This window comes from Triturus cristatus, chromosome 11 (assembly GCF_964204655.1).
Source record: "Triturus cristatus chromosome 11, aTriCri1.1, whole genome shotgun sequence".
NCBI classification, from domain to species: Eukaryota; Metazoa; Chordata; class Amphibia; order Caudata; family Salamandridae; genus Triturus; species Triturus cristatus.
In genome coordinates this window covers 1,081,025,353-1,081,313,710 of record NC_140594.1, presented here as the reverse complement: position 1 = coordinate 1,081,313,710, position 288,358 = coordinate 1,081,025,353, and positions in this window count along the sequence as shown.

Here is a 288,358-nt window from a genome sequence, read left to right as displayed (position 1 = left end):
GCTCCGATACTTTTATGAGACTGGTCTATTCTTTTTAGTGTTTTATTCAATTCTATATCTTCTAAGACAGACACATCTTTTTCCATGTTTACTACACAGGTGTTATTCTTGATTAAGAATTCATATAATGTTTTAGATTACACGGTAACTGCTGGTTCTTTCTGAGCTTACATAGGGGTTATTCATCCATATATTCAAAGTCCTGAAGATGGTCTTGCGGACATAGACATCATTAGACCGAAACGTTGACAACTACACCTATTCCTTGTTTTATTGTACTAAGGGCAATGCTTTCTGTTTAAATTGTTCAGATTGCCTTACAATTATTTGTGAAAAGATGTTCACAATTATAACTAAGAAGGATATTTAATTCCGTATGATTGAAACTTCTGGTTGCATTGTGTGTTTTATGATTTTGTACCCTCTACAATTCACAGTTTTTGATTCATATAAAATCACTTTTTTGAATACATATACCTGTGTCTTAAATCTTATTTGAAAGATCTGTTCATATGTAATTAATCTGAAATGTTCTTAAAGAAATTTAATTGCAAGCTACGTGATACCGATTGCCATAATTGAATATATTAATTGATGCAAATATATAGCTCCGTAAATCCCTTGTAGGCGCGCTTACCTGCAAATATTGAATTGCCCGAGCCATCAAGGGTTGATTGGGTTTCCCAGTCTTTTGAGATATTATCACAGGGGAGCAGCTGGATGAAGTCCCTGTGAACATTTTTCCGTTTGCGGTCAGTCACTTTTTTTAAAATCGAAAATCTCCAGTGGGACGAAGTTGGAGGCTTAAGGCGAAGACAGTTCCAGGAGCTCAGATACCCCTTTGGTGAAGGACCGCCAAACAGATTTGCTGCTGTAGAGAAGAACGTAACGGGAATAGACACAAAGTCAGGCTTACCAGTGATGCACCTTAGGTAGATTGAGTGGAGAAGTGTGGCTCAATGGTTAGAGCGGCAGACCCTGATGCAGAGGTCTGGCCTGGGACCAGAGTTAAATTCCCCACCTCGGCCGGTCTTGGGCTCAAAATTCCACGGACCTGACAATTCTTGCCTCGGTGCCTATTCCAATCATGGAGTCCCACTCTGCAACTCTGGGCAATGGCTTGCTTAATCTCCACAATGGCCCCCACAATGCTAAGGATGCCTGGCCTCCACCTTGGGGGTGCCCAGGAGTGGACACCTCACAGGGAAAGCCAGGATGGGTTCCACAGCGGTATTCGTACTAGTGCCTTGAGACCCTTGCGGGTGAGTAGTGCGCTATACAAGTATCAATTTACATTTACAAGCAGGTTGGTAACAGTCTTCCCTTGGTTCTAAGAACAGTTTTTCGCCAAACATTTCCCAGATTTTGGATGCTGGCTATCTGGGCACCTTTAGCGCCCAGATAGCCAGCATCCAAAACCAAATGTCCAGGACTCGTGGGACACCATTTGGGGGTTCAGGACTCACTCCGGTTCAAGATGGTAAACGTCTTTTAAGTCCCTGTGGCTCTGAACAGCAGGCCTGCAAACTAGACCTTGAGCCACTCTGGTAGCCCTGGGTTCAGGTGAAGATGCATGGCTCAAGCAGCAGGGTTGGACTCTGAGTATTCAAGGCAGGCTCTAGGCAGTAAAGCAGTCCTTCCAGGTGCAGCAATGCAGTCCTGAAGAGTACACAGCAGGCCACAGCAGCAGGCAGTTCACTGAGAGTCCTTCCCAAGGTCCAGAAGATGAACACAAGAGTGAGGCTTAATTCTACCACATGTAGTAGGTTAGGGAGGAATTAGAAATCTCAATTCAATACAATTCATAAAAAAATACAATTAGGTTCAAAATGATTCAAAACCTACTCATGAGTTATAACTAAGGCTCCCTGTTTTCTGTTTTTACTGATTTTTACTGATAATAACAGACAGAAAACATTCATTTTCTTGTCTGCATTTATTTTTAAATGTGGATAAAAATGGAAATAGTGTTGCTTTTTGAGTAATTCTAAAGAACGACCTTTAAAATGTGGTTGTTACACCGCAATAGCTTTACAGCGACTTGCGCTGGATGGCGCTCTACACTAAGCAATATTATGATTTACTATTCCAACACCTTCCCTACTGTTCCACACACTGGAGTTGGAATAGTAAATCATACTATCCCTACGTCCAGCGCCTCTAGCACAAGCCATTTTAACGACTTGTGTTGTAACGATCGCGATGTAAACTACCGCGTTGTGAATGTATGTGATGTACCATCATACATTCAATTTTAAATACTGTCTGCCATGAATGCCAGGCCAATAGATGTGTGGATTGATAGATAAGGGGGTTAAAAAAGTAAGGCATTTTAGTAAAGAGGCTTTAACAGCAGTGGATATGCACACGGTTTATACTGAAATTTGCATATTTTCATATAAGTGCACATATTTATCTTATTTGGCGTTGACAGCACTGAAACCTGGCAGGCATTCAAGCATGACTGCATATTTATTGGTTAAATAGAAGTGGAAATACACTAATCTCAGCTTACTTTTTCCACAAAAACCAAAATAAATATGGTTAAATACAGATAAAATTAGCAAAAAATAAATTTGGATAAATACAGACGGAAATGGCAAAAAAATAAATACCGTAAAACCGGGAGCCCTAGTTATAACTACAAGTTTGATTCAGGTTCTCCTAGAAAGAGAAATATCTTGTATATTTCAACATAACCCAGAGCATCTTTCAGGGTTCTACACTTACTTCAAAAAAGTCAGTTTCATAGGTACATTGGAGACTATTTGGCTTGCCTTTCTTTTTGAATACTGTATTTTAATTGGTGTTACAGCACATTGTGATGTTATGTCCTTGACAACCACCGAAGCCATTAATTATCAAATTAACTGTTTCTGCTGATAAGCCCACCAACACATGTGTTTTTGACCAAGGAAAGTATACATTTAGCAGGAAGAGTTCTGGTGAGTACATTTCCCCCAGAGATTTCCCTATAGTAAGCAGGGGAAGTCTCTGGGTGAAGAACTGGAGGAAACGTACGAGAACCAGCACTTTAAATCTCCGGCAATTATTCTATAAAAAAGTATATTCCCTGTTATTTCCCCTCTGAAATTACTGGGATTATAACTGATGAAAGTAAGTTCCTGAAAAGCAGTGATTGTCAGGAGGTGGTCTTCTTGATGAAGCTAGAAGAGTCTTTTTAGGATGGAGGAAAGGCTTACCGCTCCCAGAGGCAATCTCAGAAACCTGATTGAGACTGGAAATCTATGTTACTGCCGAACATAATATCCAGCAGGAAGGAAAAAACTGGAACAGAGAAAATCCTTCCAACTTCTCCAGGCCAAGCAATATGGTGATAGCAGGAACGCAAGCCTGGTACCATTCCTAAGGAGACCTAAGCATGGGGTGGATACCGCATTGGTTGGTTCGGGAATGATACTCTCTGCTTTGCGGACACCGTTGCTGACTGCTAGTGGCTAATGACTATCTATTGGTTACATTGGATCTGTTTTTGACACAGTGGCTGTGGTTAGTCCTTTCATACAATGGCTCACAAGTTTCTTGGAGCTTTACTCTTAAAGAGTAACACCTGGCTCTCTAAGAGGGATCTCCGTTATATGGTATCCCAGAGGGATCTCCATTGTTATATGATTTTCCCATACTCATTTGACCCTAATTGTAGACATGACACAGTCATAATCTACGCACATGATATTCTAGTCTATATATACTGTTAACAGAGCAGCATGACAATTTTACTTCTGCCAAATAATCTCTTAAGTATTCAACCCTGGCTGGAAGAGATCTTTCTACAGATGACCAGCTCTGAAATGGAGCTCATTATTCAGGCACAAACAGGAGCTCAACGCTAATGTTGCTTCCTTGTCCTGAAATAATTGGCATAACAAATTCATAAAGTCTATCACAGAAAATACTCTGAGGGCTATTTCAACTGACAACTTAGCGGCTTATATACAAGCCCTTTGTGCCTCCGATACACCACTTTTTGCCATTTTGAAAGATACGCACCAGTGGTGCAAGGGCCTTGTAAATAGGCCTCTTAATGTTTAAATCAATTCTATGGCTAATAGATGTTTCCATTTTAGGAACATACCCTTGATACTGGTGGGAACTGACTCTGCTTACCAGAGCCAGGGCCAGTGCTTTGATTATAAGGGATATGATAATTAGGTGCAATTAGTACTGACAGCCTAGTTGTACGTCCCTAATATATAATAGGGCATGTTGTTTTAGAGGCCAAGTAGACTTAATGCGCCTAAATGTGCATTACTGTGCTCCCTGCTGCCATTTTAAAAGCAGCGTTGCTTTTCAAGCTGCCTTAAATTCAAATTATATGCAGATTTGACTTTGGAATAAAAATACTTCCAAAGTCTCAAACTACCTTATTTTTACAAATAAGTTACCCATAAGGTCTCCCCTAGGTGCCCCGGGGTAGGGTGCCTTGTAAATTTAAGCAGAGACATTATAAAAGATGTTCTATATGCCCTGATGATGAAAAGACTGTCAGTCTCATTTTCCCCACTGTAGCACTATGGCGCCATAAGCCAACATGGGAATACTTTATTAAAGTGTACCTATAGAAAGGAGATAAAAAAATATACTTCAAAGTATTAAAATGATAGCTAGAATGAATCCAACAACTTGCCACTGTTAGATTTATGATAACGATCACAAAAAATAAGTTATGGAACTTTCTTTACTGTAAGCAAAAATCCAGCCTTCCAGCAGCCCTGTTCTGATTAGTCAGCCTCTGCCAAGCCGCACCAAGCTGTCTTAATGAGGTGTGAAGTGGCCTGACTAGAGACAAATGATTGGAGTAGTTAGCCAAACTGGTCTTCAAAGAGGGAATAACAGTTTCGGGTAGGACAGTCTCAACCCTACATCCTGCACCCCCTTCCAGACAGGAGCTCCAGTAATTAGATTAGTGAATTGCCTAGGAAGGGAGTGTTATGCAAATGTAGAAACACCAGTGGGTTATCTTAGGCAGATCTCAGCCTCCAGAAGAGACTGTCTCCATTTTGGATTTTGGAAGAATAATGCTTTCTGGGTCAAGAATTTGGCACACTTTGGAGGAAGTGGCCATACACATGGGTGATACCCTGCATGCCATTGGTCAGGGTTCCCCTCCTGCTTGACACTCAGGACCTGTGAATGAATATGAGAGTGTTGCCCAGCAACTCAGATCCCTGGCTAAAACTATAATTAGAAGAAGAACTGCACTGCTGGAACCCTGATCTGCACCCCAAAGAATTGCACTCTAAATGACTGTAACTGCTGCATATTTAGAACCACAGCCCTAAGGACTTTGCCATGCTTCAAGAAGTGAAGGAGTGGCTGCCCTGAAAGCAACAGGTGAAAAGAGCTCCACCTGCACCATCTCCACCAAGAAGATCCCAGCTGGACCGCGTCCAGGAGACTTTGAATTATCTGGCCGGGTGCATTCTGGGAAACGTAGTCCGAACAATCCAAGGACCATCTCAGACCTTCTAGATCCTTGGATTTGTAAAGTGGACACTTTTGAGTCCCACAAGGACCTTCTGGAAGCAGATCAAGAATTTTAGAGAAGATTGGAGAATTTTGGGCAAAAAGCTCCATAAGGTGACCGACCCGTGGACGAGAGTGAACTCGCCGACGTCGAACGGCGACCTGGTTTGGATTTCAGGTTCATTCTGCTTAAAGATCCAAAGCTCAAGACTCCCAGGATTTCACTGAGGTCTCACACTGAACTAAGCTACCACTGTGGACTCAAAACCCAGCCCGACGAGGAGCCTCACTTGATGTTGAGAGAAAAACTTTCAGAATATTTTCTAAGTGCTAAGGTAAAATTTTGACTGAGGCTTCCCAATCAGGGCCTGATTACGGGTTTCGTGGACGGGTTACTCCAACACAAATGTGTCGGATACCCCGTCCCCAGTTTCACGAGTTCCATTATATCCAAAGGAATATAATGGAACTTTGACTTTGTCCCGGTCAAGCGCGACCAGATGTCCCAAAGTGGCGCTTTGGGTTTTTAAGCACTAGAAAGTGTATATTTCTAGTTCCCTATATGGGTGTTTTGTTATTTTGGCCTCTAATTGTTCATAAAAATATAACCTATTTTCACAAATTGGTGTTGTATTTTCATTTTGTGTTGAGTTTTACTTATTTAATGTATCAGTGTTTTTAAATGCTTTACACATCTGTCTCCTAAGTTAAGCCAGCCTTCTCGTTACCAGTTACCAAGGGTTGAGCAAGGGAATAATTTATTGAGACCTTGACTGAACCTTTCATTGTGTTTGTGGCCTTATTACTAGGGGTAAGTCCCTACTTATCACTACTCATAAACTACATTCCAACATCTACTAACTATACAAAGTTACGTATACTTTACCTTTTAGTAAAGATCCCTCAAAGCACTTGGGTTCTGGGAGGAGATCATAATTCATATCTTGACTGTTCCAGTGCCTTGTATTATTACCTGCTTTATTGCTTTGTTGATTGCAGAAAGTGCAGAATGCATTGGTATTCCTCCTTCTGGAGCTAGGATAAATACATCTCCATAAAAAGTTCTACTAAGTAGTTGTTCACCGAGTCACCCAGCGTGCCAAGTCATTCTGTCTTCTCTGTAAACATGAGATGATGTACAGTTATGATGGATCCAATTCAGCATTGTTAACATAATAGTACAACATGAAATGCGTAGTTCATCTGCCAAGCAAGGCACTTTTCTGTACTTTCTGTATATATATATTCATTTATAGTTAGAACCTTGTTTCTATTCAATAAGCATTTTTTCTTTTGCCAATATCTTTGGCACCAGGTGATAAATTTTCGCAACATTTTCTAAACTAATTGAGCACTCTGGTCAGCTCCTGTCTTGGAAGTTTCGGGGTGATTCGTCAAGTGGGGGCTGAGAAAAAAGGGGGGTCCCAAAACATGTTTTCCCTATGTTAATTTCCGTAGGAAACTTTAGACACGGCTACAGCCCAAACTGCTTAACGGAATTACATAAAATTTGACAAAAAGGTAGCTTTTTGTCAAAGAAACCATTTAAAGGAAGCACGCTTTTCTTTAAATGGTGTAAATCCGTTCAGAACTTTCTGAGAAATGCAAACATTTACAGATATCGATATTTGAGAATTGTGAACTCTGAACCTGATCTCCGAGCTTGTTTCTGATTGGCTGACAAATTGTGACTGTGTTGAACCGAGTCACAAGCAAAAAGGTAAGAAAACAATAAAAAGCAAGAAAAGGGGGCAGGGTAGAAACACCCTGACCCCCTAGGCCTGGTCCCAGGGCCATAAAAAGCCTTTTTAAAAATATTTTCAGTGGGAATCGCACAGGGTGCGTGAATGTCGACGAACAAAAATAGAAAAAAATGAAGTGCGATCTCCCGCGCTTTGTTTCTTTTAAGCCCCTAGGTGGGCCAGGTTCCACGGACAATCCATAAATATGTAGTGGGGGCCCATGTGGGCCTCGCAGCCCCGGGAACTGCCATCTCCCCGGAGCTTTGGTAATTATGTGTGGGGACATGCGACCCCCCCCACAGCCCCTGGGTCCGCAACCTCCCCGGGGCCTTTTTATAAATATACATGGGGGGCTCCTCCACCCCCCAAGCTGTCCCGGGGACCGCCTCCTCCCCGGGGCAGTCACTTATTATGAGTGAGGGGGCCTTGCAGGCCCCCAAGCCCTGGGGACCGTCACTGCCTTGGGGCTTCACTAATTAAATGTGCGCTCCCCCTCCTGGAGCCCCTAGATGGCCCTGGGGACCACCACCCCCCAGGGCTGACTCCAGCAATGTCCTGTGTTGCCCACCCCCAGGACATTGCAGTTTGCTATGGCAGGGCGGGAGCAAGGCTTCCGTCCTTCATGGAAGTGAGAGCAGGAAACCTGCTCTGGTTTCCATGAAGCAAAGCAGAATTCCTTTTGGGCAAAGGGAGCTGCATGTCAGCAGCTCCCTTTGCCCAAAAGCAATGCTGGCTCCCGCAGGAGGCAGGGAGCTGGCTGAAACCGCAGGTGCATTGGGGTTTCCCCCACGGTCCCCACCGTGAGGCCAGGCCACAGAGTGTTGGGTCCCCGGGGCTCAAATTATCCCAGGGAAGGGGTGCCAGTCAGCTCCCCTCCCATTTTTTTATTTAAAAAAAAAAGGCCTGGGGATGGGGTCCCCAGGGCCGAAATCAGCCTGGGGACAGGGGCCGCACGCCCCTCTCCTTTAAATTTAGTTAAATAAAAATAGAAGTGGCCATGCAACACAGGTTACAGGGACGTTATAGTAAGTTGGACATTTCACTCGTACAAAACCAGAGAAATTTGTCCGTTAAATTTAGTTGAGCGAACTATAATTCACACCACTGCAATGCACTGCTGATGATGTCACATATAACTTTACTCATGTCATGGTGAGTGACATCACTGATGACATCACTAATGACATCTCAAATGACATCAATGTTGACATCACTGATGACATCATCCACTTAATATCTGATGCACCTCCTCACAGCCTAATATAACCTTTGATGCATCTACTCAAAAATACAGACTAACATTCTCAAAACCATAGACACACCAATACCATTTAGTACATAACCACTCATTGATTCATTGGTCTACACACACATCCACTCACCCATACAGTCATTCATACATGCAGTCACTGATCAAACAGCCACTGATATATGCACTCATGCACCTATGCAGATACTCACGCACCACCACTCACCCATAGAGTTACTCCCAATCCTAGTCAGCCACCCAAAGAATCAATCACACTGCCATTTACTCATTATACAGTTATACACAGATCACCTCACTTATTCATACAGATATCTAACACATACTTACTGTCTTATCCAATCACTGACATAAGCACACACTCATCCATACAGCCACTCTCACAAACACTCACTCTCACATATAGTCACTTATATACTCAAACACTCACATATACTGCCTTTTACATATGTAGTTTCTCATACATGTCCCAATGAGACATCCATTCACTCACCAACACAGCCATATACAAACTCACCTACCCATACAGCCCCTCACAGATGCACTCATGAACCCTTACACCCAGTGAATCACCCACTCACACATCCATGCAGGGAGTCACACACCTCCACCCACCCATACAGATACTCAGGTACCCATACACGTACTCAGACAACCCATCATTAACCCATATAGACACTCATGTAGCTACTCACCAACCTATGCAGCCACTTACACACCAACTGACAGACTGATACAGACATTCACACAGATTAGTCACTAACCGATGCATTCAGTAAGACATGTTAAATCACTCACTTATACAGTCAGTCACGCACCCACAAAGTCATCCATACAGACACTCACACACTCACTCATTCTTCAAAACACCTTGGCGTATATATAGATAACATTCTTAAACTTTTCAGAAACACTAAGTCACTGGATGATGTCATCAGTGATGTCATTTGAGATGTCATGAGTGATGTCACTGACTATGTCATGAGTGACGTAATATGTGACTTCGTCAGCAGTGCATTGCGGGGGTACGAGTTATAGTTAGTTCAACTAACTATAACAGCCAAATTTCTCTGGTTTTGTATGAGTAAAATGTCCAACTAACTATAACGTCCTGAAATATATATGTTATGTACAAAGATGCGGCACTCAGTAAATCCTTTGTATTTCTTTAATGGCGAACATCGCTACTCCACCAACGTGTTTCAACCTCTCAGGGTCTTTCTCACAGTAGGTGAGTCTTTCTTTTCTTTCTCTTTATATGCTCTCCATCATTAGCTCATTATGAAGCACAATGTATATACAATTTGCAAGTCACAGTCATCGCAAATAACAAATTATAACATCTTTTTGGACAGTGTTTAAAATTACGCCTCTTATAGTGTCTTATCAGTATTCCGGATTCATTTGGTTGCCGCCATTCATGGTATAGTACCAGAGTCATGCTCAAATTATGGTATAGAGCCAAACTGTTGATCATCCCTTTGTGGTATCACTTAATTACACACAATGATTTCAATAAGTGTTAAGGTTGATTGTATATCATAATTCATGGTTAAGTGCCAATGTACTCTCACATTGATGTTCTTGCTCAACTTGTTGTTATTATTTATGATCTATTATCATTACATTCTATACAATAGAATTAGACAGCCAGAAAGGGTGCTTTCAATGACTTTTTATAATACTTATCCTATCCAGGCATGTACTTACTACCAATGCAAAAGCCCATGTGTGTGCAACAAAAACTTGCCACTTAGGTGTTCATTACAAGCCTTTATGTCAGTAGTCAGTCACACAACAGAATCTGGCTTGTTTCAGTATTAGGGCCTCATTACCAGTTTGGTGGTGCAAGGCAGTTCACCCCTACCCTCCTCCCGCACCACCAAACACGAACTCTGTCAAGCACCAGGTTTCAATACAAATCGTTGTCTGGTGGCGGGCAGCATGGCAGTCCCATGGCGATGCAGTAAAAATACTCAATGAGCCTGTAATACTGCTCTACCGTGGGACGCCAAAGCACGTTCCAGAACGGCATGGACTGTGAAGTCCATGCCATGCTGATACTGGCAGGGGGGGTGCTTGCACACAGAGGGGGGCACAACATGTGCCCCCTGCATTCATCTACCTGCCTAGGGCAAGGGGGGCCATGTAGGGCTCCCTTTTTTCCCCGCCACCAGCTTTTACATGGTGCTGCTCACCACCATGTAAGGATGGTGGTCAGGAATCCCAAAATATGCATGGCAGTGCCACAGGAGCACCACCAGTATATTCCCATAACCACAGTTTCCTGCCAGTTGCAGTGTTTAAATGAAGGTCTGACCACTAAACTTTTAAAATGGAGGATGGACTGCTGGCGCGTCAGTGGCTGGACTGCCACCAATGTGCTCTCAAGTGTTTGGCAGTCCATGGACTGCCAGACTCGTAATAAGGCCCTTACTAATTACAGACTAGCTCCAGAGGTGATCATCTTCCATCAGGTTCTGTTAAGAGTCTAAAGCTCTGAATATTAGTTGGACTGAGGGAAGGAGCCATGTACTGCCTCTGATAAAAAATCCAACTATCTCATCTCTGAAATGTTGCAATTGTGATCACTTGCCCCTACTTCTAGTTTTGGGGGAATAGCATGAGAATTCTGGTGCTTACTGTGCCAAAATATGCATGTCACATTAAATACGGTATATTCTTTTGACCAGTAAAAATTTCATGAACGGTGAGAACTTGATTGCACTAGGTACTTTCTGAGTGTGGTAAATTCCACACAACCCAGATTTCTGACCCACTCAGAATCAGGCCCTATAACAAAAGTAGACCTGCATGAGGGCTAAAGAAGCCCACCTTGGCATATAAAGGTGCAATGCCATGTTTCTTAGTTTCTTAAAATTATTCTGACCTACAAGGGCACTGGACACCTAAGGAACACACATGAATACATGGGTCATAGTGACAAAATATACAGGTTCTCACAGGTAAGGCCCTAACATTACATAAGAGTTGTTTTCAAAATATAGTCCAAAATATTGCAGTTATGACACTACTCAGGGACCCTGGGTAAATTCCAATTGGTGAATGATTGGCCCTGTACAATAAGATCGTCTCTATTTTGAAGTGCAGAGGTCTCTGCTACAGTGTCCTACAAAGCTACCTATTACAATCAACAAGTACAACCTAATTAAATACTACAGTCTACTGACTTTATTAGTACACTGTCCCAAAAAAACTATAAAAATCATTTCTCTAATCACATGCTAAATATCTTCAGTCCCCTGTAAGTAAACCGATCAATAGAAGTTGGAAAAAATACTGCTGAAAATTCATTTTCAGATATTTATTCGTTTTAAAATAAGGGGATAGATACGGAGTCGATAATTTCATAGAGCTTATCTTTGCTATTATGCCTGTCACTGAAACAGATGGCAGCAATTTACACATCTTAGGAATCTGTGTCTTCACTCAATGATTCTGAAGTTATTATCAAAGTGTTCCCTGCTCTTTAACAATACATCTTTGTTTCACTTGCACAAGCCTCCTCTAAAATCCAAGTTTCTTTTAAATATTATATTTGCATCGATTTGCTCCATACTTGTTTATGTTTCTTAGATCACAAACTCCCCAGCTCCTCCCTACCCAGTAGATTTTGCAGTTAAACATTTTATAAATGCAAAGGGTGATGTTGCTCATATACCTGAGGCGGCTACGCAAATACATTGTAATTATTTCATTTTCTCTATTCTGTCGTTTGTCACTTCCATCCCTCCCACCCCTGACCCGCCCTTGAGAGCTTCTTTGACTCTGCACCCGTGTCTTTATTATGGAGTGGGCGCAGAGGGGAAACAGACTTTAGATCGCATGCTTTACATCGCATGCCATTACAACACGCCCGTTACAGCGAATGCGTTGTTACAACGCGAACCATTATAACCCGAGTTGTTACAATGACTTGCCTTAGGGGGCAGAAGGTGTTGGATTTACAATCCAACACCCTCCCTACTGTTGCACATTCTGGAGTAGGAATAGTAAATTATGCTAGTCCTAGGTCCAGCGCACCCCCTACAGCAAGTCGTTGAAATGACTTGCGATGTAATGGTTTGCATTGTAACAACGCGGTCGTTTTAACAACCGCGTGGCAATGGCAATACGATGTAAAGCCTGCATACTAAACATATAAATGTCCGCAGAGGCACAGGGATTCCCTCATTTGCATGGGGAACACCCTCTGCTGATAGCACTGGTGCTTTATGTACACCAGTGCTATTGGTATAACAGAATGGGACGCACAAGCATATGCGGCCCCTTCTGTAGTACCAGAGTTATGTTATATTATGTTATCCATATTTATAGAGTGCATGGCTGCCCCAGCAACAAGGCTTCCCAGCGCTAGAGATAGGAGAGGCAGAGAGAGCAAGAGAGTTAGTAATTGGAAAATAACGATAGAAACTTCAGAGGGTCCCTGTACTCAATAATAGCGGGGTAAGTAATCAGGGAATACACAGTTCAAAATACAGAAGAAGAACCCCTATTAAAAGGATAACCTCTCAAATGCCACAGAAAGAAATCAATCTTTTATAATATTTTCTTCATTTTTTATTATAAAAATATAAAGTTATTAATCAATTTTTCTATTTTCAGATACATGGTTACAAACATTTTTTTGTTCAAAGCTATTCGTGTATAGCCCGCTATTCGTCAGGCTACAATCAGCGAGGCAATACAAATTACAAACAGACAACAAAGCATATAAACAATGACAATCAGTGCAATGTATCAAACAAAATACCATACAAATGTGTGGACAATACAGTGAATAAACATAAAAAAAACAAAAAGGCAGATTCGCCAATCAACAGGTATGCCGACGCGCGTTTCGGAGCCTTCCTTCCTCAGGGCATTGATGGCATTTCAAAAGACAAAGATAAATTCAATTTATAATAACAGATCGAAAATAATTCAATGGTGACTAGAAAGGATAAACTTTCAATGCCTCGTGAGTCTTATCTGTGGAAGAAGAGATACCTATGTTATCCTTTTATACAATAAAATATAAAATATAAAATACCAAAATATTTCAAGGAGGCCAGTACACAAGGGAGAGTTAGAGAACAAATCAGTTAGAGAGATGAAGGAGAATGGAGAGATTTCATTTTATACACAAGTAATCAAAGAAGAGAAGTTTAGCAGTCTTAAACCATGAGTGGGTGACAAATGAGAATGTAGAAACACCTGAACGTGTTACCCTAGAAAAAAACGAATGATGTATTCACAATACACACTTGTTAACATCAGGAGACGTGTCACAATCAAAATGACCAGGAGATGGGGTAGGCGAAGAGTATATCAAAATCACGGTAAACTCGGAAGCTTGTAGATCCCGTAGTAGTTTCCAGTTCGACAGTATATGTCCAAAGGCTATGGAGGAAAAATATCTAGATGAATCTCAGAGAACCTTCGTAGCTATAAGGCCTGAGAAGGATGTAATAGAATGAGATTAGCCAATTAATGCGGGCCATATAATAAGAGTTCAAAACAAATCCGTGGAACTTACATTGAACAATAGAATGGTTCAAAAGATGGTAACAGCCACTGCTCACCAAGTCCAGATCTAAATGGCATAGATTGAAGCCGTCTTGCTCTGGTTGTGATCGGAGGTCAGCCTTAATTCGAAGTAATCTATAGAAGAAAACGCGATAGTACTCCTGAGAAAGGTAACTGGAGACAAGGGTGTAGAGCTCCAGGTAGATTATATACGCGCGATCCATAATTGCAATTTGGCTAATTGTAGTTAGCGAGAAAACACCTCATCAAGCAAAGCAGATTTAACAAGTAAGCCCTAAGGTGCTACGGGGATCTAAAACATCTCTATGGCCTATAACCAGTATACCGCTATATAAACAAAGTTTAAGCCCAACCTTTTACCACAACAAAAACTAAAAGAAGGTACTCTGTTATATATGAAATATAGTGGAGGGCGAGGCTAGTGCTGTGGAGGGTTCTAAAGAGAAAAGCCCTGATGAATAAACACTACGCTACCATTGAGGAAAAGGGTTGAGTTCACAAGCTACAGAGCATCACGGATGCTAACGCAAACTTACTTGGCAGTTTAAAATTAGATCGTGTATAATGGGTTCCAGGGCGATGGCCTCTCGATATCCAGAACGGCGGATCTAGCGAGTCTCAAATGAAGGTCCATCTTAAATACTAAAGGTAAAGCTTCAATGTGGGAGGGAGGAGCAGAATAGTTATCACCTGATAGTAATTAAAGAACTCTGTGGTTACGGGGTAGTAGAATTTTCTCCCTCGAAAAACGAGCTAACTATGGCCGCCATCTTGGAGCAGGAAATATGGCTAGGAACCACCGGAACTAAATAAATAAATCAAAATGTCGAAAAACCTAGTGACAATGAAAATAATAATCCAAAACGATTTTAACCTGATAGTAATTGCAGGACTACGCGGTTCCGATGTTATAACATTTTTTGCCTCAAAAAACGAGCTGGCAGCAGCCGCCATCTTGGAACGGGCAATCGGGCCGGTGGCCACAGGAACTGAATAGATAAACCCAGGTATCGAAAGACGAGGTGACGATGAACAAAAAAGTCAAAGTCAGGCGACATGTAATGGTGGACAAAAGATGGTACCCCGGTACCGGCAACAGATGGATAAGGCCTAAAAATAGACCCACTAATAAGGCCATCAGGGGCCAAAGTATATATAGTCAACACTGGATCATCAAAAAGAAAAACTCTATAAGCGTGATTGAGTCTATAAAGAGGAAAATGATTGATTATGTAGCGGAAAAATACTGCATGTGCTAAAGATAATAGCACCCCACTGTCAAAGTGGAAATAAGAGGTCTACCGAAGGAGTAAATGTAGAAGCTGAATAGATATAGTACCGGATATCACTGAGTATCTAGATCTCAATAGATCGCGTTTTCCCAGGGGAGGCATTCATTAAGACCATTGTCAAACGTCTGAAGAGTGAAAATCCAGAAGACTTCTCGTTTTTTTCTGTTTGCTTCAGTGTTGTGGTCATTGGGTATTTTTAAGCGTTCCAAAATAAGCCATTGAAGATCTTTAATCAGATGCTGTTTCTCAAGCCAGTGTTTAACAAGGGGAGCTCCTGAACGTTTGGTGTTAATGGAACCAATTTCTCTTGTGAATTTTTACTTTTAGGGGTCAGAAGAGTGTCGCGATTATAGTATTTTGCCCTTTTGTAGGAATCCTTAATTATCCTTAATTATCCTGTGACCCCTAAAAGTAAAAATTCACAAGAGAAATTGGTTTGTGTCACCAAGCACTCGACTTTTAACAACAAACTGCGCCAAGCGATCAACTCGTCATGGCACATTCTTAACTCTGGCAACCAACAGAAAGATCTTCCCAAACAGATTTTTGCCTTCCGAAGGAATAGAAATTTGAGAAACATCTTGGTTAAATCTATTATGCCCAGTGAAAACCCTATGGTCCAGCGTTCCATCATGGGTTCTCGATCTGTCCTGGGCACTCACAAGTGTGGTGGATGCCAGGCATGCCGATTTGTTAAAACTACTCCGATCCTTAAATGTGGCAAAAAGACTTTCTCTTTCACTGAAATGACTAACTGCAGGACGACCAATGTTATTTACTTAATCCTGTGCCCCTGTGGTAAAGGCTATGTGGGGGAGACCAGCAGAGAGATGCGTGTTCGCTTTTGCGAACATAAATCTTCCATTAACACCAAACGTTCAGGTGCTCCCCTTGTTAAACACTGGCTTGAGAAACAGCATCTGATTAAAGATCTTCAATGGCTTATTTTGGAACTCGTAAAAATACCCAATGACCACAACACTGAAGCACACAGAAAAAAACGAGAAGTCTTCTGGATTTTCACTCTTCAGTGGTTTGACAATGGTCTTAATGAATGCCTTCCCTGGGAAAACGCTATCTATTGAGATCTAGATACTCAGTGATATCCGGTACTATATCTATTCAGCTTCTACCTTTACTCCTTCGGTAGACCTCTTATTTCCACTTTGACAGTGGGGTGCTATTTTCTTTAGCACATGCAGTATTTTTCTGCTACATAATCAATCATTTTCCTCTTTATAGACTCAATCACGCTTATAGAGTTTTTCTTTTTGATGATCCAGTGTTGACTATATATACTTTGGCCCCTGATGGCCTTATTAGCGGGTCTATTTTTAGGCCTTATCCATCTGTTGCCGGTACCGGGGTACCATCTTTTGTCCACCATTACATGTCGCCTGACTTTGACTTTTTTGTTCATCCTCACCTCGTCTTTCGATACCTGGGTTTATCTATTCAGTTCCTGTGGCCACCGGCCCGATTGCCCGTTCCAAGATGGCGGCTGCTGCCAGCTCGTTTTTTGAGGCAAAAAATGTTATAACATCGGAACCGCGTAGTCCTGCAATTACTATCAGGTTAAAATCGTTTTGGATTATTATTTTCATTGTCACTAGGTTTTTCGACATTTTGATTTATTTATTTAGTTCCGGTGGTTCCTAGCCATATTTCCTTCTCCAAGATGGCGGCCATTGTTAGCTCGTTTTTCGAGGGAGAAAATTCTACAACCCCGTAACCACAGAGTTCTTTAATTACTATCAGGTGATAACTATTCTGCTCCTCCCTCCCACATTGAAGCTTTACCTTTAGTATTTAAGAGGGACCTTCATTTGAGACTCGCTAGATCCGCCGTTCTGGATATCGAGAGGCCATCGCCCTGGAACCCATTATACACGATCTAATTTTAAACTGTCAAGTTAGTTTGCGTTAGCATCCGTGATGCTCTGTAGCTTGTGAACTCAACCCTTTTCCTCAATGGTAGCGTAGTGTTTATTCATCAGGGCTTTTCTCTTTAGAACCCTCCACAGCACTAGCCTCGCCCTCCACTATATTTCATATATAACAGAGTACATTCTTTTAGTTTTTGTTGTGGTAAAAGGTTGGGCTTAAACTTTGTTTATATAGCGGTATACTGGTTATAGGCCATAGAGATGTTTTAGATCCCCGTAGCACCTTAGGGCTTACTTGTTAAATCTGCTTTGCTTGATGAGGTGTTTTCTCGCTAACTACAATTAGCCAAATTGCAATTATGGATCGCGCGTATATAATCTACCTGGAGCTCTACACCCTTGTCTCCAGTTACCTTTCTCAGGAGTACTATCGCGTTTTCTTCTATAGATTACTTCGAATTAAGGCTGACCTCCGATCACAACCAGAGCAAGACGGCTTCAATCTATGCCATTTAGATCTGGACTTGGTGAGCAGTGGCTGTTACCATCTTTTGAACCATTCTATTGTTCAATGTAAGTTCCACGGATTTGTTTTGAACTCTTATTATATGGCCCACATTAATTGGCTAATCTCATTCTATTACATCCTTCTCAGGCCTTATAGCTACGAAGGTTCTCTGAGATTCACCTAGATATTTTTCCACCTTAGCCTTTGGACATATACTGTCGAACTGGAAACTACTCCGGGATCTATAAGCTTCCGAGTTTACCGTGATTTTGATATACTCTTCGCCTACCCCATCTCCTGGTCATTTTGATTGTGACACGTCTCCTGATGTTAACAAGTGTGTATTGTGTTTACATCATTCGTTTTTTTCTAGGGTAACACGTTCAGGTGTTTCTACATTCTCATTTGTCACCCACTCATGGTTTAAGACTGCTAAACTTCTCTTCTTTGATTACTTGTGTATAAAATGAAATCTCTCCATTCTCCTTCATCTCTCTAACTGATCTGTTCTCTAACTCTCCCTTGTGTACTGGCCTCCTTGAAATATTTTGGTATTTTATATTTTATATTTTATTGTATAAAAGGATAACATAGGTATCTCTTCTTCCACAGATAAGACTCACGAGGCATTGAAAGTTTATCCTTTCTAGTCACCATTGAATTATTTTCGATCTGTTATTATAAGTTGAAATTATCTTTGTCTTTTGAAATGCCATCAATGCCCTGAGGAAGGAAGGCTCCGAAACGCGCGTCGGCATACCTGTTGATTGGCGAATCTGCCTTTTTGTTTTTTTTATGTTTATTCACTGTATTGTCCACACATTTGTATGGTATTTTGTTTGATACATTGCACTGATTGTCATTGTTTATATGCTTTGTTGTCTGTTTGTAATTTGTATTGCCTCGCTGATTGTAGCCTGACGAATAGCGGGCTATACACGAATAGCTGTGAACAAAAAAATGTTTGTAACCATGTATCTGAAAATAGAAAAATTGATTAATAACTTTATATTTTTATAATAAAAAATGAAGAAAATATTATAAAAGATTGATTTCTTTCTGTGGCATTTGAGAGGTTATCCTTTTAATAGGGGTTCTTCTTCTGTATTTTGAACTGTGTATTCCCTGATTACTTACCCCGCTATTATTGAGTACAGGGACCCTCTGAAGTTTCTATCGTTATTTTCCAATTACTAACTCTCTTGCTCTCTCTGCCTCTCCTATCTCTAGCGCTGGGAAGCCTTGTTGCAGGGGCAGCCATGCACTCTATAAATATGGATAACATAATATAACATAACTCTGGTACTACAGAAGGGGCCGCATATGCTTGTGCGTCCCATTCTGTTATACCAATAGCACTGGTGTACATAAAGCACCAGTGCTATCAGCAGAGGGTGTTCCCCATGCAAATGAGGGAATCCCTGTGCCTCTGCGGACATTTATATGTTTAGTATGCAGGCTTTACATCGTATTGCCATTGCCACGCGGTTGTTAAAACGACCGCGTTGTTACAATGCAAACCATTACATCGCAAGTCATTTCAACGACTTGCTGTAGGGGGTGCGCTGGACCTAGGACTAGCCTAATTTACTATTCCTACTCCAGAATGTGCAACAGTAGGGAGGGTGTCGGATTGTAAATCCAACACCTTCTGCCCCCTAAGGCAAGTCATTGTAACAACTCGGGTTATAATGGTTCGCGTTGTAACAACGCATTCGCTGTAACGGACGTGTTGTAATGGCATGCGATGTAAAGCATGTGATCTAAAGTCTGTTTCCCCTCTGCGCCCACTCCATAATAAAGACACGGGTGCAGAGTCAAAGAAGCTCTCAAGGGTGGGTCAGGGGTGGGAGGGATGGAAGTGACAAACGACAGAATAGAGAAAATGAAATAATTACAATGTATTTGCGTAGCCGCCTCAGGTATATGAGCAACATCACCCTTTGCATTTATAAAATGTTTAACTGCAAAATCTACTGGGTAGGGAGGAGCTGGGGAGTTTGTGATCTTATATTTTATATTTTATTGTATAAAAGGATAACAGAGGTATCTCTTTTTCCACAGATAAGACTCACGAGGCATTGAAAGTTTATCCTTTCTAGTCACCATTGAATTATTTTCGATCTGTTATTATAAATTGAATTTATCTTTGTCTTTTGAAATGCCATCAATGCCCTGAGGAAGGAAGGCTCCGAAACGCGCGTCGGCATACCTGTTGATTGGCGAATCTGCCTTTTTGTTTTTTTTATGTTTATTCACTGTATTGTCTACACATTTGTATGGTATTTTGTTTGATACATTGCACTGATTGTCATTGTTTATATGCTTTGTTGTCTGTTTGTAATTTGTATTGCCTCGCTGATTGTAGCCTGACGAATAGCGGGCTATACACGAATATCTTTGAACAAAAAAAAAAATTGAACCATGTATCTGAAAATAGAAAAATTGATTAATAACTTTATATTTTTATAATAAAAAATGAAGAAAATGTTATAAAATATTGATTTCTTTCTGTGGCATTTGAGAGGTTATCCTTTTAATAGGGGTTCTTCTTCTGTATTTTGAACAGTAATTGGAAAATAGCCACATCTTGATCCTTTTCCTAAAGATCCAGTCGTCCTGCGTGCTACTGACGGTCAGAGGGATAGAGTGCCCCGGAGGTGGGCAAAACGGGTGCTTGTATGATACAGCCCCTGATTTCCAAAGGAGAAAGATTCTCAATGGGCCTCCTACCCCCTTTGTAAATCAGATACCTCATCCTTTGAGGTGTCAGTAACTGTACAATTTTTTGTGACAACAGTTGAAGTCGCAAACCATTGATACTTTGCATTCTGAATCACAGTTTGGAAGGAATGCTCTATTGACACCCCTTCCTAATTGCGATTTGGTATGGGTTGCAAAACTCATTTTACGGTTTGCAAAATATTGTCCAATGTGTAACAATGTTTTGTACATTTGAAATAGCTATTTTCATTCACAAACTCTGTGAATTTTTGCAGATCCGGTGACAAATTCCTTGCCTTCTTTTAACTATTTCCCAGGCCTTTTGTATTAGATAAATATCAGCATTTTTAACCCGCCGAAATCTATACAGGTGGAAAAGAGCAGGGGTACCATAAGTATCTCACAACTCTGGACTCTGATTAATGTGCAAGCTCCTGTTTGTGGGATAGTAACTCACAGCCCGCTCATTATTGACCTTTGGCTTCTGCCTCTCATTAAAGAAAGCGGGGTATATTTACAAGTAACTATATAAATGCCTCAGTTTCCCTGCACCAGTGTGCGAAACCCTTGTACCACGTCAGATGTGTCAGAAATTTTGATGCATCTGTCAGCACAAGCACAACACAACTCCAGCAATGCATGGGGAGGCCTGTTCCTAATACACTGAGACACTCCTTATGCCTGCTCCAAGCAGGCAAAGGGTTTTGATACAGTGGTATCCTAGAAGTGGTGCAGTGAAATCTTGTAGATTTTACTTCGTCACTTCTAGGAGGTTTTCCCCATGGGAACACCCACCCTGCATACATTATACCTGACATAGGTATAATGTGGTGCAGGATTTTAACAAGGTGGTGCATCTCACTAGATGTGTCACGTTGTAAATGGGCCACAACATTGTGCATTTATTTTGTCACCGCTGCATCACAAAAAGTGATGCGACGGTGGCGGAAAAGTGTTGCAAGAGGGTTGCAAATCTGCCCCAGTGTATGCAATGTAGAGCGGTGTGAAAACATGACGCGGCTGGTTTATTCTGCCTCCATGCCATTCTGTCTGAAGTGCATGCAACAAGTACATTTAAAGAGTTAGTGAAGGCTCTGCAGACAGCACTATTCCTGGCTCACATCCACAGCACACCTCACCTGCACCTGAATGTGGAAGTAATTTGAAATGGTGCCCAAACAAAATTGGCACATGGCCTTCAATTCTTATTCCTGTTACAAAAAATGGTTTTGTTCTTCTGAAGGTGCCTGTGGAAATTATTCAATTTAGGAATAAGTTGTTGCCAATCTAATCCAATTGCAAATCTAAATTTCAGTGCTTTAAAGCTAGCAAAATAAACTGATATGAAAATTGGCAGTGTATGCCTGCCAGCCATAAACTAGAACCAGTTTCAAGGTTTCCTTTATTTGCCATTTATCTGGGGATTGGGATTACACAGAAACTGATCTAGGACTACAATCAGTTTTCTGGTTGTATTATGTATGGTGGCTTCAGACGTCTAAAAATCAGAAGTTAAAGATCCCAAAAAATAATGTTATTGATGACAATAGTAGAGAAGGCTATAAATGGAGAGATTAGCTTATTCTGTTGCATGATTATATGAAGCGAAAGTTGTTAGTAGCTTCAAGCTTCGTTGCAGGTAGAGTTTCACTGTTGTTGATTTCCTTTGCTTCCTCTTCACCCTCACATACATTTTCATTTGTTCTGTTTTCACACATTAGTTACTCACTCTCTCCATTCATGTCTGCTTTTTGCCATTGCCCTGCTTTATTTGTTTTAGCCTTGTATACATATGAGCCATGGGGGAGTCCCTGCACTCGGGGCAGAATCTCCGATGTAAGAATTTTCATTGTGGAGATTTAGCCCCGGGTTTGGAGAATCCCCTACAACTGTGGGGCCTCCTCCATGAGTGCGGAGGCCCTTGGGAATCAGGCCCATTTTTCTTGCAATGGAAGCTACAGAATTTACAGTGTCCCACATTTGATGTGGTGCATAGTAATAGTCTTTGTGACCCAAAGCAACTAACTTGCAAACATTCTTTTGGTTCGTCAATACATCAATATTGTGTTTCTGTTTGAGGTAATTGATTTTATCTCCTCTTCGCCCTCCCTGACTCTCTGGCCTGAATACTTCCCTGTTTCTATTTTAATTATTCATGACAAAACAGTGACAATTACTACCACTCACTGGCTGATCCAACTTCCTAAAGCGAGCTGGGATGGTGTAGCATCTGTGATTAGTACATCAACATCTCAGGTAAGTTGACACTGATTAGGCGGCTTCATAGCCAGCAGACTTGTTACCATTCTCCTGGAGGTGATGAGGTTAGATGTGCCCAGACTATAGTTTGAGGAAGATCCAGTCAATGGAGTTACATTGTTTATGAATAATATAGAGAGAGTGTTGGTGATATCACAAATGAATTAAAAATTAAGATAATAAAGTTCTGGACTCTGATGAAATAAACAGAAGTAGATATAAATCCTATAGGTTAAGTAACAATTAACTAATATTGACATCTCACAGAAGTACTTAAAAGGTAGAGGAGAGAGTCACGGGCATAATACAGACATCTTCAGTTTACTTAACTATGTTGTTATTGCAACAACGACTGCATCAGAATTTCACCAGAGTAAAATTTAACAGACAAGAGCAGAGACAATCTGGTCCTTTGAGTCAACCGAAGGGGCATTTTATGTCTGTTGGACTTGGCAATAGGAAGAACTCATGTCTACATAAGTGCATGTTCAAGGTACTGAGAAGATGGCTCTTCCTGAGTTTGAGTGCTCCCTGAAATACAGGATGCTAGTGAAATCAATTGTTTTCTATTGCAATCCTTGACAACCTCATAATGATTTGCGTTGTTTTACATTGTGTTTTCTTGGCCCTGTATTCAATGATGATTAGGGAAAGCTGAGATTGTCAAATTTTTTTTTGCCTTATAAAATGCATTGCCAATTATTGTTGTCCTAGTTTTATACTAAGGTGTCCTAGACCACTCTTACCATAGAAGCGGACAGCTCATCATCCCGCCCTGCTCACAGATACAGCGCACACTGACCCTTACCAAGGTGGCCTGTGCAGCTCGGACTACCACCCTACACTTCCGTTTCCTCACCCGGGAACGTGGACTCATGCCCTGTAGAAGCTCATTTTCATGAACGAAACGCGTTGGCTGGCAATGTTTTGAAAATAAAGGATTATTCAAGACTTTAATATCATAAGACTCATTGACTAATTGACTATCATTTGTCTCAATACCGAGTGGTGCACCACTCCAAAAGTTTGACTTCCTCATTTGTCTGCACAGCAGTTGACACTCAAAGATGGCAAGTGCTGGAGTAGTTTTGTGCACACTCAACCAGAATGACTATTTGCAATACACAACAAGGGAACATCACAGGGAAGTGTGGTCACTGTGTCCGCCGTTGTTTGGAACTACAATTTGTCCTACGATGTATGTACACAGGACATTCAATGATAAAAACCATACAGTAAATCACTGAACATCAAGCACCCAGGCTCTGGAGACTAGAATACATTTGGGCCGATTCACAGAACTAATCTGAGACAAAATCCTAAACTTACTACTTTTGGTATTCACAGAAGGCATTTAGTAGTAGTAAAGTTAGGATTTTATCTTAAGTTTGACTTAAGACAGACTTAAGACAGACTTAAGACAGACTTAAAACAGACTTAAGACAAACCTAAGACAAACTTAGGACAGACTTAAGACAGATTTAAGACAAAATCCTACCTTTACTACTACTAAATGCCTTCTGTGAATACCGAAAGTAGTAATTTTTTGTCTCGGATTACTTCTGTGAATCGGGCCCATTGTTCCTAGCCTAAGGGCATGACCCCACTATATACAACTAACTGCACAGGTTGTGCATTCAACCGTTGACCTTACCAAGTTTTGGTAGGAAACAGACTCAGACCTTTCAGTTGATTCCACTCTAAATTCCTAGGGAACATGTGTCTTTCATGTTCTACCTAGAGTACAACAGGCAACAGTGTAGCAGATAAAACGTGATGCACGAGCCTTCAACCTCCCAAAATAGAGAAATGTACCACACACAGAAACCACATTGCAAGCAAGTTAGCACGCAGCTGGATTGCAGTTCACAAATAAGCAAACAGGCATACTGGGATTGGGAATCAAGTAATCAGTACCCATCTTTGACTCTGCCATATGATAAATCACATCCTACCCACTTTGCTCAGCATCCAATTTAGTTTCCATGCTAGTGGCACGCAATGATCGCACACAATATGGTGTGTCCTCCAACTTAACACTGGGGACATCTTCACAAAGGTATAGTCAGTTGTAAACATGTTTACAGTCAAATTTCCTGGTTTTAGGACTGCCGGAAATTTGCAAAGGGATTCCTGCCAGGCGTAAACCCATTTAGGTATGCGGAGATTTCAGTCACTAACAGTGATGGCCGATGCAGGTAAGAGCGGTGAGGCAGGGGGAGGGGGAGTCGACAGACGACAATTAGGGAAAATAAAAAATGTAAAAAAGAAAGTGAGTCAACAATTCAGCAGGTGCAAAGTAAGTGGTTTTCTTTTTTGTTAAATGTATTTTCCCACGTCAACGTGTGTTGACTCCCCCTGCCCCACCGGTCTTCCTGCACCGGCCGTCACTGGGTGCATACTCCTCACCCATTAATCCCAATCCAAGGGTAGAAATACAGGCATTTCAAGGTGTTCCAAGGCATGGTTACTCTTGGAAGGTTGTAGAGCCTGTAAACAAGTACCTTTTTGTGGGTATTCAATACTCCTCTCATCAATAAATAGTATACAAATTAGACCTTTTTTCTGGGTGGAAAGAGTTTGGTTTTTACTCTAACGAAGGGTCTCTAAAATTCCTTTCCAGGGAGGGAAAGGGAATAAATTACCCCAAACTTATTGTGGGAGTAAGAGAAAGGGTTTCTCCATGGGGAAAAATATTTTTCCTTTGGAGAAAGAAAAATTGTGCCTTTGCAGAGGCTATCTGTTTCGCCTGTACAAAGTCTCCCCTATGAAGAACTCCCCACAGTGGGAACTGCATCCCTCTGGGAATGTCGCCTGACCTTCCCAGGGATCTGTATGGAAACCTGCACCTGGCAGAAACTCATGAAGCTGCACTAAATCTAGAAGTACAGATCTATGAATTGCTTCATGAATAGAATCCAGAATTTACAAGTATGAGAGGCCGACTGAATATATGTCAAAATCACCCCTCCATCACCTGCACAATGGTCGAAGGCTTTCTTCAGTTTTATGTAGTACACTTTAAACTGCTTGGGCCTCCTTATAATTGCATTAAATCTCTCAGGCTGTTCTGTAACCTATTATGCACTGTTCTGATTCCTCAGTCTCCTAAATTAAAGGGCGCTGATCAATGCAAATGAAATTATAGTCCATTGCTAATTAGACGCAACTTCCAGCAGTGGCTGTTAATGGTACATCAGAAAACACAGAGGTTGCAGAACCAAGGGACCACATCTGTACTGCTAATTAATCAAGTACCTGAGCAGCACTTCAGCAAAGGAACTTGACAAGAGAAGCGTCTCCCAGGGACAGAAAGTTCCTTCAAATTAAAACGAGGGCAGCGTTGGGTAGCGAGAGCAAAAAACGTACATTTAACTCACAGTCGGGATGGGGGTGCGTCTGTGGTTGTCTGAATGCACAAGCCTAAAGATCAGATCCAGTTTCATGCTTTTTTTAGGTTTGGTATTAACTATAAAATGTAAATGAAAGTGGCTACTGAAGAGAATTGTTTTGTTCAGAACAAAAAGCAGAAGACACTTTTAACGGGTCATCTAATAAATGATGTCAAGGTATGTCAGACATCATCTAACAAGACGGGATATTCCAGAACTATAAGGGCCTTATTTATGAAGGCCTTGCACCGCCGTTGCGCCACTTTTCAGTGATGCTGCGGCGACGTAATCAATGCACCATACTGCGCCTTATTTACAAAGTGACGCATCTAGGCAGATGAGTCACTTTGTAAATTCGTGAGCTACATTATACCTGCGTCAGGTATAATGTATGCAGGGTGGGCATTACCACGTAAAAAAGGCTCATAGAAGTGGTGCATTGAAATCTATGAGATTTCACTGAGCCACTTCTACAACTTGACTGAGTCAAATCCTTACGTGTGCTTCAAGCAGGCGTAAGGAATGATGCAGGGCTTTTTACATGGGACTGGCCCCATGTGTAGTGACACATTGCTGGAGTTGCGCCATCAGGTTACAGACACACTCCAGCAATGCATCATTACTGCGCCACCAGATAAGTCAGGATTCTTGACGTATCTGTTCATTCCTTGCGACATGCAGCGCCGTAGTGTTAATACGGTACATCCATGGTGTCGCACGGAGGGCACAATGAAAATTATTTCATTGCTGTTTTTCCCCAGCGATGCAACACTTCACTGATGAGGCCCTAAGTGTTGGTAATGTTTGATGATGTAAGCAACAACATAAAACAAATAAAAATGTTCATTCTTTATTAAAAGGAAATGTGCTTAGTTTCCGTCGACCCATTCAACCCTCTGTTATTTATCTGTCAAGTGACCTGTATTATGCGTCCCACCCTCAGTCAGTTCTACCTGATTACCTGCATTGCATTGCATTATGCAGCTTATCAATACAGGCTTAAAAGCATGCTTAAACCTTTGGACTAAGGCAGCTTTTTAGTGTTGGGGGGGAACTCGTGTAAAATTGCTGTAGCGTAATTATGCGAAATTGCATTACAATTACAATGTATTATGCAGAATTACACACTAGTCATAACCCATCATTTAGCTCTATTTTCTAGGCACAAACTTCACCCTCGCTTCCAAAATGGACCTAAAGATGCTCTTTGCACTAAGAAAATTGTGGCAAATGCAACAGAAAAGGAACAGCAGCAGCCGCTCAACCTTGCTAAGTTTGTTGTTCCTATACTCTGGAGGAAGCATTTTTGTGCCAAATTACTCATAATTATGCAAACGGATGCAATTGTGTAATTTTTGGTAATTTTGCGTCAGAAGAGTAAAACACGGCTCAGTAATACTCCCTTTACTCAGGCGTAATTAAAATCCTCCCAGGCTATCTGTTTAGGTGTACATGTGCGCTTAAGAGCAGTACTTCTCTCTATGTGTATCCCTTTGCCTTAACAAAAACAGGTTGATTTATTTAACTCTTAAGAAACAATTCAAATGCATTATAAATAAGACTGGATATTCTCCTTTTCTTTCCAAATGCCATACTTCAGTCCCCTAATTGATATCCATAAACAAAAATTGGTTTCTGTTCTGGTACTTGAAGTCATGCAGTTCTAATGGGAGCCATAAGACAATCCAGAAAGAAGCTCTGCATGAGCTGTCCATGTCTGGATCGAGGCAATTGAAACTTCTGTGACATCACACCTTGGCCACCTCTACAGGTCAAAGTGTGCCTTCAGATGTATACATCATTCAGTTCACGCACAATGCAGTCAGTCATGTGCTCTTGAGCTATACAACATCAGGGATCTCATGATGCACAACACTGGGGCGTGGATTTACGAAGGTGTCACACAACGCAAAGCAACAACCAAAGTTGCTTTGTTGCATTTCATGAAATGAAATGAAAATCGTATTTGTAGAGCGCGATAGCTAACCTGAGGAGTCCCAGCGCTGTAGACAAAACGTGTGCAAGGAAAAGGCAGAGTGTGGAGATTTAATTGAAAAGGAAGGTTTTTAGGAGTTTGCGGAAAGACAGCAGGTTGGACTCCGCTCGCAGCGGGAGGGGAAGAGAGTTCCACAACTTGGCTGAATTGTGGGAAAAGGAGCGTCCGCCACATCTAGCTCTCTTGACTTTCGGGACGAGGGCGAGATGGGCTGTAGCTGATCGAAGCTGTCTGGGAGGCTGATAGGGGGAGATCAGTGAATGGCAGATGTCCGGGCCGGTTTTCCAGAGGGTTCTGTGAGCGATGCACAGGGCTTTGAACTGAATTCCTTCCTTGACTGGGAGCCAGTGAAGGTTTTTCAGTCAAGGTTTGATAGATAGTCGTCGGGGAATTTGAAGAAGGGTTCGGGCGGCACAGTTTTGAATGATCTGAAGCATGTGAACAGTGGATTGAGGCGCCCCCAGGTATAGAGCGTTCCCGTAGTCTAAGCGGGACATAATAAGGCCCTGGACCATAATTTGTCTAGCCTGAAATGGGAGCAGGGGAAGGATTTTGCGTAATAGTCTAAGCAAGTCATAGCAGGAGGCGGATAGCATTACTGCTTGATGGTTGAAGTTGAGTGATTGGTCCAGCCAGATGCCCAGACTTTTTATTTTGCTTTTTGGGAGTGGGGGTGGCCCGAGACAGGCAGGCCATAGTAAGTTGGTATTGAATGAAGGAGTGTGTCGCAGGAGCATCAGCTCAGTTTTTTCTCCGTTCAGTTTTAAGCAGGAACGGGTCATCCAATTACCCACATCCTCGAGACAGCCGCTCAGATTAGATGATGCAGCGTTTGGCTGGTTGAGAGCCACCACTAGCTGAGTGTTGTTGGCATAGGTGATGATTTTTATGCCAAAGGGACGGACAATCTCAGCTAGTGGGCTAGGGGGCATGAGATAGAGAGAAAGCAGGAAAGAGCCGTATCTACAAAGATATGGCACTATCCTCCTCTCTCTCTATATCTGATGCACAACTGAGCTGTCTAGCTGCACACACACATACACACACACACAATAGCACCATTGTACAAATGTAGTTGTATCATGTTCAGTTGAAAATACTACTCTGCTTAGACTAACTTTAAAAATGTTCTCAGTTCGGATGTGTGCTGTGCAGTTCAACAACTTGCAAAGAGGAGCTACTTAGAAGAAATAAAAGCATTTCTCCTATTTATGCCTGCTTCAAAGTGGCATCATTGTTGATGCAAAGCCCCATTATTGTTAATAGATAGGGTTTTGCTTTATTATCCATGGATGGTTGCATGGGAATGGCCATGTACTATCCATGGACTGCTCCCTTGAGGCAGTTTTGCACTGGAATGTAAATACCTCCCCCCCCAAAAAATAGGTTTGCATCACTTTTGTAAGGCAACCCCAGTGCAAAATGTTTGTAAATCTGGGTACAAGTGGACAATTCATGCACAAAATCCATTGCTTCCTGATGCACAATATCGTGAACTCTGAGGATGCACATCAAGTAGTGCTCCTAATAGACCATCACCCACTAATTCTCTGAGCTGCATCAAGCATTTCACCCCTATGTCACATTAACCTGTACGCACTGAGAGGTATCAACCAATACCTTCCTCTTGAGGTGCATTCCTAGTGCACACTGGTGTTCTTCATCCAGTGCACACCATGCTCATGTCATTCTATGTTCCTGTGCAGTGCTTTACCCCTGTACCCCTCATAAGTAACATAAAATAAAATGTGTATTTGTAAAGTGCAGGTATCAGACAAGGGTATCAAGGTGCTTAAAGACAGATGTTAGTGTGACCCAACTCAATGGTACTCATTTTATTGACCTCAGAAGGATGAAAGGCTGAGTTGACCCGCCGGGATTTGAACCTGTGGCCATGAGGTAGAACAAAGTCCCCATGAGGTTGAACACAGTTCCCTACAGTGAACACATTAGCCCACTAAGCCTCCAAACCCGGCTACAGTACGTTAGCTGGTGCCCGCTTCTTCAACGCCCCCACTATGTTTCCTAATGCCCAGGGTATGAATACTGATTGGTCTGTCTTAATACCTGTATTGGTCTGTGTGCATGGGTACCTATCAGCTTTGTGGTCTTTGTAAAATGTGTGTCTGAAGCGTAGTAAGATGGAAATGAAATCCATTCATTTTAAAACAGCCAACACTGTTCTTACTTAAGTAACATGTGGCGGCCTGTGCGGGAGTTGTGTGCGGTATGGTTGCGCTTCCTTGCATGTGTGTACATATTTGCACACATGCGTGGGTGTGCGTCTGTCTCTGAGTGTGGGGGGTGCCTGTATGCATGTTTGTGCAAGGAGCTATGACTAGCTCTATGAGCGATCATCTCACTAATCACACAGAAATGTTAAGTGCTAGGCCTTTCTTATGAGATGCCAGGGTGGGACCTACTCAGCATTATGAGGAAATGGTTGCAATCAAGCAATTTATGATCATTATTCTGTTCATGATGTTTTTCCACCGAATAGTGCATCACCTGCTTTGTTCTTACTCTGTAAACAATGTTGTTACCTAAGCATTAAAGGTCAAGTGGAAGGACCTCACATACCATGTGCCATGTGCTGTGGAACAAAACATCAACTGACCTGAAAAATCAACTGCAACGACCCAAAGTGGTGAAGCTCAGCACTCTCGGTAAATAAAGGGCCAGATGTACTGAGCGCTGGTCTCAAAATACTGGTCACAAATTGCGATCTATGTACTTATAGGTTTGTTTGCAAAGTACCGTATAAGAGTGGTTCGCAATTTTACCTACCTCATGAATATTATTGAGGTAGGTCACAAATTGCTACACACTATAATTCACAGCCATCACAGGGATGGTGGCCTGCCAGGGTCAGCAGGCCACTAGGCCTTTGACTGCTTATAAATAAAGCATTTTTTTATGTGCAGTCAGTTTCCTCAAAGTAAAATGGGATGCATTTAAATAAAACATGAAAGGTTTAACAGACATTTTTAAAGAGTAGGCAATGGTCCATTGGATAACTACCTCAGGGCCTGGCCCGAAACTTTAATCTCTGATGTCTATTTTTCCACTAGCAATGGTACCAAAGTTAATGACCTTATTTTCTACACCAGGAAAAGAGTCTGCTGGCGAAAAGTCTTTTACTCTATGCTCAGAGTAACAAGCTCTAAGAAATCGCCTCATGGTATCAAGCTCACAACATCCCCTTCGCCCTCACTCAACGCTAATACCACCATCACCCTCTATAACACTGGTATCATCCTAATCCAAGCGTCTAAAGTCAAGATAACCAACATCTTCCCGTTACTCAAAAACGCAGCATCCTCGAAACCCAATGTCTCACAGACTCACCCTAACATCTCTCGGGATCCGGCGAGTCCACTCCACGCTACTTTAGGAAGCCCACTTCCACATCTACATCTAAATCACGCCTCACCACCTGTGCACCACAGGGGGGTTCTATCCCAGGTTGCTGCACCCCAACTATCAAGTCCCGATGCACATCTAGCCAGCCCGAGCCTATATGGCCCCCGATTAGAGAGTACCTATGATAGGCATCCTGCCTTGTCTCCAATTTTGCAGTCATCGTCCCCTAGCCCTCCCCCGGTGTCTCTTAATAGGCTAGATTCCAAGCGAATGCCCTCCACCGAACTTGATCGGTCAAAGTTAAGCATTCTGTTGGGTCCTTGGACTAAACATCAGCCTAATGTTCACTCCCCCCTCACTAAGACACCTACATCCTTTTCAAAAGCTCCTGCATCTCAGTCAGACTCATATGAGCTCCTTCCACCACAGGATCTCCCGCCCACCACCTCGGACCCTGTTGATAGTCACCGAGACCTCCCCTTAATGATAGACTCCCTTTCACACTCGCCTCCTCTCGCTCAACACACAGACTTGGAGGCGCACCTAGATGAGATTCATCTTCAGTTGCACCTTCTAACTTCTGAGCTACATGGCTTGAAAGCCCTCTCAAATGACCTTTTCCCCATGCTAAGATCTTTCCTCACTGCTGCCAACCGGTCTAATGATCCATCTTGCGATAGATACTCATTGGTCAGGCCTTTACCTTCCTCCATCATGAAATCCATTCCCTACCGAATGACACCTCCCGCCCTAGAAGATATGTGACCTACCTTGCGTCCTCAGAGCTGCAGGACCTGCTCAACTCTTACCCTACTTGGTCCAACCCTAACAGGAGCCCGCCAAGACAAATACAGTCCATCCTTTCTAACCCTATTAGAGGACCACCTATCAATCCCAGAGGCAGCAATTTGAGCAACCTCACTCACGTAAATATCTCCCAGACTCCTTCCTCCTCAAACCCACTACGAATTAAATGTGTACTTCTAAACTGCAGATCAGCCAGTAAACACGCCACTGATATCTTCGATCTCATACAACACTTGGACTTAGACATTATCATCCTCACTGAAACTTGGTTAAATCCCGCTTCCACTCCGATTCTTGACATCCTAGTACCTCCCACTCATGATATTATTAGGTTAGATAGAGCTGGGAAATTGGGCGGGGGCTTAGCCTGTATTCATAGAAACACACTTTCGATCTCTCACGTTGAGTCCTCTGCGCCCTCCTCCTGTGAATATCTCTGTCTCAACATCTCAAGGTCTGCAAACTTCACACTTTCTACCACCCCCCAGGAGACAATCTCCCCTTTATTGAGGAATTATTTGAAATCATTTCTAGCAACGTAGACTCAGCCGTGTCCCAAATCTTCCTTGGTGACTTTAATCTGCACTGGGCTAACTCCATAGACCCTACAGTTTCAAGCCTTAAAGCCTTTCTAATTGATCATGATCTGACCCAGCATTGTGACCAACCAACCCATAATAAAGGAAAAATTCTTGACTTCATTGTTTCTAACGGGCAGACCGTCTCCTTGGATTCTATTACTCCATGTGACTGGTCAGACCATCACTGCATCCTTTTTTACATCAACAAAGAGGTGCTGTTGTGGAAGGCCCAACCAATGAAATCAAAGATATGGAAAAGGGACCTCAGACTAGTAAACCCTGTTGAGCTAGCCGCCCTCTGTACATCGACACTCCCCTCTCAAGCGGACCTGACGGAGGTGCAGCTACTCACTGACTCCTCCAATGTGACCATCTCCAACATCATGAATGACATTGCCCCACTCAAACATAAAAATGCCTCAACTAAAATTTCCAAACCGTGGTACAATGTAAACCTAAACACGGAACGTCGCAACCTTAGGGCAGTTGAACGCTCCTGGAGATCGAATCCCTCTTCGCACCAACTCAAACTCCTAAGAGACGCCAGAAGCCTTTACTACAAACAAATCAGGAACGCCAAGTCTAACTATTTCAGACTCCAATTAGATCAAGCGGCAGACCGCCCCAAGAAACTGTTCGAATTGGTCAAACAGCAATCAATTGTAGGTCCAAACCTATCTGAACCTGGAAGCAGTCCACCCTCTTGTGACGATCTTGCTTCTTTCTTCATTGAGAAATCCAAACTCATTTCATCTGAGCTCGCTGCTAAGAATGCCAGACTACTCTCCTCCAGGGTAACCTCTCCACCTGTCCTCTTTGAAAAGCTCAACTCTACCCCTCTGATACCTAAGAATAATGCGGCCTGGGACACCTTTGCCCCACTCAGTGAACAAGATATCAAAAAGATTCTCCGGAATATCAATCCTTCTAACCACTTCAGTAACCCGTTACCCCCATCCATTTTCAATGAAATCATGAATGCACTCATCCCTACCTGGACAAGGATTGTAAATGCTTCTCTGTCACAAGGCACAATCCCTGATTGCTTAAAAGCAGCCCAAGTATCCCCTATACTAAAAAAACCTAACGCTGATAGGTCACACCTCAATAATTTCCGACCTATTTCCAACATACCCACCCTTGCGAAACTCCTTGAAAAATGCGTCCAGTCCCAACTCTGTGCTCACATTGAGAACTACCAGCTCTTGGATCAACATCAATCCGGCTTTCGGACAGGGCATAGCACTGAATCGGCCCTCACTCATGTTATGGATGACATTCTAAAGATTCTCGATCAAAACGATTCCTGCCTCCTGATCCTCCTTGACCTTTCCTCTGCTTTTGACACGGTCAACCATGACAATCTCTTAGCTATCCTACAAAACAGGATGGGCTTTGGTGATCAGGTGCTACAGTGGTTCTCGTCCTTCCTCCATCATAGATCGCAAAGAGTCAAGGCAAATCACTCTCTCTCCCAGCCCTCTCCTGTTCTCATGGGGGTCCCCCAAGGATCTGCCTTTTCTCCTATCCTCTTCAACCTTTTCTTGGAACCTTTAGCTAACGCACTCAACTCCATGGATATTTATTTCCACATGTATGCCAACGACACGCAACTCTACTTGAAAATCTCATCCCCGGAAAACCTCATATCACTCAACTCCATCCTAACGTATACTCAAAACTGGTTAACTGAGAACCATCTCCTGCTCAACACCTCAAAAACAGAATTCGTGCTCGTCTCCCCTCAGAATCACACCCCTAATCTCGACCTCTGGCTGAGCCACCTCACTGCTTTCAATTGCAAACCGCTCATCGTAAACTCAGCCAAATCGCTAGGAGTCACCATGGACAAGAACCTGAATATGAAAAATCATATCAGCAACACTTGTAAAGGAGCAAACCACTTGATAAGGACACTCAGAAACATCAAACCTTTCCTTCCACTTAAGGATTTCAAGCAGTTGGTTCAAGCGCTTGTCCTACTGAGGCTAGATTATGGCAGTGCAACCCTCTGTGGCCTGCCCAAATACACCCTGGCTCCGCTAAGGGCCTCATTGAACGCTGCTGCTAGACTGGTTACACGCACCAAACGCAATGAGCGCATATCGCCAGTACTAAAAACTCTAAATTGGCTCCCCTATGAAGCACGAATCCAGCTAAAAATTGCCACGATGACGCACAAAGCTATCCACTTCAAGACGCCCAGGTATCTGTGGCAAAAACTTGAACTATCCTGTGGTGTAAGTGCCTCTAGAAGCGCTACTACCTTACTCTTGAAACCACCTATCCTGAACAAAAAGAGCACCTTCTACCTGTACAGTATAACAGACTTTTACCTTGCAGTGAGCTGGAAGGATTGTGGGTGACCTGGGCATCGAACACAGCCCCCAACATCCACAACTTTGTGGAGTGCACAGATGGGAACCAGGGCAACCCAGTTTTTTAAACAATTTTAAACAAAAAGTGTTACCAGCTCCTATGTGGCCTGTGGATCAGCTTGCAGGGAGACAGCAGGGCTGCCGTGGCCCTGGGGCTCCCCCGTATCTCCAACACATTTTTTTAGATATAGGTGGCGGGGTGGTCACCGGGGTGCCCATAAAAATAGTAATAAATGAACGTCGGGAGACACACATTTATGATACATTGCACTGGCATGGAGTACAACATAATATCCTGCAAGGACTTATTATTTCAATTGTGTTAGAATCCGAGTTCTCTGGTTGGCACAGGTAGGTACTTGTGACAAGCAGGGAACCTTTCCTCTAGTCAGGGTAAGGGGTTACACTCCTAAAATAACCCCGGCTCACCCTCTAGGTAGCTTGGCGCTAGCAGACAAGGATTATCTCAGAGCGTTATAGGTTAAGCATTTGTGAACACATACAGTAACCAAGTGACAACACTACAAATGGACACCACACAGGTTTTTATATTAAAAATAAGGATTCTTTATATAGAGTTATCACAAGACCATTAAACGACAAAAATACACAATACTGTTACTTTAGATGGTAGAAGTTTGCTTAGTTCTCTTAAGTTCTTAAATGCGACACTTTAAGTCAATGTACCTTAGATGCGACACGCAAGGCAACGAAAGTGTTGCAACGATGCTGATGCGATGAAGTTTTTGGTGCAAAGAAATAAAGACGTGAAGATCTTCCAGATGCGTTACGCTTCTCCGATGTTGCGAGAAGACTCGGCTCGATGCGTCAGCTACAGCGGCGTCACCCCTTTACGTGATGCGACGACAGCGGCCTTGGCAGCGGCACTCTTCTCCGACATTTGCGAGACGCTTCCGCTCAATGCGATGCTGCAGCGGCATCACCCCTTTACGCGATGCGACGACAGCAGCTCCGACGGCGGCACGCTTCTCCGTGGATGCGAGGCGCTTTTCTTGATGCTGTGCAATGCGACAACTACGATGGCTGCGATGGCGACACGCTTCTTCCTCGATGCGAGACACTTCCGGAATGATGCGAGACGCTTCCGCTTGATGCGATGCTGCAGCGGCGACACCCTTTGCGAGATGCGACGACAACAGCTCTGACGGCGGCACGCTTCTCCTTCTCGAGTTGCGCTTCCTGCTCCTTGTGACACGCAGTCCCTCAGAAGGCCCAACAACAGCAGCAGGCACTTCCAAAAGACTCTGGGGAGCTGGGGGTGAAGTCCACTGGTCCTGGGACTTCGCTCAGGGGGAAAGCTCAGTACAAGTCCTTGGAGATCTTTTAGGCACAAGTTGAATTAAAGTCTTTGTAGTCTTTTCTCCTCTCCTTTCAGCAGCAAGGCAACCACTGCAGGCCAATCCCCCAGGTCAGGGACAGTACTCCTCCTTACAGCTTTCCCAGTTCCTTCTCCTCAGGCAGAGGTTCTTCTTGTCAAGCAGGATCTAATTTCTTGGGAGCAGGGTCCCAATACTTATACCCCTAATTCCTTTGTTCCTCTGGGATAGAGGGGCCTTTGCCCAGTCCAAACCAGTTCTTGAGCACTTTGTTGACATGACTCTGCCTTTCTATTCAGGTTGCAGGGCAGAGACATCAGCCGCTCCACAGGAGGTGGAGCCAGCATTGTGGTGGCAGAGCACAGCCCTATTCAGAGTCCAGGTGCACTCCTCCCACCCATCTGGATGTCAATCTCTCTATTCACCACCATACTACCTAGCCCTGCCCCTCTGGGTTTCCCCAGCCCTGTCACTCACACAAACCAGACAGACATATACACATCATAGCAGAGGCGGGCTGAAATGGTTAGGCAAGCAAATACCAACTTTCTAAAAGTGGTATTTGCAAACACAGAATATTAAAATAAACTTTACTAAAAGATGAATTTTATTATTCTGAGTTCAGGCATATAAACTCCATGTTCTACCATGCTCCCTGGGTCTGTTAGATCATAGGATGTAACAATTCTAACAGCCCATTCTGGCCTATGGAGAACAGGTAGCCTTACAATAGTGAAAAACGAAAATGGCTGTAATTCACTATTAGGACATGGCACACACATCAGGGCTTGTCCTACCTTATGCTTACAATGCACCCTGCCCTTGGGCCTACCATAGGGGTGACTAATATGAAGTTAAGGGAAGGTTTAGGGACTGGGAAGTGGGTGCACTTGCCCAGTCAGCATGACAGTACCAGACTGCACGCAGGTTCTGCAATGGCAGACCTTAGACACATTTTACTAGGCCGCTTCTGTGGATGGCACAACCAGTGCTGCAAGCCCACCAGCAGCATTTGTATTTACAAGCCCTGGGCACTCCTGGTGCACTTTACTGGAGTCTGACAGTAAACCAAATAAGCCAATCATGGAATCCAACCAACATATACACTTTACATAGGGAGCACTTGCACTGTGGCACTGGTTGGCAGTGGCACAGTGCTCTGAGCAGCCAACACCAGCAAAACACATGAGGCACAGCGACAAAAAGTGGAAGGGAGACTCACGCCAAGGTGCCAGGTCTAACAAATTGCTTGTATCCTGATGGCGCCCCTAGAAGGGGCAGGGGCACTACCAAGCATTTTTTAATGTTATTGGTGGCTACAGGGAGTGTAGCAGCCCCCAGCAACATTAAAGAAAACAGTAAGGCTGCGGGGTAATTAAATCCATGACCCCAGGAGGACTCAATATACTTTTAAAAACATTTTGAGCTGGAGGATTCTTCTCTTTAGCTAGAGTACAGGGCCCCCTTGTAAGTGTTTTTATGGCTGCATTCTGTGGCCTGAAAGCTTTTAAAAGAAAGACTCAAAGACATGGCAACTTTTATTTTGAAATAAGACTTTATAAAAAAAAATATGACACTCAGCTTTATCTTGATTATAATTATTGGTGATTTTTTAAGAAAGACAATAGGTCTGCCTTGTATATGCTGATATGCTGATTTCTTGATAAGACCAATAGGCCCACTGTTTACTTTTGGGTGTTCTGGCCCCTTAACAAAGTCAAAGGTTTTGCCTTACTTAAAATAACACCCTTTTTATAATAATGTCACAGAATTCAGTCTGCAGGGGTTGGACGCAGCGCAACCCCTTTGCCCCATGGCTAATCTGCTTGTGCTAACCCACATGCTGAGGCTGTGTACTGCAGGGGATAGGGTGCTTGTGGTTTGTCACAGTGCCTGCCCATTGACCAGGCCCGGAGCCGAACCCCACACGGCACACAGGGCTCAATATCTTATTTTTTTTTTTAAAAGCATAGAAATTCACACACAAAAAAGATAACATTATAGACTTGAAATTATATCATAGTTAACCTTTAAAACACCTTAGAAATTGACTGAATAAACTTAAAGCAAATATTAAGGGATTTTATAGTAGTTAGGTGAAGATCTCAGTTAGATAGATAGATAGATAGATAGATAGATAGATAGATAGATAGATAGATAGATAGATAGATAGATAGATAGATAGATAGATAGATAGATAGATAGATAGATAGATAGATAGATAGATAGATAGATAGATAGATAGATAGAAAGACAGACAGACAGACAGACAGACAGACAGACAGACAGACAGACAGACAGACAGACAGACAGACAGACAGACAGACAGACAGATAGATAGATAGATAGATAGATAGATAGATAGATAGATAGATAGATAGATAGATAGATAGATAGATAGATAGATAGATAGATAGATAGATAGATAGATAGATAGATTTCACTTTTATCCACAGTTCTTTGATGCATCTGTGGAATGTCTTCTAAGAGAGTGCTTGTTGCTGTATCTCAAACGTGATATAAAAGAAAACACAAATTAGTATATTTCCCATATAGGGCCCTGATTCGACCAGAACTATTTAGTAACAGTGGCAGCTCCTCCGCTAAATAGGAGGAGTGTCACCTCACTGCTTTGAAGCAGTGAAAGAAAGGAAAAATAAAATGTTAATAACTTGTGGTTATTATCATTGTATGTTTTCCTGCTGCGGTAGGTTTGAGGGTGAGACGGGGCTGCTCCGATGACAGAGGAGCAGGGGAGGATGTGGTTTGCCCACTCCAACTGCACATGAATGTTTGGCTGGCCCTCTGCGTGGATAACATGCCCAGGCTCCCATTCCCTGGCTGAGCACTGAACCACTGCCCCAACCCCCGCCCACCCCCCACCCCGATCCATGCCAGCCGCCACTTTTTAGTAAACAAATCACAACTGCATCCATTTTATACCTTCAGCTTTTATTTTGTAATTATATGTAGAAGAGGGTGACACTTAGGATTTCCACTCCTGCTCCATGTCCCCTTTGTTTAAACTAAGCCACTGCTGATGCAATAACACAGAAGCTCTCCAGTTGATTCATAAATTGTCATTACACTATTAAATAGCTGGTAGGAAATGTCAAACAACTTTCTTTTTCATAGAAGAACCAAATGTGCTTACTATACATGTTTTTTAAGTGGTTCTGACCTAAAACCGGACTTAAAGAGGCCATCCAGCAGAAAGACAAATCATATAAGTGTATATGTTTACCTAATTTAACATGGTCAACATTCACCATCTCCATCTACTTGATGATGTCTGCTTAGGGTGTAAAACCTGTTCTGACATCCACTTGTCCCTTTTCCGCAAACCTATTTTCTAAATCAATGGCATTTCCATGATCATCTAGTGCAGTTCTTTTTATTTCAAGATCGTCACATAGATCCCTCTTTAGGGGGGCACAGCTCCACATCCCACTTCGCGCTCCTCCCTGTCTAGTCTCATTAGCTTGTTACGTCCCTGGCTGCCATTTTATTGCTTTTACTTCATGGTTTTCATTTCATTCAACCCTTTGCTAAAGCACTACATTGACAACCATGTCAGTGTTTACCTTTCCAAGAACAACTGTAATGCCTTTTAGCGCCAAATGTACTAAGGCTTTTTGTATTTGCAAAATTGGGCCATTTACATTCACAAAAACACCTTTTGGTAAGTAGCTAACGCAAGGTGCTATTCGCATTATCGAATTTCAGTTTTGCCTTGCAACAACATACCAACATCAGACATGCCAACTCACACAGTGTCACAGTGTGGCACACAACATCCGCTCCCATCACATGGTCACCTAGTGAGGAGCTGTTATCACTCAGTGGCAGGGAAAATGAGATACAAACTGCTGAAAATAGTGGCTTTCCAGCTCGTTTTCTGAGGCTTTGAACGCCTGATGTCCATTAAGGGGTGTGAAAACACCCCAAGACAATGTCACCAGCCTTAGTAAGCTTTTTTGTTTTGTTTCTGGAGGAGGGGGTTCGGCAAAAGTTCCTGGTAGGTACATCTCGGCACAAGGCCCTGCCCCCACCATGGCCCGTCCTCGTTTCATGAAGTGAGGTGTATGTTAAAGTTTGAAAGTATGGAAATCGGTATTTGGAAGGGCTGTGCTCGGGGCATCCCTCCCAAATACTGATTCAGAATGGGATGTATTACAGACTATAAAAGGTAGTGGTAAACCCTTCGCAAAAGAAAGGGGCCCCTTCCTCCTTGTGACTGTTGACAAACAAATTTTTTTGAATTAGGTATTTATTTATTTATTTAGTTATAAAGTGTTATATAGCGCGAACAAGATCCCACGGGATGTCAGAGCGCTTTGCAATCAAACTCGATCTGGAGGCTAATAAAGTAACAACCACAAGATGAACACAAATGAATCGTAAAGTGCATAAAAGTTCACATATAAGTTATGTTAAAGAGAAGACAGTGTACACAGTATGTCAAAAAAAAGAAAAAAAAAAGTATAGTAGTAAATGTAGAAACAAAGGAAGTAAGAACAATGTCAACGGGCCAGGGGGTTAGCCCAATTACTGAAGGAGTTTGTTCATCAGGAATCTTTTGACTTCCAGTTTGAACACCGTTGTTCTGGTAATTCTGCGTATTTCTGGAGGAAGAGAGTTCCAAATCTTTGGAGCCGCGCCGGAGAAGGCGCATCGCAAAATACAATGCAGCGCGTGCTACGAAATTCGTTTTATTTATTTAATTGTTTACTTACCTCCACTTATCCATATTCCGGTTTTTAGTACCCCCCACCCTGCCCCTCCCCCGCCCCGCCTCTCTGCCCCACGGAACTCCCTCCACGAGCCGGGGCTGTTGCTTCCCTCTCTCTGCTTTTTGTTCTACTGCTCATAATCTGGATGTGATATTTTACCATCTACTTTCTCACTCGCCTCCTATTTCCTCTCTAAACTGCTGTCTCTTGACTTTCCCATGCAAAATTCCTGAAATTACACCACATCACGTAATTATACCACTCTGTTGCGTAACTGTAGCGGGATAACAATGGAAACGACCAGACGGCGAACGGCCATTTTTCGCAGCACTGGTGTTTTCGGCACTATTTCTTAAGATAAAATGTACCGTCAGGTCCAATTTGCATAACAAAATGCATTTAGCACTAAAATATGATTCTAAATGTCGAGTTCGCTTTTCACATAGCTCTGAGTAATTGTGTGCAATTTCTCGAAAATGTCGCGTACTTATGCGAAAGCAAATTACAAGAATTTCGCACACCCCTACTTTTCATTTTGATGAGTTGCAAATCTTCTGCTTGGTCATTTTACTTCATCTTGGTGGGACTAAATACATTTTCTCTGACATTTTTATGGTATATCATTAGTTCTTCTATTAACCTTCTATTTCATCTGTCTCCTTGGAGACACCTGTCTCTATTTCCTACCTCTCTTCAATGGCCTCACTTTCATTTCCGTACGATGCTTCATTATTTGTGTATACACTTGTAATTAATTTGTAGCCTTGCTCCTCTTTTTCTATTCGCCTAATTTTTTTTTTCTTCCACTAGCTACAAGTTAGCGCTTGCTTCTCCACTGTAGTTTATATCGCCCTGTTCTTCCGTTACTCAATCTCGTTTTCGCACGTTTTCTGATCTCATCGTAGTTTAGGAATTCACTCTAACTTGTCTGCTCTGCCTCGACTTTGCACTTCGTTCTATCTCCTCTAAGCGGACATCTTCCGACTACTTATAAAGATTCATAAGTCGATCATCTCCCTGTTTTTTCTTGGTTTTCACATTTTTTGGTCTGGGGATAGCAAATTCCTTTTGTTTTAAAAAGAATCCTTAAAAATGCGTTCATAGACACATACACTCTAAAACGTTTAACCCTCTTTATTGTTGTAGTGACAGTCAAGATTTGCTTCCACATACAACAGCACACAGCATGGAGTAGTGTGTCAACCCACCTCCACCATTGGCTCCGCTCTCTGTAAATGACGTCATTTTACCCTCTGCACAATGTGCACATGGGTTTAAAAAGTAACCTTCCTCAGTGCCAAGAGCTCATATGCTAATGTGTCTTCTTTTTAAAAAAAACAAAGTTTTCCTCTATTAAAATTCTATTTTTTTAGTGCCTGGCAGCTCCCCAGACAATTATTGAGCCAAGCTCAAGCCAGAAGCCAGGTTCCGGCTCAATTCAAGGTTCATTTGGAAACTTAAGCCCAAAATAAGCCGAGTTTCACAGGAGGCGATGTGGCCTAGAGGATGCATCTCCTGAGCATGCAACACGGAGAACCTTGTCCTAATTTTAGTCTCAGTTCAGCATCGTGTGATTTCTGGCAAATGTTCTTGCGACAACTAGGGGTGGGCGGAATTTGCGAAATTCACTTTCGCAAATCATCGCGAAAATGTTAAAAATCCCCGCAAACACGCGGAATTATCGCGAAGATGCGGAAGTTTTTTTCCCGCCCGTTCGCGGTATTTTCTGCGTGGTCGCGGCTTGCCAACTTACCTGGCGGTTGCTCGTGGGCGCGGCCATCTTGTTTTCACTTGTCTCGCGGTGCATGATCGCGAGAAGAAAGACGTGATCGCGTGACACATGACGTTACTGCGGGCGCGAACTGTCGCGAGACAGCGCAAATGGCTACCAACAATCCAACATCTCGTGGAAAACGTGACCGGATCGGGAAAACTTGTCGGCGAATGCGGGGATTCAGGTAAGGCGATCGTGCGCTTGCGAGAATGTATTATTTTACAGCGCGAGCAAGCAAAAATTTCCGGTAAAATGCGGATTGCGGAAATTTTGACATTTTCGCGCTCTCCGCGGAACGCGAAAATGTCAAATTATCGCAATTTCCGTGAGCGGAACAGATTTTTAGCCTAGGCCTAGCGACAACAAGAACGTGTGTTTGTAACTGTTTTACCCCTGCAGTCAGTCTGTAGACAAACGGAAGTCAAGGTGCCTTTGTGTCTTCAAAGGTAAACCTCTGGAAGCTTCTCCCCCACTTCAAAGGCCCAACTGGGTATACATACTGGAGCTCAGGCACCAACTCTTCAGTACACTGCTAGACTCTTGGATACTATGTCAGGAAGATGGACTGTTATGATTCTGAAAGGACTGCCACTTCACTAGACTTCTGCTCTGAAGGATTGCTGTGCTGACCTGCTGTCCTCTTGCCTGGGTGAGAAGGACTGAAACTGCATCTCTTGAACCCAGAACCCCAGAGTGACTGCAAGGGCTAGTTGACTGGTCTCTTGATCTGAAGCCTCAGGGTTACAACAGGCTTCCAACAACCTTGCACTTGCACCTGGCTTCTGCCACCTGTGAGTCTACCAAACCAAGTGGTGCCAGCCCAGTCCTGGACCCTTGGAAGGGGTTTAAGGTGTTCTGCCAGCCTCTGTAGATACAGTGGAACCCATTCATCTTCTCAGCTGCACGGAGCAACGCTGAGCAGAACTGATGCATTGCCGCTGAGGCATGGATCAGAACTGCCTCAAAGACCCACTTCGCAGCTCCTTGCCCCATTGAAACTGCACCTGAGTGATGCACTCTTGATGCAGCCCCTTGTATACCTTGTCAACGGCAGTCTGGATGACATTCACAGCTTCGTTACTCCTCGAAACCTACGCATCGTCCAGACTGTACTACGCATCCTCGATGCTTGACTTGACATCGCAAGCCCTCCTCGACGGGATCCTCGACAACGAAGCAGGACCTCACCCCCACCACAGCCTTGTCGCAAATCAAAACTGACACATCTCTTTGGCTGCGCGATGCATCTTTGGCGTAGGTCCCTGCAACACTTTGTAAACCAGGATTTATGGTACTTTGTTCTTAGGTCTAACTGGATCATTGTAGCTGGCCTGCACTCCATTGTAGTATGGCCTGAACTTGTGACTTTGTTCCAGTCTGGTGCAACCAGATATCCAAAGTTGGTGCTTTGCGCTTCTTGGCGCTATGTTCAATGAAATTGTTAAAATTGCATATCTCTGTTTCTGCTGATTGGGTTTTGTCATTTTGGTCTTGTTTTATTTATTAAAAAATACACTAGTTTTCTAATTTGGTGTGGGATCCTTTTTGTGTGGTGTTTTCTCTTTATTACTTTTGAAGTGATGCACAAATATTTTACACATTGCCTCTAAATGAAGCTTGACTGCTCTGTGACAAGCGACCCGAGGGTTGAGCACAGGTTAAATTTGGGTTGTGCCTCACCCTGACAAAGATTGTAGTTGCTGCTTGACCAGAGCAGAAACGCCAGTCAACTAACAGCTCCAGTTTCTCACAATGACTAAGTGGGAGCATCCCTGTAAAGCGTACAACACAGCACGCTTTGTGGCTTTTATGATTCTCCAAGATGGTGCAGTCAGAGCGTGAACCTGTTAATAGTTTTGGTAATTAGGGGCATATCTACATTGCGGCGATTATCGCCGCTTTTGCGTCCGCTTTCGGCTGAAATGCGGCGATTATATTATCGCCTAATTAGCAAGCTCACGCTCACACGTGAAACCTTGCGTTAGTGCAGGAATTCCTAACGCCCAGCTTTGCATCTCTAATGAGATGCAAAGTGGGCGTTCCTGACCTGACATGACAGGAGAAATGTCGTTAAGCGACATTTCTCCTATCATCAAGCCCCACGCCATGAAGCATAGCGGCAAGAAAAGTAGCGATAACCCCTGTTATTGCTCCTTTCCTTACGCCGGCTTCAGGACTGACTTAGCCATGATATCCTATGGAAGGTGGATATCATGGCTAAGTTTGTGAGGCCCTATCAACAAGCTGACATCACATTTCGTGACATTATCGCTGGGTTTCCAGCGATAATCTCACGTTAGGCAGTTAGCGCTAGGATTTTTATCGCTTTTGAGATAAGCGTTGCTAATAGCACGCTATCTCAGCGATAAAAATCCACGCTAGCCGGCGATAATTATCCTAGCGCTAAGTGCGCTTAGCGATAATTATCGCCGGTTGTTGCCGATATGCCCCTTAGTTATTTGCAGCCTGTCAGTAGAAATGTGTAAATAATTTGAGCTATTCACTGATATGTTGCTGCTTTGCATATGTTCAACATGATTGCACATTTTTCAATGTGTGATGTACTGCGGAAAGTATTTTTTCAGCTCATTCAGGATGTTTTTGCACAATGAAGGAATTCTCAGGCTGAAGACGAGGGAATATTTTAGTCATATATTCATCCAGTCATCCATCTATGCACTCACTCCTCCATTAATTATCCATGCATTCAGCAGCTCATGTACATCCAGGTGCTCACTTATCCATCATGCTTTCATCCATTCACCCACTCATCAACACAACAGAGGCAAATGTGCTAATCCATAAAGGAGCACTTTCACTTACAACGTATCCATACATTGTTTTTTGGTGCTTGTTTTTGCATTGCCTTTGCATCTGCTTAGTGCTTTGGTGTGAGGTTCTGTAGCGATCCGAACCCGTGTATTCGGTATCGTAGTACTGACACGATTTTGGTACCAATGAACCGTAAATGATCCATTATATGCATGACAGTGTTTTCGCTGCGCAACTAGCATGAATTCACCGAGAAATAGGGCATTCTTTTGTTAAGTCATGGCATCCATTTTAGTTACGGCATCCATTTTGTTTCTTGCCCTCACATAGTCAATGATCGGGCAATGACCCCGGCAGAATCACCTTGTTGTGGACACGTAAGCTCGAGCCCCGAGAAAGGCTGACGCTGCATGACTAGGCAGAATCAAGCTGCCTCCCTTGCCTGAGGCCAGTCCTGCTATACTGGTTCTCGTGTCCATTGTCCTGACTGAAAGCCGAAGACGGTAGCCATGCCCGTTTATGATCCATAAACACCTCTTATCCTACTTTTCAATCCTTTGCACCTGGCTCTGCTCCTCTCCTTCTGGGCTTTTACAATGGGGAGGTTACGATTTTTATGATGGGGAGGATCGGGCAAAGAATGGAAAACTGACAAGGGGACCTGATCGAATACCGAAAACCTACGATTAGTTATTGTTTGATGTCTATTTACTGTTTGTTTGGGATACCGGGTTGGGCATGAGAAATATTCGTGTAATGTTGCCTAAAGACATTTTTCGTGTATTTAAGGAACAACCCACTTAGTGCAATTTGAACAGTCTCGTAGATTCTGCCTCTGTGTGGTTCCTATGACTTCTGTGTCCCTGCAGTGAATAAATCTTGGTCTCTGACGCCACCATCGAGAAACCCGCGTCTCTGTTTATTTGTGCACCGAGACAGGAAGGAACTCAGGGGTCTTCGGGTGTTGTTTCCCTGACACCTCTGGACTCTTAAAAGTCCAGAACCTCAGGTGGACGTGCTTGTTAATTTGACCAAAAATAAGTAAATAAACGCATTACTAAAGAGAGGCTCTCTCACGCCATCACACACACGCCTGAATGTTTACAGACACATTTCTTAGATTGCAAAAGAATAGTAGAAAAATAAGTGTCAGGGCCCAATTTTATGGTCAGTCAGCCCTCCATAGCATAGGGGGTGCCCAAAACCCAGGCTGACTAATCCTGATTATATGTCCTGTCTCTTGCACTACCATCAAATCCCTGGTCTTTTATTTCACTGCCTCAGGTCCTTATTTTCCTTCTTCTTTCCCCCTTTTCTCTATTTTGTTCTGGGTCATAGTCTGATGATGAAAAATAAGTCCAGGTCCCTAAAACTAAGTGCAGGTAAACTCCACCTGCAGCCACCAGCGCAAATTAAAACTGCACACCTGGATTGGCAAGGGACCGGCTATGGAGGACTGAAGTTCTTTACACAGAAAACATAGTAGACAGACTTACCAATAGGGGTGTAAGAAAAAAGTACTGGTGATGATGATAGCAATTTACTCCAAGGAGTGTTCAGGTGCAAACCTGACTGTACCCTTGAACAATAATTGCTTTGAGTCACCTCATAGCCTTTCTGTGGATTCTAGTTTGCTGACTAACAACAATGGTAAGCTATAGCACTCCTCCAGTAGACATGCAAGTAGTGAAATTCTCCTAGCAGGATACCATAGGGCAGATAACAAACAAAAGCAGTGTAGATTGGGACACGTTTTCCATGCCTTGCAGAGACTTCATTACAACATTCTGCTGTTGTGGAGCGTTCATACGCAGGAGATTTGATTGTAGATATATTATTTCAGAGAAACTATATGTAATTTCACTGTGAATGTGTGCATTTAAAGAATAAAAAGAGAGGTGACATTAACAGGTAATTCTATGTGACACAAAGAATTCCGTCTGTTTTTGAGTGTGTTTATATATTTCCACCTAAAATTGAGAACTACCCAGAGTTCTCTGCTTCTTTTTTGCATAATGTATGCATCACTCTATGCCTGAAAGGGTATTGTTTTAACTTATACTGGGTGCTTCCTTGTGTCTGGACAAAGCTAGACTTCGCTGAAGAGCTCCAAGTAGAGCGAAACACTGTGTAATGGGTTGCTTTTACTCATTTCAGGTTGGCTTGGTTGGTATTTTACCATTTCAAAGCTGTAATACTGTGCCTAGAGTGGTAAATATCTTTGGTCATTTTACAGCTCGGCAGGGACAGCACTGTGCTAGTCCTATGCTTAAAGACTTTGTTGTAGAAATGGCAAAAGACTTTGTCCCTTTCTATCTCAGCGTGCATAGCACTGTGCTAATTCTATGCTTAAAGACTTTGACAGAAAAGCAGACATTTGAGGTAGGCAGATCTAGAGTGTCGCTGGCGTTGAGAGTGCTCTATACAGGAGCTGCTTTCCACCTAAACTTGAGAACTACCCAGAGTTTTCTGCTTCATTTTAGCAAAATGTATGTGTCACTCCATGCCTGAAAGGGCATTGTTTTGACTTATAATGGGTGCTCCCTTGTGTCTGGACAAAGCTTTACCTCTCTGAAGAGCTCTAAGTAGAGCGAAACACTGTCAGGGGGTGCTTTTACTAATTTCATGTTGGCTTGGTTGGCATTTTACCAAATCAAAGCTGTAATACTGTGCCTGGAGTGGTAAATGGCTTTTGTCATTTTACAGCTCGGCATGGACAGCACTGTGCTAGTCCTATGCTTAAAGACTTTGCTGTAGAAATGGCAACATACTTTGTCCCTTTTTTGTAATCCTATGCTTAAAGACTTTGATAGAAAAGCAGACATTTGAGGTGAGGAGAACTAGAGCGTTATTGGTGTTGAGAGTGCTCTATACAGGAGCTTCTTTCCACCTAAACTTGAGAACTACCCAGAGTTCTCTGCTTCTTTCTTGATATATATATATATATATATATATATATATATATATATATATATATATATATATCTTCCAATTCTGTTTTCCCGTCAAGGCTGCCTCCTCGCGGCACCTGCCCCAGATAATACAGACACGGACCGTATTCTTTGTGCAAATATTTATTTAGCTTGTTCGCGTGCTAGTCGCCATAACGTTTCGGCTCCACTAGAGCCTTCTTCACATGACAACGTGAAACTTCAAAACACTTCCTTAAATAGGAGAAAAGATACTCTGCACGTGATAACAGAGAAAAAGGCATAGACATAGAAAACAGACTAGAAAAGATGGATTACCATGTAGATAACATCATATTTCACGGTTATACATTGTAAATTGCTATGTTAAAATCATAATACAATTTAGAGATGGGAAGATTTCACCGTAATATACACATTGGAGTTTACACAGTGAAAAAGACAATTGTTTAAGTTTGAAATAAACAATCCTGAAGACAATAGCCATGCAAAGTTGCTGCATCCTACAATGGTGCATCATAGATATTTAAACATTCAAGTACCTATTGAAATATCTGTTAAATACAAATATGGCCAAATTGCTCCACTATGCATCTTGAACCATCAAATGTCTTTCCTGATATCCAATTACGGGATGAATCCCAATATAGTCCATGTCTAGCCAAAAGTACCCTATTATGTGCTGCAGATCCCTGCAGCTGTGCAAAAATGCGAGGGAGTGTACTAAAGTGCAAAAATGCCAATAAATAATTATATCACCCAACAATTCGATAAACACTCAATTCTTATAAAAACAATTGTGTTAAAAATATGTAAACAACATTTGTAAATTCCAAAGTGCAAAAATGCATAGAAAGTGCAAAAGTAAGTAGAGGTCGGCTGATATATATATAAAACTGTAAAACAAAAATGTGACAGTGTGGGTGATTTCTTACTAAGTACACCTCTAAAGATACACAGCTAAATGGAGTTACACAAAAAAGTTCCAGTTTTTGGCCTATTCTCTGGGCGCACAGTGTAATTTCTACCAGCAGTACATTATAAGAGAATTGTTGTAATGGAGCAATTTAAGATGAGTATCCTGTTCTGAAATTCTTTCTGCAGAAGATATTATCTTTACCTTGTTATAATCATGCACGTAATGTTGTAAAAAGAAAGGATATTGCCAAATTGGTACCGATGTGCTGCAACCGTGTCCAGCATCAAAATAAAACCTGCAGGCACACTTACAAAACTCAACAATTTTTTTAAAAAAAATAAGCATTGGCACAAGTATGTTTGGCTTTTTGAAGGGAAATGCCTCTTTATTCACTGGCCAGTTTGCACATGTGTGGTAAAGTGAGTGAATAAATGTAAGAAATATTCAGGGGCTGTATGGATATGTGAGTGAATAACTGAGTGCTTAGTTGACAGATGCTGCAGAATGAGAGGCAGTTAAAGAATGGTGAGTCAGGCAGATGCAGCAGCTTAGAGGTGAAGAACAATGAGACATGCAGATGAAGCATCAACCAATCAATCAATCAGGGTTTTGTGAAGCGCACCACTCGCCTGTGAGGGTCGCAAGGTGCTAAAGGAGGGGGGTATGAGAAGCTCTGTTGGGGGTCATTCGAAGTGCCAGGTCTTGAGGTCCTTTCTGAATTGGTGTAGTGTCAAGATTTGTCGGCGGTGAAGTGGGAGTTTGTTCCAGGTGTTGGCTGTGAGGTAGGAGAAGGATCTTCTACCTTCTCTGGTCCTGTAGAAATGAGGGACGGTGTCTAAGGTGAGGTTGTCTTAGCATAGGTTAGTTAGAGGGAGATTCATTCGATAAGGTATTGGGATCCAGTGTTGTGGAAGGCTTTGTAGGTGAGTGTGAACAGTTTGAAGGGTATTCTTCTTTCGACGGGGGGCCAGTTGAGGTCACAGAGGTGTTGGGTTATGTGGTCATGTCGTGGGATGTCAAGGATAAGTCTGGCTGAAGTGTTCTGGATGGTCTAGAGTTTGCGGAGGAGTTTTTTGTTGATTCCGAGGTAGAGAGCATTTCCATAGTCCAGTCTGCTCGTAATGAGTGCATGGATGACGTCTTCCTTGGAGTCGGGGGATTAACTTGAACGCAAAGTATGCGGAGGGTGTTGAAGCATGCGGAGGATTCGGCATTGATCTGGCGATTCATGGTGGGTGAAGAGTACAGTTTCATACAGAGGTTGTGTGTGTGGTCCGTTGGGGTGGGTGGGTTTCTGAGGGCCACTATTTTCCTATACCAAGTGATTGGAGCCGAGAATGAGGACTTCTCTTTTATCCTCGTGGCGCTTTAGGCAGCTGATGCTCCTCCAGGTCGAGACGGCTTTCATTCCTTCATGGAAAATGCACCTGGTGGTATCCGGATCCTTGGTGAGGAAGAGGATGAGCTGAATAAGAGATTAAGGTACATCAGAACAGTTAGAGGTGTTGGTGCAACACGATAAGAGATTCAGCTACAGTAATATGAGTTCCAGAGGCTCTGCAGGATTTGGTACCTCCCGGTGGAAGTGTGGATATGCACAAGAGAAAAGAGGGTGGCTCTCTCACAACGGCAACTGAATACCTCTCTAAACATAACATCTACCAGAAACAGGATAATGTTGATGATAGTCCCTCTAGTCCTCTCACTTCTCTTAGGAACTATACTTTTTTACCCTGTTCCTCTCCTTGCACTAAGCACTTTCTTTACACTTGTTCCCTGATTACCCCTTAGTCCAGTTTTTAAAGGTCACAGGTTTCAAATCAAGCTAGAAAAAGTTGACTGGCCATTCGAGTTGACAAAGCACAGGTCAAATGAAATCCTCAACTTCCCCTTTCTGCACTGGTTTCACACCCCCACGTGTGTACATCCTTTTCCCCTGTTAAGCAGTAATCAAGAACATTGTGGACGGTCCCACTAATGAAACTTCATTCCAGTCTGTGGAATAGGTGAGACAGGCGGACGTTCAGCCTTGACAAATATGTGACTACAGGAGTGCGCCCCTTCCGGGATCCATTACAGCTACCTTAGTCACGTAACTGGTATTTGTAACCAGACGGTGGGTCCGTAAGTACGGTTGCATCACTGCATGCACAGCACACCTTCAGGTGTGTGCTGAAACAAAAATTCATGTGGCTCCATTTCTTTTTTGCCACATCACTTTTCACACTGTATGGTCCTGATGAAAGCCTCATTATAGTTGACAAGGCTGAAACATGTCAATCAGTGTTTAGGGGATAACGAATACCAATTGTTCATCTTCACTATATCCCCATTTTTGTTTTTAACTGTGTCCTAGGACCCCAAGAATAAAATACTATTAGTAGGGGATCCCAGAGGCAATTATAACATCACCACTTTGAGCACATATCGCATCCAAAAACCCAACCTGCTCTGCTGTAACTCAGGTGTCGAAGTCCACCTGGGTTGCATTTGGCAGCCCAGCTGGGAACCCAATGAGGAAGCATGCCAACCAACTAGGTTGATGGGTGAGGATTCCTCTTATAAACCTATTTGGTTTCTTGCATTCCAGTGTCTGGGACTGAGTTGACCTGGTATGAGGATTCATTAGTGGGTCCATCCATGTTGTTCTTGATATATATACACACACATACAGACACACAGACACACACCACCCACATAACATGCACAAGTTGCTCACATTTAATGTTTGTAGAACAACAGCGGTAGTCGTGTATAGACGGGTCGCACATCAAAAATTATAAATATATACAGGACTGACAAGTACAATTACGAATGTATGCGTAATGACAAACAATAAAGGAAATTGTGGTGCCACTCAGGATAAGTAGCACCCCACTACCATGGGTGCAAAAAGACACAGAAACCTGAATGGGTCCCCGTGTACTGGAATGTAACAAAATAAATCCCGGCACACCTGAAGATTAAATTACAAATATGTAACCTTGATAAGTTTTATACCAATATGGCAAGAGTCTATTCAATCACAGGTAAGAACCCAGAGATGTATGTAACCAAAATTTCCTCAGTTTATTACATACAAAAGTTTGACATACAGGCTAAAAGCATCACTAAAACAGTTTATAACAAGACTGGATGCACTCAGAATTAGTCACAAGGTAAATACAGATGGCAAAACAGTCCTTTGACCTAGGTGACATGCATCAGTCCAAGTGAGCAGATACGGAAACAGCCGACACGTGTTTTGTCACATCCAGTGACTTCCTCAAGGCTGTAGAAACATTAATGTAGGCATAAATATACCATTAATCCCACCCTAGTGGTTAGGTTACATTTCTTTAAAAATGCAGAGCCAATAAGCTTATGTATGTAAATTACATACTCAGAGAAGAAGGCCCAAGGATCCGTGCAGCAGAAGTGGAAAAAGTGTTTGTTGTTTTAGAACAAAGATCAGAGTACGTGCCATGTTGGTGAATAGCTTTTCCCCTCAAGAAGAGACTTATGAAATACTATGATGAACAGAAACCGATAACTCCAAAGTGCAGATATGTGACCAAAGAGAAGACAAGCCAAAGGTTATTAGATAGAAAGTATAACACGTTGGTAAACATAAAGACCGAACATCTATGGATGAATTGCGCTACTGAGAACACCGTTGTGGTGATTATGCTTGTTGTACAAATCGCTCAACCATCCAGTTGAGTTCTGAGAATTATAGCAAGGATAAGATGTGTAAGTGAAAGTATCAAATTCAATGACTAGATTTAATATGTACCTGCAATATACACTTACATAAATAATGCCCGTAAGGATTTATTTGAGGGCCGGTAATGGCTGCGAACCAAATCAGTGGGCAGCTCTTGTTAGGACTCTTATGTGTCCCTAATAGGTCACAAAAAAGAAAGAAATAGGTGGTATAAGAGTATCAGTCAACACATAGCCTATAACGCATAAATACTAGTGTGGAATTTCTAAACGGGCACCCAAGACTTACATGTTTTAAACAATTTAGGCAATCCAGAAGAAGGCAATGTTGTTGATTTACCTGGCTGGTAGGGAAGGGTATGATAGGCCCCTATAGAGATTCTAAACAAAAAAGACATGCTATAGTCAGAATGGTATGCTCTTGTATGTATATGAGGTATACAAATCATTTCCCTCATTAATGAGCTAAAGTGATACTCAAAGAAAGCACGGATTTGGTCCCTACCAGTGTAGCACAATGGAAAACTTAAATATGTACAGAGGCTCCCATTGACCTATGATGCGCCTAAGATTCCAAAACGTCAGCGTATTAAATATAAATATAAGGTAGTGAAATATAACATGTAATCAAAGTCTAGTTCGAATTCTAGGCACACCCCCATTAGAGTGATGGATGATTTTTATAAAAACGCAGGTATTGCAGTTATTTAGTTCGTATAGCAAAAATAATTTGCACGCTAAAAACAATATGTTACTTCTGCGTAAACGCATGCAAAAGAAAAAATGTTAAAACAAAACAAAAAATGAACCCGTTACGATAGAGGGCTGTCTAACAGAAGCACAATTTTCCCCGATGGCTATACCCCTCCACTCACCTATCATCTAATTAGGCCGTCCGTTGTTTTGGACGTCCATATTTTCCGAGGCTTAGAGTAAAGAGAGCATGTGTGCGACTTTTAAGTCTCACAGAGGACCCAAAAGCGGAAGCGGAACTCCCAAAAGGTAACCATGGTAATCAAGGACACCCCGACACTGTGCGACGTTCTGTATGTAGTGGAGCTGCCATATTGAGTTGGAGTGTTTAACATAGGCCGTCATCCATGGCCAGGAGTAAAGGGAATAGAAAAGGTGGACGAGACCAAGTTACAACCCTGTAATGTTGGTTGTTAAGTGTAACTATGTACCCATAAGCCCAACATAGTAAACATTCTATGTGTGGCAGAGCGGCCATAATAAAAAGGAGTAGTTTGTGCTAGACGTCCTCCGGGGCCAAAGCCAGGAAAAAGAGAATAAAAGAAAAGGGGACACAAAAACAAATTTGAACCATTAGTGAAAAATTATTAAGTGGTCTGCCTATGTATGTTAGGACCAATATGTGACCTAGGGCCAGATGTAGGTAAATTCGAAATACCGAGTCCTTAATAGCAATTTTTACCGAATCGCTATTAAGGACTCGGTATTATCGATGTAGGTAAAAAATCGGTAAAAAATACCGATTTGGGAAAAATCGCTAAAAATTAGCGTTTTCCTACAAATCGGTAAAAAAATTACAGATTCGGTAATTAACGAATCGGTAATACAAAAAATCCGTAGTTGTCGAATCAGCCAATCCTGTGCATCCACATGACCTCACAACCAGGAAGTGGCCACACCCATGCAGGTGCACTGAATCTGTAGCTGTTGGAGAGACAGGGAGCAGGAGCAAGAGCAGAAGAGCTGCACAGCCACCACCCAGCTAACACAGAGGAACTGCACCATGGCCTCACAGGAGAAGGGGAAAGATGCTGCCGGAAGGAAAAGAAAGCACAAGTTCAGTGAGGGGGAGTTGGAGGTCCTCATAGAGGAAGTAGTCAAAGACAATGTGTAGAGCTCAATGTACATGTAAGTGCCAGTGTTCATATAGAATGTCTAACTTGTTGCTAGGGTGGAATGTTGATGTTTGAAGAGTGGGAGGACATTGAAGGTTGGCAGATCAAGCTGGAGGTATCTTTCATATGTACTGCAAATAAAGCTTACCAACATCCATCCTGTTGTTGGTGAAATCTTTACATTGGCGACGAGCGACTTAAGCTGCGCAGGGAGCAGCCTACAAGTACCTCCATCCCTGGATAAACCATTGAGGTTTAATTCATTCAAGAACTCACGCAAAGAGAAGAGTTTGAATTCTCAAGATATTAATTGGTATGTACTGTATCTGCATCTGCTCATCGAATACTTCATTTTGCCAAGTTATTTGTCCTTGAGCCTCGTGAGCAACCGCTGTACGAAAAGTTATGGTGTAGCTGTAAACTGCCATCGTTATTCTGAGCAATCGCTATGGGAAACGTTATGGAGTAACTGTGAACTGCCATCCTCATTGTGTATGACTGCTATGGGAAACGTCATGCCGTGACTAAGTCTTGTGCTGCATCAAATATTCAATTGTTTCTAAACTTCGTGTAACTGTGAACTGCTGAGGATAACAACACTTGTTGCTACGGAAGAGAACTGCCGTGGTTGTCTTATAACGTTTTCCGTGTTTTCCGTGTGAGCAACAGCTCTGAGAGACGCTTTGCTGTACCGCTTGCGCAGTGTTTGAGACGCTATGCTGTACCGCTTGCTGAACTGCCGTGGTTGTGTTATAACGCTTTCCGTGTTTTCCGTGTGAGCAACGGCTCTGACAGACGCTTTGCTGTACCGCTTGCGCAGTGTTTAAACCTTGTGAAGCATATGACAATAATTTTGTGGCTATAAAAGATCGCTGTGAAAGCTACGCGACAGAAAGCATCAAAAAGCGTTACGAAAAAAAAAAAGCATCTTTAAAAAGCTTACGAATAAAAGCAACTTACGAATCTCGGAATCTGGAACTGCCTCGAGAGAACCCATTCCATTACTCTTCCTCACACGCCCACTGTTGACGCCCACTTACAACAAAGAAGTGTGCCCAACTACCTGAAGAAATAGGACAAATTATCACGCGGTGGCCATTTTAGAAAATTGTTTTTACTTAATAAGTTGATTGTTTCACATCTTACCATACAATTTTAATAACCACTAACATTCTTTATTCCTTATACAGGTTTAGCATAATTTTGAATGTGTTTAGAATTATAGAGTTCGTGAGTGGTAATAATATTGATATTATGGCTGATCAAGGCTTAGCAGCACCTCCTTCCTTTCTACCAACACCAGGTGACCCTCCCATTCCCTGGAAAGAATGGAAGAAGTTATTTTTAACTTATGTTTTAGCAACAGGGGCAGATAAATATGGACCCATACGTAGACAAGCCATATTACTCCATCATTTAGGAGTAGAAGGAAGACGCTTATATGAAGATCTCCCTGAAATTTCTTTGGGTATGGGAGATGGACAACCTAACAATGTCTATGAGATGAGCATGCAAATGCTCGAAGTGAGGTTTGTCACAAAAATTAATGTTGTTCTGGAGAGACATAAATTCTTTTGTCGTGTACAAAAAATAGATGAGGATATTGCAAGCTATGTAGCTGCGTTAAGGGGATTATCTCTTACTTGTAGTTTTGAAGGGTTAGCTGATTCGCTCATACGTGATCAAATTGTGAGATGCACAAATAATAAAAGGGTACGAGAAAAACTTCTTATTAAAGATTGTAAATTAGAAGAAGCAATTCAAATAGCCAAAGAGTTAGAACATTCCGATTTATGGATCAAAGAGATGGACAAGTGTAGTAGTTCAGCGGTAACAAAACTAGCCACATCTAGTGATTCAGGAACAAAAGATTTAAACGTCAAAGGGGCTGAAATTCAAGCATTTGTTGATGAAACTAAGACAGTGACGTATTTGGGAAAGACACAATTTAAGCCCAGTGCTAAACCTACTGAAAATCCAAATACAAGAAATAATGTACCGGTAAACGTTACGCGACCTGGGAACCCGATGCAGCCAATCAATACCCGTAGTTTTAAATGTTACAGGTGTGGTGCTCCGGGCCACATTGCTTCGAGTCCTAGATGTATGGCTAGAAATACAATTTGCAGGGGTTGTGGCAGAAGGGGACATTTTGCCAAAGTGTGCAATTTTAGAACCCAGTACGTACAAGCAATTGATGATACATGTGAGAATGTTCAAGAATTGATGCTTTGTATTGATGGCTCCTTTATTCTTGAACAAGTAGATTGCAATCTGGTAAATGACAGTGGTATCGCTATGGAAAGCACAGATAAGTTAGAAAAACCACATTCAATGATTGCTTTAGATGGGTGCGCAGTAAAAATGTTAATTGATTCAGGAAGTCTATACACGCTATTGTCCAAAGACATGTATATCAAGTTATGGAAAGACACAAGCTGTATGAAAGATTGGATGGTTCCTGACATACAAGCAGTAGGCTATGGTGGGAAAACAATAGATATAATTGGCCTTAAATGGATGGTAATAAGCTTTGCGGAAGGAAACATTTATGGTAGAGTATACTTAACAAAGCAAGGGTCCAATTTGCTAGGCTGGCGTCATCAAAAGGATCTCGGAATAATGCTGAATCCAAATTCTGAGCAACCGGTTAAATCTGTGGTGATTCATGATGTTAATGATTATGAGACAAATGTGATGAGAAGATTTCCTAATGTTTTTACAGATAGATTGGGGAGGCTTGTCGGGTTTTCTCACAAAATTATTTTAAAACATAACGCTGTCCCAGTTGTTCACAAGGTAAGAAATGTTCCTCATCTAATGAGAGCCCCTCTTCAAGAGGAACTGAACAAGCTGTTGACTCAAAAGATCATTGAGCCTATTGAAGCCTCAGAATGGTTGGCGCCCATAGTAGTAGCACCCAAGGATGGTAACAAAATTCGTTTGTGTGTGGACTTGCGCGACCTGAACAAGAACATATGGGTTGACAGGCAACCGCTGCCAAACATTTCAGAGATGTTGACTGCTATGGGTGGTGGAGCAATTTTTAGCGTTATTGACATGTCATCAGCCTACCACCAAATTGATCTTAGTGAAGAATCAAGACATCTTACTTCATTCGTAACTCCTCTAGGTGCTTTCCGCTATCGGAGGATGCCATTTGGCCTGGCATCTGCTTCTGCGGTGTTCCAAAGGGTCATGAAGCAAGTGTTTGAAGGAGTTAAGAATGTTTTGTTTTTTCAAGATGATGTATTGGTTGTGGGGAAGAATGGGGAACATCATGATGCAGTTATGGAAGACGTTTTGGAGCGCATGGGAAAGCATGGTCTAACTATAAAAAAGGAGAAGTGTCAATTGAGGAGAAGTAAGGTGACGTATTTGGGTCACGAAATATCTGAGCTTGGGATAAATCCTAAAAAAAGTATAGTGGCAGCCATCAATGATGCCCCTGTTCCCACTAATAAGGAACAGTTGAAGTCATTTTTGGGACTAGCGGAATACTGTTCCAAATTTGTATGTGGGTTCACTGAGATAGTAGAGCCATTAAGAGTCTTGATGAAAAATGGGGTAGCATTTTTCTGGAATGAGAAATGTGACGCGGCGTTCAAACGTATAAAATATTGTATACTCCATGCTCCTACTTTAGGGCATTTTAATGTGAATGCGAAAACAATTGTCACTACAGATGCTAGCGCTGTCGGCATAGGGGCAGTGTTGACTCAAGTGTACAATGGTAATGAAAGAATTATTGGATTTGCATCGAGGAGGCTTCAAGGGGCAGAGTTGACCTATTCAGTCATTGAAAAAGAGGCTTTAGCATGTTGTTGGGGGATGAAACACTTTCGTTACTTTGTCTGGGGGTTGCCTTTTAAAGTCCGCACCGATCATAAACCCTTGGTGCATTTGTTTAAAGGTGGTAGAGGATTGGAGGGAAATGTTACCCCAAGGATTTCGAGATGGATTTTATCTGTGTTGGAGTACAACTTTGAAATGGAGTACATGAAAGGTGTTAAGAATGTTGTAGCTGACTATCTTTCTAGGATGCCTATTGATGCCATTGATGAGGATTTGGATGATGGTGTGAGTGAAGTTAGGTATAGTGAAGAGCAAGCGTTCGATAAAGAACAGTGGGAACGTGCGATGTTACAAGACAAGGTGATACAAGAGGTGATGGTGTGTGTGTCGGCAGGGTGGAAAGAAAGTTATAGTCAAGACGTGAATTTCAAGAGTTATTGGAATGTGGGGACTGAACTGAGTGTAGGTGAAGGGAAGTTGTGGCGAAGAAATAAGTTAGTGCCACCGGAGAGTCTCAGGTCTAAAATAATAAATATAGCTCATGAGGGTCATTTAGGTAGGAATATGACCAAAAGACGTGTGCGGCAGTCGTTTTGGTGGCCGGGCATGGACAGTCAAGTAGAGGAGTTGGTCAAAGATTGCTGTGCGTGTGCTAGTAGTGATAAGACAAAGGTGGTAAGGCAACCGCCACTTGTGTGCCCAGAGTTTCCCAGTCGTCCGTGGGAAAGAGTGGCAATTGATTTTTTGGGACCCATTGCAAAACTTGGCTCTCGTAGTAAGTTTTTAATGGTTTTAGTGGACTACCATTCTAAGTGGTTTGTTGTGGAAAGTACAGACAGCATTGAGACAGAGAAAGTGATTGGCTTTATGGAGAGGGTGTTCCTAAATGAAGGCATGCCGAAAACCCTGGTGTCAGATAATGGGGTTCAATTGGTTTCCAATAAAATGAAGGAGTTTCTTTCAAGAACGGGAATCAAACATGAAAGGGTTGCGTTATTTAGACCACAGGCCAATGGGTTGGTGGAAAGGATTAATAGGTTGATAATGGGGAATATCCAACTTTCCATTTCCAATGGTTTGTCGTGGTCGGATGAGTTGAAAAAGCTAGTGTGGTCATATAGAGTTACACCACATTCGGTGACTGGGGTTTCCCCTTTTATTTCTCTTAAGGGGCGTGAACCTGGAGTGAAAGAAATTCCAGGATGGCTGAAGAACAAAGAGTGTGTGTGGGTTGATCGTAGTGCAGTTAAGGAGGATGTTGTTGAACAACAGAAGGCCATGGCTTGGCGTTATAACATCAGAAAAGGTGTCAAAGATCATGACATAAGAGTTGGAGATTGGGTGGTTGTTAGACGTGGGGGAAATGTTATTAAGGGAGAAAGCAAGTTTTCTCAACCCATGCAAGTCAAGGCAGTAAAAAGAAGCGTTCTTATTCTAAGTGATGGTTCTGCTTGGAGTATAGGAAATGTTTCCAAGTGTCGTGCTCCGGATCAAATTATCTATGATTAATTGTTGTTTTTTTGTTATTTAAATTTGATGTAATGTTTGTAGGGGGGAAGATGTGTAGAGCTCAATGTACATGTAAGTGCCAGTGTTCATATAGAATGTCTAACTTGTTGCTAGGGTGGAATGTTGATGTTTGAAGAGTGGGAGGACATTGAAGGTTGGCAGATCAAGCTGGAGGTATCTTTCATATGTACTGCAAATAAAGCTTACCAACATCCATCCTGTTGTTGGTGAAATCTTTACACCATGACCATCTCTTTGGCAAGAGATCTCTGAACGTCCCTGAGTCCCAGAAAAGGAGCATTTGGTGGGCAATCCAGGAGAAGGTCAACGCTATTGGCGTCACACATCGTACAATTGAGGACTTGAAAAAGCGATTGTACGACCTGAGGGCACGTGCGAAGGAGAGGGTGGTTGACCGGCAGAAACAAGCGGGGAAGACAGGTGGGGGAAGCTCCACAGCGCTTGCACCAACTGCCGTAGACCAACTGATAGAGTCCACCCTCCTGCCAGAGAGCGTCAGTGGCATCGGGGACGTGGATAGCTCAGCAACAGCATCCAAGAGACAAGGTAAGATGCATGCACAGCATGCTGTCTCCCCTCCCTAACCCCAATCCCCCTGCAAAAATCCCACTCCAGAACATGTTTTGTGTAATATCAGCAATGCATCATGGGAAATGTAGTCCCTAACAACTGGTAGCAAATCAGCTAGCCCCCAATAAGCATAGGCATGTCACACACAGCAATAGATGAGATAGTGGAAGATAGACAGCTAGAATGTCAGTTGTGAAAGTGAGTAATAGTACATTCTGTATCCACAGGCGGAACAGCGCACCGGGCTGCAGAAGGGGAGACTGGCGAGGCCTCCAGGGAGGAATACACAATTGAGGAGGAAGTCATGTCACCTGCAGACAGTACACCAACATCCCCACCACCACCACCACAATGATCAAAGAGGTACACAGTGGCCACACTCCAGGAGATAGATGCCACAGAGGAGGACAGGCAGGAAGCCCAACAGACCACACTGGGCGATGACACACAGACATATGGGGCAAAGTCCCCCATGGAGGCAACCACCAAAGGTGCCCGTAGACGGCGACAGAGGGAACAGAGTCCTGACGCTGATGGATCCAGTGTCTTCTCTGGACTGGAGGGGCAGATGCTCAATGTGCAGTGCCTGCAGGGAAAGAGAACGAGGGCCATTCAACAACAGATGGTGGCTAATAACAGGAAGGTCGACGACATGAAGGAGGCCATCTAGTGCCTCAACAATACTGTGGCAGAGGGATTGATGGAGGTGTCGGAGGCAGTGAGGCAGTTATGTGGCAGGATGGATGGTGAGCGCGCTGCAAGGCGGAGAGACAGGCAGGTACTTGCAGGCTTCACCAAGTCTGTGAACAGGCTGCGCAATGTAACGCATGTGCTCAGTCGCAGATCTGTGGCCATGCAACTTGAAATGGCAAAGTGCAGCCGTGAGGTTACTCAGGGCCTGGTCACAGTCAACAGTGCCGTAGAGGTGATGCAGACTCACCGGATGTATGACGTTACAACGCACACTTTTACAACGCATGCACTTACAACGCATTTTTTACAACGCATAATCCATTACAACGCATGACATTACAACGCATGACACTACAACGCATTTTTAAAAACTACCTTTACAACGCATTTCCATTACAACGCATAATACCTTTACAACGCATACCATTACAACGCATAATATTAAATTGCATTTAAGGTAAGTATTAGATAGTATAGGGGTAAAAGTTACTTTTCTAACTCCAGGGGGTGCAACAGTAGGGTAAGTGTTGGATAGTATAGGGGTAAAAATTACTATTCTAACTCCAGGGGGTGCAACAGTAGGGTAAGTGTTGGATAGTATAGGGGTAAAAATTACTATTCTAACTCCAGGGGGTGCAACAGTGGGGTAAGTGTTGGATAGTATAGGGGTAAAAATTACTATTCTAACTCCAGGGGGTGCATCAGTAGGGTAAGTGTTGGATAGTATAGGGGTAAAAATTACTATTCTAACTCCAGGGGGTGCAACAGTAGGGTAAGTGTTGGATAGTATAGGGGTAAAAATTACTATTCTAACTCCAGGGGGTGCAACAGTAGGGTAAGTGTTGGATAGTATAGGGGTAAAAATTACTATTCTAACTCCAGGGGGTGCAACAGTAGGGTAAGTGTTGGATAGTATAGGGGTAAAAATTACTATTCTAACTCCAGGGGGTGCAACAGTAGGGTAAGTGTTGGATAGTATAGGGGTAAAAATTACTATTCTAACTCCAGGGGGTGCAACAGTAGGGTAAGTGTTGGATAGAATAGGGGTACAAATTACTATTCTAACTCCAGGGGGTGCAACAGTAGGGTAAGTGTTGGATAGTATAGGGGTAAAAATTACTATTCTAACTCCAGGGGGTGCAACAGTAGGGTAAGTGTTGGATAGTGTAGTGTAATATTATGCGTTGTAATGGTATGCGTTGTAATGGTAGTATGCGTTGTAATGGAATGCGTTGTAAAGGTAGTTTTTAAAAATGCGTTGTAGTGTCATGCGTTGTAATGTCATGCGTTGTAATGGATTATGCGTTGTAAAAAATGTGTTGTAAAGGTAGTGCGTTGTAAAAGTTGCGTTGTAAAGGTTGTTCCCCAGACTCACCAAATTGCTGCCACTGCAACAGGGGATATGGACAACAGTGAGGAGGCAAGCAGTCGCAGCACTGTAACTCCCCCCTTGACAGAGAACAGGAGGCGCAGTGTGAGGCATGGGTCTGCTGCAGGACCCACAGCTCGTGAGGACAGTGAGCATACTGAACGCAGCACTGGTGTGCGGGGGCACAGGAGATAGGCACGGCCCTCTACTTTCATTTGGTTGTGGGTGACGTAACCCATTGGACACATAGCTGGTGTTACGGTGTGCTGGAAAATTGCCCTGTAAGGTCTATTTAACACTGACACAAATGCATTAACAGGCTTTGTCTCATTACTTACTCAAAAATAATTTTGTGTGATCTCTGACCGTCTCTGTCTCCCATCTGCTGCAGCTGCACCGCCTGCTGGGCTGTGCTGTGGCTGTGTACCTTCCTCATCCTCATCCTCCTCTTCAGAATCACACATTTCCACAGGTGTCCCCCTCTCAGTGGCAAGGTTATGCAGCATGGCACATACAGCTATGATTTTGTAGCAGACCAGGGGCTGGTACTGCCGTGCACCTCCACTTTTGTGCAGGCAGCAGAACCGGCTTTTGAGGAGTCCAACTGTTCACTCAACCACATTGCGTGTCGATCTATGTGCAACATTGTATTGCCTTTCACTTGGGGTGGATGGGTGCAGGTACGGAGTCAGGATGAAAGAGCGCACCACATAGGCACTGTAACCTGTGTGTGAGAAGTAAGTAAGTAAGTCACAGTCTACAATCGCAGCAACAGGTGATTACTTGAGGGGGTATCACATGTACTTACCTAACAGGTAGCCTTCTCCAAATTCCCCTGCAAGGAGATGGGTATAGATACCACTGTTCCTGAATATGTATGAATCATGGGTGCATCCTGGGAATTTTGCAACTATGTCGGTGATAATGTAAGATGTATCGCATATGACCTGGACATTAATCGAATGTGCGGATTTGCGATTGTGGTAAATGTACTCAGTCGCAGCAGGGGGGCAGAGTGGTATATGTGTCCCGTCAATGCAATCAATGACGTGTGGGAACTGGGCCTTCTTATAAAAGTCCAACTTGGTCTTCAGCAGTTCTGCCTGTGTGCTGGGGAATCTGATGTAGTGTGGCATCCTTTGCAACATGGCGTCCAGGAATTTCTTGAGAAAACGCGACAGGCAACTCTGTGAGACTCCACCTGCCACAGCTATTACCCCTTGGTAACTGCCAGATGCCAGAAGGTGCATGCAACAGAGTACCTGTACATGAGTGGGTTTTGACTGCGCCCTTGGTGTCTGGTGCTCCAGGAGTGGGTGCAGGTCCCGTATCAGGTCCAGGATGGTGTTTGGGTGTAGCCTGTACCTCTCATGGATCTCAGCCTCAGCCAGTTGGAACAGTGTAACGCGCACTCTGTGCACCCGCTCCTCCCTTCTCCAGGTCCTCAGTCCTTCTGCTCGCAAACGTAGATGCCTTGCTATCACGTAGAGGGCCCCCATTGTATTCACACTGTTGCATTTTGGGGTTGTTTATATGCAGTGCACCTGATTACCACCTGCTTTGAGTCAGTGCTAATTACCGATTCTTAAATACCGATTTTTAGCAAATTCGGTATTACCGATTTTTGGCACATAACATTTGCGATTTTTTACCGATTCCTTATTTTCCAATTTGGTATTTTTGTCTGCAAATCGGTAAATAAGGAATCGGTAACTGGTTTCCCTTATTTTTACCGATTCCTTATTTTCCGATTCGGTATTTTTGTCTGCAAATCAGTAAATAAGGAATCGGTAACTGGTTTCCCTTATTTTTACCGATTCGGTAATTCCTACACCGCACATGGCTAAATACTGGTCGGTAACTCTGAAATTTACCGAATTTCGGCGTTACCAACTGGTATTTAGCCACCTACATCTGGTCCCTAGTTAGTAAAAAATAGATCACGTGATTCCCAATGCAACTCATTTCAGATTAAACGTGGTCAAAGGCATTAATTCGGACATATTTAGCTTAAATGTTAACAATAAAATTTAAAGAAAGAAAACAGTAAAGATTTAAGAGGGACCAATGAATGTACCCAGTGCATTTAAGGATACAGCATGCATACAAAGGCACACTGCTCGAATATAGTGCCAACGGAAACAGTTGAATGTAGTGCGTAAGTGTCACAGATAGAAAGAGATTCTCAGGGGCAGACATTCAGCATACGTCAATATAGTTTGGACTTAGTTTGTTACGACAATAGTCCAACTATAGCCTATATAGAGAATATTTTTAGACACATTCAATATGGAAACAGCATATGTCAAAAAAAAATTCCTGTTCAAAGTACAACATATTAGTCAGTTGCAAGATTCAACAGTTTACAGAGTCCAAATTCTTATATGCAGTGCATTAAACATGCTTTTACAAAAACTAGCAAAATGTATATCCGGTTGACCAACATGACTAACAATCTTGATGGTTAGCAGTAGACAAGACTACGGCAACGCCCTCTACGCAGGAGCCCCGGCCAGACTCCTGAAACGGCTCCAACGCATCCAGAACGCCTCTGCATGCCTGATCCTCAACATAACCTCACCACAGCCACATCACACCTCACCTGAGAGACCTGCACTGGCTCCCCATCAACAAGAGGATAACCTTCAAGCTCCTCACCCACGCACACAAGGCACTCCCCGACACCGGACCAGCGTACCTCAACAGCCGACTTGGCGTCTACAGCCCCACCCGCCAGCTCCGCTCCGCAGACCGCGTCCTTGCCACCGTCCCCCGCATCTGAAGAGTGACCGCCGGCAACAGATCATTCTCCCACCTCGCCGCCAAGACATGGAACACCCTTCCCATCAGCCTGCGGCAGACCGAAGACCGAAGAACATCGCTGGAAAACCAGCGATGTTCCCTGCAAAACAGCGATTTCCCCCTCTATCTCTGGAATTTTTATCGCCCTGGAGCAACGCGTTGTTGATAACGCGCTACCAGGGCGATAAATTCCAGAGATAGACAGCGATGAATAACAAAGCGCTAAGCGCGCTTTGCGTTATTCATCGCCGTTCCTTGCTGATATGCCCCTATGTTCATTGGGCCCTCTTAAATCTTTACTGTTTTCTATCTATAAATTTTATTTTTAACATTTAGGCTAAATATGTCCGAATTAACACCCTTGATCACGTTTAATCTAAAATGAGTTGCATTGGGAATCACGTGATCTATTTTTACTAACTAGGTCACATATTGGTCCTAACATACATGTGCGGACCACTTTACAATTTTTCACCAATGGTTAAAAATTGGTTTTGTGTCCCCTTTTCTTTTATTCCCTTTTTTTCTGACTTTGGCCATGGAGGATGGCTAGCACAAACTACTCCTTTTTAATATGGCCGCTCCGACACACATAGAATGTTTACTATGTTGGGCTTATGGGTACATAGTTATACTTAACAACCAACATTACAGGGTTGTTACTTGGTCTTGTCCCCTTTTTTATTTCCTTTACCCCTGGCCATGGAGGACGGCCTATGTTAAACACTCCGACTCAATAGGGCTTCTCCGCTATGTACAGAACGTCGCACAGTGGCGGGGTTTACTTGATTACCATGGTTACCTTTTGGACGTTCCGTTTCCGCTTCTGGGTCCTCTATGAGACTTAAAAGTCGCACACATGCTCTCTTTACTCTAAGCCTCGGAAAATATGGATGTCCAAAACTACGGAAGGCGCACTTAGATGATAGTTGAGTGCAGGGGTATATCCATCGGGGTAAACCGTGCTTCTGTTAGAAAGCCCTCTATCGTAACAGGTTCATTTTTTGCTTTGTTTTAACATTTTTTCTCTGCGTGCGTTTACGCAGAAGTAACATATTGTTTTTAGCATGCAAATTGTTTTTGCTATACCAACTAAATAACTGCAGTACCTGCGTTTTTATAGACTTAATAATCATCCCACACTCTAATGGGGGAGTGCCTACAATTCAAACTAGACCTTGATTATGTGTTATATTTCACTACCCTATATTTATATTTAATATGCTGACGTTTTGTAATCTTGGGCATATCATAGGACAATGGGAGCCTCTGTACGTATTTAAGTTTCCCATTGGACTACACTAGTAGGGACCGAATCTGTGCTTTCTTTGAGTATGACTTTAGCTCATTAATGAGGGAAATGATTTGTATACCTCATATACATACAAGAGCATACCATTCTGACTATAGCATGTCTTTTTTGTTTAGAATCTCTGTAGGGGCCTATCATAGCCTTTACAACGAGTCAGGTACATCGACAACATTGTCTTCTTCTGGATTGCCTAAATTGTTTAATACATGTAAGTCTTGGGCGCCCATTTAGATTTTCCACACTAGTATTTATGAGTTATAGGCTATGTGTTAACTGTCACTATTATACCGCCTATTTCTTTCTTTCTTGTGACCTAATAGGGACGCATAAGAGTCCTAACAAGAGCTACCCACAGATTTGGGTCACAACCATTATCGCCCCTCAAATAAATACCGCCTATTTCTTTCTTTCTTGTGACCTAATAGGGACGCATAAGAGTCCTAACAAGAGCTACCCACAGATTTGGTTCACAGCCATTATCGCCCCTCAAATAAATCCTTACAGGCATTATTTAGATAAGTGTATATTGCAGGTACATATTTAATCTAGGCATTGAATTTGGTACTTTTACTAATACATCTTATCCTTGTTATAGAACTCAGTACTCACCTGGATGGTTGAGCGACTTGTACAACGGTGTTCTCAGTAGCGCAATTCATCCATAGAGGTTTGGTCTTTATGTTTACCAACATGTTATACTTTCTTTCTAATAACCTTTGGCTTGTCTTCTCTTTGGTCACATAGCTGCACTTTGGAGTTTTGGGTTTCTGTTCAACATAGTATTTCATAAGTCTCTTCGTGTGGGGAAAAGTTATTCACCACTTTGGCATGTACTCTGATCTTTGTTCTAAAACAACAAACATTTTTTCCATTTCTGCTGCACGGTTCCTTGGGCCTTCTTTTCTGAGTATGTAATTTACATACATAAGCTTATTGGCTCTGCATTTTTAAAGAAATGTAACCTAACCACTAGGCTGGGATTAATGGTATATTTATGCCTACATTAATGTTTCTACAGCCTTGAGGAAGTTACTGGATGTGACAAAACACGTGTCGGCTGTTTCCGCATCTGCTCAATAGGACTGATGCATGTCACCTAGGTCAAAGGACTGTTTTGCCATCTGTACTTACCTTGTGACTAATTCTGAGTGCATCCAGTCTTGTCATAAACTGTTTTAGTGATGCTGTTAGCCTGTATGTCAAACTTTTGTATGTAATAAACTTGTTAAATACATCTCTGGGTTCTTACCTGTGATTGATTAGACTCTTGCCATATTGGTATTAAAACTTATCTTGGTTACATATTTGTAATTTAAACTTACCGTGATTAATTTTGTTATATCGCATTTAATATTTGTAGGCAGAGGCCTCGAAGGCAGAGCTCTTAATGACAACCTTTTAGAACTTGTTCTGAGTGGAGGAAAATTTGAGTGCAGAACAGGAGAAGAAACCTACGAAAGGGATGAGAGTTGAAAAGGGAAAGGATTTGAGAACATGGGACAGGTGAATGGAAATGTTAAGGGGAAGAGAGTTGCAGATAAGTTCCTGAGCCACCTTCAAGAAGAAAAATGTAACTATCACAAAAGAGATCTAGTGACAGCTGAGCACAGAACGAGCATTGAGTGTAATAGAGCAAATTCCAGATATTTGACCACAAATAGGGAACTGAGACTGCTGCGAAACAGCCTTCATTCAGCTGGATCAGAGACTGAGTCAACACAACCTGCACACAGCTGGAAGCAAAGAGGTGGCTAAATTCTGCATTCAATGGGAATTCTGCAGAACACATAAAAAGAGGAAAACACCTCTCGTGATTATTTTTCTGCAGGAAGGTGTCCCTTCCTGCGTAAAAAAATCACCCCCTACAACGCAGACACCGTTGCACCATTGCGCATGGATGCCTGATTTGGTGCATGGCAGCCCATTATGTGCCAGTGCAGGGAAAAAGGACAGGAATACGCATATCTCATAGATACAGCACATTCCTGCCCTTTTATTTTTGTCGGAGGGCAGGGCATCAAGATTCCAAAATGCCAATACCTCGTAAATGAGGGCTGAAGTTCTCTTTGGGCCATATGTAGGATGCCAAATACCGGTCGGTAACGGCCGATTTTCGGTAAATATCCCGTTACCGACCGGTATTTAGGCATTTGCTATGTAGGGGGCATATTTCAGGATTCGGTAATTTACCGAATGGGTAAAACTACCGAATCGGTAAAATTACCGATTCGGTAAATACCGAATCCTGAAATGAGATGTAGGAAACACTCTAATGAGTGTTGTGTAGGAATTAGAATTCGGTATTTACCACCAAATATAGGTTGGTGATAAATACCGAATACATTGCAAAAAGCAATATTTTGCTGAAATAAGAGTGCCATGTGGCAGACATACATGCCCTTAGGGCATGTATGTCCGCCACATGTGCACACATGCAGGAATCAGGGGTGCAACAGGGTGCCAATGTGACACCCTGCCACCCTTTACCAAATTATTACCTACATACAATTTACCGATTCTTAAATACCGAATCGGTGAAATTCGGTATTTAAGAATCGGTAAATTGTATGCCACCTACATATGGCCCTAGGTGACCTATCAGGCAATGGGGAACCTGCAGCCTCAGCCTCCATTAGTAAAGTTTCTTCAACATTGTCTTCCCATATTAAAAACAATTCATATTTCTTTTTTCTCTGACATATCTGAAGCTCAGCCACAATACTCCTAATGTGGGCTTTTCAAATGATGGCAAAACTGGGTCGAGGGCCCCAAACTCTTGTCACATTTAATAAAAATGTATTTCCTGATGCCAGGCTACACAATCTGCTTTCAGAAAAACAGATCTGTTGAATCCAAATTAGGTTTAATACCTCCTTTTATAAACAAGCAAGATTAATATAGGAAAATGGTCAGAAAGAACCTTAAGTAAGATTGATATATTACTACTCCAATTGCTGAGTGACTTGTATATCCAACAGAAGTTGATCCAAGAGTAAGTTCTGTGTTGAACATAAAATAAGAAGCACCATGGTAACTGGAAAATTCTGCCACTACACATCCACCAGTTTGAAATCCTTAATAGGTACAATAGCAGCTGTCCTTGTTTCTCTCACAGTGGGTACTCTCTTTGCCCCAAAGATGCATAAGCAAGATTTTTTTTACAAAGAAAATTAAAGTCACTCACTTAGTGTTACGGCGCAGGGTTATACTGATGTTCCCCTAACACCCACAAATCTAGTAGAATGTGTGCAACAACTTTGTTAGCATCATACAATCTGGTTAGTGGATCATGTTATAGTGATGTCTTCTTTTCTGATATTGACTTTGGAGCACCTTCTCCTACTATCAGATGAGTCCCTTATGACCCCCAGTGTTAATTTACGGGAACAAAAACAACTATCCACCTCGATATTCCACTATTGTGGCCACACCAAACTAGAATAAAGTTTTCCTGAAGTAATACTCTTTTTCCAACTGTGTTTTTTTCAATAATATACATTCTGGCCTTTACAGGTGAATTTATTTCATCACCTTTGATAACATTTATTCTGGATCCCATTAGCACTACAGATTTAGGCCTTACAAGTTAAGTTATTTTGTTTTGATGCAAACTTTGGAAGGAAGCAACAAAATGAAAACAAAGAACAGCCTCCCACACATTGTAGTACAACACTGTTAGAAATTGGGTTTCTAGATGGCAGAGGTATGGACCCTGTTCAATGAGGGAACGCAATCCTAGTCAGGGTAAGTCACAACAGAACCTATGTTATGTTATATTAAAATTATTTATAAAGTGAAGCCGGTTTCTTGGCGCTTATTGACAGCAACATAATTTACAGCTCGCTATCAGGAGTTGTCTGAATCGAGAGTAGCAAGTACTCATCCTGATGTCAAGTGGAAGAGAGCTCCATAAATGGGGGGGCTAGTACAGAAAATCTGGAACCACCAAGTATCCTCTCCTGAAAGGAGGGAATATTGAGAAGATTCAGGTAAGTAGACCTCAAATACGGGTGGGTGTGTACTTTTGGATACGAGAAGAGATGAACTGTGGACTATAACCATAAAGAGATTTAAAAATAATGCATCCAGTCTTGAAAGCCGTTTGGTGTTTTACTTGCAGACAGCGTAGTTTCCTCATCAGGGGTATGATGTGGCACTTCCTTGGTTGTCCAAGTAAGGCTTTCAGGAAGACCTAGGTAGAGTGAATTTGCATAGTTTATATGCGAGATGATTAATGCAAGGACGACCTGAATGAGAGCGTCGGGGGTAAAAAATACACCTATTTTTCTACTTTTCTGAAGCTGCAAAAAGCAGGACAAAATAACCCCTACTTGAAGTTTCATGGGCAAATGTTTGTTCACAAGGACACCAAGATTCTTGACTGAGTTCTTAGGCTGTGTGGGTACCCATTGCAGCTGGCTAAAAAGTGGAGTTCCATACGTCATGCGTGCTGCCAGTTAAAATAATCTCTGTCTTTCAGAGTTTCATATAAGTTGATTACTATTCATCATATACCAGGACACGTGCAACGTATAAGTACAACTACGTGCCCTAGCATTTAGTTACACAGCACCCTGCATGTATGGCTTCCAAGGGACCTGGACTTGCATGTTTTACACGTCATGGTAGTGACAAACTGCTAAATTCATTTTAAATTGCTGTGAGGCCTAATCCTCCCATAGGCTAAAATTTGTACTTCCTTAAAATACCATTAAGTCGTAATTCCTGATTAGAAAGGAGTAGCTGCATCATGTTTTACATCTTTGGAATAATAATGATAAATCCTCTTTTAGAAAGTGGACATTTCTCTGCTCTTACTGCTCTGTGTACCTTGTAGCTTGTCTCTAATATACATCTGGGTTCGGTGACAGTTACACTTTGGACCTGATTCTGATGTGGTTTGGAAAACTTCCCGACCGAATGGGTTTTAGAATGGTTTCTGACAGAATCGGATCGGGAGAGTCTAACCGACCAAGCACGATGCATCCTGATGCTTCCAGATACGATGAGGCTGGACTCCTATTGACTTCAATGGGAGCCTTTGTTCCAATAGAAAGAATAGGCTGCCATTAAAGAAAGAGGTGGCTGGGGAAAATCGGGCACCCCCTGGTGCCTGCCACACTGTGCATGGCTGGTAAGGGGGGACCCATGGGCTGGATTGGGAAGGCTCTGGGTGCAGGGGGACCCACTATGGGCACCCAAAGTCTGATTTCGACTACCAATTCGAGTAATTTGGAAACGCGGCCCACTGTGCCTCTGAGCTGTTTGCAAATCTGTTGCTGCATTTCAGTGCTGAGGTTTTGCTGTGTACGTTTAAAAAACATATACATATGCCTTTTTAAAACTGCTGCTGTGTGCATCTTTTTAATATAACAAAACTGCCTCCTTTTTAAAATATTTCGCCCGTATTTTATTCTCCTTAACTGTTTTCCGGCTTGACTCTGCGGTGTCCGCCTGTTAGAGCGGGCCCACTGTACCTTTCTGGGGTCAGCCTGCTAGTTCCTGCTCGCGCTGCCATTCATGTGACTGCATATAAATCGTCACTATGGCTCGATCGCGCAGCGCGTGAATGCTGAGACGCGGTACACTCTGCCTGTGTGCGGTGTGCAAATCTGTTGCTGCATTTCAGTGCTGAGGTTTTGCTGTGTGCGTTTTTGAAAAATATAAATATGCCTTTCTGAAACTGCTGCTTTGTGCATCTTTTTAAAATTACAAAACTGCCTCCTTTTTAAAATACTTTGCCCGTATTTTATTCTCCTTAACTGTTTCCCGGCTTGAATCTGCGGTGTCCGCCTGTTAGAGCGGGCCCGCTGTACCTTTCTGGGGTCAGCCTGCTAGTTCCTGCTCATGCTGCTATTCACGTGACTGCATAGAAATTGTCACTATGGCGCGACAGCGCGCAGCGGTCATGCCGCCGGTGCACCAAAGGCAAGCCCGTCTGCGCCCGTCGGCGCACCGGCCGCGTACAGCGCCAGCCACACTCTGCTGGATTTAGGACAGCTTCACCTGCCAAACCAGCCCGTATGTATTCGAGTGCTTTACTATGGGAAACTGGGGTACAGGGAGGTGGCTATGGGGAGTTTAAACTGGGAGACTCGGCTGGGGCTGTAGCTGACTTCCTTAAAAGGGAAACCCTAAGATGTGGTCTGCTCAATGTTAGGTCCCTGTGCAAGCACCACACGGAAACGCAGTTGTTATTAGAATCACATGATTTGGATGCCTTGGTTCTGAGTGAGACTTGGATTCACCCCGGGTCCAATTTAGAGCTGGGTCTGGCATGTCCTCAGGACTATAAAGCCTTTCACAAGCCATGTCCTAGCAGTAGAGGTGGTGAGGTCGGAATTATTTTTAAAGAGTTATGGGACTTCTCTCCTGTCGATATTGATGAGGTTGATGGGATTGAACTACTGGGTGAGCCAGGTGCTGACCGATATTATCTGTTATAGACCCCCAGGGGTGGTTAGTCACCTCCAACAGAAAAGCATAATTGATGTCTTCATCAATATGGCTCTCTCCCATGCTAGACTCCTTATTTTGGGCAATTTCAATTTGTGGGCGAATGGGAGACTGGATTCTGGGCATGATAATCTTCTACAATCTTGTAGGGATCTGCATCTTCTACAATGGATAACAGAGCCTACACATACGCGGGGCATTTACTGGATCTAATCTTTGCGGCGGGAATATTTGATGGAAGTGGTGAATATCTTGCTGGTCGGATGGTCTGACCACCATCTGATTAAATTTGAGGTGTTCAAAACTAAACAGATCGGCCTTATTTTGAGGGGAAAAAAGGAGTTTCTCCCCAGTATCCTTCTTGAAGGATCTTTTGACCCTGGAAAACAGGTGGAGGATAATTATGCTACCCTCTGTCTACATATCAATGATCAACTCAACCGGGTTGCTCCTCAAAAATTGGTAAAAAAAAGTAGGCAAACCCTCTGTCCCTTGGTATAATGCTGAACTGCAAAAATTAAAACTTGGCTGAAAACAGGCAGAATGGCAGTGGAGGATGGGGTATCTCGATACAGATAAGGTTGCCGGGATGAAGAATATCCTCATCTATAAGAAAAATATTGCCTCTGCTAAGGCTGAATATTTTGCAGATGTAATCTTGAAGGCACCAAGAGTGTGTTTAAAATCATGAATGATATCGCCAGCCCCGCCTGCACAAAAAACAAGATCTTACCCACGCAGGAACTGTGTGATAGCCTGGCCGTCTTTTTTGAAGACAAGATCTGTTAAATTATAAAGGGTTAGAAGGGGATAGCACTGATGTTGGGGCTTGTGGACCCCCAGAGGATGTGAAGGAAGGATGGACTGGGGTGAGCAAAACATTGGGTCAGAGGCCCCTTCTTGATCACTTCGATATACCTTCGGTGGAAGATTTTAATAAAGTAGCACTGGGTGTTTCCTCTGGTTCACCCCTGAACCCTCTTCCCCATAGGGTTTGGAAAGCACTAGGCGCTGAACTATTCCCTTTGTTAAGACAGCTGTACAGCCAATCCCTGTGCAGCGGGATGGTTCCTTCCTGCTGGAAACAAGCAGTTGTATCCCCTTTACTGAAAAAAACCTTCACTTGACCCTGCATGTCTCAAAAATTACAGGCCTTTCTCTCTCCGTCCATACCCGGTTAAGATCACGACTGATAAGCAAGGCGCTCTACCAGTTTCTGGAGGCAAATGATATATTGGAGGACATGCAATTTGGCTTCCCCCCAGCCCACAGGACGGACACCGCCCTACTGACTGTGTTGGATGATCTTTGGATGCGTGTAGACAGGGGTCACTCTGCCATACTGATCCTGTTAGACCTGTCTGCCGCATTCGACACAGTCGATCATAAGGTCCTCCGGAAACGGGTGGAAGGAGTGGGGATTGTGGGTCTGGCGCAGAAGTGGCTCCATTTTTATCTGTCTGACAGATGTCAGGCAGTGGCTCTTCCACCGTTCCGCTCAAAGTTCACCAAGATTCAATATGGGATTCCGCAGGGATCTACGATCAGCCCTATATTATTTAACGCTTGTAGGAGAGTGGCATCGACTGCATAGTTGCCTCCAACTTTTTAGCTGATGTTTTGACTGTTTTATGACTTTAGCCAGGCTGTGGCCCTGCTATCCAGGACCCCAGCCTATCCGCTTCCTCTGTTAAATGATGTGAGTACCCTAGGTACAAACCAATTGGATGCTGAGGATGCTCTGACAGTCCCTTGTAGATGGTACCCTAGGTACCCAGGGCATGGGTCCCTCAGTAGGCCTACCAGGGCTGCAGCACTTATTGTGAGGGGGGACCCCTACCTGAGTAGGGCCTCTCTGTAACCTTCGTAAAATCATTGCTGGGTTGTTTGTAGTGTAGCCATACCATATACTCTTAACCGCATTATAAGTATATCGCGATAGCGTGATAACTTGAGAATGGCTACACAGAACCATATTGTGTTTGGTGTCAAACATGTAGGAATCCTACCCCCAGTCCAGCTATGGGCATGAGGGCACGATTCCCCCCAGCTAGAGGGGCGATATGGGAAAAGCGACAGAATTCAGACACCAATTTAAAAGTGCACACGTAGTACAAAATGGCTACTACCCGCCACTCACACGACTCTGGCTGGCTGTTGCTGGGGAAAATCCCAGCCTCGCCAGCTGGACAATAGGGCTCCAGTGGCAGGGAGGTGCTAGCATCTCCCCAGACAGGATATGTGGATTGGAACAGGGTGGGTGCACCACATTTTGCCTTTCAGAGTTGCACGTAGGCAGCTACAGCGCCTACATTCTGCATACACCGCCTGGAACCGGTTCAGGGGCATCCTGCCCATCGCCCAGGTGGGAAACACACAAAGGGGAGAGGATGTAGCCACCCTTTCCCACCTCACCTCTCATTGGTGGACACTACTCTGGACACTCCCCTAATCTGGGGGATAAAGGTGAATAACGTGGCCCCAGAGCCTCAGATTAATCTTGGACTTCACAGACTTGACCTTCAATGAGCTGCTGCCCAGCTGACTGAAGAAATCTCCCTTGGGGTAAAGGAGTTACCCCCCTGCTTGGCAGGCACCTGAAACACTACAAGTGACCCGGTTGGAACTTCCCTGCTCCTATGGACTTTGACGACTTCCAGCAACCTCAAGGTGAGTTTTCTAACTATCCCAGAGGCCAGTGAGCGTGCACAGCAAGTCTGAGCACCGTGGACCATGTGGGTGCCGAGATTCCCAATACCCCAGGACACCGGCCACTTCTTGCATAGCACACAACCCTGACCAGTGGGGAAGTTGTGCTTTGGCCCATTATTGAGCCAACTACCAAGCAGCATTTGTGCCAAAGATCAGTGCCCTAGCTCCCTTCGGTGGCCCGTGGGCTCACTTTTACGCACTCCATTTTTCTGCCTTGCCCGATCCCTTGTCTCTTGACTTGTGGGCCCGAGCAGAGGACAATCTCAACATTTAAGAGTTTTCCTGGTTGCTCCAGGCCTTCTCTACAGTCTCTCCAAAGGAGATCTTTCACAGACCTCGTGGGTCTGCACCAGTAGCTGATGTGTTCATCTTGCGTGGGGTGCAGTTGCCAAGGCTTAGTGGATCCAATCTGGACACTAACACCGCAGCGACCCTCATCCAACATGGGACAGTTGCCCTCCCGAAGCTGGCCTTCCTGGCTGCAGATCCAAGCTACACCTCTTTCCACTTGAAGCACCCGACATTGTAGGGCTCTTTCCTTTGAGCTCCCTGGTCACTGTGCCGTGACCCAGACTCTGTCCCCTCTGCTTTCAGGTTTTTATCTGCAAGATCTACAACTTCAATCTTCACGGCATCATCGACGCTTTTGGCTCGCAGCAGTTTTGTACATTTGGAAACAGGTTCTGCGCAGACGTTTAAAAATGAACACAATGTGGTGGGACCAAAGGGTAAGGTCGAAAGTACGAAAAGGGTCTACACCAGAAATGTCTTTGTAGGTTTAATCGTGCGTATCATCAAATGAAAAAAGGAACATGAGAACAACCAGCCGACACGTGTTTCGTCAACGGGAAACAACCCGTGACTCTTCAGGGCTGCAAGCAAAAAGGATGGCAGGTAGCCAAGTTGTGGTCTCGATGGGTGGAAAGAGGTGAGGATATCACCGTAACAATCGCGGTATACAGGAAAGTGGAGAGCTTCGGAAATGGCGCGTAAGCGCAGTAAGAACACCAAGAAGTCTCTTGCTCAAATACGGCAGAGCTCAAGGGCGGGTTTGATGATACGCACGATTAAACCTACAAAGACATTTCTGGTGTAGACCCTTTTCGTACTTTCGACCTTACCCTTTGGTCCCACCACATTGTGTTCATTTTTAAACGTGTGCGCTGAACCTGTTTCCATTTGTAGTGGGTGTCTCCTACACCCCAAATCGCAGGGGTTCTTTTCTTGCCAGGGTTTGTTTTCCCCTGATCTTGCAGCACCGTACTTACCAGTCCACTATCTGACCCTTGGTGTGTTATGTTTGAGCGCCATTCTTCCTTCATCAACTAAACCCCTCACAGAACCTATTTTGAGTTTTGTACATTTCCCCATTGAAAATCAGCCCGCGACCCGACATCGAAAACAACCTATGCACCCGGCTTCCCTGGGGCAGGTAACAGTGGTACCTCGGTACTCTCGTGGTAGTGGGCTCCTCAAAAGCTTAACTCTAAAGTTTTAACTTTGAACTCCTGCTAGAAGTGACTTTAATCTGTTTAAATCAAACCGCGACATTCTCCATAGGCTTTAATAGAGATCCCGATAGCAGCTATTTCCACTGAACGCGCCTCCCATGGGTCCCCTTCCTCATAACCTGGGGTGGATTCTTAAGGGGCCAGCGATCCTAAATGCCCTAGGCATTGCCTGTAGAATTGTCGTGGTTCTTATACCACTTTTTTAATATATGGTTTGGTCCCCCCCTGGGGCCCTATGATACCAGTGCTATTTATTGTATCTATCAATGCTTGTTTGAATTGTAACTTTGCCTCAGCCTCATAAAGAGACTTGTGGGATTCTGTTTAGAATAAATACATATATTTTATATATATACCTGTGTGGGCTACTCTTTCATTTGGTCATTCAAGAGGTTATCTATGGTAAAACAATAAGCTTAACACTCCTTCAAGACTTAGCCTGAAGGCTGCTCTCCACAGCTACCACTAGGATAGCTTTCTTTAAAGGTTGTCTTAAACCAATCAATAAGAGTCGAATTGGACTGGTGCAAGGTGTCCCCTATAACTAGGAGACAGCATATGCCAGGCCAACTTCTCACATTGGTGTGCAGCGGTTGGATTCAAGCTTGCCATTGTTTTACCAGATAACAAATTTATTTTCTAAAGTGAAAGCCACTTGGTACCAAAGGTACATATAGATTCAAGCTTAGAATACAATAAGTTCTACTGAACTTAGGAGTTGTGTGTAGAGGGTTTAGCACACCTTGACTACAACTCAAGAAAGGGTTCAGTAGGCCATACCTAGTGTAGGTAGATACACCAGTACCACTACACTAGAAATGTCTTTAAGTTCAGGTGCCCATAAGGCTCTGGAAGGACCCCCAGAGGGTCCCAGTCGACAGATATGATCATCTCTCCTTTGCTGAGCTGAGGGAGATGTGCACCACTAGGCAACTTAAGACAAACAAAGGTGCCAATACCCAACGTCTCAGGGAAATCCTGCTCATAGCAGACTTTGAGCAGACTTTAATGTCTGATGGGGTAGACAGGTTGGGTGGGCATCCCCCAGGAGAGGACACCCCTGGGGTGGACTCTGAGGAGGACCAGGAAGAGGAAGATGAACTTAACCTGGATGAACAAAACCATTCACAACATAGAGGTGATGGCCCAAAAGGCACTCTCTCCATCCCTAAAGGTAGAATGATGGATCCAAACAGAAGGAACAAATCCCCCTCAGAGGGGTCCAACCATTCTGAGAGATCCAAGGGGACCTCTGCCTCTTCTCAGAGAAGAGAATCCTCCCAAGAGAGGAAATGCAGACTGATCCAGTTTGAGCAGGCTAAACTACAGCTCAGGAGAGAACAGTTAGCATTGGACAGGGAATCCCCGGAGCTTCAGAAAGCTTCAAGAAAGTGGGGTCTAGAGACCCCTGGTGGCAGTAATGAAACCCCTAGAGTTAGAGAGAAAGTCCCTGACAATAGGAACCTCCACAAGATTGTGCCCCCCTATCATACAGGGGATGACATCCACAAATGGATCTCTGCTCTTGAGAGGGCCTGTAAAGTACAAAGGGCCCCAGTAGAGCAGTGGGCAGCAATCCTGTGGCTCTCCTTTGCAGACAAAGGAAGAGACAAGCTTCTCTCTATAAGAGAAGAGGATGCAGATGATTACTATATCTTGAGAGATGCTTTAATAAATGGGGTTGGCTTAACCACTGATCAGTACAGCCTTAAGTTCAGAGACACCCAGAAAGCACAGAATCAAGATTGGGTAGACTTTGTTGATTGTGCTACCAAGGCACTGGAAGGTTGGTTAACTGGCAGTAAAGTAAATGATTACCAAGGATTGTATAATCTCATAATGAGGGAGCAGATCCTTAATAATTGTCAGAATCAGCTCTTACATCAGCATCTGGTGGACTCAGATCTGACCTCTCCCCAAGAATTGGGAAAGAAGGCAGGCAAATGGGTCAGAAACAGGATTAAGCAGAAGGTCCAGCCCTTGGGGGGTGCAACTAAAAAGGAAGATGCCAAAAACTCTGAGAAGGGTGGGGAAAAAGGAAAAGACCAGCAGTCTTCAACAGGCCCCCAAAAATCTGCATCTGATAATACCCAAGCTACTAAAGCTAAACAACCAAGGAAGCCATGGTGTAAATTCTGTAAACAGAAAACCCATTGGACTTCAGATTGTAATAAGGCCAAAGACTCCACCAGTACCACACCTGCCCCTAAGGCACCTGTTCCCCCTAGTCCAGCTATAGGTGGTGGTACACAGAACAAGGGCATAGTAGGGTTGATCCTGGGATCTGGAGAGGACTCTGGCCTAGTCAGAACTCCTACTCAGGCTGTTCTAGTTTGTGATGGGGACCTGTCCCTGTTTGTGAGCCCCAGTGGTCTGGGCAAATACAGACAACAGCCAAAAATAAATGGAAGGGAGTCATTAGCTTACAGGGATACAGGGGCCAGTGTCACCATGGTGACTAAGGACCTTGTGGACCCTAACCAGATCATATTTGGGGAAACTTACCAAGTGACCAATGCAAGCAATGTTAGTACTAACCATGCTCTAGCAGTTGTGAACTTCTCCTGGGGAGGGGTAACTGGCCTCAAGAAAGTTGTGGTGAGTGCATACCTACCTGTTGAATGTTTACTAGGGAATGATTTGGAGGCCTCAGCATGGGCTGAGGTGGAGCTAAGTACCCATGCAGCAATGTTGGGTATACCAGCAGAAGTATTTGCCCTGACAAGGTCAAAAGCAAAGCTGACAGGAACTGAACAGGCCTTGGTTCCTGGAAAAATGGACCAAGGACCTTCCAAGAGGAGGAGTAGCAGGGGTAAGGCAGAGCCTTCCCCCCAGGATCAGTCTGTAGAGACTCTTTTAGCAGAAGCGGATCTAGCTCCTGAAGAAGGAACTGCCCCAGATGAACTGGAACCTGATCAGGTTGAGTTCTTGGGGGCAGGGGGACCTTCTAGGGCAGACTTGAGCCTGGAGCAGCAGAGCTGCCCCACTCTTGAACCCCTCAGACAGCAAGCTGCTGCTGAGGCTGCAGGGAATGCCAGTGAGACCCATAAGATGTATTGGGATGATGGGCTCCTTTACTCTGAGGGTCGAGACCCCAAGCCTGGTGCAGCCAGGAGGTTGGTCATACCTCAACAGTTTAGGGGCTTCCTGCTCACACTGGCCCATGATATTCCCTTAGCAGGACACCTGTGCCAAAACAAGACTTGGGACAGAATTGTCCCTCACTTTCATTGGCCCCAAATGAGTGAGGACTGTAAGAGCTTTTGCAGCTCTTGCACTACCTATCAAGCCAGTGGCAAGGCAGGTAAATCCACAACGGCCCCCCTGATAGCATTGCCTGTGGTCCCTAGACCCACCAACAGCATCTGGGCACAGGTTCATTCTAGTGGTAGTGGATCATGCCACTAGATACACAGAATCTATTCCACTTAGGACCATCACAGCACCTGTGGTGGCAAGAGCCCTCCTGGGAGTCTTTTCCAGGGTGGGTTTTCCTAAGGAGGTATTGTCTGACAGAGGTACAAACTTTATGAGTAGCTACCTCAAGGCAATGTGGAAGGAGTGTGGGGTTAACTATAAGTTCACCACCCCTTACCATCCTCAATGCAATGGCCTTGTTGAGAGATTCAACAAGACCTTATGATCAAAGGGCTCCCAGAAAAGATTAGGCGAAAATGGGATGTTCTTCTGCCCTGCCTTCTCTTTGCATACAGGGAGGTGCCACAAAAGGGGGTTGGTTATAGCCCCTTTGAACTTTTGTTTGGCCATCCTGTTAGAGGGCCACTCTGTGTAGTGAAGGAGGGATGGGAGCAACCTCTCAAACCCCCTAAACAGGATATTGTGGACTATGTACTTGGTCTCCGCTCCCGGATGGCTGAGTACATGAAGAAGGCAACTAAAAACCTGGAGGCAAGTCAGGAATTACAGAAAACCTGGTATGACCAAAAGGCTGTTCTGGTGGTGTACCAGCCAGGACAGAAGGTATGGGTGTTGGAGCCAGTGGCCCCAGCAGCTCTCCAAGATAAGTGGAGTGGACCCCATACCATTTTGGAGAAAAAGGGAGAGGTTACCTACTTGGTAGACCTTGGCGCTCCCAGAAGTCCCCACAGGGTACTTCATGTCAATAGGTTGAAAGCATTTGTGGACAGGGCTGACATGGGCTTGCTCATGGCAACAGATGAGGGACAGGAGGAAGAGAGTGACCCTCTCCCAGACCTGCTCTCTCAGAACCCCGACGATGGGTCAGTTGATGGAGTAGCCTTGGCAGGCAGCCTCAGTGACCAGCAGCAAGCAGACTGTAGACAAGTTCTTCAGTCTTATACACATACGTTTTCTCTGACTCCAAGTCAGACCCCTTGGTGCACTCATGAAGTGGACACTGGGGACAGTCTGCCTGTCAAGAATAAAATCTACAGGCAACCTGACAATGTCAGGGACTGCATAAGGACAGAAGTTCAAAAGATGTTGGAATTAGTAGTGATTGAGCCCTCAGATAGCCCTTGGGCTAGCCCAGTAGTCCTTGTACCAAAACCTCACACCCAGGATGGTAAGAGAGAGATGAGGTTCTGCGTTGACTACAGGGGACTCAATGCAGTCACTAAGACTGATGCTCACCCAATTCCCAGAGCAGATGAGCTCATAGATAGATTGGCCTCAGCCAAATATCTGAGCACATTTGATCTGACAGCTGGCTACTGGCAGATAAGGTTAGCTGAGTCTGCAAAAGCCAAAACTGCATTTTCTACCCCTGGTGGGCATTATCAATTTATTGTGATGCCCTTTGGTTTGAAAAATGCACCTGCCACTTTTCAAAGGTTGTTGAACCAAGTCCTCTCAGGCCTGGAAGACTTTAGTGCAACATATCTAGATGATATTGCTGTCTTTAGCTCCACCTGGGAAGATCACCTGATCCACCTGAGGAAAGTTTTGGAAGCCCTGCAAAAGGCTGGGCTCACTATCAAGGGTACTAAATGCCAGATAGGGCAGAGTCAGGTTGTGTACCTGGGTCACCTTGTAGGTGGAGGCCAGGTTCAACCACTTCAGAGCAAAATCCAGACCATCATGGACTGGGGTGCTCCAACCACCCAGACTCAGGTTCGAGCTTTCTTGGGCCTGACTGGTTACTATAGGAGGTTTGTAAAGGGATATGGATCCATTTTGACCCCCCTTGAATGACCTCACCTCTAAGAGGATGCCCAAAAAGGTTCAGTGGACTGTCAGCTGTCAGAAAGCTTTTGATGACCTAAAACAGGCAATGTGCTCTGCTCCAGTGCTCCAAAGCCCCAACTACTCCAAATAATTCATAGTTCAAACTGATGCTTCAGAGGTGGGGGTAGGTGCTGTGTTATCACAACTGAATGAGGAGGGCCAGGATCAACCAGTAACTTTTATTAGCAGAAGGTTGACCCCCAGAGAGAAACGTCGGTCAGCTATAGAGAGGGAGGCCTTTGCTGTGGTCTGGGCCTTGAAGAAGCTGAGGCCATACTTGTTTGGCACTCACTTCATTGTTCAAACAGACCATAAGCCCCTCCTATGGCTAAAACAGATGAAGGGTGAAAACCCCAAACTACTCAGGTGGTCCATTTCCCTACAGGGGATGGACTATACAGTGGAACATAGACCTGGGAGCAACCATGCCAATGAAGATGGCCTCTCCAGATATTTCCACTTAGAACATGAAGACTCAACTGGTCAAGGTTAGTTTAATGTCCCTGCGTTTGGGGGGGGGGGGGTTATGTAGGAGAGTGGCATCGACTGCATAGTTTCCCCCAACTTTTTAGCTGATGTTTTGACTGTTTTATGACTTTAGCCAGGTTGTGGCCATGCTATCCAGGACCCCAGCCCATCTGATTCCTCTGTTAAACGATGTGAGTACCCTAGGTACAAACCAATTGGATGCTGAGGATGCCCTGACAGTCCCTTGTAGATGGTACCCAGGGCATGGGTCCCTCAGTAGGCCTACCAGGGCTGCAGCACTTATTGTGCCACCCTGGGACAGCCATACAAACTGACACCACCAGACCACTACTGTAGTCTGGGTAAGGTGGTGCTAGCACCCCTTACAGGGATATAGGTACCCTATATCCCACCCCATTACAACACATATACTCTCATAGGTCACCCCTATAGCAGGCCGTGCTAATCCTACAGGGCAGGTGAAGGACTGGGTTTTTCTAAGACCCAGCGGTGCCAGGGAACAACACCTGAAACCTTCGCGGGTTACCTGTTCTGGCGTACCAAACACAGAGACACGGGACACTTCCAGCGACGTCAGAGATCAGCGTTTATTAACTGCAGGGATACAGAGGTCACAAGAAGTACACAGCGTGTAGGTTCTCGGAGACTGCTTCAATTTGCAAAAGTGGATCGCTCCTTTTATACACGTTTTTCCCATAGAACAGTATAGTGAACAAAGATTACAACTCAGTTCCCATAATAAACTTCAAAAGGGTCGCGTTCATGTTTCAGGAGGCCGGAACATAATTACAACAGTATTGCCAGTTCCCAACTATAAAAACATATCTTCTCTGCAATAAAACACATTCCATCCTGACCATAAACACATTAGGAGAAGGGACAAGAACAGATGCAAAGAAAGGACAAGGATGCACAACAGATTAGAGAAGAGTGTTAGGAGTAATAAAGGGAACTTGATAACGGGATCAGAGACACCGTGTCTAATGTATGCATGGCTGAAACAATAGACCGGCACGGCAAGATGAGCCTTGAGCGGGGCCATCTGCCTTCGTCGTGTCGTTCCCCTCGTCATAAAAGTCATACTCCAAAGAACACATGTCCCTCGTGTAAGCTTGGGAGTCCCAGGGTCACGAAGCGGACGAAGTCCGTTCGCTGGCTACTTGAGGGCAAGAGACAAAATGGATGCCGTATCTAAAATGGAACCCGAGGGGTCAGATGAACAAACCCAAAAATCAGACGAACCATACGTGGTTGCGTAGCGAAACTGCGTACACCCGCTATACTCGTCATTTGCGGTTCGTAGATACCCAACTCACCCATATTCGTCATCACCCAAAAAGTGTCGTTCCGTCCCACACGGAACCTCAGACGCTCCTTTTGCCCTCATGTAGGCAAGCACTAGTCAAGATCAGAATCTATTTCAATATTCATCAGATCGTTCAATTGCTGCTGGAACATCATTCTATTCATCAACGTCTCCTTGGTAACAGATGGTCGTCTTATACACGTTGTAGCACATAGGCCACATAAGGCAGGACCACACTGTACACAAAGACAACACGTGAACAGAAACGTTACAACAACTCCTATGATCATCAGAATCTTCCAACCCCAAGTTGACATCAGGCCCCAAAACCATCCTAGAAGCGTCCAATTACCTTCGTCCACGTGTATGGACTCGGAGATCTTGTGCAACTTTGAGATGGCTTGGTAGACAGTTGGAGCATTGTCAGGAATAAAAATGCAACAACTCGAATGGATAACTTTGCACACACCACCTCTATCTGCGAGAACAACATCTAGAACCATACGGTTCTGCAACGTCATGAGTCTATCCGCCTGAAGTTCAGCTGTGAGATTACCAAGGGCACTTGCAGTAATATTAGCAGTCGACTCTACTACACGTGTCAACTGTCTTAGGTTCCTACTATTAACCATAGGTCCCCAAAACGGCAAGAAACCCTTAAAGAAGTCTCCTGCTTCTTGACTGGCAGTCTCCTCTTTGCTAATAACGCCTCTCACAACTCTAGTCTTGTGATAATCTGAGGCAACTGTGAAGGTCGGCGGTAAAAGATTCGCAATATAACAGGTACCCGAAAAATCACGGGGTAACCATGTATATGCGCGTTCATAACATACAAAATAAGTGCCCTTAGCGGTCAGAAAAACAGGGGAGGAGAGCATCGGCAGAACATACGTGTCAGTGCAAGCACTGTTCCCAAGTTGTGCTCTCGGATTTCGACCCATACCTTTCAAGCAGAAATTACCGAGGTGTGGTACAATCCATATTGGGGACGAGCTCTTAAGCTGTCTATCACCCACTGACGTACTATACTCAGCCTCGCTCAGATCCTTATAAGCCTGTACCTCTTCATTTGGGATAAGCGATGCATCAAAAACATCTCTATCTAAATCCGCTATCGCTATCGCCAAAGGTTTGTGATACGGCCCAGGACCAAAATTGGCAGAACGTGGCTCTCGACTGGGGTAGGAATCTAGTGCACTACGGAACATGGTTTGGAATGCTCGAGCCGAACCCTGGGAGCTGTAAGGAAGGACCAAATATGGAATACCCCTATCCATGGTATGTGGCATTAACCCACACACCCAACAATTGGTAGTATTCATCACCAACTGATGCTGATGTAGAAGTTGAACGAAGGAGTTATTCATAAATTCCGCCCGCCTAACCTGTTCATGCTGAGGCAGGGGATGAAAAGAATGTGGGGAAACAGTGGTGAGGGAGCTCAGTTTAGGAGAAGAGGTAGGTGAAACAGAAGGTAATTACAACTGTACTCCTAAATACACTCCACCCACCAATAACATAGATACAGTCAGGAACAATAGGAACACCTGAAACAAAAAGCATTTGGTACATACAACTCTTCTTAATTCCGATCTCTGCGCCGACATCCTTTCTACCTCCAACAGCTTAGAGAATACCATCCTCTACAAACCGTCCGTGACGTACTTGACGCACTTCGTTCTGAGTAGCGATTATCAATCCCCAGGAGTTCCCAGGAATCGACAAAAGTAACCGACCTAGCGTCAGAAACCTGCTAAACAGAAAGGAGTACCCGCACGGCCCTACGGTAACCCGGATGGAGAGGTTCCCTCGAAAAGTTCAGATTACAAATCTCTGAGCCGTGGGACAGCACATAAAAACTTAAAAAGAAAGGATATAATTGTCCATAATGTTCATAACATCAAAAGCAAATATACAACTAATTTTTATTAGTCCTTGAACGAAGAAAGTATCGACTTCTTCCAGGTCGAGTTTGCTCTACAAACAATTGTTCAGCTGGCGCAACAGTATTCGATGAAGCGGACAACGAGTCAGACCTTGGGCTCTCTGCTACCGATGACTCCACATGTGGGTTTGGCAGTGACAAATCATTCCACACAGGTTGAGCGTCGCTAAACGGCACAAAGTGCAAAGGAGTCTCAGTTTCTGTTGCCGAAATCCCAGTCCTCACCCAACCATCCGTTGGTAAGGGAATCGGTACCTTTTTCGTATGGCTGGCGTGCACCCAATTCTTCCGGCCCTCCAGTCGAACCGCAGTCCTCGTCGTTAATAAGACTTGAAAGGGTCCTACAAATCTTGGCTCCAAGTTACGCTTCCGACCAAAATTTCGGGTAACAACCCAGTCTCCTGGCCGGAGCTGGTGTCCAGGGCCCTCTGTCTGCGCCGGTAGAGCTTCAAAGACCTGTTGATGGATTAACCGTAGTTTAGTGGTCAAATCATGCAGGTAATCAATTAACATTGGATACTCAAGACTATCGAAACCCTTGGTCTCGGGACCCCCCAAATATTCGCAGGGCGGCCGAACACAATCTCATATGGGCTAAGCCCTACTCGAGAGTGTACGGTCGCTCTGGTCGATAGGAGAGCCAGAGGCAAGGCATCAGGCCATGATAGACCAGTCGTAGCCTGGATCTTGGCGAGTTTTAGTTTTAGGGTACCATTGTACCCTTCAACCAAACCCGCTGCCTGTGGATGATTAGCGCTATGGAATTTTTGACGAATTCCAAGACCCTTGCACACACTCTGCATTACACTTCCCACAAACTCACTTCCATTATCCGACCATACAATCCGTGGCATTCCATACCGAGGAAAATATTCCTTCAGCAGGATTTTTGCTGTGGACAGGGCAGTGTTATCCTTAAGAGGATAGGCCTCAATCCATCTGGAGAACGCACAAACCACAACCAAAACATACTTTAAGTTATTGCATCTCTCCATATGGATAAAGTCCAGCTGGATAACCTCAAAGGGACAAACAGGAGGAGCAAAATGACCAGGTGGAGTGGGAGTGCCCTTGCCAGGATTGTGCATCAAACACACCATACAGTTCTTAACCACTCTCTCGGCACACTTAGCAATACCCTCATTTCTCCATACAGGGGACAAAAACCTACATATTCCTTTCGCACTGATATGTGACAACCCATGAGCCATCGTTACAACAGCTAATACGTACGCATCTGGTAACATCCACCTCTGACATTCCGTCAGGTCAACCCAACATCCATGCATGTCCAACTTTCCCGTACTTTCTTTCCACTTAGTCTTTTCGGCTTTAGTAGCTTCGTTCTGAATTGCTTTCACACTCTCAATAGTATTTTCACACATACCAGTCTCCATCGGCCACCTCACTGAACTCGTGACATACATTCGAGTCGCAAGATCCTTAGCCGTTTCCTTAGCAATCTCATCCGCAAACGCATTACCACGACCAACATCATCCGTCACATTCCGATGTGCACTACATTTAACAATCGCCACTTGTTTAGGCAGCGTAAGTGCATCCAAAAGGTCATTCACAAGCTGCCCATGCTGAATCTTCGTACCATGCGATGTCATAAATCCTCTTTCTCTCCACAATCTTCCAAAGTTATGCGCAACACCGAATGCATACTGACTGTCGGTAAACACATTCACTCGCTTTCCTTTAGACAAAACACACGCTCTTGTCAATGCAATCAACTCTGCAGCTTGCGCTGAATTCTGATTCAATCTCGCAGTTTCCACAACCGTGCTCAACGTCACTACAGCATACGCAGTCGTCACATCACCATTCGGCAATTTAAAGCACGAACCATCCACATACAAAGTACCATCGGGATCTGTCAAGGGAGTGTTTTTCAGGTCCACACGACCTTTTGTTTCTTCCTCAGTTCGTAAATAACAATCATGTGGTGGCACATCATCTGATTCCATATTAATCGGCAACAATGTCGCCGGATTCAGTACATTACAACTTTTGATCTGTATATGACTTGCCAAAAGGGTCAGCTCGTACCCAGACAACCTTGCACTCGTCAGATGTTGAGTCTTTGTCCGATTCAAAAGAGTATCAACTGCATGCGGAACCATCACCATGAGCATATTATCCATAACAAGACCTGCGGACTGCCGAATAGACGCCGCTGCTGCCGCCGTCGCCCTCAAGCAACTTGGCAACGCTCTAGCTACCGGGTCTAAGGTGGAGGAAAAATATGCACACGGGCGCTGCTTGTCACCAAATTGTTGCGTTAAAACACTCAACGCACAACCTTCCCTCTCGTGAACGTATAATGTGAATGGCTTGCTGTAATCAGGAGTACCTAACACAGGAGCAGAACACAATGCATCACGTAGTTCAGAAAAACTTTTCTGACATTCCTCCGTCCATGGCAAAGGAGTCGAAACATCCTTGCATGTGAGAGCTATCAATGGCTTCGCTAACAGTGAAAAATTTGGAATCCACTGTCTGCAGTATGACGTGATACCTAAAAAGGCACGCACATCTCTCTGGGTCGTCGGCACAGTCATTCGAGCAATTGCTGCAATTCTTTCAGGGGTCAACCTTCTTCCCGCCTTTGACAATAAGTGACCTAAGTAGGTAACTTCTTGACAACAATATTGTAACTTAGAAGGTGACACTTTGTGGTGTAAGTCACAAAGATGCTGCAATAGTGACACAGTAGCAGTCTTGCAAACTTGCTCAGTATCTGCAGCTACCAACAGATCGTCAACGTACTGAATCAAAGCCGCACCAGTTGGCAGCACAAATGCGTCTAGTTGACTTTTAAGAGCTTGACTATAGATCGATGGGCTCTCACAGTAGCCTTGAGGTGCGCGTTTAAACCGGAAACTGCGACCTCCTAACGAAAATCCGAACAAATCACGACTTACCTCAGCAATCGGAATGCTAAAGAACGCATTCTTCAGATCGATTACCGAGAACCATGATGCAGAGGCTGGAATCAGAGTCAGTAAAGCTGTAATGTCTGGAACCACAGGAAACTGTGGGACAACAATTTTATTTACTTCCCGTAAGTCAATAACTAGACGGTACACGGGAGGCTTGGACGGATCAGTTCGTTTCAGAATAGGCAACACGGGACTATTACACACGTTACCTCGTGTCTCTTCGATATCATCTTTACCGATCAGATCATAAATGATCGCTAAAAGTGCCCGTTCACCATCAAGGGAAATACGATACTGGGGTATGCGTGGTAAGCGCGCATCAGCTTTCAATTGAACAACATAAGGTGGGATGCTCAGTAGGCCCACATCATTGGGACCTGTTGCCCACAAAGAGACTGGAAGAGAACTCAATTCCGGCGGGAGCTTATCGATCGAGAGATACATAGGGGAAATCACATTCTCACCCAATGTAAGCTCCACACCCGTAGGAGAGCAGTATAAAGTCGCATGTAACCTCTTCAACAAATCCAAGCCCAAAAGATTCTCACCACAACCAGTAGTCAAAATCAAAGGAGCTTCTAACTCGTGAGACCCAATCGTAAGGGGCAAGGGGCGAGAGACTGGATTGCTAACGGGGGCGCCAGAGAATCCAACGGAAACATTCGTTAAGCCAGACAAAGGCGCGCCAGGGAGTTTCGAATGCATAATGGAACTTTTTGCTGCACCAGTGTCCAACAGAAAAGGCTCAACGACGCCCAATGTGGCTACTGCAACATAAGGTCCTCTCTGATCAACCGGAACTGATACTTCTCCCTTCCTTTGTCTATGGCTGTCCTAGTAGATACCATCCGTATCAACATCATGCTCAACGTAATGGTCATCCACATGATACTGTGCAGATCTACCGGACAATTGTTCACGTCGATCGAAACAATTCTGCAAGTCTGAGGAAGTGGCAAAACGCTCGGCCTGATTCTGAGTAACTCCGCGACCTCTACCACGTGAAGCTTGTTGAGGACCACCACGACCTCCTCGAGCTGACACACCATTATTCCTATCACGGAGAACCGGACAATTAAACTTCAAATGGCCCTCCCCTCGACAGTATGCACATTGATTATATCCCAACACAAAACGAGGTGCGGGAGAGTCATTCCGTGTCTGCGATCTAGAGAACTGTGATTGCGATCTATTTGGCTGCTGCGAATCATTGAAATTTGAGCGCGGAGGATACGCTTGCTGCAATAGGACCTTAGTTTTAAGATCCTTTGTTTTCTTATCTGCACGTTCACTTTCCTCCTTTTCCCTATTTTCGTAATATTGGGCCGTAGCCAATATTTGAGCAGTGGTAGAAACGGCCCATGAACTCTCAGAATTTTTCAACTTATTGCTAAGTTCGGGCAACAAGTTCGATACAAACTTATCAACAAACAACCGCTGACCACCTTCTGAACCCATGTCCTGGCCACTATGATCGACAAATGCTTCCTCGAATCTCGTAAAGAAGTCGGATACGCTTTCATCCCTCTTTTGCTTGCACGCGGACAACTTGTCCCAATTGACGCGCATCGCCGGCATAAGCGTTTTCATGAGGGTAATTATCCTCTGGGGCAATTCCACAATAAGCTGCTCAGGCTTAGCCCCACCAACTTGCTGAGCGTCTGCCGCTGTAAGGGCAGCCCAATCACCGCCCAACTCGGCCGCGTGATTCTCATGACGAATTTTCGCCCAAATCGGCTGAGGCACTACATTGCCAAACAACATATCAATATCAGCAAGGTTCATAACAGTAGCATCCACCAATTGGGACAACTCCTTATAATAACCCGCTGGATTTTTACGGGGATCAGGCAAAGTTTGCTTCACCTGTAAGACTTCCGATCGTTTCCAAGGGAGGTGTATCCACACTCTCTGAAAACGGCCTGGGACAGCAGGGTTAGCAGTAGGATCACCTGGCATCCATACTGGGGGAACTTCCCGCATCGGATATTGACCAGGTTGTGCCATCCACGCTGCAGTCTCTTCCTTAAACAATGCTCGAGGTTGCACTGTACATCGAAATGATAACAGACGTTCTAGAGCTTCTCGAACCTTATCACCCACGATCACACCGGTTGTGAACCGATGCTGAAGATCAGAAACCTCCGACGGTACATTATCTACCACATCGTAATCCCACTCCTCCTTCAACGATTTACACAATTCCTCAAACACGAATCGTTGAGTGGGCGCATTAAACTGAGAAAATGTCTCAAACACTACACGCGAAGAGTATTTAACGGGATTACGTATCCATTTACGTGCCATTTTTACCAGCGATTCACGTTCCCTATCATCAGGAAGCTGACTGCGCCGCTGAGCGGCATCAGAAAGGGTCGAGCCGGGTATTGGCCCAAAAAGCGGAGAATAAAGAGTAGCAACAGCAGTCAGGAGACGACTACGAACAGAAGGAGAAGAGGAAAAAGATGCAGGCGCAACAACAGTAGGGGTAGAGGCAATAGAAGTAGACGCGGCACCAGGAGTAGTGGGAACGACAGACTGAGGAGGGACTTGAAAAGGCGCAGTAGGAAGAGACGCCGGTAAAAGAGGAGGAACGATTTGTGGCACAAGGGGTTGCGGGAGAGCGGGAGGAACAGCGGGCTGACCAGCGGCCGCCAAAACAGCAGGTGGAGGAAGAGGTAGAATCACAGGACCCAGAGTATCAGGAGCATAGGGAGGTGGTGATTTCAACAGATAAGACAATAGTGAATCCTCTACCGCTTCTTCTCCCGACTTATCGACATTCGACGGTAGCACCGGATAACATTTATCCACCGCCATATGATGAAGTCGAGCACTAACTTCCTGCTCTTTCTCATTTTTATCTCGCTGATACTGTTCAGCATCTTGCATCACCGCAATAACACCGTCCCTTTTATTTTTCTTACTCTGTTTGATTTCTTTCTGCTTGGCCTCTTTCCGCCACAACCGGAAGGAATCAAACATGGCCGGCCTAGCCTTCTTTTTAAACAGTTTAGCTTCCAAATTATCTAAAACGGCAGTTTCGAAACTACCATGAGATGGCCAACTAAGAACACCATAATTTTTAGTGTAGCGGACCCAATATTCATTATACACGATAGGACCCATGCCATGGCGACTATAGAGCTCGTAAATTGGAGTTCCAACCGGAGGTATCGGACATGAATCCTCCAGCCGGGAATCCATTCTGCAACATTTGAGAAACCCAAACAAAGTACTACGGCTAGGCATCGCGCACACTAACCGAGTTTACAAACTTCAAGGGCTATCGAATTTATGATATCCTCGCAAAAAGTTTGCGAGACCCTCGGTTTTTGGCAATTGCAATCGTCAAATAAAACCCAACAACTAAGAACCACAAATGCTATGGTACCATGCAAACAACAAAGGAACACTGGGAGCGACCCACAAATACTTAACTGAAAGAACAATGGCGTCACCAGGAAGGCCCGTCTATCGTCTCGCCGTACAAAGGACTACGCCAGGCGCCAAAACAGGTCGACAGTCAGGGCATCAGTCCGTCGCAGCCATCAGGAGGCGGGGATCTTCGCGGGAAAAGACGTCGGGCCACTTATTTCGACAACTGGATCGATGAAGCGGGGTGCACCTTCCCTCGGAGATTTCACACGAAGTTCCTCACGATCGTCGGGCTTTGGACCGGTACCGCTGATGTCGCCCCACGTTGGGCGCCAACTGAAGGACTGGGTTTTTCTAAGACCCAGCGGTGCCAGGGAACAACACCTGAAACCTTCGCGGGTTACCTGTTCTGGCGTACCAAACACAGAGACACGGGACTCTTCCAGCGACGTCAGAGATCAGCGTTTATTAATTGCAGGGATACAGAGGTCACAAGAAGTACACAGTGTGTAGGTTCTCGGAGACTGCTTCAATTTGCAAAAGTGGATCGCTCCTTTTATACACGTTTTTCCCATAGAACAGTATAGTGAACAAAGATTACAACTCAGTTCCCATAATAAACTTCAAAAGGGTCGCGTTCATGTTTCAGGAGGCCGGAACATAATTACAACAGTATTGCCAGTTCCCAACTATAAAAACATATCTTCTCTGCAATAAAACACATTCCATCCTGACCATAAACACATTAGGAGAAGGGACAAGAACAGATGCAAAGAAAGGACAAGGATGCACAACAGATTAGAGAAGAGTGTTAGGAGTAATAAAGGGAACTTGATAACGGGATCAGAGACACCGTGTCTAATGTATGCATGGCTGAAACAATAGACCGGCACGGCAAGATGAGCCTTGAGCGGGGCCATCTGCCTTCGTCGTGTCGTTCCCCTCGTCATAAAAGTCATACTCCAAAGAACACATGTCCCTCGTGTAAGCTTGGGAGTCCCAGGGTCACGAAGCGGACGAAGTCCGTTCGCTGGCTACTTGAGGGCAAGAGACAAAATGGATGCCGTATCTAAAATGGAACCCGAGGGGTCAGATGAACAAACCCAAAAATCAGACGAACCATACGTGGTTGCGTAGCGAAACTGCGTACACCCGCTATACTCGTCATTTGCGGTTCGTAGATACCCAACTCACCCATATTCGTCATCACCCAAAAAGTGTCGTTCCGTCCCACACGGAACCTCACAGGGTGCTGAGGTATGTGTGAGGGGGGACCCCTACCTGAGTAGGGCCTCTCTGCAACCTTCGTAAAATCATTGCTGGGTTGTTTGTAGTGTAGCCATACCATATACTCTTAACTGCATTATAAGTCTATCGCGATAGCGTGATAACTTGAGAATGGCTACACAGAACTATATCATGTTTGGTGTCAAACATGTAGGAATCCTACCCCCAGTCCAGCCATGTGCATGAGGGCACAATTCCCCCCTGCTAGAGGGGCGATATGGGAAAAGCGGCAGAATTCAGACACCAATTTAAAAGTGCACACGTAGTACAAAATGGCTACTACCCGCCACCCACACGACTCTGGCTGGCTGTTGCTGGGGAAAATCCCAGCCTCGCCAGCTGGACAATAGGGCTCCTGTGGCAGGGAGGTGCTAGCATCTCCCCAGACAGGTTATGTGGATTGGAACAGGGTGGGTGCACCACATGTTGCCTTTCAGAGTTGCACGTAGGCAGCTACAGCGCCTACATTCTGCATACACCGCCTGGAACCGGTTCAGGGGCATCCTGCCCATCGCCCAGGCGGGAAACACACAAAGGGGAGAGGGTGTAGCCACCCTTTCCCGCCTCACCTCTCATTGGTGGACACTACTCTGGACACTCCCCTAATCTGGGGGATAAAGGTGAATAACGTGGCCCCAGAGCCTCAGATTAATCTTGGACTTCACAGATTTGACCTTCGATGAGCTGCTGCCCAGCTGACTGAAGAAATCTCCCTTGGGGTAAAGGAGTTACCCCCCTGCTTGGCAGGCACCTGAAACACTGGAACTTCGCTGCTCCTACGGACTTCAACAACTTCCAGCAACCTCGAGGTGGGTTTCCTAAGCATCCCAGAGGCCAGTGAGCGTGCACAGCAAGTCTTAGCACCGTGGACCACGTGGGTGTCGAGATTCCCAATACCCCAGGACACCAGCCACCTCTTGCATAGCACACAACCCTGACCAGTGGGGAAGTTGTGCTTTGGCCCATTATTGAGCCACCTACCAAGCAGCATTTGTGCCAAAGATCAGCACCCTAGGCCCCTCCGGTGGCCCGTGGGCTCCCTTTTACACAATCCATTTTGCTGCCTTCCGCGGTCCCTTGTCTCTCAACTTGTGGGCCTGAGCAGAGGACAATCTCAACATTTAAGAGCTCCCCTGGTTGCTCCAGGCCTGCTCTACAGTCTCTCCAAAGGAGACCTCTCACAGACCTCGTGGGTCTGCACCAGTATCTGATTTGTTCATCTTGCGTGGGTTGTGGTTGCCAAGGCTTAGTGGATTCAATCCGGATACTAACACCGTAGCGACCCTCATCCGACATGGGTCTGTCGCCCTCCCGAAGCTGGCCTTCCTTGAATCCTCCCGGAGCCCGTGGCTGCAGATCCAAGCTACACCTCTTTCCACTTGAAGCACCCGACATTGAAGGGCTCTTTTCTTTGAGCTTTCTGGTCACTGTGCCGTGACCCAGACTCTGTCCCCTCTGCTTTCAGGTTCTTCTCTGCAAGATCTACAACTTCAATCTTCACGGCTTCATCGACGCTTTTGGCTAGCAGCAGTTTTGTACATTTTCCCATTGAAAATCAGCCCGCGACCCGACATTGAAAACGACCTATGCACCCGGCTTCCCTGGGGCAGGTAACAGTGGTACCTCGGTACTCTCGTGGTAGTGGGCTCCTCAAAAGCTTAACTCTAAAGTTTTAACTTTGAACTCCTGCTAGAAGTGACTAGGAGACACCTTGCACCAGGCCAACTTCTCACAACGCTTATATGCGTCCCCTGGTGGACGTCATTAAATCTTATGATATAGGCATGGTGAACTATGCTGATGGCACCCAGCTCATCCTTTCATTGGAGGGTGATCATTCTCTCTCCTTCCATACCCGGTTAAGATCACGACTGATATATTGGAGGACGTGCAAGTCGGCTTCCGCCTAGCACACGGGACGGAGACCGCCCTACTGACTGTGTTGGATGATATTTGGATGCGTGCAGACAGGGGTCACTCTGCCATACTGATCCTGTTAGACCTGTCTGCCGCATTCGACACAGTCGATCATAAGGTCCTCCTGAAACGGGTGGAAGGAGTGGGGATTGTGGGTCTGGCGCAGAAGTGGCTCCATTTTTATCTGTCTGACAGATGTCAGGCAGTGGCTCTTCCACCGTTCCGCTCAAAGTTCACCAAGATACAATATGGGGTTCCGCAGGGATCTGCTATCAGCCCTATATTATTTAACGCTTATATGCGTCCCCTGGTGGACGTCATTAAATCTTATGATATAGGCATGGTGAACTATGCTAATGGTTCCCAGCTCATCCTTTCATTGGAGGGTGATCAGTCGACCACTCTACATAATTTCCATGCCTGTATGCTGGATGTGGTACACTGAAGGAGACACAATTCTCAGCAATTTAATGCAGATAAAACAGAGATTTTATGTATTGGGGGTGAGAGAGTGCCACATTCTCTCCCAGCTGACTTTTGGCCCATTCCTGCTGATCCTCCGTTGGTACCATCTAAGCCGGTTGCTTCTCCTTTATTAGGGCCCTTAGGAAAATTCTTCCTGTGCTTCCTGTTCAGACTCTTGCACTGGTAGTAAGGAGTGTCATTATGAGCAGACTGGATTACTGCAACGTGCTGTTGTTGGAGTCCACAAAGTATCTAATTGGGAGACTACAGAGAATCCAGAATGCGGCGGCAAAGTTGGCCTTGATGAGACCCCACCAGTCCTCTGCCTCCCAGGCCCTTGCGGAACTTACTTGGCTCCCAGTCTTACAGAGGATTCATTTTAAATCCCTTTGTGTCGTGTTTAAGGCACTGCATGGATTGGGGCCCATACTGCTCCAGAACAAATTTAGCTGGTATACTCCTACTCGCTGTCTTCGGTCTTCTTCGGCTAACTGGGTGAAGGTACCCTCGATCAGAAGAGTTAGAATAGGGGGCGAGCCTTCAGTGTCGCTGCAGCAAGGCTTTGGAACAGCTTACCCACGGAGTTGCGACAGATGATAGATCTACTGCCGTTTAGAAGGAAAATTAAGACCTGGCTCTTCCCTAGAGCGTAATGCAAATTTTTCACTTGTCACTGGCCTGCCGCCTCACAGCACCAGGATACCCGTTGGGTCACAGTGCGCTATGCAAGCATTGGTTACATTACATTACATAGAGACATACGATTCTGCTCCGTACGGCTCGGTCATTCCAAATGCTGTCGGGTTGGGATTGGGATATTCCTAACACCTAACTCGCATCATACTCGGTTGGTCAGAAACCTTTCTGAATCGGTCGGAAAGACACGTTCCAAATCTGATTTGGAAGGAACAAATGCTGTTAGGAGGCCTTCCTAACCGCATCAGACTCAGACCCTTTGTGTATTCCCTCCAAACAGTCACAAACACTGGAAGGGTAGGTGTGGCTGAGTTTTCATCCACATACATCTTCATTCTGATGGACCTTCCTGGGCAGGAAGGGCGGCAGGGGCCTGCACTTACACTTCAAAGGGTAGTGGCCTAATCTGGATATACGTATTGGGTCTGACCGCAGAAAATTAGACACTTTTGGACCTACACCTGAACCTCTGTCAGAGGAACTGCTGTGCTGCTCAAAGGACTCAACTGGACTGCAGATCTAGAAGGCCTGCTGTTGTGCTTCCTGACCTGCTGCCTGCTGCTCTCTGATTCTGCTGAAGGAGAGCTGGACTCTGCCTTCTTTCAAATGATCTCCAAGGGCGTGTTGGCTTGCCTATGTTGCTTGAGACTCAGGAATATCAAAGTCTCTATCCCTGCTTCTGTGCCTGCCTCACTGGAAGTGGGCATGATGCTTGCAACATAGATTTCGATGCATCTCCTGTTTGCGTGTAACAGAACTAATGCATCGGCCCAGTTACTGGAGTAAAATCGTTGCATCACTTCAGAACTAGTGATTTGCCTCCAAAGATCAACACATTGGGCAGTGTATCACTGGCGCTACAGCTTGGTGAGATGGACGCATCCACTCAATTGCATTACAGAAACAGGGGCATCGCTCAATGGGGGATATTCTCAAGAACGTTTGATATTCATCGCAAAATTAGCTTAATGCAACTCTTCACATCACAGTCCCTCGTGGGAAATTACCACCATGGTAACATTGTATTCACAAGCCGGCGGTACCATGCGATAAGCTCACGATACCGCGTCAAATATCCACGCTAATATCAACGCGCCTCCGGAAAAATGCGAAACCCCAAAGTGAAAAAAGTTGCGATGTCCCAAATCGCGATAAAAAAAAATCAGCGACAACCACCACAGGCCTGCAATCCCCACGTGTCATGCGGGAAAATGCACTATAAAAGCAAACAAAAAAAAACCACCAATACCAAATCCAACTGATGCACCGAGTGCAGAGGACAACCCGAACCCCACAAGCCCCACGGGGGACCAGCCAGGAACCCCGGAGTCAGGGAAGGGCTAGGAGAAGAGGAAGAGGAAGACAGGGTTCATGCCGTAGGAAGACCGGATCATCGTCACGGAGGTGATAGAACACAACCAACAACTGTTCGTCACCTACACTGCGTCATTGGCAACACAAACGGAAATATGGCAGTCCATCATCACCAACGTGAACGCAGTTGGAGTATCGAGGAGGTCAATGGAGGAGGTCAAGAGGCGCTGGCATGAAGTGCACAGCCAAACTAAGGAGAAACTCGCTGCCAACAGGAAGGCAGCAAAGGCGACGGGAGGTGGGAGTCCCCTTCCACAGGAGGAGCTGGATGAGCTGGAGGAAATGGTGACCACAGTCATCAGTGTGGAGACGGTGGCAGGAGATGGAGGTATTGACACAGCTCGACATGGCCTGACCCAACAGCAACAGGGTGAGTAACGACCAGGGACTGGGGGGATGGGGGAGATGGCCATAATGGCACACATGCACAATAATGAGCAACACACTGCACACCTACAATGAGTGTGGAACATGTCCCTGATACCCTTGGCACACTGCAGCACACATAGAAGCACTAAGTAGGCCTCCGTCCACAATGTGCACAAATAGGCTCCCCTCCATATCACCAATGCCACAACCTAAACATGCACATTTGCTGAATCCTGAAAAGCAGCGGCTCTGTGAGCCACACAGACAATGCAAGTGACACTGCATGACAGATAGCATGGCTGTAGTCACAATACATGACATGGTGCACAAGACGACTTTGAGAGTGGACCACATTCATAAAGGAGCATGTCACACTCTGACACATCCACGTGCACCTACTACCCATGATGTTAAAAACACATCTGCAGACAAACAATGCACAAGAGTTCAAAAACAGCCCAAGAGCACAAATGACCCAAGACGCAAACATCCCAGCACCCGAAAAGCACACAAGTCAAAGGCACACCGACTCAACGGGATAAGGGGCCACAAAATCAAAGCTGCAGGGGAGACTCACCAACAATGCAGCACAGACATATAGCAAGCACAGCACATCAACATTGACGACAAAGTGCAACCCTTACACCATAGGACCGAGGACACAACTGGTGCCGCTCATGCGTAGTAACTGGCCAATCACATCTGGCATTGCATGACACTGTGAGATGATAATGTACGAATACAACCTTACATCGGTCATGTAGTCGAAATGTCCACTGTCTCCCATCAAATAGCCAGCTTCACCAAAACAGCCAAAATGTACACTGTCATGCAGTCTGAATATAAACATCTCCAATGCGTGAACATACATGGAAAACACTGTTAACCTGCATCTCCCCGTTACATTGCAGAGGGACAATCATCAACTCCTGCAGAGCAGACCACACATCTCTACAGTGATGATGAAGAGGAAGCCCTGCACATTTGCCCAGACACCCTCCAACAGCTTGTGGACAACATCTGCACACCACCCCCAGGAGCAGGGCAGCCCAGCTGCATCGCGGTGACACCTCACCCTGCACAGACCACACAGCAGGAAGCACACACCACCACGGCTGGCTCAAAGGACCCCCACGACCAACACGTGGAATTTCAACATCGTGTGCCTGGGTGCCAGGAGAAGATGGCTGATCACCTGCGGGTAGGGATCGACCTCATGGCAGCCAAACTCGATGCCATACGTGGGTGTCTGAGTCCCATCAGGGACCAGGACACCCACTGTCCGCACCATGCTCACCAACAATCCTTGGCTGACCTCGCTGGGGCCATTACTCGGATACAAGAACTGTCTAGTCAGACAGGCTCCAGCGATGACAGCACAGAGTTGGCACAGATGCGGAGGACAATGGAGACCATGGAGCTGATGCAGCCTGGAAGTAGGGCTGCTACGCTGAACACCAGCGAGATGTAGATAGGATCTTACATGCCTCGCAGATCCTCATCTTGCCATTGCTGCCACAGTGCCTCTCACAGATAACTGCTGCTGGAACTGCGACACACACATCTCCACCCCCTGATGTGTCATTGGCACACAGTGATGCAGCCCTACCACCTTCGCCCCCTGATGTGTCAGTGGCACACATAAAGAACCAGAACCTTTTTGGACCTGGCGGCGCAGGGTACGCCTTAATCTCCTGGGTTCTCCTGCTTCAGCTAACAGAGACACGGGGACACTCTATCGGCGTAAAAGATCAGATTTTATTAGCTGCAGCTAGTACAGTTGTCCTAGAAGTACACACGGTATGTTCTCAGGAGACTGCCACTTCACTCCGTGGCGCACAATCTAATATAGTACATAGATAACATATACATTAACACAGATCACACCTAAAACATACATAGAGGACCAATAAGGTAAAGTTAAAGACGGAACGTGTCCAATAGGAAAGGTTGAAAAACAAAGATATCGAGTAACTCGAAGAAGCCTCTCCTCCAACGGTGTTTGCTATCCCTCCCACAGGTTAAGGTATTAACATGTCTGTAACTGACTTGCAAGTGGCGAGATACGTTCGTGTGTTTTGGAGGACAGTTGTGAAACAAGAGAATACGAGCGGAGGACAGCAAAGGCCATAAGATAAGATAAAGTCAGGAGAGAATAGTGTGAACCAACAGATAGTTAAGACAGGGATTAGAGGAACCAGACAGGGATTAGTGTACTCGGCCAGTCTCTAACACCAGCTTCGTAAACAGAGGCACAAGGCTATTTTGACACAATATTGCAGGAAAATCAGAAAAGACTTCGTTCGTCGTGCTGCCTGAGTGAGGGCAACACAAAATGGTGGCAGAGCACAAAATGGCGGCTCAATGCGATCGTGATCGAAAATCAAATTTCCTCACACGGTGATGCAGCCATAACACCACCACACACACCTGACACACCGGACACAGAAGACATCTTGGAAGAGTAAGATGTGGAGGGTACTGACTGTGTGAGGAAGGAGGCAGTAGCATCCGTAGCCGCTACATGGCCAGTCCCAGCCTGGTGCAGCCCTATGCATCATGCCCTGGAACAACAATTCCAACTATCCACCGGAACACTCTGCGACATTCACCTGGACCCCGACATGGACTGCCATATCTGCTCATGTACCAATGACAGAAATTCGGCTGAGGACTGAACTCTTCCGCTCCAAATTAACTTTGCATACACCCAAGGCCTCTGATTAGAGTAACCAGACAGGGATTAGTGTACTCGGCCAGTCTCTAACACCAGCTTCGTAAACAGAGGCACAAGGCTATTTTGACACAATATTGCAGGAAAAGCAGAAAAGACTTCGTTCGTCGTGCTGCCTGAGTGAGGGCAACACAAAATGGCGGCAGAGCACAAAATGGCGGCTCAATGCGATCGTGATCGAAAATCGAATTTCCTCAGACCCTCCTTTTGCCAGAACTCAGGCAAGATACATAGACTCACGTTAATCTGAGTCGATGTCGATGGCCATGAGGTCATCAAGCTGTTGCTGTAACATCATTCTAATATTCTCTGTTCTTTGTGCCTTGGGTTTTGGGATGCACATAGTAACACAAAGGTCGCAGATGGCGGGACCACAGTGCATACAAAGGCAACAAGAGAAAATGATGGCTAAAACCATACCAAGGAATGTTAGCACTTTCCATCCCCATTTGGACAGTAGTCCCCAAAACCATCCCAATAACGACCAATCTCCTTTGTCCTGATGAATCGACTCAGAGATTATATGTAATTTAGAGATGGCCTGGTATACTGTCGGAGCGTCATCAGGTATATAAATACAGCAACTCGATTTGATCAATTTTCAGACTCCACCACGATCTGCAAGAATAACATCTAGGGCAACTCGGTTCTGTAAGGTCATAAGTTGATCTGCCTGTAGTTCCGCTGTAATATTACTTAAAGCTCCTACAGTGATGTCTATGGTAGTCTCTACGACACGAACCAGTTGCCTCATATTCCTGCTGTTTGCCATAGCACCCCAAAAAGGAAGAAATCCCTTTAGGAAGTCTCCTCCCTCTTGACCTGCTGTGTCTTTGGAATCAATAATTCCTCTGCCATATCTGTTTTTATGAAAATTTGAAGAAGCAGTGTATGTATGGGGAAGAAGAAAAGCTATATAGCAAGTTCCAGAAAAACCAGTCGGCAACCATGTATAGGCTCTATCATGACAGATGAAATATGTGCCCTGAGATGGCACTAACAGTGGCGAATTCTGAGAGGAGTGAATGTAAATATGTGAACTAAAGCTTTTTCTTTGTTCGGGTTCAGTAGTTTGACCATTGATTTGCAAACAGAAATTGCCTTGATGAGGTACAATCCAAATCGGTGGAGATTTTCCTTGTTTAACTTTATCACTAAGGCTTGTGATGTAATGAGTGACATTCCAATTTGTATATACTTTCCTCTCATCAATAGCAATTTTACTATTTTCCATGATTTTAGCCATAGCTACCATTCCTTTTACCAATGAACTATGACTGAAATCTGGTCCTCCAATATATGAACTGACAGGTCGTTTGAATCGGCTTTGATAGGCGTTAGAGAAAATTACAAAATAAGCCCAAGCAGAACCTTCATAAGAGAATGGAAGGACTAAATATGGCATTCCTTTTTCTGTAGTATTAGGCATTAATCCACACACCCAACAATCGGTTGTATTAATTACTAATTGGTGTTGGTGTAATAATTGAATAAAATAATTATTGTAGTATTCGATTCTTCTTACGAGTTCATGTTGAGGAAGTGTATGAAAGAGATGCGGAGAGATAGTGGAATAAGAAGGCACAGTGACAGAAGAAGGGAGAACTTTTTGCTGCATAGCATAAACAATCCAACCTATACACACCAATAGAATACACAATAATATGAAACCACATAAAGTTATACTACAACGACTGTATACTATTCTACAATGATTGTTCTTCATTTTGTTCTTTCTCTTTCGCCTAATGTAGTTTCCATCTTCTAAATGGATGCTCACGGAAATCTTCCTTAATCACTTGATTACGATAGTCTGCCGTCCTATGACACTGTAAGTCCTGCAGGCCTATTGCCACTACTCAGGTCACAACCAAGACTCCTACCGTGACCCTGCAACCGGGATAGAAACTACATAGAAGAGAGATTCTCAAATTTTCTTTTTTAGTCGGGGTCTCAGATCGTAATGGGTCTTATCAGGTACAGTCTGATCCTGAAACAATGTTCGTGGATTTGTGGTGTTCAAACGAAAATGTGATGGTACAGCTTCTTGGAGAATATCGTTGTTTTCTTTTTCTGACAATGTTCCAGTCAAACGTGCATCACTAAAGGGTACAAATCGTGGAACCTTCTCGTTTTCAGAGTCACCTATACCCTTGCGGACCCACTGATCAAAGGGTAAAGGCAAAGGAACCTTTTTGCAGTATACACCGTGAGTCCACTTTTTCTTTCCTTCGACTTTCACTGCTGTACGGGTTGTTAGAAGGACCCGACGGGGCTCCCTCCAGCGAGGCTTCAAATTCTTCGTCCTTTGGAAATTCTTCACACAAACCCAGTCACCTGGTCGAATGGAATGACCTGAGTCTGTGGAGGCCTCTGGCAGAGCGCTCTGAACCTGTTGATGAAGAACACGCAATTTAGTTGTGAGGTCATGCAAGTAATCAATCAACATTGGGTATGGCAAGTCTGAATACTTTTTAGGGCGAGGGACTCCCCATATATTAGCTGGGTGTCCAAAAACTACCTCATAAGGGCTAAGACCCATACGAGAATGCACAGCCGTTCTGGTAGATAGAAGAGCCAAAGGTAAGGCATCGGGCCAACTAAGGCCTGTACTAGCCTGTAGTTTAGCAAGCTTGAGTTTGAGGGTGCCATTATAGCACTCCACTAGACCCGCTGGTTGTGGATGGTTTGCCGCATGGAACTTCTGTTTTATACCAAGACCTGCACAAACCTTTTGCATGACTTGGCCCACAAATTCGCTCCCATTGTCACTCCAGACAATGCGCGGCAAACCGAATCTAGGAAAAAACTCTTTTAAAAGTACTTTGGCTGTAGATAGAGCAGTATTGTCTTTCAGAGGGCAAGCCTCTATCCATTGGGAAAAGGCACATACCACCACTAGAACATATTTGAGATTGTTGCATCGTTCCATGTGGATGGATAGGTCGGAGGAGCAAAGTGACCTGCTGGAGTTGGGGTTCCCTTTCCCGGATTGTACATTAAGCAAACACTGCAATGTTTCACTACATTATCTGCACACTTCGGTATTCCCTCGTTTTGCCATACTGGAGCCAGAAGCTTGCATATTCCTTTCGCACTTAGGTGGGCTGGACCATGCGCCATAGTAACTACAGGTAGTACATATGCGTCTGGTAACAGCCAACGTTGGTGCTCGGACAATTCCACCCAACATCCCATCTCATCTAACATTCCTGTACTTTCTTTCCACCTACTCAATTCTTTCTCTGTAGCCTCTTCTTGAATTGATTTCACTCTTTCTACTGTATCCTCATACATTCCTCTTTCTCTGACCCAATTTGCAGGGCCTGCAACATACATGTGACTTGTAGCATCTCTAGCTGTCTTTTTCGCTACCTCATCTGCAAATGCATTTCCGCGACCAACATCGTCAGTAATCTTCTTCTATTGCAGGAAAAGCAGAAAAGACTTCGTTCGTCGTGCTGCCTGAGTGAGGGCAACACAAAATGGCGGCAGAGCACAAAATGGCGGCTCAATGTGATCGTGATCGAAAATCGAATTTCCTCAGACCCTCCTTTTGCCAGAACTCAGGCAAGATACATAGACTTACGTTAATCTGAGTCGATGTCGATGGCCATGAGGTCATCAAGCTGTTGCTGTAACATCATTCTAATATTCTCTGTTCTTTGTGCCTTGGGTTTTGGGATGCACATAGTAACACAAAGGTCGCAGATGGCGGGACCACAGTGCATACAAAGGCAACAAGAGAAAATGATGGCTAAAACCATACCAAGGAATGTTAGCACTTTCCATCCCCATTTGGACAGTAGTCCCCAAAACCATCCCAATAACGACCAATCTCCTTTGTCCTGATGAATCGACTCAGAGATTATATGTAATTTAGAGATGGCCTGGTATACTGTCGGAGCGTCATCAGGTATATAAATACAGCAACTCGATTTGATCAATTTTCAGACTCCACCACGATCTGCAAGAATAACATCTAGGGCAACTCGGTTCTGTAAGGTCATAAGTTGATCTGCCTGTAGTTCCGCTGTAATATTACTTAAAGCTCCTACAGTGATGTCTATGGTAGTCTCTACGACACGAACCAGTTGCCTCATATTCCTGCTGTTTGCCATAGCACCCCAAAAAGGAAGAAATCCCTTTAGGAAGTCTCCTCCCTCTTGACCTGCTGTGTCTTTGGAATCAATAATTCCTCTGCCATATCTGTTTTTATGAAAATTTGAAGAAGCAGTGTATGTATGGGGAAGAAGAAAAGCTATATAGCAAGTTCCAGAAAAACCAGTCGGCAACCATGTATAGGCTCTATCATGACAGATGAAATATGTGCCCTGAGATGGCACTAACAGTGGCGAATTCTGAGAGGAGTGAATGTAAATATGTGAACTAAAGCTTTTTCTTTGTTCGGGTTCAGTAGTTTGACCATTGATTTGCAAACAGAAATTGCCTTGATGAGGTACAATCCAAATCGGTGGAGATTTTCCTTGTTTAACTTTATCACTAAGGCTTGTGATGTAATGAGTGACATTCCAATTTGTATATACTTTCCTCTCATCAATAGCAATTTTACTATTTTCCATGATTTTAGCCATAGCTACCATTCCTTTTACCAATGAACTATGACTGAAATCTGGTCCTCCAATATAAGAACTGACAGGTCGTTTGAATCGGCTTTGATAGGCGTTAGAGAAAATTACAAAATAAGCCCAAGCAGAACCTTCATAAGAGAATGGAAGGACTAAATATGGCATTCCTTTTTCTGTAGTATTAGGCATTAATCCACACACCCAACAATCGGTTGTATTAATTACTAATTGGTGTTGGTGTAATAATTGAATAAAATAATTATTGTAGTATTCGATTCTTCTTACGAGTTCATGTTGAGGAAGTGTATGAAAGAGATGCGGAGAGATAGTGGAATAAGAAGGCACAGTGACAGAAGAAGGGAGAACTTTTTGCTGCATAGCATAAACAATCCAACCTATACACGCCAATAGAATACACAATAATATGAAACCACATAAAGTTATACTACAACGACTGTATACTATTCTACAATGATTGTTCTTCATTTTGTTCTTTCTCTTTCGCCTAATGTAGTTTCCATCTTCTAAATGGATGCTCACGGAAATCTTCCTTAATCACTTGATTACGATAGTCTGCCGTCCTATGACACTGTAAGTCCTGCAGGCCTATTGCCACTACTCAGGTCACAACCAAGACTCCTACCGTGACCCTGCAACCGGGATAGAAACTACATAGAAGAGAGATTCTCAAATTTTCTTTTTTAGTCGGGGTCTCAGATCGTAATGGGTCTTATCAGGTACAGTCTGATCCTGAAACAATGTTCGTGGATTTGTGGTGTTCAAACGAAAATGTGATGGTACAGCTTCTTGGAGAATATCGTTGTTTTCTTTTTCTGACAATGTTCCAGTCAAACGTGCATCACTAAAGGTTACAAATCGTGGAACCTTCTCGTTTTCAGAGTCACCTATACCCTTGCGGACCCACTGATCAAAGGGTAAAGGCAAAGGAACCTTTTTGCAGTATACACCGTGAGTCCACTTTTTCTTTCCTTCGACTTTCACTGCTGTACGGGTTGTTAGAAGGACCCGACGGGGCTCCCTCCAGCGAGGCTTCAAATTCTTCGTCCTTTGGAAATTCTTCACACAAACCCAGTCACCTGGTCGAATGGAATGACCTGAGTCTGTGGAGGCCTCTGGCAGAGCGCTCTGAACCTGTTGATGAAGAACACGCAATTTAGTTGTGAGGTCATGCAAGTAATCAATCAACATTGGGTATGGCAAGTCTGAATACTTTTTAGGGCGAGGGACTCCCCATATATTAGCTGGGTGTCCAAAAACTACCTCATAAGGGCTAAGACCCATACGAGAATGCACAGCCGTTCTGGTAGATAGAAGAGCCAAAGGTAAGGCATCGGGCCAACTAAGGCCTGTACTAGCCTGTAGTTTAGCAAGCTTGAGTTTGAGGGTGCCATTATAGCACTCCACTAGACCCGCTGGTTGTGGATGGTTTGCCGCATGGAACTTCTGTTTTATACCAAGACCTGCACAAACCTTTTGCATGACTTGGCTCACAAATTCGCTCCCATTGTCACTCCAGACAATGCGCGGCAAACCGAATCTAGGAAAAAACTCTTTTAAAAGTACTTTGGCTGTAGATAGAGCAGTATTGTCTTTCAGAGGGCAAGCCTCTATCCATTGGGAAAAGGCACATACCACCACTAGAACATATTTGAGATTGTTGCATCGTTCCATGTGGATGGATAGGTCGGAGGAGCAAAGTGACCTGCTGGAGTTGGGGTTCCCTTTCCCGGATTGTACATTAAGCAAACACTGCAATGTTTCACTACATTATCTGCACACTTCGGTATTCCCTCGTTTTGCCATACTGGAGCCAGAAGCTTGCATATTCCTTTCGCACTTAGGTGGGCTGGACCATGCGCCATAGTAACTACAGGTAGTACATATGCGTCTGGTAACAGCCAACGTTGGTGCTCGGACAATTCCACCCAACATCCCATCTCATCTAACATTCCTGTACTTTCTTTCCACCTACTCAATTCTTTCTCTGTAGCCTCTTCTTGAATTGATTTCACTCTTTCTACTGTATCCTCATACATTCCTCTTTCTCTGACCCAATTTGCAGGGCCTGCAACATACATGTGACTTGTAGCATCTCTAGCTGTCTTTTTCGCTACCTCATCTGCAAATGCATTTCCGCGACCAACATCGTCAGTAATCTTCTTGTGCGCACTACACTTCACAATTGCTATTTGGGTAGGCAAAGCAAGTGACTCAAGAAGATCAGTCACCAACTGACCATGTTGTATCTTAGTGCCGTGGGAAGTAAGGAATCCCCTTTCTTTCCACAAACGTCCAAAATTGAACGCTACACCAAAAGCGTATTGACTGTCGGTGTACACGTTCACTCTTTTTCCTTCGGATAACACACATGCTCTGGTTAGGGCTATCAGTTCAGCTTCCTAAGCTGAGTTATGTCTGATGCGTGTGGTTTCCACGACTGTATGCAAGGTAGTAACAGCATAGGCTGAAGTTGCTTCTCCATTAGGAAGCTCAAAGCTAGAACCATCTACCCATAGCGTTCCATACGGATTCACTAATGGCGTATCTGTCAAGTCAATTCTACCCTTTGTCTCTTCCTCAATACGAAAGAAACAATCATGTTGTTCCTGAACACCTTTCTCTTCTGGAAGAGGCAACAGAGTAGCTGGATTTAAAGTATTACATCGTTTGATGTGCATGTGACTAGCCAAAAGCGTCAGCTCGTATCCAGTTAATCGAGCACTCGTAAGATGCTGCGTTTTAATTCTGTTTAGCAAAGTATCCACTGCATGTGGCACCATAACAATGAGAGTATTATCTAGCACCACTCCAGCAGACTGTCGAATAGAAATTGCTGCTGCTGCTGTCACTTTAAGACAACTAGGCAATGCTTTAGCTACTAGATCTAACGTAGCCGAGAAATAGGCACATGGCCACTGTTTGTCTCCAAATCGCTGCGTTAAAACTGACAACGCACAACCTTCTTTTTCATGAACATAGAGCGTAAAAGGCTTACTGTAATCAGGAGTACTTAGTACAGGAGCAGAACACAGAGCAGTACGTAAGTCAGTAAAACTCCTCTGACACTCGTCAGTCCATGGAAGGGGCTGAGGCGTATCTTTCAAGGTTAGTGCCAACAAAGGTTTGGCCAACAGAGAGAAGTTAGGGATCCACTGCCTACAATAGGAAGTAATGCCCAGAAAGGCACGTACCTCTCTTTGTGTGGATGGCACAGACATTTGCGCAATAGCTTGGATACGTTCTGGGGTTAATCGTCTTCCCTCCTTTGATAAGAGATGACCCAAGTAGGTAACCTCTTGGCGAACATACTGTAGCTTAGAAGGTGAAACCTTATGATTAAGTTTGAATAAGTGTCGCAACAATGCAACCGTCACATTCTTACATATATCTTCTGAATCAGCAGCGATTAGCAAATCGTCCATGTACTGAATGAGAGCAGCACCAGACGGCAAAGAGAAAGCATCGAGATGACATTTCAAGGCTTGACTGTAAATAGAGGGACTTTCACAATAGCCTTGAGGTGCGCGCTTAAACCGGAAGCTTCGGCCTCCAAGAGAGAAGCCAAAAATGTCTCTACTTTCTTCGGCAATGGGAATACTAAAGAAAGTATTTTTCAGATCGATAACAGAAAACCAAACCGCTGTAGAAGGTATCATCGTCAACAGCGTAGTGATATCTGGGACAACAGGAAACTGTGGTACAACAATTTTGTTTACCTCCCGAAGATCAATTACAAAACGATAAACAGGAGGTTGAGAAGGATCAGTGCGTTTAAGAACAGGGAGAATAGGGCTATTACATATGTTACCTCTCGTTTCCTCAACCACATCTTTCTAAATCAAGTCATGAATGATTTCCAAAAGTGCTTTTTCACCTTCAATGGAAATTCTATATTGGGGAACACGTGGCAATTCAACATTGGGCTTGAGAGTGACAATATATGGTGGAATTTCGAGACAACCAACATCATTTGGATCCGTAGCCCAAAGCGTTGTAGGAAGAGAGAGCAATTAAGGAGGAAATTGATCTTTAGACAAATACATTGGAGAAATCAGTTTCTGTCTTAAAGTGAGATATACACCAGAAGGAGAACAATATATTGTTGCATGCAATCTTTTCAATAGATCCAAGCCCAATAGATTCTCACCGCAACCATTCGTTAAGAGAAGCGGAACTTCTAAATCATAAGGGCCAATTGAAATAGGCTAAGGGCAAGAAACCGGATTACAAACTGGGGCACCAGAAAAACCTACAGATACATTCGTTAAGCCAGACCAAGGTGCCCCAGGGAGTTTTGAATGAATGATAGAACTTCTCATCGCACCAGTATCTAAAAGAAATGGCTCTGAAACACCCATTGCAGTGAGATTAACATAAGGTCCATTCTGATCTACTGGAATCGACACAACTCCCTTACTTTGTCCATGGCTGTCCTAGTTAGCATGAAGACTTTCATTCCCGTCTTCAATGTAATAATCCTCATTGTAATACTGTGTAGATCGAGCGTTTTGCCGATCAAAATAGTTCACAGAACTAGAGGGAGGAAGGGAACGCTGTTCTTGGGCCAATATACCTCGACCTCTACCTCTGTTTGCTGACTTGAGGCCAGTACGACCTCGTGAAGCAGATAGTGTCCCATTTCGCTGCAATAAAACCGGGCAACTATTCTTGACATGACCTTCCTCTCTACAATAGGCACATTGATTAGGACCTAGCAAAGGTCGTGGAATATATGGCTCAGTCTTTTGATACACCTTCTGAAACTGCGGAGGCTGTTGAAACTGGGGCTGAGCATAACGAGGTGGATAAGCCTGTTGCAAGAGAACCTTAGTTTTCAATTTTTTGGTCTTTTTCTCTTGCTTATCTTTTTCTTCTTTATCTCTATTTTCATAATATTGAGCAGTAGCCAATATCTGAGCTGAAGAAGAAACAACCCATGAACTTTCGTAGTCTTTCAACTTATGCGACAGTTCGGGAAGCAAATTAAATACAAACTTATCTACAAATAACCGCTGTCCACCCTCCGTAGTCATGTCTTGTCCACTGTGATCAATGAATGTCTCCTCGAAACGAGTGAAGAAATCAGAGATACTCTCATCTTTCTTCTGTTTACACGCGGCTAGTTTATCCCAGTTAACTCTCAAGGCAGGCATCATCGTTTTCATTAATGTAATAATCCTACCAGGGAGTTCTGAAATCAAAGCATCAGGCTTCGCACCACCCACTTGGTTTCTATCTGCGGCAATTATAGCATCCCAGTTTCCACCTAATTCTTGGGCATGATTCTCTTTACGAATCCTAGCCCATAATGCTTGTGGAACTACATTCCCCATCAACATATCAATATCTGCTAAATTCATGATGCAGGCTTCAACAATTTGTGACAATTCTTTATAATAACCTGCAGGGTTTTTACGAGGATCCGGTAGAGACTGTTTAAGGGCCAAAACTTCAGATCTTTTCCAGGGGACATGTACCCATATTCGCTGAAAGTGAGCAGGAACAACTGGATTTGCACCTGCTGCTGGGACCTCTTCTCTCCATACCGGAGGAACCTCTCTCATTGGGTAATTTTTCAGTGTCAACCTAACTGAGGGATCGGAATCCAGAAAGGTCTGTGAGGTAAATAAGGTTCTATAGGAAACAAGTGTCTTTACAGCGGCCTCAACCTTAGAACCCACAATGAGTCCCTTATCAAAATCAGCCTGAATATCTAACAGACCCTGAGGAACCGAACCCAAGTCCATATCCTCCCAACCTTTAATAAGAGTATCACACATGGCATTAAAAACATATCTCTGTGTAGGCGCATTCCACTGTGAGAAGGTAGGCATAATGTCAGGTATACTATACCGAGGACCCTTCTCAATCCATTTGCGAGCGAGAAAGTCCAACTTTTCTCATTCTTCGGAAGCTGGGAACTGACTACGAGATTGTCTTCGAGAAAAAGCCGGAGACACATTTAATGCCTCAAAGAAAGGTGATAAAAGACCAGAGACCGTTTCTGTGAGTCGTTTACGCATAGACAGAGAATTGGACATAAGAATAGGGGACAAGGTATTAGGCGAACTAACGGAAGGGAAATCAGTAATTACCGGAGGAGCGGAAGGCGAAGAAGATGAAGGTAAAGGAGTCGAAGGCAAAGCTGGCAAAGGCGGCAATACTTGTGGGGGCAAATGTGGAAAAGCCGGAGCAAGCGGAGGCGCAACTGGCGGCTGAACAGGTTGTAACAACGGGGGTGCATTAGCACCTTGTACATAGGGCGGAGGCAATCTCAATAGGTGAGACATCAAGGAATCCTCCTCTAAATCCTTTCTTTTATCAGAGGGGGAAGCTGGCAACATCGGATAGCATTTATCTATCGCCATACGATGCTGTCTCTCTGAAATTTCCTTCGTATTATCAATTTCATCATCTTTAAATTGCTGAGCAGCTTGTATGATTGTCATACCCTGTGCTTTCTTATCTCATTTTTCTTGATTAATTTTTCTCTGTTTAGCTTCCTTACGCCATAGGCGGAAAGAGTCAAACATTGCCGGCCGGGCTTTTCGTTTGAATAAAATAGCTTCCAAATTGTCTAGTATGTCAGGCTCAAAGCTACCATTTTCTGGCCATTTTAAAACACCATCATTCTTCGTGTATCGCATCCATGCCTCGATAAAGGCAATGGGGCCAACACCATGTTTAGAATAGAGCTCATAAGTGGGAGTTCCAACCGAAGGAATCAGACAAGAGTCTTCCAGCCGGGAATCCCTATTACAACCAAAACAACAAAGTTTCCCAAACTTAGTCAGACCAGGCATCTCGTGATTTCACCGGACTGTTCACAAACATCAAGGGGGTTAAATTCTTAACACAGCACAAATGTACTTACCCCTCGGCTTCGGTTATTGCAATACCCGAATCAAAGAACCTAAGAACCTAAGAACCAAAGAACCAAAGAACCTAAGGACCAAAGAACCAGAGCACCAAATGTGGGAGCGACCCACCAATACTTAACTAAGCTGTCTTCTTACACCAACAGAGGCCCCGTCTATCGTCTCGCTTTACCATACATCATCGAAAGAGGGCCAAGGCAGGGCGGCAGTCAAGGCAGCAGTCGTCAGTAGCCGTCAGGAAGGAGTAACCGCGCTGCAAAAGACCTTCGGACCACTTTCGACATACAGGGGTCGCTTGACGTGGCTTGCGATTCCTCCAGAATTTTCTTGCGGGGTTCCTCACGACCTTCAGGCAGAACCACTACCTCTGAAGCTGTCCAACGTTGGGCGCCAGTTGAAGAACCAGAACCTTTTTGGATCTGGCGGTGCAGGGTACGCCTTAATCTCCTGGGTTCTCCTGCTTCAGCTAACAGAGACACGGGGACACTCTGTCGGCGTAAAAGATCAGATTTTATTAGCTGCAGCTAGTACAGTTGTCCTAGAAGTACACACGGTATGTTCTCAGGAGACTGCCACTTCACTCCGTGGCGCACAATCTTATATAGCACATAGATAACATATACATTAACACAGATCACACCTAAAACATACATAGAGGACCAATAAGGTAAAGTTAAAGACGGAACGTGTCCAATAGGAAAGGTTGAAAAACAAAGATATCGAGTAACTCGAAGAAGCCTCTCCTCCAACGGTGTTTGCTATCCCTCCCACAGGTTAAGGTATTAACATGTCTGTAACTGACTTGCAGGTGGCGAGATACGTTCATGTGTTTTGGAGGACAGTTGTGAAACAAGAGAATACGGGCGGAGGACAGCAGAGGCCAGAAGATAAGATAAAGTCAGGAGAGAATAGTGTGAACCAACAGATAGTTAAGACAGGGATTAGAGGAACCAGACAGGGATTAGTGTACTCGGCCAGTCTCTAACACCAGCTTCGTAAACAGAGGCACAAGGCTATTTTGACACAATATTGCAGGAAAAGCAGAAAAGACTTCGTTCGTCGTGCTGCCTGAGTGAGGGCAACACAAAATGGCGGCAGAGCACAAAATGGCGGCTCAATGTGATCGTGATCGAAAATCGAATTTCCTCACACGGTGATGCAGCCATAACACCACCACACACACCTGACACACCGGACACAGAAGACGTCTCTGAAGAGTAAGATGTGGTGGGTACTGACTGTGTGAGGAAGGAGGCAGTAGCATCCGTAGCCGCTACATGGCCAGTCCCTGCCTGGTGCAGCCCTATGCATCATGCCCTGGAACAACACTTCCCACTATCCACCGGAACACGCTGCGACATTCACCTGGACCCCGACATGGACTGCCATATCTGCTCATGTACCAATGACAGAAATTCGGCTGAGGACTGAACTCTTCCGCTCCAAATTAACTTTGCATACACCCAAGGCCTCTGGTTGGCCCACCACTGGGCAACCACGTTATGTGTGCTTGAACTGGCCATGTACCCCTCCAGCTCCGACACTCCCCAGAATGTGAATAAAACATTCCAAATCATACAGACATGTCCTGTCTATGTTCACTCATGTGTACAAGAATGGATGAATGTATGGACATTGATTGCACAAAAAATTCACACCCTGGTAAATGTAATCAATGCGCATGTCTGACCCTGACCCACATGGTCCTTTAGATGAATTTGAAGGTGTGAACTAGCTGTGGACTCATTGCACATGAACAACAATCTCGCATTCCCCAATGTAGCCCCACGTCCATGGACTATATGGGGCTGTGTGTGTAAATGTCAGAATCGGTAGCCCACCTGCAGTAGTGTCACCCATCGCATGTGGCAACAGAACATCTCTTCGCATGACCTACTCACACACATCAGTGTGGACACAGTCTGTTTTCATGGATCATATTGATCCACATGGCACGAAGTTGGACACCATACTCACATTGCTAAAGACACATAAGAGCACAGGTCTACCAGCAACTAACCCAAACACGGGGACTGGAAAAGGCTTTGCGTTGAACACCACACTTGACTGGACCATAGCATGCCCTTCTCACCTTGCTGAGCGATCAATTTATGATTCCTCATTTGATTTCAATATTTGTACTTTATAAATTGTACTCGTTTTGTGATACTCCTTTATTATGTCTTTTGCACTTTAATGGTTTGTAATAGCAGAATAAAGCTATGATGATGATGACAGGATAATATTTTGAAGAATACATTTCAACCATTAAAATAAATTGGCTTGGAGGGTTTGCCAGCTGCAGCAATGTTTTTCATGAGGTTCGGAGGTGGAGGGGGAGGTCTTTCCAAGACTTGGAGGCAAGGTAAGAGATGGAGTGACCTCTGCTTTGGCTCTGCTGGATGCGGGGATGTGTGTGAGGGTGAGGGAGGGCGAGGGAGGATGAGGGAGGTGGATCTAAGTTTTTTGGTCAGCTCTGGAAAGTCAGGTGGTGGTTGATGTAGGAGCGTCTGGCATTGTGGAAGACCTTGTAGGTGTGGGGGAGCAGCTTGAACTGGCATCTCTTTTGGACTGGGAGTCAGTGAAGCTTTCTGAGATGGGGTGATACTGGTCCATTTGGGGAGGTCAACAATAAGTCTGACTGCGGTGTTCTGTATAGTCTGTACTTGTTTGAGGAGATGGGAGATTGTTCTGGCATATAGAGCATTTTCATTGTCCAGTCTGTTGACGAGTACTTGAGTCACTGTTTTCCTGGTGTTGATGGAAATCCATCTGAAAAACTGATGAAGAATGCGGAGGGTGTAGAAGCAGGAGGAGGCTATTGTGTTGACCTGGTGCTTTATGGAAAGATCGCTGTCCATGATGATGCCAAGGTGGCAGGCGTGGCTGGTGGGGGTAGGTGAGGGTCTCAGCTCTGTGGGCCACTATATGCCGTCCCATGGATAGGTGTTCTTTCCGAAGATGAGCACTTCTGCCTTGTCTGTGTTCAGCTTAAGGCAGTTAAATCTCATGCAGTACCCGACGTTGGCGTTCAAGAAGTTGACTCTGGTTGTGGCGGTGTCTTCCATGAGAGATAGAATTAGTTGGTTGCCATCAGCGTATGAGATGACTTGAGTCAGTGGTTGCCAGCGATGTCTGCCAGCGGAGTCATGTAGGAGTTAAAAAGGGTGGGGCTGAGGGAGTGTTAGAAACAGGATTTCTGATTGGCTAGGGCATGCGCCTAAGCCAGGCTGAAACCGCCACTCTAGTCAGTGCAAGGAAGTTACACGCTGAAGATAAACCCTGCTCACCCCCTTGGTAGCTTGGCACGTGCAGACAGGCTTATCATAGAGGCAATGTGCAAAGCTTTTGCGCAACACACACACACACACAGCAGTGACACACTAGGCACACCACAAAAGAAACTCCACACAAGGTTATATCAAAAATAGCCTTTGTATTGCTCATAAAACACATTAGAACGTAATCACATATATACACTGTGCCACCTGGCTCTTGGTATCACTTTACAGGGATTAAATACACTACAGGGCCAATCCGTCCACTCTCATCATATCAAAACTCACAGGTAGTGACAACAACCAGTAACTACTGGTAAGGGTGAACTTAGCAGCAAGCATGAGGCATGAACATCATAGCATTACATAGAATAGCCTATTATGCATACATTATAATCACATCAGGCCCGCCTTAGGCCTAAACCTCATCAGCAGCAGTGTAACATATTATCATCACTGCACACGTGGGTACCCTCACTCTCAGCTGTGGGGACACACACAGATCTCTCCTCTGCTTTCTGGGAGCCCCGCTCACAGTCAGGCAACAGCCGCCTGACTTCTGGTTTGCGGCGAAGCGCTTACGATGTACTTGAAGCAGGAGCCTCCCCTCCTCGAATTCAAATGGGGGCAAACAAAAAGGTGAAGCACTCATGATGCTCTTCGAGCGGGCAAGACCCCCCTCTCTTCAGGGGTACTTGAGACGCCTGCACAAGGGTATCAAGCAGGCAGGCCAGCACATAGGGACCATAAGCAGGGGGCAGTCCCTTCAGCCCTCCCCCGTAACAGGTAGCAGCTTGGTCACACATGGCTGTTCCTCCTGGCAGCCTGCCGGCCACAAGCCCCCAAGTAAGCACAAAGCTACACATTTTTATGGGGTCACAGGTCCAATTTTAATATGGTGAATGTCTTTGTTCTTCGCCCTGGCACAGGCCTAAGCCCAGTACAAACCAGTTCTGGGGGGCACTTAGAAACATCTTTACAGTGCACAAACACCCTCAATGTTAGTGTAGCCTCTGGACCCAGGCACACCACAAGGGGGTGGAGCCAGCATTGTGGAAGGCAGGCACAGTCCTATCCAGGCCCAGGTGCTACTACTCCCACCACTCTAAATACAGATTGGCCTATTCAGCCTAGGGCTGACTCAACCAGCCCCTCTGGAGCCACTGCATCTCCCAGCCCCTGTCATCCAGAGCCAGACAAGCAATACACAACCGACAGGCATAAAGTCACATAGCACACAGAAATGCCTACTTCTAAAAGTGGCATTTCTAAAATAGTGATAATAAATCTGCAAACGCAATTATGCAGCATTTATTACCACTATTCCAAACATACCAAACTTTACCACGCTACTCCTCTCATGTCAGGAATTACCACTGAAACACATATCAGGAAATCCCCTATGCATTCCTATGAGAGGGCAGCCTCATAGTAGTGAGAACCCAAAATGGCTGTTTGTCACTACCAGGACATGCCACACAGTTAAGACACATGTCCTACCTTTTACCTACAGTGCACCTTGTCCATAGGGCTAGCTAGGGCCTTCCTTAGGGGTAACTGATATGTCGTAAAAGGGGAGTCACACAGGTGGCACCCACTTTATGCGCTACGTCACAGCGGCAGTAAACTGCGCGCACAGGCCCTGTAACGGCAGAGGCCTGAGACAGGTTGAAAGGCTACTTTGGTGGGTGGAGCAAGCAGCGCTGCAAGCCCACCAGTAGCATTTAATTTACTGTTCCTGGGTATCTGAGATACCTCTTTACAAGGCACTGATAGGTAAATTAAATACGCCAAACAGGTGTAGACCAATCTTAGCACGTTTACCAGGGAGAGCACATGTACTTCACACTGAACAGCATTGATAAAGTGCCCAGAGTACTAAAACCACAAACACCAGGACAGAAAAAATTCCAGGAGGATGGCAAAATGTTCAGGGATGACCCTGCAAAAAGGGCCAAGTCCAACAGGGAGAATCCTTGGAGGACTCTGCAGATGATGCTGTTGGGTTCGGAGGAGAAGGGCCTTAGGCAGATTTTCTGTGCGCATCCTGTGAGTAAGGAGGTGATCCACTTCAGGGTGTTTCCTCTGATGCTGATTTGGTGGAATCTGGTGATGAGGTTGTGATGGGAGATTGTGTTGCAGATTGCTGTGAGGTCAAGGGGAATCAGGGCTGCAGTCTTGCCATGGTCGAGGGTGGATATGATGTTGTCGGTTGCAGCCATTAAGGCAGCCTCGGTGTTGTGGTTGGGGCAGAAGCCGGACTGGGTGGCGTCAAGAAGGTTGTGCCCGTCCAGGTGGTCAGTGAACTGGAGATTGATGGCTTTCTCCAGGACCTTGGCTGGGAAGGGAAGCAGCGAGATGGGATGGTAATTCTTGAGCTTTCTGGGGTCGGCGGAGGGTTTCTTTAGAATGGGTCATACTTCCAAGTGTTTCCAGGCACCAGGGAAGATGACTGTGGTGATGTGTGAGTTGAGGATGTCGGTAAGAGTGATGCCAATTTCCTACTGTCCCATGTTGAAGGTGTGGTGGGGCAGAGGTCTGTTGGTGCTCTGAAGTGGATGGAGGCCATGATCGCTGTGGTTATTGGCCAGGTGAGCGCTGTCCGAAAAGCGAGGTGTCTATAGGAGTATCCGGTGCACATTAGGAGGTCGGAGAGGTCAGTATGCTGTTGTCTAATCTCTGTAGATGTCTACTATAGTAGTCTGCCAGAAAGTTGCATAGGGTTTTGGAAGGTCGAATCGTGTTCTCAGTGGCCGACTGGCAGGAAAATTATCTGACAGCTAGCTCCAGGTTGCTGGTGATGAGTGGTCTGGTGGTGTTGAGGGTAGTAGTCCATTGGACCTCAGTGATTTTGTTCCAATTGTTGTGGGTATGTGCCGGGGTGGATCATGGTTAGCATGCAATAGATAAGTGGGCGATGCTGTGGTCAGGCCAGGTGAGTTCGGCGGTGTGCCTGAATTTGACTCTGTCACTGGCTGTAAAGATAGGGCCCAAGTTGTGACCTGCACAGTGTGTGGGGCTGGTGACCAGTTGCGGAAGTCCGAAGTTGCTCATGCTTTCCAAGAGGTTGGCAGATTTGGTGTCATTGGAGTCATCGAGGTGGAAGTTGAGGTCACCAAGAAAGATGTAGTGCTTGAAGTCCATTGCCAGGGGTTGAGGAGTTCGGAGATGGTGTTGCAGCAGCCGGGGCAGGGGCCAGGGGGTCTGTAGGCGGGGGTTCCTCTGATGGTGGTGATCGTGTTGATTCAGATATGGAAGTTGAGGTGTTTCATGATAGATGCAATGTCATCATCGGTGGTGGTGCATTGGAGGATCTCCCTGTGGATGATGGCCATGCCTCCTCTGTGTGTGTTGGCCTGATCTCTGTGTATCATCTTGTATCCGTGAAGTGTTGCTGTCACAGGTGCGGAGGATGGTGTGAGCCAGGTCTCAGTGATGAACATCATGTTCAGACTGTGGGTGGTGATGGTGTCACAGATTTCGGTGGCATGCTTGCAGAGGGAATGGACGTTGATCAGCATGCACTGGAGCTATTTCGGAAGGCTGTAGGTCAGATATGGGGATGGGGTTGGGGTTTTGAGGTTACAGGTGAACAGGTAGCGCTGGCAGCTGAAGGGTCGTTTTGTATATCTCGGGGAGGTGATGCAGCAGTTAGTGTCACAGCCTCTGGGGTCCAGGCCTAAGAGCTCCGATATGGTGTAGCGGTGGATGCCTGGAGAGCCAGGGTTCCTGGTGCTGGGCGTGGGCCAGGCATATATGAGTGCAGAGGAAGGTGTGAGCCAGGTGTCAGTGATGAATATCACATCGGGGCTGTAGGTGGTGATGGTGTCCCATATTTTGGTGGCATGCATGTCGAGGGAAAGGACTTTGAGCAGCATGCACTGGAGCTATTTTGGAGGGCTGGAGTCAGATATGGCGTCTGGTCAGGAGTTTTGGTGTTACAGTTGATCCGGCAGCAGTGGCGGGTGAAGGGTCCTTTTGTGTGTTATGGGAAGATGATGCAGCAGTTGTGGTCAGGGCCTCCGGAGTCGAGGCCTTGGAGCTCGTAGGTGGTGTAGCGGGGATGCCTAGAGAGCCAGGGTTCCTGAAGCTGGGAATGGGCCAGGTGGGGACAGGTGCAGATGGCTTGCCTTTTATGTACTACTCACCCTCTGCGCACAGCCACGGAACAGCCTCCATAAGTAGTACTAGGAGGGGCTGGCTGGGCAGCGGTAGAGCGGGAAACTAGCAGGATGAGGGGAAACAACTGCGGCAGAAATCCAGAAACAAGTAACTGTGGCAAAAACAATGGGGCAGACCATGGGCAAATAGTAGTACATCAACACGGGCAAAACGATGACAGCTACGGTGGAAGAATGTAAAACAAATAACAGTGGCAGAGCAAAAGGGGCAAGAGAGGCAAAGCATTACAAGATACAAAAGATAGAAAACAGTGATAAAACGGGTGATGCAGGGGAACATTGGTGGTGGGAATCGAAACTCAGAAGGTCTCGAGGGGCTGGGACTGAGGATAAGTCCTCAGTCACGGCTCTCTACTAGTGGGCTAGGGGAAGAGACACATAACACCAAGTTCAAGGGCTACTCACACAAGATCCATTTAGGTATGTCTGGATAAATCTTATCCAAAAGCGATGTGATACATTAATTTGGGTTGTCCCCCCTTCATCATTTGCTGTGTGAAAAAGATTAATACCGTGTCTCTAACAGTAGTTACCTCTGCCGTATGGTGTGATCATGCATGACTTTTTATTAGGAGTTCCAAATTTGCCACCCATCATTCCACTGTTTCTGCTGTTGAATCAATCCAGTATAAAATGGTACCCCACACCTCTAGCTTCATAGTAAGCAAATGTCAAAGGTTCTCACCAATTAGTTGGGGAGAATTCGCCGATTGCTTGCTTTGAGTGGTCTCTAGATGGACAGTTGATTCAAAGGGCTTAAACTCCTGCCTATTTATATTTTAAGGGAAGATGTGAAAAGTAAATGTTTATGGAACTAACTAGGTCTCATGATAAGTAATAAGGAAGCCTGTTTCCATTAGCATTTTTTCTTCACTTTGATTTGAAAAGTGCTCAGTTTCAGGGACCGCCATATTTGGATGCCATGTGGGCTCAGCTGTCAAGAAGGGTTCAGGCAGTTTTGAGGGTTGAGTACTACTTAATAAAGCTGAAGCTATAGATAGCCCAGAATGCAACATTTCCTGGTGAGGTTAGACACTAAAGGCCTGATTTAGAGTTCGATGGACAGGTTACTTTATCAAAAACGATATGGATATCCTATCCTCTGTCTTACAAGTGCCATTTGATATGATGCACTTGCAATACAGTTGACAGAATATCTGTCCTATTTCGACTGAATAACCCATCCGCTGAACTCTAAATCAGGTCAACAGTCCCATCCAGGTCTCAATTTTCCTGTGATCATTGCTGAAAAGTGCCCATCAGAATAATTTGTGAATGGATTATTCCTGTTAGTGTGGATGGGAGAACATAAGATACTGGTAGTCTGCAATCCATCAAACAAATAGGCAATGCTCATATTACCAGATTGTTTTTTAATATGATTACCATGGCAAAACCATGATAAATTAACATTAAAAGGGTGAAAGTAAGAATATTTGTAATGTGGTTATATTTTACATAGCAGAATTTTATTTACCTGCTATATCACCGATGAGGGCGCAAATTACTACCAAAATGCAAAGGATGAATGTATTGTGTTATAATAGTGACCTATGGTAAAGTGGATGTGAAAAACTGAAATTATCTGATTGAAGGGCAACCATTATAAAATAAAAAGAAATAAAGAAGAACATAAAAACAAAAACAAAATAACAAGTGACAAGCAAATGTTTCACAAAAGAGGGCAAAACCTTTTTCACAATACTGGGTACAAGGACAATACATAGAACGCGGCAGGAATTATTCCAATTACAGCTCCTAAATATCAACTTAATATATAGGAAATATAGTTTGAAAATAAGGGTGTGATGGCGGTCTTTAGAAGGAAATTTCAACACACAATCTGAGCCAAGATGCCATTCATATTACTGACAAAGTGTCTTATTAAGAAACTCCAAAAACAAAGAGGAATAATTAAGGTTTAGTAAGAAGCAAACAGATTTTGGTGTTACTTATGGAAACAGCATCACCAGACAAGGCTAACCCAAGTATGCAATGGATTTTTACAATATTTAAATATCTTCTGTGGAAGGAGATTATTGCTAAATTGCATGCCTCTACACCTCTCAAATATTTTAAAATAATTGCAAGGAGAGACTGCAAAAACACTACACACTTTTCAAAGGGAGTAAAATGAGTTAACTAAAAAATTATCTGGACTCCTCAATTAATTTTTAATTGTCAAATATAATAATTTAGTAAAAATTTAATAAAGAGATTACATAAATGAACGGACAACTATAAATGGAATTAGAGATTGACAAATGGCAAAGTACCTTGGACGCTCCTAAAACCAGACAGATTAAACACAATAAGAGGTAGAAGATGCGAAAATACTCAAACATTTTAGAGAGACACATTTGTTTACCTAAAAGTCGAGATGTAGAAATGTGCACACAATAATCTCTGGTATTAGATAGATCTAGGAAAAACACAACCACCAAAATCTACAGAAATAAATTCAAGAGAGGAATCATGAGCAATATCAAGCAGTGAAACTGCATGACCAAGTGAAACCAAAGGAGAAATATCAACAGAAGCACAACAAATAGTATTTTTAAAATGTGGTCCATCAAAGAAAAACTAAAAGGGATCCAGGTCAAGGAAAACAATTATGAGCAAAGAAATCACATCATCAATTAACAACCACTCAATAGATATATTACAAAAAAGGACAGGATTTGCACCAAAATATCATGCAAAATGGATGGATACAAAAATAGCACTGTTCAAATATGGATGAAAATATGTTTTAGAGTAATCAATATATTCCTAAACAAATTTTTGATATATGCTATAAGATGTTACATTTTGTGATTTCCAATGGGGATTTTCGTCTAAAAAATTTCATTGGAATAGTAAGTAGACAGGGTTGTTGATGAAGGAGTAAGACAGACAGGTCTTGTGATTTAGGGCTACCCCTCCATCAAACTTCCCAATGCGGTCTTTATAAGCTGTGTTGGATCGGCCTGGATTCAGTATGGTGAGACTATCCAGGTTATTATTGTAAATGGGATCTGGCATATCAGTGCTGTTGGAGAGGGCCAATCTGCAATTTAAAAGGAAAAATGATTTATTGTTTTGGTCCGTATTGTTACAGTGTCAAAGTGTTTGCAAACTGGAGGATGACTGAGAGTGCAATTGTGAGAAATTCATCCTTTTTGCCCTGTTCGCCCCCATTTTCTGACTGATACTGGTGGTAACTGACACTGACTGCCCTGGGCTCTGCTAAGCAGGTCCAGTGCTCTGAATAAAAAGGTATATGGTAATCAGGTATAATGACAATTGACAATGACAAACCTCTGTAAGTCACTAGTATATAATAAGGCAAGGGGAATTCAAACTACCTATAAGTCCCTAGTAAATATTTTAGCGGCCTAGAAAATTTCTTGCACTGATGGGGTACTGCTTTGTTGCCTGCTGACATTTTTAAAGAGATCCTTTAAAAGTAAATTACATGCAACTTTGACTTTGGAATTAAAGGTCCTTCCAAAGTGGCAATCAACCCTTTTTTTTGCATATAGGTCACCCTAAGGTCTCCCCTAGGTGCACCAGGGCTGGGGTGCAATATAACTATAATCAGGGACATTATAAAATATGTTTTATATGCCTGAGTGAGGTAAAAACTACCAATTTAGTTTTCCTCAATTTTAGATACTTGCCTCCATAAGCTAACAATGGAAACTTTTATTTAAGTATAAATATTGCTAGGAAGGAGCTCAAAGTATCATTCAACGATTTGAAACATTCGTAATGATACATTCAACAACTTGCCACTGTTGAATTTATAATAACTAAAACAGAAGAGAAGTTATAGGACTTTCTTTTCTGTCAGCCAAAACCCAGCCTTTTAGCAGGCCCTCCTAATTGGTACACCTTAACAGGTTAGCCAAGCTCCTTTGATGGGGTGATAAGTGGCCTGCATAAAGCGGATGTTATATGGTGGGGGAGCACTGTAGCTGCTGAGAAGAGGCCAGAAAGGGGGCTGGGTAAATCAAACTGGGCTTCAAAGAGAGTAGGACAGGCCAGTAAGGAATGCCAGCCAGGCCTACCGTTTCTTCCTGTAACCCCAGCCAGATGACAGGCCCAGGAATGGAATTTGAGGAAGGTCCGGAGGGGGAGTTTTAATAGAAATGAGCCACACCAGTAGGTTGGTTTAGCCACGTCTTACTATCCAGGAGAGGAATTTTTTGTCTTAAATTTGAAAGTGGAGTGCTTTGTAGGGCAAGAAAATGCCACACTTTGGAGGAAGCTGTCATTATTTTGGGTGGTACCCTGCACCCCATTGGACAAAGGTGCCTCCCTGCTTGTCACCCCAGATCATTAAATACATTGAATTGAATTGAATAAATATGTGAGAGCTGCACTGCTACTCAGATCTGCTGACTGAAACTACAAGAAGGAGAAATACTGCCCTGCTGGAACCCTAGTCTACACCCAAAGGATTGCGCTCTGAAGTACTGACCCCGAGGCACACTGAGAACAACAGCCCTGAGGACTTTGCCTGACTTGAAAAAGGATTTAGGCATGGACTCCCTGAAAGCAACAGGTTTACAGAGCTTCCCTGTACCATCTCCCTCAAGAAGTCCCCAGCCTGGAGTGTGTCCAGTGGACATTTAAGGATTTGGTCAAGTGCATTGTGGGAATTGTAGTTCCAAACTTCTAAGGACCATCTCAGAAAGTTTAGAGCCTTGGGTTTGTGTTTTGGACACTTTACACCCTCACAGGGAACATCAGGAAGAAATCTGGAGCAACTTTTGGAAAAAGCTCCATAGCTGGACAGACTCGACGTCAAGAGTCAAGCTGGTTACCTTCAACTGCGACCTGACCTGTATTTCAGGTTCATCCCGCTGAAAGCTCTGGAGCTCTGGATTGGGGCCTCGCGGAAAAGCAATCTGATAACATTGCATCACATTTTTCCTACTAGAGGGGACGGTACTACTTCAAGAGAAAATCCTACAGAAAAGTTTTTAAGTGTAAAGGTGAAATGCTGTCCGGGGCCTCCCGCTTAGTGTATCCAACCAGGGCTCCATCGCGACTGGCCTCAAAATTTGACTTTTGGCCCAGTCAAGCGCAACCAGATGTCCCAAGCTAGCGCTATATGTTTTCTATATTGGACATTTGTCATTTTGGTGTCATTTGAAAGATAAAAATATTTTGCATTTTCATAAATTGGTGTGGGATTTTTATTGTGTGTCGTGTCTTACTTATTTAGTGTATTGTTTTCTTCAAATGCTTTACATACCTGTCTCCTGAGTTAAGCCTGCCTGCTCGTGGCCAGCTACCAATGGTTGAGCCAGAGGCTAATGTATTGAGACCTTCACTGGACCTTAAATTGTGACGTTGGTAGCCTTATTGCTAGTGGTAGGTCCCTACCTGTGCCTACTAATAAACCACTCTCTGACAGCAATGTTCAGAACTTAGGTTCCTCTCTTGGTTTGCCTAAGAAAGGAATGTTTTTTGCATATGGTTTAGTTCACAAGTGTTTCATTTGAACGTTATAAGCATAGGGACTTACTGGGAGGATTTGATGGATGTTGCCATGCTTTGGGAGTGGCTTCTCCTCTTGTGTTACATGATTTGAATGCAAACAAATAGTTTTACAAACATACACCCTTTCTGAAACATCATCTCCATTATTTTGGGCTAATGCACTTTTCTTTTGGGCTCTCTGCATTAGGATGCTGCTGGTACATGGACTTTTTGAACACTAGGGCGCTGCCATCCATTACCCAGTGGATGTGCTCTGGCCCCCAAAACATGTCACAATTTGCTAGATTCCTAATTGCCACATTCAACTTACCTATAAGTCCCTAGTATTTGGTACAAAATGTCCCCAAGGAATGTATGTTAAATGTCGCTAATGGACGTCAGCACATGTTGTGCCACCACTGAAGTGACAATGCAAATCAAGACTGCAGGCTTGCCACCTGTAACTTGTCTGTTCAGGTTTAAAGGACAAATTCAACCTGGTAAAATAAATTCCTTTATGACAGGTCTAAATCCAGCAATAAGTCACCCCAAAGGATTTAATTGCCCATAAGGCAGGGTCCATAATCTTTAAAGTTAGACATGTAAAATATATTGTTAAACATGCCCTTACAGGTAATGCCTTATACACGGTTTGTACTGTAGCAAGGTTAACTGTTACATACCAAACAATTGGGATATATTATTAAAGTTAATAATGTTATCTACATCTAGGACTCAGATACAAAAGTTCATTCTTGGGCTATTTAAAATATTTATTACTAATCTAATTCATTGGTAAATTTAGATTTGTTACAAGTATTTTATAAAAGGTACTTTTGAATAATCATCTTCAACCTGCCTAAGCCCTCAAGCATCTAGAAGGTCATTTACCTCTGCTTCAACTGTCATTCAGGAGATAAATAGCCCTTCATGAAGTGTAAACTGGGTTCCATAGGCGAGACAAGGACAGGTTTTAGAAGGTGTGTTCTTCCTCTTACAGGTTAACCATCTGAGCTGTGTGTGGAAACATAATTAAATTCAAAGGATGTCTGCCAGTCACTGGCAAATGTAGCCGACACCCAAACCTGCATCCCTTTTATCTCCCTAGCCAGCCAGTCTCCAATCTCAGTGGGAGAGGAGCTGCCTCCAGAACTTGTTTTGACTGATGACAGAAGAGTGGTTGTTCATGTCCCTAACCATACCTCTAGGGTGTGCACAAGAGTTCTGCACAGAGGAAGAAAGGTTATGCAATGATGGATTTAGGAAGAGAGGGGTACTCTAGAATTGTTTGCATTAGGGCACAACGTAGGAACTGCTGCAAAAGTGGGTAGGGTTACTCCTGGAAACTTTTTTTTCTTTTGGTCAGGGAGGAGCAAAAAGTCACTCCCACACCCTGGGTATTGTCTTTACAACACTATTGGACCTGTGTCAGAAGAAGGGCTACACCTGCTGTTAAGACCTGTGAGGAGAACACTACGGGCTGGAGCTGCTCCCACGTTTACCCAGGACAAAGAAGTTGATCTCATGGGCCAGTTAGCTGACCTCCTGTTAAGCACAGGGACAGGAAAGCTGTACTTACTTTGAAAGATGTTAGCGTGTAGTCCCTCTGTCCCCCAAAGTGGAATAAGTGGGAAATAGAAAATCTTTGCCAACTCTCTGCCTGGAGAAGCAATGGGAACATGGGTGAGCCTTGAAGCCGCACTCATCCACATTGAATTCACAGTCATCTTTGACTTGCTGGTTTAATCTGCTGAAAGAGATCCAATTTCCAGAAAAGTTACCACGTCAGAACTTACAGGGCTTCACTGGGACCAACACCAAGGCTGGTGTGGGCACGGACTTTGTTCATTCAGAGTTTTCCCAGTGTTATTGATGTTCACACTAGGACCTCATACTTCAGCAACCCGCCATGGTTGAGCTCTGCTATGGATTCAATTTGCAGCCTGCCCTGCCAATGACTCATCAATGACAACTTTTTCTCCATAAACATTTCTAGATCAGAAAATAAACTTTCCACTTGGATGAACCTGGTCCCTGTATCCGACAATCGATCCACATTTGTCAGCCTTAACTTTTGACTATGGTCCAGTCTAATGTGACCAGTTGCTCAGTGTTGGTGCTTTGTGTTTTTTTACAAAATTATTACCTTTCAAAATACATATCTACCGTTTCCCTCATTGGATGTTTGCAGTTTTGGTGTCATTTTGTTCATTATTATTCTCCCTATCTTCATAAACTAGAGTGGGATTTTTTTGTCTTGTGTTTTTGACTTTTTAACAGTTTTGTTACTTCTAAATGCTTTGCACATTTTCTTACGTTTCTCAGCCTGTCTGCTCTGTGCCATAGCTACCAGGGGTTGAGCCCAGGTTTAAATTATTAAACCTTTACTTGACCTAACCATAATTATTTCTGGTGGGCCACCTTCCACCTGCATTACAATCACCTTCCCAAAATAGGTCTAGAACTGAAAACTAAGGGATTATACAAACTGAGCCACTAACTGAACACTTTGGAGAGCTGAGTATGAGACTTCATGTGGAGCCCCACTAGCTAAAACACAGGGGTGAGATGTTGCGCTTGTCTGGCTCAGTGGAAAATGCATTCATTCTAGGTATTTGTGTTTCGCCGCATGGTCATAGTTTCAAATCCAGACCTTTCATCCTTTTGAGGTCAAGTATGAGTATCAATAAAATCTGTTAATTCAGCACAAAGAGTCCCAAGGATGAATGTGTCCTTCACAAATGCTTATCTGTTCTTATGCTGGTAAAAGTCCTGATTGACACGGTAGTAGACAGGCAGTACACTACAAGGGAATGACCAACACTATACTAAATGCAAGACATCAATATGATATATCTCACAATCCCAGAGCTGAAATATCGAGCTGCAAAAATGTTGCATCCACAGTATCAACAACCACCATATTGTCAAGGTTAGTATATCTAGGGAAGTAAAGATTTAATATTATTAAGGATATCTAGCAAAGTACAGATGTACTCTTCTTATCTACACACCTGCTTACCTTGGCAATATAGTGGTTATGTTGTTGATATGGTTAATGCTCTATTATTACAGGTCAATATTTGGACTGCAATATTATGAGACCCCAACACCAGCCAATTTATTATATGAAGGTCAGTCAAAGCAATTGTATTAGTAACAATGCGGTGATTATCTGTGGCCAAGACCAATTTAAAAAGGCTAATTGTTCTCTATGAATCTTAGGCACAATACAACAATGTAATATATCAAGTCATCCAGAGACTTTAATGGATATACCCCCACACAATCAATTTAGTACACAATAAACCCACTATAATACAAATGATTTGAAGGGAAGTTGCAAAATAAAATTTCATTGGCTGTCACTTCCTTTAGTCACATGCTTAACTGCACAGGCTCATAAAACCACTCACATTTCACACCATATTTAGCTTCCATAAGGTCATAATAAATAACTGACTGCAGCTGGAATACATTTCAGAAGCACTTACAACTAAAAGCCTTTAACAGTGTAAACAACCACTGTGTCTGTCAAAGCAAGTTCTGTGCTGCTGTTGTAAAAAGAAGCACAACCTAATAAGACCATGAAGTTGTAAGTGCTTAAGATTCCAAATTGTTGAATGTTCTTTGTGATAATGCCTCACAAATTACAGCTTGCTAATGCTCCCAACGATTATGACACCATTATGATATTTCTTTCAGCAGCAGTCGGCACAGGAGGCATGATGGAGCTTGACGCACTTCTGTCAAGTGCATGTCCCATCAGCGTCTCCACTTAGAGTCAATTGTCAAGGACAGATTGTGCCTTGCTAATAATGTTGCTTGACTTTCAAGCTTCTTTGAACAACACTTGTACGGACCCTTGAGATTTTCCCAATACAAGGTAAGCAGAAGGGTAAGGTACAAGTTAATTCTACACTCAGTTGAAAGAAAAGTGCAATTAAAGAGCTGTCACAGACAAAACATGAGCTAACAAAGTCCAAGACATAGGCCCTAATTCTTGCCCTCATTAGGATGTTGGTGCGACTGCCACCGAAAGGCCATCTGTGGTGGTCCCACCGATATCCAAGTAAGCGGTCTGACCGCTGCATTACGATTCAGTCGGATGGACCACAATGGTCGTAGAGACAGACCAAAGCCTCTGACAGGCTCAAGGAGCCTGTCGGGGCATCGGTTTGACCGTAATCCCTACAATGATGGGAGTACCTGCCCAGGCACCACTGTAAGAATTATGTTGTCTATTTTCCACAGCCTATTCAAGGTGAACCCACCGCCATGGAAAGGCTGTCAGAAAGGGACGTTGGGGGCCCTTAGCAGGGCCCCCGTGGGCATCTGCTGTGTGCCCAGGGTTGTACATGTGGTGCCCCCCAAACATCCTTGCACCACGTGTCAGGCACCACATGGTCCCTGGCACATGGTGCATGGTTGTTTAAAAACATCCCTTTTTCCATTGCGCTTGTGCTGCAGCCTTTTTCCAGACTGCAGCCAAGCCACAATAGAAAGAGAGATGACCACCTACACAGCAGTCGCATCATAATCTGGCAGGTGGGACTCTGACGACTTGCCAGGCGGTCCCATCCCGCTGCGATGGTAGTAGGACGCCATTGTAATAAGGCGCACGGAGTTTGTCACAGTGAAGTTGCTATTTATCACAACTGATAAATAACAATACCGTGGCATTTGTTAATAATTGGATGCGATAAATAGCAATAGTCATTAACCAATCTTAGGATAGAACCCGGAAACAATTGCTATCCTATCATGGGGGCTCAAAGAGGGCACTTTCCTCCTATTCACACCAGCCCTGGTACTAAAGCACTTTATGAAAGTCTTCAGCACTTTTTGCACTTAGAAGCACTTTTTTAAAGTCTGGTATGAGAAGTGACAGGAAGCAGTGGACTGGAACTAAGTACACTCGACCCCTAACAGCATGGTCGGGAGAACTTCTTCTTGTTTTTTTTTAAATCATATAAATTATGAAATATTTTTTAATATCATATGCAGAATTGTTTCAACTTGATGTACTTTGTATTGCAACAGTTTTTATTAACTTTGCAAATAAAATTAATCTAAACCTGCTGGGTTATAGGTTGGTTCTTGGCTCTTGGGTGTGATAAATAACATATATCATAAGGTTTTGGGGATTACCATGGATTTTGGTGCATACCACACCAAAATCTTCATGGTACTATAAATACTGTACACTTTTCCCTTTTATATTCTGGCAGGGTTAACCTGCCCATATTTAATAAATGGTGTGATATCTATGCACCTGGTAATTACCGGGTGAGGTGAATAACGTCCAACTCAGAATTCCAAGCTCTATGCAACAGAGGTGTATGTAGTGGTCGAAAAATTCAGACCAACTTGTAATTAGGACCAGAATGTCTATGTTAGGATTGACTACCATAATTGTGTTCCATTCATTCCTATTCATACCAGGTACATAGAAATCCCCCTTTATTGTATTCACGTGCTGCCCCTCTAACAGATGCTTCATTGACTGAACATAGACCGCTCAGTAAAATAAAGGCTGAATTGTTAACTGTTTTTTCAATAGAGTGCAAAATGTTTTTTCAAGGTACACTGTCTATTGAAGGAATGATCATGAACATGAATTCTATGTGAATCTACAGTAGACAAATGCATTTAAAATTCTTCTATTTAATTTTTGTGATAGCAACAATAACTAGATGATGGATGTAATTCTCCAATTAATCTCAGCCACTGGCAATTGCTCGGAGCGCATTCCAGCCCATTGATTGTGCCACTCTAACAAGCACAATGCCCTATGGGAATACCCAGACGGCGGTCCCATGCTCATTGCACCACTAGAACCAAACTGCTACTGAATGATGAGCCCCAATCGGGGCAAAACCAGTCTTGGGCTGCTTGTGGTTCGGTTTAGGGAGGACCTGGCCAGGCTGTTTAGGCTGGAATTTTCCTATTGGAGTAGGGTCAAGGCTTACTTGCATATAGCAAACTCTATCCTGAGGTGGCATGGTGTGCAAATTGACAATGAACTGAAAAACAGCCAGTGAAACTACCAGTGGCTAAGGTTAATTCAAGCATTCCATTCATAATGTTTCTGTATACTTCACTACCTTTTTAGGTCGAGCCTGAGTCAGCATGCATGCGCTGCTCAGCAAGACTACTGTAGTGGAGTATGGAAGAGAAGCTCCGCCCACTCTCCACCCATGTTTGTAATTTGCTTGTGCCTCCTTCGTAAATGCTGGCATCTGATTGGTAAAGAAGCTTTTTAGTCCCTCCTTACTACCGCCTTGTCTTGACCTGTAACCTTCCATGCCGACTGGCCCCTTTACTTTGATTGTTACACCATTCGTGTTCTTAAGTGTGTAAGTAAGCACTATTTTCTTTATTGAGCTTCTCTTGCTGCAGGCATGACGTGCTTTACTTACGTTGAGCACCCCATGCCCGCTTTCTCTTTTGAAGTAGACTGGGACAATGGCGGGCCCTTCTTTGAAATGCAATAGGTCTCGCATTTAAATTCAAGACCTATTGCGTTGCAAATATTTTTTTACTGATTATCCCCTTTCGAGACCTTTGCTGCAGCCTTCAAATTGTGTGACTCAGCTCAGTGAGGTAAGCGCCTGCTGCAGAGATATGCGTGTGGAACTGGAGGCAGGAAATGTTCACAGTAAGTGCATGCCGTCTGGTATTGATGGGGCCGTGTCATCACGTCTGATTTGCGTTTGTCAGAGTTACACAGATGTCTCGGAGGCACTGGCGAAACGAAACTCAAGGGGGCCTCCCTGCAAGGCACGTGGAGTGCCGCCCCCCAGACTCAATCAGGAGCTCTGCAGCCAGAGGCAGTGCTTTACTGGGGCTCCCTGGAGCTTGGGGTTCCGCCTGCACTGCGGGGGCTGCGGGGGCCTATGTTACGCCCCCGCTAGGAGGCATCGACCTGTGGAAATTAGAAGCTTTCTTTACACATTGATCTGAGCTAGGGTGGACTGCTAGAAATTACACTACATTCAACCTCAGATGCACTTCTGCTGTGGCATGTGGCGGGGTAGGAGTGGTAAATATAATGCACAAGATTCATCGTCTGTGTAACAAGGTGCTGAGTGAGAGTTGTGGTCATTATTTTGCCCCTGTCGGCAAATTAGAACAATATAATGGCACAACAGAAATAAATGTTTTAAAATGATGGAGTTTAAAAACTAAACACAGCTCCTACTTCATATACAATAAGGCAGTAGAAATGCAGGTAACGGTAAAAAGAACCATTGGAAAAGTCAATCGTTCTAGCCTTGACAAGCTTGTACTGTTTCTTCAAACATTTTTGCATGCATACTCAAGGAAATTAGAAGAAAAAATAGTAAACAAAGATAAGAGAAATGAAAGGTGAGCTTATTCCACCAATCCTGGGCTGTTGCATTGCCCCATATTGTATTCAGTGGTGATCAAAAGCAAAAAGTGAATGCCAAATTAACAGACCATTAGATGAAAAAGTCTGACCCAAAGACCCCTCTTAACATGAGGCTGGCAAGACAGCTAAAGCTGCTTGAGGGCCAGACCTAAACATAGCACCGCCAAGGCTGCGGCAACTGCTTGGAAGCACCTGCAGTAACCCTTAGCCTGAAACAAACCTATGTAAGGGGTGTCCTGCCATGCAAATCTAGGAGAGTTTTGCATGTTAAAGTGTAGATAGACATAGGAGAACACACCAGACAGGATACTTTCTGGGTCGAGATGTCGATAACCTCTCTATCCTTTCAGAAGTACCAGATTGAGTGGAACATTACCTCTCTCAAAAGGATACTGACTAGGATGTTTAACCCCAGCTCAATCAGGTTCTCTGAAGTTGCTTGTATGCACTCCAACTCGCATTTCCTTTGTATATTTGTTAATATGGATCACTTGTCATATTGCACGAGCACTTCTTTTGTTCTTTTTTCACCCAATGATTGTTCTTCATTTTGTTCTTTCTCTCTCTTTCGCCTAATGTAGTTTCCATCTTCTAAATGGATGCTCACGGCAATCTTCCTTAATCACTTGATTATGATTGTCTGCCGTCCTATGACACTGCAAGTAATGCAGGCCTATTGCCACTACTTAGGTCACAACCAAGACTCCTACCGTGACCCTGCAACCGGGATAGAAACTACATAGAAGAGAGATTCTCAAATTTTCTTTTTCAGTCTGGGTCTCAAATAGTAATGGGTCTTATCAGGTATAGTCTGATCCTGAAACAATGTTCGTGGATTTGTGGTGTTCAAACGTAAATGTGATGGTACAGCTTCTTGGAGAATGTCGTCGTTCTCTTTTTCCGACAATGTTCCAGTCAAACGTGCATCACTAATGGGTACAAATCGTGGAACCTTCTCGCTTTCAGAGTTACTTATACCCTTGCGGACCCACTGATCAAAGGGCAAAGGCAAAGGAACCTTCTTGCAGTGTACACCGTGAATCCAGTTTTTCTTTCCTTTGACCTTCACTGCTGTACGGGTGGTCAGAAGGACCCGACGGGGCACCCTTCAGCGAGGCTCCAAATTCCTCGTCCTTTGGAAATTCTTCACACAAACCCAGTCACCTGGTTGGATGGAATGACCTGAGTCTGTGGAGGCTTCTGGCAAAGCGCTCTGAACCTGTTGATGAAGAACACACAATTTAGTTGTGAGGTCATGCAAGTAATCAATCAACATTGGGTATGGCAAGTCTGAATACTTTTTAGGGCGAGGGACTCCCCATACATTAGCTGGGCATCCAAAAACTACCTCATCAGGGCTAAGTCCCAAACGAGAATGCACAGCCGTTCTGGTGGGTAGAAGAGCCAAAGGTAACGCATTGGGGCAACTAAGGCCTTTACTAGCCTGTACTTTAGCAAGCTTGAGTTTGAGGGTGCCATTATAGCACTCCACTAGACCCGCTGATTGTGGATGGTTTGCCGCATGGAACTTCTGTTTTATACCAAGACCTGCACAAACTTTTTGCATGACTTGACCCACAAATTCGCTCCCATTGTCACTTCAGACAATGCGCGGCAAACCGAATCTAGGAAAAAACTCTTTTAAAAGTACTTTGGCTGTAGATAAAGCAGTATTGTCTTTCAGGGGGTAAGCCTCTATCCATCGGGAAAAGGCACATACCACCACTAGAACATATTTGAGATTGTTGCATCGTTCCATGTGAATGTAATCGATTTGCAACACCTCAAATGGATAGTTCGAACGAGCAAAGTGACCTGCTGGAGTTGGGGTTCCCTTTCCCGGATTGTACATTAAGCAAACAATGCAATGTTTCACTACATTATCTGCACACTTCGGTATTCCCTCGTTTTGCCATACTGGAGCCAGAAGCTTGCATATTCCTTTCGCACTTAGGTGGGCTGGACAATGCGCCATAGTAACTACAGGTAGTACATATGCGTCTGGTAACAGCCAACGTTGGTGCTCAGATAATTCCACCCAACATCCCATCTCATCTAACATTCCTGTACTTTCTTTCCACCTACTCAATTCTTTCTCTGTAGCCTCTTGTTGAATTGATTTCACACTTTCTACTGTATCCTCATACATTCCTCTTTCTCTGACCCAATTTGCAGGGCCTGCAACATACATGCGACTTGTAGCATCTCTAGCTGTCTTTTTCGCCACCTCATCTGCAAATGCATTTCCGCGACCAACATCATCAGTAATCTTCTTGTGCGCACTACACTTCACAATTGCTATTTGGGTAGGCAAAGCAAGTGACTCAAGAAGATCAGTCACCAACTGACCATGTTGTATCTTAGTGCCGTGGGAAGTAAGGAATCCCCTTTCTTTCCACAAACGTCCAAAATTGAACGCTACACCAAAAGCGTATTGACTGTCAGTGTACACGTTCACTCTTTTTCCTTTGGATAACGCACACGCTCTGGTTAGGGCTATCAGTTCAGCTGCCTGAGCTGAGTTATGTCTGATGCGTGCTGTTTCCACGACTGTATGCAAGGTAGTAACAGCATAGGCTGATGTTGTTTCTCCTTTAGGAAGCTTAAAACAAGAACCATCTACCCATAGCGTTCCATCCAGATTCACTAATGGCGTATCTGTTAAGTCACTTCTACCTTTTGTCTCTTCCTCAGTACGAAAGAAACAATCATGTTGCTCCTGAACACCTTTCTCTTCTGGAAGAGGCAACAGAGTAGCTGGATTTAAGGTATTACATCGTTTGATATGCACGTGACTAGCCAAAAGCGTCAGCTCGTATCTGGTTAAACGAGCACTCGTAAGATGCTGCATTTTTGTTCTGTTTAGCAAAGCATCTACTGCATGTGGCACCATAACAATGAGAGTATTATCTAGCACCACTCCAGCAGACTGTCGAATAGAAATTGCTGCTGCTGCTGTTGCTTTAAGACAACTAGGCAATGCTTTAGCTACTGGATCTAACGTAGCCGAGAAATAGGCACATGGCCGCTGTTTGTCTCCAAATCGCTGCGTTAAAACTGATAACGCACAACCTTCTCTTTCATGAACATAGAGCGTAAAAGGCTTACTGTAATCAGGAGTACCTAGTACAGGAGCAGAACACAAAGCAGCACGTAAATCAGTAAAACTCCTCTGACACCCATCAGTCCATGGAAGGGGCTGAGGCGTATCTTTCAAAGTGAGTGCCAACAAAGGTTTAGCCAACAGAGAGAAGTTAGGGATCCACTGCCTACAATAGGAAGTAATGCCCAGAAAGGCATGTACCTCTCTTTGTGTGGATGGCACAGACATTTGTGCAATAGCTTGGATACGTTCTGGGGTTAATCGTCTTCCCTCCTTGGATAAGAGATGACCCAAATAGGTAACCTCTTGGCGAACATACTGTAGCTTAGAAGGTGAAACCTTATGATTAAGATCGGATAAGTGTCGCAACAATGCAACCATCACATTCTTACATATATCCTCTGAATCAGCAGCGATTAGCAAATCGTCCATGTACTGAATGAGAGCAGCACAAGACGGCAAAGAAAAAGCATCAAGATGACATTTCAAAGCTTGACTGTAAATAGAGGGATTTTCACAATAGCCTTGAGGTGCTCGCTTAAACCGGAAGCTTCGGCCTCCAAGAGAGAAGCCAAAAATGTCCCTACTTTCTTCGGCAATGGGAATACTAAAGAAAGCATTTTTCAAATCGATAACAGAAAACCAAACCGCTGTAGAAGGTATCATCGTCAACAGCGCAGTGATATCTGGGACAACAGGACACTGTGGTACAACAATTTTGCTTACCTCCCGAAGATCAATTACAAAACGATAAACAGGAGGTTGAGAAGGATCAGTGTGTTTAAGAACAGGAAGAATAGGGTTATTACATATGTTACCTCTCGTTTCCTCAACCACATCTTTCCGAATTAAGTCATGAATGATTTCCAAAAGCGCTTTTTCACTTTCAGTGGAAATTCTATATTGGGGAACACGTGGCAATTCAACATTGAGCTTGAGAGTGACAACATAAGGTGAAATTTCAAGACAACCAACATCATTTGGACCCGTAGCCCAAAGCGTTGTAGGAAGAGAGAGCAATTCAGGAGGAAATTGATCTTTAGACAAGTACATTGGAGAAGTCAGTTTCTGACCAAAAGTGAGATATACACCAGAAGGAGAACAATATATTGTTGCATGCAATCTTTTCAATAGATCCAAGCCCAATAGATTTTCACCGCAACCATTCGTTAAGAGAAGCGGAACTTCTAAATCATAAAGGCCAATTGAAATAGGCAATGGGCAAGAAACCGGATTACGAACTGGGGCGCCAGAAAAACCTACAGATACATTTGTTAAGCCAGACAAAGGTGCCCCAGGGAGTTTTGAATGAATGATAGAACTTCTCATCGCTCCAGTATCTAAAAGAAATGGCTCTGAAACACCCATTGTAGTGACATTAACATAAGGTCCATTCTGATCTACTGGAATCGACACAACTCCCTTACTTTGTCCATGGCTGTCCTAGTTAGCATGAAGACTTTCATTCCCATCTTCAATGTAATAATCCTCATTGTAATACTGTGTAGACCGAGCGTTTTGCCGATCAAAGTAGTTCACGGAACTAGAGGGAGGAAGGGAACGCTGTTCTTGGGTCAATATACCTCGACCTCTACCTCTGTTTGCTGACTGGAGGCCAGCACGACCTCGTGGAGCAGATAGTGTCCCATTTTGCTGCAATAAAACCGGACAACTTTTCTTGAAATGACCTTCCTCTCTACAGTAGGCACATTGATTAGGACCTAGCAAAGGTCGCGGAATATATGGCTCAGGCTTTTGATACACCTTCTGAAACTGCGGAGGCTGTTGAATCTGGGGCTGAGCATAACGAGGTGGATAAGCCTGTTGCAAGAGAACCTTAGTTTTCAATTCTTTAGTCTTTTTCTCTTGCTTATCTTTTTCTTCTTTATCTCTATTTTCATAATATTGAGCAGTAGCCAATATCTGAGCTGAAGAAGAAACAGCCCATGAACTTTCGGAGTCTTTCAACTTATGCGACAGTTCGGGAAGCAAATTAAATACGAACTTATCTACAAATAACCGCTGTCCACCCTCCGTAGTCATATCTTGACCACTGTGATCAATGAATGTCTCCTCGAAACGAGTGAAGAAATCGGAAACACTCTCATCTTTCTTCTGCTTACACGCGGCTAGTTTATCCCAGTTAACTCTCAAGGCAGGCATCATCGTTTTCATTAATGTAATAATCCTACCAGGGAGCTCTGAAATCAAAGCATCAGGCTTCGCACCACCCACTTGGTCTCTATCTGCGGCAATTATAGCATCCCAATCAGCACCTAATTCTTGGGCATGATTCTCTTTACGAATCCTAGCCCATAACGCTTGTGGAACTACATTCCCCATCAACATATCGATATCTGCTAAATTCATGATGCAGGCTTCAACAGTTTGTGATAATTCTTTATAATAACCTGCAGGGTTTTTACGAGGATCCGGTAGAGACTGTTTAAGGGCCAAAACTTCAGATCCTTTCAAGGGGACATGTACCCATATTCGCTGAAAGTGAGCAGGAACAACTCGATTTGCACCTGCTGCTGGGACCTCTTCTCTCCATACCGGAGGAACCTCTCTCATTGGGTAATTTTTCAATGTCAACCTAACTGAGGGATCGGAATCTAGAAAAGTCTGTGAGGTAAACAAGGTTCTATAGGAAACAAGTGTCTTTACAGCATCCTCAAACTTAGAACCCACAATGAGTCCCTTATCAAAATCAGCCTGAATATCTAACAGACCCTGAGGAACCGAACCCAAGTCCATATCCTCAAAACCTTTAATAAGAGTATCACACATAGCATTGAAAACATATCTCTGCGTAGGCGCATTCCACTGTGAGAAGGTAGGCAAAATGTCGGGTACACTATACCGAGGACCCTTCTCAATCCATTTGCGAGCGAGAAAATCCAACTTTTCTCGTTCTTCGGAAGCTGGGAACTGACTACGAGACTGTCTTCGAGAAAAAGCCGGAGACACATTTAATGCCTCAAAGAAAGGTGATAAAAGACCAGAGACCGTTTCTGTGAGTCGTTTACGCATAGACGGAGAATTGGACATAAGAATAGGGGACAAGGTATTAGGCGAACTAACGGAAGGGAAATCAGTAATTACCGGAGGAGCGGAAGGCGAAGAAGAAGAAGGTAAAGGAGTCGAGGGCAAAGCTGGCGAAGGTAGTAATACTTGAGGGGGCAAATGTGGAAGAGCCGGAGCAGGCGGAGGCGCAACTGGCGGCTGAACAGGCTGTAACAACGGGGGTGCATTAGCACCTTGTACATAGGGCGGAGGCAATCTCAATAGGTGAGACATCAAGGGATCTTCTTCTCAATCCTTTCTTTTGTCAGAGGGGGAAGCTGGTAACATCCGATAGCATTTATCTATCGCCATACGATGCTGTCTCTCTGAAATTTCCATCGCATTATCAACTTCATCATCTTTGAATTGCTGAGCAGCCTGTATAATTGTCATACTCTGTGCTTTCTTATCTCGTTTTTCTTGCTTAATTTTTCTCTGTTTGGCTTCCTTACGCCAAAGGCGGAAAGAGTCAAACATTGCCGGCCGGGCTTTTCTTTTAAATAAAATAGTTTCCAAATTATCTAGTATGTCAGGCTCAAAGCTACCATTTTCTGGCCATTTTAAAACACCATCATTCTTCGTGTATCGGATCCATGCCTCGTTAAAGGCAATGGGGCCAACACCATGTTTAGAATAGAGCTCATAAGTGGAAGTTCCAACCGAAGGAATCGGACAAGAGTCCTCCAGCCGGGAATCCCTATTACAACCAAAACAACAAAGTTTCCCAAACTTAGTCAGACCAGGCATCACGTGATTTCACCGGACTGTTCACAAACATCAAGGGGGTTAAATACTTAACACAGCACAAATGTACTTACCCCTCGGCTTCGGTTATTGCAATACCCGAATCAAAGAACCTAAGAACCTAAGAACCAAAGAACCAAAGAACCAAAGAACCAAACCAAAGAACCAAAGAACCAAATGTGGGAGCGACCCACCAATACTTAACTAAGATGTCTTCTTACACCAACAGAGGCCCCGTCTATCGTCTCGCTTTACCATACATCATCGAAAGAGGGCCAAGGCAGGGCGGCAGTCAGGGCAGCAGTCGTCAGTAGCCGTCAGGAAGGAGTAACCGCGCTGCAAAAGACCTTCAGACCACTTTCGACATACAGGGGTCGCTTGACGTGGCTCGCGAATCCTCCATAATTTTCTTGCGGGGTTCCTCACGACCTTCAGGCAGAACCACTACCACTGAAGCCGCCCAACGTTGGGCGCCAGTTGAAGAACCAGAACCTTTTTGGACCTGGCGGCGCAGGGTACGCCTTAATCTCCTGGGTTCTCCTGCTTCAGCTAACAGAGACACGGGGACACTCTGTCGGCGTAAAAGATCAGATTTTATTAGCTGCAGCTAGTACAGTTGTCCTGGAAGTACACACAGTATGTTCTCAGGAGACTGCCACTTCACTCTGTGGCGCACAATCTTTTATAGTACATAGATAACATATACATTAACAAAGAACACACCCAAAACATACATAGAGGACCAATAAGGTAAAGGTAAAGACGGAACGTGCCCAATAGGAAAGGTTGGAAAACAAGGATATCGAGTAACTCGAAGAAGCCTCTCCTCCAACGGTGTTTGCTATCCCTCCCACAGGTTAAAGTATTAACATGTCTGTAACTGACTTGCAGGTGGCGAGATACGTTTGTGTGTTTTGGAGCACAGTTGTGAAATGAGAGAATACAAGCGGAGGACAGCGAAGGCCAGAAGATAAGATAAAGTCAGGAGAGAATAGTGTGAACCAACAGATAGTTAATACAGGGATTAGAGGAACCAGACAGGGATTAGTGTGCTCGGCCCGTCTCTAACACCAGCTTCGTAAACAGAGGCACAAGGCTATTTCGACACAATATTGCAGGAAAAGCAGAAAAGACTTCGTTCGTCGTGCTGCCTGAGTGAGGGCAACACAAAATGGCGGCAGAGCACAAAATGGCGGCTCAATGCGATCGTGATCGAAAATCGAATTTCCTCATTATATCGCACTCTTTCCCCATCCAACAGGGAACAAGACAGGGATGTCCACTCTCGCCACTCCTGTTTCCTCTGTACATGGAGCCCATGACCCAAAGAGTGCATGATGACCCCTCAATAGCGGGGGTGAAGTTTGGGGGTGAGGAGCATACAATTGGCTGCCACCCTGGAAAGGCCTGGAGAGTCCCTGCCTGCCCTTCTGACTGAACTAGAAAGCTTTGCACAAGCGTCAGGGTTCAAGGTCAATATTCACAAGTCAAAGACCCTCAGTCTTTCTCTCAGTTCAGCCACATTAGAGGTGCTCCAACAGAGGCATCACCTTCACTGGGCCCGAGAAACAATCCTCTTTCTAGGCCTGCAACTCACAGCTAGCATACGGAAAACCACCACCCTGAACTACACGGCACTACTGCCACACGTACGCGACAGCCTCCGCAGATGGAGGCCACACTCCCTGTCGTGGCTGGGCTGTATAGCGCCGATAAAGATGACAATTTTACCTAAGATAATATATTTATTTCAGACACTCCCACTGGCCCCGACCTTCGGGAGTGTTACTCTCACTACAGCGGGATTTGCAGCGCTTCGTTTGGAGCAACCAGTGTCCCAGACTACACCGGAAGTGAAGTTACAGGGCCCCAACTCAGAGAGGGCTAGTGATCCCTAACCTGCAAGATTACTATTGGGCAGTGCAACTGTGGCCACTGGTGCAGTGGTCACATCCAGAATCTGAGAAACATTGGCTGTTTATGGATAGAGCCTTAGCCAGACGACCACGACCACTCTGGGGAGTCCTCTTTCTCGCTAAAGCAGGCCCCACAACTTATACCTATCTAAGGTAACACACTCTACATTGACAGCTTGAGACAGGGTTGTCAACTCTCTGGGCCTCACAACATTCCCCACCCCAATTACACCAATAGTCAATAACTCAGACTTCGCACCAGGGTTGGATACAACAGCGTTTGCAAAAGGGACAAACAAGGGCTGTCGGTCTGTAGGACAACTCTATGACGTGGAGGGACCTCTGTCCTTCACTGACCTATGCACGCTGCAGAACCTCCCGGAGACTGAGCGCTACCGGTACCTGCAGATTCAACCTTGGGTAATGCAACCAGATGTATGGGGAGGTGCGGAGAGTCCCCTTATGCCATTTGAAAAGTGGTTACTCATGAGGTACAAAGTTGCTAACCGGACAACAGATCTTTATAGATCCCTCAAATGCCACCCTGGGACAGGGAAATCCCCGGACAGCTGAGATGGGAAGGTGAACTGGGTAGGACTCTCACACAGAATGAGTGGGCAGATACTTCCAATAGGGCCCGCTATACAGGGCGTAGCATAGCAAACATTGAAACCCCTATGAAAATAGCCACATATTGGTACTTAACTCCCCCGCGTCTCCACAGAGGCAATTCAACACGAAGACCCCAATGTTGGAGAGCCTCTGGATCACTGGGAACTCTGACCCACTTGTCCAGCTACTGGAAACGGGTATTTGACAATATCGACTCTCACTTCCACACCCAAATACCTTGCTTCCATACTTACATTCTCCTGGGCCTTCCTAATCCATGTACTTTCCCCTCAGAGCACGGAGAGGCAGGCGGATGGCACTAGCGCTGGGGGCAGCCCTGCAAAATATCCTATCCCACTGGGGCACGGCAACTATACCCACCCATTTGGGGTGGCTCCATAGATTGTGGGGGATTCTTGGGATGGAGAAAATTTCCCTTTCACTCTCCAATCCGAGGGCCTCCTTCCAAGACCCATGGGAGCCCTTCCTGATGCTGTTAGCCACGGAGTTCACAGAACTCACCTACCCGAAATAGATGAGATTGCTGCGCCTAGCAGATCCACCACAAACTGCATCAACAGATGACACAGCATTCCACCGGGCACACGCCCTATAGGGACAGATAGTCAAGGTCAGGGAACGAGCCTGGAGGTACCTATTGTATACACCCTAAACTTTAAAAGGTGGGGTTGGGAGGGGGTTTTTGTTCTCATGTTTTTCCTTTTCTTGTTGTTTCATGTTTCTCACCTCAGCCAGCCCACCTGATGGGGCACATAGTGAAAAGTACAGAATGACTCTTAATTTTGTATGTTTTATGCTTGATATGAAAACCAATAAAAGAAATTCAAACATAGAAAGCTTAGTAGTCCCTCCTTAGTACCTCCTTGTCTTATTTTGTAACCTCCCATGGCCACACCCCCTGTCACGTGTGCTGTTGCTTGGTAGGCTTTAAATACAGCCTCTGAGCACTATTTTCACAAATAGCTTTGTCCTGCCTGCTGTTGCAGGCAGGACAAGCTCTCTTCTAATTCTTTAAAAAATGTATAGCACACATTTGCAATGCAATAGGTCTCAAATTTGCGAGAGTTTAAGCTATTGGCATTTTAAATGACAGTGCCTTTTATTTATCTGTTTTAAAAGCAACACATAAATAAAGGTATTGTCATTTACAATGCCAATAGCTCAAACTCTCATAAATGCGAGACCTATTGCATTGCAAATCCTTGTTTTAATAGGCATGTCTTCTCAGAAAGAGACATGCTGAGTGTAGAATGTACAATAAATTAGACATTTCATTAAAAAGCTATTAGTTCTGTCTTTTTATTAATGAAAGCGAAAATTAATTTACATGCAACTTTTCCATTGTGGAGAGTTGGATGGACAGGTGAGGTTGAGAATATAGGAGTAGACGGATGAATCTTAGTGGGTGGGTGAATGTTTGACTGAGTGTGAATTGGTGGGTGAATGGGAATGCTTAATTTGTGCCAATAAATGTGTAGGTGGGTAAAGGAAGGCTAGTGAAGGTTGATGTTAAGTGGGTGGATGGTAGAAGGTGGAAAGGTGGGTAAATGCAAACAAAACATGCTGCTTAGGCATATGGACAGGGCCTTCTGGGTAAGCATTTCTTCATGTCGACTGTGCATGTGACCCCTGAGATTGCCTCAATGATACCTGGAGCCCAATTGTTGTAAATTGAAACAACGATGTGATTAAGCATTTACTAAAGACATTAATTCCCCTCTTATAGAGCATGTTTTCTCTGTTATGTTGACCGAAGTTCGGACTCCATTTTGTATTGTTATGCTTCCACGTGTTCCCCACGAGAAGAGTCCAACCTCTGTGTTAGTTGCTCTTGTAATCTGCCTAGTAACAGTCTATAAATAGCTCCTTTGTCCATCTGGCACATGCCCAGACTTCACCACATCTGTTATCGGTTAGCCTTGCTTGACCATGTTTTCGCGGGCTCAAGGAGTGTGTTAGCTCCGCCCACATATTGATTCAGTATCGAAAATGACCATAAATGGTAATGTTCTTCGGCCTCATGTTGTATCCACCCACTTATGAGCCCCTCTATTGTGTATAAAAGGGGACCGTGTACGCAAGTTCTTTGTGCTACTCTATGCAATTCTGAAGAGTGTTGTGTGGATTGTAGGACCACCCTTAAGGGTTAATAAATGCTGTCTTTGTACTTTGCAGTTTCCGTGCCAACTTCCTTATAGATTCCATTACAGGAGAGCGAACCCTTGTGTCCTGCGGGCCTAGCTGGGGCCTGTATTCATCAATTGGCGCCCGTCACGTGGGGCTCATCGGCGACTCGGATGCTCGAAGGACTGGTCGCGACGAAGGTGAGGAATTTGGCCGGGGACGTGATCACTGCCAGCGGCGTCTTAGCCCTGGCATCCCGAGGTTTTTCTTCCTTCCCTTCCGAGCTGACCGTCTGGGTGGCGCCGGTCCTCGACTGAGACCTCTTCTGTCGGTCCTGCCGTGAAAGCCGTTTGGGCGATTGTGGAGCTTGGCAGTTGGAATCTGGACTCTTGATTGGTAAGAACCGGTGTACGGTACTTGCTCCGAGTTTTTGAAGCCTGGTCCGGCTATTTGAGTTTGATTTGTGATGACTAGTCATATTTTGTATTTGTCTTTGTGAAAATATATGCGTTGCAACACATATAGGCAGGTAATGTGGAGAGATTTCTCCGGAGCTGTGTAACTTTGAACGGCGCAACGATTAAGTGCCATTTTTCTATAATATTGCATATTTTGCATTATTTCTGAGCATGCCTGCTTTCAGCGCACTCCGTAAGTGGTGTTGCTGTTTTGGGAACCGGTTGAACCTCGAGGAATCTGCTCCAGCTCCCCCAGAGGGGACTCCTAATAGGGATATGTATGTGAAGCATGGTCTTTCTTCCATAATGTACAGCACAGTATGGAGGAAATATACAAAAAAAGATCCTGAGTTACGATGGCCTTTGTATGGATCGTTTGATATACGTAAGATTGAGTATGTGGAACAGTGTATGTGTAAGCGGCGTGCTCGTCAGGATATGTTTGAGTGTGTGCGGTTGTGGGTGAAGGAGGTGCGTGAGCGAGAGAAACGTGAGAAAGCGCTGTTTGATAAGGAGCAACGGAAGAATGATCATGTGCGAGCACAGGAAGCGAAGCGTCGGGAGGACAGAGAGCAGACGGACAGGCAAGAGAAGGAGCGTAGGCTCCAAGTTTCGGGTCAATACGCTGTTCGGCAGCCACTCTATCCTGTCCTTAATAATCTTGATGATGATTTTTATTTACTAGATCGCTCTCCGCCCCCTTATGTTGGCGCATCTGCTCCGAGGCCACAAGATTCTGTCCCGGGTCCGGGTAAGGTAGATACGCGGTGCATGTTATCGGCTGAGCATATGGCTGAGCTTCGGCAAATTTCCTTCCGTGCACTTAAGGGTAAGGTGTCCGTGGATGAAATGTTCCATACTTGGGGGTCGTGGCAGGATAGAGAGAGATTGTATTTTTTGAACCATTTCGCTGAGGAAGTGATTGCTGCTTTTCGGAAATATTCTAGTGTCTTTGAGCCTGAAGAAGTGACATCGGATGCTAAAGCATTGCATGATGGTGTTTTTTCTCCCTCTAAGGCTCCTGATACGGCTCGGCGGCTATTCGCCTTGCGGGACGCGGTGCTGGCCCATAGAGAAAAAGCGCGCCAACGAGCAGGGGAGGAGACGCAGTCGGATTCGTGTACCGCAGAAGGCCACTCATCCACCTCTCAATCAGATAAGAGCGATCTAGTGCATGCTAAGCCAATGCGCGAGGCGGCGCCTTTGTATGTTCCTCCTAAAGGAGCGGGGACTAGCTCGGACATTACCTCCGCCGATGCTAAGGGATATTTTGTGTATAATTGGGTTTATACTCCGTGGCATAGAGCTGATGTGATGGCATTAAAGAATGCGCTGCCTGACCCCCGCAAGAATCCAGCGGCCTTCTACGAAGAAGTCGAGGGGGCCTTGAATTCTTGCGTTATGACTTTAGCAGATATCGATTTGTTCTTTGGCCTTATTCTACCACCGGATATGTGGCGATCTGTCCGAAAGGTAGATGATACAGTTGCCTTTAAGGCCCGGTGGTCTGACCTTGAGGATGAGGATAGGGAACGGAAGCCCGCGCAGAAACCGCCCCAGAGTATTTTAGATCTCCCTGCTGCTATTGTGGCTAAGCTGAAGACAATTATCCCCCCTAAAAAGATTGACTGGAATATGTTAGCTGCATGTAAACAGAAAGCTGACGAGTCAGTTGCGGACTTCTTTACGCGCTTTGAGGAGACGTTTCATGATTTTAGTGGCCAGTCGCTTACTGACGATACGGGTCGCCACCTTTTTGCGGATAAATATGTGGCTAATCTGCTGCCGGCAGTTGCGGCCCGTTTAAAAGCGAGCGAGAGTTCTTGGTCCTCCGCTACACCGACGGCCCTCCTGACTATCGCCCAGTATTATGAGCGTCAGGAGCAAGAAGCAAAGGGCCAGGAGGAAAAGAAATCGAAAGATTTGAAAACAAAGGTGATGTTGGCGCAAGTCTATGGCCCGCCCCGGCGGGGTAGTAATAGAGGTAGGGGAGGATCTTATGGTCCTCCCTCGGGCCGATCTGATTTAAATAGGAACCAATGTGCGTATTGTAAGCAATCGGGTCATTGGGCTAGGGACTGCCCGGTGTTGCATGCATCGCGTCAGGGGCATACCTATGGTGGCCCGCGAGGTAGAGGGGGTTTCTCGAACTTTCGAGGGAATTCTAACGAACAGGCTCGTTTTGACTCTGCTGGGCAGCACCGCGATAGATCAAACGTTTTTGATCGCCAGCATCAGTACCAAGCGTCGGGGATTGACCGGTCGGGGTACCATGACTCTCAGCATGCATAGGGATGCGTTGGATGGGGGTTAGAATCAGTTGAGGTGCCGGTTGATCAGAAGGGTCCTTATGTATCGGCTGAGGTTTTGGGCTCTACTGATCAGTTCCTAGTGGATACAGGAGCGACACGTAGTGCACTGTCTAAGCAATTGGTTCCGGGGGCTCCCCCATCCGGCTCAATGGTCACATCGGTAGGGTTTGACGGTACACTCACCCGAAGCCCTCTTTCACAGCCCCTCATGTTTAAGGTTGATTCTTTTTCTGCACCCTGTCCGTTCCTGCTTGCCCCGTACACACCGGACAACATTATGGGCCTTGATATGTTAAAGCATTTTAGGGCTACGATCCGCTGTTCCCCTGCTGGTGTACGGGTAATATTGAATGACAATTACCCCCGATCAGAACGGATGTGTACAATGTCAGAGGATGCGCTGCTAGCTACCCTCCCTTGTGCTTTGTGGGCAACTTCGGATACTGATGTGGGACAAATGGTGATTCCACCGGTCCACATTAGCGTCCAGGAGGGGGCGGTGTTACCACGCCTCCCACAGTACCGTATTTCTCAGGAGGGTGAGGAAGCTCTCCTACAGATAGTGCAGGATTTGATGGCGGTAGGGGTAGTGGAGGAAGTCCCCTACAACATTTGTAACAGTCCGATTCTTCCCATACTGAAAAAGGATACGGATGCCAGAGTTTATCGGTTTATAATTGATTTGAGAGAAGTGAACAAGATCGTGATACCTCAGTACCCAGTGGTTTCCGATATCACGACATTGCTTACTTTGGTACCACCTACGGCGACTATGTTCTCCGTGATCGATTTGAAGAATGCCTTCTTTTCCATTCCCATTCACCCTGATAGCCGATATCTTTTTGGGTTTACATTAAATAATAGATCTTATCGTTTTTGTAGGATCCCCCAGGGCTACACAGAAAGCCCTAGCATTTACAGTCAGGCTTTGAAACGACAATTGGATTCCTTTGTTCTGCTCGAGGGTGTCGCCCTCATTCAATATGTCGATGACATCTTGCTGGCGGCTGACACCCTGGAGTTGTGTGAAAAAAGTACGTTATCCTTACTTTCCTTTTTAGCATCCCACAATCATAAGGTATCTAGGAAGAAATTGCAATTCTGTAGACCAAAGGTGACTTATTTGGGTCACCTTTTGTCTAAGGAGGGACGTGCACTCACACCGGATCGTATCCAAGTAATTCTGGATACACCGAGACCGTCCACACAGAAGGATGTGCGTGCATTTCTGGGTCTTGTTTCTTTTTGTAGACAGTGGATATTGGGGTTTTCGCATATAGCTAAGCCATTATTAGCCCTCTTGACAAAGGACACGCCTATCCCAATCCCTTGGTCAGATGAGTGTGATACTGCTTTTCAGCAACTACGACAGGCCCTTTGTTCAGCACCAGTGTTAGGGACCCCTGATTATGCAAAACCCTTTTCGTTGTATGTGCATGAGAAAGATGGATGTGCATTGTCAGTTTTAGTGCAGATGCACGGCGATAAGCAGCGCCCTTGTGCATATTTTTCGGCTGTACTTGATCCTGTCGCCCGAGCATTACCGGGGTGTTTTCGCTCGGTTGCGGCGACAGCTGTGTCAATACGCCAAAGTGAGGGAATTGTGTTATCTCATAAGTTGTTGGTATTAGTCCCCCATGCTGTCGATGCCCTGCTCAATCAAACGAAGACGCAGCATTTGACCAGTGCCCGTTTAACGGGATATGAGTTGACGCTTTTGGCTCCTCATATTACGTTAAGAAGGTGCGTAACGTTAAACCCGGCAACATTGTTGCCATACCCCGAAACACAGCCTGAGGCGCGGAAAGCGCATGATTGTATTCTCGTGACTGAGGAACAAACAAAGGGTCGTATTGATCTCCAGGATACGCCCTTTCCAGATGTAGATGGAGAACTGTGGGTGGATGGATCCTGTCTGAAGCTACCAGATGGTACGACTTCAGCAGCATATGCGATTACCACATTGCAAACGATAGTGGAGACAGCACGCATACCACAGAAATCAGCTCAAGCAGCGGAACTGATAGCATTAACACGAGCATGTGAGCTCAGTACAGGACTATGTGTGAATGTTTATACAGATAGCCGCTATGCCTTCGGAGTAGCGCATGACTTCGGCCTACTCTGGAAGGAGAGAGGGTTTTTGACGTCACATGGAGTACAGATAATGCATGGAGAGTTAGTTCATAATCTTTTAACCGCATTGACATACCCAAAGAAAATTGCCATCGTTAAGTGTAGCGCCCACAGGAAAGTAGTTGATAAAGTTGGAGAAGGGAATGCGTTGGCAGATCGAGTAGCACGGGAGACTGCGATGCAGCCCAGTACTACTGCCGTGTATGTAGTAAAGTCGCAGGTGGAAAGATGGCATGATGCGAAGGAGGAAGTGCGAGAAATGCAAGGGACCGCTTCTGACAAAGAGCGGGAACAATGGGCTAGTGAGGGAGAATTGGATGATGAGGGTTGCTGGAGAAATAAGCAGATGGATAGATGGAAATTACCCACGGCTTTTGTACAGCCGATGGTTCAGATGGCACATGGGCTAGCACATGTTGGAGCTTCCGCAATTGTGAAATTGCTTACCCAAGTCTGGGAGCATCCAGAGATTGCTAGCACAGCGAAGAGGGTGGTGCAGACCTGTATGATCTGCCTGAGGTATAACCCAGGAAAGGGTACTCGAACTCCAGCAGGAGGGTTTGTGATACCTACTGCGCCCTTCGAGGTTTTGCAGATGGATTATATCCAGCTTGAGCGCTGTAATAATCTGAAGTATGTTCTAGTAGTGGTCTGCGCTTTCAGCAAATGGGTTGAAGCGTACCCTACGAAAGACAATACTGCAATGACTACTGCGAAGCTGCTGCTGAAAGAGTTCTTCCCTCGATATGGCGTCTGTAGACTTCTGTGGAGTGATAACGGCCCTCACTTTGTAGCGGATGTTATAAAGTATGTCTTGAAGGGCCTAGGCATCACTCAGAAGTTCCACGCCGTGTTTCACCCTCAGTCTGCAGGCCTAGTTGAGAAGTATAATGGTACACTGAAGCTTAAGATCGCTAAAATTCAAGCTTCAACGTCTTTGACTTGGCCAGACGCTCTGCCACTGGCGTTATTGTCAATTAGATCAGTACCACACTCTCGAACTGGCCTTACACCTTATGAAATTGTCTTCGGACGCCCAATGAATATTTGGGGTCCACCAAAACCTAAGGCTGTGTATGATGTACCTTGTGTAATGATGAACGATTATCTGGCACAGTTAACGGATAACTTGGTTTCTATTCATCAACAGGTCCGAGAGGCGCTCCCTGATCGGTCTACCGGTGAAGGACATGGTCTCCGGCCTGGTGACCATTTCATGGTGAAAGTTTTCGACAGGACGAACAGCTTGGAACCGAGATGGGTGGGCCCTGAGCAGGTCCTCCTCGCAACGAGGACGGCTGTGCGAGTCTCCAACCGAAAGAATTGGATCCACTCTCTGCACTGTAGGAAGGTGCCGCCCGGATTGGTGGAACCTGCCGTGCTGACCGATCAACGAGAAATCTTGGCTGCAGAGACAGGCCGTGCTGCGGAGCCAAACGCCACTGAGGAGCTCTTTCCGGACCACGCGACTCCTGGAGGAAGGCGATATCATCTTCGACCAAGGAAGTGAGTTTTCCAGTACCGGGACATACTGTCAGAACGGCCCTTGGGTTAGTGAAACGGAGAGCCGATGAGGCAAGGGGGGGGGATCAGCCCTGCATTAGTGTAGCGACACCCGTCTTGGCCCGCTGGTGAAGAAATCAACCGCTGCCCAAGGGGAAGAGTTCTGACAGACTTTTAGTTTCAGGAAGATATTGGGTTTTATTTTTACCTTGACATGGAGAAAAAGAAAATCCTTTGTGCATTAGGGTTCATGTTGACAGTAGCCATTGTTGGGATAACCACATGGTTCGTGGAGGATGTAACTCCTGCTCGGAAGATTCTTGTGTTGACAACTCCGGTGCCTGAGGAGCACTACTTTTATACATTACCGTATCAAGAGTTGAAGCATCGACAATCTTACTTGAATAACACTTTCATCCAGATGCTGCATCATACCCACGTTGCTACGAATGCTACGAACTGTTGGATATGTGGGATGATGCCAGCTCATCAGAAGAAAGGAGGAACGCCATTTATACCACTTCCTTTCTCTCATAATGGCTCTTGTAGAGCATGGTATACCTTGCTTTTTGCTACTCGGAAACCAACAGTGGGACGATTGCTCTTCAGACTCAATAAAGAATGCCATCAAGACAAAAATGGGTATCCACAAGCGAATGGGACAATTTGGGAGTGGGAAGAGTACCGACCAGACAATGAATCCATTCCCTACATCTTTACGAACACAAGAGACACTGTGGGAAAGGACAAGTTTGTAATTCAAGTAGCACAAGCTCAAGCGGACCTGTGTGTCCAGAGTGTGGGTTTTATTCCTGTTGGTGTTAGTGATTGCATTACTGTTTTGAATATTGATGGGTTGAATAATAGTACCTTCTTGGCCTCCCATAATACGTATTTTGTGTGTGGAAATAAAGGTTATTACCGTCTGCCGGCTGGGTGGTCTGGGGTATGCTATGTATCATTTCTATTACCTCCTGTATTCCTAGCTCCCGCATCTTATCATAAGGATCTGAAATTATTGAATAATGTGACTGTAAATAGGTATAAACGTACTTTATCACTTGACGATGTAGATCAGACTGATACCAGTCTGCAGCAGTATATTGATTTTAACCTAGGATTGTTTTTCTTTGTTGGAGCAGCTCTGAACAGTAGGAAGATCCGAAGATTAACAAGAGTGGTAGAAGCAGTAACAAATCAGACTGCTGCTGCGCTTGGGAATCTTACGGAGGAATTACAAATTACTAGAATTGTTGCATTGCAGAATCGTATGGTATTAGACGTTATGCTAGCTGACAGAGGAGGAGCATGTAAAATTATTGGAAGTAGCTGTTGTGTGTTCATCCCTGATCATACGCCATCAGTTTATAATGCCATCAATAAACTGCATAAAATTGCAGCTGAGATCCATACAGAAAACGGCACTTGGTCCTTTTCTGGATGGTTTTGGGCGTTAATTACTGCCTGGGGATGGAAGGTTCTGACTGGTCTCTGCATTATTGTAGCGGTTCTGTTTTCATGCTGTATCTGCGTTCAGTGTGGTCCTTTACTCTGCTCATTATGTGTATCAATCTGTATCCCTGATAAGTAAGCTATTGCCGATGTTGCTCACCAGAAACGTTTAGCTAAAGAAGTTGAAGAAATGATGACGATTGACATATATGACGATTATCCTAACAAACCGGATGTCTTCAGTAAATGCTGAAAGGGTCGTCTGTTGTAAATTGAAACAACGATGTGATTAAGCATTTACTAAAGACATTAATTCCCCTCTTATAGAGCATGTTTTCTCTGTTATGTTGACCGAAGTTCGGACTCCATTTTGTATTGTTATGCTTCCACGTGTTCCCCACGAGAAGAGTCCAACCTCTGTGTTAGTTGCTCTTGTAATCTGCCTAGTAACAGTCTATAAATAGCTCCTTTGTCCATCTGGCACATGCCCAGACTTGACCACATCTGTTATCGGTTAGCCTTGCTTGACCATGTTTTCGCGGGCTCAAGGAGTGTGTTAACTCCGCCCACATATTGATTCAGTATCGAAAATGACCATAAATGGTAATATTCTTCGGCCTCATGTTGTATCCACCCACTTATGAGCCCCTCTATTGTGTATAAAAGGGGACCGTGTACGCAAGTTCTTTGTGCTACTCTATGCAATACTGAAGAGTGTTGTGTGGATTGTAGGACCACCCTTAAGGGTTAATAAATGCTGTCTTTGTACTTTGCAGTTTCCGTGCCAACTTCCTTATAGATTCCATTACAGGAGAGCGAACCCTTGTGTCCTGCGGGCCTAGCTGGGGCCTGTATTCATCACAATGACTGCACTGACAGGTTTGCATAACCAAAGGAACATCAAGACTAACCCAACATGGGCATACAATGAGCAGATTAGTAGGTGTAAGGGTACATGAATGGATGGATCAATGGATAGATGAATGTGTGAGCGGGTGGGTTAATGTGTCTGATACAGCGCAAAAACCCTAAGAACAGGGAAACAACCTGCGCCGATATCCTCCCTGCGTCACGGACCCGACGTCACACTAACTCATTCACACATGCAGTCATTGGTGGGGCCCATAACACCAACACTCACACGTTACTTCCACACCGGTCTGCACGCACAGGAGGGATGAATGATTCAAGCGCCGGACATGTGGGGGGGAACACCTTATAACCTATAGGGAAAGAAAAGTAATTTACAAAATATACATTAACGCCCTTTCGCCTACAGATCTTTAATCCTAAAACATCAAGGCACTCCTCCCACTAGTTGGATTGGTTGATGGTGATTTAGAACCAGCTAAAACCCATTTTAAGACCTCAGAATCTTTCTCTTAAATGAAACTCACAACTCATGAATTCTCATTAACCAATAATTGTTTATCTTAAATTTCATAATGATTTAAATTCGCATTTGTCTCGTCAAAGTTTTGAAAGTTTTATACCAAATTTTTAGTAAATCGCAGAACATCATATTTACCTAATCTGGCTATTTGGAGTCCTCTAATTCATTGGCTCTGCGTAATCTTTGTCATAAATCGTCCAAAAGCAAGCCAAAGCTCAAAGTTCTCTGCTCAGCACGCTACAGTCCCAAAGATCGGCAAAGGACCAGAGACGTGCAAGCATCTATCATTGCCCGTAGATTTAGGAAATGTTCGCAGTCATCAGATGATCGGGCAGCATCCGGACCTTCAAGGATTCAGGAAAATGCGCAAAACAAGGCAACGTAAGCGACGTGACCCAAAGGTAAAAGCGAAAATGAGCGAACCCTCTCTATTCTACTACTTCTTTTATAATACAATGAAGTCAAGAAGATACAATATAATATTTTAGAACAGTCGTGATTGGCTGTTTGAGATCGTCCGATGTCAGTTTAAGTTTTCAGTTCAGTTCGAGGGGTGAGGTCATGAGTTACTCCAAAATTCAGCTTGTTCCGGTTTATTGTAAGGTTGATTGTTCTCTTGGTTTGGCTATGTCCCACTCTGTCCTTGTTCGGGTACATGGTGAACAAAGGTCGTGATGAGGTTTAGGAGATTTCTCGTGCATGTGCAGCTCACTCTGCGCCTCGTGGAACAGTGGCCACTTCGTCGTGTGGTGTCAGCGGCCATCTTGGATTTAGTCCCAAATGCTAACTTAAGCGAAACAAACACAAAAGTGTAATTATACATAGAAATAATTAATCTAATGTTAACCCCTTACTAATCCCTCTATGTGCTTGTATTTATCTAGCATATAGCAACATTTAAAGCCATTATATTCACCTTTTCGGTCCTCTTCTGGGCAACATTACAAAAGCAACATATATCATGCAGTATTCTATTTACCACATATACTACTGTTAATATGCATACAGATTTTAGTTATATAGGTTATTTTAGCCATGCAAATGCAAATCCCACATATAATTTTGATTTTAATAATGTTGGTTAATAAACATGCAAACTCGTTTAATAATATTATAGTTAATAGATTATTTAATTAGTATTTTCATGCAGAATAGAGGAGGAATACAAAATTTTGCACTACCCGCTCCATCATGTCTGTGAACGGACATATAGATTCATGAGTGAATGGGTTTGTGAATGAATACATCGATTTGTAAATGACTGACTTTGTTTCATTGTGATTTTTCCAAGCATATCACAACATAGCGCATTACAATCGACTTCCTGTGGCTCAAAGAGTTAAGTCTATAAAATAACAGTTTCCTCTCTCTGAGGAAGTGATCTGGATCACAATCAGACGTAACACAGAGAAAATCCCTATTGCGCCGCCTCAGAATAAAATGACAAAATTACAAAATCATTCCCAACTCCCACCCACCATCCCACCCCACCTCACCCCAACATTAAGGGTGCGCAGTACTCACATCGGTATGTCCCTAATAATAGGCGGCTGCCATTTTGTCATCAGGTGCTGGCCTCTGAGGGCCCCTTTCCTTGGCTTGGAAAGTTCAGACGGGCTCTCCTCTTGCTCATACTGCCTTGATTGTCCCCCGGTGGGCTGGCCTCTCCTGTCTTTAGCTTCCGATTTGTAGCATGGACTGTGGTGAGGGGTGGATGGCATGGCTATGGATCACCGCCTTGGTTTCCCCAGTGCCAGACTTCTTGTTGCATTCTCCCTGGGAGGGGGGGGGGGTCCCCGTCCTTAATTCGCCATCCCTCAATGACTGATGTTTTCATGCATGTGTGAGTGAAAGTGTGAGAGTCTGAGTAAGTGACTGGATACCTGTTTGAAACGAGTAGATGTAGGGGAAACCAAGCCATACTTGAGGGATGTACGAAGTGGAAAAGAGGCTGTGGAAAGAAGGAAAGACCAATGTACCCAAAGACAGACAGACAAGAAGGCGACATTGAACCATATGAAATAGACAAGTGAGGAAAAAGAGAGAGACTGAGGGAAAACAGGCTTCAGAGAACTAAGTGAGAGAGTAATGCTGGCAAATAATGGGGGTAGAGAAAATCAGTAGCTCCATATCAATAGGGCAGAGGAGTTTGGAGCTGCATACAATGGAGAAGGCACCAAAGTCTCTGAAGCTGCACATCAACAAAGAACAAGGGGCTTTGGAGCAGTATGTGCAAGAGAGGACACAGGTGCTTTGGAAGAGCATGTGTTCTGAAACAGGAAGAGTTGACTAGTACTGCTGGAATTGCACATGACATCATAGAGCATGTGGTGTTGGGAACTGCTCACACATATTCCGAAGGAGCCTTTAAGGCAGCTGGCAGGACCTATACCTATACGGCATCATAATCTGGTGAGTGGCACCTAAGCAGCATGCAGAGGAAGAGAGAAGGCAGTGTTGGAGTTTTCAAGTTTACAAGTGCGAGGAGTGCATGACCCTACCATGTCACACAGATGCCCACTGGGAGTGCGTATTTTACCAAGGCCATAGAGAGTATGCAGTATTGTAAGAGTGTTGTGCAGGTGGAGCTATATCATGTATTTTAGATCTATGTAGACCAGAGGAATCATAGTTTAGAAGTAGGCAGTGGACATCCTTGGGGCTCTAACCTTCTTAAGACTTTATATCCTCACTTTGTTTGGAAAATAGACTAAAATGAAATTTGTTTAAAATTATACTTTTTGATAACACCTTGCACATTTATATGAAAGGTATATGGTGTCTGCTAGACAGGGCTTTAAGTGGGCTGGGGCTTGCAGTGCTCAGCACCAGAAGTTCTTAAAAGCAGGTGCCGAGATGGGTCTCTATCGGCCTCTCCCTTTTTGCCCTCACCATGAAAAAAAAATCTTAAATCTGCATCAGTACACCCTTCATTGCCTTTGATGTAACTTCAAAGAGACTCATCATAGTGCTTTCACAGTCCCACCATTTCAGAATTGAAGCATTTTCAATATGCTATACTACGAAGGCATGGTTGTTGTTTATCTATCTTATGCAATGCAACTAACAACCATTGACAAAGCCAATAGTACTGGCTTGTTGTAAGTGTACTACTTGCTGTATTATATATTTGGATTTAATGACAGAGGTAGCAGAATACCAGTGGGGAGGCACACTAAGCTAAGCATAGAATTTCAACTTATTTGCTTTTAAGCCACACCCTTAGTTACATCGGCCACGTCACTTTGAGAGTTTTTTAATCCCACATAAAGCCCTGCTGCTAGAGATTATCAAAACCTCTGACTAAATGGCTATACCTATTTCAGTCAACTTGACTTAGGCTGGACAGTCGTCTTCCTTGAAAGAGACAAGTTTCAAGGCACTCTCTCATGTAAAGCTATGTTACATGAATTTCAGTGCAATATCCTATACCAAAATCCTAAATGTTCTCAGCTTGCTTCTCATTTCCACTATTATGCTTTTTCTTATGCAGGAAAATTAAGCAATTACAGTGAAAAATCAAATTCTAGCACTTATGAGTATATATTGATTATGTCAAGATACCCCTCATGGTATCTTGAGCTTAGAGTGAAGTTAAATAGAAAATTATGTGATGAATCTACCCTCATGTAATTTCACACTCTTCATGAGGCATGTGAAGATGGCATCAAGTCAATCCATTCTTTGTTGTGGAACGAGATCTCTTCCATTTAGGGTCCTACAAAGGGGCTCAAAAGTAATGTTCATTCAATGACATAATCCTAAAACTTTTTATTTAATTTTTGTTCCTTGCAGGCAATTTAACTAGAGCTTACATTGGCGCCTATGTCTCATAGCTCTACCCTTCTGAGATACATAACTAATGCTATGCCTCAAACATATGCAACCTTTAGCAGCTGTTATATGGACTATCTAGCTATCACTACAATAGTCCACCTGCAAATAAATGCCACGGCAGTAAAGTGTAACCCGGGGTTCCATCCTCTTACCCCATTTCTTGTTACCCTTTATTTATGCCCCCGGCTCCCTACTTTTATGCAGATAATGTCCATTTGGTTTTCGAACTAAGAGCGAATTTATATGACTTGGAAGCTGACCTGACCTTAGTGTATACAACAATCATAGACTATCGAGCTATTGGCTGACGAGTCAGGATCCCGCATCCGCGCGCCGTGAAAGGTATTTAACCTTGTATATTTGGCAGTCTACCGGCACCCCACATACAGACCTGCTCCCTGCTGACGAGAGGCAACTACCTCGAAACACGTGTCCAGGGATGGCATTTTACTTTACACTCGTAGCATAGGTGTACTCGCCGCTGCTACTTCATTCTCCAGAATCCTATGGGGCTACTTGCTAGTATGACGAGCGGTGTGCGACCCACTTCATTGTTGTATTTAAAGCTCCCTCGAGCTATTGGCTGACGAGTCAGGATCCCGCATCCGCGCGCCGTGAAAGGTATTTAACCTTGTATATTTGGCAGTCTACCGGCACCCCACATACAGACCTGCTCCCTGCTGACGAGAGGCAACTACCTCGAAACACGTGTCCAGGGATGGCATTTTACTTTACACTCGTAGCATAGGTGTACTCGCCGCTGCTACTTCATTCTCCAGAATCCTATGGGGCTACTTGCTAGTATGACGAGCGGTGTGCGACCCACTTCATTGTTGTATTTAAAGCTCCCTCGAGCTATTGGCTGACGAGTCAGGATCCCGCATCCGCGCGCCGTGAAAGGTATTTAACCTTGTATATTTGGCAGTCTACCGGCACCCCACATACAGACCTGCTCCCTGCTGACGAGAGGCAACTACCTCGAAACACGTGTCCAGGGATGGCATTTTACTTTACACTCGTAGCATAGGTGTACTCGCCGCTGCTACTTCATTCTTCAGAATCCTATGGGGCTACTTGCTAGTATGACGAGCGGTGTGCGACCCACTTCATTGTTGTATTTAAAGCTCCCTCGAGCTATTGGCTAACGAGTCAGGATCCCGCATCCGCGCGCCGTGAAAGGTATTTAACCTTGTATATTTGGCAGTCTACCGGCACCCCACATACAGACCTGCTCCCTGCTGACGAGAGGCAACTACCTCGAAACACGTGTCCAGGGATGGCATTTTACTTTACACTCGTAGCATAGGTGTACTCGCCGCTGCTACTTCATTCTCCAGAATCCTATGGGGCTACTTGCTAGTATGACGAGCGGTGTGCGACCCACTTCATTGTTGTATTTAAAGCTCCCTCGAGCTATTGGCTGACGAGTCAGGATCCCGCATCCGCGCGCCGTGAAAGGTATTTAACCTTGTATATTTGGCAGTCTACCGGCACCCCACATACAGACCTGCTCCCTGCTGACGAGAGGCAACTACCTCGAAACACGTGTCCAGGGATGGCATTTTACTTTACACTCGTAGCATAGGTGTACTCGCCGCTGCTACTTCATTCTCCAGAATCCTATGGGGCTACTTGCTAGTATGACGAGCGGTGTGCGACCCACTTCATTGTTGTATTTAAAGCTCCCTTGAGCTATTGGCTGACGAGTCAGGATCCCGCATCCGCGCGCCGTGAAAGGTATTTAACCTTGTATATTTGGCAGTCTACCGGCACCCCACATACAGACCTGCTCCCTGCTGACGAGAGGCAACTACCTCGAAACACATGTCCAGGGATGGCATTTTACTTTACACTCGTAGCATAGGTGTACTCGCCGCTGCTACTTCATTCTCCAGAATCCTATGGGGCTACTTGCTAGTATGACGAGCGGTGTGCGACCCACTTCATTGTTGTATTTAAAGCTCCCTCGAGCTATTGGCTGACGAGTCAGGATCCCGCATCCGCGCGCCGTGAAAGGTATTTAACCTTGTATATTTGGCAGTCTACCGGCACCCCACATACAGACCTGCTCCCTGCTGACGAGAGGCAACTACCTCAAAACACGTGTCCAGGGATGGCATTTTACTTTACACTCATAGCATAGGTGTACTCGCCGCTGCTACTTCATTCTCCAGAATCCTATGGGGCTACTTGCTAGTATGACGAGCGGTGTGCGACCCACTTCATTGTTGTATTTAAAGCTCCCTCGAGCTATTGGCTGACGAGTCAGGATCCCGCATCCGCGCGCCGTGATAGGTATTTAACCTTGTATATTTGGCAGTCTACCGGCACCCCACATACAGACCTGCTCCCTGCTGACGAGAGGCAACTACCTCGAAACACGTGTCCAGGGATGGCATTTTACTTTACACTCGTAGCATAGGTGTACTCGCCGCTGCTACTTCATTCTCCAGAATCCTATGGGGCTACTTGCTAGTATGACGAGCGGTGTGCGACCCACTTCATTGTTGTATTTAAAGCTCCCTCGAGCTATTGGCTGACGAGTCAGGATCCCGCATCCGCGCGCCGTGAAAGGTATTTAACCTTGTATATTTGGCAGTCTACCGGCACCCCACATACAGACCTGCTCCCTGCTGACGAGAGGCAACTACCTCGAAACACGTGTCCAGGGATGGCATTTTACTTTACACTCGTAGCATAGGTGTACTCGCCGCTGCTACTTCATTCTCCAGAATCCTATGGGGCTACTTGCTAGTATGACGAGCGGTGTGCGACCCACTTCATTGTTGTATTTAAAGCTCCCTCGAGCTATTGGCTGACGAGTCAGGATCCCGCATCCGCGCGCCGTGAAAGGTATTTAACCTTGTATATTTGGCAGTCTACCGGCACCCCACATACAGACCTGCTCCCTGCTGACGAGAGGCAACTACCTCGAAACACGTGTCCAGGGATGGCATTTTACTTTAGACTCGTAGCATAGGTGTACTCGCCGCTGCTACCTCATTCTCCAGAATCCTATGGGGCTACTTGCTAGTATGACGAGCGGTGTGCGACCCACTTCATTGTTGTATTTAAAGCTCCCTCGAGCTATTGGCTGACGAGTCAGGATCCCGCATCCGCGCGCCGTGAAAGGTATTTAACCTTGTATATTTGGCAGTCTACCGGCACCCCACATACAGACCTGCTCCCTGCTGACGAGAGGCAACTACCTCGAAACACGTGTCCAGGGATGGCATTTTACTTTACACTCGTAGCATAGGTGTACTCGCCGCTGCTACTTCATTCTCCAGAATCCTATGGGGCTACTTGCTAGTATGACGAGCGGTGTGCGACCCACTTCATTGTTGTATTTAAAGCTCCCTCGAGCTATTGGCTGACGAGTCAGGATCCCGCATCCGCGCGCCGTGAAAGGTATTTAACCTTGTATATTTGGCAGTCTACCGGCACCCCACATACAGACCTGCTCCCTGCTGACGAGAGGCAACTACCTCAAAACACGTGTCCAGGGATGGCATTTTACTTTACACTCGTAGCATAGGTGTACTCGCCGCTGCTACTTCATTCTCCAGAATCCTATGGGGCTACTTGCTAGTATGACGAGCGGTGTGCGACCCACTTCATTGTTGTATTTAAAGCTCCCTCGAGCTATTGGCTGACGAGTCAGGATCCCGCATCCGCGCGCCGTGAAAGGTATTTAACCTTGTATATTTGGCAGTCTACCGGCACCCCACATACAGACCTGCTCCCTGCTGACGAGAGGCAACTACCTCGAAACACGTGTCCAGGGATGGCATTTTACTTTACACTCGTAGCATAGGTGTACTCGCCGCTGCTACTTCATTCTCCAGAATCCTATGGGGCTACTTGCTAGTATGACGAGCGGTGTGCGACCCACTTCATTGTTGTATTTAAAGCTCCCTCGAGCTATTGGCTGACGAGTCAGGATCCCGCATCCGCGCGCCGTGAAAGGTATTTAACCTTGTATATTTGGCAGTCTACCGGCACCCCACATACAGACCTGCTCCCTGCTGACGAGAGGCAACTACCTCGAAACACGTGTCCAGGGATGGCATTTTACTTTACACTCGTAGCATAGGTGTACTCGCCGCTGCTACTTCATTCTCCAGAATCCTATGGGGCTACTTGCTAGTATGACGAGCGGTGTGCGACCCACTTCATTGTTGTATTTAAAGCTCCCTCGAGCTATTGGCTGACGAGTCAGGATCCCGCATCCGCGCGCCGTGAAAGGTATTTAACCTTGTATATTTGGCAGTCTACCGGCACCCCACATACAGACCTGCTCCCTGCTGACGAGAGGCAACGACCTCGAAACACGTGTCCAGGGATGGCATTTTACTTTACACTCGTAGCATAGGTGTACTCGCCGCTGCTACTTCATTCTCCAGAATCCTATGGGGCTACTTGCTAGTATGACGAGCGGTGTGCGACCCACTTCATTGTTGTATTTAAAGCTCCCTCGAGCTATTGGCTGACGAGTCAGGATCCCGCATCCGCGCGCCGTGAAAGGTATTTAACCTTGTATATTTGGCAGTCTACCGGCACCCGACATACAGACCTGCTCCCTGCTGACGAGAGGCAACTACCTCGAAACACGTGTCCAGGGATGGCATTTTACTTTACACTCGTAGCATAGGTGTACTCGCCGCTGCTACTTCATTCTCCAGAATCCTATGGGGCTACTTGCTAGTATGACGAGCGGTGTGCGACCCACTTCATTGTTTTAACAATCATAGACTGGATGACTATCAATGATCTCAAACTCAATTTATCCAAATAGAAATTCTTTCACTCTTTAATAAAATGTCCAAATAGAATGATTCCTTTTGGCTAGCATCCATAGGCAAGAGCCCAAGCCCTGCAATCTTAAAGAGAAACTTAGCGGTCATTCGGGATTTCTAGCTTACCTAAGACACCCAAATTGCAGCAGCCTCACTATCTTGTTTTTGCCATTCAGAATATTAAAAAGAATCTTGCATTAGGCACCATTCACAAGTAAAATAAGTACAGTAAATGTATACATCCTGCTCAAGATCAAATAAAGAAACATAATTTACTTTGCACTTCCAAAGAAAATTAGGGGTATATTCACAAGAACGTGTGATAACTACCGCAAGAGTAGCTTAATGCAACTCTCAATATCGCAGCCCATCATGGGAAAATAACCCTGTGTCAACGTGGAATTCACAACAAGGCGGTACCATGCGATAGTCTGCCGAAACCGCGGTCAATGCCCGCTACACAACCACCTCGATGGAAATAAAAACACAAAGCACAACACCAAAAAACCTGCGATGGGCCAAAGCGCGATGAGGAAATCAGCGATAAGCAGCGCCAGGCCTGCAACACACACCTGGCCGGCGGGAAAATCTCCATAAAAGTAGAAAAAAACACCCAAACACAAACTGGCCAACACCCAAGCACCACGGAGGCAGCCGGAGCAGGTGCAGAGGACGAGTGCAACGCCACAAGCACCCCGGATGACCAGCCTGGGACATCGGGGACAGGGAAGGGCAAGGACAAGAAGAAGAGGAAGACGAAGTTCAGTTATCAGGCGAACAGGATCAAAGTCACGAAGGTGATGGAACACCATCAACAACTGTTCGTCACCTCGAACGTGTCATTGGGCACCAAAACTGGAATATGGCAGGACATGGTGGACAAGGTGAATGCCGTCGGAGAGCACAAGAGGACAATGGACGAGGTCAAGAGACGATGGAATTACATCAAGCGGAAGACCAAAGAGAAACTCGCAGCCAACCAGAAGGCAGCAATGCAGACTGAAGGTGGGGGCCCAGCGCCACAGCTCGAGCTGGATGACATGGAGGAGCTGGTGTCGACAGTCATCAGTGTGGATACTGTGGCTGGAGTCAGGGGACCGGGCACTGCTCGACAGGACACAACCGCAACTGGGTGAGTGACCACCAAGTACTGGGGGGACGGGTGGAGATGGCCACGATGGCACACATGCACAATCAAGCACAGCACAGTGCAAACCCTCAATGACTCTGGGTCATCGCCCAGATCCACAGACTGTCACAATGTACAATGCCATGCTGTGTGAATGTTGACATGTACCATGCGGCTACATACATGTGGACACATTGCAGTACACCATCTCCCCTTCACATTGCAGGGCCACCATCAACACCCCCTACAGGCAGTCCCAGCCACTCTTCACTGATGACGAGGAGGACAACCCCAGCATCGACACCCAAACCCTCCTAGACATCATTGACATCTTCCACGGCTCACCTCCAGGATCAGGGCTGAGCAGCTGCATCGAGGAGACCCCACCCACCACCCAAACCACCCAGCAGGAGGCACCCACAGCCCCAGCAGTCTCCCAAGACCCCCAGGATCAACACATGGCCTTCTAACGCCGTGTACTGGAGGCCCAGAGGGAGACTGCTGAGAAGGTGCGGGTGGGGTTCGACCTCACGGCTACCGAACTGGATGCCATCCATGGGTGTCTAGACCCGCTCCATGGCCTCCAACAAGCCCTGACTGACATTGCTGGAGTCCTGACACAGAGAGAAGAACACCTGTCCGCTCAGAGGGGCTCCAGTGCTAGCAGCCGTGAGCTGGCACACATGAGGATGCTCATGGAGGACATGGTGCGGATGGAGGCGGAAAGGATGGAAGCCACCACTGTACATCAGCGAAATGTAGCTGGGATCTACCATGCCCTGCAGACCATCATCATAGCATTGCTGCCACAAGGTGTGGCGCTGATAAATGCTGCTGACCCCACACCATCCACATCTCTGCCCCCTGGTGTGTCAGTGCCCCACAGTGCGGCAGGCGTATCCACTCCGGCACCTGATGTGTCACTGCCACACAGTGTGGCTGACAACCTCCTCCGGCCCCTGATGTGTCAGCCGGTACTGCAACACCCACAGGTGGGGCAGAGCACACATCCGGGGACGAGGACGTGGATGGGTTTGTGATAAGGAGGCACTAGCCTTCATTTCCGCCATCTGCCTGTTCCTGCTTGGTGCCGCACATGGCCCCATGACCTACCACTGACCCCCAATACACTCCGATGCACTCAAATTGGACAGCAACATGGACTGCCGTATCCTGTTTGATGACCAATGACACGGCAACCACACTGCAGACTGTACCCCACCTCTTCTGCAGGACTTGTCATCCCCGGATGGACTCTGGCTGGCCCACCACGGACCCATATTGTCTAGTGTGCTCGGCATTGCCCTGTACCTCTCCAGCTGCAGGACTGCACTGGATGTGCAATTAACATCCAGTGACACACTGCTGTGTTATGTTACTCATCATCCATGTATGAATGTGTGGGTGAATGTAGAGACAGTGATGTCCCTTGCGTCAATGATGCTCATCCTGTGGGATGCCATTCAGAGGGTGCTACATAGCATATTGTGTACCGGGTCCCGTGAACACTACAACAGGGACACACACATCAGCCACTTCCATGTCCGGACATGGACTGAACCATGCCCAGATCCCACGTGTCATTGTTGCAAGCCCTGCGCTGGTCTGGCGTACGGCAGGCCAGACCACTCCTCTTACGCTCCGAGGGGAGCCTCATTGCTACCCGTCCCAGGCATACTCACTGGTGGTGTGCAGGTCACTGGTCTAGTTGTCAACATTTCACAGCTACTCCCTGAGTGCAGGTTTGCATGCGCACTACACCCATCCAGCACAGGCGTCAGAGGCCATGTGACTCTGCCAACATAAGGGGTCGATGACGTCACATTCCCCTCTGCCGGTGTTGACTGGATGACGGACGCTCCACGGTTCTCAATCATAAAGGGCACATGAGTTGTTGTGCACAGGGTTAGTGGCACCCGAGGCCTTGCATCCGTCACGGGCCTGCCACCACACGGCGCTGACTGGGCTTGCACAGGGTTAGTGGCACTCGAGGCCTTGCGTTTGTCACGGACCTGGCACCACGTAGCGCTGACTAGGCTTGCAGAGGGTTAGTGGCACCTGTAGCATTGCGTCCGGCACAGGCACCCCGCCACGGGACGGTGACTTTGAGTGCACTCAGTCAGTGGCACCTTAAGTTGTTGAGTGGGTGTGTAGCCTGCGATGATGCCCCGTCCCGGTGGTCCGGACAGCTCAGGTTTTGTGTGCCCTGCTGGACCACAGTGTAGGCCAGAGCCAGCGTGCCTACCGCCATGTGGCGTCGCTTCCGGGATCACAGAGTTGGTGGCACCTATTGGGCTGAGCAGGTGTGCAGCCTGCAATGAGGCCGGGTGCCCTTCTATGTCCTCTGCCATGGAGTAATCAAGACCCAGCACCCAATGTGAGACCTGGTGGCCTGCGGAGTGGGGTGGCATGGTGCGGAGTATGCCATGTCCGTGGGCCCCAGGCTTGTGGCCTGCAGCGGCACGTGGTGGGACCTCCTGTCTGCACGCCGGTGGTGGAAGGTGAGCAGTGCGGCCTGGGTGTGCATGGGCAGGCATGCTCCGATGGGCGGCGGGAGGGGCTGGGGTGCCTCTATCTGGGTGTGCATGGGCGGGCAGGCGATGTTGTCTTGTGCGATTGTGTGTACTGTGCCAAACATGTATCTGGACTCTGTTTCAGATGACGGGTCGGTCTCAGATGTGTGACCTGCTGGCAAATGGTTGGAAACACACCGGTGCCAGCAGGTGAGCAGTCTGGCCTGGATGCGCCGGGCGGCACTCTCTCTCTCTCTCCCTCTCTTCTTCTTCTCTCTCTCTCTCCCCCTCTTCCTCTCTCTCTCTCTCTCCCACTCTCTTCTTCTTCTCTCTCTCTCTCCCCCTCTTCCTCTCTCTCTCTCTCCCACTCTCTAACTCTCTCTCTCTTTCTCCCACTCTCTTCCTCTCTCTCTCTCTCTCCCACTCTCTTCTTCTTCTCTCTCTCTCTCCCTCTCTTCCTCTCTCTCTCCTTCGCTCTCTCTATGTGCTTTGATGTGCGCAGGACACACCTTATCATCATGATTTTTGTCTTGCAGGCAGTGACCTACGGATTGGCCCGAGGGGAGCCGCAATGTCTCTTCATTTCATTTCTGTGTTCATTTTAATAAAGTTTGATTTGTTGCTTTGGAAATGAATGAGTGATGCTCATTTTTGTGACGACACATGCATGTCACCAGTTGTGATTCTGCGACATCATGCAATTAATTTTGTACATGATTGGGTGTAGCTGATGTGGCATGTCTTTAGTCGGAGGTGGCCAGGGAGGGGGGGTCCTGGGGGTGGTTGTGGCGGGTGTTGTTTCCCTTTCGACCCTCCGGACTGCATATTCAGTTGCCCGGGTTCATCTGTTGTTCTTCTGGCGCGGCTGTGGGCTGTGCTCCCTTTTGTGGCGCAGGCTGTGGTCCGACTTAGCACCAGGTCAGAGCAGGTGATATTTTCCTGCTGCTAACGCGCCTTATCGCCTGTTTTGTGTTCTTATCGCAGCTCTGTCTGGTCCTTGTGAATGTTGTGGAGTGGTGTTGTGACGGCTTTTGGCATGGGAACGCCCACTCTGCATCTCATTCGCGATAGTTGCTGGGGTCCTCTGTGGCAATGTTTTCTGCGGCTGCTATCGCAGGTAAACTGGTGCTGTGGGCTGTTAACACCAGCTTGTGAATGGGGCGATAGACTTATCACAACTTTAGCTGCGATAAAGTGCTGTTAACTCGGCGATAGTTCCTTGTGAATATGCCCCCTTGTTTTTATCTCCAGAGCTTTTTCAATTCAGAGTCCTTTTCAACTGTGGGCTAATTAGCAATAGCCTGTCTGCAACTGCCTCAGGTCCTCGGATGTGCCTTCCTGGGTAGACCAACGGCTTAGGTGAGGGGGTGTTGGGGTTCGTCACCACGTTACAGAAAAGGGTAAATGCAATAAATGTCACTGGGACCTGGGTGTATGTAAGTACAAAAGGGAAGGGGTCCCAGTACAATGTAAATCACAAACAATTATTTATAAATGACTAATAGAACTAAAGAAGTTGTAGGGTACACTGTTATTTAATCACAATGCACCATCTAAAAATGTATTACAAAAATGCAAAATGTAATCATCAAAAACAATAGTGCCCCACAGGGTGAGGGAAGAAGAGTGGCAAGAAAAAGAATAGTGCAGGATTAAGTGAGTGAAAGAGTGAAGGTCATACGACCTTAATCAAAACAATTCTGAATCCTGGCTTCAGCACAGAGCCAGAGTAATGTACAATAAATGTTCATAAATTGTGCCAAGCCATGCTTCTAAAATTCTTGTATGAATCAATCCAATCTGGGAGGTAGCTGGCAGATGGACCGGTTGTCGACGTTTCGACCCCACAAGAAGATAGGAAATAGTTGGACCTTGTAGGAGGGTCTTCCTCAGGACAGGGGAATGCTGGGGGCAGATCACCGTGGATATCGTTTCACACGGGTCATGGGTCAGGAAAAATCCATAGTGATACGAGTAAGATCAGTGAATACATGAGAGAAGGGCTGAAAAGTCACCGACCTGGTGGTTGCCTTATCGAGAAGCCGCCGGAGAACGGTCAGCTAATCTGTGGACTGGAGTCAATCTATCATCCCAGGGAGCCATACGATTCAAAAGACCAGATTATTTACCAAACACCTGTAGAATTTGAAGTGCTCTATTGCCCAACTACTGGGTTTCATGGAGATAACCTAGGAGGTCGTCAGTGTATAGCGATATAAGGACCTCCACTCCTGGAGACCACTCGAAGCCTTTGATCAGAATGTCCAATTGGTATTGTGACTATAGCAGTCATGTGTACTGGCGGACTTTGGGTGCTATGTTGGTTTTATCTAAGACCATGAATATGTGGTCCCAACTCTGAGAGTCAAGGCTTTTTCAAAGTCTATTACCAGAATTGCTCGCGGACCTCATATGTTATCCAAAAGAGCATGCAAGGAAATGCATTCCACAGTCTTCTCCGTTGTGCCCAGTGGAGCGCCCTTCCATAAAGCCGCTCTGATCTGTGTGTGCCACATTTCCTTTGACCTTTGTAAGTTGTGACCCTAGATGTTTTGCAATGATTTTGGCTTCTATATTTAGAAGAGGTATGGCATGGTTGGAAACTCAAAGGTCTGGCTGAAACCTTGTTTATTAATCTTTACAATAGCAGCAGTTTTCAAATCTAGGGATAACTTGCCTAATGTCATAATCATATCTATCATCTTTTTCAATGGGTCAATGGCGATTCTTGTTCCTTGTTTAACAAATTCTGCAGCAAAGCCTTTGGGTTCCATCATTCCTCCACTCTCAATCTGTTTCAGAGCTTCTGACAATTACTCAGTAGTGATTTCTTCTTCTTGGTAGTCACATGAACTATTAGTGGGTGTTGTCATTGGAGGTTAGAGATAAATTCCATTGATCTGCCTAATTCCATGCCTTTTCCTCCAGTATATAAATGTTCACAATGAGCCAGAAACAACTATGTGATTTAAAGTGTACCCTTGGTATATTCCCTTTCATCCTCTGAATGTTGCAGATGTTGTGGGTATAATCCCTACATTGGCACAGCTAGAGCAGTAATTTTCTAGCATTTTCAACCCATTGGTAAATCCTGGTTTGCGATGCAGGCCAATCTGACTTTGTTTGCTCTATCAGTGCTTGTGTTAGCTTAGCGTGATTGCAATCAAAGCTAAATGATAAAAAGACAGGGATCTGGTGATGGGGTATATGCCAACTCCAAATCCAGCAGGCCGGCCTCCAATAATGCTACTTCTTTGCCTTAACATCTGTGTGGTACCAAAGTGCAACAAATGAGCCTTCCTTATATGCACCACAAAACACTACTTGCAAACGTATATATTCCAGGTTCAATGACCAGTAGTTGTCTGATTCATTTACTATGGAAAACTTGAATTTGCCATCCAGCATACGCCATGCAACAAGACGCGTGCTGCTTTTGTGCCCTCTCTGTAAAGCTCTCAATATGATTTTTATCAACGAGTGGTCTGAAAATCTGGGTGCAAGGAGTTGGGCCATGGAGATTTTTTGAAGGTGTATTCTAGTCTAGACAAGGTCTTATCTCCCCCAGAGTAGAAAGTACAGCCCTTTTGGTCAGGGTGAAAGCAATGCCATACATCGCTTAGGTTTAGTGCCTCCATAAATTTGGCTAGATGAGTAGGATTCTGCATCGCTATAACTCGACTTCCTCATTTGTCAAGTTCGGGAGCACAAACAATTAAAGTCTCATCAACATTAATTTCCTGATAACTGTGAAATTGCCCAGACTTTACATTCCAGGAAAGTCTGAGTAAGAGACAGGGAGCATAGAAGGTCACAATGGACATGGGTCTGCCATGAAGTGTCCCCATTACACCAATGTATCTTCCACCCACCTCTCTCCATACTCCAGTTATTGTGAATGTTGTCTTGTTTTTAATTAACATTGCTGCTCCACATTAACCTATAGGTAGTACTGTGGAGTAGCCCTGTCATGGGGAAGAAGAAGAACCCTTTGAGCCCATCGGCTGAGTTGTCCTGGAGCAGAAGGGTGTTAACAGTGTCTTGTTTGACTGCTTTAAGTCCAGCAGCATATTGAACAGGCGATTTACTTTCAATGTCACTATCTGTGTTAAACCCTGTAAGGTCTCACCAAGGGGATGGCAAATTCTATTCACCCTACAACAATCGTGGTGGTTCACCCTTAGAAGTAACATCTGAACACTCCTCTAAATGCCACCCCCTACTCTACCCGAAAACATGAAGCATCTGTTCAGTGATGCAAACAAATGGTTAGACAACATGGTCAAGCCATCCAGTGGGGCAGTGCATCAATGGTTTCTTTTTCCATACACAACTAAAATTGAAGTAATCATCAAGGGGGTATCTTTGCAATCACATGCCAGGTGTTTAGCTGACATTGCACTAAGGTTTGATTGCCCCGTTGGAAAAATGCCATGCCACAAAAGTGGGGAAATAACATTAAATCTTGTGAATGGGTAGTCTGTCACCACTTCTTTCAACCCACAATACTCACACCATCACCTTGCCCTGTGCACCATTTGCCCTGAAACCTAAATAACACTAGGAATCAGTGGATTCTCTTTTCTGTGGGTTCTATAATGCATGGTTCCTCCTCTGTTTTCTCAGTCAAAAGATTGAGTTGAGGTCCGATCTGAAACCTGCTAGGGGACGCGCCCCTCCCAATGTGAATGCCCTGCAGGGTCTCCTCTTGTACTTCTTAGGGTCAGGTATGGAGAAGTCTTTCAGACATTCCTTTGACTTTTGGTTGTGTTGGATCAGTGTAGCACCTTTATTCTTGCCACCCAATCTCAGGCTACCTCAGGGGTGTATATAGGATTTCAACTGCCATATAATCTTGAGCTTTGCCAGGAATAAGAACTTAAATTCTATGTTCATAGCTCTCAGTTTTGTTTAACTCCTTCAAAGATTGTAAGTTGTTTTTGTATCATTTTGGTGTAATCTGGTGGATAGTCTCTCTGTCTTTATGGTTTAATACCCTGGCAATAGTTGGGCGTGGTGGGGCGCCCAGAGCGTGTGGCTTTGAGTTACACCATGAAGTATTCCAAGAGGTTCACATTGGGCATCTAGGATCTGAGCCATTCTAGAAGGAACTTTTCAGTTGACCCTTACACCCTTTCCCAAAAGCCCATAGGTTGTTTCTTCTTTCTAGTATTCAGCATTTTCCAATCTGTCCTGCAATATGGGGTCGTTGATGTGAACTACTTGGCTGCTTCTGACCTGAGGACTTGGATTGTGCCTTTCATTTCTGAAATGTAGCCTTCAACATCTTTGAACCTGTCCATCTCATTCCACTGGATTTGTCCCAGCAGAATTACATCAGAGCCCATTTCACAGATGTGCATCTATGGGCATCTCTAGCATCTGTCGGTTGCTCTCGATTGCCTGTTGGATTGCTGTTGTGACACCATTTTGTGTTCTTCACTAACCGGCTTTGTGTCTTCACTTATTTCCTGGGGTTAGTGTGGCAATTTGTCAATTTTGGATACCGAGTGCTATGGGTTGTCTTTGTCCAGTATGAGTGGTGCTGGCTTCCCTTCCTTGTTGCCCCCGGGTACATACTTGGACTCTCCAGGATAGTCACACCTAACCCCGCAGCAGCTTCTGCGGCCAAACACCTCTCAAGCCACCGTGGCTCCTCTTCAATGGGTCTGTCCCCCCTCAAGGTCCTACTGCATCTCCCACTGCTCCTGTGTTGAGCCACCGCCCAGGAGATTCATGCCAATGCCAACAATCAGAGCAGGGGTGCAAGTGAATCCAGCATTGGTTATGGTCTACGGCACAGGTTTGTCATGTGGAAATATATCATAGAATTATTACGGCCATTCCAGAGCACTAGATAAAGGTGTCCACTATATAGGCTGGGCAGTCACGCTCCTAATGTACTTATTTTTGTAGGCTTTGAAATTTGTTATTTTTTCCATTGTTGAAATCTATCCTGGTGGCCTTTCACTCAAGCAGAGTAACAGTCTCCTGGTAGAGTGGTTTGAAAAGCAGCATTTTGGTTTCTTTTACTGCTCTCTATTTATATTGTTTTTTTTTCAATTAGGTATTTGTTTCTATTTCTTAACTCTTTGTTTTCATTTATATATGATTAGTGAAATGTTTTGTTAGATCGATAATGGGCCTTTAGGTGGATAAGGGCCAGTGACAAATGTAAAACGTTTGTGATGGTATTCTTACTGAAAATATCGATAGTATTATTGCATAAATAATTATTAAAAGTGAAATACATAAAATATTTTTCAAATGTAGCTGTATTTTCATAAAAATATTTTTTATTAAGTTTTACATTTAAAATTGGGTATTCATTTTTTCACAATTTAATACTAAATATGTATTATCTTTATATTTTTCGCATTAAAATATTTTTATTTAGATTTTTAACCATGTTAAACAGATAATTTAACATTATTTTCTATCCGGTTTTATTTTAATCCCCTAACTCCATTGTTTTCCAAGGAAGATTGTAGCAGTATCACTGGTTGCCAATGTGTGATACTGGGCTTACTACTGTTTTTTCAGTAGGTAGGCAGGTAAGTCACGTGCACCTTGGACCCCACCCCGGAATTTCTCCTTCCTCTCTTACAAACACATCATTTTCTTTTCTTGGCTGGGTTGGGTCAATATTTTGATAGCTGAGTACCTCCTTCACATACTTTCACCTGCAATGGTAATTATTATTAGCACATGACTATTGCTCTGTTCACTCTGCAGAAAGCCCATGGGTTGGATGGGCATGTAGTCCGTACACCCTTTTGATCCACTGATAGGCACTGTGAGAAACTCTCAAAGCCTTCAGCCTCAACTTCAGAGCTCACGATCGTGGCCCACCATGCACCGCCCACCAGGGCCGTCTTAACACATAGGCACAGTGGGCAGTTGTCCGGGGGCCCCACAAGCATAAGGGGCCCCATGCAGATGTCAAACAGTTTTATTCCTGTGAGTGGTTGTGTAGGCAGGGCCCAGTGCACTGCTTTGCCCGGGGGCCTATAATGCTGTTGAGATGGCCCTACAGCCCACCTATAAGCTAAAGTTACTCATACACCCATAGGCGAGCCAGCTCACAGCATGCACTACGGTGAGTCACATGTTGAATGGAAAAATTAAGAAATGCAACAGCTGAAAAAAAGTGTGCCCTCCTATAGAATAAAACATGAAATAAAATAGGACTGTATCGCTGACATGGATTAACTTGAGGTTTTTAGTCATTGAGAAGTGGAACTAGGCTGCGATGGCTGACAGTCCATGCTCCAGTCTAGGTGTGCCCGCTTAGCTGCCTCTGTGTGACTGCTCTCAGTCAGAGAGTTCATCAGACCAGGAGAAAAAGCTGGCGAGTTCCCCGAGTGCCTCAAAATTGCAGGGATTCATACTTGGCTGGGCTTCGGTCCCAGGTGCATGGCCCACATCCAAACCGACTTTTCTGAGTGCTGCTTTCTGCTCTGAGGCTCATCTGTGATGCCTCTCAAGAGCCACTGTGATGGTTCTGTGGTTGTGCTGCACCATCATTCTTGCATGGGCAGGAAAGAAAATCCCTATGGCATCCTGAAACAGACCAGACATGTAAATTGTAGCACACCAGGCCTAGAGTCGCTTTCATGCAAACCACTGCCACTTATACTCTGGGCTTGGCTCACACTACCTACCGCACATCAAACAATCAGTCTGAAGAGGACTGGCAGTACACATGCCACACTGAGAATAATGCACCTCGAGCAAAGCGCCTAGAGTAAAAAATATCTATGGCAATGTAGTTCAGTGCTGTATTGCAGGAACATGCACTAAAATGTGTTAGACTAACCCTTGATGCGTGGCACTTTACAGGGCTGATCAATGGCTGCACAGCCTGGGTGGTGGGGTAAGAAAGATATTATAAGACAAAAACAGAATGAATACAGCACACTGAAGTGATTTCAACTAAAAGATGTAACAGTAGCATAGCATAGTTAAAGAAATGAAAGTTTTAACAGCGCTACGAGGCAGATCTAATGGCAGGCTATGTGCTTTAGAATGCCAACAGCACAATATATAAAAATAAAATGAAGGCAATGTTAATAATCTAAAGACAAGCAAAACATTCATTTCATAGACTGCTTATTTAACTTTATGGTTATTTATAGGTCTCGGCTAGACAGTGCATGCGCTGTCTCAACCAGACGTCTTGTGTTTTTTCTGTGGACTTACAGGCCGCCCTTCTCCTACCATTGGTAAACTTAAGCGTCGCTCTAATTTTCATTGATACAATTCATCATGGATGAGGCGTCTTGCCTCCTGCATGTGTTTGACCCTCCCATAGCGCACGGACCAAGTACATGTCTCCTTACACTGCTACCGGTTTGCAGAGCTGCTTTTTTTGTTTGTTTTCAAGCACACCATAGGAGTACTTTTGTTTTCAGCTGTCTCCCTTCTGCACATACACAAATACCACTAAAATCCATGCGTATGTACATAAACAAATGCATTGCTCAAAAAGTTGTTAAAGCACGAACAGCCTTTTTTTGTTGCTATGATCCGATGGTATTGGAGCGCCAGTGCCGTTGTCCGTCTTGCCATAGAATGAAAACAAGCCGATTGTATTGGAGCATTTTAAGTGCTCACCAGTTACAGTACACAACACATTCATTTTTTACGCTGATCCTGCTTCAATTAAGGTTTTTTCACTGTTGTTACCCATCTCCCCATCCCTTCCTGCTTCCCTGCTTGACCCGTCCCCCCACTACCTCCCTTGTTGATGCTTTTGTGTTGTTGTTTTTTTGTACGATCCAATGGTATTCGAACGCTTGCTCCGTCCTGCTTCTTGCCATAGTGCTAACACCAGCCAAAGGTATTGGAGCGCTTTCAGTGTTCACTAGTTACATAACACAATGATGCATTCATTGTCGTATGCACGGGGAAGAGAAAGTGATTTGCCCAGAATCACAAATTGTTCCACCGACCCTGAAATTCCAACCTGGTTCCCAAGGTCCCCTGTCAGCAGCTCTGGACATTATGCCACATCCTCGCTTCGCTTCAAAGTTCCTCAACTGTTTATCACTATCTCTTCCACATTTGTTCAGCAAGACCCTGTCATCACTGAACAAGCATTGGCAACGCCAATAGATCTTGGCAATGCCCAAGCTATTGACCTTGTCAATTTGAATGCCTTTTAGCCATGTTTTCGCACAGCACATGCATGGCTGAAAGTCACTGAAAAAAGTGCAATGCCAGCACAGACCATGTCATAGAGCGTTTTTGTGTTACAAGGGGCAGGACAATAAACCTAACATGGGGGGGGGTGAAGAGACTTGGCGTCGGATCAACATCCTGTGATTCTGGGCTTTCCGTAACGTTCAGCCATGCTGAACAGCAGATATGCTGCTAGACAACATGGCTAAAATACATTCACACTGAAAGGGCTAATGGCTCGAGCACAGCTGAGACCTGTTGGCTTTACCAATGCTTGTCATTATTTGCTGCTCAGCCATAAGATTACTTTGGGGGAAATTCTAATAACACCTCTGTGGCTAACATAAAAATAAATAAAACACCCATCAATATTGTTTACAATTAGCTGGGGGATTAAAAGCTATCTGGCCCTGGCTATCACCTGAGGGATGGAATGATCAGTGACACCTATATGTTGTGAAGTGGCTTTCCAGATCGACTTCCCTTATCAATATCTGTCCTGACACCTGCCTTTACCCGGCTTTGCATGGATTCTGGCCCTGGGCTATTATCAGCCTGGAGTTCATTACATTATTGAACTATACTTTAAGACAAATGTCAATTCTCATTGTGAGACTAATCAATAGCTCTATATCAGTATTTTGCTCTGGAAGGGTTTCCTGTAGCGTGAAAAGCTTGAAAATTGTTCCTGCAACAAGTAACACTCCAGCCTCTCGCCTCAGCACGACGTGTGTATTCCAAAACTTCCTTAAATGGTCTATTTTGGGATACATTTGTAACAAGCCAAATTTGTCTTAGTTTGTGCTGATTTAGGGCTGCAAATCAGCCTCAGATTCGCATGAAAGCACATGCCGCATTCAAATCAGCTCAGCACATAAAGCATTTTCTTCGAATTCTTATAAAAACACACAATTGTGTATGTGAAAACACTGTTAAGTGAGAAAGGGAAACCTTTGAATTTATTTTGATGATGCTACAAAACATTTAGAATCACAAATCCTTTTGCAGAAGGTGTCATCTGCAACTGCAAACAAATATACAAATGGCAGAGGCCCGTCAGAGGCCAGAGGTGAAAGTTAGGATAGTCAGAAAGGCCACAGAAGTGGAGTTTAACTTGGGGTGTGAAAAAGGAGTTTTGTGGGGAAAGCAGTGGGCTGGCCATTGAGAAAGTAGAGAACCCTACAACATGGAAAGAATTAGTATCAGAGCCAATCGTATAGGTTTTACTTCCCTAAATACACACAAACAACTACTCCAGCAAAAGGCTGGAATAAAAGTACCTTAGGGTGGGTAGGCTTACAATCATACCCACATTTTAAATAGCTATGCTTCCGATGAAGATGCCACTGATTAGCAGGAAGGAAATCTACAAGTCTTCTAGAAATTGAAAAATCAGTATATTTATGTCACTGTGTGTCCTTTTCAACAGAAGCAAACTTCTGCAGAAATTAGATACTGTTGCTAAAGCAAGTGCAGCACATGGCCCTCTCTGCAGGGTCAACCCCAAACATTTTGCATTCATCCCTCCTGTGTACTGAATTTGTTTATGTTGACATTAGGGACCATATGTGTCATTATTGGAAATAACAATTACCTAATAGAAATTCTCTGCGAATGGCAATTAGATAATCGCTATTCCTAATGTATTGAAGTCCATGAGTTTCATTTTGCGATTCCCAGTGGATCGAGATTGACCTACCTCAATATTATTCATGAGGGAAGTTGCAATTTGCGCACCATTTGGGAATCGCTAAAATACAAGGATGGTGGCCCGCTGGGGACAGCACACCACCTTGTCTGTATTTGCTTTTTTTAATTGAGCAACTTTCTTTTAAATGCAGCCCGTTTTCCATAAAGGAAAACAGAATGCATTTATAAAAGAAAAATGACAAATGTTCTTTTCATTTTGCCAGTTTTCCCACTGCCTGCTCTGAAAAAATGTTTTTGCTACCATTCTCAAAGGGGGAGGGATCCCTTAGGGACCCCATCCTATTTGCGCTTGGGTTACTACCTACTTGACGTAGGTGGTAAAATCCAAATGTTTTGCGACTGCATTCCAGTCGCAAAACAGTCTTACATACCGCTGCCATTCGGTATTAGGAAGGGATGACCTAAACATGTCCCTTCCTAATACCAAATCGGTCTGTATTCACAATTCGAAAATGCGATTTGGCAACATGTTACTGAATCGCAAAATGGAATTTGTACATACCAAAATGCATTTTACCGGTCGCAAACTGCCTGAGTCTGCAAATCAGACTGTTTGCGACAGTAAAATGCATGATATATATGGCCCTACGACTCTGTGCACTTTATCACTAATAATCAGTGCTAAAGGGCTTGTGCTTTCTCCCTAAAGCATGGTAAAATTGGCCTACATGTGACTGGAATATTTAATTTTCTTGCAAGTTCCTAGTTACGCTTTTTTTCATGCCCCTCAAACTCCAGCTGAGGAACTCTTCCAAAGTGAGGGTACATGATGAAGCATGATCTAAGATTTCAGTTCTTCTACAGTCACATAGAGACAACAGGATTTCCCTCAAACTATTGTTTCCAAGTCCTCCTGAGTTGCGGGTGGTGAAAATCCTTTCCTATGCCACACTTTCTGTTGTTTTACAGTAAACAAGGGTCGTGAAAACTTGCTGTGAGGGTCTTTCAAAATCACAGGACTCAGTGAATTTCCACTCTGATGCTATTTGGGGAACCGGGTTCGAGTCTCGGCAATGACGCTCAACATCCTGTGATTCTGGGCAAATCACTTAATCTCCCCTTGCCTACAAAAAATGAATGTGTCCTTATGTAAGGCAACTGGTGCTCATGTAAAGCGCTCTTATACCCGATACTTTCGGGTCAAATTATCGCTATATAAAACTGCAAGATAAAAAAGAGGGAGTTCCCTAGAAACCATCCATGACAAGTTCTGACACTAGATCCCCTCTTGTACAGGAATGCAGCTTGGCTCGTAACAGCCTACAATCACAGGTCTTTCTCTCAGCAGTACATTCCTTACTATAACATCCCAACTAACAGATCCCAGCTTGAACTTTGTGATGCCATCTGCTGCTGTTTCTTTCTCTGCCCATATAGCACATTCCAAGACACCCAGAGGTGGATGGCCAGCAATTAACTGCTGCCTGTTTTTGTTCCATAGGACTACTGGTTGTTTATGCCTATTGTTTTCATCCAGAAATATCGTACTCAGGAAATTATATAATTATATTTAGTAAAGTTTTCTTGCAATGGTTTTAAGTAACGTAGCAATTATGTAATAAACTTAAACTTACTCAGGAAATGAAAGAACCTGGTTATCTGGATTTGGCAAAAGCGATGCATATTGTGCCATGCTCGCTCTTACAAATGAAACCCCGAATTGAGATTGGTGAATAGGGATGGGATTTACACCATGCAATTCTTTGATGCAAATTCAAGTTGAAGCTGCACTTGGTTGACTGAACTTTTGTCTCTAATTGAGACTTAACATCAACAAATCAGTAATGAATCTATAACAGTGAATCACATGTAGCTCCACAAGAATGACATAGAGTTGTAGGCTTTTAAATCATGAAAGTTTATTAGCCGATTAGGAAAGATATGATCTCAAATTGTTCAAATTAGTCGTAAAACAATAATCTACTCGAAAAAGTGTTTTTGTTATAATCCAAAGTGAATCCGAACAGGAAATATAAAGGCAAGTTATATAAAGATTGTCATATGCAAATAAGTTAAGACACAGTTTTCCCTGAAGGGAAATTCTCCAATGCTAAGCTGAGAATTCAAATGAGGTTGAGAGAAGTTAAGCAGCAGGTGTCAGCAAGTAAAGCCTCTAAAGGTAGAACCAAAGGAAGGTCATTCAGACAAGGAAGAATCGATTTGCTCAATAGGATAACTCCATGGCAAAAAGCAGAACAGGACACATGGGGCATAGGGTCTTAAAAAAGTGGGAAGGGGCATCTGCTCTCGAAAGTGTAGATAGGAGCTCCTGAAATTAAGTAATTCAGCAATGCACGATTAAAACAAACATTTATCTGCAGAGAAAGACAACTCCCTAGGGTTCCTATAAAAGGAAGCAATCAGAAACCAACATATAGTTATAACACATCTGGTGTCTTCTTCCCAGACATAGAACAAAGAAAGCTTACAGCTGCACAGCCTTCAGGAGACACCTTAAAATAGGAAGATACATCAGGGTCAGCCCGTCCCAGGCACAGGTGTAGGAAAACCCTAGGGTATGCCCAGGAGAGCCCACCGGGCAGATGCAGTGTATTTAAAAAGTATGTAATGTCACTTTGAGTTTTATCTATACTAGTAGTGAAAAACTCTTAAATGTGTTTTTCACTACTGCAAGGCCTACTTCTCCCGCAGACTAACTTTGGAGTTACCTTATTACATTTAGTATGCTATAATTTCCACATGCGCACATGTGACCAGTTCATGTTTGGTGTCTTTGAAATCATAATGAAAAATCCAAACTCATTGTGAAGTCGAATTTTAATTTACAATATAACAATATTTGAAAAAATTCCACTTTTAGAACATTGGCATTTTCCTGCCTTAGCCATTTAGTGCCTGTAGCCGTCGCTGCGTCATGTAACAGGGTGTAGTTGACAGTTGGGCTTTGAGTATTCCTCCTATATGGCCACAAACAATAGCGGCCTTAGATGTGCTTGGATGGGCACTCACTGGCAGGGTGGAATGGAGAAGCTGGGCACAGCCCTACTTACACTTGAATAGGCTGTGTCCTGCCTCCACACAATGAGCTGCATACCCCCTGTAGTTAGTCTGGAGCCCGGACAGAGATGGCAGGATGACTGGGGACTTCCAAGGGAAATCTCTAGAAGCTTCTCCACCACTTCAAAGGCACAACTTAGTACATATACTGGACCTCAGACTCCTAATCTTCAGTACACTTCGAGACCTTTGGATACTCTGCCAGGATGAAGGACTGCTGGGCTGCTGAAGGACTGCCACTCTGCTGGACTGCTGCCTTACTGTGCGGAACTGCTGCCCTTTTGCCTAGGTGAGAATGACTGGACCTGTATCTCTTGAAACCAGTACCCCAGAGTGACTCCAAGTGCAAGTTGGCTGGCCTCCTGACTTGAGCCTCAGGGACAGAAGGTTCCAACCACCTTGATCCGACACTTGGACTCTGCCGTTTGTGAGTCTACTCTGCCAAGTGGTGCCACCCCAGTCCTAGACCCTTGGAAGTGTGCCTAAGGAGCTCTGCCAGCCTTCATGGATCCAGCGGAACTGACGCATCTCCTCTGCTGTGGGAATAGGAACCACTGCAAACCCCTGCATCACATCGCATGCCCTCCCATCCCTCATTGACAGCAGCCTCGCAGACGACACTGGGCTCTACATCTCAGCCTCGCAGCTCCTCTTAACCAACGCATCACCCCAACTGCGCAGAGCATCCTCGACTTCACGTTGCAAGCCCTGGTCAACGGGATCCTTGGCAATGATGCAGGACCTTGCCCTGCAGCCAAGCTGCTTCTCAGAACTGAGGAATCGCTTCGACTGCTTGACAAATCTTTGATGCTGAACCTCGCAACGCTATGCAAGCAGGATTTAAGGTATCTTGTTCAGCTGGCCTTCCTAGGTCCCTGTAGCCAGCCTGCACCCCATTGCAGTCAGCCTGAACTTGTTACTATGTTCCAGTCCAGTATGCCCAGATAGCCACAGTTGGGGCCTTTTGCGTACTGGCGCTATTTTCACTAAGTTCTGTAGAACTGAATATCTCTGGTTCAACCAATTGGATTATTATTGTTTTGGTCCTGTTTTATTCATTAAAAAATACTCTATTTTTCTAACTGTTGTGGGATCCTTTTGTGGTGTGTTTTCACTGTGTTACTGTTTGAATTGTTGCACAAATACTTCAAACGTTTCCTCTGAGTTAAGCATGACTGATCTGTCCAAGCTACCTGAGGGATGAAGGCAGGTTAATTTAAGGTGTGCTTGTGACTTTACTAAGAGTGAAATTTTGGTTGCTGCTTGAGAAGGGTTTCACCATCCTCAACCACCAGCCCTTCTTACAATTATAACATCATTTCAGCTTGTTACTTCCTCTTTGCCTGTGAGCTGAATTCTTGCATCACTCATACAATGAAGAATACATCTCTAAGGAGTGTTTGGGGTCAGGAAGGAATGCCTTCCTGCACAAAAACAATCCTGCCCACAACACAGGCACCCTTGCACCGTGTCTCATGAATACCTGCATTGGCACTAGGCAGCCAAAAGTGTGCCAGCCAAAGAAGAGAGCTGAACAGTGCCAGTATTGTGAATATGGTGCAGTTTGGCTCTCTCCCATTAAATGTGCTTTGCTGTGCTGCATTACATGAACTGTTAGTAATTGTAAGATAATATTGACCAAATCATATTAGGTAGAAAAGCATGAATCCCTTATTGAGCTATAATACGCATGGTGCAAAGTGTACAATAGTGATCCCTGTACATTCAGCCATTTTATAGATATGTGGTATTGATGAAAATGAAAATATAGGAAAAGTATGTTCAAAGGGAAGGGGGAGATTTTTGCACATTTTTTTGCTATATTTTTTGTAAATTGGGCTGAAGATGTTTGCTGTTTGTATATTTGCAGACTCCAACATCTGGGGTAATTGTATTGAATAATATAGCATTCATTTCTTTGTGTCCACTTCAGACAGTTTTGTCAGACAGATTGCTTCCAACACATAATATACTTAAAGTGGGTTCTGGGCCAGACCTTTACTCTAGTGTGGATGGCCTTGATTTTATCTTACATGGCTGCTCCTAACTTGATGATTTTCCCCGCTATTCTTGTGTTTGTTCCACCCAGGAACATTTCAGCCTCGCAGTGTACTGATTGGTTGAGTTGTATCCTTCCAGTGTTGGCTTGAGGGGGCTCTTTGCACTCCATAAGAGGGCATGTGTTTCCTTGCTCTCTCTCTTCCTCTGTTCACCGTCTCGTGCTTTCTTTTTCAGCTCCCATGTAAAATTATTTTCATGATTATTACTTTTTTGTCAATAGATTGGCAACTGCAAGAAGGTTTTGGGTTGCTCTCTTCTATTTTTAGTTTTCGCTGGCATCCCTGATGCTTCCTGATGTTCCATGCCATACTCCCTATCCACTTCCAATGTAATTTTTTTTAATTTGGCTAAGGCCTGGAGATGTAAAATGCTGCCAGACCACAGACTTCCATATCTTGCACTGGCGCCCTCTTTTGTTTTTCATTTTTTTACTTTTTATTTACCATTCTAACATGACCATCTACCATGTTGGAATGGAAAATTAAAAATAAGAAAAAGACTTCCTGTGTCATGATATATGCTGACACATTCGTTTAGATACACAGGGCCATGTTTTGACACAAGCACATACATCATTCTGCACGTCTGTGTGTGTCATGACGTGTAATCACTGATGGCCATCCTTAAATAGGTTGTCTTTAATAGAAAACCTATTCCAAGATTGCCGGTCATATGGAAGCATGCATCACAAAACTGATGCACTGGCATGTGTACCACAAAGTAAAGAACATTGCTAACGCCAATGCTTACAGCCGAGAGCTATTGGCTTTGCCAATGCCTGTTAAGTTATGTGAAGCTGATCTAATGGAAAAAGGATCATGCAGATTCAAATGCAATATTTGAGGGAGTTCCAACTACAAACATTTGAATAGATGTAATAGTGCAACTGATACCTTATTGAATAGCATTAATCTCTGGCAGCAATGCAATTGACTCTGATCTGAAGCAGCAATACGAAAAGTTGGCTAAAATAGTTGAAAAAATGTAAATAAATACATTTTTGAATGAAATCACTTCTTAAACGCCTGTTACAGATTTTGTGCAATGGGCTGCTAAATTCATTATCCTTAGCAATAATCCATGAACACATTCAACCTAATCATGGATTTACTTAGAGTGCAGAAAAAAAAACTGCAGAGTCAGTCATAATACTGACATAGTCCAGATCAAAGAAATTCTAAAAGCAACTTACTGTAAAGCGACTGGTGGATAATGATAAAAACACAACCCTATTTATAGATCTGGGGCCTGATTTACTGAGGGTTTTCATTGCACGCGCATAACGCAAGGCGCCACAAGGCTACATAAGCGCTTAAATGGGATTTACTAAGTCACGCAAAGCTTCCATGCATGGCTCTGTGTGGCAAAGTAAATCCAGAGAAATGCAAGGCAGCGTAAACTTGTGTTAGTCTGCATTGAGAAGGCATTCCTTGGATGGAGCATGGGCGTTCCCATGCACTCACCCATGGATTTTGATTCAATCCCATATTTATTAAGATAGGCAAACCTGGAATTGTGTCAAAACTGTAAGCTTTGAGGAATGAGGAGAAATATCTTTGTTTCTCCTCATTATTTCCTCTTTCTACATGTTCTGCATTTTGCAGCACACATATTAAGAGAAAAATGCTTCTAAGGATTATTTATGTGCAGAAAGCATGGAAGTCATTTATAGGTCACCAGGGGTGGCGACTGTGCCCCTGGCATGCCCCTTGCAACCCCGGCATTTCCTTTGTGACCCCTGGCCTCAGAGGTGGAAAATCAGTGCCAGGAACACAGTCAGTTTGTCCTTATGGATGTCAGTTGAGGCTTGACTCTTTGCTTTCTGTCATTTTTGTTATTACAGTAATAGTGAAAGTGGTAGGTGACTGAATTAGACGAGAAGACTTATTCTTCGTTGAAAGAAGATTTATTCAAATGAACCTTCAGCCACGGCAGGGAGCAGCGCACTCTCTGAGGTTTGATCTGCAACTGACAGCAGCCGATCGAACCTCAGAGGACGCACAGTCTAGACACGAGGCGCAGAACATAACAATGGAATGTAAGACATGCTAACAATCATAATAACTAACCCACTACATCACCTCCCCCGTTACACAAACTCCCCCCAAAAAATAAGTTCCCAAGCACAACATTATTATTTAACAAAATCCTAGAACTAGGAGAAGATATTCTAACACTGAAAATTGAAAATTAGTATCTACCGAAATCCTTAAACTTGGAAGAAAGTTTTCTGACAAGGCACCCCCCGAGTAGAATCACTCAAATTACTCTCCACAGCTTTATCAACATGCACATCATCTGACAAACCTGCATTCCCAACCAAGAATCCATGCTGTTCACGATCATGTAACCAATGTGTACAATCCAGCTCATGTTCCACAAGAGGGATTTTCCTCTTCCTTATTAAATCAGCTTATTCCTTGGTCACCCTCACCAAATGCCTTTTGTTCCACCAACCTTTGTTTTCCAAAAATGCAGCACCTCTACTAACTTTACAGACTAAAATAGGATTCGAAAATACGGATTCTCCTTTTTTAACTTTAAATGTCAGTCAGTCAGTCAAAAACACTTTATTCGATTAATTAAAATCATAAAAGTACAGAATTCATACAATAATAAATAGGCAGTCAAAGACATAAAATGTACCAGCATAATTACAACAAATCCACACAAATAGAAATACCATACCTAAGAACAAACGTTAAAAAGTTGCTCCAGGATTGCACAGATTAGGATTTTTTTTTTATTTGCAGCGCATAGCTGCCACCGGGAAATTTTCCACACTAAATATAATATGAGTACTACTCAACTGCTGAAGAAATAGCAGGGCAGGTCTAACTTGTAAAAAGCCAGCTTCCTTCAAAATTGGGAGCAGATATTTTTTCCGGCTTGCAGAATAGAACTCGCAAAACATAATAAAATGTAAAGTGTCTTGGGATGAAAAATCATCACAATGGCATGGCCTACTACATTCAGGCCTACCCCAGGACGGATAGAAGCCAAGTGAGTAGTGGATCAAATTAAATCTAAATCTCAACAGTAAAAATCTATGGAGTGGTTTGGAAACAATACTCAAATAAGGTTCCAGCGAGGGAGATAAGAGGAGCATAAAATGCGCTCTAACACAAGGTTTTAAGAGCTCTCTTTCTTCGCGATCCAATTTGACCCTATCTAAAAAACACTGCTTGATCCAAGCTAAGTCAGCCTTGACAATATGTGATGGAGACACAAAGAGCTCAGGGCGCCCAAGACGAGAGAGCGCCGCTCTGACGTACTCCAGCCAGGGTATTCTTTTAGCATAGTCCAAGGCTAGAATGTCGTTAAGAATCAGATGGTTAAGAGTGATTTCCTGATTTAACCAGGTTTTCACCCAACACAACAATGGGGCCATCTTCAGCTTATCCGTGACATAGCCCAGACCAACCTCCGCATGGATGGAAAAAACAGGGGTCGATTGAGGAACTGAGAGCAAATGTCTCAAGAATCTATTTTCAACTACTTGGATCATATCCTGCGCAACATAACCCCACAAAGCCGCGCCATAAGTGGCGATAGCCAGGCTTTTCGAAGAATAGACTTTCAACAGGGCCTCCATTGGTCTTGCCCCCAGTCTTTTAGCAAAACTCAGCAACGCAGAGGTAGACCTAGCTACAGAGTTACGTTTAAGCTTGATTTGCGGGCCCCAAGTACCATTCTCGTCAAAGAGGACTCCCAGATAGCAGAAAACCTTTACTCTAGTAATCTCTTCCCCGTTACAAAATAAAGATCTAGATTTAAGCTTTTTACTCTGTTTCCCCACCACCATAAAATGGGATTTCTTTATATTCACCTTAAGGTCTAAGGTAGCCATAAAGGCACCAAAGGTATCCAACAATCTCTGAAGCCCCACAGCTGTGCGGGCCAACAGGACAGCGTCATCTGCGTATAGAAGAACCGGTACAACTAGGTTCCCTACACACGGCGCGTCTGCCATCAGGACCCCCAGGGACCTTTCCAGGCCGTTAATATAAATAGTAAAGAGGAGTGGGGCAAGGATACACCCCTGCCTCACCCCTCTCTCTGACCTAAAGTGCTTAGTGCGTTTCCCATCCTGAGTGACCCTCACTGAGGCTGAGAGGTCCTGATGAAGTGCTGCTAAAAAACTTACTAAGGGAGGATCAATACCCAATTCCAGCATGATGGACCATAGCTTAGACCGGTTAACCAGATCAAAAGCGGAGGACAGGTCCATAAAAGCCATAACAAAAGGGACCCGTCCTTCGCCACCGTGTATTTACTAATTAAAAGCTGAAGATTTAGACATTGATCCAGAGTCCCCCTATTGGCTCTAAACCCATATTGCAGATTAGACAAAATACCCTGACTGTCTAAGGCATCCCTGAGTTTAAGAAGTAAGACCCTGCCCAAGATCTTCGCTGCAGAGTCTATCAGGGAGATGGGTCTATAGCAGGAAGGATCATCACGATGGCCCTTTTTGAAGATTGGAATAATGACCGCCGTAGCCCAGGAAGCAGGGAACCTAAAGCTAGAAACAGCATTAAAAACATTAGCTAAAATCCTTGCCCATAAATTAGGAGAGTAGCCATATAGGTCTGCTGGCACTCCGTCAGGGCCCGGCGCCTTATTACTAGCAGAATCCTTTATGGCTCTCTTCACATCCATCAGATCAAAGGATAAGCAGGGCAGGGAATGGGGTACTAAAAAGGTGCTACTGCTAGCGGGACTTGAACCTCCCGCCCCATAGATTTTGCTAAAATGGTCAAACCATTTCTCATCTGGAATTACACAGTCCTGGATAGTGCCCTCGGTACCCGAGAAAAAAGGATGATTAATAGTTGCCCAGAACTTCTCACTGTCCCGTAGGGCATCGATTGATAAAAGATTATCCCAGGCTTCTGATTAACTTTAAATGTTTTTTTTAACAAAACCCAATCACCCACTGCAATTTCCTGATCACCCGCTGAACTTCTCCTATCGAACTTCTCTTTCATCTTCCGCTGCTTCTCCCTCACCACATTTGCCACATTCTCACAACCAGAATGAACACGGACAACTTTCCTATTGTCCAGCCAAGAAGATAACAAAGTAGTGTTGACTTTCCTACCTCACAGAATCTCAAAGGGAGTGACGCCGGTGGTACAGTGTGGTGAAGTGTTATAGTTCCACACTTTTTCCTCCAAAAATGCTCCTACATCACGACCAGCGGTTAGAGCTGTCTGAATCCCTTCTTTGAGAACCTTATTGCCTCTTTCCACCAACCCGTTGGAAGCTGGGGAATACATGGCCACCTTCAAAGGCTTAATTTCTTGACTTTTCAAAAATGTACACATCTTGTCTGACACAATGTGAGTACCATTGTCCATTACTAAAGACCTAGGAGCTCCTTCTAGCAAACACACTTTTAAAAAAAACAAATCGTATTATCTGTGTTGGGAGAATCCAAAAATTTATAATACATCCATTTTGAATGGTAATCCATAGCTAAAATTAAATACTTCGATTCTTCTGCTAGAACATTGTAAGGCCCTGAAAAATCCAACCCAACTTTTTCCCATGGTTTCTCAGGGAATTCGGTTGGATGTAAAGACAGCTTACGGACTTTTCAGTGCTTGTCCGAAAGTAAACATTCTTCAAAACCATCCACCATACTTCTCACTTGTGAGTCTAAAGCCGGCCACCAGTAATGCTGCTTAATTTTCATGCAAGTTTTAGACACCCCCAAATGTCCCTCGTGTGCAATCCTAAACTACCTGGAGGGACAAATTCATCCCCCCGAAGCACAAAACCATCTTTAACCGAAAGCTCATCTGTTACTAATGAAAGATTTCTTAATTCCCCAGATACATTTCTTGCTTTAGGCCACTTACTGGAAGAATATTCCAAAACCTTGGATAGAATAGCGTCATTAAAACAGGCAATCTTCCATTCTGACTCTGAGATAACTGAACTGCAATTTTCATTGCGTCCAGCACTGCAACACACTCCACCTCATCTTCATCTACATCCTCCTCATCATCTTTTTCCATCAACATCCTTGATAAACAATCGGCAAGAACATGTTTGCCCCCCTGAATGTGCTTAATGTTAAAATTATACTCTTGTAACTTACAAATTAAACGAGTCAACCTGGCGGACATGGTATAACTGGATACTTTGCTGAAAACAAAGGGGAGTGGCTTGTGGTCTGTAACAATTTCACATTTTTGACCCCAAATATACATTTAAAATTTCTGAACCGCCCAGACACAAGCTAAAGCTTAGCGCTCAATGGTGCTGTAATTCTTCTCAAAGTGTTTGAGTGATCTAGATTCGAACGCTACAGTCGGTTCCTTGCCATTCACTCTTTGACTGAAAACCGTCCCCAGACCATTCGTGCTTGCATCAACTGTGATAAGAGATGGACAATCATCTTGAAAAGCATGCAATGCTTGGGCAGAAATAATTAACTCTTTCACTTTAGTAAATACACCATCAAGTTCTTGAGACCATACACATTTTTGACCCTTCTTGAGTAACACACGAAGAGGCTCAGCAATTTGTGCATAATTACCAACAAATCTCGCATAATACTCTGCAAGTCCCAAGAAGGAACGTAGTATATCTTTATCACAGGGAGGTTTTGCCTCTTTAAGAGCCCTGATGATGGAAAACTTCAGTTTGATACCTTCGCCAGAAACTGTGTGACCCAAGTAATCCAGCTCGTTCACCCCAAGCTTACATTTATCTGCTCTTACTGTCATGCCATGTTCACCAAGAGCTGTCAAGACCTTTTTCAATAAATCAAAATGTTCTTTTGAATCTTTAGAGAAGATTAATATGTCATCTAAATATGCCTGTACTCCTTTTTTGCCTTTAAAAACTATGTCCATTAAACGCTGAAAGACACTAACTGACGATGCTAGGCCGAAGGGAAGTCTCAGGAACTTATACGCACCAAAAGGCGTAACAAAAGTTGTCAGTTCCTGTGACTCACTGGCTAAAGTGATCTGCTAGTATGCGGATTTTAGATCAATTAGAGAAAACCATTTAGCTTCCCCCAAGTTTGCGAGAAGCTCATGAATTTTGGAAAGAGGGTGGCAGTCAATCACAATATTCTTATTTAGTCCCCTTAAATCTGCACAAAGACTAATCTTGCCTGTCTTTTTGGGGGCAACCATGATAGGGGCCACCCACTGTGAAGATTTGGTGGGTTGGATGATACCCTGAGAACACAACCCTTATAAAATGGATCTTAACTCTTCTCTGGCACTCAAGGGGACCGGTCTGACCTTATGGACCACAGGTTGCGCATTAGGTAACAACCTAATTTTGTGTTCGAATACCTTCACGCAACCAATCTGGTCATTGAACACTGGTTTAAAGTCAAACAACAAACTCTTTGTATCCATATCAGATTCATTCACACAGCACACAGAGGGTTCCTTAACTCTGACTGGATTAACTTCATCTGGAACTAAGTACAGACCCAATTGGCAAGATCTTTCCAGCCCACAAGGTCTTCAACTATGCGGACGATATGCAAATTATTGTCCAAATAGATAGAAGCCCTCAAGCCCATGCCCGGGTAAAAGATATTTTGAGATTTGTGGTCAGTTGGATGACCGCTAACTCACTCAAGATTAACCCAGACAAAACGGAGGTGCTGGCTGTCACTAATGACAGCAATCCCTGGAACTCCTATTTCTGGCCAGACGAGCTGGGTGTCATCCCTGTACCAGCTTTGGTGGTAAAAAGTCTGGGAATCAAGATAGATGCCAAACTCTCCCTGACAAACCAAATCACCACCATTTTCGGTACCTGCGTGAGCCTACTCAGGCAGCTGAGGAGACTCTCCCCCATCCTCTCCTTTTCAACAATGAGGACAGTAGTGGCCGCCTTGATCCTGGCCCGGCTTGATTACGGGAATTTGCTCTATATCAGACTACCAGACTCATTGATGCACAGACTCCAGGTGAAAATGAACTATGCGGCCAGGCTGATCTTCAAACTACCCAAGCATACTCGGGCCTCTCCCCTAATGCGACAATTGCATTGGTTACCCATCAAGCAGAGGGTCAAATTTAAAGGCCTCTGCATTACACATAAGGCCTTGTTTGGGCAAGCGCCCAAGTACATCAAGGAACGCCTGGAGAAATATACCCCCTGTCGCACACTAAGGTCCTCCACGGAAGGCCTTCTAAAATGCCCACGATTTCACTACTCCTCTAAAGGTGGTCGAGCCTTCTCCACCCTTATGCCGCAGCTCTGGAACAGGCTGCCAGGTCAGCTTAATTCTGAAAGCTGCCTCCTGCCTTTCAGGAAGAAACTAAAGACCCTCCTATTCACTGAAGCCTGGGCATAATCCCCCTTCTTGCGATACAGCCCCCTCCTGGAACTACCGTAGATCTGATCATAGCGCTTAGAGACCTGCAGGTATTAAGCGCTCTATAAACTAAAATTAACATAACATAACATAACAATGTTCTTTCCCTTGATAGCTACATACACTTTAGTTAGAATTTTTCACCCTAAGATTTCCACATTAGACATAAAAAATCCCAAAATGTCTGTATCCTTTTCTCCGAAGGCCTTCGGTTTCACATCAGAATTGGACAGAGAAATGTTTTTACCCCAGTTCTCAAAAAAATTTAAGAGTCACGGAGAATTGTAATTGGAGATCCTGAGTCAGCCATGACCCTTGTTTCCAAGCCATCAATTAAAGCTCAATCGATAAAATGTATAGCTCTTTGGAGGTAGGAGACTAACAAAGGGGACAGTTGCTTCCTGGAGGGATACTTCACTACCTAGGCTTGACTCTTTTGTAACTATTAACACAGAGCAAGTGGAGTCTGTACTAACGTCGACAAAGTCAGGCTCGCCAATTGGCGTTTATTATGTCAGAACTAGCGCCGGTCTTATCCTCCTCGCTCGCGGAGGTCTGTAACATCTCTCTGGCCACGGCTACATTTCCTAGGAAATGGAAGAAGGCGCACATCAGACCTCTGCTGAAGAAGGGGCTGGCAGACTCGGTAGACATGCAAAATTATAGGCCTATTTCCCTCCTTCCATGCTGCTCTAAGGTCATGGAGACACTGATTAATCAACAACTTACAGGTTATTTGGAGCAGTATATAATTTACTGGACCCCTCCCAATCGGGCTTCCGAGCAGGGCACAGCATGGAAGTTGCCTTGGCAGAAGTCACAGATACAATAAGGATGTCACTGGACAGGGGGATCCCTACAATGTTAGTGCTCCTGGACCTGTCGGAGGCCTTTGACACCATCTCTCACAGCATCCTGCTGGACAGGTTGCGAGAAATTGGTGTCGGAGATAGGGCCTTGGCCTGGCTACAAAGCCTTTTGAACAACAGAACACAATGTGTCCAATTGGACACATTTATGTCACAGACCACGCTACTGGACAAGGGGCTTCCCCAGGGGTCCATTTTAAGTCCCACCTTGTTCAACATCTATGTGGCCCCTCTGGCTGCCATCATTAGATCTTGCGGTTTTGAGACGATCTGTATGCGGATGACACTCAGGTGATAATCCCCATTGAGACGGATCCTGCGGCAACCCAAGCAAAGTTTAAGTCCTGTATGTTGAAAATAGCCACATGGATGAGCAAGAATTTCCTTCAGCTAAACTCCAATAAAACAGAGATTCTCCTGTTTTGGAAGGCTGAGGAACTATGGTCAGAGGACTGGTGGCTTGTGGAATTCGGGGAGGCACCGAGTCCAAAAAAACAGGGTAGGAACTTGGGAATCATGTTTGATAATAAACTTTCCCTGGAGGATCATGTGAAGACGGTCTCGGGCACATGTTTTGGAATAATGCAGATGCTGAGGAAGTCCTTTCCGTGGATCCCCCTTGAGGCCAGAAAAACTTTAATACAGGCACTGCTAGTCAGTAGACTAGATTATGGTAACTCACTGCTAGTAGGAATTAGGAAGGATCTTTCATCCAGGCTGAAACTTGTGCAAAACACAGCAGCGCCGCTGGCTCTCAACAAACCGGTCCACACCCCGTCACTACCTCTCTTGCAACAATTGCACTGGCTGCCTATAAGGAAGAGAGCAGTGTTTAAGCTCCTTGCTATAGTGTTTAAAGCACTGCAAGGGATGGGACCGGCATATCTAAGGAGGAAGTTCATTCCTTATGTTCCTGCACGCCAACTCAGATCGAGTAATTGGAAACTGCTCTGTCCCTGTAAAACCAGCAAAATTAAAATGGGGGGGGTGTGCATTTTCCCATCTTGCCCCCTTCCACTGGAACAGATTACCAGATGAGATCCGAGCCTGTACAACTCTGGTGCAGTTTAAGCAGCAGCTTAAAACTTGGATGTTCTAACCGTCATATTGTCATTAGCCAAGGCGCCGAGAGATCCCTCTGGGGATGATTCATTGCGAAATACAAGTTCTAATAATAATATTAATAAATAATAAAGCGACACATAAAGGACCTTTAATTTCTAAAGGATCATCTTTATAATCCACTGTCAAAAGCAAATTATCCAAGGACACCGCACAACTGTCAATCTCGATGTCAACACTTCCTACTTGAATCGGTTTTCTTTGACTGCTGCAAAGTTTTTGAAAATGACCTATCATTTTACAAGTAGAACAACGCTTACCTAACGTAGGGCAACCTCAAAAATTACCAATGTGGAATTTCGAACCACATCTGTAGCAAAATGGTTGGCTTTGTTTTGTGTACATTTTGGATGTCTATCCTTCACCCCAACTGCAAGTAAACCATCCTCTTGTTCCCAAATCAGATTAACCTTAGTAGTAGGGTTGGATTGCATGACTTTTGAGGAGACGACAGACCTTTCAATGCTTAAAGCCAAATCTATTACTTCAGAAAGAGAAGGATTTTTGCAGCTCAGAATCCTTTCCTTTATTTTGTGCGATTTGCAATTGAAAACAAACTGGTCTCTGATGATGTTGTCTACTAAAGGTCTGAAACCACAAGTAGTAGCTAAGACCCTTAGACCCGATATGTATTCCTCCAGACTTTCTTCCTCACCCTGCTTGAGTTTGTAAAATGTATGCCTTTCTAACATTGTTAGGTGATTCAGAAAACTGCTTTTAAAGTCTTGCTATCGCTTCTAAAAAAATGTTCCACTGTCTGTCGCCAGATTGACCAGTCGGAGGAGGAATAGGAGGTAAACTTTGAAAAATGCGTTGTGCTGCTTGACCCAAACTGCCAAAAAGAAGAGCAAATTTCCGTGCAGGGGAGTACTCAGTAGGGGTGGGCGGAATTCGCGTAATCGCGTTACGCAAATCTCCGCGAAACGGTAAAAAATCTCCGCGAACACGCAGAAATTCCGCGAACACGCGAAATTGCTTGTTCGCGATACTTTTTGCCTGTTCGCGATCGCTGTTTGCGTGCTCGGGGTGAAATATCTCGCGAACACGCATATTGAGAACGCGAACAAGCAAAAAATTTCGCGAAGTCGCGGAACGCAGATTTTTGGGCAATTTCGCGTTCTCCGCGGAACGCGAAATTACCCAAAATTCCGCAAATTCCGCGAACGGAACGGAATTTACCACCCAGGCCTAGTACTCAGTGGCGTCGATAGCCACCAAGTGATTTTCAAATAAGCCAAACCACTCTAGCTAGGGTATACATGGTTTACCCGGTTTCCCTAGAAAAGGAGGAGGCTGAGTGATTTGTTTAGCTGTTGCCATAGCTAAAAAATAATAAATAAATAAATAGCTCCTTATTTAAGCAAATGAGCGCGTTATGAAAGACAGTGGTGTGCGTATCACCGAATACGCTGCAAGCTAGTAATGAGAACTTGTGAAGAAGAAGAAAGTATCACTTGGGTGCACAAGTAGATGCAAAAACAGAAGTGTAAAACACAACTAGATGCGCAAATAACTGAAAATAAATGGAGGTTCAACCCTTATTAGAAGGTGTGCGCTTCACCGTATAAAATGCAAACCATTGAAAACATTTTGTGTGTAAGGTGTGCACATCACCGTGAAGCTCGAACAGAGTAATTAACTGAATATAAATGAAGGCTTAATCCTTAATAGAAGGTGTGTGCATCACCGTTTAAAATGTAAACCATTGAAAATGTTCCAAGTTCAAGGTGTGCTCATCACCGTGATGCGCGAACAGCTGATTGTGACGTTCCGTCAGCTTGATGGTGTTGTCCAAGCCAAATTGGCCGCCAAACGCCCTCAAGCAACGGGAGCACGTAGGGGCATATCAACAACAACCGGCGATAATTATCGCTCAGCGCTCTTAGCGTGAGGATAATTATCGCCGGCTAGCGTGAATTTTTATCGCTGAGATAGCGTGCTATTAGCAACGCTTATCTCAATAGCGATAAAAATCTACACGCTAACAGGCTAACGTGAGATTATCGCTGGAAACCCAGCGATAATCACACGTTACCTTGTTGATAGGGACAGACAAACTTAGCCATGATATCCTCCTTCCATAGGATATCATGGCTAAGTCTGAAAATTAGCAGATGTAAAAAAGCAGCGTTAACCGCGGTTAGCGCTGCTTTTTTTGTCTCTAACAGGGTTAGCGACATTCTTGATAATAGGAGAAATGTCGCTTAGCGACATTTCTCCTATTATTTTACTCTGGAACGCCCCCTTTGCATCTCATTAGAGATGCAAGGGGAAGCGTAGAGTAAAAGGGTGCTAACATGCAAATTTGCGTGTTAGCACCCTGTTGTTGATAGGGCGCTAGTTTTATCTCTGCTTTTTTGGCTTTTAAAGCCAAAAAAGCAGAGATAAAGCCCTTGTTGATATGCCCCTTAGAACCTCCGATCCTTTGTTCTGATGCGCGCTGACTCTGTGGGTGTGACCTTCTTTAAATCCTCGGCACAGCGCGAGAGTCCTGCGCGGGAAGCCAACGCTTGCCCCAGCCAAATACAGAAGACCGGCGGAAAATAAAATGGAAAGGTTCCTACCCGTCTCAAAAAGCTGTCTGCCACAGAATCCAGACCCCCAGCAAAGAAGATCAACCTCTGTCAGTCGAGGACCTGTAATTGTCACGAACGACGCATGGAGTTCTTCGAATGTGACGAGAAGTGTGGCTGAAGTAGTTCCCCAGTCGTCTCCAATATGTGGTAGTTGACTGAATTAGACGAGAAGACTTATTCTTTGTTGAAAGAAGATTTATTCAATGTAACCTTCAGCCACGGCAGGGAGCAGCGCACTCTCCGAGGTTCGATCTGCAACTGACAGCAGCCGATCAAACCTCAGAGGATGCACACTCTAGACACGAGGAGCAGAACATAACAATGGAATGTAAGACATGCTAACAATCATAATAACTAACCCACTACAGTAAATCATATTACATTTTTCACTATTCATATAATACAAATAGAGTACTATTATCTGGACTGTGACCTTCGCTAGCAGCTGTGTTGAGTAAAAATGCTTTTAAACATATGCTATGTGCATGCTTGCAGGTGAGAGTGTGTTAGGCATGGACAAGAAAGGGAGTCCCCCTGGGAAACTATAGTAATTTAGAAAATCTATTGGTGACAAGGCCGGGGGGGGGGGTAAGGAGGTCGCATGTTGGTACTGGGCGATCCTGGAGGAGATAGATGATGACACTAATCTCCCTGAGGTGCTATGGGGGATTAATGTGGGTGAACACTGCCAGCAGTTGTGGCTGAACTCTTTTAGCCTACTGTATAAAATTGTGAAGCCAGCTTGGTTGAGGCGGAACCACCTATATACTTTACATCGAGCATATCTGTCTCCCCAAAAGCTAGCCAAATTCCAGCAAGGGAAAAAATGTAACAAATGTGATCTTGTAGAAGCCTCAGACGTGTTTGGGAAGAGGTCATGGATGCACTATCCTCTATTCTAAACACCACACTGAGCAGTACTCTCCCTTTGATCATCTTTGGGATTGATGAAAACATCTTAGGACATGCCAGATCCTTCCTGTTTTTTGCGATTCTAATGGCAAGGAGACAGATCTGCAGGTTTTGGGTGGATACAGCCCCTCCAACATATATGGGATGGTTATCGTCCCTATATGAAGTTTCGAAAGTAGACTTGGCCAGAACCTGCAGCAAAAAAAAAGTTACTTTTTGGGAGTATTTGATACAGTGGAAGTAGGTTTCCGGGTTTTTTTTTTTCTTTTTTTTTTTTTTCCCGGGTCCTATGATTATGCCAGCTTCCCTGCTCCATGGATCTATAGCAAGGGTCTTTTCCGAATGTCTGGTACAACAGGCTGAAATATGCCTAGATGGAGTTTTTGAAGGTCGCCCTCTCTGTGTGTGGCTCTCTCCTTCTTCCGCCAACTTGTCATTTGTCTCTTGTGCAATTGTCCGAAGCACACTAATGGTTCTGGTGGGCAGGAGAAGGTAGCACAAAGTGGTGGTTGGTGGTTTCCTTTTTCCATACACAAGGGTTCGGCAAATGATGACAAAAAAAAAAAATGCTTTTAAACATATGCTATGTGCATGCTTGCAGGTGAGAGTGTGTTAGAACTGGGGTCACCAATTCCGACACGGTAGCTTGGCGCGAGGTAGGATGGCACCAGAAGGCAATGTATAAAGCACTGGTGCAGCACTCACTCACACGGACCCAGCCATACGCACACAATGAAGGACACCACAACAGGTTGTTTGGTAAAAACACAAGATTCTTTATCTTTTTCAAGTCGCGTGATTCAATTCATTTCAGGAATAATGCTGTTAATTTCAAGGCAACAACAACAAAGTCATTCCCATCAATGGAGTAGCTAAAACAGGTAATCACCAGGCAACAATCAGTCCATTCAGTTACATTAAGTAATGCAGTGTAGGGTAACAATAAATTCCTCCAGTTAAATGGAACAGTGCATTTTGGGAGAACAGTCAATTCATTTAGTAACTACACAAATGTTCGCAATTCATTTAGTTAAATAGAACCGGGCCTTGCAGGGCACCAATTAATTTGTTCCAGTAAAGAAGCAATGCATGTCAAGGTCACCATCAATTCACTTGAGTAAAACTGTTGGAAATTTGTTCCTGGGGTTAGCGCCAACAACCTCAGGGCAACCGTAACTTGGGGGAGTACATCAGGGCATGGACGGGGCAATCGCACCTCCTCTGGGGGGGAATGAATCAGGCAGGCGCCATTCCCCATAGGGTATTGCTCCCTTTGGTGGCACTTGTGCACAGCCCCACTATCGGTCACCACCCCCTCCCCTTTCCGGGCAGGGAGGAATGTTCGCGTGCACCCGGGGGCGCAGGGGTCTCGGGCCCAGTCCCAGCTTCCCACTGGACTCACCTTAGGCAGTCTCAGTGGAACTCCAGCGCTAACGAGCGCCGAGCGCCCCTACCCCCCAGGCGGCCCGCTCCACTTATCTCTTGGGGCCTTGCCGGGGGGGGGGTGGAGGAACACCTTTTGGACTGGCAGAAAGCTTCCCGGGGCTTCGAACCCGCCGCACCGCCTCTCCGAGGGCTCCAGGCTTCCCTCTCCGCCCTGGGCCCGGGAACCAATCCGGAGGCAGCGTGAAGGGGGCGTGGCCGTCGACGCGGCCGATGCCCACGTTGCCAGGCAACGCGCGCCCACGCAGCCATGGTCTAGCGCGACTTTCTCCCTACCGCGGCGGCCCTCCCCAGACTTCGGGGGCCGCAGCGGTGAAGTTGAACGTTGACCCGCTTCAGGATGCCAGGCGCCTTCCCAGAGCCCGGGCCGCAGCGGTGATCTCCAGCAGTTGAGTGCTTCCAGGACCTAGCGCCAGCTTACAGATACCGGGCTACAGCGGTGATGTGGGGCAGTCGGCGCTTAGTGCTCCCAGTGCTAAGGGGGGAAAGACACCGCATGCAAAGGCGCACTGTCGTGGGTCCACCCCAAGCCTGGGCGCCGGCGGTGATTTGGGAGCCGGCAGCAACATTTCAGAGGGGTCAGATAGCCATAGTGCTGCAGGGTTTACAGCGCTTGCAACTTTAAACAGGCAGGGGCACACCAGCCCCACACAAAGAGTGCACAGGGGGGGCACAGTTCAGGTGCTTTAGTGCTCAGTGGGCGTAGCGCGCTACCAGTGGATCCGGCTCAGCGGCGCCCACAGCAGGCAGTTCCCCTCTCCTTCCAGCACCTGGATGGCACGGCGCTTATCTTGGGGGCAATAGCGGGATGGTCTCAGTTGCAGGTCTTTGGGGGTGCATAGGGGTTTGAGTTGGCAGGCATCAGAGGCAGGGTGGGTCCCTGCAGCACACTGGAGATGGTCCCCTGGGTTGCCCCCTCACCAGGCAAGGTCAGCAGGCAGGCAGGGTCCCTCATCTAACTTGGGTACAGCAGGACCTAGACTCAGTCAGTCCCAGTAGTGTAGGTTTCTCCCCTAGGCCCAACTGCCTACGCTCCGGCAGAGGTTCCCCCAGGTCCAGTGGTGCCCCAACTAACTAGTCAGGTTTCCCTCCTGCAAAGGCGGCAAAGCATAATCCCTCCCAGGGCTGGAAGGTTCCAGGAGCTTCCACATAATAGTCTATGGGACAAAAAGGCGGGATGGAAAAAGATACTGTATCAGAATGTCCCAGCCTGCTCCTAACCACTAGTGTGTGTATGCAATGGCCACTCCGCAGTAGCAGGGGCCTGTGGCAGCCATGTTGTTAGGAGAGAGCACCTGCACCTCAGCACTGTTTAGCAGTGGTAAGGCGCCCAGAGACCTAGGGCCAAGAAAAAGATGGCGGAAAAAATGAGGCAACAAGGGCAAAAAAACAGGTAGACCACCCTAGGGCTGACAGGTCTAACAGAGTGTATTTACATGAGAGAGAGAGTGTGAATGTGTGTTTATGTGTGAATGTGTATATGAGTGAAAGTGAAGGTCAAAAGGTGTGTGATGTCACTTCTGCTATCCCTGGCATTTTGGTGACTTGACATCCATGCAGGAAGGTATCCCTTTCTGCATAAAAACGATTCTTGCTGCCACTCATCAGACCCTCTTGAACCATGGCGCAAGAGTCCCTGTGCTCTAGGCAGAACACAATTTGCCAGTGTAGTGAGAGAACAGAAGTGCATCCTAATAGATATGTCCCATTTATGCTCTCTCCCTGTCACGCAACGCAGCACAGTAAGTTGTATTTCTGCGTTGCGTGACTCCGCAGTAAATCTACCCCAGAGAATATGCATTCAACTTTAAGAAAAAATGTGAGCTGGTGATCCTAAATGCAATGAAATTGCATCACACTATACATGTTAGAGAGTGGAGAAGTTCTGCAAACAGTGCTGGTCATACAAAGTCAACAAATCCTCCAGCTTTGAGAGCTGTATAACCATCAGATCTCTAGTTAGCATTAAAATCAATGAATTCAGAGTCAGGAGGGAATATTGTGGTGTATGATTGCGTATATATGGTGTGTGACTGCGTGTGTCTGTGTAGTACATGTGATATTCAAATACATTACTACAGGAATATTTACTATTCTCCACTGTGTAACAATTAAGATGAATTAGAAGGACTGATAGTTGAGAATAGGAAATAAGCACTTCATAGTAGTCAACAAACAGGCCGTCCATAATTGTGTGTTTGTGTGTCTGTGTGTGTAACCCTGATCAGTTTGAGTATTTGGCAGGAAGTATTTGTGCTTAATCTCTCTTTGAATTTTGGTTCAGGAAAGCTGGCACTGGCTGATTGGAACTGGATAGGTGGTGATGGTTAGAGAACAATTGGGAAACGGCAAGTGTCCTGTGAAGAGCAGTCAGGGAATCAATATTTGTGCTAATCATGCTAATTGTGTATTCCTGAGCATGAATTTTTAAGGAGTCTGCTTACTTCTACATTGAGGGTGTTCATTTTATGGACCTGCGGCACTATTTGTATTCTACATAATTCCAGAGGGAAATTTATTTTTCAAAACTTTTAGTTGTCTGTGTCCTATCCAAGTGATGGAATGGTGCATTGAGGGATTGTCACTACAAACTTTATACCAAAAGCAGTTATCTCTAAATATTTTTTACTACAAGTGGGTACACTTTGGTCCTAGCCCTGTAGAGCACACAGTACATCCGCTATGCTGTGAACAATAGCCTTTGAAAGAAAGTTCTAATTTTTCATGGTCTACCCATGTTTTGTGGACTGATGCTAATTTTTGGCTCTGCGCTGCTAACATTGTTAACCAGGCCCCTGTGCATTTGCTCTAGCCCCTAAAACATGTTGAAATTGCCTAAAACCCTAAGGGCCAAATGTACGACATTGGCATATTGCGACTCACAAATTGCGTCGCTTTGCAACTCGCAATTTACGACTCACAAAATGCAATGTTCAACAGTGTCAGAGACCCTGTTAGCGATTCCTAATGGGGTTGCATATAGCATACCTCATCAATATTCATGAGGCAAGCGCAATTTGTGATCCCATTGGGAATGGCTAGCACTCCCAGGGATGGTCGCCTGCTGGGGTCAGCAGATCACCGTGTTTGGGACTGCTTTTTCAATAAAGCCGTGTTTTTAAAAAAAAATGCAGCCAGTTTTCCTTAAAGGAAAACGGGTTTCATTTTTATAATGGCAGGCAGTGGTCCCCGGGTCCAATGCCTGCTCTTAAAAATATTTTCTCAAACACTCACAAAGGGGAAGGGGTCCCCGAGGGACCCTATTCCAGTTTGCATGTGGTTTACCACCTACTTGAAGTAGGTGGTAAACTGCGAGTGTTTTGCCATCGCAAAACAATAGTACATGGCAGTGAGTCTCGCTATCAGGAAAGTACGCCCCCTCCTAATAGCGAGAGTCGCAAATGCTATTTTGCGAGTCAATGACTCACAAAATAGCGTGTGTACATGCCATTACCCTTTTTTGCGGTCACAAACGGGCCGATCTCCCATTTGCCGGCGCAAAAAAGGGTTGTACATCTGGCCCTTAGTGGTATATTTAGTAGGCCTGGGCGAAGCACTACGCTACGCTCGCGTAGTTTGCGAAGTTCGCGCTACTTCGCACTACGCGAACTGCACGTAGCACAGTGCGAACACGCGTAGCGTAGTGTTGCGTAGTGCTGCGGTCATTTTTTGCTTGCTCGCGGTCCTCAACGTCAAGTCGGCGACCGCGAGCAAGCAAAATGACATCCCGGCGAGACTTTTTCCTTGTTCGCGATCAGCAACTGCAAGTTGGCGATCGCGAGCATGGAAAATAAACCTCCCGGCGAGATTCCCAACGCGAGGAGGTCAGGTTTCTCATTGCGAGGGGTTGCGTATGCTCGCGACCGCTTGCGATGAGAAACTACCAGTTCGCGTTGAGAAAGCTGAAGCTCGAGTAAAAATCTACTCGAGCAGCAGAAAACTACAGCTCGCACTGTGCAAGATGCCATTTTCAATGATTGCACAGTGCCGGTTGCTTGTCCGCACTGTGCAATCATTGAAAACAACATCTTGCACAGTGCGAACATGTTACTACGCAGTTCGCGAAGTGCTACGCGAAGCTCGCGTAGTTCGAACTTCACTTTGCGTAGCTTCGCGAAGTGCTACTTCGCGAACTACGCCCACCCTTAATATTTAGCTTTATTAAAGGTCATAGTGTACGGTGCCCATGGCATCAGAAGTTATATGTAACCTATGGACTACGGTACTACTGTGCCATCCACCAGTGTGATCTGGAAAACATGACTCCAGGTCTGCCCCAGCAGCCTGGCAACTGCAATTAACTTACAGCTTGACCTTTCAAAAGAAACCCTTTTTAATAAAGTATTGTCAGGAACTGTCGTCATAGCGGGTCCGGTCAATGCATTTTCCTCCTTGGTGCAGGACTCCATCAGTGAGATGGAGCCATGCACAAAACGGTCAACTATCTTGATTTTGTAAAAAAAAGTCTCAAAATGGGATTTTCTTTTTGTAAATACAAAAATTAAGTGCTTCCCACCATGGAAGTTCATTTCAATAGTGAGGGGAGCATTTAGGAGTTTTCACTGCCTCTTACCGCCAAGGTTTTCCAGGCAGTGATGGGCAGTGTAAGTAAGTAAGTAAATAAAATGTATTGTTTAGTTAATTAAAATCATAACAATCTAACTGCATAAGTCAACTTTGACTAAAAAACAGATGTTTAAAATCAATTCATCAACCCAATATACCAACAATGTAATATCTCACAGTTATAAAATCTTCATTTGTCAATAAATACTCTCTAAAATCCTATGAAGTAGTGTCTAAAGCATATAAGACCAGCGTTTAGTTTGGGACAGGCAGGTATAAAACCATCAATTAGCAGGGGGCAAACTTATTAACTTAGTTTCCGGCAAGAATTGGTTGCAATTAGATATATGAGTGTTTAAGGGGCATATGTATCAAACGATGTTGTATTCGCAAACGCTGCGATTCGCAAAAAAACAGCGTTTGCGAATACAAAATCGCAAAATGAGATCTATGAGCCATTTTAGCATCGCATTATTAAGGAATCGCTAATTTTGCGATTTCTTAATTTTGCATAAGCATTTAAGGAATCGCAAATTGCGATTCCTTAAATGCTATGTAACACGCGCCCAAGTTGTGCGATTTCTCCTTAAGAAATCGCAAATTACCACCAACTTCAAGGTGGTGGCAATTTGCGATTTCTTTGAAAAATTCACTTTTTGGCATTTTTCAAAGTGCCATATGCGCACACATGCTAATTTCAGGGGTGCATCAGGGTGTCATCATGACACCCTTGTACCTTTGAAATTAATCTCAATTTGCGATTAGCAAATTGCGATTCGCAATTTGAGAATGACTTCCCATTCAGTGCTATGGGCCTCCTGGCCCATAGGAATGAATGGGAAGGTATTTCTTAATTGCGATTTCGCAATTTGCTAATCGCAATTAAGGAATATTAAGAATTCGCAAAATATTTGCGAATTTTTAAATACATCCCGTTTTGCAATTCTCAAATAGCGATTCTCAAAAAGTCGCTATTTGAGATTCGCAAATGGAGATTTTGATACATAGGCCCCCAAGTCTCTTATATTACCGGATTTAAACAGTCATTGACCCTGTGTGGGTTGTGTTTATTTACTGCCTGGCGATGGTAGCAGTAGGCTGTGCAAAGTACTGTCCTTAAGATGGTAACCGTACAGATCAGTTGCTGCTGGCGCTGTTCCTTCAGTGAGTGGAACCTCTTGTAGGGGCTTAGATTTTACAGCCTGATCATGTATGTGAAGGAACTTACCTAGATCATGACTTATTTCACAGCCTGATCATGATGGGCAGTGAAAAATGACCTTTAATTCTGCCACTCTAATTTAGGTGGATGAAATCGCAGGTCAGCTTCCGATGACCCTTACTCCAAAAGAGCATCATAGGGGATTATTCATGGTGAAGACGTAGTAGTTCTGCAGTTATTAAACCCAAGGCCCCCCTCACATATACATTTGAGGGTGAAATGAATTCTTGGCAGTAAGCACCATTACGAGGGAGTTTTTTTCAGCCACAAATTAAATTGGGCCCTCAGTCCCAAGGTGAAACCCACGACTAGGTTCCACGTTCTTGGTGTATCCGAAAAGGGCTCCATTGTAGGTATCCTGAAATCATTTCTAGGATCCCGGTCTACCATGAACAGTTGACCTGCATTGGCACTTTGTGCTTTTTGTTGCTATTTTTACTTGAAACTTAAAAAATCATAACTTTGGTTCCCCTTATCAGATGTTTATCATTTTGGTATAATGTTTTCTCACTTTTATTACACTTAAATTTTTAAACTAGAGAGGGATTTTTATGTGTTGTGTCTTTGACATTCTTAACTGTTTTGGTAAATGCTTTGCACATTTTCTTAAATTAAGCCTGTATGTTTTGTGCATAGCTTGTAGGGGTTGAGCTCAGGTTTAAATTAATAAAACCTTTAACTGCACCTAACATGGTAATGACATTATTAAGCCTGGGTGAAATTTTGATTACGACGGAGTAATAAGAGTAATTTCAATAATTACACATTGGTCTTGTGATGAGAGATTACCACAATTACCCCAGTTTGAGCAATTAAGAGTAGTTTGGGGCACAAATCCTACTGCAGGAGCACAGGAACAACAATCCAAGAGAGAGTGAGTGTCTGCTGGCTACTGCTGTTTGTGTCCTGTAGCACTTAGTGCTATTTTCATAGCAGAAAATGCATCCATGGGCCCAATTTGGATGTGAAGGTGCATTTTGCACTAAGAAAAAGGGCGCTAAATTCTGGATTATGCTACTCACATAATTAGGCATACTTCTGAGTAATTTTGTTATAATTGAGAGTAGTGATGCTAGAGAGAATTACACAAAGTTGTGCCCACCCCTACTTATTACTCGTGGTGTAATATCATCCACCCCAATTAATAATTGACTTTCTCACAGCCTCTTTGTAGGTTGAGCTGTAAAACAGCCTGGCAACTTTTATATACTATATTGTCTCAGCATGAAAGTGGAAATACAGTGCTCACTGGTTTAATGCACTGCAACAGCTCTCCAAATTCTTAAATTATTAGAGTACGATAATGGTTGTAAGAGTCTGGTCTATACGGGAAGGGCATAGTCTGTTAATAGATGTAAATGTAGCTTTAAAATAAAGGATGCCCTTTGTGCAGCACCATCATTTGGAACTGCATCGATATCAAATGGCTGAACCTGAAGATCCTGCCAATCTGTTCATAACAACATCATGAAAAAGTTGTGATCAACTTCTATCCTGGATATCACAAAAAGTCTAGAAACTTGCTCCAATCAGGAACATGCATTGGGCATCATCATTAATGATACTGGCACAAGATAAAATACCCATAAAACCCTGATAGCTGTCAAAGGACTTACCATATTTAGGCATCCTAAACATTCCTTTTCCCATGATCCCTTCCACCCCCACATACACACAAACCTCTATCTAGTTGTTTCTGCCATTATAGTGACATAGCCTTTAAATGAACAAACCAACTGAAATTCACTAGTTATAGTTATCTCAAGTAAACTATATCTTGTGCCCTAAAGTAACCATAACTCGCACTCCTCAATCATGCACAGTTTTGTTATTGATGACGTTATTTCAGGTGCTGTAGTGATGTTATCTGTGATGTCATAGAAAATGCCATGAGTGGTGTAATATGTGAGGTAATTAACAGTGCATGGCGAGGGTATGATTTATAGTTCCTTTGGGACATAAGCTATAGTTTCTTGAGATAACTATAACTGGTAAGTTTCATTGGTTTTGTTTGTTTAAAATAGTATGTTTTAACTGACATTTTCACCTAGCTATTATATCCCTTTCTCCTTTGTTTTTTCAGTAAATTTCTAAGTTTTTATATAGTCTAGTAAGATATCATTACAGTTCCTAACTATGATGTCACTTTAACCATTTTTTTTCAGTGAATACCTATGTTTTTTTTAACGCAATGAAAGATGTCCATCACTGAGTGTTGCTTGGGGCTGGGAACAGAGCCTTCGGCTGAGCTCAATGAGGGAGTTGGGTGCCTACCATCTCGCCCCTCACGGCCCTTGTCTGTGCAAGATGTAGGGTTCGGAGCCTAACCTCCCACCACACTTTGTCTTTTGCCGTGAGTGGCATTGTTTTGGGCACATGGAAATGCCCTCCTTCCAACCTGACTATAACATGTAAAAATATAAAGAGTATAAGTTAATTAAAGCAAACCGACTGGCTCAAAAACAGTCCTGGGCATAGTTAGCTGAGTTTTCGCTACCAGGAACTGTGAAGTGACAAAAAGCACAAACTTACCGTGGGGAAAAAACTCCACTGCACTAAGCGGAGCAGAGTTTTCTGAACTCTGCGAGCCCTGTGGAGTGCTGGGTGCAGAAAAACTCCACAAACTCAGTGAACGGAGAGGAGTTCACTGGCCAGGCCTTCTCCAATCGACCAAAAATAGAAAAAGTTTCTTGGTCGTTTGACTTTATCAAGGGGTCAGAACATGAACATAAATATAGCAGACCTATTCACTTTATCAAAAAGTCACCAATAACTCTAATCAAATGTATATTTCACAAATTCACATATTTCAATATTTTTTAGTGATTGTCTCAAAATGTTTTTAATAAAGCTAATAAATACTTTAAAGAATATTAAACATGTCCTTGAGTAGTGTTGAGAGCATGGCGCTTCGTAGAGAGGAGGCAAGGGGGTTATGGAAACTGCCTATCTCTATGGAATGGGACATTATGTTAGAGGGCTTCAAACAATTAGATCTAATCCCTGCACAACACACTCCCACGCTATAATCTACTTTCACTCTTTCTGGAAACATAGCTAGACCCACACGGACCCCAGTCCACATACCACGGATCACAGACGGAGTAGGACACACGGTCCCACGTTAATAACCCTGTCAGGTGACCATGTGACTCGGGAACGGCAGACCAGGAGGGAGGCAGGGTCAGGAGGTGGGTGGGGTCAGTTAGTAAGTTAAAGTTAGTCTAAACATAAACATGCTTGGTATTATTGATCTCGATGTAATGTTATTGGCTGCTTATTTGAAAGTACCTCTCATGCCGCAACGGTGGACGACTGACGAACTACATTTGTATTCAGAAGTTATCTCATGGTCAAATATGTATTATGTATAAAATGGAAACAACAAAAACAAAATACCTTTTGTATCGCAAATTATCCTACTTTTACGCTGACGAGGGGTTTCAATAAAGTATGTTTAAAAAAATGTCCTTGAGTATTTTTTATAAAAAAGTGCAGCCATTGGACCAACGAAAGGAGATCCCTGCACTCCAGCTGAAGAGTATATAGCTCCAGCTAATAGTGCTTTCAAAAAAAGTGTAAGCTTTCCTAGGATCATGGATTCAATGGCCCAGGAAACTTACTGTGTATTTATTAATGTTGCTGGGGACTGCTGCACTCCATGTTGCCCTCCACAACATGAACAAAATAGCTGGTGTTGTCATACACCTTCTAGGGGCACCACTAGGAAGACAAATTATAATTTAAAAAGTCCCCGATAGAGCATGATGTGGTGGCCGTGCTTGGAGCACTTGATAATAAATGAATAGCTCCTACGCTCATTTAACATTCTTTTTTTTAATGGGTTTCCTGATGCTTAGTTGGAGCACCCACAATGTGCCAAATGTTCGGGCCACATGGGAGCCCCAATCCCCTTGTGGCCCATGTTGACTTCCAAGCCAGCACCCATACTGGATGTTGGCAGGAAGAGACAATGGGGCACATGCATCAAGCTTTTTCACCGTCACTGCGAATCGGCACGTTTGCGACCGGTAAAAAGCCGTTTCCGATGCATCTAACCTAAATGCATTTGCAGAATAGGTATTCACAGTTTTTGCGATTACCTATTTTTCAAAAACATTTATGGAATCACAATTTGCGATTCCCTAAATTCAATGCATGAAGCATTTTAGAAATGCGACTTTGTATTAAGGATCTGCAAATTAACATCAACTTCAAGTTGTTTTTAATTTGCAAATCCTTAGAAAAATGCACAAAATTGAATTTTTCAAAGTGCCATGTGGCACGCACCCATGACCTTAGGGTCATATATGCACTTACCTTTTTTTGGGGTTGCATCAGGGGAGCCTTAGGCACCCTAGCACCCTTGCAATTGCATTCCCAATTTGCTATTACCTATTTGGTAATCGCAAATTGCGAATGCTTTCCCATTTATTCCTATGGGCCTCACAAGCATGAATGGAAATGCATTCCCCAATGGCAAATCGCAATATGTGATTCGCTATTAGGAAATGTGTAGGAATCGCTATTTATTTTGTGATTCCTACTTGCTTAAGGAATTGTGACTCCTAAAATTGCGATTCCTTAAAAATCGCTATTAAGGAATTGCAATTCCTTAGCTTGACGCATGTGCCCCAATGTATTTTACAGTGGGTTCCCGGCTCCAACCCTGCGCACCCACAACGGTGGGAGTGAGTCATATCACTTTATCCGTGAGTGCCCCGCTGTCCACATGGGGCACCCAGACCTTTTTTTAGTAGTTGGAACAGCTTTCTTCTCTGCACCCGCCCATGGCATGAGCAAAGCTGTGCTCCCTGACTGCCAGAGTGTGAACAGGGAATTAAAGTTGTATTCCCTTCCCTGCAATCATCCTACCCACACTCTCCTGGGCAGGGAGCACCGTTATTCTGGGAGATATTGTCCATGAGGCTGGTGTGTGGTTCGAAGAGAGGGTCACACACCCCCCTCCCCAAAATGTAAATGTCAGCCTTGGAGAATGAGTTCCCAGCGGTGTCTATGAGGAAAAGGCAGAGGGGGTGCATGTTTTCTCCCCTAAAAGAATTAATTGGCCCTCAAAGGATGGAGTCACTGGGGCCTCTGTGAGGTTCAGGAAGGGGATCTGCACACCCCATCCTAAATTAGTATCAGCTCTGGGAGGTGGCGTCACTGGGGCCTCCTAAAGGCTGAGAGAAAGGTGCTGCACACCCGCCTAAAAGATAGATAGGTCCAGTCCCACACCTGGGGGGTATTCTTTCACCTCAAGGGGATCCCTCTGGAACCCACCCTACCAGTCCCAGGGTAGAAGGGTTTCCTTACCATGCCCCCCATATGTCCTAAAATGGCTGCTGCCAAATCCTTGTTGATGTGGTGGTAGCCAATCATATCTTATCTTTAGATCTGTCGGGTTCACAGATCTTCTGTGGTGTGTTATGTACATACAATTTTAAAACTTAATTTTTCTAAATCTACTGAATGGATTTACACCAAATTACGAAAAGCATGCTTTCTGGAGCAAAATCTAGCCTTCTGCTTTATTTGGTTTAATTCTGTTCAGCCATTTTTGTGGTATCACTTTTCGATTTTCCCATGGAATATTGCATGGGGAAAATGTGTTTTGGGACCCTTCTTTTTTTCTGCCCTTGCCTGACAGATCACCCCAAAACTTTCCAGGAGGGAGCTCAGGTGGATGAGACTTTTTTTCAAGTTTTGTGAGGATTCACAAATGGCTATGTTATTAACATATCAATAAATACATTTTCTATGGAAACGTGATCTTAACTATAACTACCCTTTTTATATAATTTTTATTTACCATCCGTTCAGCCATTGTTTTGGCCTCACATCAACATTCTTGTTCTGCAATGGGCCATCCTAATTTTGAGTGTATCACATAGATTAGAATATGCTTGAGTTTATGAGCTGTGATGTCAGTACTGGACTTGTGGTTCTGTTGCTCTTTAGATTCAGAATGCTTTAGTAATGTGGAGATTAACTAGGGATGTTGTTTAATGGGTGTGGCCACAAATCAGGCATATGCTAATATTTGCTGTTTGAAATAATTGACTTGTCTATAGTCTGACATGTCTTCTTAATGTGACTGTAGTAACTGGACACTTCAGTGTAATTGGGGACCTATGGTATGCATCTATTTGACCTATTTGGGTTTAATAGGGTGGGTGTTAGGAATTTTGCTGATTGATTGAAGTGTGAAATATTGGTTAAGGTGTGTGCTTAAATTAAACTGTGACCTCTATATGAATGAGTGAGTGAGCTCTGTTGGATGTGTGTAGAATGTTCTATGTAAGGCAAGGATTGGATGCTGAGAAGATTTGTTAAATCTCCTTCTCGATTGCCCAAGGAAAAAGTGACTGCCTACAGTAGGCACATTGTCATCCTGCACTTAACATTATAAGTGAAAAGTATCAAATCTCTCAAGAGAGGGGGTCTGGCCTATCACGATGAAACCATAGTCGCATCTTCAATGCAAAGAGGCACAGGTAATCCTGATTAATCCTTACTTATCCACATGAACTGCCTGTGACGGAGCCCCGGGGCAGTGGACTTTCATAGGGGCCCTGCTATAACTGCATTGGGGCACCCTGTTATCTGGAAAATGTGAGTGCAGCGGCCCACAAGGGATGCATCGGAAGGCCACACAGACTGAGCTGGCACGCCCATTGAGTGATTCCATGATTACTTTTCAGGGCCCACCAGTGCCTTATCCCCCAGGCCCTGGGCTTATCATCACAACTTTGGGGCCACCAACTCGCTGCATCCCCCAAACTTTTTTGTGAGCAGCACAGCCTTCGCAGACTGGTCTGGGCATGGTCTGAGTGGAGAACTGGAGACAGCGCCTGGACAGGAAGTGGTGGGCACCTCCCCCTGTGCCTGATCCCCTGGTATGATCACACACCCTGAAGAGGCCCCCTCATGCCTTCTGCCCACTGGATGCATCTCACTGCCGTTCTTCTGATCTAGTGCACCTACATCTAGACTGTGATTCTTCTTGTGGCACACGTATGCCTATGACTCTGGCACATAAGTCCCCTGGGGGAGCTTGCATTGCCAGAACTGTGTTGCCAACAAAGATCGCCATTATTGTGCTTTGGGTGTACTGACAACTATGGCAAGAGATTGCCTCCTCCTACTAGTGGGGGATGTCTACACTGTGTACTGGAGCAGCCCCCTGCTCTGTGGTGCTTGTCTCAGCTTCTTATCTGACCTGGGTCAAAGTAAGGGGGTTGCCAGGTTATTTGATCATTGGAGCTTTCTGTGGTGGGCCCTGGCATTGGTGACTGAGGAAAATGCAACGCGGCCCTGCATGGACCTTCTTGGCTTGGCGTTTCTTCAATGGAGAGTTCTTTTTAATTCCTGACAGTAATGAGTAAAGACAAGGGAGCGAATATAGCTCAGTCCAATAAAATAGGTAAATACACAGTGTTGAGGCCCGAGATGCTTCACCCAGACCATGATCAAGAACAGCCCACCAATGTAATGGTCGGGGGCTCTCCGGAACTCCTAACAGAGATTATAGAGTTCTCGAGTTACATTGGAAGGAAGGATGGACACGATGAATATTAAGATCAACCCTTTACGCTGCGCTCCTACCTTCGGAAGGTCGCTGATCACACCACGGAAGTGGAGGACAATGCAGATGCCTTAAAACAGGAGGTTAAATCTCTGATTGCCACAGTTGAAGGACTTAAGTGCAGTGCCACACATCTCGAGGATGCTATAGGGTGCTCTCAGGACTTTTTTTTATGACTAGTGGGCTTTCAGGAACGTGTGGAGGGCCCCTCCACAGAACGCTTTCTGGAAGATTGGATCACAAACACTGTCTAACTTTTTCACAATCGAGCAAGCTCTCAGGGTTGCTGACAGCAGTGCTGCGTCTGGGGGCACCCCCAGTGCCATGATAGCCCACCTATTTAATTCTTGTGACCATGAAGTTATCCTTCAACATGTACGCACCCATAGTCCCCCGAGATATGAGGACAAGCATAAAATCATTTATACTGACTATACTCTTGAATTCCAAAACCTGAGCAATAACTTCCTGTCAGTGAAAAGGAAACTGTGAGAACTCAATATTAAATACAGCTTGTTGTTTCCCACCAAACTGCGCATACAGTACGAAGGCTAGGTCCACTTTTACGAACCACCACAAATGGTCCTAGACTGGCAGGACATCTTTGGTTGGATAGGTTCTACTGGTGCTTCCAGGGGCCGGGGTTCTGTACGGGCCCAGTATTGTTCTCTGGCCATAAAAAGAAGATCTCTTTTGAGGGCTTGGAATGACTGGGCCCGTCTACTAAGGATCAAATCCGTGTCTGCCTGGATGGCACTTTTACAGTCAGAGGTGTGGGGCTTGATGGATGGTGATGCATTTTCCCAGTTACGACTGGTACTTGACAGTACTGATGCTGGAGGACGTTGAGTCGCACATGAGATACCCCTCAGGGGCCCTGGCCAGGCAGGGACATGTTGGATTGCCATTGGCTTAGGGTGACTGTAGACACTTATTTTTCTTGGGGGGGGGGCACACCTGAACAGACTGGCCTGTGATTGCATGAGTACTATTGACTTATAAGCAGGGGCTTGTGATGTCACCAATAGTTAGTTATTATGGGATGGGCGGTCTCATTTTTCCTTTTTTAATTTTTGCTTAGCTTTGCGACAGGGCTTGGCAGGGGGCCTGTCCACTTGCGTCCCTCAGAGTACCTGTTTCTGGTCTCGCGGTTTGGGGGGAACGCGGTACCTGGGCCTGTTTCACAACTACGATTTGCACTGCAATTGATATGGAGAGAAGGAAACTGGATGGGTCTTGGGGCAGTGACCAGTACCCTTCTGGCTGTTGGCTGTGCTGACAGGTGTTCTGCACGTTCTGCCTGGGAGTGGGCTTGGGAGGTTGCAACATTAATGTTCTTTTGGGTTCTTTGTTACTTATTGTTTAGAAGATCATGATCATGATGTCTGTATCTCTTGTGCTGCACTGCTACAAACACTATTTCCTGGTGGAAGGGCTTTCAAAGTCTCTGTATGGGACCATGCCGGGTGTGGGACATGAAACACACCCGTGGGGAGGTTATATACCGGTGCTGTGGCGTAATGCAGATGCCACATTTACGCCACATCCTACTCTGGCTTCGCAAGAGGGGCTCTTATGTGGGTGGCTTCGAGGGTCGCTTTTCAGAAAGTACAGGTGTGTGTAGATCCAGAGCGAAGAAATGTTATCCTGCATGGGATGCATGGGATGTTAGACGCAGACAAGCTTTGTCTAGTTAATGTCTATGCTCCCAATGTCGATGATGGAGCCTTTTTTGGTGATGTGCTGGTATCGGCACAAAAATTATTTCCCGCTCAATTGATTGTGGATGGGGCCTGTCATTTTGTGCTGGATGGGGAGATTGACCCCACTTCAGTCGTGGTGCTAAGCCCAAACTGACAGACACTTTAAAACAGATGATGCAAGGGGCAGATCTAATAGACATTTGGAGGGCTCAACACCCACAAACCCACACGTAGTCCTCTTATACAACTGCTGCACTGAAGCAAATTCTTAAAGCCGGCTGGACTGCTTCCTCAGAAGTTTCAGTGACAGATATGACTTATCTCACCAGATAAATCTCCGACCACTTGCCCCTCCTTCTGATGAACTCTTTGGCACAACTATCAGACTGAGTCCCGTTGTGGCACTTGAGGGCTGATGTCCTCATGGACCCCATCTATAGGGAGACGATCACGGAATCATTGTCTGACTAGTACAACTATAACTGGGAAATCACACAACATAGGGTGACAAAATGGGACGCAATAAAAGTAATGCTAAGAGGCATTGGTATGGCAACCACTACGGGCAAATGGCATACGCTAGAGCAAGACCTGATGCTGCAAGAACACACAGTAGCACACCTAGAGCAAGTGCTACCACACAATCAGGTGAAGCGTGCAGAATGGGGGAGGCAAAAACACTGCTTTACTTTTCATGTGAACGTCTAGAAAAGCTTGTACGCCTCACTTATAGGCACAGACTCCACATGGAAGGGGATAGGGTGGGTCAGTTATCGGCTAGACTGATCAAACAGGAACACTACACTAACACTATACAGGCAATTAGTGATAGGACGAGAGGTACACATGCAACAAGCTATCAATGAGACACTGACCGCACCCCTACAATGAGTGTATAAATCTCCTGGTACGACACCGGAGCACCTTGCAGTGGCCTTTCTGGACTCGTTACCAATGACATGTTTGAGGGCGCAGAATGGAAGGAATTATAGGGTCATGTGACTAAACAGGAAATACTTCGTGCCATAGATTCCCTAAGACATTGAAGGCCCTGGGCGGGAATATCTGCCGAGCTATACGGAGCATTCCCACAGACCATGCCTGATACATTATTGCCAATATTTCAGGAAGGAGGTATATTCCTCTTGCTTCCATGACGGAAGCCATGTTTGTACTTACACCTACCCAAGCAGGGAAAGGAACCTCTGGATGCTGCCTCTTATGGTCTGCTTTCATTGTTGAATTTAGACCAGAAAATACTTGGTCAGTTTCTCGCAAAACGTCTATACCACTATCTTCTGAAACTGGTCTACCCGGATCAGTTGAAATTTATCTCTTACAGCAGCACCTTTTGCAACTTGCGTTGCTTATCACATGTTCTTCATGGTGAGCAGCCAAAATATCGAAACTAAAATATCTACCTACACAAATATCGAGTTTTAAATATCGAAGGGACAGAATATCGATGTCAATAATATCTATGGACAGAATATCGATCCTAAGGTAAGTATTTTAATATCGATGTTAGTAATATCGAAGTTAGTAATATCGACATCAAATATATCGATTTTACTAATATTGATGTTACTAATATCGATATTTATATTATTGTCATGTATTTTAATATGTATTTAACATGTATGTGTTATATGTTTTTAGTTAAGTGTTCTACTGGTTTTAACATATATGTATACAATTTTTATATGTTAACAATGGTTTTTTAAGTCAATTTTGTGTTTTAGTACCGTAGCGGGTTGTGGGTTTATAGGGGAATAGGGTGGGAAGTAATTTAATTATATGGAATTAATTATACATTTTTAGGAATTATAAATTAATTTTAATTATTTTTTGCGTTTAAGTTCTGTAGTTCTGTAGGGGTTGTGGGTTTATAGGGGAATAGGGTGGGAAGTAATTTAATTATATGGAATTAATCATACATTTTTAGGAATTATAAATTGATTTTAATACATTTTTGCGTTTAAGTTCCGTAGCGGGTTGTGGGTTTATAGGGGAATAGGGTGGGAAGTAATTTAATTGTAATTAATTAATAATTTTTTTTCATTTATTGGTATTGATAATTATATTATTGTTAATTAAGTATTAATTGGTAATTAATTTTTATTAATTGGCAATTAGTTTTAATTAGTTGATTAATTGATAATTATGTTAAGTGTATTATTTTATTAGTGGAGTGTGTTGTGCGTTTATAGGGGAATAGTGTTGGAAGTAATTGAAATCTAATTAAGTAATTATTAAATTAGTTGTTGGGTATTGATAATTAATTAATTGGACAATAATTATTAATTGGTAAATATTTTAAATTATAATATTTTGGTTATGAAAAATAATTAATTGTTGATTAATCATTAATTGTGAATTAAATATAATTAAATATTATGCATTGATATTTCTAATTAATATATTAATAAGTAATTATTAATTGGTAAGTAATGTGTGGCGTATGAAAAATATTTAATAGTTCAATATTTTTTAATTGGTAATTAATGTTTCATAATTATTATTTTGCAGTATATATTTTTTTAAATGGTTAAATATATTTTAATTGGTATTTGCTTTTTAATAATTCATATGTTTTTGGTTCTGAAAAATATTTTATCGTTTAATATTTATTATTTGTTAATTAATATTTATTAATTATTATTTATTGGTATTTATTATTAATGTATTGTTAATTAATTATTCTTTGGTAGTTATGTTTGTAATAATTATTTATTGGTATTTGTAAATAATTTTGAGTTATTTAATAATTAAATCACTAATTATTTTAAATAATTATTTTATTTATAACTATGTTATTTTTAACTTCTACGCTATCCAACACTTTCCCTACTGTTGCACCCTCCGGAGTTGGAATAGTAAATGTTATCCCTACGCTATCCAACACTTTCCGTACTGTTGCATTCTCTGGAGTTGGAATATTAATTTTTACCCCTACGCTATCCAACACTTTCCCTACTGTTGCACTCTCTGGAGTGGGAATAGTAATTTTTACCCCTACGCTATCCAACACTTTCCCTTCTGTTGCACTCTTTGGAGTTGGAATAGTAATTTTTACCCCTTCGCTATCCAACACTTTCCCTACTGTTGCACTCTGTGGAGTGGGAATAGTAATTTTTACCCCTACGCTATCCAACACTTTCCCTACTGTTGCACTCTCTGGAGTTGGAATAGTAATTTTTACCCTTACGCTATCCAACACTTTCCCTACTGTTGCACTCTCTGGAGTTGGAATAGTAATTTGTACCCCTACGCTATCCAACACTTTCCCTACTGTTGCACTCTCTGGAGTTGGAATAGTAATTTGTACCCCTACGCTATCCAACACTTTCCCTACTGTTGCACTCTCTGGAGTGGGAATAGTAATTTTTTCCCCTTCGCTATCCAACATTGTCCCTACTGTTGCACTCTCTGGAGTTGGAATAGTAATTTTTACCCCTACACTATCCAACACTTTCCCTACTGTTGCACTCTCTGGAGTGGGAATAGTAATTTTTACCCCTACGCTATCCAACACTTTCCCTACTGTTGCACTCTGTGGAGTTGGAATAGTAATTTTTACCCCTACGCTATCCAACACTTTCCCTACTGTTGCACTCTCTGGAGTGGGAATAGTAATTTTTACCCCTACGCTATCCAACACTTTCCCTACTGTTGCACTCTGTGGAGTTGGAATAGTAATTTTTACCCCTACGCTATCCAACACTTTCCCTACTGTTGCACTCTCTGGAGTGGGAATAGTAATTTTTACCCCTACGCTATCCAACACTTTCCCTACTGTTGCACTCTCTGGAGTGGGAATAGTAATTTTTACCCCTACGCTATCCAACACTTTCCCTACTGTTGCACTCTCTGGAGTTGGAATAGTAATTTTTACCCCTTTGCTTTTCAACACTTTCCCTACTGTTGCACTCTCTGGAGTGGGAATAGTAATTTTTAGCTCTACGCTATCCAACACTTTCCCTATTGTTACACTTCCTGGAGTGGAAATAGTAATTTTTAGCTCTACGCTATCCAACATTTTCTTTACTGTTTTTTTTTGGAGCTGGAGTAGTAGTTTTATTCTCTCTGATATTTAATATTTTTTGTATTATTTCAGCTAATGTAATATATAATTAATTTTAACAATATTCAAATTAAATGTAATTTTTAAATGTGTTATATATGATTATTTAATTTTTATTCATGTTATTGTTTTATGTGTATGATGTATTTGTAAGTTATAATAATTTTTAACAAGTTATAAGTTATTAAAACAATTATTAAAATGTATTATTAAGTAAGTATATATATTATATATTATATGTATATGTTTAATTCATGTTTTATTACATTATATATATTAATTATTAATTTTAAACATTATAACATAAATTTAATTATGTTTATTTTATTTATAAGTATTATTTGGTTTATTTTACATATGTTTTTTTTAACTAAAAAATACTTTATATTTTTAATAACGATATTTTTGACATTCTATATTTTATTTTCGATATTTTTGTACTTACCATGTTGTAGATAGGATCTCGATATTCTTGTCATCGATATTTTTGTGTCGATATTTTTGTAGGTCGATTTTCTGTCCGTCGATATTCTGTCAGACATTCGTATTTCATGCACCTTGTCTGGGTGGACGATCACTGTGTACTGGCCAAAAAAAAGTGACTCCTTAGAGAGTACCAGTTATGAGGAAAAAACCACTAAGAGTAAAACACCTTCTTGGCAATCGTTTAGCCCTTCATTGAAGAGTAAAATTAATAAGGAAGTTATTTGCAAGAAACCAATTTCCCATTGACATCATGCAAGAGGAGAGAGACAAGTAAGACTATCCAGAAGTTGATCTGTTAGAAATTCCTGTGGGAAGAAGCAACAATCATGGACAACAATAGTAACAAGGGTCGAAGAATACAACCATAAAAAAAATAACAACAATGCATCAATAACTTGCATGTGTCTCCTTTGATTAAAACAGAAACCGACATTAAAGTAAAATTATTTCATCTTGGATTGAGAACTTCAGATAGGATTCTCTGGAAAGCTGATCATCTTGGAAAGGGCAGTGTACAAGGCTATTCCTTGCCCCTTTCATGAAACTGTTGGGGTTTGTTTGGTACACAAAGTAGAAGCCCACATTTGACAACGTTTTCTTAGCAATAAAGCTCATAGTTTCCCCGCTACCCTTCTCACTTCATACTACGGACAATGAAAAGTTCAGAAGGACCTTTGTGGTCCATGTGGTGAGGATGCTAAACCATTATCTGAGTAAAGCATCCTACAACATGCTGTTTGATTATGGGGGAATGCACCATCATCTCCTGAACACATGCCATCTCTAATGAGCACTGGACACAAATGTAATAATTGTGCATCTTGAGTTTTCCGTTTGTTATTTCAAGGTGCGCATTTGGAAGACCTGTTCTGAGCATGTTATGCCAAACTATATTTTGTGCTGTGTTGGATGTTTGAGCAGTGTCCTGGTTAACCTGCATTGCAGGATGTTGGGATGAAGTTGAGTGCTGTGAGGATATCATGATAACCCTTTATGTTTCAAATCTGTGCTTTGTTGGATGCATGTGAAGTGTTTTCTGTGGTACTGAGCTAACTGACATAACAGTACATGCAATGCACACATTACAGTTGCAGGTGACAAATCTGTTTTCAGATGTTGGCAGAACTTTTGGCCTTGTCAGTGAATATTGATGATGCTGGAGAGCATCAACAAAAACAAAGAAAACATACTGTTTGATGATGCCAAACTACATTGTTTGTAAATAAGTCAAATCTGTGTCCTATTTGAATTTAATGTGGACACCCATCTTAGAGTTGTAAATTAAAAAATATAAAAAGCAAACAAAAGTGCTTTGTGAAAGGGAGTTGCCCTGTAGCAAAATGATACTACTGATATTCAAAACCCTGTTCCTAAAAAGTGAAAACAAAACAATAAAAAAAGTGTGTGGGGGAACCTATGGAGAAGTGGAAGGTGGTGGGAGCCAGTCAATGCTGCCAGTAAGCAGTAAGCAGTAAGCAGGAAAGTTGTGAGGGAATTAACAGAGTTACCTAGGAAATATACCACAAACGACAAGGAGTGGTATCATGGGGAAAGTAATGGACAGCCAGTGGTGCAACAACAGGGAGAGTATGGAATCTGGGGAGTGAAGGTAGAAACAGCACAAATGTAAGAGATAAACAATGCAGATGTACTCCTGTAAGAAATATGTTTTGCAGGGTACCAGGGTAGACTGGTAGTACCAGGGCCCAATTACAACAAATGGAGTCTTGCACCATCGGGCTCTATATTGTAGTCCGCCCGAACTCAAAGTCCAGTATCCCTTTTTAGCACTTGACACCTTGGGTGGATGGCAGAGTAACCCAAGACTTACTCTAGGGAGCTGCTATGAGCTAGAGTCTCAGAACTCAAAAAAGCAACAAATATTACTTATTAATTTACTTTCCAGACTGTGATTTTTCTCATGAAAAGGTGAAGTATCATATCACACACAATATTAATACTACACACACAAATTAACAAACATATTTTGATGGAGCTAGAAAATGCTTATGATGACACCTGTTAAAATGCCTCAAAACCATCATATGGTGCACACTGAAGAAAGGTCAGGTAACCCCTAAATGTACCCGGAATCCATTGCTCTGGAAACACCAGAACGATCTGCACACCAGCATGCCCTAACCAATAACCCGCACCATTGGACACCCCAGCCACTAGCCATCACTGGTGATGTTTACCTGTCCTGTTTGGGACCAGACTGTTGGACACAACAGCACACTTGATTAGCCTCCTCTCCCCAAGCACTGGACCTACCTGGGGGGATATAATCAGTGAACCAGACAGTGAACCAGTGAAAACTGCATTCATCTTCCTAGCCCATGAGCCTGAAAAGTGTTGCCCATGAGCAGCTTTCGCAGATAATGCAATATCTGGTACTATGGTATTCAAAGGATGATTGTTAGGGTGTGTTGCTCATGGTAACAGGTTCTAGCCACCTGGTGTGTTGGTTTCATGGATCCTAACCTCAAACTGTTCATAATCTTCTTGGAGCTCATTGCAGAAAACACAGGGCCTTGCCCTCTTACCACTTTAGCACTTAATAGCCTATGTGGCTATAGAAGGCACTTTTACAGTTCCAGAATAACCAGCTGCTTTCTTCCAGTAGTGAGGATCTGCAAAGAGCCAAAGACATTTTCTTCTGTGTGGGCTTCTGGTAATCTTTTTAGCCTGAGATCTTTCTTCAGCAGAACTCTGTGGCCCTCAAGGCATGTTGCACTGGCTGCATGCAAACCTCAGTAGCCTTGGCTTCTTGGACACATAATGCCCCTGTGTGTCCACATGTAGTCAAGGGCCCCTCCATTGGAACAAAACACAGAATATTTTCACAGAAGTCTCGGGTAAACCAACTCCTCCATGGTCCTCAGCAAATCCATCCTCTACTGTCCCCCAGAGGGAATGGGGATGCCAGTGCCACTGTCCCTTAAGATAAAAGTCCAACAGAGTCTTTAGAAGTAATAACCTGGAGTCCTCTCCAGTCATGGGCTTGTCAGCAAGTTGGTCTATCTTCCTTCCTCTGCAATTTACCGTTCTTCTCAGAGTTTCTTCCTTGTGCAGGGGTTTACAAGTGGAGCTGGAGAGTTCTAGAATGTGGGCATCTCTGCTTAATCCAAAGATAACACATCATCCCTCCACACCTGGATCATCCACCTGCACAGCATGCTGAGATTTTAAAGAAGCTTGGCAAACAATGGGGTAACCCAGTATCCCTCAGAACCTGGGCAATATTATGTCAAAGAAACAGTGGTTCTGTTGGGTGAAAAAAGATCTCTTTGTACAAATAGCACAAATCATGCGTTATTCAAACATATGCAATTTAGTCATAGGCAATACACAAAACAAGTTGTAGGGTAGTCTGAGTTTATTATATAAATTGCGTCATTTATATATATACCCACAAGTATTTGAAGAGGCCGTAATTTCAAATACTTGTGGGTATATATATAAATGACGCAATTTATATAAAAAACTCAGACTACCCTACAACTTGTTTCGTGTGTTGCCTATGACTAAATTGCATATGTTTGAATAACGCATGATTTGTGCTATTTGTACAAAGAGATCTTTTTTCACCCAACAGAACCACTGTGTCTTTGACACGAGATTTTAAAGAAGGCAAAAACAGCTTTTGCTAGTCACAGTTCTCCCAGAGAAAGTCACTTCATCCCTAATTCACAAGCATTCTGCTTCCTTCCTTCCCACCAAATCATCAAATCTGCTCTTGGTGTAGCTGAAACCAGAGGTCTCCATTGTTTATGTTGTCACTGTGGAAAGGGCATGTCCAATGCGTATTAGCAAGTTTGAGTTACATAGAACAAGCAGATTCTTCCCCCACCTTTTTAGACTTCCAGGAGAAGGCTAATCCATTGTACATGGATCTATTGTCTGGGAGAGTCTTTACATTCTTGTCAGTACAGTCATTCATTTGGCCCAACAGGGTAGTTCAAAGCCCTAATCTCATTGAGGTCTGATTTAGGAAAAAACTGCAAAATCCAACATTTGTGGAGGAGTGCAAATATAGTGAATTTAATCCTTTGGCACAGATTCCACCTACAGTGTGACTACAGTAGGGCCGTACATGCTACAGGAAAGAAATGAGAATAGTTCTTCTTGGATGCCCAATTAATTCATAAGGCTGCACAGACCATAACAAATTGCCTCAAGGTCATAAGCAATAGGCTTCCTGCGTGCAGAGAATGAGCTACGTTAGAACAGTATTCCCAGGCGCTAAACTTGCACATGTGACTGTGGACGCGCTTGTGCGCACATGCTGATGTGTAACCAGCATAGAGCCTCTTGCTCCAAGGCTGCAAGCAGCAGACCTTATTTTAAAAGGGGGGGACTGGCTATTTTAGAGAAGATTACAGTGAGTGAGATGCAGAGTTCCAAAAGCCAGGTGGTTCAAAATCAAAAATTGTAAGGGATTTTAGGAAGACCAAAACACACTCATTCATAACTGATAGCAAAAGAAAAATGCATCTCTCAGAATGTTATCAGTGAAAGGATAGAACCCACCCAATCCACAACATGGTATGTATAGAAGAATAGAAGTAAGCTCCAAGGGAGTGACACAACTCCAAGGGAGTGACAAACACAAGAAGAAAAAGGAAAGCAGTTGAATGAGAAGGAAGCACATGAAATTGATAAAAAAGGGCTGACCCAAAGCCCCTTTAAGTATTGCAGTGTCCACAGTTGGTCTTTGGACATAGAGAATTAAGGGGCATATCACCAAACCCCGGAGATAAAATTATCGCCGCTTTAGCGTCTGTTTTCGGCCGGAAAGTGGCGATAATTTTATTGCCTAATCAGCAAGGTCACGCTCTCGCGTGAATCGTTGCATTATCACCCTTTCCCCCAACGCCCATCTTTTCATCTCTAATGAAATGCAAAGTGGGCGTTCCTGCCCTGACATAACTGGAGAAATGTCGCTAAGCAAACTTTCTCCAATTATCAATGGGCACGCTGACCTGCAGGGCGACAAGCAAAGTAGCGATAACCTCTGTTATCGCTACTTTCCTTGCGCCTGCTTCAATACTGACTTAGCCATGATATCCTATGTAAGGTGTGCCTTGCCCTATCAGCAAGCTTTCGACAAACCTTGTGCGATTATCGCTGTATTTCCAGCGATAATCGCACAATTGGCAGCTTGCGCTCTGAATTTTATCGCTTTGGAGATAAGCGTTGCTGATAGCATGCTATCTCCGCGATAAAATTCAGAGTTAGCCGGCGATAATTATCCTCGCGCTAAGAGCGCTGAGCGATAATTATCGCATGGCCTTGATGATATGCCCCTGAGTTGTGTGTAGGTGAGAACAAAATCATATAGCTTAACATTCAAAACATTATTTAAGTTGGAGGGAGCATTACTCTCCCTTTCTACCTTCAATTTTTATGATCATCATTCTTCCTTTCCTAATTCCTTTGGACAAGTAAACACTATAACCATATATTTAATGACCCATTATGAGTAAGTCCGTGGTTTTATCGGCCATTAGTGTGATAAATATTATTGACCTGAAATAAAGATTTCTATATATGAAACATTTTTGTTTTCCAAACCATCATATTTTAAGTCCATCTCCCTGCCAATGAATATCCTTTTTTATGAGTATTAGCATTCAGGCTTATTGTACTGTCAATCAAAATGATGAATGTATCATCATGTTCTAGGACTGTTTATTAAAAGCACAGTGTTCTCGCTCATTAATTGGTGCTCAATAGTGTAATTTGTGTTTGTGTTCAATAGTGTCACCAGAGGTGACAGCCCTGAATTTGATGTGTTCTGTCTATCAATGGCCCTGAGCCATAAGAGCATCTAAGTAAGCATTTTCATTATGTTTGTTATGCAGCCCTGTTACTTCACCTCTGGGATATTGATTGGTCGAAGATATCCCGCTTAATATCTGAAACCCTAATGAGCATGTTGTTGTACAAAGTTAGAGCAGCAGAACATTTTGCCTGTACTTATACAGTAATTAGTTAGTACTGCCATTAATCCTTTGAACATGTTTCGAAAGTCTCTGACAGGCACATAATTGCAGGGCCCCTGTTGTTGTTGCTGGAGAGGACACCTTCAGCCCGAATCACAAAAGTAAAGAGAAAAAGTGGGAAAAGCGCTCCCACGGGTGACTCCTAATGTTTGTGGGAATTGCTGGCTTTTAAAAAATTCACAATGAATTCCAGACTATCTGCTGGAAATTTGAAACACTTGCAAATTTTCAGGAGTACATTAATGCGTAAGTGATGCTACATGTGCAGTTATAACTAAGAGGCATACATTTCTGCATGTGGAAATGTGATGGAGGAGTTATTTTGCACTTGTAAACTTTGTTTTAGTTTTCTACACGGGGAAAATATTTAAATCAGTTTAAAAAAAAAACCTTTCTCTCTTGCCCCGAATAATTTTCCATCAGTACCTTCCAGATTGACAACACACTAAAATGCATTTATTTCCAGCCTCAACAAGAGTAAATGTGCGAGGTAGGAAATTGCCTGCAAACTTGTTGTCTGTATCCACCAACTTTTTTTATGTAATCCAGCCTTGAATGCCTGCAATCCCACCCTTACTATTTGTGTTAAACAGGGAAATCCAGTCATAATTACAAAAATTGCAGGTTCTTAGGTGCTTAAAAACAGTTTATGAACTGGGCACAATATTCTCAATCACATTTTCATATATTTCCCCCCGAACGTATCAAACAGATATTGAAGTCAAATAACTCTGGCTAGGGTCTTCCTTTCAAGAATAGAAGTCAAAATCTGAACTGAATTCTGACATTTTTGGCAAACACTACTTTTGTGTTTCCTGACTACTCGTAGGGGCATATTCACAAGGATCTATCACTGAGTTAACGGCACTTTATCGTAGCCAAAGTTGCGATAAACTTATCTCCTCAATCATAAGCTGGTATTAACAGCCCACAGCACCAGTATACCCGCGATAGCAGCCGCAAAAAACATCGCCACAGATGACCCCCGCAACTATCGCCAATGAGATGCAGCGTAGGCGTTCCCATGCCAAAAGCTGCGACAACACCACACCTTAACATTCTCAACGACCAGCCAGTTCGGCGATATGAACACAAAACAGGCGATAAGGCGCGTTAGCACCCAGAAACTGCTCAGACCTGGTGCAAAGTCGGACCACAGCCTGCACCACAAAAGGGAGCCCAGCCCACAGCCACATCGGAAGGGCAACAGATGCCATGGAGCCACTGGTCATGGGGCCCGAACACCCAAGAGGGCCAAAACACCCACCGCCACCACCCCAGGACCCCAAACCCCACCCGGAACCCACCCCGACCACCACACAGAGGCAGCACACACAAAGACAGCGGACCCCCAGGAAACGCACCAGCCTCACTGACCCAACACCTGACAATGTCATTGCCCACTACAGGCTCAAAAGGACAACCATCGTACTCATCCTGACCAACATCGCCCAACAGGCCGACGGCACCAAAAAAAAGGGAAAAACCAACATCCCACCCCACACAAAGCTGCTGACTGTGCTGTACCTGTTGGCCCCTGGTACCCCCCAAACAACACCCGCCAGAGTCAGAGGAGTCTCACAGCCAGCCACATATAAGTCCCTCACACCTGTCCTGGACATCACCATCAGCCTGGTACCCCAGTCCGTGTACGTCCAACACAATGTACACGATCCGCTGGAGACCAAGCACGGCTCATTACGCCATAGCTGGATGCACGCACGTGTTGGAGGCAATCCACAGCACACATGTCCTACCTGTTCCCCCATGGTGACACAGCACACAATTACCGCAACAGAAAGCACACGTCTCATATCAATGTGCAGGCAGCATCCGAACACCGTGGAACCTCCACCAATGTTGCCGCCAAATACCCAGCCAGTGTGCATGATTCCTTCATCCTCCGACAATCCATCAGCAACCAGCGTTCCCAGGATGGCACCAAGGGAAATGCACAGCCCCTTGGCAAGTTCCAAATGAACACCCCACTTACCTCTTCTCCACAACCATGCAACTCCTAACTCTGGCAATGCACACGTCACAAAATCACAACCAACATGCAAAACAACATGCCCACCCACCAGACACAACAGAACAACTCACAATGGTAACCTGGGCAAGCCGTGAACATGAGCCATTGACGGCATGGCACCTCAGCCACACACTAGCCGAATGTGGGGAGAGGTGGCAACCAGGCATGTGTGAAGGATGCAGGAAAACTATGATTGGGAAAGTACACAATGCCAAGAGTGGTGGAGATGTGCTGGACAGACCGCAGTATGCCAAACACACCCATATCCATGGCGACATACAGCTCTGGTGTATGGAGTGTAGTGGACAGTGGACGCAACAATGTCACCCTAGCCAGTGGGGGAGTTCGCGGAAATATTGCCTGTTACAACCCCCCCGTAAGCGTGAGTGGAGTGGGATGGCCCGGCGTACGCCAGGCCAGCGTAGGGGTGTGAACAAAAAGCATGTAGCCCTGGGCGTGGTCCTCTTCCGGAAAGCTCAACGTCTCTGCCAGGGCGGCGCCTCTCACCACACCAGGAGACTGACACCATCTTCATGAGGGGAGTTGCCTGCGATCCTGTGCGCCTGCCGTACCCCGGCCCGCTGGACCCCAAACCCGTCAGGCCCACCCCTGCGCAGCCAGGCCACACTGATCACCTGCTGACACTGGCGTGTGTCAAGGAGGGCCCACCACGTGCCTGCGCAGGCTCCAAGCCTGAGGCCCGCGACCTTGGAAGCCTCCTCAGACCATCACGGCCTCCACGACACAGGCCTGCTTTAGTCCTTTATCGTTTACGTACTCTACTGCCACCTACGGCCTCCACCATGGTCAAGTAGGTCACACATTTGGAACTGAGTCTTGATCATACATTGTCCGTGTACGCACAATGAAGAAGTTTCTACTGCACTGTACTCCCTTCAGTCAGGTGGCAGCAACCATGTGCGTAACATCCCAACGACACGTGGCTGTGGGCCCTTGCTTACCGCTGCCTCCGGCCTACACTGGGGTCTAGTAGGTCACAGAGTCTTGATTTAGCAATGGTGGACATCATATCAGTGTACCAGCATCATTGCAGACTGAATCCCCTCTCAGCACCGGTGCCACTAAGTCTATTCCCCGACATTCATGGACACTCTCTGGTCATACATTGGTGGTGTCTGAGTCTATGGACTAGGGGCTAGTTTTCATCCTCATGTAGCTGATACCAAATTGGTGGTGAAAACGAGGCTGTTGCTTTCCACTCCACCATTTGCCACTTCCGGATAACATCAGACCTTCCGCATCATGCCCTGGAGGACACCTTCCTCTGTCCCCCACAAACCTCTGCCCATTCACCTTGGACATTGATGAGGACCCGCTCACTGCACGTGGACCTACCTCAGTGCACCGCAAGTCACCATCCAGTGGCAGGGTGCTTGTGCAGGCTGCTGTGCATCCTGGGCCACTAACTCTGTGCTGGTCAGGTCCGGGACCCATTCTGGCCTCTAAGGCGATGGCCTTAGCGTCATCAACACCATGTGTCTGTGGCCCTGCGCTGTCCGCTGCCTCCTGCCTCAACTATGGTCCACCAGGGCTCACACATCAAATCGAGTCCTGACCCGCCTGAACGTTGCACCACCGCAGGAAGCACATGCCACCACCACCAGCACCACCTCCAACCGCCATCTGCCAGAGTCAAAACGGTGGTCCTGACAGACTTACGGAGTTGCTCACACCTGTTGTGGATGCCATCATCAGACTGATACCCTACTTGGCACTCCAGGTGCCACTGACTCAGTTCACCGCAAGCCATCGTCCATTACCGATTGAGTTTTGTGCTGTGGAGAGCTTGCGCAGCAATGTCACCTCAAGCAGTGTGGGAGACCTGGGACGTTGATGAGGAAGATGATGCAGGTCTAACACACCCCACTGCATCTGCATCATTAATATCTTGAAGGGACACAATCCGAGACTTTTTCTAGACACTTCTGTTTGCATGTTGTATGTCCTCTGGACTTTCTCCGGCTCCCTCCATGTTGCTCAGCAGTTGGCTCTGTTATGCAGGTGTTTTCAGATTCTGTTGCACTGGTGTCCACTGTTCAAGTGGTTGCCAGCACCAAGCACTCCGTGTATACTGGCTTACACTCACCCCACACACATCCAGCACAGGCGTCACTGTACATGTGGCCCTGCCAATAAAGGGGCCAGGCTCACATGCCCGTAGCCAGTTTAACATAATATCTGCATGTGTCCCTGTGGTCTTGTTGTATGCATGAGGGCCCAGGGCCCTATGACATTACATTGTGCTGTGTACAGCGGATGCAGACATGTCACCGCAGGCAGCGGATTAGAGCTTCGACATGTAGCTTTGTCATCACCCACTCAATTCGTAAGGGGAGTGGCCTGGGCCATCATACGCAGGGTGGGTGACTGCTATTTGAGTGCCCCTGGGCGTGGTTCTGTACTGTGAATGTGCATCTGCATGTGTCTCTTTGGCAGTGTGGGTCTCTTTTGTGGGGTGTAGGTGGTCCCTGAAGGGTAATAGACACCAACATATGTGATCTAGTTCGCCTTCCATGGGTTAGGACCCCACTCACACCTGTTCGGCCACCTCCTTTTGGCATGCTGACACATGGCATTGGGGTGCCATGTGTGGGTGAGTGAAGTGTTGCGAGCCAGCTGTGCTTGCGGGTGCTTCCTGCTGTGTGGTCTTTTGCAGGCTCTGTGTTCTCCTCTAAGTAGCTTGGCTGCCTGGGTCCTGTTGGTGGCTTGCGTGGGATGTCCATGGGCTGTTGCAGGGCGTCGGTGTCGAAGGTGTGGTGGTCCTCTCCGGCATCACAGATGTGTTTTCTTCTGTGCTCTGCTGGAGGTGTTGTATGCCCCTGTGCAATGTGAAGGGGAGATGCATGTTGACATTGTGTTGACATGTATGTTGGTGCATTGTTCTGGTTGACATGCAGACTGTATGACAATGTACATTGTGACTGTTTGGGAGGTGCTGAATACTGCCGCGGGACAGTGTATATTTGAACTACATGACGGATGTGAGGTTGTACGCGTACATTTCCATTTCACAGTTTCCTGCTCTGTCAGATGTAGTAGGCATGTTTCTGTGCATGTGCGGAGCCAGTTGTACCCTCTGTTCTGCAGTGTCGGCTTTGCACATTGTACCACGTTGTCGTCAATGTGGGTGTGCTGTTCTTGCTATGTGTGTGTGCTGCAGTGTGCCAAGGGAGTCAGGGACATGATCCAGGGTAAGTGTGGGTGTGCAGTGTGCTACACCTCGTTGTGCATGTGTGCCATTGTGCCCATCTCCCCCGTCTCCCCAGTCCCTGGTCGTTACTCACCCTGTTGATGTTGTGTCAGGTTCTCTCGAGCTGTGTCCGTACTCCCTACTCCCTGCACCATCTCCACACTGATAACTGTGGCCTCGGTTTCCTCCAGCTCCTCCTGTGGTGCAGGACTGCCACCTCCTGTCTCTGTAGCAGCCTTCCTGTATGCAGCGGGTTTGTGCCTGGTTTAGGTTGTCACATCATGCCAGCGCCTCTTGGCCTCCTCGGCACTCCGACTGCATTCCAGGTGGTCTACTTGTGGGTCAGTTGCTGGTAGTGTTCTGTCACCTCCGTGACGCTGATCTTGTTTTGCTGCAGACTGCACCCCGTCTTCCTCTCCCTCTTCTCTTCGGACATCCGTGTTGTTCCTTGCTGGTGGTCTGTGGGGGTTGTGGGGTTCGTGTTGGCCTCTGCGCTCGGTGAGGGTGCATCCATGTTGCTACGTGCTTTGCCTAGTGTCTGGTGAGTTGTTTTTGTGGTTTTTATGGGGCATTTTCCCACCAGACGTGTGGGATTTGCAAGCCTGTGGCTGGTTTTCCCTACTTTTTGAACCGCGATTGGCCTCATCACATGATTTTTTTGAGTTTGCGTTTCGCATTTTTGCAGTGTGGCGTTGAATTTTGCACGGCCATTTGACGTGTTATCTGGTGACAATCGCATGCTACCGCCGCGTTGTGAATACTTGGTTAGCACGGCGTAATTTTCCCGCGCTGGGCTGCGGTGTTGAGAGTTGCGTTAAGCTACTCTTGCGGTAGTTATCACACGTACTTGTGAATAACCCCTTAGCGTATTTGTCCATGCACATCATTAAGGGGTCACATGTGAGACCCCTGACTGCCTCCTTGCAACCCCTGGCACAGGTATCGCGACCCCTTGCCTAACAGGTTGGTAAAGCAGAGACTGTTGAGCATTTTTACTCTTTCTTATCCTGCAGCAAACCGGGACATTTGGCGGACAGAAATAAACACATTGAAACTCACACTGCAAGGAAACAAAATGTTGCAACCATCTGTGAATTGGAGGCCCTGTCCTGATCTGATTTTTTGAAGGCAGTTTGTTCAAACAGAAAATGACAATTGCAACATGATTCATTTATTATTGTTAGTTGAGAGGGCCTGTCAAAAAAGGAGTCTAAATGCCTCTTTCTCACTTATTGTCAGGTGGGAGGGAAGTAAGGTAGAGGCGAGAGAAAATACAGTTTTAATAAAGACCAAGAACAGCAGAGACACTTGAAGAGGACACACCAGACAGACAGATCAGAAACAACAGCGACAAACAAAAACAGAGTATAGAGGCTAAGAGGGAAAGACTTTTGAGAGATGTGATAGGCGAAAAAATGAGATAGACTCTGCTAACAGAAAATAAGATAGAAGGAGACAGTTTTGTCAAAAAGGACAATGAGATAGCCTAGTAAAAGACAGCAGAGAGGGCGGACAGATGAAAAAGAGACAGGGTGAAAAATGAGAGATAGGCTAGACAAAGAAAGTTCTAAGAGAGAGGGGAGAGTAGTAGACAGTTAGAGAAGTAATAAAGAGAGAATGGCATTAGAGAATTCAGAAAGAGAGAGAGAGAGCAAGAGTGATGCACGTGAGAGAGCATGGGTCATGAGGCAAACAGGAGAGAAAGAAAAAATGAGATTTGAGAAATGGGGGAATGAACATTAAGTGTTCTAAGAGGATTTAGGCCAAGATCTCTGCACTTAGGGTAAAGGTTCATCAATTGTATTTTTTGTATTTGTTGCCTCAAATGGTACGGTATGCCCAGACGTGGGTCCCTTGCTTGTCCTGCCACTGGAATCAAGCTAGCCTGGTTGAAGTGGGGTAATACGGTATACCCCAAAACCAGCCTTTTTTGGTACAGGAAGGAACTGACCTGGCAGTTTGGCCTGGCCTGTTCCCATGGAGAGCAGGGTCAAGACTGATTTGCATATGTCCTGGTCTAAACTGGAATGGCATGGTGAGCGAAAAATTATGGATTTAGGCACAGATCTCTGTACTCAGATGAATGTTTAACATTTTTCAGCATTCCCTCCATCAATTGTTCTTTTTGCATTAGTCGCCCTCAGTGGGATGGGTATGCCCAGATGTGGCTCCCGTGTTTGCAATGCCACTGGAATCAATCTAACTTGGCTGATACAGGATGATACTCCAAAACCGGTCCCAGTATGCATGTTTCCAGTCCAGGTAGTCCTGGCCCGGCAGTTCAGCCTGGAATGTTCCCATGGGAGCAGGGTCAAGACTGATTTGCATATGGCTGGGTCCAAACTGAAATGGCATGGTAAGCAAAACAACAATGTATTTAGGCCCAAATCTCTGTATTGGGGTGAATGTTTGACATTGTTCAGCATTTTGTCCAACAATTGTTCTTTTTGCATATGGGGCACCCATAGCACATTCTGCAAAAATTGTGTAAACTAATGGAAAGTGTCACTTTCAGTGCCCTTACACACCATGAGAGGACTTGAATGTTTAATGAATGCCCTTTCTGAGCATAAATCCCTTTTATCAAATGAATGTGATAATTCTGCTCTAAAATGCACCATTTGAGCCTACCATTTTTCAAACGTTTCTCTGGGGTATTACCTCCTCCCACAAAATCTCCTTCAAAGAAGTCCTGGTCACTCACTACAACTCGGGGCCAATGTTATGGCTCGCCACCCTCAAAGATCACAAGTCGCCCCTGCAAGAACAGAAGTTAAACAGTGTCATGATGAGCACTGTCTACTTCTGCAGTACACACTGGGACCAGGACAATATATAGATTATTTTTTAAATACATATTTTCAGCAGTTCAATGCACACTCTTTCAAAACATAAACTGAATACCTTAAAAGCAAACAAATTTTCAAACAATTTGTTGCTTTGTTACAATATTGTTAATATATGGAAAATGTGTGTGAATAAAACCTTCACCTCTGTACATTTTACAGATGATTGTGCCTTGCAAATGATCATGATTCAAAATGTATTGACAATAAGGAATACGCTAAGGTTAAAACTCAGTGCATATTCAATATGTAGGGTACATCAATTAATACATGTGAACTTAAGCACTATTGCTTTTTTTAAATAATTTCCCCCTCTCCCTATGATATATTAATACATATGGTATAATTTAGGCTCCTGAAACCATATTCTCTTTAGACGAACATTTTTAAGTAAATCGTGGAGAAAGGAGTAAGAGTTCCCTGGCATATCATATCAGCAGCCTAAGTGTTATATGGCATCACTTCTTGGGAAGATTCAGCATCAAATGTGATGAAGATGTCACTTCCTGTGATGCTATTCCTTCCTGTGATGTCCTGAGATGGCACTTCCACTATTGCTGACATATTTGTGAATCGAATTCCATGTATTTGCCCACCCAAAAATAGCACTTTTGCCATTCTTTGTAGCCTTTTTGTAACCTGACAAGAGTACCATGAGCAATAAGGCAGCTAAGGAAAATAGGTCTTCAACTCCCTCCAATTGGGAAGTAGAAGACACACATAATTGGAGTGCAGCGGGCCCTTTACATGCCAGTCCACGGCTCTGTTGCTTTTACACTTGCTGCACTAATGATAGTTGTGCTCCTGATTGTAAATATAGTCTCTATATAAGGAATATGGCATGGGTACTCACAAACCTTTCCCTGGGGGCCGCAAAGTACTGTCTGTGGCATGCCTGAGTGCCGCACCGATGCCAGCATTGTGAGGGTCAGGGTGATGAAAGGTGGGTGTAGGGGTACGCGAAGCAGATGTATGGTGTGGACAACAAACCAAGCCTTCACGTGACTTCTGTCTGCCACCAATGCTCAATTCTTGTGCAACAAGAATTAAAGTCAAACCATTAACTTCTAATGTTAAACGTGAAAGGGAAAGAGATACTCATCTGGTGGCTGAATTGCAAAATGTGAAACCAGAAAACCTGGCATCAGTCCTGGCTTCCCCACCTGATGAAATAGTGTGATCCTAGGCAATTGGTTAATTTCACTTTGCCTCCTATTTCTTCATTGCCACATATAAAAGCCCCTTAAAATATACAAGTTCAGAATATGTGCTGCACAAAACCTCTTGTGTTCCAGTTATAGAACAACCAACACAACTCACAGGGTGCACCTAATAAATGACTTGCCTCTTGGTTCACTAATGGCACTGATTTCAGAATGGGGCAGTGTGAATGTTTCCAAGTTCATGTTTGAAAACTATCACTACTAATAAATGCCTCTTAGTACAGTGATACAATCAGAACACATTGGTAAAATGCTCATGCATGTTAATATAGTACACTTTTTTGAGGTTTGCAGAGAGTTTATAATTTTACATGTTTAGTGCAAGATGTCTTTTAAACTAAAGGTGTTCCTAATGATAAGTTGTCTAGGACAACTTATTTTCTTCTTTACAGTTAATTTAGGTAAGATGTAAAAATATGCCCATTTGTTTTACAGCTTTCTGCATGTTCCTGCTCAGTCAGGTGTGCTGCTGTTCACCAGGGGGGCCGCAATTAAAGGTCAGGAGGGCAGTACTTTTAGTATCACTGGAATATAGGATACAAATATAGGCATGAGCAGGTGCACAGCAATTTCCAGCTGGAAGGCATGATATGATAGGGGTTGTATTTCACAATGCATCTCAGAATAGGCTGTTCTAGGCAGAAATATCAGTTGCCATTCAGTTGCACTGCCTAACATTCTATGCACTAATGTTATGTTTTCAAATTGCAGAAATGTCATTCTTGCGGTAAACAACGTTTACCCCAAAACTTTTTCAACGCAGGGAATCACAACTCGGTCGTTACAACGACCGCGTTGTGATTCCGCATATCATTACTCCGCAAGTCGGAACAATGACTTGCGTATGGGGGGAGGTGTTGGATTTAAAATCCAACACCTTCCCTAGTGTCCGCACAGACTGGAGTTGGAATAGTAAATTATACTATTCCAACATCCAGCGCCCCCCCTCCGTTGTTCCGACTTGCGGAGTAATGGTATGCGGAATCACAACGCGGGGGAAAAGGCTGCGGAATAACGTCATAGATTCCATTCTTGCTCCTTCTGTAAGGCTTCCTGATTCCCAAGTCTGTAGGTGAGTAGCACATCTAGTTCAGAGAACATATCTTTTCTCTGGTATGTGTAGTCTCTTTATACATCGGTAAATTTAGGACTACAGGAACCAGAATGCACGAAAACATAGAGTGGATGAGCTACTTGTGCAAGCACGTGAAAAATATAAAAGCTCTGGGCCCGATTCACAGAACTAACTTAAGACAAAATCCTAAACTTACTACCATTTTCGTATTCACAGAAGGCACTTACTCATTTTGGTATTCACAGAAGACACTTACTCACTTCGGTATTCACAGAAGTTAGGAGTCCTAACTTTAGGACTCCTAAATGGCTTCTGTGAATACCGAAAGTCTTAAAATTAGGATTGTTCTCAGTTTTGGAGTCCTAAAGTTAGGACTCCTAACTTTACTACTACTAAACTGAGAAAAATCCTAATTTTAAGGCTTTCGGTATTCACAGAAGGCATTTAGGAGTCCTAAAGTTAGGACTCCTAACTTTACTACTACTAAATTGAGAAAAATCCTAATTTTAAGGCTTTCGGTATTCACAGAAGGCATTTAGGAGTCCTAAAGTTAGGAGTCCTAACTATACTACTACTAAACTGAGAAAAATCCAAATTTTAAGGCTTTCGGTATTCACAGAAAGCATTTAGGAGTCCTAAAGTTAGGAGTCCTAACTTTACTACTACTAAATTGAGAAAAATCCTAATTTTAAGACTTTCGGTATTCACAGAAGGCATTTAGGAGTCCTAAAGTTAGGAGTCCTAACTATACTACTACTAAACTGAAAAAAATCCTAATTTTAAGAATTTCGGTATTCACAGAAGGCATTTAGGAGTCCTAAAGTTAGGACTCCTAACTTCTGTGAATACTGAAATGAGTAAGTGCCTTCTGTGAATACCAAAATGAGTAAGTGTCTTCTGTGAATACCAAAATGGTAGTAAGTTTAGGATTTTGTCCTAAGTTAGTTCTGTGAATCGGGCCCTCTGTATTTGGTACAAACAAAGCAAACACAATGAGATGATGGACGGAGCACTGAAAGTTTTTAGACCCTCACCCCCAGTCAGAGATCTGGGTTGAATCCATCATCGTTCTTTAGCTCACTTCGCCACCCTAGTTCAGACCCGGCAGTATGCAAAACATTCTTGACCCTGTGCCTCATGGGAACAGTCCAGCCCAAACTGCCAAGCCAGGTATTCCCTGGACCAGAAACAAGCATCCTGGTACTGGTTTTGGGGTAACACCCTTCATCAGCCAGGCTAGCTTGAATCCAGCGGCAAAGTGAGCAAGGAACCCACATCTGGGCATACCCTGCACACTTAGGGCAAACAAAGCAAACACAAGGAGATGATGGACGGAACTCTGAAACTTTTCTGACACTCACCCCCAGTCACAGATCTGGGTTGAATCCATCATCATTCTTTAGCTCACTTCACCACCCCAGTTCAGACCCAGCTATATGAAAATCAATCTTAACCCTGTGCCTCAAGGGAACAGTGCAGTCCGATCTGCCAAGCCGGGTATTCCCTGGACCAGAGACAAGCATCCTGGGGCCGATTTCGGGGAAACTCCCCTCATCAGCCAACCTAGCTTGAATACAGTGGCAAAGTGAGCAGGGGACCCACGTCTGGGCATACCCTGCCAACTTAGTGCAAAAAAAGCAAACACAAGGAGATGATGGACTGGGGTGAGTGTCTGAAAAGTTGCAGCACTTCCTCCATCATCTCCTTGTGTTTGCTCTGTATTTGGCACTCCATGCCCTGATCTTGCTATCCCTTAAATCGATTGGCAGATTAAAAAATAAACATTACTCTAGTGTACCTATATACTTTCTATATTTTACATTCCTTCATGTTCTTCGCAGAAGAAAATAATAATAGGTTGTGGGGTTAATGCTGGCAGAAGTGGTGAACCCTGTGAGATCACCAGGAGTCATAGGGTGCCTAATGTGAATTTCGCTGCAGGTGAAGTTTTGACAAATTGAACTCAATGATAGAATGTTGGGGAAAAAGGCTTCTGAGAGCAAACAGAGTTTTTTCCAAAGTCTTTTTGCTCAAATACCCACCAGGGCCCAGATTTACTAAAAAGTCTGGTAACAAGATAACTTGGTGCGCTTCGTGAATGGGAGAGAGCAGGAAGGCGCCATAGATATGTCGCATTCCAGCTACCTCCCTGTACTGGCACGATGAGGTCCTCATTTATTGGATTTCGGCATAGGACAGCGCAGCAAGGCACCCTGCTCTTGCACCCTTTCAGCAGATCAGCATCAACCTAGGCTCCCTTGTACAATGGCGCAAGGGTGCCTCCGTTGCATGCAGGAATATTTTTGTGCAGGAATGGACACCTTCCTGCTTTAAACAATCCTAATAGACCTTTTCCTCTTACTATGTGTGCTGTAGAATGCAATTCAAATAGAAAGAGAAAAAAAACTAGGTGAAATAAAGATATTCTGCTCGTTGCGCCTCACCTCGGGAGTCCTGCAGTTTTGGCGCTTCCTCAGGTTTACAGGATTTTGTAAATATGGGGCAGAGTCAAAATCCATGTGTGTTGCATGGGAAAACCCATTGCAATGCCTAGGGACTGCCTCTTTGGCACGGATTAAGGGGACGCAGTGTTTTGTGCTACGCTGCCTTACCAAAGATTTATAAGGCCACTCAAAGCCACGCAGGGTGGCTTTGCGTTGCTTCATAAATCGGTTTTCGAGCCCTGCGTCAAGCATTTAGCAATTTAATTGGTGCAAAAGTGACGCAAGGCTCTCATAAATATGTCCCTGATAGCTGCCTAGTGCCATTGCAGGCACCCTCGCATCATGGGGCGAGCGTGCCCGTGTTACCAGCAGGATTGTTTTTGTGCAGGAAGAGACACCTTCCAGCACAAAAACAATTGTCAGAGGCATTTTCCTCCTTCAAAGTGTGCTGCAGAATTCCGCACATGTAAAAGACAAGATAAAGAGGGGAAATAAACATATTTCTACTTGTTACACCTCTGCTGGGTAGGCAAACCATTTTGACGTATTCCCAGGTGTACTAATCGTAGAAAATCTGGGAACCTGTCAAAATTTATGGGTGGATCAGTGGGATCCCTCACACTTCACCCATGGAACGCCTTCCCAAAGTAGAGTCACACAAGGCAGCGACTTGCGCTGCCTTGTGTTACACTAAATTCACTAAGCCATGCAGAGCCACACAAGGTGGCTTAATACATCAGACTTAAGGGCCTGCATTCCCTTGCCTCACCTGGTGTGACACAAGGGCAAACAAACTCTTAGTACATCCAGGTCCAACTCTTTACTTTAATAGATTATTTTAGCAATTTATATTCAATTATTTGTAATTCGCACCATATCCCGTGGTGTCAGACCACTTCACAGACAGAAACATTTCACTTCAAAATCGACAGCTGGTACATCACAAATATTATTCTGGAACAGAAATAGGTTAGCAGAGAAATATCAACATTTGGTGGCACCTTTTCAATTTCAATTTACACTGGGCAAGACATGACAACAAAATATAAATGACAAAAATAGAAAATGTACAAATATGCACAATAGACAATTGAATAACAGACTCTTGGACTGGAGACCTACATTTTCAGAGACAAAGACATGTCTGGAAATGTAGCAGCATTTGATGAAATCTCCAAAGTAAACAACAGAACATTAAAGAATATCATACGCTATGCAATATAACAACAGTTTTCAAACACAACAGAACACATCAGAAACAGTTGACGGAGAATGTAGCACAACAAACACAGTACAACACAGTACTACATCACATTGGAATAATGCAGCACAAATACATAGCCACACCAAAGAAGCCAGAAAATAACACTCCTACAACAAAATGCCTCATAACAAATATCCACCAACATTTTTGCTACACGTCTAACTTTATAAATTTGCTTTCATACTATGGTGGTAGGAGGTGTTTGCCCCAAGCACTATCTTAATTTACCATCAAGGACATTAAGTAGTTACTGTCAGAATGTTTTGTGCTCCGGTCCAACAAATGGATACCAATTAATGTTTCTGTACTTTTATTACATTACAGTGGTGAAACAGCAACCCAGGAAGTAGGGGAAGCAAAGCACAAGGTATTGGCTGGCTGCAACTAAGTGACAAGGGTTACCTTTAATAAAACTAAAGCACTTCCCAGGGGTTGTAGCTAAAAAAGTGGAGCCCTCACCTAATTTTATTATTTTTTTAATTGGGGCATCTTTTCAGTAGAGAAGAAGATTGTCGAAGAGGTAATGTTAAGATACAGCAAATCTTAGCATGAATTTCATAGATGGATCTTACATGTCCAAACATCAAGGTTGCTCCCTTAAGAGAGCAGAAAGTAAAATACTCTAACAAACTTGCAGATGAAGCCTGCAGCCTAACAGATGTCAGCAAGCATTTATATGGGTGTTAAAAACTTGAAGTGCTCAATAGAATATGAGGGTGAAATTTGCTAAAACTTTGTGTAGTGTTTGCATCTCAAAAGTACCACAAACCCAGTGCAAAGCAGTGTATTAGGATTTAATTTCCAATGCAAATGAGGATTTGTTTTGGAAAAGGGTCTGACATAAAGCACCACTTTACATTACTTTACAACAAGGGAGCAGCGTCTGCTACTTTGTGCTACTTTGTATAGGATCAGCTTGGGATATCACATAAAAATGGTAACCCAGCTAAGTCGAGGAGACTAACCCTCCACTGGAGATTTCTTGTAAAACCCTCACCCACCAGGGTTACCCCTTGGTGGCATGCTTCATTATCGAGTCTATTCCGTTCCATTACTTTGGATATCTATAATGGCCTGAGAATTTAAAATTCATTTTACCATTCTGGACACAGTATTACAGCTTTAGATTTGTAAGATACCACACAAGCCAACCTGGAAAAAATAAAAGCAGCTCCTGACATATATTTTGTTCTTATTAAAATTCGTCAGAGAACTAGACCTTGTTCCAGACACAAGGGATCACCCAGAATAAGTCCAGACAATAACCTTTCAAGTTTAGAGTGCTGGGTGATTTATGCAGTCTCTAAGAGAGGGTATATGTAAGACAATTACCCAATAAAAGGAGACAAAACTAACCTACTACTTGCAGTTGTGTAATCAAATGCCAATGAGTTTTGACTCTTCCATGATAGAGTACACTTTCTTTACAACCTGTTTAGAGATCACACTTTCCATGATTTTGTCTCAAAGCTTTTTAGGTTGTATTAGCAACAAGTTCTTTCCATAAGCACTCAAGTTTGGCACGAGTGAAGTTGAGATTAAGGACAAACCTTTTTTATTGATGATTTGCTTTCTGTGCTTTTTTGCCATTTTATATAATGCATGCAGAGTGTTGGAAGAGAACAGTAGGGATGATTTAGTTCATTTAAAGCAATCCCACTAAGAACGTTTGCAATAGCACATGATTCGGTATTTTCACCTCCAACAGAAAATCTTTTTTTTTTCAAACGTATCATCAATATGCCTTGAGACGGTGGAGACGTTGGAAGTAATGTATTCATCGATTGTGCTTGGTGTACCGCGGGTGTCAGAACAAAAAGTGCTCTCTGCTTTTTTATAGGGATGAGGTCATGTGGAACCATTTATAAGTAATATGTGCTTCTACACTAATATTTAGTAGCGTCTCCCAGGGTGCGTGTTGGTTAATGAATTATCAAGCATAGAAAGAGGAAAAATCAAGGAGAAACAATGTTATTTCGCCTCGTTGCTCCTCCCCTGGGGAGGCGTAGGCTTTTGACGCATTCCCAGATTTATAGCTTTTTGAATATCTGGGAATGTGTCAAATGCCATGGGTGTTACGTGGGAATGCCCACCGCAATGCCCATGGCATGCCTCTTTATCGTTATGTGAGGCAACACAACAACTTGCACTGTGCTGCCTCACTCCATATCTATAAGGTCTTGAAAAGCCATGCAGGGTGGCTTTACATAGTCTTGTAGATATCGCTAAACCCCGTGCACCACCGGAACATCACAAAAAGTGACGTTCCAGCGGTGCACAGGGCTTTTGAAAAAGCCCAAAATATCTTGGATCATTAAACCCATAAACCCAGGAGAGCTCTCCATGTGTTTCTATAAAGCATTCCTATCTGGAGCACCATGCTCTTCAGGTGGAGTGCAGGGCCCACTTGTGGTTGGTTTTATGGCTGCATTTGTAGGCTGAAAAATGTTAAAAGACAAACTTAAAGGTATGTTAATGTTTTTGTTAATAAAACGTTATTAATTTATTGAGGACCATATGTATCAAGGCAAATTGCGATTGCAAACGCTGAAATTCGCAGAATTTCAGCGTTTGCGATCACAATTTGGCCTAGTGCTATGTATGAAAGCACAACTGTCTCGCAAATTAAGGAATCGCAAAATTTGCGATTCCTTATTTTGCAAATGCATTTAAGGAATCGCAAATTGCGATTCCTTAAATGCAATGTATGAAGCACCCAAGTTGTGCGAATATGGCAAAAGGAATAGCAAATTACCACAGGTTGGTGGTAATTTGCGATTTCTTTCAAACATTTACATTTTTGCATTTTTCAAAGTGGCATGTGGCGCCCACACATGCCCTTAGGGCATGTATGTGTGCCACATGTGCACCCATGCTCATTTCAGGGGGGCAACAGGGTGTCCTTTTGACACCCTGGCACACTTGAAATTTCATTCTCAATTTGCGATTCTCTAATTGTGAATCACAAATTGAGAATGCCTTCCCATTCATTACTATGGGCCTCTAGGCCCATAGGAATGAAAGGAGAGGTATTCCTTAATTGCGAATCGCAATTTGCGATTCGCAATTAAGGAATATGTAGGATTCGCTAAATTTATTGCAAATCCTACAAACATAGCATTTTGCGATTCTCAAATAGCGATTCTCAAAAATTTGCTATTTGAGAATCGCAAAACCTAACATTGATACATATGGCCCTATGACAATCACATTTATCAAACATTCACTTTGGACAAAGACAACAAGGGGTATAATTACCAAAAGAGTCACGAAACGCATTGCAGAAAGTCATGTGCTGCACTGCGTGACAGGGAAAGGGCAGGAATGCAGTGCATTTCTGTCTTTTCCCAGTGCTAGTGTACAATGTGCTGCCTCGTGCCAACGTAGGCACCTTTGCATCATGGTGCAAGGGGGCCTGCCTTGTAGGCAGGATTGGTTTTGTGCAAGAAGGGACACCTTCATAGACAAATACAACCTTCAGAGGCATTTTCTTGTTTCTATGTGTGCTGCGGAATACAGCACACATAGAAAGAGGAAGTAACGAGGCGAAATAAAGATATTTCTCCTTGTTACGCCGTCCCTTGGAAGAAGTAGCATTCGGATGCATTTCCAGGTCTACCAGTATTGGTAAATCTGGGAATGGTTCAGAATCCATGGATGGATGCGTGGTAACACCAATGCTCCATGCATGGAACACCTTTCCAAGGGAGAGTAACAAAATGCACCAATTTGCACCTTGTTGGTTTACTTTGGATTTAAAAAAGTCACTGAGGACCACGCAAGGTGGCCTTGTATGGCTTGATAAATCCAACTTAAGTGTTGTGTCACTTTTGCAACCTGTTGCGTGGTGCAAAAGCGATGCAACTCTACGATAAATATGCCCTTCAGTCTTCTTGATATTTGTTGATATGTTCAAAAAGCCAATAGGCTCACTTTTTATACGTTGGTGTTTTAACCCTTTAAAAAATGACAGTTTAAAAAGGTCTGCCTTACTTAAAAGGACACCCTTTATATTGTAACAAAACATAGTCACCAATGTGCACCCACAGAGTTTTGGGGCACCAGACCATGCGCCTAAATACTGGCTGAGTAGGGAGGTTGGGTGCAAGCCCTGGTATGTGGGCGGTTTGCATGCGTGGCCCTGCACCCAACCCCATGCCGCGCACTGCTTTTGCCAATACCCGTCGGGTGTTTGGCATTACGTATGCTAATAAAATGTAACTTTATGTAAGAAACCCTAGCAAGTCACTGAAGAAAAGTGACTTTATAGATAGGTATGGTAATCATGTCTCACTTTGCATTAAAAAGCTCAACAATTCATGAAAAATACAAGGCTAAAGTGATGTGTTTGTTAGGTGAAAATGTCGTTTTAAACGTCAAGTTTTAGACTGAAAAAACACTGAAATTCAACAATTATAGTTATTTCAAGTAACTGTAACTCTCACTCTTGCCATTCACTGATTATGACCTCACTTATCACAACACTCATGACATATTCTGTGGTATCATTGATAACATTACTGATGACAATTTAACTGGCATCATTGATGACAACACTACGCATGGCAGTGGTGCACATTATAGTTACTTGAAATAACTACATCTGTTAAATTTCAGTTATCTTTTTTTAGTTGAAAACATTACATTTATAATGACATTTTCATCCAACTATAACATCACTTTAAGCTTTGGCTTTTTTCAGTTAATATCACAAAAGTCACTAAATTAATCGGAGCATAACATTCTTATAGCTTGCCATTAGTGCATAAAGGCTTAAATACCAGGCAACGTATAAAGTATTTCTGCAGCACACAAAAAGTAATAAAGTTAAATTTAGGGTTTTAGGTAAAAAAGCTCTTAGTAGCACAAAGTGCCAACTGCAGTCATCTGGGAGCACTGGACCTGTACAAAGTCACAAGTACAGGCCGTCTGCAATGGAGCATGGGACGGAAACAGGGACTATGTTAGTCCTGCTAAGAACTGAACCTTATGTATTTGATGCGCGGCTTTGCATCGTGCTGTGTCGGTTCTGAGGGGGAGTTGCGAGGGCTGTGATATGAATCCCTGCATCAAGTGGTGTGCGCTGCTTCAGTTTTGAAGACGCTGCTGATGAGGAGCTGCGAGGGCTGCAATGTGAGGTCCGGCATTAAGTTGTGTCGTGCTGCATCAGTTCTGCTGGAATCCACAGTTAGACAGGGAAGAGTGCACTGATTCCAGCCAAGGGTCCGGGACATGGAAAGGCACCTCTTGGAGGTAAGGAATTCACTCCAGCAGAAGCCATCAGGGCTCAGGCAGTCCAGTAACAGCTCCAGACAGGTCCAGTGCAGCAGGTCAGCTGAGGAGTTGCAGGGAGGCCTCTGGATCTTGCTGTGTCCCTGTACCTCAGACAGGAGGTCAGCAAACTGACTTTTGGAATCACTCAGGTTAGCCTGGGATGAAGGTAGCAGGTCCAGTCTTCCTTCTCAGAGACCAGGACAGTTCTCAAGCAGCAGAGCAGCGCCCTGGGGGTCAATGCAGTCCTCAAGCAGCAGGGCAGTCCTCTGGTAGCAGCAATTCAATTGTCTGGTGGCAGGGCAGACCCTCTTCTGTAATGTCCACATATCCAGGAGAATACTGATGAGTGGCTCTAGTAGTCCAACAGTTCCCCATGGTGCCAGTCTTGGAAGCGAGCAGATGCACAATAATACCTCCAACATCTGGTCCTGGAAATGTCTTCCTTTCCCCTGTCAAGACGCTAAGAATTCTGGGATGTGGCGTAACAGCCAGAGCTGCCGACTTTGGAGCTGGAGATCCAGGTTTGAGTTTCTGTATTGGCTCGACATTCTGTGACTCTGGGCAATCACTTAATCTCCCTGTGCCTATGGACAGTGCCTGGATACCCTCAAATGTGATTAGTCACACTCTATAAATCCAAGTATTTAATTATTTTAAAAGGACAGGCCAGTCGTGGTGTAAGATTTCTTTGTGTGAGCTGGAGACAAGCTATTAAAGTGAAAGTGGGACAGCTGTGCCCCCAGCCATCCCGGAAGGGTGGCCCATCCTGCCCACATTTTGTGTCACTATCTGAGAGGAATTTGCAAACCCCAACAGTAGAGACATTCACAGTCATGTAACCCAGGGAAATGGCAGAAGGCACAAATGATTATGACAATAAAATGCCAACTTGCTACAAGAAATGTGGTGTAAAATCTGAGGTTACTATTAAAGAGGGTTTAAAATTAAAAAAAAATTGAGTGTACACTGCATATCTCTATCTACTCCCAGTCCAATTCCACCACTTGCTAAATGTACTAAGGTAACCTATGTTAGTCAAAATGGGAAAAATAGTTCTTACAAAAGTAAAAAAACAACTGTAGGAGGTTTTCTCTTCCAGGACATGTAAAACTTAAGTGCACATGTTCTACTTGTTAAATACAATATACCCTAAGAGTGTTTAAGGCCTGCCTTAGGGGTGTCTTATAAGCCTTAAAAAGGAAGGTTTAGGCCTGGCAAATGGCTTATTTTTCCAGGTTGCAATAGCTGTTTAAAAGTGCACTACAGGCTGCAGTGCCAGGCCTGAGACAGGTTTTAAAAGGCTACTTCAGTGGGTGGCAAAATGAGTGATGGAGGTCCACTGGTAGAGTTTACTTTACAGGCCCTAGGTAAATGTAGTACCTTTTGCTAGGAACTTACAAGTAAATCAAATGTGCAAATTAGGTATATGCCAATTTAACCATGTTTATGGGAGAGAGCACAAGCACTGGTTAACAGTTTTAAAGTACACAGAGTCCTAATTAGGCGTGGGCGAAACTCGCACAGATTCACTCTGCAGAATTCAGCGAAGTTACATGAAAACTCCACAAGATTATGATGATGTCTCTGCGTTAAAACTGAGAGTGCACAGTTAGCTCTCTCAACAGCACCAGAGAGGGTGCTCCTTCTTGCACTGATTTTGGTGCTGGTCGAGTAGATTTTCTACTCGAGGTGTAGCTTTCAGACCGCGAACAGTCATGACCACTCGCGTTGAGGAAAACTTGCAGGGTGCCCTCCTGGTGACCTAAAATTGCACTAGGGGACGGCAAATATTGGATAAGCAATACACAAGAAAAAAATCCACATGGTGGTTTGAGTAATGTGGCCAGAACTTTGTGTACATGTGTAACGCAGAGTGGCTAAAACTCGGCCAACTACGTGGGCAAGGTGGAATTTATTGCCCGCCCCTCGTCCTAATGTCAACAACATTTACATTCAAAAAACAGGAGGGCTGAAGACAAAAAGTTTGGAGGTGACAATGCAGAGAGGGACAAGTTCAACATGACTCCCCCACTTCCAACCAAAGGCTGGGAGGACTAATCAATACCTGGATAGGCTTCACTGTTTCAGCAATAGAACATGGACAGTACCACTTGTCAATTCTATGCCCCTCTGAACCTAGGTGGATCTCCCTGTCATTACTCTCCTGATCCACTGGGCTGAACCTTGGGGAATCACTTCTCCTCACCTGTGGACCACAACTGTGAGACGCCTAACCTTAAGTTGCTCACAGGTGAATCCCTGTAAGCAGAGAGTACCACCATGGCCAACATATTTATGCGGCCCATGCTGCCCCTTGGATCAGGTTTCTGTCCCCAACCCACAGAAACTTCTGCCAATATGGACAACAACCAGCAGAGGCCATTCACCGACTGGTTGAGGCTCCAAGCAGTGGCCTTGGGTAGGCCTCACTTACAGACTTGGGGCTGGCAAGGAATTCCCTAATTGCACCTGAGTGTTTTGTGACCTTCAAGGTTTCTCACAGTTGGCGGCTACTGCCCTGGTTGTTAGGTACCCTGCTTCCACTTCTCCTCCCACCAGTCCAGGGGTGGTAGCCTGAGACGGGTTCTCCAGCTCAGAGTCTGTGAATGTGGGACAGGGGTGAGCCTTTCCACTTCTTCCACCCCATCTGTCACAATACAATGAAGTCCTATTGGCCAACTCTGTAGGTTTCTTTGGACAGACAGAGTCCACCTGGGAAACTTGAAAGCAACAGGGTTAGAAATGGGACGCTCTGGGCCACCACCCACCAAAACCTCTTTCTTCTACCTTACCCTGGGACTTGTCTTTTTCACCCTGGAGCTTCCTCGCACTCTGCTGGGGGGAACATGAACCAACCTTATATCGCCTATCCCAGGTAACTTTTATTCACCCTGTATCGCAATTCTAACGCCTGGCAATCCTTGGTTTTAGAAAAGCACTGTTTTTGACGCTGCCTCAGCCTTGCAAATCTGGGGCCGCATCAAAAAGCAATGGGTTTTGAGGTTGAATGCCAACAGCAACATCCATTGTACACCCCTTTGCCGCAGAGGACTGCAGCCAAAAGGGGCATATTTACAAGGTGGCATTAAGTGGCTTAGCACCACCTTGTAAATATGGGAAATGGGGCAACGCCACTGGAGCATCAAAAAGAGTGAAGCTCTGATGGCGACAGGGGCTTTCTACATATGCCTGAATGTCTCTTACAAGATAAACAATAACTTTTTCTCTATTTTCATATCTAATCTGACAATGCAACTAGAGTTTTCTAGTTCCTCATACTCTATCCTGAAAATAAATTTGTGCCCATCACAATCAAGTGGCTAATTTACTCTTCCCACCACAGCCTGTTAGCAGAAGGCCCCCAAATGTTACTCTGTTCCCTTCCTTAACCTTGTGCACATCCCACCAAAAAGAATTACTTTTTCTTTCATGATAAGGGATCTTTGTGGGCTTTTTCTATTGCTTCCCGCACAATTACTGGTACAAGAGTTTTCAATGCAGACATCAGAAGATGGTAGATAAAAAGTGATTGTCAGAGAGCTATATTTGGTGAATTGTTGTAAACATGTCTCACCAGGTTCAGTGAATACTTCCAGTCCACTCTCTGATGTAAGTGGCATCTAAAGCAATGTTCCAGGAAGTGGGTCATTTATGTTGTCATGATAGAATAAAAGACCGACCCAAGGCTAGAAACAGATTTTCGGAGATGATTGTTGAACCCATATGTACAGATTTAACCCTTTCTTTAGAAAGTGTTCTAGTAATATATTTGCACTTAGAAAACTATGTTTGGAAACACACGTGGTTATCTGTAGCCATGGTTGTACCAGATGACCTGCAGGGTGCTATTTCTCCAAATAAACCTAGTGACATAACTTGCCACAGCCATTAGCCATGGAGGTTAAGGTTGCTTTGAACACAGATGTCACACTCTTGAATACATGAATGTACAACTGCTGATACTAAAGGCCACAAAGGTATCTTTTCAGTGATGGGGCATGATACCTGCTGAAAATCTCCAGTCGCAAACCTGTACCAGGACATAAAGGTCCATGGGACTTCCAAGAGGCAGTTTTAATTCTGGAAGCTCAAACTTTAAGTATATTGCACACTAAAATATCTACAGTTTCTCCCTGTTCATTTTGTTTGTCTGGTCCGCGTCTCTTGTGTGGAATTCAGTTGCCTGGGTCCCTCAAATGCTGTGGTTCCTATATAACCACACATGGTTTGTGATTTAACACCCATTCTACTTACAATAGATAGGGGTTTACACCAAAACATAATGCCTCACTGAGACAGATGTGAAAAGAAAATATGTTTTTATATCTCCAAACTTTTCCGACCTTGCATGAATGCTGCACTGCACAGCAATCTCCAAGTGGAAAACGTTTTAAAGTGTGCCTAAGCATAGTATTTTGTACTGGAAGGGTATACATCTGGTACAAAACCTATGCTAGACATGACACCGACCCATTCATTTGCACTATGGTGCAAAGGTGTGTGCGTAGCACTAGTCAGTATGATTGTGCACTGGCGTTAGGGAGAGTGCGGGACAGTGGCATTTCCTACTAGATACAGTGTTTTCGTATTCTCTCCCTCTCACACAACACAGTACAGCAACCTAGGTGGCTGGGCTGCATTGTGTGGGATCTTTGTAAATCTGGGCTAAAGATTCAAAATTGATCACTAAACACCTCATGAGGAGTCCCCTAGCTGCAAAGTATGGCAAATGTTTTTGTGTTTTTACTTTTCATCATCTCCCAGCCTCCCCTCTTTGGTTGTTTCAAAATCAACCTGTTACTACTCAGTTATCTGCAAATTGTACACTGCTGTGCAGAAAGGTCTCCAAAGATCGATCAACAATGTTACCAGCTGCATGTTATTCTGTTTAAATCCATGCTTGAATGGCCGACCACAATAACATAACACGTGTATTTGTAAAGTGCACTTATCACCCGTGGGTCTCAAGGAACTGAATAACAGATGTTTATTGTTACCCAACTCAACGGTACTCATTTTATCACCCTCAAATGGATGAAAGGCTGAGGGGACCCACCGGGATTTGAACCTGTGACCATGAGGTTGAACACATGCCCCTGCAGTGGATGCATTAGTCCACTAAGCCACCAGACCTGGATATCGTCATCTACACAGCCAGTGGTGGCTTGCAGGGAACAGGGGTGGAACAAAAAATGAAAAAAAGAACACTTACCTTTTGCCAGCTGCTGTCTCTCCTCAGCTTTGGTCACTTATATTGCCACTGCGTCTCAACTGTTTGATGATTTCAGCATTTTGTCCATCATCTGTTTTCATTTGTCACCCTAAGTGGGAAGGGTATGCCCAGACGTGGGTCCCATGCTCGTTACGCCACCAGATTTAAGTTATCATGGCTGACGAGTGGTATTACCCGGAAACCAGTCCCAGGAGCTTGTTTCTGGTCCTGGGTGGACCTGACCTGACCTGGCAGTTCAGGCTCGACTGTTCCCATGGGGACCAGGGTCAAGACTGATTTGCATATAGCTGGGTCTAGACTGGAATGCCAAGCAAAAAACAATGGTTTTAGTCGAGATTTGTGATAGGGGTGAATGTTTGATTAATCAGTATTCCGTCCTTCATCTGTTCTTTTTGCATTTGTAGTCCTAAGTGGGAAGGGTATGCCCAGACGTGGCTCCCAAGCTCTCTATGCCACCAGATTCGAGCTAGCCTGGCTGCTGAGGGTTATTACCCCGACACCGGTCCAAGTATGCTTGTTTCTGGTCCAGGGAGGCACTGGCCTGGCAGTTTGGGCTGAACTGTTCCCATGGCGACCAGGGTCAAGGCTGATTGGCATATGGCTGAAACTAAACTGGAATGGCGTAGCGTGCAAAAAAACGATGGTTTTAACCTGGATCTGTGGCTGGGGGTGAATGTTTGATTAATTCAGCATTCCATCCATCATCAGTTCTTTTTGCGTCTCTCTTCAGCTTCGGTTGCGGAAACAGCCAATCGCAGTGCAGAAATGCAGCGTTGTGATTGGTCTGAGTGCCGTGGCATACAGCCTGGTGGGAAACATACAAAGTGTGCATGAAGGTTTGGCCGGCCCAAGACGGCCGGCCAAGCAGTCATGTGCACTTGGAGTGTGCAAACCACTCCTCCCCCTGTGCCACCAGCCCTGCTCCACATTAACCCATCACTATAGTGAAAAATAAAATTATAATAATGAGGTTATTATCATTTTATTTTTTCTTTCTCCTGCTCTATGAGCACTGGGCAGGGGTGGCTCCTCCGCTAAGCAGCAAGCAATACCCTAAGCCATGCATGTTAATTCAAGCAGTAAAATCTATTTTAAAGTCAACAAAAGAACAAAAAATGTAAAACTTTAATGAAAAAGTATACCATAATAATCTAAATCAAATAAGGGAACATAAATATTCATTGTACACACATGTGGATTTAAGAACAGCACGACTATACTTCCTATATACATTTACCAGTCAATATTTTGGTTGTTAATATATTTGTCATGACATTTTTGCAAGAGGTTGTTCTGAAGTTGAAGTTGAAAGAGATTTCTTGAGCGCTCTATCACCATACGGTTTCTTGGCGCTGTAGATCAGAAACAGACCAGAAGAAGAAAGGGAAGGAGAGTTAAGAGGGGTAGGCTAGGGAAAACAAATGGGTTTTATGTTTGGCCCGAAAATCAGAGTAAGAGGGAGTAGCACGAATAGCGAGAGGCAGAGAGTTCCAGAAGATAGGGGCAAGAGTAGTAAATCTGGAACCACCAGTTTTTTTCTTACGGAAACGAGGAATTTGAAGAAGGGACTGAGTGGAAGAACGAAGATTTCTGGTGGGAGTGTAAGTGTTGATTTTGGCACTAATGAAGACGGGGGCAGTGCCAGCTAGGGACATGAAGGTCAAACATCCTATTTTAAAAAGTGAGCGTTCCTTGATGGGGAGCCAATGAAGGGTCTTCAATAAGGGAGAAATATGGCTGGTTTTGGGGAGCCTGTAGATAAGGCGGGCCGCTTGATTCTGAATAAGTTGTAAGCGGCGGCATTCATAGGCAGAAATGCCCGTATATAGGGCGTTGCCATAGTCCAGGCGGGAAGAAATGAGTGCGATAATGATGAGTTTAAGGGCCTCCATAGAGAAATAACAAGATATTTTTCGGATGGTTCTGAGAACCAAGAAGCATGAGGAAACTACGGAACTGACCTGGGGGAGCAAAGAGAGATCTTGACTGACTTTAAATCCCAGCGTTTTCACAGAGGTTGATGGGGTAGGGGGGGAACCAAGGATAAGGGGCCAAAAAGCAGGGGACCATGGATTGGAGGGACCGCCAAGGAGGACCAGCTCGGTCTTATCAGGATTTAGCTTCAACTGGTTAAGATTCATCCAGTTGAAGATAAATGTGAGGGTAGAATGAACCTTGGCAATAGAGTCAGAAAGGGGGAAAAGGTTGAAAATAAGCTGCAAGTCATCAGCGTAATTAAACGCTGTGACCTCCATATCTTGTAGTACAGCAATGAGAGGATGAATGTAGAGGTTGAACAGAAGGGGAGAAAGTGAGGAGCCCTGGGGAACCCCACAAGTGACGGAGTGGGTGGAAGCAAGAAAGCCGTCCAGGCGGACGGCCTGGGTACGACTGGTAAGAAAAGAAGTGATCCAGGCAAGGGCAGGACCACGAAGGCCTGCGCCCTTGACACGGTCGAGAAGAATGGAGTGGTCGACCATGTCGAAAGCCGCGGAGAGGTCAAGAAGGACAAGGGCTTGGGGAGAGTTAGTGTCAGCGCTACACCTAAGCTCATCTACTACGGAGAGAATAACAGCTTCAGTAGAGTGAGCTGGTCGGAAACCATCCTGGTGGGTAGCTAAGAGGTGGTGGGTTTCAATGTGATTAGAGAGCGAAGAAGTGATGTGGCTCTCAAGAATTTTGCTAAGAAGCGGCAGTAGAGAAATGGGCCTGAAATTAGAAGTTCTGGTAATGGATATTCTCACATAAAAGCGCCTAGAGCATATTTAAAGTAGGGATTTGTGAGGTGTAAAAAGAGCCTGAGCCACAGAATGTTAATTACCAAAGTGCCCTGGATTCCCACCATCCTACTAGATAGAAAGATTCCATGTTGCTCTGACAGAACAAATCTTATTGTTTCTGCTTTGATTTGCGGAATGATGGCTGCTCTTTTCTCTAAGGCTCCCTAGGCTAATTGGAATCTGACTAAGATATCCACGACTGGAGAGGATGAATAATGATCCTCATACAGAAAAGGGTGGTAAATGATCCTCATTAAATTGTCATTTTCTTAGCTATGTTTTGAGCTGCAAGCAGACTGTATATAGACGAAAATTATATTCTCCATATTATCAAAATAGGTTTTGCAAACAGCAATCTTCATAAACAATTGTTTTATTTTCACTCACTTAATGTCACCATTCTTTAAGATTTTGCACCTTCATTGATCTACGTAGCACATTGGACACAGACGATAGTCAATTTTTGTCATCATTAGCTGTAATTTTGGGGTCTCACAGAAAATTCTAAAACATCAGCCTGTCTCTTCTTTATAATACACATATTCAAGGGAGTTTTCCAAAGGTGTTTCTTGGCCTCCTTGCTGTTTGCTTCGTTCACTGGTGATTTGAATTTTTTATTATTTTAATTTAATTATATTCACCCCACTTCTGGTGAACCATGTATCCCCTGTCTGTTTTAGCCAGATGGATGTTGCATTTTAAACATACCAAAAATTGATAACAGAATTTGCTACAAGGATTAGATGACTATTGAGTGACCAATCTTCTCAGTGTTAAAAAGCAAAGTGCTAGGTTTTTGGAAATGTGATTCCTCCTATTTGTGGAGCTATTGGCAAAACTAATATTGAGGCAGTCTCTCAATATAATTATTGGTGTCTCACCATTGATAATAGTTTGACATAGGAGCCATGTTTGAATGCAGTTCAAAGCCATTATGGGAGTCCTGGCAAATTCTCTTTCTTCTTGGGAAATAATTTGGTCTATCCACAAATGCAAACGCAAATAAGTGGTCTCCTTTCTTTGGTATGAGACACTAAAACGTGCCCAGAAGAAGACTTCATGGTTCAACCAAATTGAGGGTAATCTATTAAGAAGCGCAATGAGCATGAAAAAACCTGTATCAGTAGAGTGTCAAAAACTCTATACCAGTGTGGCAAGGCAAGAACACTCCAGTTTTTGATGGGCCCCATCCACAAAATTAAAAATGCAAATCTACATAATTTATTTGCCTTGTTTTAAGACGACCTTGTAAAAATCACTGAAGCTTCAATTGTGGTGTGATAGGTAAAAAATGACTATGAATTTGGTGGAAAGGCACTGCTGTTGCCTTTTTACGAGGTCTTCCCTCCTGCCGTGGCGATCCAAACACCCGATCACGATCCTTGAAGGAACTCCGCTACAAGACCGCCAATGGACCGCTGCCACCGCCGGGACTCCAGCTACTTTGTTGATGGCAGGACAGCCAGAGACAGGACTTGGAGGCCGTCCCGAGAAAATTCCAACTGTCCGGATTATGATCTGCCCTTCCTTCGAGCTTTTCCTGGCAGGGAGACTGCCATGCACAAGTTGACAGAAAGGCTCAAAAAGAGGTGAAAACTCATCTTTTTTCGGGGACCCAGTTCGGAATCTGTGTCGGACACCATTGTCTAGGTCCCTTCTGCCCTCCTGCCACCCGATCATGATGCACGGCAACCCTGTTGTCACTGGATGCAAAGGTAGGCTTCACCGTCAATTCTTCTATATTGTGCATTGCAACAGTTTGTTATATTTAACATGCAACAAAACACACTCTACACATCACCTACAAATACATTACGACACATACACAACATATATATGTGTTACAGAAATACACATGTTGTACTTACCTATCTCTCCAGCAGTGAAACATCAGTCAATCAGGACACCGATGCCAAGAGACCACCAGCCCACCAGCAACATCGGTATACGGCTGGCGGGAGTCCAACAAGCCAGTGATCTTCTTGGGACCGCTGCCGCAGCGTTATGGCACTGATATCGCCAAACTCATAATCGGACTCTTTGGACTTTGGGATGTGATAAATGAACTTCTTATTAATAGAACATTATTCTAATCTGTGCTTTAAATAACTGGAGAGTACTGGTACTGATTTAAAACACTGATTGAAATCAATTTTAAAGCAAACAATACATCTGTGTTCATTCGATAAAGATCAAGTACACTTATTACAATGGAGTTCCTACTATCCTTTTTTGAAGGTTTTCCAGATAAAATCATTGACTTTATGTCTACTGCCTCCTATTGATGAATTACAAAGATATAAATTATGTTTTGTATGACTCATCTGACTTTATTACATTTGTTGTCGATATGTAGCAGGTCCCGCTAGATTAACGCTTCACTGCGTACACCTTGCAATAGTCAACATTATACTATATGGACGTATATATATTTAAAATTATTTAACACTATTATAACTTTAAGAAAATATTTTTGGATGTTAATGCACGCAATGAAAATATAAGACCAAAGGTAGTGTTTTTTTGCTTTTGCAACAATTCTTTCATTGCATGAATAAAGCACAAAAAAACAACAAAAGATGCGAGGGCATGCAAGTCCAACAGATATCTATAGTCTGATACAATTTGTGAGTGCGATGAGGAAATCGAAGCCACATATTATGAACATAGGATTTAGAAAGGAAACAAATGTGAGTGGTGGGGCGGAATAAGAAGAGAAGGAGAGAGGAGGTAGAATTGCATTAATGTATTTTATTTTAAAGCACTTATAGAGCGCACTGGTATCGTGACGCTGTATTACGCCTCTACCGGCATGAGGTGCTTTGAAATGAAGCATCTGGACCACAACTGGTTGTAGCTATTGTAGTGTTTTTACTATGCTCTGGATTTTTGGGAAATGCCATGTTTTTGTGTCTCTCCTGAAAAGAATTAGCTCCCCTGACTGTCTCAGGGCTGTGGGGACTTCGTTCCAAATGCAAACTTCCTCAATCGGGAAGGTTCTTCCTCCAAATCATTTTTTAAAAAAATCTGGACAGGCTTACCAAGTTGGCTGAGGATTAAAGTAGGTTTCTTTTTGGAGCATGCCATATTATTCTTTTCAGTACGGGAGCTGGTCCATGACCATGAAGAGCCTTGAAGACAATACAGAGTGATTTAAACCTTATTCTCTGTTCCAGTGGGAGCCAGTGTAGTTCCTTCAAGGACTGAGATGTGGATGATCTGTTAAAGTTTGAGTTCCACAGTTTGGACTCTCTGTAGTCTCTTAATCAGATATTTCGGGACTCCTAGTACAGTAGTCCAAACAGCGGAGAATTTCACTTTACGCCACTAGTGCCCTTGATTGAGTGTGTAGCAATGGGAGTATCTTGCCCAGTGCTCTGATTGGAGCAAAACAAGTTCCGGCTGTCTTGGTCACATGTGCTTCCAAGCTTTTAGCCAAATGTCACACCAAGGTTCTGACTGTCTCTGAGGGCACCAGGGATCTCGCTGATGGTATGGGCCAAACATTAGGAAGAAGAGGGGTAGGAACATTTGTCACTGGACAGCATAAGATCTCTGTTTTGTCTCAATTGAACGGAGGTGAAATAAATTTGAGCCAGGCAGCTGTTCTTTGCATGCATTCAAGAAAAGTATCCAGTGGCATTGACTGGTCTCCTTCCAATGATAAAATCGATTGGGTCTCATCTGCGTAGTTTACCAAATTGATCTTAAAAGATTTAATAATTGGATCGTGGACTCATAACTGTTGAACAATGTGGGATTGAAGTTGCCTGTGGGACCCCTGTTTAGTGTCTCTGAATTTGGAGCAGCAAGGGGGAAGAGCTTCAGTCTGCTGTCTGTTAGATAGATTGGACTGTAGCCATTTAGCCAAAATGCCTCCAAATCCAATTGAGGAGAGCCTATCCAAAAGAATGCCATGGTTGACCGTATCGAATGCGGCAGACAGGTCCATCAAAATCAATAATACAGTGTGATCTTTGTCTGCTCGCATTCTAAGTTCATCCATGACTGTCAGTAGGGCAGTCTCTGTTCTATGGCCTGGCAGGAAGCCAAACTGCTCACCTTCCAGTATGTTATTGGTTTCTTAGTATTGTGATAATGATTTACTGACAAAGCGTTCCAAAATATCCACTGGGTAGGGTATAAGGGATATAGGCCTAAAGGTTTTTAGGACAGTGGGATCCAGGTCTGGCTTTTTAAAAACTTGTGTGACTATTCCATTTTTCCATGGTGATGGAACCTCTCCGCTATTCAAGGATTGGCAGCAGATTTGCCAGAGTTGTGGGAAGAGTTCCTCCTTCAGCTCCTTCCAAACCCAGTGAGGTAACGGGAACCCAGAAGAAATGGTCAAGGTCAATTAATTGAATTTGTCCTCTGTTGGAATCTCAAAGTGTTCCTAATCCGTCATCTACTCCTTTTGAGCTGTGTCATACAAGGCATGCATGGGAGGGATGGTGTCTAGGTCTAAATATCGACTTGGAGGGATCTGAGTTGTTGAGATGGTCTCTAGCCCATCTATGTTTTTATTGATTTTCCCCTTGAAAAACACTGCTAAGCTGTCACAGAGGTCCTGTGAAGCAGGGAAACGGTTATTTAGGCATTCTGGTTTAGACAGCTCTTGCGTAATTTTGAATGCACTTCTGGCTCTGTTGGGTACAGGCAAGATAGCGCAGGAGTAGTATTCAGCTTTGGCTCTGATAATTTCTGACTTTTATTTTTGTATGGCCTCTTTTAAAGCTCGTTTATCCCATGCCTCATAGAGTTTCCTCAATTTCCTCTCTGCTGTATTGCAGCACAATCTTAGTTCCTTTAAATCTGCGCTATACCAGGGGGCTGATGTTTTGTTAAGATTGTTTTAACTCTTTAATGGGGACCTACAGGTCCACGGTGGCTTTGATGTGGTCTCCAAACTCCTTATAGTTGTCTTCCATTGGTTTAATTGCATTAATGAGGGGCACAGTTCTAAATAGAGGTTTTTCCTTGGCTAAGTTTGTTCCATTCTCTGCCATTGCGTCTAACTTCAGTAGTTATTTTCTGTTGGGTTAGTTTTGTGTATTGCAAGCTCATAGAAAAGATGGTCCCTGTGACAGCCACATTTTTGGTGGGGAAGAATAAGCCTAGCATATATCCATTCTGATGTGTTAACTCTGTCACTAATTGTTGCAATCCTAGGTTCTCACAGGACCTAAGAAGATCTTTTAGGGCTGGTCTCTGGTCTCCTATGGGCCATAGATTAAAGTCCCCAAGGATTATGAATCTAGAATGGATTAAGGTCATTTTACTGAAAATATCAATCATAGATTGAAGATTGGAGCTGGCTGAGCCTGGGAGATGGTAACATAGGATCCCTTTGAGAAGTTGGCCCTTACTGTCTTTGAGAGAGAAACCTAGGAGATTTTGTCGAGGTCGAAAGTGGCAAAGTCCCACCCTTCTTTTTGGATTACTACCACCCTACCCCCCTTCCCAAGAGCTTGGGGTTTGTGAAAGGCCTTGTAGCCTGGTGGACAGGCTAATCCCAGCTCAATATCTGAGTTGAGGGATGTTCAGGATCAGTTAGTAATAAAGCATCCATGTCATTGGATTGCAATAAAAAGTTAATTTCGGTGTGGTGTTTCACTAATAATCTAACTTTCAGTAAACCCTATTTAATATTATTGATACTCCGTTAATCACCCTTTGAATAACAGTGATACTCCTGGCTGGGTTCGCGGTGGTGGCAACTGGCTTACCTAATTCAAGAAGCTGTTTTCTGGTGTAACGTATTAGGCTTTGTTTCTGCGGGGTTGACCCCACTTCGGCAGTGTGGCTGACGCTGTGCGCTGCCGGTGCACGTATGGGTGCAGACAGGCTTGCTGTGCTTGCATTGGCCTTAAGTAGTGATGGTTTCCTCTGGTAATGGTCGACTAGACCGCTAACCAAGATGGCGTTCATTTGGTGACCCACTCTAAGAGGTAGAAGTACACCCTTTCACCTTTGCGTTTTACTATCAGTATTGCTTCCCTAGCTCACACGCTTCAAAATCAAATTCAAAATTTCAATAAAACACTTAAGACACTTACAATACTTAATTTGTAGTTTTTGTTATTTAGGCAGCAGTAAGAACTAGCAGCTTGCAGCGTCATGAACATAAGCTTGTAATACCGAAGAAGGAGAAGCAAGGAAAGATAAGAATCATGAAACAGGGAAGGGGTAAGAGAGAAGGAGTGGCAGGCCGGTTTGGCAGAGCCCTGATATAAGTATGACAGGAAGAGGGGCAGGGGAGGGTGAATGTAACAGCAGGCTGGAAGTCGGTGGAGGAAGGAATCAGGAGCCAGGGTCAAGGTCACGTCCAATGTCATAGCGAGTCAGGGGGTCATGATTTTCTCATAGGATGCAGCCTTGTTCATTGCCGTGAGCCATTCCTCATGTGACGGCAGATGCGGGGAGCACCAGTGTAGAAGAATACAGATCTTGGCAGCCGTGAGGGCAGTGATGAACAGGCGGCAGGTCTGATGGGAAAGGTCTGCCAGGTCATGGAGGAGAATTAGGGGGCTTGGGAGTGGTGAGGGCAGGTCCACAGATTCCCGAAGTAATGATCCCATTTCTGTCCATTAGGGTCGGATGGAGGGGTAATCCAGTAAGATATTAACAATATTGGAGGACACATGATTGCATCTCCAGCAAAGAGAGTGAGGGAGCAACCCCGCAGCCTGAAGCTGCACCGGGGACCAATAAGAGCCTTAATGAATCTTAAAAAGAGTGAGCTTAATCCGTGCCTCCTGGACACCTTTGTCCAGGCCCTCCATGAGTTCTGCTCAGTCCTCTTCTTCATACTCCACCTGCAGGCGAGCTTAACATGTCGTCCTGAGGCTGGCAAGTTGCGTCAGTGAGTAAAGGTGGTATAATCCACTCATCATGCTCTTAAACTGACCCCAGGTATTAAAGTATGAAAGCACCGGAGAATGTAGGATGGCCCAGGGGACAGGACCGAGTCTACTCAGCAATCAGTGACGCAGTTGTGCATTGTTGGGAGTGTAGCAGGCCAAATTCATCTTGCAAGACCTCAAAGACCTCAAAGGACTTGAGTTCGCCACTGGAGATCAGATGGGTGAAATGCAGGATCTCTTCTCTGAGCCAAGGGCTCCAGTCATTCATGGCCCCTCCTACGTGGATAACAGTATTGTTCCATGGGGGAGCCTTGTCATATAGATAGGCGTCCACCAAAAGAATAAAGGTAGTATTTTAATAAAACTATGTAGTACTTAATAATAAAAATAACTAGTTGGAGAAAAAAAAAATACTCAGAACTAAAAAACTTTAAAAAACACACACTACATAGTTTGTACATTTGTAATAACATGAAAACAAATTATACAATAGAAGTATAAATATTAAATTAAAAATGATTACATAATTAAAACATTACTAAAACCCATTTTACTAAAAAGCTTTACTAAATCAAATAACAATAAAATGACAATTAACATATACAATAGAACATACAATAAAATACGATCACAAACAATATTTAAAAAACAAAAAACAAATTTAAATTCTAGATCCAAAGTGATAAATAAATGAAGCATGAAATAAATATCAAATAAAACAATTAAAATCCATTATAATATAACTTAAAATAAAAACATAAAAAAAGCAAATTTATAATTCCAAAAACAACCACAAACCCCCCAAAATGCTTACTTTGGAAGAATAAAAAAATGGACCACTCCCATGTCAACCTAAAAAACAGTAGAGAAAGTGATCCACTTACAAAGCATGAATTTTGCCATTCCCACACTGTCCAAATTAACTGTAGGGAAAGTGCTGGACTTTAGAGAGGTCCGATTTACTATTCCAATGACAATCTAAGCAACAACATGGAAATTGTTGGGCATTAGAGGGGGTCAGATAATCTTTTTACCCTTCAACCGAAACAGCAGTAGAGAAAATACAAGACTTTTCCCACTCTAACCTAAGAAACAGCAGGAGAATCATTAGACTCTGGTGGGGCCCAATTTACTAATCTCACTCTAAACTAAGCAACAGTAGGGAAAGCGCTAGACTTTGGAGGGGTCAGACTTACTATCCCAATTCCAATCCAAGCAATAGACAGGAAAGAATTAGACTTTGGAGGGGTGAGATTTACTATTCCCACTCCAATCTAAGTGACATTGGTGAAAATATTACACTTGGAGAGGTCAGATTTACTATATTTACTTCGCCTAGGTAACAGTAGTGAAAACATTGGATTTTGGAAGGGTCAGAGTTACTATTTCAACTCCAACTTTAAGCAACAGTAGGGAAAGTCTTGGACTTGAGAGGGGTCAGATTTACTATTTTTTCTACAAACTAGGCAATAGTTAAGAAAGCTCTGGACTTGGAGGGGTCAGATTTACTATCCACGCTAAAATCTAACCAACATCAGGGAAAGCATTGGAATTTGGAGAGGTCAGATTAAAACACATAAAATCATAAAACATTACAAAATATTACAGATCAAAACTACAAACAATGAGAAAAAATATTTAATACTTAAAAATAATATATTCTAAAATGCAATAATCCGTACCATGATATTCTTGTCACCACAATCCGTTTTGAGATGATATTAAAGTTGTACACTTTTAAGCTCCATCTGTATCAAAATAAGTATATTATGACCTTTTTACATGTACCTCGAGTTATAAATGTGTGTTGATTCTAAAATTCTGAGCATCGCGTTGATGAAACGTAAAAGTATAAGGGCCCAATTTAGAGCAATATGGACAGGGTACACTTCCACCAAACCTCTTTGTCTGTCCACCTCCTTTAGAGTTTGTGGGCCTTAAGTATTCCATCAAAGGAGCCTCCATTGGCTCCACTGACGGAAAACTTCCTCCTATTGCCCATTGAAAAAAGAACATTAAACAGCTCACCCTATTTACGGTACAGTTTAATGTTTTTTTGTTCCTGCCTGTCACAGACAGGAAAAACTGAGTGTGAGGGACAGGGAAAAGTAATGGCCCCCACACATGGGTACAAAACTCCCAGGGTTTGGGAGTTAATCTTATTTTGTTATTCAGAAACAAACCACTGCTTTGGGAGTTTGTTTCTTAAAAATAAAAAAAGTACAAAGTTTGGTAGATGGCTGGCAAAACAGATAATGACTGGCCACCAAACGTTTAGTATTTTGAAAGGAACATGCATGACAGACTATAGTCATAAAATAATGTCCTGTGCCACCCTGATGAACTTGACTTCAGCCGCCACCCCTTAAATCATGCCCTAAACAACTGAAATGCTGATTCATTTCAAAACAATTGTTGTGAATATTTTGATTTTTTCTTGTTTCATGGCTAGTGCAAATCCAAACTACAATTTAACTTGATTAGTGATGACCAAATTGCAGTTGATGTTGCACCTCAATAGCCTATGAGGAGAGTCTGGAACAGTTGTGTAAACAAGCACCTCCTTGTGCCCTCAGATGTTCATGAAACTGCTGCACTGAAAGATTTCTCATGGGGAAAATGTTTAAAGAAGTTCACTTACAACTCAGAAACTGTGTATCTATTGCTGTTCAGGGGCACCTGGCATCTTTGCAAGAACCAAAGAGACAATTCAGTTAGACTCATTGTAACACTCTGTGATGGTGACCAGTTGCTTTCTTCTTGCACCTCTTGGTGTGATGCAGCACTACTTTCTTTACATTTACGTTGCCTTTTGTTGGGTGTAGGATAGTTCAACAGAGAAAGAACAGCAACAACTTCCAGGAATGCTACAGTGGCTCTTCAAAATGTGGGCTAATCAGCAAGAATTATTGGCCAATGTGTTGATAGATCAAACCAACAACTTCTCTGCATCGTGTGAGTGTGTGGTGGTGGGAAATGCAGTGATAGTATGCGTGGAAACTTTTGCATATGCAAGGAAAGGGCTGATGGAGTACAACATCGATTCAGATACAAATATGTATGATTAATGCAGACATTTGTTTTGACCACTTGACTAAACAAATAATTTTTAGTAGAAATTTAGAGATGGCGATCTGAGTTATTATTCTCTGTGGTCCTAACCTCAATAAGCCTTCTTTTCCCTCTTCCTAAATGTTTCCTTCTCAGACACCTTCATAATGCCATCTAGATGTGCTGAGCCCTACACAAAACATGTTTAAATGAAAAATAACCAAGTAAATAAATACAGTGAGAACATTTTGAGATTTTCAGCTTTTAACAGTATTAATCAATCTCTGAAGGCCGATATATTTCTACTGTCGCAAACAATCAAACTATCAGGATACATGTGGTGATTTGGGCTGTTGGCTGAGGAGGAGGGGAGTGGAATCCTGTTCAAGCAAAAGCCACAGTGCATTTCAAGCTGAACCAGAAAAAGTCATAAAATGAACTTGTGCTTAATCCTCTGACAGTTTAGCACAGAAGCATCCGGCTTAGAGGAAAAGTGAACATTATTTATACAGCACATAAACAGTAATAAAGTGAAAACACAACACAAGAAAAATCACACACCATTTTTAAAAAATAGAGTACATTTTAATAAATAGATAGATAGATAATGACTTTATTTCGGATATTTTTCAATCCATAAAAGTACACATCAATAAGCAGTTCATATTAAAAAAACATCAACATTAATGACAAAATCGATCACACAGATATACAATACATAAATTCCATAAAAGAGTGCAAAGGCAAAACAGTACAGGAAAAAAAGTGCATTAGTGCAATGGGCGACTAATAGTTCAGAGGAAGTTACATTTACTCATCTAAACATTTTCTAAATCTTAGTGTCAATTTTAAAAATTCTAACACCTGGAGGACACTATCCGGGTGCAGCAGCTGTAAGTACATAAAGGCAGGTCTAATTTGTTTAAAATTTAATTTCTTTAAAAGGGTAACAAGGTATCTCCTACAGGGATATTCATAAAATGTACATAAAAACATAAAATGTAGCATATCCTGTGGAGACTTCCCGTCGCAGCCACAGGGAGCTACAGGTTTCTTAAAAATATCTGCCGTGGGTCTAAATAAGAGAAGATGGAAAATATTAAACCTGAATCGGGTCAGCAAAAATTTCTCATGTGAGGTGAAGGGGCATGTTAGATACTTTTCCATAGAGTTACAAGTACTCAGCATGATATACTTTCTAACATTAGGTTTTAAGAGCTCAACTTCATCTCCTAGGGCAATACATTTCATAGAGAAAACTTTTTTAATTGCTGCTACATCACCCTTGACTATATCCCTCGGTTTATCAAACAAGTTCAGGCAACCAAGTTTCAAAAATTGGGACTTCAGGTATTTAAGCCAAGGTACACACATGGCATGATCAAGTGATATAAGGTCTTCCACTATCAAATGTGTTAAAGGGATTTCATCACTTAACCATAGTTTTACCCAGCATAACAGAGGTTTTAAACCGACAATGTCGGATAAATACTGGCAGCCAAGTTCTTCATGTGCAATTAAGTTCGAGGTACTACATGGGACACATAACAGGCGTTTTAAAAATTTATTTTCAACTATTTGTAATTGTTCGCCATTTATGTAGCCCCATATCTCACTACCGTATACAGCAGTGGCTATGGATTTAGAGTTGTATAATTTCATCATAGCCACATTTGGTTTATTCCCCAGTTTAGACGCAGTATTGAAGATGGAGGCATTGACTCTAGTCATTTCCCCCTTTTTCTGTGCCAAGTGAGGAGCCCGATTAAGTTTGGTATCAAATAAGATACCTAAATAGGTGAATGTTCAGTGGTAGGGATCGAGACATCATTCAATTTAAAATTGAACTTCTTCTTCGGTTGTCGGCCAACATGCATAATATAGGATTTTGAGTTGTTGACCTTAAGGTCCCTATCACACATGAGATTATTAAAAACATTCAATAGTGCCTGGAGACCAACTTCTGTTCTGGAAATTAAGACCGCATCGTCAGCATATAAAAGTAGAGGGATACCCCTCAGACCAACTCTAGGGCAGTCTGATTTTACCTCTTGTAAGACAGCCTCAAGGTAATTTATATAAAAATTAAAAAGAAAAGGGGCCAAAATACACCCCTGACGTACTCCTTTATTGATACTAAAACTTCCTGTAGTTTCCCCGGTCGATGAAAACCTCACGTTAGCTCTTGTGTCGTTGTGCAGGTCCGCAAGGAACTCCACAATCCCCTTATCAATACCCTTATCCTTCATGGTCTGCCACAGCCTCCCCCTGTTGACACAGTCGAAGGCAGAGGACAGATCCATGAAGGCAAGGTGAATTGTTCCTTTATACACAACAGTATATTTATTCAATATAAGAAACAAATTAAGACATTGAGTTATAGTTGAACGCCCTTCACAAAAACCATATTGAGAGGTCGACAAAATATTGTTTTCGTTCGTCCAGCTTGTTAGGCGTTGGAGTATAACTCTCCCCATTATCTTCACCATTGAATCAATTAACGAGATTGGGCGATAACACAAAGCACTACCCCTGTCTCCTTTCTTAAAGACCGGAACTATTGTAGAGAGACCACAAGTCTCCGGGCAACCCAATGTGGCTGCTGCATTAAAAACAGTAGTCAGAATGGGAGCCCAAAAGTCCGGATCAGATTTATAAAGATCAGGTGGTATTCCATCAGGGCCAGGGGCTTTGTTAGCAGTAAGACCCTTTATAGCAACCAGAACCTCATTTATATAAAAAATGATGGCAGTACTTTCCCTATCAGAGGGGACAGCAACCATAGTTGCATCTGCCTCTGAATAATATAAACTTTTAAAATGACTCTCCCATTCCTCCTTTGTTATACAACAAACCAGTCCATCTCCCGAGTCCCCAGTCAGAAAAGGTTTCTTGACCAGACCCCAAAATTTAGTGCTGTTATTCAAAGTAGCGGGATCAAGCAATTCCTCCCAGGCCTCTTTCCTCAAAAACTCTTTACGTGCAGCAATTGTAGCCTTATATTCCTTTCTACAGAGTTTTACGGCCTCCCTGTTCCTCGGGGTTGCTGCCAAGGCTACCCTCAAATTACGGGCAGCTAGAGTACAGTCATGACTGAACCATCTCGGGCCTAAGTTAAGTCGGGGTTTATATGGGACCGATAGAAATGCTGATACCCTTTCCGTAATGTTTTGGTACGCTTCTAGAACCAGCTTGGGTTCACCTCCCCCATTCATACAAACTTTGATGTCCTCGGCACAACCTACAGTGATGTTCTTATAGAGGACATCCTCAGAGACCATAGACCATTTTAAGCGCCTCTTACCATCAGTTGTAACCAAACTACCTTGCCTGATACTCGTAATACCTTTTTTGAACCATGGGCAGTTTAGACCGATTATAAGAGGATTATGGTCACTGAATTCACTAAAGTCGATGGTGAAAGAATCCACAAAAGTTTGCATCGTCTGCGAGACCAATATATGGTCTATGAAGGTACCCCTTCCATGCCCTTTAAAAGTAGGGGTATCAAAGCGAAATAGCGGGTCTTTTAAAGACATGGCCAAACAGAGGTCATGGTCATTCAAAAAGTCATTACACAGTTCACCCTCCTTTGTGTGCTCCATGTGGAGACAGTCTGCCCGATCACACACCATTTCTGGTAAACATTTATGCAATGGGTCTATACAAGGATGCAAATTAAAATCCCCCATAATCAGGAGGTTATGGCCCACATTTTCCATAAAATTTGAAACAAAGGAATTTAAAAAATAAATATGATTCCTGCCACCACTATCATGAACAGCATTGTAAAAGTTCACCAGCCCGACACGGACATTACCTCCACTTAAGGTTACACCCATTACACCTGTATGCTGTGCAACAATTCTTTGTACTTCACAGGGAATTAATATAGATACAAAAATTACAAGGCCCCCCTTGGGACTACCCCGCACAGATGGCAAGGCTGGCACAAAGAAGGCCCTATACCCTTCCAAAAAGAGTTCACATCCCAATTCCCAGGTTTCTTGTAAACAAATAATCGAGAATTGTTTGATATAGATCACCCAGTTTACATCAGACATTTTGGCAGCAAGACCCGCAATGTTCCAAGAGACAGCAAGACATCCTGACAATTTACCTACCAAATTATCTGGATTAGTAGGTTCACCTGAAGCCCCGATGTCCTGAGCTGCAGGTGCCCCCCGTCAATCGCACAGTTCAAGACCAGATAATACTTCGAACCTATTCTGTGTGTGAAGATTCGGGCCATATTGATAGTGTCCAGCACTAACACTCCTATTAGACATGCCAATCGGTCCACCTACACCACAGGAATTAGTAATATTATGCAGAAGATGGGTCTCTTGCACGGGAGTAAAAGGTTCACGTCCCCGCCTGGTTAAATTCTGTTGCAGTCGTGGTTTGCACAAATGTGCATAGAAATAACCCAAGGGGCGTACATAGATACTATTTGTGTTATAAACCAGTGCAGCAGCTCTCAAAAGTACGGTTGCTACATGCTGGGGGTGTTTAAAATTTACGACTATACAGTCCCCTGAACCAGACTTTTTGGACGGCCCTACCCAATTTACACGCCTTACTGTTTATATCTCGTCAAAATAGGAGATCGGAAATCCACAATTTTTGTTGAGCCAGGACACTGTCTTATTTTTCAGAGAGATAAAGGATTCATCATGGGGAGATGCAGGGTGGGTGCCACAAGAGGGCACATTGGTCAGTACCACTACAAAAGGAGCACAGTCTGGTGGTAGATTAAGATGACCATTGTGTCTCGCCACACTAGAGGCTCTAATGCTGTGGGGAGTTATGGATAATTGTTGCTGCAAAACAGTTTCCACAGGAATATCCGACTGGGTAAAAGTTACGGGTCCTGGGATAACTGTATCAGCGGATTCTCCCCTCCCCTTATTCTGTATATCATTAGGAACAGCAGTATCTCTCCTTTTCCCCCCAGAGTAATCAATTCCACTAGGCTGAACTATCTCCCGAGACAATAACAGGTCACCCAGCCTTATCACTTCCTTAGCTAAATCATCAATCTTAGTGGTTAATGGTTTAATAAGCTCCTCCATTTTGGCAGTAAAAGAAGCTTCTAAGTTTTTTAAAAGTGAGGCAATCATATCCGAGTTTAGATTAGCTCCATTACCAGCACCATTAGTGGCCGCGAATACAGAAGCGTTTGGTATAACAGTACCAGTATTTGGCTTACCGACCTTCTTTTTTGGTTTACAATTATTATGTTTCCCGTTCTCCCTTTGAGACCGTGTTCTACATGATCTCGTATGCCTAATCTCAGGTTTGGTCTCATTTAGTACATCAGCATCAGAACTTGACGACACCCGAGAAGCAGAATGGACCTCCACCTCTACAGGAAAGAAAACTGGGAGGGCCGTAGAGATAACACCACTCGGGTTGATCTCAGGGTCTTGGGGCTGGCTTAGAGAATCATTTTCTAATAATGTATCTTCAATCACGGTGCCTTTCCCCAAGGATACACGTCTATCATTGTTAATCTGTGTTACTTTCCTGACCAGGAAATTATCTAGGGTAGCTGGAGCCGCCATCGCTTTATCAGTTTTTGATTTAACCATTCCGTTCGCTTATAGGTTAAGCTTCTGCCCAGAAACCCTAGTGTCTGCCTACGCACTCACAAACAAAACAATCAGATTAAAAAACAAATGGATATATCAAATGGCAACAATAGTCAATGTGCAGTCAACACCATTCGTCAAAATAAACAGAAACCTGGCCCAGTCCAGTCTCTTCTGGCCTCTGAGGGCCACAGAGGGCCCGCCCTTTGCCCGGGCTTAGCCCGGCGCCGCCCGCGCGCGTCCCGCGACGCGGAGGGAGCCTCACAGCTTTAAGCGCCTCCGGGCGCGCAGGGAAGCGGAAGCCGGAAGTGCCGCTAGGGATTCTGGGGGCTGTAGTCCCCAACGCGGCGTCCAGCAAGGTCTCTGGCGGCAAAGAAGAAAATCACAGCACCTCCTGACCCCCGGGCTATGCAGAGTGCGCAGCGAAGCGTCCACCAGCCAGGTATGCTCCTCGTTGTGCCCCCGCTCCACCGAGGGAGCCTCACAGCTTTAAGCGCCTCCGGGCGCGCAGGGAAGCGGAAGCCGGAAGTGCCGCTAGGGATTCTGGGGGCTGTAGTCCCCAACGCGGCGTCCAGCAAGGTCTCTGGCGGCAAAGAAGAAAATCACAGCGCCTCCTGACCCCCGGGCTATGCAGAGTGCGCAGCGGAGCGTCCACCAGCCAGGTATGCTCCTCGTTGTGCCCCCGCTCCACCGAGGGAGCCTCACAGCTTTAAGCGCCTCCGGGCGCGCAGGGAAGCGGAAGCCAGAAGTGCCGCTAGGGATTCTGGGGGCTGTAGTCCCCAACGCGGCGTCCAGCAAGGTCTCTGGCGGCAAAGAAGAAAATCACAGCGCCTCCTGACCCCCGGGCTATGCAGAGTGCGCAGCGGAGCGTCCACCAGCCAGGTATGCTCCTCGTTGTGCCCCCGCTCCACCGAGGGAGCCTCACAGCTTTAAGCGCCTCCGGGCGCGCAGGGAAGCGGAACTGGGTCCTGTGTCTGTCCTGCATTCCACTATGGACAGTCTGACCTTTTGACTTTGTATCAGTCCAGCACAGGCAGAAACCCTCAGTTGGCACTGTTTGGGGCTAGTTTTATTTAAATCTTTAAAATTCCAGTTCTCCTGATCAGATTTTTGCCATTTGGTCTTAAATAATTTTAATAAATTATTTAAGACCAAATGGCAAAAATCTGATCAGGAGAACTGGAATTTTAAAGATTTAAATAAAACTAGCCCCAAACAGTGCCAACTGAGGGTTTCTGCCTGTGCTGGACTGATACAAAGTCAAAAGGTCAGACTGTCCATAGTGGAATGCAGGACAGACACAGGACCCAGTTTGGCCCGCTATCGATTGCACCTTTTGCCAATCACCCTCGTCCATACTTAAGTACTCTCTCCACCAGGTCACGAAAAACGTTTGATATGTGACCCCACCATCTTAATCGATGCTTTAACTATGTACGTCCTTTGACCAATTGCTGCAATTGTCCTGGTTGCATCCACCAATTCAAACGTCTAAATTTTATTACTGTAATTATAAATTGTTGTAACTCTTGTATCCTGCTACTTTTGTAAAGTGCTCTGCGGAAATGTGAACAACAAAAGTATCTACATTAGAGTGCACTCCTTCCCTTTACGTAATCCAGAAATAGATGCATATTCAGACTTTCGTGCGCTCCACTTGGTGGCCCGTCCCAGGTCACTATGTTCAAAATGAAGATGCGGAAGCGCGTGATTGACGCACAAGATTGGCGCACTGCTGTGAATGGGACCTTTTCCCTTCCAAATCCATAGCATTCATTCAAATTTCATCCAGACCTTGACCATTTCATTACCATTTTAATCCAATTCTTCCTTTTAAATATCACGGAGACAGCGAAATTCCATTTAAGCGTTTATTGCACATTTTCAAATGCTGCTGCTTTCCATTCCAGGCTTCTACACAGCGGCACGTGTAATTTAATAAACACCAATGTAAGCCTTGTATCTGTAACCCAATGCATTTCGAGCTGAATGCTCTTCGTCAGGGGTTTGCGGAAATGTGAGCCATATTTGTGCTTTATAAAATAGCAAAAATAAAAAAATGCCCTTAGTGCGCGGCGTCATGGCCTTGCAGTGCGAGGCTTCACGTTGTCTGGCATCGCTTACGATGAAGCTATGTGACAAAGCTTGGTGGCGCTTTGAATTGGTCTGTGCAGCATTTGAGGAGCTGTGTGGCAAGGCTTTTCTTTACTCTGCGTCTCTTCCAACAACGTTTCCAGCTGTGCAGTAATGCTTTGCAGGGTTTCACGTCCCTTTGCGCCATATTAGGTGCAACCATCAGTTATACCAGGATGAGCTCACTGTGATACCAGCCATGGGCCAAGGACCTTGGGAGAGGCACCAATTGGGAATCAGGAACTCACCTCAATAGAGGCCAACAGGGATCACACAGGTCCAGTTGCATATCCAGGCAGGTCCAATACAGCAGGTCAGCTGAGCAGTTGCAGGTAGGACTTCAGAGATTGTTGTGTCCCTGTAGCTCAGAGCAAGAGGTAAGGCAGCTGACCATTAGAGTCTTTCAGGTAGCCAGAGATTAAGGGAGCAGGTCCAGAATTCCTTCTCAGACAGCGTAGCAGGCATTGGCAGCAAGGCAGTCCTTCTTCAGTAGTATCCACAAGTCCAGGAGTGTACTGAAGAGTGGGCCGGCGGGTCCTATTTTTATACCTGATGCCAGCTTTGAAGTGGAAGAAACTTCTGATGTTTTCCCCTCACAGAAGGACCTAGAAACTCCTGCCTTCCTGCCCTGGTCTGTTGGGGGCACAACAGGCTAGGATGAAGTTCTTTGTGTGTGAGCTGAGGCAGGGTCTTTGCAGTGCAAGTACGGATGTGCACAGGTCCTTCTACTCATCCTGCTTTGATGGCCCATCCTGCCAACACCCAGTCTCTCTTTGTGTGGCTGTCTGGGAGGAATACACAAAGGCCAACTGCCACCTGCACCTTGCCATGTGACCCAAGAAACAGGCTGCAGGCACCAAATAGGACAAAAAAAGTCAACTTTAGAAAAGTGCCATTTTTAAAACTGTGTCTTAAAATCTGACTTTACTGTCAAAGAGGATTTTAAATTACAATTCATTAGACACCAAACAAGACATTGCTACTTGCTACCAAACTAAAGTTACCCAAGCTATAAAAGTTACCTGTTGGGGAGAGGATGTAGCCTAATGGCTAGAGTGGTCGATCTCGAAGCCAGGGAACTGGGTTCGAGTCTCGGCAATGACGCTCATTATCCTGTGATTTCGGGCAAATCACTTAATCTCCATGTGCCTAACAAAAATGAATGTGTCGTTGTGTAAGCAACTGGTGCTCATGTAAAGCGCTCTGATACCCGATACCTTTGGGTCAAGTTCATGCTATATAGAAATCTGGAAAAAATTATATATATGTGAATCTGAATGAATGCCTTTTTAAAACTTGAACTGAGAGCAAACTCACCCTGTAGAGCACTCTGACTACTAGAGCGCTCCAGCAACTTCCTGCCTCCTTCCCTGGGGTCCGACCACGTGACATTACCAGGAGGGGCTTAGGTAAACAGCCAGCATAAATGCTGTGGTGAAATAAAAACACCAAACCCTGCTTATTTGTTCAAAGGAAGGGTCTTTTCAAAGAAATTGAGTTAATTATACGTCCAATCACTTTTCCTTGTTTAGATACTTTATTGGTGGCCCAGCTTGGACGTTACTATAGGCCCAACCCCCCCTTGGTTTAAAAAAAGGCTGCAAGTCACTATGCCCAAATCCTCAAATACTCCTCCCCGGACCTCAGAATGCTTCACTCTGCCTCACTTAAGCCTGGACCTAAAACCTTGGCATGTCTACTTCACTACAACATTTGTCAGACACGAGACTCGTTCCACTAGGTCAGGTTGCCCAACACTCATGCCCCCAGCAACTTAACCAGGTGAATATGGATCAAAAAGATATATCAATTCTCTACTTCAACACTCGCTCACTAGTCAAACACCAGCTGGAAATTTTCAACCTCCTTGACTCTGAAAGACCAGACATCCTTCTGATCATAGAAACATGGCTCACCTTGGAATCCTCTCCTGACATTTTAGCTGCCCTACCCTGTGAATATTATATTCTGCAAACTAATCGTCAAGACAGGCGGCAGAGTAGCAGCTATTATCCACAAAAACCTGAGTTTCTCCTCCCTCACCCCACTCAACCTCTCCGCTACAGATAACGCAGTGATAAAACTTGAGTGCAACTCGACACCGCTCATATGTATATTACTCTATAGGCCCCCTTAGTACATGCTCCTGTTCCCCCACTTTTTAGGAGAACAAATCACACCCCTAGTTACCATCTACACGAGAATCCTCCTTATAGGAGATTTTAATTACTCTGCGAATGACCCTCAAGGAGGGCCGTACTCTACCGAGCTGACTGAATTACCAAAAAATATGAACCTCACCCAAGAGATCTTCTCAGCCACCAATGAAAACTCGAGACCAACTCTGGACCACCAATTTGGCGGTATCAGCCCTATCTATCACGCCCTGCAAATTGTCTGACCATTACTTGATAAAATTCTCCTTAAAGCACCCACTCATTGGCAAAATGCCCACCTTAAGGGGGGGGGCGGCGAGAAAATGCAACTCCATTGACAATAGCAATTTTATTGCTGCACTGATCAACACAGCTCCCCTTCCCACACCCCACGTCAACCTACACGAGGAATCCTTCTCGATCTGGCTCTTAGCGGCCAGCAAAGCACATGCCCCACTTAAACGAATCAGTCTCACCCGCCGACATGAGGCTCAGAGATGGTTCTCCCCCGACTTAAAATCACAAAACCGCTCCCTCCGCCAAATAGAAAGGAAGTGGAGGCAGGACTACTCTCTAGAAGGTAAAACTACCTACGTCCGGGCCCTGAAGGAATATAAAAAGGCCATTTCCACAGCTAAGGCTGCTTATTTTTCTTTATTCATCCTCAATTCCAACAACCAAGCGAAATAAATATTCGCTATAGTTGACAAACTGTCAAATCCTGAGAGAGCTCTGAGAAAACCCAAGCTGTCACAGGCCCTCTGCGACTCTCTGAATAATTTCCCTATTGATTAAATCACTGCCATCAAAGCCAGCATTCTCCCCAGGACTTCGCAAGAAATTACCCTACCCATGTCCAGCAACCCCCACTCTCGGGACTCCTTCCCGCCCATTGGCACAGAGACCCTACTAGCTAAAGTTAGATCTCCCCTGGACCACTGCCCCCTCACATCTTGAAAGCGGCCTTCATGGCTTTCCCAGAGGCTATAGTAGTCCCCCTCCTAAAGAAACCTAGCGCAGACCCTCAGACGCTAGCCAATTACCACCCCATCTCTTTGCTCCCCTACTTGGCCAAGCTATTAGAAGCTCACATGGCAAATTGCCTGTCCAGACGGGGTTCCTCGACCCTAGCCAAGCCGGGTTTCGGCCAGCTCACTCTACTGGCGATACTTGACTCCTTATGAGAAAACGCGTACAGAGGTATTCCCCAGCCCCTGGTGCTGCTTTGACACGGTTGACCATAACATACTGGCGGACCGTGTCAGCGAGGCAGGCTTACAGGGTCCAGCCCTTAGTTGGATTAACTCCTTCCTAAAAAACCACACCCAGGCAGTCCGCATCAGCTATTTCACTGCCCCCAAACTAAAAACTGCATGAGGGGTCCCACAGAGCTCCTCGCTCTCCCCACACCTATTCAACCTCTACCTCCTCCCATTGATAAGATCTCTGATCCCCTTCAACTATGCAGACAACCTCCAACTTTTGTTCACAATCGACAACTCCCCCCAATCAATATCTGACTTTCAATCTACCATGACATTCATCCAGCAATGGATGGACCACAACCATTTAAAAATAAACCCTAGCAAATCAGAACTGATACTGACTGTCAGAGGCCACAATCAGTGGGGCCCACAATACTGGCTAGTGATTTGGGCTCCCCCCGCCCCCTCCACCTCAGTAAAAAGTCTAGGGATCACCATAGGTAACGACCAGTCCCTAAAAACGCACCAAGGCACGGTGGTCTCTGCCTGCTTCCTTCAGGTACGAAAAATCAGAAAGATAAGCAGGCTACTGTCCCAAGCTGCACTGGTACAGGTCATGATAGCTCTGGTCCTGTCGAGTCTAGACTATGCAAATGCCACATACCTGGGGCTTCCACTTGGCCTTAATAGGCGACTTCAGTTGGTACAGAACCAAGCGGCCCGACTAATATACAAACAGCTCAGATGGCAACATGCTTCCCCTCTCCTCAGGAAGCTGCACTGGTGCCCCATTCCCCAGTGCTGAGCCTTTAAAGTTGTCTGCCTGGTGTTCAAATCCCTAAATGGCTGCAGACCCAAATTCATCAATAATCTAATTTCTCGCTACACTCCCCCACGCAACCTCCACTCAGCCCAACTCCACCTTCTGACGGTGCCCACCTTCAAGCTGAAGCTCCAAGGGAGATGTAGGTTTGCGACCCTGGACCCACGCTTGTGGAACTCCATCCCCCTGGAAATCAGACTAAGCACCAACCTACTCAACTTTGGAAAATCTCTCAAAACCTGGCTATTCACACAGGCATATGAATGATCTGTTCCGGGCTGGCTACCCCTTAGCTTTCTCAGCGCCAAGAAACTAACCGGTGTAAGAGCGCTCTACAAATCATTGATAACAGAACATAACATAACATATGAAAGGAATCCAATGTTATCCCATAAGAGATGTAGACCTCACAGTAGTGAAAAACAAATTTGTGAGTTTATCACTACCAGGACATGAAAAACATAAATGTACTTGTCAACCTTTTAAATGCAATGCACAGTGACCTATGGACTATTTAGGGTCCACCCTATGGGTGACTTATATGCAATTAAAAGGGTGTTTTTAGGCCTGACTAGGTTTTAAGGGGTTTATTTTGCCTAGTAGAATTGGCAGCTTATCACTACATACAGGCCTGACATGATTCAAGGGGCTACTTAAGTGAGTGGCACAATAAATGCTACAGGTCCACTAGTAGCATTTAATTTATCAGCCCTGAGTACATAGTATACTGCTTTACTAGGGACTTATAATTAAATTAAATTGTGTGACGTCAAGTGCAAGCAAATCTTATCATGTTTTAGGGAGTAAGCACAATCATTTTATCACTGGTAACAGTGATTAAGTGCACAGAATCCGAAGACCAAGAAAAACAAATTCAGCAAACCAGGAGGACTGAAGGCAAAAGGTTTGGGGGTTACTTGCAGAGAGGATGACAGTACTTACATACTTTTTTATGCCTACTACCCTTTCTGTGGTATAGGCCATCAACCAGGACTCTCCAGTCTCCTGGGCTTTTCTTTAAATCTGACTCCAGGTGTAACCCATCCCCTTGCAGTCAGCCTTGTAGCCCCGATGTTAGGTGTTTCATTGCCTTCCTCTTTTCCTTTTCCCTTGAGGGTTCCATGTCGGGGTTTGCCTGATGGTGTTTGATGCGAGCTTGCAGAGGGTGTGAACTATCCAGCCCCAGTGTATTATCATTATTTCTTCATGAGCAGGGAGTTTGAAAGTCTGCTGCTATAGGTCATTGTTGCTGATGGTGTTTGACCAGCGGATTGGAGGATTTTACTCAAACAGGTGCAGATGAAGGTCTGGACATTGTTGGTGGTGGTCTTCCAAGTTTCTGCTCCATAAAGAGGGACCAATGTTAGATTGGTGTTAAAAAGCCTAATATTGGTTTGCAGCTTTAGGTCCTTGGAGCTCCAGAACTTCTTTAGCAGAATGAAGGCAGCCCTTGCTTTGCCAATTCTTTTTTTGACGTCGGAGTCTGTGCTGCCCTGCTTGTGTATGACACAGCCCTGGTAGATAAAGGCCTCAACTTCTTCCAGTGCATCGCCTGCATGTGCCGGCCATGTTAGTCTACAGGTTTGTCCCCTGTGGATTTGGAGGCCAAGTTGTGCTGATGTGGCTGCTGTATTGTCAGTCTTCTCTTGCATCTGCAGATGGGTATGAGAAAGTAGAGCCAAGCTGAGCCCAAAGTTCAGTTCGTGTAGCTGCATCCAAGTTGTCCACTGGATCCCCTTTTTTCTCCTTGCTGTGGATGTTTCCATGATGCAGTCAATGACCAGTAGGTAGAGAAAAGGTGAGAGCAAACAACACTGGCAGACTCTGGTCCTCATTTGGAATGCTTCTGTGAGTTGTCTTCCAAGGACTATCTTGCAGGTCATTCCCTCATAAGAGCTCCTGATGATTCTTAGGAGTTAATCTGGCTTTCCATAGTGGCAGACGTATTTCCAAAGGGTCTCTCTGTCCAGACTGTTGAAGGCATTTTCATAGTCCATCAAGTTGACATAGAGGGGTGAATTCCATTCCATCATCTGCTCGTTGATGATGAGCTTTGTTGCTATCTGGTCTGTGCAGGATCTATCTTTGTGGAAGCCCTCTTGCTGGTCTTGTAACTTAGCATCAACTTGTTTCTTCATTCTATTCAGAATGACTCTGTTAAATACTTTGCCTGGGGTTGATAGTAGAGTTATCCCTCTGATGTTTGCGCAGTTACTCAGGTCACCTTTCTTGGGGATCTTGATGAGATAGCCCTCCTTCCAGTCTGATCACATTGTTTGCTCTTCCCAGATCCTTCCAAACATGGGGTAGAGCATGTCTGCTGATGTTTCAATGTGTGCCTTCAGTGTCTCTGCAGGAATGCTGCCAGGTCCTGCTGCCTTCCCATTTCTCAGATGTTTGATGGCTTGTCGAATTTCTTCCTTGGTTGGGCTGCTGCAGTCAGTTTGCAAGTCGTTGTCAGCTGGTGGTATATCTGGTGGGGACTAAGGAATGGGCTGATTCAGCATTTCCTCAAAATGCTCCACCTATCTTCGCTGTCGGGCTTTGATATCCATGATTGTCTTCACAACTTTGTCTTTAACAGGTCTTTTTGGCCGGAGAGTTTCCTTGTTATGTGTTATGATGACATACCAAGTTCAACAGTACGTTATAGCATACACAGTTGCATCAGAGAACAACCAGTCTACAACTTCAAGGCAAAATTAAATAAATGTGTATACAAAGAAGTAAGATCAGTGCAAGAAGGTAGCCTTGGTTTGAAAGTGCAGTTTTGATTCAAGATGTAAAATGCATCTAATGCCGATCCTGATCTGTTGCCAAGTATCCAAGATTGAATACTTTTGACTGAAAACAATCTACAAACAATATCCCAAGATTTCAACTTGGCCGCCCATGTAATTTTAAATATTTTAAGAAAGGTTGCACTTTCGTTTATATATAAATAAAATATTTTCTTGACTGCAATTTTCGGTCATGTTATTGTTTGTAGATGATGTGAAGATGCACTTAATGTTGATAGTAAATCAAATGTTTTTTCCTCACTGTGTCCAAAGGAATCTTGTATTGGCATTCCCTCCGATTTCAATTTCAGGTTCATATTCCTTCCCCACTCTGATGACTGCAGTTTTGTGATTTTAAAGTGTAAGTCTTCATTTAATTGTGAGTGTAAGGTTAACTGTTCTTCACAAATCACCAATATTTTATTCTTCTGGTCAACAGACAATCCTTTGTCAAAGTTTGAAATGACTTTCAACCCATCCATGACCAGTGCTTAACTTGAGCAACTGGTGGACGTGGTGAACACAGGCACTCAGTTTACGGGAACACAGACACATTTTTCACCAGCACCCTTCGACCCAGAACAAGAGAGAGAAAGGAAGAAAAGCAAGAGAGGAGGAAGAAAATTATAGGAATAAAGTGAGGCAGAGTGAAAGAAGAGCTGAAAATGAATATGTAAGAGTGAGATAGAGAAACAAAGAATTTAGGTTCATAATTACAAGTCCTTAACACCACCAGAGCGCCAATTTTTCTGATGCTCTGGTGGCGTTGCTCCATACCCCATACTTGCAAGGTGACGTTAAGCCTCTTAAAGTGGCTTAATGCAACCTTGTAAATATGCCTCTTTCCGCAGCAGTCAGCTGCTGTAAAGGGACAGGCAATGGGTGTTGCAGTGGGCGTTCCACAGCAACACCCATTGCTTTTTGACGCTGCCCCATTTTTACAAGGATGGGGCAGCACCAAAAACTAAGTCCAGGTAAAACCTGGTCTTAGGGTGGCGATACAAGGAGATATTAATAATGTCTCCTGGTATTTTGCTCTTTCTGTGTGCTGCACACATAGAAACAGCAAATCGCCTTTAAACATTGTTTATCTGCAGTAAGTTGTCCCTTCCTACACATGAACAATCGCCCCTGCAGCGCAGGCACCCTTGCAAAATAGTGCATGGATGCCTGCGCTGGTGCTAGGCAGCTTTGTTAACACCAGCACTAGGGGAAACTCAGGGGTGTGCCTTAGTTTTGTAAATATGGCTCGTGTCTGTGTTTTGAAAATGTCATAGCGCAGCTTTGCCAAATTGGTTGTTACACCGCGTTCTGATATTTTCCTGTACACATCTCCTTTAGTGTGGTAGTATATTGTGGAAAAAGGTGGAATCAAGTCATGGCAGCATTGGTATTCAACAACCTGGACATTCATTGGCTTCAACAGCAGTTGGCTCAGAAAATAACTTAGGGAACCTGGCCTTTTTGTTTTTTTAAATAAGGCACCGTACAAGACAAAGCTGTAGCAAGGCAAGAGGAGAAAACTACATGAAGCTGAGGAAAGTCAGAGAACTGTAGAAGTCTACGCAGCAGGGAATGCAAAGCAGAATTACAGTAACAATAGAATTAATGACACGCATATGCAAAACATAGGAGCGAAAGACCATGATTTCATGATCTCCATGTCAAAAGGAAGTGTTCGTTGACAGAAAGCCATTTCATTCAGTTACAGAAATAGGATAAACCAAGTGAACTCATAGAACCAATTGCATTAAAGTAATAAGAGCTGGTATGAGGCAGGAATAGCTATCAATTAGTAAGTGTTAGAAATTGGGTTTCTGGTTGGCAGAGGTCTGCAACTTGTCAAAACAGGAACCACAGTTCTAGTCAGGGTAAGATGCAGACAAACCCTAAATTAACTTGTGCTCACCTTCTGGTAGCTTGGCACAGAGCAGTCAGACTTAACTTTAGAGCTAATGTGTAAAGTATTTGTGCAATACTTCAGACAGTAAAACAGTGAAAACACCACTCAAAATGATTACAGGTTAGAAAAATAGCTCTTAATTTAACACAAGACCAAAACGACAAAAATCAAATACGTAGAAGTTGAGATATGAGTTTTTAAAGAATCAGCTATAAAATAGTGCTTAGGAGCTGTAAGCGCGTATGTGGGTCATCTGGGTGTGCCAGTCTGGGACAAAGTCAAAAGTTCAGGCCGACAGCGATGGAGCGCAGGACAGACATAGGGACCCATTTAGGCCCTCTGAACAAATGTGCCTTGATCAGGGCTGCGTCGCTGTAGAAGATGATGTGGGTGCAGCTGAACTGATGTGTCAATGTCAAGGCTCACAGTGGATGGGATGTGTCAATTTTCTCAATGCAACGGCGGTATGGCATTGGTTCTAAGTGCGATGCACTAGTTCCTAATGAAATACACTGCTACTGCTCCTGCAGGAGAAGATGTGGTGATTCTGAGTGCAGTGCACTGTGTCAGAATGCGATGCACAGGTTCTGATCCGCACAACGGCCTTCATGCGCTGGTTCTGGAGAGGATGCATGGGTTTTGTTTGTAGCAAGCACCTTAGGCCTCACTTCCAAGGGTCCATGACTGGGGTGGCACACTTGGTAGAGCAGACTCACAGAAGGCAGAGTGCAGGTGAAGCAGCAGAAGGGTTGGAAGCATTTTTGTCCCTGAGACTTTAGATGAGGAGGCAAGCCAGCAAGCCCTTAGAGTCAATCTGGGTTCAAGTGTTGCAGGTACAGTCCTTCTCTCCCAGGAAGGTGAGCAGCAGGGCAGCACAGCAAGGCAGGAGTCCAACAAAGCAGAAGTCCAGCAGAGTGGCAGTCATTTGAGCAGCACAGCAGTCCTTCTTCTTGACAGAGTGGTCACAGGTTCGGAAGTGTACTGAAGTCATGGTGTCAGAGGTCTGGCACTTAAACACAGTGGTGCCTTTGAAGTGGGTGAGACTTTAAAGAAAAGGCTTTGAAGTGCACAGAGACCCTCCCTTCCTGCCCTGGCTCCAGATTCACTATGAGGGGGGGTTGCAGCCCTTTGTGTGGGGACAGGACATAGCCTATTCAGGTGAAGTGTAAGGCTGTACCCAGCTCCTCACTCCCATCCTGCCAGGTTGACCTATTAAGGCCCATCAAAGCTCCCTTTGTGTGTGACTGTCTAGTTGGAATGCACAAAGACCCACTGTCACCCACCCCAAACTGATCAGTAACAGACAACAGGCACCTAATTGCTAAAGTAAGAAAATGCCAACTTTCTAAAAGTGATAAAAACATTTCTTTTTTTGTAATCCTAATATAGAGCTGGACACACCACAGTGATACTTCAAGTCAAATATATATGTAATTTAGTAAGTATGGCTGTCATACACAACATGAACAAAAACAAACAGTTTATCTGTGAATGATTTGAGATATAGTGATGTATGATGTGGCACAGATAGATTGACGAACATTACATAAATGCATAAATAACAAAGCAATGAAGGATCTCTGTCCAATTACAGAGATCAAAAGTAACCCGCCATGTCAACTATTTATGGTTACAGTGACTAAGGACATGAGTAGATAGTATATTGATGTTTCTACCCTGGTGTCTGTATTACTGAAAGTTATCACGTAGGGTCTTCATCAGGACGTATTGAACTACGCTGAGACAGCCAAGTTGTGTTGAATCAGGAATAGGGAGCTCCTCCATTGCTGGATGGAGTTCAAAGTAAGAAATATATAAGGTCATCATACATGCATATGTCATCATGAGAACCAGTATCTAACCCCACAACAAAGTCAGCATACACCTCTGTGGGAACTGAACACTCAGGGGCATATGTTCAAGCAGATATCGCCACGACAACATCACTTATAGTGACGTTGTGGTGGAGATAGGGGCTTCACCTTATGTGCAAGGCAGCGTTAAGCCACTTAACGTGACTTAATGCTGCCTTGTACATAAGGCCCCCTTTCACGCTATGGTTAGCGTGAAAGGGGTGGGTGTTTCGGAGAGCGTTCCACCTCAACACCCATTTCTTTTGACTCTGCCCTCTATGTACAAGGGTGGCATACATAGGAGGCAGCGCCTAAATTAGGACCAGGAAAAAACTGGTCTTAAGATGGCGAAACGATGAGAAATGCATTATTTCTCCTCGTTTTTGCTTTTCCCATGTGTGCTGCCTTGTGCAGCACAAATGGAATAAGCAAAATAATATTGTTTGTTTATGTTTAGGAAGGAGTCCCTTCCTGTACATAAACAAACTTTAGAAAAAACAAAAATTTTCACTTTCATGTGTGCTGTGCTGCATGAAGCAGCACACATGAAAGTGACAAAATGGCATTTTAGGATTGTTTATGTGCAGGAAGGGACACCTCATAAACAATCCTCCCCTGCATGCAGACACCCTTGCACCATTGTGCAAGCGTGCCTGCGTTGGCGCTAAGTTGCTAAACTTAGCGCCATCGCATGGGGAAACGCAAGGCTGCACCACATTCTTGTAAATATGGTGCAGCCTTGCGTTTCAGAAGTGGCGGTGAGAGGCGTTAAGCCAGGAAGGCTAACGCCTCTCTCTGCCACTTCACTGTACATATGGCCCTCAGTCTTTAAAAGTTGTGGAGGCCAAGAATCCTTTGGTTGAATCCGTTTAGACTATTGCACTAATTGCAACCCGGAGCCAGCTTGATTAATAGTTTTTTAGCTTGACATCTAATGCATTGCCTTCCCTCGGGAGACGTAACGGGCACAAATATGTTTATTTCTCTTCCTTTTTTCCTTTTTCTAAGTGTGCTGCATTCTGTAGCACACTTAGAGAGACAAAAGCCTCAGAGGATTGTTTTTTGTGCAGGAAGGCCGCCTTTCCTGCACAAATATAATACTGCCTGCAGCGGAGACACTGTTGCAGCATTGTGCAAGGGTGCCTGCATTGTCGCTTGACAGCCACACGTGCACCTGCACAGAAAGAGAGAGCAGAATATACAAGATCATACTAGATATGGCACATTTTTTCACTCTACATTTGACACCGCGCAGCACAGCATGTTGTCTTGCTGCATTACGCTATGTCAAATGTTAGTAAATTTTCCCTTAGGGGTGACACATTCAAAAAGCCAATATCATGATAATGTTAAGTCCCAATTGATTTACACTATGTTTATGAGTAAAGTTCATGCATACGCATTCCATGATGCACAGTGGTAGAGGATCATATAAACAGCAATTAGAGTACTAGACTCCAAACTACTTGCTGACATGACACTGAACTGTATTAGTTGCAAAGGCATTTTAATGATCATGGTGTGGGTTGCAGCCTCAGGAAATAAATCTTGTTTCATGCTTGGCAGATGGGAAGGCCAATCTGAGGTCAATTTATGATGAGGCAATGCAGTGCTGATTAAAAACATATATTTACAAGTAAAGATTGCTAACAGTGTTAGTCATTTCATTAATAAACAATTTGATGAGAACACTATAAGCTTCCCACACATTTTTAACACCCAAGTGTGTTTAGATTATACAAAACAGGCTCAGAAAGGTAACATATTGCCTTGGGATGTAAAGGCAAACAAGTAAAGACAAACCTGATTTTATTGAATTGCATTTAAATAGAAGCATGAACACACAGAAACACATGCACACTTAGATACACACACGCAGACAAAAGAACGCACCTTCCACAATCCAAGCACACAAAAGCCAACCTTCATAGTGATACCTTCACACAGAGACATAAATTAAGGCATCCATGCACACAGACAAACAGACACACATGCACTTGCAGGAAAATGCAGACAGGCACCAATATGCACAGATACCACAAAGAGGCAGTGTAGGAAATTGGGTTGTTGGTTGACTGGGGTGTAAGCCCTTGTCAAGCAGCAACCAGAGTCCTTGTCAGGGTAAGGCACAAACAAAACTGAAATTCACCTGTGATCACCCCCTTGGTACGTAGGCACAGAGCTGTCAGGCTTAACTTATAGACAATATGAAAATATTTGTGCAACACTTCAAACAGTAAAACAGTGAAAACACACCACAAAAAGAAGCACAGCAGATTAAGAAACACAGAAGAAGTTTTAATAAATACAAAACCAAAATTACAAAAATCCAATTAATTGAACTGGAGATATTGAATTTTAAAGTTTGTAGTGAAAAATAGCGCCAAAAAGCACAAAGTGCCTATTGGGGATATCTGTTTGCACCGGACTGGGACAAAATCCCATGTTCAGGGTGACTGCGATGGATAGCGGGTTGGCTACAGGGACTCAGTTAAGCCCGCTGAACAGAGTACCTTAAATCCTGGTTGTGGAGCATTGTGTAGATCCGTGTTGAAGATGTGCCGTGCATCCGAGGTAATGCATCGGGTCCAAGATGCGGAATGGCTGCGGTGTGAGGTCTGCTGCATCAACATTAAGGACCCCTCTACGTGGTCTGTGATGCAAAGTCCAGCTGTGGGGATGCAGTGCGCAGCTGGTGATGCGTTTGGAGGAGCTGCCAGGCTGCGATGCGGAGTCGGTGTCGTCAAAGCTGCTGTCGACAAGGGTACCTGGGATGTGGATGCGCCATGCCGCCGGGACGAAGCATCAGTTCTGTGGACTGCGATGGGTCTAATCAATGCAGGAGCGCTGATGTGTTGGTTCTGCTCTGGCATGCACCACTCAGCTGAGAAGCAGCATCCATTCTGATCGGGGATGAGTCACTAAGCAAAGAAGATGCATTGTTCTGCTGGCAAATACTTTAAGCCCCCTTCCAAGGGTCCAGAACTGGGGTGGCAACACTTGGCAGGGCTGGCGCACAGATGGCAGAGTCCAGATGCAGATAAAAGAATGTTGGAAAGCTGTAATGCCCCTGAGGCTTAGATAAGAAGTCAGCCAACTAGCCCTTGGAGTTATTCTGTGTTCTGAGTCCAAGAGATACAGGCACCCAGGCAAGAGGGCAGCAGGTCAGCACAGCAAAGCAGAAGTCCATCAGAGTACAGACCAGTAGAGTAGCAGTCCTTCAGCAGCACAAAAATCTTTCTTCCTGGCAGAGAATCCACAAGTACAGAAGTGTACAGAAGTAGTGGTGTCTAGGGTCCTTCTGTAAACACAGTTGTGCCTTTGAAGTGGGGAGAAACTACTAGAGGTATGCCTTTGAAGTGCACAGATGTTCTTGCTTGCCTACCATGGCTACAGACTAACTACAGTGGGTATGCAGCCTTTTTTGTGGGGACAGGACACAGATTATTCAGGTGTAAGTGAGGCTGCTCCCAGCTCCTCCCTAACATCCCACCAGTGATGGCCCACTCAGTCACACCTAAGCTCCCACTGTGTGTGCTGTTTAGAAGGAATACACAAAGCCCACCTGCCAACTGCACCCAGTCATGTGACCCAGAGACAGGCTGCAGGCTCCAAATGGTTAAGGCATGAAAATGCCAATTTTCTAAAAGTGGTATTTTCAGAATTGCAATATAAATCCGACTTCACCATAAATTAAGATTTTAAATTAGGATTGTAGAGACACCAAACATGAAACAGGTATATCTTTCCATTTGGTTTGGGCCTGGCTAACGGTCTATTTTGCCAGGTCGAAATGGCAGTTTAAACTTTACACACAGGCTCTGCAAGGGTAGGCCTGAGACGTGTTTATACGGCTACTTAAGTGCTGAAGGCCTACTAGTAGCATTTAATTTACGGGCCCTGGGTACATGTAGTGGGCTATACCAGGGACCTATAAGTAAATTAAATATGCCAATTGGGTATGAGCCAATATTACCATGTTACGAGGAGGGATCACATGCACTTTCGCATGGGTTAGCAGTGGTAAAGTGGTCAGAGTCCTGAGGCCAGCAAACATGAAATCAGAAAATAATAGATGAGGATGGTAAAACGCTGGGTGGAAGACCACCCTAAGGCTGACAGGTCAAACAGGCACACACAGTAAAGACACATTCAGCCACACTTACAGTCACATAACAGGAATACATGCATAAACATGTAGACATGTTTGTTAAACTCATATATTCTACTGTTTCTTCTGTTTCCCCTCTTCTTTGTCACTTTTCTACTCCTTTTCCCACTCTTCTTTCCCCTCCATTTTCCTTTCTTACTTTCCCTTCTCACCTATTGTTCATTTCCTTTCTGTACTTCCTCCTTCCCTTCTCCTCCCTTCACCATCGAAACGTCAACAGGATTGGCTTTGACAGTGTTTATTTTAAATTGCTGTAATATTATGAATAGCCCGATTTATCCACATTTAACGAAAGCACGCCTACTTTGCATAGAAAATGGTCAAAATGTTAATGTATACTTTCCAATACTATAGGATAGTTGCTTTTTTATGGCCCTATCTATTACATAACCCACTAAAAGAAAACGTGTCCTTATTATGAATATATTCCATTGGAGTTTGGGCTGCTTGTTTCAATAGCTCAATGTCAATCCTTTTCAAATTAAAAATTCAGACTAAGACACTCATTATGAGTGAGCCAATAATGACTGGTAACATCTCTTACCATACATATCACAATTACAAGTATATATTAGAATTATGAATTTTTGAATTTTTTATCGCCCCACAGACATACTAGGTGAAATAAAAAAATGCACAGCCCCCTCCATTCAATTTTGACTTGTCAAACCAGTCAGAATTTAAAGGTAGAAAAATACCTAGTGATTACAGTGCATTTAGGAGTGGGAAGCACCAAAATCCACATTGCCTCCACGTCCCCTCACTTTCTTTCTAGCATGGTGAGGCAGTTCTGCCTCCTCAGAAGCAAATTAACACCACACCTAAAAACATAAAAGCGCCCCTCCCAGCTACTGCCTCCTGTTCTTCTCTGTCTACATGAGTTGACAGCGTTCCGTCCATACTCCGAGCGGCGGATGGGTAGATTAGGAGTATTCGTATAATTGTATTTGTGATAGAGTATGTGGGGCAACTCAGTGGCACAGTTTACCTTTGGTTTCAGCTGCGGAGAGCTGCATGGAGCATGGAAGGACTGCGTTTGCAGCACTCCTTCGTTTCGGGTCTTGATGAAGTCTGACCAGCTCATTGTGGCTGGGGAGGTGTTTCCAGGTCATCAAGAGTTCATATAAGGCAATAAAAGTGGTACCCACATATCCGACCCCTGTACCTAACTCACTATAAAAAAGAGGTTGGTAGCCAAGATGGGCCAAAACCTTTTTCAAAATGTATTTTATTAGTTTGTCTATAAACTGTTCTGCCTGATTGGAGGTTGGTGCAGGGGTACTTTCCCCTCCACCTGCATAACTGTTGGGTAAGCCTAGATCTTCCTCCTTTTATTTGAGGGTAGTGTTTGGAAAGAATTCCTGTAAAAAGTGAATTGTTTCTACTTCTTCCTCTGATGATGAAGGGTGGATTCTGAGCAAAGTTATTACACCTCCGGAGTTTCCTCAAACTCCACCTGATACCCCTGCACTGTTGACTGAAGCTGGAGTGCAGGCTATTGTACAGGAGGCAGTGGCTAAAGCTCTGAAAGAAGATTGACAAAAAGAGTGGCTCTAAGTGGAGCTCTGTTCAAGATTCTTCTTCTGATGACGATTTACCTTCTTCTTCTTCTGGAAAATTTATACGAAAAGAAGAGGTTCTGGAGATTTTGGGATATATCAGGAATAACGTGAGTTTCCAGCCTTTCCCTGGACAGGATAATGTGGATCTGGTGTGTCCCCCGGTATGCCAAGCTACCAATTATTTCAATGTCATTCTACTCTAGAGTTAAACATATGGTTTTTGGGGAATGGAAGGTGCCAGATCTTGCATTTATACCTAGATTTCTGCATAACCTCTACTCTTTGGAAGATGCAAATGATGGTTTACCATACTCTCTTAAAACTGACTCTATCCTTGCAACTCTTATTGGGCACACATCTCTTAATCCAGAGGACTGTTCTCCTTTGGACCCCACTGACAAGAAAGTGGAGAGTGCTTTAAAAAGATTTTTTTCAGCTAAAAATCCGTCCTTGAGATCCACCACTTATTCTGCTTGTACCGCACAGTCTTTGGTAACTGACTTTGATGGATTGGCTAAAGCTTTTCAGGATGGCACTGACTGTTCTGCTCTCTTGGTGGCAATGCAGCAAAGAGGCCAAATACATGGCATACTTCTCCTCAAATATCCTTAGAGCATCCTTGGTTGTTATGTAAGCCTTGGTGTCACCACTGTGCAGTCTTTGGATGCAGGATTGGAAGATGGATCCAAGTGAGAAGACTTAATTACAGAACATTTCTTATGATGGCAACTGATTACAAAGGCTTTTAAAGATAGAAAACATGCTCTTCTGTATAAGGGGAGGCCTTCTTCACCCTCGCAATATCAGAAACAGTGGGGTCGATATTTCCAGTCTTCACCTTCCAAGCAGGCCTACAAATCTTTTTCCCTCAATAAAAGATTTCAGCCAAGGAAGCAGTATAAAATGATGATTTGCCTTATCAGGCTGATTGTTGCAAAAAGAAGTCCTGACTAGACCGCTGCTTCCGTGTCTTCAGATCCACTGGGAGGTTGGCTTAGTCTCTCTGCGGATATTTGGGAGTAGGATGTCAAAAACAAGTGGGTGTTAGAGGTCTTTCAAAGCAGCTTCCACATCGATTTCATCAACTTGCCGTTCCAAGAAAATTTTCAGCCTACTCCTTTCCTTCCAATTGTCCTCAAACGGGATGCTGTATTCTCTGGTATTCTCAATCTCCTTAGGAAAAAGCCAATTCTCAGACTACCTCCAGCAGGTTGGGCATATACTCCTATCTGTTCTTGGTTCAAAAGCCACAAGGGCTATCATCCAGTGATGGATTACAAGTGGCTCAACAAACAAATATGAACTGTGCATTTCAGGATAATAACTTTGCAGTCAGTCATTCCAATGCTTAGGGAAGGGGACTTTCTGAAGAATATCGATTTGGAGGATGCTTACCTCCACATTCCTATCTCTTTGTCAGACCAAAAACATATTCGTTTTGTGTTAGGAAGTCATTGTTTCCAGTATGCCTAACTCTTTCTTCTTCAATGGATTTCTGTATTCACCCAGACACTTTCTCTCAGATTCCAGAGATAGGGGGTTACAGTCATTGATCTTTTTGCCACACGGTGACATGCCCTGGCGAACAGATATTGCTCTTGAGTGAAGGAAGACAAGGCTTAGGCAGTGAATGCTTTGATCTTCATATGGCCACCAGGGCTTCTGTTTGCTTTTCCCCCTTTTCCTGTGCTTCAGAGGTTTTTTTTCTAGGGTTGAGAAGCGATAAAGTGACAGTTCTTCTGATATCATTAGCATTAGCAACAGAGTAGTGGGGACTCCTGGTCAGGCCATCTTCCCTAGCTTTTCCAGTTCTTCAACAGAAAGTTCTCAGCAGGCTCAGACCAGCGGTTTGGAGACAGAGAGGATGGAGCTGAGAATGAAGGGAGTACCTTATTGTTTAGATGGCACTTTGCAGGCGTTTATGTGTTCTTCCACTCTCAGGGCATGCTCCATGCACTGGGGTAGTATCAGTGAGGGTTGTCGATCTAGGGATTAAGTTCCTCTCGCAGGCTGATATTTTTCATGTCATTCATTTTTTGCAGAATGGGGTGGGGTTGGGTATTCAGATATTTACTCTTGAACTGCAATAGGCTGCTTCAAAGGCTTTTAGGTCATCCTGGTGTAACCTTCTTGACCCTTCCAGTTTGGTTCCCAGGTTTTTTAAAGGCCTGCTCATTCTCCATCCTGAACCTCCAAGTGAATTTCCAGCTTGAGATTTGATCTTGGTATTGGAGGCTCTGATGTTTCCACCTTCGAACCTTTGATTGAGGTGGCTTTGAACGTGCTGATGCTAAAAACTTTCTTTTTGGTGGCAATTACCGTGGTTCGGCATCTGGGCGAACTTGCGGCTCTTTCTTTCAAACACCAATTTTGCAAGAATTTTGAAGACAAAATGGTTTTGAAACCACTGCCTTCCTTCTGCCAGAAGGTTACTTCTGTTTTCCACACTAGTCAGGAGGTAGTTCTTCCTCAATTTGTTCCTATTTCAGCATATGAAGAGGTGGAGCACCTTCAGATGTTAGATGAGCTCTCCTGATTTATCTAATAGAGAGGCTTCTTTCACGGTCTCTGAATCTTTGTTTGTTAATTTTGGGCCTGCGCGCAAGGATGGTAAACCTGCGATGTTATCTTTGAGTTATTGGGTCATGACTCTGATTTCTATGGCTTATGAGTTAGGGGGTCATCTTCTTCAAGGGGATAATCGGGGTAAATCCACTAGTGCAATGTCCATCTCTGTAGCAGAAATTCAGGGGGCATCCATTTCTGAAATTTGCAAGGCGGCGGCCTGGAGTTCCACATCTACTTTCATTAAGCATTATCAGACCGCTCAGGGCCGGGATTTAGATAATGTGCTTGGTTGAAAAGTTTTGACAGCTGTGAAGTAACTGCATTCAAAT